This window comes from Rattus norvegicus, chromosome 16 (genome assembly GCF_036323735.1).
Source record: "Rattus norvegicus strain BN/NHsdMcwi chromosome 16, GRCr8, whole genome shotgun sequence".
NCBI classification, from domain to species: domain Eukaryota; kingdom Metazoa; phylum Chordata; class Mammalia; order Rodentia; family Muridae; genus Rattus; species Rattus norvegicus.
In genome coordinates this window covers 18,854,877-19,101,009 of record NC_086034.1, presented here as the reverse complement: position 1 = coordinate 19,101,009, position 246,133 = coordinate 18,854,877, and the positions used below count along the sequence as shown (strand labels likewise).

The following is a 246,133-nucleotide window of genomic DNA, read 5'->3' as shown; positions in this document are numbered from 1 at the left end:
TTTGGAGACTCTACATCCCAGGCTGCTCTTGGACTCTGCTAATCCTCCTGCCTCTGCCTCCTATGTGCTGGGGTGACAGTGGGAGTGTGGTCAGTCTGTGATTCAGGTGGGACCAGGGTGTGGCTACAGGGAGACCAAGGAGGAGTGTGTGTGTGTGTGTGTGTGTGTGTGTGTGTGTGTGTGTGTGAGAGAGAGAGAGAGAGAGAGAGAGAGAGAGAGAGAGAGAGACCTCCTAGGTCTTGGAGCCAGCACTGAGGGTATTGAGTTGTTGATAGAAAAAGACAAACACGGGGAGGGGATGCTGACTGAGGAGGCATAATCTAGCCCCTTGGGCTTAGTCACAGTCCTGTCTGAGCAGGAACTGCAGGCCTGCGCTTGGCTGACCCTGCTCTGGATGGCCTGTGAGCCTCCTGGGTGAGAATGGCTGCTGGTGAGTGGACCTGGATGGTGTCCATTGTAGCCAGGCCAACAGAGGCTAAGCCAAGCTGACCTCTGACCTTAATGGCGAAGGGAAGAGGCCCATGTTTTCCTCCTCCTGGATCTGTGTGCTGTGGCTGGATGCCAGGACCAAGTCCAAAATCCAGATGTGGCACTGGCTGAAACCCTGCAGCCATGTGGTATGATGGGCCAGGGTCTAGCCTTGGGTGAGCTGTTCCTCTGTGTGTGTGTGTGTGTGTGTGTGTGTGTGTGTGTGTGTGTGTGTGCTCATGCCTAAAGGCTTAGAACCAAGCTTTGGGCACAATACCTCTGGGCTGTAAAGGGACAAACTACATATTTATCTGACTGGGTGTTTACCTATGATCTCATGATGCAGTGTAGGCTAGCCTGGAGTGTGTCATCCTTCTGCCTCTGTCCTCTAAGTGCTGGGATTACAGGCATGAGCCACCATATCTGGCTAACGTGGTACATGCTCCAGTAAGAACTGTACCCACTGAGCCACAAGCATTCTAGTCACTGACTTACAAGTCTCTACCAACTGAGCCCAAGCCTAGCACAACACAGTACATTTTTAAGTTGGATGTTATTATCATCGTGCGTTATAATTTGTAACATAAAAAAGACAGAGCAACTCCCAGTCAAACTTGCCTCACTTTGACTGCACAGCCCTGGACGAACGCCTCAGCCTCTCTGGCTTCTGTTTGCTTGCGGCTGTCCTGGGGCATTGTGCCTAGCGCAGTCTTGATATACTCTGTGATTTGACGAGTCTTCCCATTTCAGTCTTTGGGAGTTCAGGGTAAGGAGGGTGAGCATCACTTGGACACCGTTAGGATGACAGGAAAACCAGCCCTGGCACCTCTGCTGACCACCAGACGTTTGGAAAGAACAGGCTGAGACTGCTCCAAGCAGGCTGCTCCCTGACACTCACGATTGCCTGGGACCCAATAAAGGGACCAGAGGGGAGCGACCGAGGCCGGACCTGAGGCCGCGCCCAGTGGCAGCCATCCTGGGGCTGGGGTGGTCACCTTCGCATAAGGCTGCTGTAGACAGAGGGCCAGTCACATGCGGGTGAAGGCAGCTGGGGCAGCTTGGTATCTGCCAAGATCACTAGCTCAAATGACTGAGTCCCCAAAAGCCATATCACAGGGACCCACTAAAGTGTGAGGAGGTAACACATGTGCCTAATGCTTCCCGACTCTCACCACACCCCTGCTCTCAACCCAACATTTATCCCTGCTCCTTCCACCCACTCACCCACCCACTCACCCACTCACTCACCCACTCACCCACCCATCCACTCACCCATCCACTCACCCACTCACCCACTCACCCACCCATCCACTCACCCATCCACTCACCCACCCACTCATCCACCCACTCACCCACGCACCCACTCACTCACCCACCCATCCACTCACCCACCCATCCACTTACCCACTCACCCACCCATCCACTTACCCACTCACCCACCCATCCACTCACCCACCCACTCATCCACCCACTCACCCACGCACCCACTCACTCACTCGCCCACCCATCCACTCACCCATCCACTCACCCATCCACTCACCCACTCACCCACCCATCCACTCACCCATCCACTCACCCACCCACTCACCCACCCACTCACTCACCCACTCACCCACCCATCCACTCACCCATCCACTCACCCCCCACTCACTCATCCACCCATCCACTCACTCACCCACTCACTCATCCACCCATCCACTCACCCACCCATCCACTCACCCACCCATCCACTCACCCATCCACTCACCCACTTACCCACCCACTCACCCACCAATCCACTCACTCACTCACCCACCTGCTCACCCACCCACCTATCCACTCACCCACCCACTCACCCACCCACCCACTCATTACCCACTCACCCACCCATCCACTCACCCACTCACCCACCCATTCATCTGTCCACCCATTGCCCCTTCCAGTCTCCCTGTCCTCTCTTCCTCACATCATTGCGATGCTGGAGGTACAGCAAATTACTCTGCTAACAGCACCATCCAGGTGACTGACAGAAGGAAGAGCTGAGCTGGGCTTCTGTTGGGGAGCAGTGGAGGCCACCAGATGATAGACACAGCAAGAATAAACCATTTGGAGGTGACCATGCTCCACAGTCACAGCCAGATGATGCCAGGGTGCATGCTGGGAATGCCTGTCTCCCATCACCACCCTTCTCCTCCCCTCCTCAGTCTGTGAACTGGTAAAGACTTACCTGCCTCAGATGCGTGGGCCAGGCCAGCCACAGGACCTTTGCATTTGGGTGCCCTGGCTTGGGACTCTCAGAAACATAGACACCTGCTCACCTGTGAGGGTTTGAGCTTTCTTGGCCCTCCAGTGTCCCTGGGCTACAAGACCTTCATCTCCACAGCTCAGTGCCTCTCACGTGCATGCCCCAGCCCTCCACACAGCAGCCTCTGACATGTGACATTTGTTTCACACCTTGCTGCCGAGCCACTTCTCTTCCTCAGGCCTGGGCCACTGCCAGGTGAATAAACACACAGCCTCTGCTCCATTCCTCACTCGGTGAACAAGGGCCCCACTGTGCAGGCACTGAGGCATGCTGTGAGATGGGGGGGTGCTGAGGCCCTGGGGCTCCCCTCTTTTGACTCCACACCCACTATTCCCAGCCAACTGCAAAAACCTGGGGCAGATTTTCTCCTGTGACCCATGTCTTTAGCATGAAGCAGGGAAGTGTCCCTCTCTGAGTCTCTAGTGGCCATGGGCACTGGGCAAGGAGTGAGGCCATCTTTGAGACAGGGCCTCACAGAGCAGGCTGGCCTCAAACTCCTGACCTTCCTTCTTTCATGCCAAGCACTGGGGTGACAGGTGTGTTCTGTGCCCAGATTCTGCTGCTTTTGAGCAAAGTTTCCCTATGTAGCCCAGGTGACCTGGAAGGAGTCATTCTGCCTCTACCTCTTCAGTGCTAGGACAGCAAACACACTTTACCATACCTGGCTTATGTGGTGCAGGGGATGGAGTCCAGGGCTTCCTATATGCTAAGAAAGCACCCTACCTACTGAGCCACAAGCACTGTAACAACTGAGTCACAAGCACCCCACCTGAGTCACAAGCACTGTAACAACTGAGCCACAAGCACTGTAACAACTGAGCCACAAGCACCCTACCTACTAAGCCACAAGCACTCCAACAACTAAGCTACATTTCCAGCTACTAGAATTGTATTTTAATTTCAGTTTTAGGTTTTTAGATAGTAGCTCCTATGGCCCAGGCTGGACTTGAAACTCTTTACATATGCGAGAGTGGCCTTGAACCCCTGATCTTCCTTGTACTTCCTGGGGGCTGGAGTAATAGTCACGAGCTGCCATGGCCAGAGTACTCATTTGGTTTTCTCAGGCACAGTCTCCCTGCGTAGCCTAGGTTGGCCTGGAACTATAGTCTCCTGCTGCTTCAGCCTCCCTTGCTCCTGCCACCATCCTGGGCCGTATGATTTCTTCTCTCTGCAAAGTTTGTGTGAGTTTGAAACAAGAGAACCACCTGAATAAATATGTGTGATTTTTGCATTGACCCTAAAAAGTGTGGCTCTTTTTTTTATTTGAGGGTGTGTGTGCACATATATGTGTATGAAACTGTGTGTATGTGCCTGTGTGTACTTGTGTATATATGCAAGTGTGTGTCTATATATGTGTATGAGCATATGCACTTGTATATGTGCCTCTATGAATGTGTATATGTATGTGTAAGCATGTGCCTGTGTGTATACATTCATGTGAGTGTGTATATATGTATGTGGGAGCATGTGGGCCTGTGTGTATACATGCATGTATGAGTGCATATGTGTGGGCATGTTTCCCTGTGTTTGTGCCTGTGTATATATGTTCATGTGTGTGTGAGCATCTGTGTACCCGTGTATACATACATGTGTGTTATTGTGTTTATATGTGTGTGCCTATGTGTATATGTGCCTTTGTGTGTGTGTGTGTGTGTGTGTGTGTTTGGAGCAGGGGTGGGGAACAGAGAGAAGAAAGTCTTGTAGGGGTTGCAGAGACTGCTCAGAGAGTAGAGTGCTTGCCATACTAGTACAAGGTGTAAACTCAAGCCTTGGAAGCCATGTGAAAAGGCTCAGAATTCCTGGGACTCATGCACCAGCCAGTGAGAGACAGGATCTCAAAGATCAAAGTTAGGGGCTGGGCCTGGTGGCAGTCATCTTTAATTCCATCAGAAGCCTGGTTTATGAAGTAGAAACTTAAGGATTCTTTGAAAAGTCAGGTGTGTTGGATGGGTTTTTTCTGGGGAAAACACATGAAGGAACGTCTCACTAAAGCAGACACAAGAGAAAGGATGTTCTGCTAAAGTAAGCATGTGAAAGGACACGTGATGAAAGATTCTTTGCTAATGACATACATGTATTGGTCTGCCTTGCATTTGTCAGGACCATAGAGAGAAAAACGCACAATCCCTTAGGACAAGTAGTTATAAAAGAGCCCATCGTACCTTAAACAAGATACTTATTAAATAAAAAGGGAGACTGAAACCCCCCAGGCAGACAAAATAATGCATTGATAACTCTCAATTCTCTTAATGTTAGGGGGAAAGGAACAACAGCAGCTGAGAGACATAGGGTTACTGAAAAGACTGAGGAGCTGATCCAGCCAATATGCTATAAGGGTGTGTCAACATTAGAATGGAAACCCCAAGTAGGTTTAACACAGAGACTGGGGAGCACAGAGACTGGGGAGCACAAGGACTGGGGAACACAGAGACTGGGGAGCACAGGGACTGGGGAACACAGAGATGGGGGTCACAGAGACTGGGGAGCACAGAGACTGGGGACCACAGAGACTGGGGAACACAGAGACTGGGGAGCCCAGAGACTGGGAAGCACAGAGACTGGGGGCCACAAAGACTCGGGAGCACAGAGACTGGAGAACACAGAGATGGGGGAGCACAGAGACTGGGGAACACAGAGATTGGGGCCACACAGACTGGGGAGAAGAGATTGGGGAGCACAGGGACTGGGGAACACAGAAACTTGGGAGTACAGAGACTGGGGGTCATAGAGACTGGGGAGCACAGAGTCTGGAGAGCACAGAGACTGGGGAACACAGAGACAGACTGGGGAGCACAGAGACTGGGCAATGAATGCTACAGCTAGCTTCTTTCAGACTAAGCTTTTTTCCCTTTGGGCCCAAATCAGGAGTTCTTCACCCCAATTCATCAGGAAACAAATGCATATATATATAAGAATACCATCATTCCAATTCCCTAAATTGGGGTAGGTAGCTTTGGACTCTGATGTGTTATGGTTGTTATCATCTGGGGTTTAAGGTGTTTGGCTTAATTATTGTTTATTGATAAAAATTTATATTTTCTGTTTAAATATAAGGGTTTTCTTTAAATATTGTATTCTATATTGATAGAAATGTAAGTTTTTTGTTTAATTATTCTATATAATAGATATTTAAGGTTTTTTTGTTTAACTATTGTATAGTAATAAAAGTTTGGGGCTGGGGATTTAGCTCAGTGGTAGAGCGCTTACCTAGGAAGCTCAAGGCCCTTGGTTCGGTCCCCAGCTCCAAAAAAAGAACCAAAAAAAAAAAAAAAAGTTTAAGGTTTTTTCTTCTTCTTTTTTTTTTTTCTTTTTTTTTTTTTTTTCGGAGCTGGGGACCGAACCCAGGGCCTTGCGCTTACTAGGCAAGCGCTCTACCACTGTGCTAAATCCCCAACCCCCTTTTCTTCTTTTTTTTTAAAGATTTATTTATTTATTTATTATATGTGAGTACACTGTAGCTGTCTTCAGACACACCAGAAAAGGACATCAGAGCTCATTACAGATGGTTGTGAGCCACCATGTGGTTGTGGGATTTGAACTCAGGACCTCTGGAAGAGTAGTCAGTGCTCTTAACCACTGAGCCATCTCTCCAGCCCCAAGTTTTTTCTTTAATTATCATATATTGATAGGTATTTAGGATTTTCTGTTCATTGTATAATTTAAGGTTGTTTTGTTAGACAATGTTTGACTATATTGTACATAAGCCATTTACTGAAAATGTGATGGTTCTTACAATTATTTCTATTCTGTATAGATTGTTAACGTTGGAGAAAAGGACAATTCTTTTTTTTTTTTTTTTTTTTGGTTCTTTTTTTTCCGGAGCTGGGGACCGAACCCAGGGCCTTGCGCTTCCTAGGTAAGCGCTCTACCATTGAGCTAAATCCCCAGCCCCAGGACAATTCTTTTTTTTTTTTTTTCCTTTTCTTTTTTCGGAGCTGGGGACTGAATCCAGGGCCTTGCGCTTGCTAGGCAAGTGCTCTACCACTGAGCTAAATCCCCAACCCCGAAAAGGACAATTCTTAAACAGAAAGGGAGCTATGAAAGTGAAAATGTAAGGGTTCCTTGGAGAGTCAGTTGTTTTGGATGTGGTGCTGCTGAGGGAAACATGTGAAAAAATGTTTCATTAAAGTGGACACAGGTGTGAAAGGCTAAGGCAAACTCATGAAGGAACCTTTCACTGAAGCAGACACAGGATGGAGTATGTTCTCTGAAGCAAGCCCATGAAAGGACGTGATGAGGGATTCTTTGCTAACAACACACATGTATTGGTCCGCCTTACACTGCGTAGGTGAGCTGCATTTGTCAGAACACCACAGAGAGAAATTCACCAAAATACTTCCGGTGGTGTGCTGCAGTTTCTCGCCGCTTCCTTGGACTCAGGCTGATGGGCAGCGTGATGTCCGCTGAGATAGATGCACATGCTGAGGCGAGGCACGGCACATGGAGGACATGTGCTGTTTGGAGGGTATAGAAAGGACTACACAGAGTGACAGAGACAGAGCTTGGCAAGCTGTGCAACGCTTGTGGGTCTCGAGTCTTTGCTGATCTTCACTTCGCTGAGAGAGACAGCCGAGAACTTCTCTTCCTGTTCCTCTGGGTCCCTCCTGCTGACTTGTGCTGAGGCTGAGGCCTGGCTGTCTCTGCTAGGTCATGTCACCACTGCTGATTCATGTTTGCTAACCCAACTCTACCAAAATGGACTGCTGGTCTATCCATGAAGTGTTTTTTTGTTTTTGTTTTTGTTTTTGTTTTTTTGAAGTTTTATGTATTTATAAGTACACTGTAGCTGTCTTCAGACACACCAGAAGAGGGCATTGGATCCCATTGCAGATGGTTGTGAGCCACCATGTGGTTGCTGGGATTTGAACTCAGGACCTCTGGAAGAGCAGTCAGTGCCCTTAACCACTGAGCAATCTCTCCAGCCCCCACGAAGTGTTTTTGAATGGATAGAGCTGTCACTGCCTATGATTTCCAGACAACACAGACAGGAGTTGCTCCAAAAGAACCTTTCTAAACGGGGCCACTTCCCCCATATCCTTTCCTTTTCACTACCTCTGTCAGGTGGTGGGCTACAGAGGAAGTTAAAGCATTTAAGAACCATCATTAAAAACAGGTTTTGAAAAATAATTAAAGTTACACTCTACACAGTGAGTTCCAGGACAGCCAAGGTTACATAGAGAGAATCTGTCTCAAAAAATCAAAACCCAGGTCAGGACTGGTCTATGAACATAATAGAAAATGCCTTCTAGACATGTAGAGATATTAGTCAGATCCCACTAACCCCAAGTGATACCTGATAACCTGAACCCAGTGACACCACACACTGGAGAAAAGCAGACATGGTGGTCCTAGAACCCCATGATGCCCACTGCACAGCGGCGAATAAGCAGAGACCGAGAACAACGTTCCGCTCTCCACATCTGGAGAGAAACCACCTTGGTCTGCCCCGTGGCTGGAGAATCTCCTCCAGGATCCTGGCCCTCAAATCAGAGACTTCTGTTGGACGCTGGACCTGACAATCAGCTAAGACACATAGTCACACGGGTGAGCTGCTTGGGGAGCCAGGCTTAGGATTGTAGTTAGGAACTTAGACGTGAGCCTCAGCAGAGTAAAATACAACTCTCTGAATACTAGCTGTTTGTATCTCCTTGCTCTCCACTGGAAGACTGCTCAGAAGGTGAAGGCACTTGCTGATGACCTAACTTCTCCTCCCAGCACTTGTCCTCGGACCTTCACATACACAGTATGGCAATTGCTCAGTAACAATGTAACCGTTATAGTTACTGTTATCTTTCATCTGGGGAAAGTTCGGCATGAAAAGGTCTATGCTGAGGAAGGTGGCGCCTGCTGACAGCCTATGTAATCACAGGCCTTAGACACCCGCTCCCTGACCCCTGGATTTGGTCCTTATTTATGGAGAGTAAGTCTGGCCTGGGATGTGGGCATTACTAAGTGACCCTCCCCCTTGTTGGCTTGATGGATTCCCCAGACCAAGCCTGTGGCTGGGCAGGCCATGCCCGACATATTTCTCCTTTGGGCGGTGGCAGGCAGCCTGGGCGCCACACGTCTCCTGGCCCAGCAGGCGTCAATCAGAAAGGGCCCCTGGGCTCCACCAGCAGGCCCCGCCTGGCCAGGCTCCTGGAACCACTCAGCCTGGATGTCGGGAAGAAAGACTGGCCCAGACTCATGAGTTCCAGAATATCACAGCTATTGCCTGCCCAGGGCCAGAGCTAAGTCTGGATTCATGTGGAAAGGGATGTGTGCGGGTGTGTATGGGTGGGGTCATGTGTGGGTGTGGGGGGGCTGAGGATGTGTGTGTGTGTAGGGTGTTGTGTGAATATGGGGGCTGTGTGTGTGTGTTTGTGGGTGAGGGGGAGTTGTGTGTATGTGGGTCTAATATGGGATTGTTTGCATGTATAGGGGGTGTTGTGTATGTGTGTGTGTGTGGGTATCTAGCTCCCTCGATCTGGGTGTGGGTCATTAAGCTAGGACATCTCTCCTTAGAGGAAAATACGGATAGACCCCACCTCTGGCTGGGTGGAACCTGCAGTCTATCCTAGCACTTAGGAAACGGAAGCAGAAGGACCAGAAGTTCAAGATCATCCTTGGACACAGAGTAAGTTTGAGGCTAGCCTGGGCTACAGAAGACCCTCACAAGAATAGAAAACCAACCAAACTTACAAAACAATTGAAGCAAGACCCATTTAGAACAGTCGGTGTGTAAATTCCAAGTTACAGAGCCAGGCTGATTTGGGAGCCAGCTCACTAGTGATCCTCACAGGCTGAGAGTGCTCTGATATACAGATGAACATTCAATATTATGTCACAGGAAGACACAGGAAGACATGCTCGGACAGCACTGGAGGCTTGGAGAAGCAGATGTCTGCTGTGAAAGGACAGAGGAGAGGCACGGGCAGGCAGGCAGGCAAGAGGATACCTTCAGAGGGAAGCCAGGACACTTACAAGCTGCCTGGGAGAGGGTCCCTGCCCCTTGGGAGCCAGCAGACAGGGGTGAGGTCAGGCTGACTCCCCTCCCTTCTGTCCTCAGCACTGCCTCCACTCTTGTCCTTCCTTCAATCCTGACTCCCTTTCCCACAACTCCCTGAAGGGCTCAAGCCACGTGGCCCTGAGGCCCAGCCCCGTGCCTAACTTGTGGCAGACACCCGTTAGGCTGCTGTGTGCTCCTGCCTCAGCTGCAGGAGGCACTCCGGAGGCCACAGGTCTGCCCAGCAGTGGTGGTTTTCTGAAGGATTCCAGTGCTGGTCAGCAAGAAGAACTCTAGGTGTGCTGGGAGCCAAAGAAAACAGGAGGTAGCTCAGCCAGCAGGGCGGATGCCATGGGGACCTGGACTCTCTGAACACAGCCACCTTCCTCTGCAGGACTGTTTTCCCTCCTTTGCTCCCATCCCCACCCCACCCCCATGACTCCAACGACACCTTGGGCCTTAAGACATTGGCACTGCTTTCTGCTAGCCCCAAGATCTTGACAGCACACCTGAGGTCTATCCTGCAGCCCAGCCTCTTTCCTACTGAGGACAATTGAGCAGTTTCCACTATAGCCCTGCTGCCTCTGGGTCCTAGTGTAGCCATTTCCACACCCACCTCGGCTGCGTTTGACAGAGCCTGGTAACTGCTTCCTTCCAGTGTCTGTCCCCCAGCAGCTAGCTACCTAGCAGGGGATGTGACCCACAACAGGCACATTTGTTTGTGTAAAACATGGGTGTACCAGACATCTACACACACACCCTCCAACACGCACCCCGCCCCCCAACTGGAGCCACCTCACTGCTTTCCATGACTGATCTAAGGCCTTTATTCTCTTTGTTTCTTGTACTATCTGTCTCCTCCAGGCAGCCCTCCATGATTTCTTCTTGGAACAAGGGATCTTCCTGGGTTGCAGTGGCCCCAAGTGGGCCAGTCCCCCTCCCCCGAGCCCCAGCTTCTCTCTCTACAGACTGTAAGCTGTGAGTCCTGAAAGGCCAGGTGGAGAGGGTTAAAACTCCTGGAGGCTGAGGTGTTTTACAGCTCAGAGTGGGGCTGGCTCGGGAAAGGAAAATTTTCAGTTCTTTTTATGACAGGCTGTCTCCCCAGTGGCTGAGAAGCCAAGTTCAGCGCAGCCCAGTGAGAAGAGAACCCAGGGAAGCTGAGGTTCCCTCCTCCACCCATCCCCAGCACCGCTACTGTTTACTCAACTGTGCAAAAGGGGAAATTGAGGCACAGACATCATTTACTGAGGATTGTTTGTTTGGAGGTGGGGGTGGGGGTGCGGAGGAATTCAAGGCTTAACACCCTCATCCCTCACAACCTCCTGCTGACCCGGACTGAGCCACACCCATAGACCCCTTTTGCAGAAGGGGGTGTGGGGGCCAGAGTGGGAGACCTTTTGATTACTTGTGACTTTGTTTCCCCAATGTTATCTGAGGGGGCGGACGGAGATTGTATTGCATACAGCAGGCACTCAATGGTGAACCAGAGTGTTGGAGAACCCCACTTGACTCTCCAAGGCTCATGACTCTTTCTCTCCTCAGACCCCACCAGGTACTGATCAGCCGCGGGTCATCCCGCAGGGCCATGGGGCGCGGCCCTGAATGCAGAGCCTGGCCTGTTTACCTTGCGGCGGGCTCTGGGCAGGGCCGCGGGGGCTGTCCCGGACCCAGCGCGGGGATAAATAGGCCGCGGGCTTGAGGGCTCAGACAGCAGCTGCAGCTCCGTCGACATGAGCCCCACTGCCTGCGTTCTAGTGCTCGCCCTGGCTGCCTTGCGGGCTACCGGCCAGGGCCAGATCCCGCTGGGTAAAGCCGCTTAGTGAGGGGCATGGGTGGACAGAAGGCCCCTCAGTTCCCTCAAGGCTCATGATTCCTGCTCCTCGGAGCTTGGGGTCCGCTCTCCAGGAATGTCCGGGGTTCCTGAAAAATGAATCGGCGGGTGGAGCTTGGATGGCCCTAGAGGAGGCGGGAGGGGTGATGGAGTGGTTGGGTCGCCCATCACTGGCCCCTGTGGACGCAGGTGGAGACCTAGCCCCACAGATGCTTCGAGAACTCCAGGAGACTAATGCGGCGCTGCAAGACGTGAGAGAGCTCTTGCGACAGCAGGTAAGGAAACAGAGAGGCAGACAGCAGCGATGAGACAGAACAGGGACAGGGCACACAGAGGGGGCTGAGGACAGTAGAGAACAGAGAGGGAGACAGCGCCGGGTCAGAACAGGTGCAGGGGAACATCGCGGTGACGAGAAGGGAACAGAAGGGACAGAAAAGGACAGAGGAAAACAGCGCAAGAGCTGAGCTGACAGGGCGCGAGACAGAGCGGATGGAAACGGCTAGGGACAGGATGCCGGACTGGATGAACCTGGTCAGAGACAGGGAGACAGGGGCTCCGGAACGCGCTTGTACAAAGGCAGATTTAAAGGAGGTGGTTATGGGCACCGGGCTTCCGAGGAAGGGGGTCGTGGAAAGAGGAGGGGGACCGAGGAGAGGGGCTTGGGAAAGGGTCCCGCTGACTTCTTGCCGGGCAGGTCAAGGAGATCACCTTCCTGAAGAATACGGTGATGGAATGTGACGCTTGCGGTGAGCACAGCCCGGACCCAGGGGCGGAGGAAGGGTGGGGGCACAGAGTGGAAAGGAGGAAAAGGGCTGGGAAAGGAGGCTGGCGGGGGCGAAAGTGGACGGCGACCCAGCGGACTGGACGCGGGGAGATGCGCGGAGATCAGCTACAAGGCTGGAGGCTCGCACAGCCGCAGGGCGCACGCGCGAACATACCCAGTCCCAGCGTGGGCTAATTCGAGCCCCTTGGGGGCGTGGTCCCGAACGGCCCCACCCTGGGCGGGAGAAGCTCATCTTGTGGGCGGGGCCGGACAGGCACCTCCTCCGGGCGGAGCCCAGGATGGCTCCTATCCTGGGCGTGCCCTAACTTCTGTGGCTCTGCAGGAATGCAGCCCGCACGCACCCCCGGTCTGAGCGTGCGGCCAGTGCCGCTCTGCGCACCCGGCTCCTGCTTCCCTGGCGTAGTCTGCACGGAGACAGCTACCGGCGCGCGCTGCGGCCCCTGCCCTCCGGGCTACACCGGCAACGGCTCGCACTGCACCGACGTTAATGAGGTGCGCGGGCTCCCCACACCCCCGCCGTCCTGTTCCTACCCGGGCCGACCCCACCACAAATTCCCTCCATCCAGACGACGTCCCCCTCATCCACTGAGGGTATTCTCCTGGAGCAGCCCCTCGCAGCCCGGGACTCCAACCCAGAAGACCTCACGTCTAGCAGGGGGGCCCCACCCAGCTCAACTCCATCACTATATCAGACGCACGCTCTGACCACGCCTTTTGCCCATATCGACGCCCACTCCAACGACCCTTTGGACGCCGGGGGTGGCTCTCTCCAGCCCTTCCCCTCACCACTGGGGCTTGCTCGCCCGGACCACGTGTCTGCTTTGGAGAGTCGCCCTCGACGGGGTGATCGCTGCCGTGCTTGCAGGTCCAGGCGGCCACTTCCTCCCTCGGCTGGGGATGCCCGCCCCCCAAGTTCATTTTCTCATCCCTAAGAGGTCACAACTCCATGCCCATGAAGGCAAAGTCGTCAGCGACCCTCGGGTTCTTTATCCCGTGTGGCACCGTACTTCAAGAGCTGGCTGATGGCTCTTAAGCGCCCTGAAATGCAGAGGCTTGCCAATCCCTTTGAGTTCGAGGCCAGCCTGGTATACATGGTGTGTTCCAGAGCAGGGAGAGCTATGCAGTGAGATCCTGCCTCCAACAAAACAAACCCCTTGCCACATCCAGGAAGCCCCAAGGTCCGGGTTCTCTCTGTCCAGCTTTGGGCTCCTAATCCTGTGTGCTCCTTTCTCACAGTGCAACGCTCACCCCTGTTTCCCGCGCGTGCGGTGCATCAATACCAGCCCTGGCTTTCACTGCGAAGCCTGTCCCCCTGGGTTCAGCGGGCCCACCCACGAGGGTGTGGGGCTGACCTTCGCCAAGACCAACAAACAAGTAAGGGAAGCAAGGGACCCTACATTTACGGCAGGAGGGAATGAAAGGCATTTTGTCCAGAAAACTCGTTCTAGTGAGAAAGTTCTTGGAGGGGGGGCGGGCGCAGGTTACAAAGAGGCGTGACCCGTGTGAAACGTGTTTTGTCTGCCTGTGGTCTCCGTCCCCCAGGTTTGCACAGATATTAATGAGTGTGAGACCGGGCAGCACAATTGCGTTCCCAACTCCGTGTGCGTCAACACCCGGGTAAGGAAGGGACCGTGAGGTTGACCCCATCAAGGCGTGAGTGGGTGGCCCGCTGACGGCTCGCGCCTGCGCACAGGGCTCCTTCCAGTGCGGTCCCTGCCAGCCCGGCTTCGTGGGCGACCAGAGGTCAGGCTGCCAGCGGCGTGGGCAACACTTCTGCCCCGACGGGTCACCCAGCCCGTGCCATGAGAAAGCAGACTGTATTTTGGAGCGCGACGGCTCAAGGTCCTGCGTGGTGAGTGCAGGAGCATAGGGCGTGGAAGAGGGTCCCGGGGCTCCGGCGTGCCTGGACATTTCCACCGACTCCCCTATGCAGTGTGCGGTCGGCTGGGCCGGCAACGGGCTCCTGTGCGGACGCGACACAGACCTGGACGGTTTCCCGGACGAGAAGCTTCGCTGCTCAGAGCGCCAGTGCCGCAAGGTGGCCGTGGCCGGGAGGGCGTGACCGGGAGGGTTTGGTGAGCCAGATAGACACGCGCCTCACCCCCGTGTTCCCGCTCCCCAGGACAACTGCGTGACGGTGCCCAATTCAGGGCAGGAGGATGTGGACCGGGACGGCATTGGAGATGCTTGTGACCCGGATGCGGACGGGGATGGAGTCCCTAATGAGCAAGTAAGGCTGTGTAGGGTCCGTGGGCGGGGCTTGGTGGCAGCGTGACCTCTAGGCTTTCGCTAGTTATCCAGCTTCCGGAGGAGGGACCAGACCTTCTTGGAGATGGGCTGGTCTGGGAAGTGGTCTTTAAATTTTATTACATTTACTTATGTGTATGTGCGCGCGCGAGTGTGTGCTCGCGAGTGGGACACTGTGTGTGGAGGTCTAAAAGGCTACTTGCAGGAGTCGGTTCTCTCTTTACATCGCGTAGGCTCCCGGGAAGACTTAACTATGGCTTTTCCTACTCCCCTGCCAGGCAACTGGGACATGATCTCTGTCCCATGCTGACCTTGCTTTCTACTCGTCCTGCCTTCTAGGACAATTGCCCGCTGGTTCGAAACCCAGACCAGCGCAACTCGGATAAAGACAAGTGGGGAGATGCCTGCGACAACTGCCGGTCCCAGAAGAATGATGACCAGAAAGATACAGACCGGGATGGCCAGGGCGATGCCTGCGACGACGACATAGATGGCGATCGTGAGCATGACTGAGGAGTGGAGGGTGGGACCCATCCCTCAGTGGAGGTACCTGCAAAACTTGAAACTGAGTGGTAACTTGGCCTAGAGAGCCCTGATGTGGCTAGAGTTAAGCAGAGGGAAACAGGAAGCCATTCTGGTAGAGAGGAGAGCTGAGGCATGAGTGGCGTGGTTGTCCAGTTTAACATCCCTGGTGAGCTTCAACAAGATGCGTAGCAGGGGATGGCCGGGACTCCTGATCTTCCTGTCTTCACCTGCTGAGTACTGGGATGACAAGTGTGTACAACCATGTCCTCCTTGGCCACCCTTTTTTATTTTACATTGTTGTTACTGTTTTGAGACAGGGTCTCTCTACATAGTCCCAACTAACCTGGAACTCACTGTACAGACCAAGCTGGCTTCAAACTCACAGAGATCTGACTGTCTCTGCCTCTTGAATGCTGGGATTAAAGGCGTGTGCCACTGTGCCTACTTTAATTTTTTTTAAAGATTTATTTATTATATATAAGTACACTGTCCCTGTCTTCAGACGCACCAGAAGAGGACATCAGATTCATTACAGATGGTTGTGAGCCACCATGTGGTTGCTGGGATTTGAACTCAGGACCTCTGGAAGAGCAGTCAGTGCTCTTAACCACGGAGCCATCTCTCCAGCCGCACTTTAATTTTTTTTAAAGATTTACTTTATATATATATATATGTATCTATATACATATATACATATGTTTGTATGTATACACACACACACACACACACACACACACACACACACATATATATATATATATATATATATATATATATATATGCTGTAGCTGTCTTCAGACACACCAGAAGAGGGCATCAGATCCCATTACAGATGGTTATGAGCCATCATGTGGTTGCTGGGATTTGAACTCTGGAAGAGCATCAGCGCTCTTAACCTCTGAGCCACCTCTCCAGCCCCCCCACTTTAATTTTTTAAATCTTGTTTTATTTGATTTATTTTTTTCTAAGACAGGGTCTCACTATGTAGCTCGGTCTGTCCTAGAACTCAGCACAGTGCTCTGCCTGTCTCTGCCTCCAGAGTGCCAACATGCCCAGCAACGTTTTTATGTTTTAATTTATCTATTCTGTGTACATGCGCCTGTGTGTGTATGAATGCCATGACACACATGGAGGTCAGAGGGCAGCCTGCATTGCAAGAGTGGGTTCTCTCTCACCACATAGGCTCCAGAGATCAAACTCAGCCCCCTTGGCCATCTGTTTATGCCCGTAGAGTTCTGTCCCAGCCCTGATCTGTGTGGGGATGGTACCATCCTAGCCTGGCCCTATTCTCAGGATCCTGCCTTAGTTCTCTGATTTGTCTCAGGAATCCGAAATGTAGCTGACAACTGTCCCCGGGTGCCCAACTTTGACCAGAGTGACAGCGATGGTGATGGTGTTGGGGATGCCTGTGACAATTGTCCCCAGAAAGACAACCCGGACCAGGTGGGCCACTTTCTATGTGAACTTTAGTTTGTGGGGCACAATGGATCCTGCCGAGGGCATCCTGAGGGTGGGAAGGATCTGATTTCCTAGCCCTGACTGTGATCCTTGACCCCATTCCAGAGGGACGTGGACCACGACTTTGTGGGTGATGCCTGTGACAGTGACCAAGACCAGTAAGAAGCCTTTGGGAAGGTAGCAGTGGAATGTCCCATGATAACCTCTTTTCTGAGTCTCACTGTCCCTTCTCCACACTCAAGGGACGGGGATGGACACCAAGACTCCCGGGACAACTGCCCCACAGTACCCAACAGTGCCCAGCAGGACTCAGACCATGATGGCAAGGGTGATGCCTGTGATGATGACGACGACAATGACGGAGTCCCTGACAGCCGGGACAATTGCCGCTTGGTGCCCAACCCGGGCCAAGAGGACAATGACCGTAAGGGTGTAAGGGTGGTGTGAGCGTGGTTATTACCTGGTAGGTGGCCTCTTGGTCAGTAGGAGGTGTGGGCGTGGCCAGCAGCTGGTGTGAGGAGGCAGAGGTGCCTGGTGTGGGCGTGGGCAGCAGCTAGCATAAGCTATTGGGAGGGGCCAGAGCTGAGCCCACAGTGTCCTACCTTCTTTCAGGGGATGGCGTGGGTGACGCTTGTCAGGGTGACTTCGATGCTGACAAGGTTATAGACAAGATCGATGTGTGCCCCGAGAACGCCGAGGTCACTCTCACCGACTTCAGGGCCTTCCAAACAGTTGTGCTGGACCCCGAGGGTGATGCGCAGATCGACCCCAACTGGGTGGTGCTCAATCAGGTGCGGCTAGGACTGGGATGGTGGTCTAGGGGAGTCCGGGCGCCGCCTCAGCAAGACCTTCATCACTCGGCGCTAGCCTGAGGCCTTTGTTCTTCCGACCTCACCAGGGAATGGAGATCGTTCAGACCATGAACAGTGACCCTGGCCTGGCTGTGGGTGAGGCGGGGCGGGACGAGGGCGGGGCTATGGGGCGTGACCACGGAGGGCTGGGCTACAGAGCAGACCGGTCAGCTCTGTGCAGACCGGAAGGGTTGGGGTGGGTCCTTTGGGGCGTGGTCGTGGGAGGCGTGACCCCTAAGAGGTAGGGATCGGAAGTGCTTGAGGATGTGGCCAATGTTATGTTGGGGTGTGGCCTTGTTTGGGGGAGCAGGTCTTGTTTGGAGGGGCAGGGCCTGACTCTGAGGTGTCTAGAGCGAGCATGCTTCTGGAGGACCCCTTCCTCTCTCCCCTGCTACAGGTTACACGGCATTCAACGGTGTAGATTTTGAGGGAACGTTCCATGTAAACACCGCCACCGATGATGACTACGCTGGCTTCATCTTCGGCTATCAAGACAGCTCAAGTTTCTATGTGGTCATGTGGAAACAGATGGAGCAGACGTACTGGCAGGCCAATCCTTTCCGGGCAGTGGCTGAACCAGGGATTCAGCTCAAGGTGCTGGCTGGGCTGGTGCCTTTCTGGTCCCTGTGCCTACACACACTATACTCTTCAGCCTTCACCCCCAAAGCCTTCATAGCCCTCCAACATTGTCCCACAACCCTCAAAATTGTCATCACTCCTCATCTCCCTCACTCCTGCCTGGCCCCCACCTGCACCCACCACCACTGCCATAGGCTTGAATCCTCCCACAGGCCCACAAATACTTTATCCAGAGGGTCGGGGAAGATGCCTCCTTGTCACAGTGCTAGGGGCACAAGCAAGGAAACTGGAGTTTGGGCCCCCAGAACCCACATAAATGCTGGGTCTGGATGGTGACCCACCTGTAATTCACAGCCTTGAAAGGCAGGGACAGGAATGATCCCCAGAGCAAGCTGGCTAGTGAGACTAGCCACACTGGGAAGCCCCAGGCCTCATGGAACAAGGTAGAAAATCTATTAAGGATGACTCCCAACAACTTCTGCCCTTCACTTACATGTGCATGCACCCACGTACATGCAAAAACATGCATACTCAGAAAAAATGAAGATAGGGCCTGTATAAAAAAAATACCCCTTGGGGTCACCACATGTACCTTTGTGCTCCCAAGCCTGTCATGAAGCCCTAAATTTCCCTGGACACCCGATGTCCTCCTGCACACACCTCACAGCAGGTCCCCAGTTCTGTTATCCCAGCAGGCTACCACATCCTATAAGAAGTCAGGCCCTGTAGATCCCCTAAAGTGTGCCTGTATTTCCAGCACACAAACACACACACACACACACACACACACACACACACACACACACCCACACACACACACACTCCTGGCACCCACAGTGGCCCAGCCAAGAGCCAGGCCTTCCCTAAACTCCATCCCCTAGAACTCCCACCTGTTCTACTAGACTGGGCTCTGATCCCTTTCCTCCCCTGGCCTGTGGCAGGCTGTCAAGTCCTCTACAGGTCCCGGGGAACAGCTCCGAAATGCGTTGTGGCACACGGGGGACACAGCATCCCAGGTGCGGCTGCTGTGGAAGGATCCTCGAAATGTGGGCTGGAAGGATAAGACATCCTACCGCTGGTTCCTGCAGCACCGGCCTCAAGTCGGCTACATCAGGTGGGGACTGCCCTGCTGCTGGGGGCCCATGTTTTGCTACTGCTTTAGGAGAAACGGGTTCCACTTACAGTACACCATGGATCTATCTATGGACAGATGCCAGGACCCTGGTACCTCCTATGTACAGGGCCCATGAAACACATTCTTACAGAGGGAAACTGAGGCAGGGGCCCCGACACTAGTCCTTATCTTTTTTTTTTTTCTTTTCTTTTTTCCGGAGCTGGGGACCGATCGTCCTTATCTCTTGAGTATGAACCAGAGATAAAGCAAGTGGCAAACACGGGAACCCCACCTCATTGCTTGTACCTCACAGGGTGCGGTTCTATGAGGGTCCTGAGCTAGTAGCTGACAGCAACGTGGTGCTGGACACAGCTATGCGTGGTGGCCGCCTGGGTGTCTTCTGCTTCTCCCAAGAGAATATCATCTGGGCTAACCTGCGCTACCGTTGCAATGGTGAGCTAGAGGCCAGAGGGCTGGATCTAAAAGGCTCCAGAAACCTCTCTCACCTGCTGCCTTTCAATCTGCAGATACAATCCCTGAGGACTATGAGCGTCACCGGCTGCGGAGGGCCTAGGGACCCTAAGAGGGGCCCCGCTGACCGATGGACTGCGGTAGCATCGGCCACAGGTGTCTGGGGGGGGGGGGTCTGGCATCTTTCTGAAGGGATGTCTGGCCTGGGGAGGAAAGGCAAATAAAGAATGTATGTGGGGGACTGGCTGACTTTGGCCACTGCAGAAGGAGCACTGTGTGGAGGGGCCTCCAGGAAGGCATAGGGTCTGTATACAGTGCCCTAGTCACTGATAGAGTCAGGGGCATGCAATTCACTACAGAAGGTGACACCTCTGGAATATTCTAAGGTATGATCAGATGGGTGCCTCCAAGTTTGAGGAATCCCAATCACTGAATGGCTCAGTGGGAGGTATTCAAGGGTCTCGGACCTGTGTGGGGCTCAGCCACAGGAGGATGAGGTAACTGGGAGGGAGACTGCAAAAAGAGGAAGAGGCCCAGACGAAAACATTGGGTTTTTATTACATTTCATTACAAAGGGCGCAAAAATACAAAGAAGCGTCTGCGCCAGAAGGTGGGGCGGGCGGCCGTGCGTGCCCTGAGCAACCTGACCCCCAACTGCGGTGCCCACGCGCACGGTCCACAGACATCCGCAGCAGCGGAGTGCGCATGCTGGGGGCAGAGCCAGCCTGGGCACGGGGAGGGGAATGTGGGACCAGCCATTTGCATATATCAAAGGGGCTTCCCAGCCCATGGCGACCTGTTTCCAACTAAGGGCTGAGATGGGGCCTGAGAAACAGAGCCTGGCCTCTGGATTTAAAGCCACAGCCCTGTTCTCATGTCCCTCTGTGATCAGAACTGCTGGGTTGGATTAGGCTAGGCCTGGGTCACCCTGAAATTCTAGAGCCCCAAGAGATGGGGCAAGACTTTGCCCCGTGTGATGGATCCCTGGCCCCAAGGAAAGGCTGAGTGCAGAAAGGGTAGCTGGTACCATCATGGGGCCCTGCTGCTGCCCCCACCCTGCCCAGGAGGTTGGGCCCCTGAGCCCAGCAGGGTTGAGAAAGAGGAAAACAGGTTCAGGGCACCCCATGGTCTTGGGAGTACCCCAGCACCCAGGCTCGAGAGGATACAAGTCCCTCCATCTTCTGCCCTGACAAGGAGATGTGGCTATGACCAATGGGTGGCAGGCAGCTGTGCCACACTGAGGGCCATGCCTAAGACAGGAATGATCAGGGTCTCCAAATCACTCACCAGATCCCTGAAGGAAGAGGACCCCTCCCCCCGCCCCCTGGAGCCAAGGTGAAAGGGGTTTAAAAAGGACCAGGTTACCACCACACTAGAGTCAGACCACGTGGGGTAGACTGCACCACAGTGTCCTCAGCTGGACAGCTCTTGAGGGATAACAGCCAGGCCCAGGGCACAACTATATAACCCCATGCCTGCGCACACAGCTAGCTCCATCAAGACCCTGATCCCAGCAGCCCTCTCAGCCTGTGCTGAATCTTCTCTGCAAAAACAGGAAACTCAGAAGGCAGTGGACCAACTCTAGGCCCACTGTGAGAAGAACAGCGGCCGACACTGGTGCGGGGTTGCCGCCTCCTCCACACGCCTTTTGCCTGCTCTTGTCCTGACTGGAGTGCCAGGACTGTTGACTCTTGACACCAGGCCCAGTGTGACAGCTGTCAGCCATCCTTGGGTGCTGTGCAGTAGCATATGGGTCCCGCTAGGGGGCTCCCCTGTATAAGAGTCTTCCAAAGAGCTAAAGGCTAGGCTAAGTACCAATGGACTTCACAGAACAGCATTGGATAGTGTTGCAGAAAGGGGACGTGACAGGGCCTTGGGTGGAGGGGACAAACCATTTCTTAGGACACAGAAAGGGGCTGGGTCCAGTTGCATTGCTGTTTTGTGGGGCTTTGGGTAGATAACTACTGCCCCAGAGGCCTTAAAAGGATAAGGTAAACTGAGGCAGCTGGGCATAGTGTTATCAAGATGCCCCAGTCTGATTTCTGATTCACGGAAGTGGGTTGGACACCCACATGGCCGAGAGGCGTGGCTGAAGCTGGTGACACATGGCTAAGGTTGAGGGGGAAAGGCCAGGCCTGGCTCATGCACCTGACCTCAAGGGCGGGTGTCAGTCTGTCCTGAGAGCACAGATGTGGGCAGAGCGTCTATGCACATGCTGAAGGGTGGCTGCTCCCAGCAGTTCAATGGCTCACAGTATATGCGTGTCACCAGCTGAGGCCCCCACGGCCTTGAGCTGTCATCTTGGGATGTCTTGGCAATACAGGGGTATTATCGGACAGGCGACCTACGTCTAGAAAACAGACACCTCCCAGGAGTCCCCGACGGCAACCAGGCCCCGGGGAGGGCAGGGTGAACCCTCTGGAACATGCGTGCACTCCAGTGCTAGCCCCTGGCTGGGTCGTGAGATGCCCACAGCTGCCTGGGGTGCTGAGGCAGGGGCATATCACCTCATCCCAGAACTTGGCAATGAACTGTCACATTAACAAAGCTCCATGCACTCTCGGCTGTAGGGCATTGAAAGCCGGGCCACCAGCATAGGAGGGCCATGGGGCCATGTCTGTCCTGTCCTGGCTCACTGAGAACTTGGAAGGCCAGTGACCTGGAAGCAGAGCCTTGCCTGGGAACTGTATCAGCCTCTCTGCCTTGTTAAGACCATTTGTTCAGACTTCTACAATTCAAAGAGAATCAGACCCCATTCATGTGTACTTTCTCTTTCGCTTTTTTAAGCAGGGTCTCATGTAGCTCAGGCTGGCCTTGATATTTTAATCCTCCTGCCTCCAGCTCTCCAGTGCTGGGGTAACAGGTGTGTGCCACCATGCATGTTTAATAATAATAATAATCATAATAATAATAACAATAACAACCCTAGGATTTCCTTCAAGCCCGCACCATGGTGATAGAAAGGCCTGAGACCTGGACAGGTGAACTGGACAAACCAATGCTGTATCCCCAAGTCCAGGGGGAAAGGGACGGTGATGAAAGGGCAGCAGCTTTCTCATGCAGGCAGCCACCTAGTTGCTTGGAGAAAGATACACACAGCTCTTGTGCTCCCCAACCCCCAGCATGGGCAGTGGGCAACACCATAGAGAAATGATCAAGCCAAGGCCTGGGCCTGTGGGGCAGAGGCAAACGACATGTCAAGCTATAACTTGGGGTGGTGGGGATCTGAGCTTCCAAGCCAAAAGTGGCCCAGAAGAGACAAGCCAAATCCACAGCCCCCAATTGTCATAGGGAATCTTAGTGCAGAGACACCAGCCGACGCCAGCCACCTGCTGAGGCCTGGCCGGCACCTTAGGGAAACTCAGAGGGAGAGGGTTCTCCGGAGGCCCCAGTGAAAGCCAAGGCCGTTCCTAGAAATCTGTCCTGTGGTTCTTACAGACACGCCCAGCCACCAGGACCTTGTATCCAGCCTAGTCTTTGCCCACCCGGCTCTTTGGAGTTGAGACTAAGTGCCGGTAAGCCCAGGTCTGGGTGAGCAGCCCAGGTCTGAGTGAGCAGCCCAGGTCTGGGTGAGCAGCCCAGGTCTGGGTGAGCAGCCCAGGTCTGGGTGAGCAGCCCAGGTCTGGGTGAGCAGCCCAGGTCTGAGTGAGCAGCCCAGGTGCCCCCAGCTTGCAAGTGCTTCAGGCTGCTGTTCCAGTTAGTTTTAAAGAGGTCAGGGAGAGACTGGGGGTAACACATGCTGCCAGGCAAGTCTGGGGGGGGGGGTCAGCTACCGAACGCCAACAGAAACTGAAGGAAAAGCAGAACCCACCAGGGCTGCTGCTTCCCGAGCCCCAGATCTTAAAGAGCAGTGGGGACTGGTCACGGGACAGGGAAGAGCGAGGAGAATGCGCAGGTGGCCTGTGACCCTCTATCTCTGCACCACCATGCTGACCGTTGCCCAGCAGGGGCAAGGGTGGCCAAGGAGGGCACCAGCTGCTTCAGTGGGCTCTGTCCATGCCGCATTTGGCCACCGGTCGATTGTTGCGCTCTAAGAGCGCTCAGGAATATAAAAGGCAGCCATCCAAACAGTGTTTATTCTGGTCCAGGTCTGCCCCTTCACTCTGCTGTCTTTGCCCTGGGCACAGTGGGCATGCATGACCTGACCAGGACTGGGGATGGCGGTGGGGGGAAGGAAGGCAGTGACAGCTGAGAACAGTCGAATGGATGGCGCACCTCAGCCTCTGGGGCGCTCTGTGCCCACACCCTAGCCCTCTTCGCACAGCACATCTGGGAGTGACACTTTGGGTATCTTGGAAGTGGACCACTGATGAGGGAGGGCTCTCACATCCCCAGTAAGGGACGAGGGAGTGAGCATGGGGAAAGTCCATGGGGCCAGGTGCTCACAGCCTCGGCCATCAGCCTGGCCCCAGGTGGATGGACGGACAGACAGAGAGCCAGCCTAGTACACAACGGCCTCACGCCAGGCATCATGGGAGGTGAATAACCGGGGTGGTGGCTGGCAGGGGGCGCCGGGCAGCATTGCAAGCTCAGAATCACAAGCTTGGCCGTTGGCAAAGGGGGGCGGCACTGCCATCCCCAGTTTGGGGCAGCGCCGTTGGAGACTGACCAGCAGCGGGTGGCAGGCTGACCAAAGCCACTCACAGGCGGTCCATTCGGAAGGTGTCCTCGGTAGCTGGGTCAGCGAGGACCATGTCAGGGTCATTCAACATATGAAGTCCGTCCAGGGTCAGGGGATCAATTTTCAGCTCGTCCAGTGGAAACTGGTGGTCCGAATCAAAGCTGACATCACTGACCCCTGCCAGTGTGCTGCTCAGTTCCTTAGAGAGGCTCGGGGGTGACTCCCCTGTCACTGTCGGGTGGGGACAAACAATAGGGCTCAGCCTTGGCTCCAGGGAAAAAGCCACCAGGCCATTACCTTCCATCAGTGTGAGAAGCAGGGGTGGAGGGGACAGCTCACCCCAGGGATTGTTCTGCAAGGCACCCCTAGGGTGTTCTCTGCACCATGGGGAGGTAGACACGGACACTGGGCAGGCAAAGCAGGGCCATGGATCTGCAGAGCATGAGTTGGTCCCAGCCCCGAGGACAGAGGCCAAACAGCTGCAAAGCCACATGGTAGGTAGCAGGTGACAGTGTGACCTGACCTGCAGGATACGCCCTTGCACTTGGGGTCTGAGGTGCACAGGTGGGTAATAGGCTGTCTCCATGGGGATCCAGCTCCTTTTACTGTCAGGGAGGTGCCTGGCAGGTCCCCAGGCCTAGAAATGAGACTATTCTGACGAGGCTGCTGGGACTATTAGCTTAGATGGGATTCTAAGCACAGAGGGTGTCCTATAAACCACAGGGGCCCTGAGGTCTCTACCCTGGGTGTGCCACAGTGCCCACAGGAGTGGGTGTGACAGTGTCCCCAATAGATCTAGACTATACAGAAAGCATTCCTTTTTCAGGCTTATAAGATAAAGGCAGATGGTTATGGGCACTTGGGGTGAGGCAGCCATTGGGGAAGCTGGGTTGTGTGCTAGATGGAGTCAGGTTTGGCCACACTGTTCTCTGTAGGGATGGAAGGGCCTGCCCCTTGGGTATGCGGGTTCTGGGTTCTGCCAGCACATGACAGAGAGACCACTGGGTTGAAGTATGACCAGTTTGGTCCTAAACAGAGGCCCCCGGTGTGTGGTGAGTCTCCCTGGCTGAAGATGAGGACAGGGTCATAAAAGAGGGCTGGATTGGGCTGGAGAGATGGCTCAGTGGGTTAAGAGCACTGACTGCTCTTCCAAAGGTCCTGAGTTCAATTCCCAGCAACCACATGGTGGCTCACAGCCATCTGTAATGAGATCTAATGCCCTCTTCTGGTGTGTCTGAAGACAGTTATAGTGTACTTATATATAATAAATAAATCTTAAAAAAAAAAAAAAAAGACTGGTGAGGAGGGAGAGGGAGCACAATTGTAGTGTGAGGCCAGGGAAGAGCAAAGACAGCTCGGCCACAGGGTGGGCAACAGTCCCATGTATGCTGAGACAGCTGAGGATAAACACCACAGTGTGAGAGCGTGGACTGGGGTGGAGACAGAGTCCAATATGAGGAGACTCTGAGGGGTACAGTGGGATGCAGGGTCCGTCTGGGCCTTCGGTCCCCCATTCTGTGGAGGAGGCTAGCCTCAGCCCCATCCCCTTGTCTGGCAGGGGCACTTGTGAAGATACTTTTCATGCCCCACCACCAACACCCCAGGCCTTACCGGTGAGGATGATGTTGGGGATTCCGCCATGGCCTGCGTAGCCGAGTTGCTGTGGGTCCTGAAGGCCTCCGTGGCTCCCGCTCAGACCCATCATGGCAGCCTGGGAGTAGTTGAGTGTGGAACCTGGGTTGTACAGGCTGCTGGAGCTGATGGCATTTTCCATCATGTTGAACTGCTCCAGCTATGAAGGGAAACCGAGAAAGACTGAGGACAATAGGCCGCTATGACTCCTCCCACCCCTGAGGCTACTCCTCACATCCACAGCCTCGCTGGCAAGATGGCGGATGGAAGATGGATGGCAAATGAAACTCCAGGCAACCACCAAATCCTCCCCAGCTTCTCCGTCCAGCAGTCCCCACCGTGCCACTGCATGGTGCTTGAGGCTGGCCCTTCCTCCCCTGTGACCTTGAGCTCCACTCTGCAGGAGTGTACAGAGGTCAAGGGGGTGTGATCAAGTCATCCTCGGGGACCTTTGCCCCCACAGCCCACAGCAGGATGCTGGTAGAGCAGTGACCTGGGCCCGCTCACCTGGCGGGACAGAGCATTGGCCTGCCTGGCTGTCATCTGCTGCTCATAGTACGCATCCCCAAACACGCTGCCCAGCGTGGACGTGTGCTGTGGACAGAAGAGAAGCCCGCTGTGGTTGCACCCTGAGGCCCAGGAAGCAGTGGGGCGGGTTGTCTGATGCCTTTGCTGGGGTTCCTGGTCTGTGCCTCCCACCGCCTGGCTGACTGGGATAAAAGTCCCTGGGGACTCCCAAAGGGTGGAGATCACAGACATTTATCTTGGAGTGCTCAGGGGAGTGCCCTGGCCCGAGGGTGATGGTTTTTCCCCATACCTACTCCCAGGGGCCTCTAATGCTCCCCAAAGCACTGCCCCATAGATGCCCCTCCCTGGAGCCTGAATACAGGAAACATCACTTCCTAGGGAGCAGGGACTGTGGGGAGGTGCTGGCGAATCCTGACGCTGAGGACTGGTGACAGGCTGTGTGTGCAGTCCCTGTTTGGGATGTAGTATGTTCTTGGGAACACATGGAGACAGGGCAGAGGACACATTCTCTAGACAGTACAGTGCAAAGGACACAGCAGGGGACAAGTCACTGCCTGGGGCCGCCTGCCTGTGAGACCCCAGGCTCTGTGGTGTTGAAATTCTATTACCCTTGCTTATCAGCCGAGGGGAGCTAGGTGCTTTAGGGTCTAGGGAAGCTGGAAAGGAGCCCCTGTAGGCCACATCAAGGCTGTGCCTGGAGCTGGCTGGGACAAGGACAAAGGGAAGTAGACAGTTGTAAGTGTAGCTAAGTCACACCCAAGGCACCCAGTGGTCCCAGCTAGACTTGTGGATCACAAGTCAGATCCCAGATGCCCCTGAGTGCTCCAGTGTCACTGGCTGGCAACAGTCTAGGTGAGTGGGAGTCCATGGCCTCCACCTCTCTATGAGAGTCACCTAGGCTGAGCTCACGATCTGGGCCCTGAAAGGTGGCTGACTTCACTCAATCAAACCCTGCCACCGTAAGACCCCACAGCCTCACCAGCAGCTAAAGGTCCCATCAAAGGGTGGGGACAGGGCTAATTTGGGGGTGTTTCTGAGATTCTGTCCCAGAGCCTTGTGAAGCTGCCCTTGAAGGAAGAAACTCAGGGTGAGGCCTTAACCTGCTGAGGTACAGGCCTGACTGGACAGCCACAATAGCTTGTGGAAAGGGTACATCGAACACGAGAGAGCTCATGGCCAAGGCCCAGTGGGCGTCTAAGGAAACCCAATGGGAAGTCAGATGTGGTTGTGTCCTGGCACCTCTGGGTTCTGGGAGAAGCTTTTGCCTCTGCAGCCTCCCATGGGGGTCAAATACTCAAATACCCCAGCAGCATGGTCCAGGCCAGCATGATATACCTATTTTCCATATCAGAGACACACAGAGACAGAATGAATGAAACAGGGTGAGCTGCCTGCCCTGGCTAGGACAACCTACTTCTGCTTAGGACAAAGAACGTAATGTGACTTTTCAGAAGTGTGTCAGGGACTGTGGACTCCTACTCTGTCCTACCTTCTCTGTGTCCCTGGAGCCCAAGAAGATCTCAGTATGAATGGACCGAGAGGTGCTGACACCAGGTGCTGAAGCAAGTGGATGGTCATCATGGGGGACCTTATCTTTGTCTTTGTTCCCGGAAGCAAGGCAGCCTGGTGCTCCTGCCTGGTGCTCCTGCCTGGTGCTCCTGCCTGTCAGGAACCTATTGCCCCTGTACTGGGTTGAGGATGGTTAAAGACCAATACAAGTCTCTCTGCCTGGTGACATTTAGGGTGGGGTGGCCCCAGGATGGTGAGGCCCTGACAAGTTCTGAGGTGACTGAGTCACACAGCTCAGCTCCTCAGCTCAGTATAGAGTGAACAGGGCAGGGAGCCAGACTGCAAGGAGAAATGAGGGACACTTGCTTAGGCTGAGCTGGACCAAAACAGAAATCAGAGGCCTGGCTTGGCAAGGGAGCAGGCTCTGGTGCAGGACTGCATCGGGTCGGCAGAAAATCTGGGGCTGGCTTGGTGGGCTGCCACAGAGCTGTCATCCTAACACTGGGGAGGCTGAGGCAGGAGGATTCAGAGTTTGAGGCCATGTGGGCTACACAGTGAATCAGGGGATTCCCTGGGGTGTATAAGGCCCTGTTGCAGGATATCTGATCATATTGTGAACCCTGAGATTGTGTTATTTACTGGAAAAAAACCTATCTTTAGTTGTGGTAAGGCTCAGCCTTGGCACACACCTGTAACCCAACAGCTTTCTGCTTAAATATTGTAAACAGGATTAAATGAAGTCAACCATGGTCAAGAGGCGGAGCAAGCAACCACTTGGCAGAAAGTGAACATAGGATTATTAAGATAAGGACTGGAGAGATGGGTCAGAGGTTAAGAGCACTGACTACTCATCCAGAGGTCCTGAGTTCAGATCCCAACAACCACATGGTGGCTCACAACCATCTGTAATGAGATCTGATCCCCTCTTCTGGTGTGTCTGAAGACAGCTAGCTACAGTGTGCTCATATATATAAAATAAGAAAATAATTCTTTAAAAAGAAAAGAAAAATCCAGAGTACATAGGAGTCAGGAGGATGGATAGAGCGGCACAGGAAGTAGAAGTGAGGCACATTCAGTCTGGAGGGAGGGTTTTTTTCTAGATGTCATAGGAGAGAGGCACTGCTTCTGGAACACTGGAAGAAGGTGAGCTGGGGGCTCCTCTGCCTCCCTGAACCAGCAGGCTTTCACCCCAGCATCTGGCTCCTGAGTCTTCATTGGTAAAATTGAACAATTGAAATTTTGTTAAAAAACACAACCTTGGGGCTGGCGATTTAGCTCAGTGGTAGAGCGCTTACCTAGGAAGCGCAAGGCCCTGGGTTCGGTCCCCAGCTCCGAAAAAAAAAAACCAAAAAAAAAAAAACCACAACCCTGTGTGAAAACAAAACTCCAACAAAACAAAGGCCACAGTCAGTCAAGGGAGGTTACAAACTGTCAGCTGTGACACTGACAACAGATCCAGGGACCAGGGGTGGAGGCAGGGCAGCCATAGGCTGGCTGACTACCTCAGCTATGCCCCAGAGAGGCTCCACCTTAATCTTCATAGGCCTTGGAGCTTCAGGTTCTGTGCCCTGGGGCTGTTCTGGTGTCCTGAGAACCTTTGAGCTTGCCTGGTGGGACACGGCCCTGGGCTGATGGAGGACAGAAGGTATGGGGTGGAGGACAGCACTGGGGAGCACTGGGCACATGGGGCACACAAAGGCATGGGGTGGAGGACAGTACTGGGGAGCACTGGGCACATGGGACATGAAGTGGCACAGGGCCAGTGGAGGGGGCCTTACCTGTGGGGAGCTTCCGGGGGAGAAGCCTTGGTTGGAGACCGGTGAGGTGGGGGACTGGGTGGCTGGTGACCCTGCACCCGTGCGGTACTGCAGAGCTGGTGCCTGTGATGACAGACAGTTATGCTTTACTGATCCCTGCATGGGCCCAACAGACCTGGGCCTGATGCCTGGGCCCTCAACAGTGGACTCCACACAGGTAGTCAGTGGCTTGTGAGAATCCAAGTGTCTCCCTTGAGCTCTGAGGTGGAGAATGTGACTGTGAACCTGGCGTCTCAGGGCAACTGCACACAGAGGGTTGCAGGGCCCACCTGGAGCCCACAGCAAGGACTCCTGCTGATGCTAGGCCTGCTCCTGTGCAGAGCTGAGGGCATCGGGCACAGTGCCCTCTGGATGCACCTGCACATCCCGACATAGCTGCACATCCAGACTGTGATCCACACGCTCCTAAAGCACAGCGTGTGAACACACACAACTGACACTCACCTGCACGACCCTACTCATAAACACCCGCACACATTAACACACATCCCACACACGAGCACACACACACTGAGGGCCCAGAGACTCCCTCTCAGGCTTACCGAGGTGACATCAATCCCCATTGGTGGCTGGCCTGGGCTCTCTGTAGGTGACTGGGGAAGAGTGGATGGTACAGTGACTGCGAGTGGTGGCAGCTGGGGCCCCCGAGTCAGGCTGGCACTGGGCAGCAGTGGGCCACCCTGGGGGAGCCCCACAGACACTTGTGGGGGTGGTGGCTGCTGTTGAGATACAGGCGGAGGTGGGGGCGGTGGCTGGGGCTGCGGGGGAGGCTGCTGTGAGCCGGCCTGGGTGAAGAAGGCGTAGGGCAGCTGCTGCTCCAACGACAGGGCATCCATGGCCACGGCCTACATAAGACAAGGATGAGGGGGAGACACTGACCATGGTGCCAGTGGGAGCATGGGTGACTCTGTGGTTCTGACCCCCACAGTCAGTTCTCCTTGGAGCAAGAGAGCCAAACGTGGTGAGGGCAGACCTTCCACAGGAAGTGAATGAATAGGCAGGGGCCCTGGGCAGTACTCGGGAAGCTGAGGTGGGAAGGTCACTGTAAGTATGGGGCCAGCCTGAGCTGCTGACTGTCTGCCTTGTCACTCTGATGCCTGATGATGGCCCTTGGGCCACTACAAGACCACTAGGTTAGCCAGGAGCCACCGGTGACACAGGAGATGGGAACTGAGGGAAGATGAATCCAAGGTCACCCTCATCTACTCAGTGCTACATGAGCCTTGTCTCAGAACCAGAAATACCAGGAAATATTCATCATAAAAACCCTGGTTTGTGCAGTTTCTGTTCAAACTTTTGTGGATAAATAGTACCAACAGAGCTGGAGAGATGGCTCAGGAGTGAGAGCACTGGCTGCTCTTACAGAGGACTTGGGTTCAGACCCCACACCCACATGGTGGTTCCAGGGGACCTGACACTTCTGGTCTCTAAGGGAACCTGCATGCACATGGTGCACATAATTCACTCAAGAACATATGTACACATTAAAAATACATACGTACATAAATAAAACTGGTAAAAACAAGACCAAGGTCCCACCCACCTCGCCCTCGCACCTGAGTGATGGGTGACAGTGGAGACAGGGTGGGTGGCACCTGCTGGGCCTGCTGCCGCCTGGCCTCTGTGCTCAGGGACAGGGGGCTGACGACTGCTGGCCGGCGCTGTGGAGAAGAGCTGGGGGTGTTCATACCTACAAAGGAAAAAGGGGCTGGGCCAGGCCGCAGCACAGCCACCCGTGGGAGAAGCTGTCCCTGGCCAGCATGGGATGGGGCTCTGAGGAGGGTCCTGCCAGTGACCATCCTGGTTTCCCCAGCCCAGCCCTGCCCAGCAGCCTACTTTCTTCTACCTGCCCAAGGAGGGCGTGTCACAGGGCCCCAGCCAATCAACACTGCTTCTAAAGTAACCAATCAGAGCCTATCTTGGGCTGGGGTGGGGGCATGTGCTGCCCATAGTTGGTAGAGGGGAGTTCTCAGTGCCAGGGTCCTAGTAGTCCTGCTATCCTGATGACAGGGGTAGTGGGTGTGGGTGTGTGCTGCTACCCAGATATCATGGTATTCCCTGGCTTTAGAAGATGATATGCCTCTCTACTGCAGCACACACACACACACACACACACACACACACACACACACACACACACAGAGGTATAAATATGTATGTATTATATATGCATATAATAAACACATGTTATATAGTGTTGAAGTGCTTTGCCTGAATATGTCTGTGCATACACCATGCGTGTGCCTAGTGACCATGGAGGCTTCCAGTCCCCTGGAACTGTAGTTATGTATGTTGTGAGAGACCCTGTGGCTGCTGGAAACTGGACCTGGGTCCTCTGGAACAGCAACAACTGTTCTTAATCTCTGAGCCAACTCTCTGATCTCCTTTTAGTTTAATGAATTCATTTTTTTGTTTGTTTTTTTGAGACAGAATTTCTTTGTGTAGCCCTGGCTTTCCTCAGACTCACTGCAGACCAAGCTGGCCTTGAACTCACAGAGATCTGCCTTCCTCTGCATCCCACATGCTGAGGTTAAGCAGATGCGCCACTGCTACTTTATATTTCTGTTTATTCTTTTGAGGTTTGTTTATGGGTAGCTCAGGCTTGTCTCCAGATGGCTATATATTGAGGATGACCTTGAACTCTTGAGCCTCCTGTCTCTGCCCCGAGTCCTAAGGTGACAAGTGTGAGCCAGTTTTTGCTGTCCTAGGGCTCAAACCCAAAGGCTTCGTACATGGTAGGCATCCAAGCTCATTTAATACAGGGCTAGCCTGGAACGCACTGAGGATCGCCACCCCTAGCCCAGGCTGGCTCTGGTGTCAGAGCAATCGCCCAACCCGTTTCTCAGACACATTTCAGGTCTTTGCCATCACAGCCCATCTCCCATTCTGTCTTGGCTGGGCAATTCTATCATATGGGAGGTCGGGTTTCTATAACACCAGGGCCCTCCCCAGTTGCTACCCAAACTTGTTCTTTCCTGTCAAGGCATTTCTTGATGACCCAGTGCCCTTCATCCACATCCTTCTTTGGCACCCTCAGGATGATGGAGTCCCTTCCCAGCACCCCTTCCAAGGCTGCCTGAACTGAAACCAGAATCCTCGACACCCTGCCCCAGCCCTGCCCCGGAGTAACAGGCCTGTACCCGCCAGGGCCACTGTGGGCCTGGCTGCCCCTTCCCTCACCCCGCCTTCCCCCAAGAATCTAATCCCTGAATGCTGAGGTGATGAGGGACCTGGGTGAGATCAAGGGCACTGGGCAGAATGGGGGCTGCTGCTTCATCCTGGGCACCAAGCCAAGCAGGCAGCAGGCCCTTTGATGACAGGGGAGCCCTGAGGGCCCTGCATTTGATGCCCCCCCCCAGGTTACTAGGACACTGTTTCCTCATCAGGAGCTATCAGATATTAACAGTGGAGGCCTCAGGGAAGTCAGCAGCATAGGGAGGACTTGGCACCATGGAGCCAAATGAGGCCTCCTGACTCACCAGGAGTTTTAGGGCCTGCCTGCCTGCCTGCCTGCCCTGGGCACCTTGTTGCTGAAGGTGGGTGAGTGGGGACACACCCAGCACTCCTGGGGGAGATGGCAGGGCAAGGGGCTCTTGTGCCTGAGGCAGGCACTTGTGGGACAGCCTACATTTTTCCTCGGATCCTGGTTGGCTCTGCCCCATCCAGTCCTGTGCTATGATGGCAGTGGCAGAGACCACTAGGGGTCCGCTATAGAGGCACAGTCAGTAGACTCCTAGGCAGGAGGAATCTGGGAGGCAGCGCTCAGAGTGCAGCTGAGTCCAGGACTTGGGCTATGGCCTTGCTTCTGAGTGACAGCTCCCTCCTATGTCTGTCAGGGCTGAGAAACACTTCCTGTTCAGATCTGGAGCAGATGCTGGGCCCAGAGAGTTGACTCAATGGTTAAGGGCACTGGCTGCTCTTGCAGAAAACCTGGGTGTAATTCCCAGCACCACACGGGCTCACAATACCTGTCCCTCCAGCCCCAGGGGACCCTACAGTTTCTTCTGAGCTCCAAGGGCATAGCCACACAAACGGTACATGGACATGCATACAGGTAAACACTCACACACAACATAAGTCTGCTAAGGAGAGGTGGAAAGTTGGCACTTGGCTAAGAAGGCGGCTCACAGCTTAGTTGGTAAACTGCTTACCTAGAGTGCACAAAGTTTTGTGTTAGCCCCCAATGCTACATTCACCAGTCAGAGTGATGCATGCCTGTCACTCTGCCCTTGGGAAACTGGGGCAGGATTACGAGTTTGAGGTCTTGCCTGACTACACTGCAAGTTCTAGTCCAGCCTGGGCTACATGAGACCCTGACTTCAACAAAACAGAAGTGAGGGGGGCTGGGGAGATGGCTCGGGTGTGGAGCCAGGACACCTGCTGCTCTTGCAGGAGACCCAGAACCGTCTAGCTTCAGCAGGCCCTAGGCATACCCGAGGCATGCATGCACAAAATGCCTGCACATACAGGATCACAGGTGGGGCAAACGGCTAGGTAGGACCTTCTGTAGAACAAAAAGAAGATGGTTTTTCCTATTTTTAAAAATCTTTCTGAGGGGGTTGGGGATTTAGCTCAGTGGTAGAGCGCTTGCCTAGCAAGCACAAGGCCCTAGGTTTGGTCCCCAGCTCCGAAAAAAAAAAGAAAAAAAAAATCTTTCTGAGATAGAGTCTCACTATATAACCAAGCTGGCCTAAAACTCAATATGATTCTCTTGCCTCAGACTCCTGAGTGCTGGGATGACAGGTGTGAGACATTACGCTTTGTTTGGTTTTTTTAAAAAACTGGCATGGTGGTGTAAACCTTTAATCCTAGCACTCAAGAGTCTGAGGCAGGTGGATCTCTGAGTTCCATGTCATGAGTTCCAACACAGCCAGGGCCCCCATCTCAACCCTTCTCCCCCAATAATTTTTAAAATTGTGTTTGTGTGTGGGGCATGTGTATGTGCATGCAGGTGGCCTGAGAGCCTGAAGTTTCCCCTGGGAGCTTCCAGGATCCCCTGGAGCTGGAGTTACAGGTAGCTGCGAGTCACCTGGTGGGCCTGCTGGACTGAACTCCAGTCCTCTGGAAGAATTGTAGGGGTTTTTAACTGCTGAGCCATCACTCTGGTCTGGTTTTGATTGTTTAAAAATTCTTTTTAAATAAATTTCTCTATGGGGTGGGCTGGTACAGGCACATGGGGACATGTGTAGCGGCCCAAGGACATGCTGAAGTTTTTTTTCTCCCTGCGCTGTGTTTGTCTAGGACTTGAACATAGGTCCTAAGGCTTGGTGTATATGCCTTTATCCACTGAGCCATTTCAATAGCGCCAAGGCTTGCTTACTTGATTTATAGACAATGTCTCAATGGGTAGCCCTGGCTGTTCTTGAACTCACAGAGATCCGCCTGCCTGTCTTCGGAGATATTTTGTCATATTTTGCCCCTGGCTTGATTTTTTTTTTCTTTTTTTCAGAGCTGGGGACCGAACTCCTGGCTTGATTTTTAAACATGACTTCAAAGGGACTAACAAGCAAGAGTGTGCGTGCACACAGGCACCACAGGCTGACAGGAACACTTATGCACATACACTCATGCACACACACACACAGACCAACAGATAGACATACATGCGTGCATACAGACAGACAGACAGACAGACAATCTGTGGGCCAAAGAATTCACACCTCTAGCCGGTATGTTTAGCCTGGTCTGATGCCCACTTTAGTCCTTGCCTAAGCACCATCACACCCAGAGAGGCCAGATGGGCAGGCAGGCCTCATGGGTGTCCTGCTGGCTGGCTTCTCTGCCCAGCCTGGATCACCTTTGGAGCAGAGCCAACTGGAGGGGAACTCTGGGCAGGGGAGGGTGGAGCAGGCTGGCCAGGTGGCAGTGGCTTGGCTCTGGCACACAGCCCTGGTGATGGAGCCCTGAAGGCCCCTGGAGCGCAGCCAGCAGTGGACACCGGGTCACCTTCTTGTGTACTGGTCCTCAGACAATGTGGGGCAGGGGCTTGGTCTCCCAGCTCCTCTCCTGTACCAGCGTCTGGCACTAGGGTGAGGAGGTGGAGACTGTGTGTGTGTACCAGGGCCTGGCTTCATGTAAAAGGTGCCCAGAAAATAAAGTTCATGTGAAGGGGACTGGCTGGCTCTTAAACAACCACACATGGCACATATTACCGGTCAGGCTTGGCCAGCAGCAACGCCACAGAAGTCATTTTCCTAGGCTTGCTTACACTGGAACTGCAGTAGGGGTGTGGAACCCCGAATCCTTGTTTCCCTGGACCTCACAGTTGGGGTCTGCCAGGCACAAGGGCCTGCATACCCTCACTCCAGGGTCCTGCTCTCTTGGCCTTTGACCCCATCTGTTCACCTGGAAGCCCAGGAAAGGAGCTGAGGAGGTAGTGTGTGTGGCTTAGGGGAAAGGTACCGGCTGGGACCTGTGGGTTGGCCCATTTCTGTCTTTAGCATCGACTGAGCAGACACACGGCCCCAGGTTTTAGCCCCAGCAACAAGTGAACTTCATGTTTCATCTCAGGAAAGAAAATACCCCAGGCACACTGGCACCTCCCTCTCCCATCCCCTGGGGGCTGGCATCAGTGACAAGCCTGGATGGCCCTGGTTTCATCTCCCCACATCAATCCTACCTCAGGGGCCATAGAGCTCCTTACCAGCCCCTAATCCCAGGCCTGGAGAGCAACTCCACACAGAGCCCACCATGTGATCTGTCTCCTCCACCATCTGTCCTCATCCCCACCATCTGTCCTCATCCACGTCGCAACCTACAGCCCCAGCAGCTTGGGGCTTGCTGTGTCATGGCAGGAACAAGGGATGCTGAAGAGGAGTGGAAGGTGCTGGTTGGGCAGTGTGAGAGAGTGGGACACAGAGCCGTGACCAGGCAGCTTGTGCAAAGGCCCTGGGGTGAGCAGTGCGGCTGAGAGGTCAGGCTGGGGGGCGGGGTGGAAGACTAAGCTTTCATGGATGCTGCAGAAACAGAAGTTGACCTTGCACAGGTTCAGGCTCATGGTGGGGCTGACAGGGACACCGTCAATGAGCAGGGGGTGAAAGCAAAGAGGTCAAGAGTCACAGTAAACAGGAGAAGCAGTGTTGGATCAGACTGGGAGCCAGTGGGATAGGCAAGGAAGTGGGCATTGCCAGGAAAAGGCCAAGGGGAGAAATGAACTTTTGAAAGGGGGAGGTTGGGGGTTGGGAATTTAGCTCAGTGGTAGAGCGCTTGCCTAGCAAGCACAAGACCCTGGGTTTGGTCCCCAGCTCCGAAAAAAAAAAAAAAAAAGAAAAGAAAAAAGAAAGGGGGAGGTTGGCCTGGAGAGATGGCCCAATGGTTGGAGCATTGGCTGCTCTCCTAGAGGATTAGGTTGAGTTCCCAGCATGCACATGGCTGCTTACAACTGTGCATAACTCCAAATCCAAGGATCCAGCACCTTCTGGTCTTAGCAAGTACTGTGCACAAGTAGTGCACAGTCAGGCATGCGGGCAAAGTACCCATACACATAAAACTGAACTTGGGAGGGCCAAACCGGATGGTCACAGGCAAACCAGGTCAAAGCCACTAGTGCTCCCTCCTGACTCCCACCCATTCCCTGAAGCCTGGAGCTTCCCGGCACAGCCCTAGTGCCACAGCCTGATTTCTGGGGGGTAGGTGTGCCACCGCTAGCTACAGACCCACGAGCTCCTCACCGCAGTGCATGCTGCCAGCAGGGACAGCATGGGGGCCTTACCCTGGCCTGTGCCGCCAACGCCTAGATGAGCCAGGCTGCCGGTGCTGCCGGAGCTGGTGAGAGCAGGGAATGGAGGCTCCTCGGGGTCCAGTGGGGTCGGCAGTGGGGAGGGGAAGTGGATGGTGCTGAGGTCAGGAAGGGAGCCTCCTGTGTTGTGGGTAGCAGGGATCAGGGCTGCTGTGTTCTCCTGGTCTGCAGATGGAAAGATGCTGGGAGAGGCCGGGGGAGGGAGGAGGAGACAGGACATAAGGTCTGGGGACAGTGACTAGCAGGCCAGCCCTGCCAACCCAGGACAACTGCAGTAGGACAGGAGAGACTGGGGAGATCAGTGGATACCAAAGAAAACCCTTTACTGAGCCCCAAGCACAACAGGACCCCAGGCTGGAACAGGGGTCATGATGGCCAGGACTTGCTGGGTGACCTCTGGGGGCATGCTCAGGTTCGCCCCTGACAATGGGTGCAGGCTTGGAGAGAGAAGAGCCATGGGGAGCAAAGGGGTGACTTACTTGATTCCAGGGACTTCGCAGGACTTGGGCCTGGAACCCGCCTGAAAGAGAGCAGAGCAGATGGCAGGTGCCAGGTGGCAGGCATGGTGTCCTGTGTGCTGAGCCCAGGGCTCTTTCCCTTTTGTCTAGGACAACCAGAAGCCATGTAGTGCAGGGATGGCTTCAGGAGCCCCAGGCAGAGCCAGGAGCTATAAGGAGGGGCCTTCCCACACCTTCCCCAGATCCTGTAGCTAACCCTGTGTGTAGCCATATTGAGGGCTTTCTGCAGCCCCACACCTAGCTCTAGGCTAGTCCTTGGCTGCCTGGGGTCTCTGAGAGCCTGGTCCTTTAGGGGCCAGTGCTGCAGGCTAGAACACAGACCAGAGGGATGCAGGGCAGGCAGGCAGCACCCACGGGCTTCCCTGAGGGTGGCTTGTGACCAGCAGAGTTGGCAGGAAACACAGGAACAATGGGTTGGAACAGATCTCCAGAGTAAACACTTGTCAGACCATGGGCTGGGTAGAGGAAGATTTACAAAAGCTTTCTGGGACAGCTGTATGGCTTAGCCAGTACAAGAGCTTGCCACTTAGGCCGATGGTCTGAGTTCGATTCCCAGGACCCACATGGCAGGAGGAAAAATACTGACTTCTACAGTTGTCCTCTCTTTCCACACACTTGCGGGATGAACGTGCGCACACACCACACTCATGTACAAAATACATTTTAAAAATGTAATTAAAGGAAAGGCAAGTGTTTCATGGGTTCAGAGACCCTAACAGCTTTCTTAAGAAAGGCCTCACCATCTCTAAATATATATTCATTCTTTCTTTATATTTTCATTTTGGCAAACTCTCAGGTAGTCCAGGCTGGTGCACATCCTTCCTCTCCTGCCTCAGCCCTAACGTGAGGCCGACAGTATAACTCCTGTCTTTCTTGAGCTGGAGGTCAGCGCAGGCCGCACTTACCCTGCTTCTGAAACTGGGCCAACAAGGAGTTCAAAGTTGTGGGGGATGGATAGAAATTGTTTTCTTTCTGATTTTGGTTTGAGACAAAGTTTCCCTGTGTAGCCCTGGCTGTCCTGAGACTAACTCTGTAGACCAGGCTGGCCTCGAATTTACAAGAGATCCACCTGCCTCTGTCTCCCAAGACAATCTGGCTGGGATTAAAACCGGGGTTGGGGGGTTGGGGATTTAGCTCAGTGGTAGAGCGCTTACCTAGGAAGCGCAAGGCCCTGGGTTCGGTCCCCAGCTCCGAAAAAAAGAACCAAAAAAAAAAAAAAAAAAAAAAAAAAAAAAAAGCCGGGGTGGGAGTTGTTGGCCACACCATTTCTTCACTGTTGGCAATGGAATCTGCATGCTTGGGAGCACGCTACCCCCACCCCGCCCCCAGCCACATCCCCGGCCACATCCCTAGCCTCCTTTTAACTTTGAAAGAAAAAGATTTTGTTTATTTAGTTTTTTTGAGACAGGTTTCTCTCTCTCTCTCTCTCTCTCTCTCTCTCTCTCTCTTCCTCGTGTGTGTGTGTGTGTGTGTGTGTGTGTGTGTGTGTGTGTGTGTGTGTGTGTGTATGTAGCCAGGATTGCCCTGGTGTTCACTCTGAAGACCAGGGTGGCCTTGAACTTGAAGATATTCCTGCCTCTGCCTCCAAAGTGCTCAGACTAAAGGTGTGCACTACTGCCTGGCCTTTTTCTTTTTTTTCCAAATATTGTTTAATGTGTATTTTGCCTACATGCATGACTGTGTATTATCTGTGTCCCTTGTGCTTATGAAGTCAGAAGAGGGTACCGGATTCCTTGGGACTTGAGGGGGAATTGGTGTGGAAGTCAAAAGACAACTCAGGGACTTGGTTCTCTCCTACCAAATGTCTCCTCAGGATGGAACTATGGTGGCCAGGCTTGGTGGCAACCACCTTCATCTGCTGAGCCCCTCACTCACCCTGATTTTGCTTTGTGTTCTGAGGCAAGGCCTTGTTCTATGGCTCTGAATCTCAAACCCCAAGACTGGGCTAGGACGTGGGGTGCTGGGGTCCCAACTGGGATGAGTGTGTGTTTTTGTCACTGCCCTAATTAGCCACAGATGTCAACACCTTGAGCTGTTTCTGGTCAGTCTGACAGGCCAGCAGTCGGCGTCAAAGCCTGGGTACAGCAAAGCTGAGCAAGGTTCCTATCTCAACGTGCCCCTGGCTATTTGCTTCCAGGCTGGGGTTGAAAAGAACATGAAGAAAAAAGGTTGGCCTACCAGCAGCCCTTACCTTCTTTGAGTCCCATGACTGCTTAGAAAGGGTCTTGTCTGTCTCGGATCCGGTCTCCTCCATTCCTGGGACTGTGAGCAGTAAGACTGGATGTAGGGGGAGAGAAGGGTCAGGACAACATGACTACACAGCTGAGTGACCGCAGGGCCCTAACAGAAAGCTTGGAGGCTCTACTGAAGCTGTGGAAGGGGCCTAATTAACAAGAAAACCCCGCACAAGGATCATCAGTGGTGCAAAGAGCTGAGACAGCAGATGGAGCCAAGGCTGATCAGGATCCCACCAGGCCCCCACCCAGGCCAGGGCCCTGGAGGCCTTGGCTGTACAGGTCAGCAGAGACTCTGAGACTGCCATCTGCCACCCTGGTAGCATCTGTGGTGACTGGGCACTGCTTGCACCCAGTGACTGGGCCAGGCTTGGGTCCCCACACTGAGGACTGGTTCTGACCCTATTGCTAAAGCTACCTGGGATTTAACTGATCTGCTCAGAGTATGTGTGCCTGAGAGTGAGCCGACAAGTCAGAAGGAGCCTCAGGCTAGACAGTAGGTGGGACTTTGAAAGGCCGAGTGAGAGGCCCAAGGGATGAGATGGATGGATATTGGTTGATGCCCTGGAACCAACCATACCAGAAGCCCACTTTTAGTCATGGCGAGTGTCTTTCTTCCTTCCTCTCTCCCTTCCTTTTCTCCTTTTTAAATTTTGTTTGTTTTGCAATGCTGCAGATGGACCCAGGGCCCCACACACGCTCAGCAAATGTTCTGTTGCTGCCAGGTTCTTTTCTTTCCTGGGCCAGGAGAAACAATGGCCGATGGGAAAGAGCTTCACCAGAGAATGTCAGGAGGCAGCCGGAAACCTGTTCCCTTGGTCCCTCTAAGGGCACGGGGAGAGGGGACATGGGTCCTCCCACATCAAGGCCGAGTGGATTCTGGGTACGAGAGCTTAGGTGCATCCCTGTGTAAGGAGGACTCACAGGACCTTCTGACCTCAGCCCTCCTGCACTGTACACAGGGTCTTCAATTTGTAGCCTTGGCTCCCGCCAACCCCCACACCCAGGGTGAGTCCTTTAACCAGGAAAAGCTCCCTGGGACCCAGTGGACTGCCACACACAGGCCTAAGATGCAAGACGGGTGACTTCTCTGGCTCTGGTGTGAAAGGTCTGCTGCACCCAGCTTCACAGAACCCAGAGTCCTCACTCTTCAAGATGATTGGTGCAGGAGCTGTGTCAGGGACTAGCTGCCATGTGGGAGCCCAGAACTGGGGGCGCAGCCTCAGCTATAGGGCTTTGTGCACAGCCCAGCCAGTGAGGAAGCTCACCCCAAACCTGGGACAGAGAGAGCCGCTTTCTCATACAGAGTTACCTGGCTGGGTCCTAGGAGGGATGAAGATGGCTCTGGGCAGTAGAGCTGTAAGCCTGCATCAAGTGGTACCCACTGCTAGGGTCTGTCCCTAGCTACTGTGTGAGGTGACAAACCCTCTGTGCTCTGCACAGATGTGCTGGCGTCCCAGTCAGTCACAGGCCCAGTGTACACCGGCGAGGGCGGGAAAGATGCTTCTAAACACGTGTCCTACTGAGTCTTCCTCTAAATGTCAGTCCCCCAGAGACTAATGACTGCCTGGGACATGCAGGCTGCTGGGTTGCCCAAGCCCGGCAGAAACACCGAACCCCTCATATACCTCTCTTCTGGTGCGCATCCTGGGGCCCGCCTGTGAAGGATTCTGCCTGGGTGGGTGTCATTGTGCTCTGGTGCAGGGCAGAGTCAGAGTTGGTCCTGCGAGACAGAGAGATGGTGACACTCACAGGAATAAGCCTCAGCCTGATCTACCCATATCAAACACTTTTAATCCTCACAAGGGTCCAGGAATGTGCCCATGGGTTGGGGCAGCCTATGGTGTTCCACCAGCTGTGTGGTCCCAGGCCAGTGATCAGACCTTTCTGTGTTCAATTTTATTATGGTAAAATGGATGTAAAAACCCTGTTTCTAGAGGCAGGGTCTCATGTAGCCCAGGCAGGCCTTAAACTCACTGCACAGTTGACCTTAAACCACTGATCCTCCTCAGTGCTGTGACCACATGCCCATGATGTGATATGAGTCAGCCTCGGGTGCTAGCTCTCCAGTCCACCTTCTGGGTCCTTGTTGTCACTGTTGTGTACTGCAGGCTGCCCGGCCTGACCTCCTTCAGGGACCCTCCTGCCTCCACATCCTGTCTGTAGTGGTCCTGGGCTTGCAGATGAGTGCTGCGATGTTCATGTGGGTTACAGATTTGAACCCTGGTCCTTGTGTTTTGGCACAATTTTAATAAAGAAGCTGTCCACCACCCAGCTCCCCATGCCCAGTTTTGTTGTTTTTGAAGAACTGTGGTATTTTAAAACGTTTATTTAGTTTTACTTAATATGTATGGGTATTCTGCCTTTGTGTATGCCTGTGTGCTACATGACATTCACGGAGGTGTGAAGGTGTCAGATCCCCTGGAACTGGAATCATAGATTGTTGTGAGCCACCGTGAGGTCCTCAGCACAGGTTTAGTGGAGCTGGGATGGAACCCACACTTTGTACCTGCTAGGTGAGCTCTCTAGCCACTGAGCTCCAAGGACTCCACCTGCAGCCCCTCCCAGCTCGGCCTGCTCTAACTGACAGTGAGAGCTGCGGATGATAACGCACATGTTGGTCCCCGAGACAGTGAAGACAGAGGCTGTGTGAGCCCAAGAGTCTGAGGCCTGCCTGGAGCCCAGGAGAAGCCATGTTTGAAACAGTCAGGCCAGCAAGAGGGTGGAGAGGTGAGAGAGCTCTCAGAAAAGTCTGATGACCTGAGAAGTGTTAGCCCCGGGACCAACATGGTGGGAGAGAATGACAAGCTGACCTCTGGCCTTTCATCTGCAGTGTACGTGTGTGCTGTCCCCCAAAAAGCCAGGTGTGGAGATCACAACTTTAACTCTAGCACGTGGGAGGCTGCAGGAGGCAGATCTCTGCGAGCTCAAATCCAGCCTGGTCTACAAAAGCAATCCAAACCAAACCAAACCAAACCAAACCAGCCCTGGATTGTGACCCAGGTGGCCAAGTGCTCCTCTGGTATCCACACGGCCTTGGGCTCCATCCTAGCACCACATAAACAAGGTGTGGTGACACAGGCCATCCCAGTGGCTAATGCTAGAAGGCATTAGATGTAAAATCTCGGGTTGGCCTGAGGACATGAGACCTGCACAGAGGAAGGAGTAGCAGCAGAGTATGTTCTTTAATATTGTCGTTATCCAGGGTCCGAACCCGGGTCACTCAATCCCCTGACACACATCCGCTAGAGCAGTGTGGGCACAGAACCTTCACATCCTCCCAGAGCACTGGATAGGACACCCACACTGTGTGCTGTACTGCACTGTTATTTTCAAGGTTTATTTTATTTGTGTGTATGTGTGTCCATGTAATGTGCACATAGTTCCCTTGTAGGCCAGAAGAGGACACCATATCCCTGGATCTGGAGCTACAGGCACTTGTGAGCCACCATGTGGTACTGCCACTGGATCCTGGGTCCTCTGGATGTGCTTAACTGCTGAGCTGCATCTGCAGCCCCTTGTTTCTAAGGCAGGGTCTCAATGTGCAGCCCCCACTGGCCTGAAGTCAGAGATCTGCCTGCCTCAGACTCCTGCGTGCTGGGATGACGGGGTGACCCATCATCTTGCAAATATTGACAAGCAGTGTTTCCTACAGTGCCCTTCCTGTGTTGCTGGACATGGAAGCAGGGTCCTCATGCATGGCCGGTGGGGTTTGCCACAGATGTGCATCTCAGTCAATAAAGACCATTTACATATGTGTCAGCAACGTAGCTTTCACAGAGGCGAGCGCCAGGCTTGGCAGTGAACACCTTTGTTCCTAGCTTCTCTGGAGGCTGAGGCAGAGGGACCAGTGAAGCCTGGGAATATGCAGCCCAAATAGGCCACAGAGTGAGAGAGAGAGAGAGAGAGCGAGAGAGAGAGAGAGAGAGAGAGAGAGAGAGAGAGAGAGAGAGAGAGAGGGAGAGAGAGAGAGGGAGAGAGAGAGGGAGAGAGAGGGGGAGAGAGAGAGAGAGAGAGAGAGAGAGAGAGAGAGAGAGAGAAGAGAGAGAGCGAGCGCTTGTCTCATTAGGGAAGCAAAATAAAGTGGAACAGGCAAGATACACCATTCACTAATCAATTCTGAAAAGAAGTAAGAAATATGGAAAACAGAGAGAAGGAGAAGACAGGAGGAGAAAGAAGGGAAGAGGAGAAAGAAGAGAAATAGGAGGAGAAAGAAGGAGGAAGAGGAGAAAGAGGAAGGAGAAGAGGAAGATGAAGGAGGAGAGGAGGAGGAAGAGGAGGAAGAGGATGGGGGAAAGGAGGAAAAATGAGGTTCTGTTCTGAAGGCTCTCAAGCCATGCTCTCCACAATTCAGAGCTGACTTCTGGGATCTTTTGCAAACCTCTTGCTTACTGCGGCACTTGCAGTGCCTATGCTCTGCAGGTGATAAAGTCTACACTGTTTCCTCCCAGAGGCTGGGCGCCCCCTCCACTGACCTCCTCCAGCTGGTGTCCGCAGGAGGCGAGAGGTACACGGTGCCATAGGGGCAGCTGTCGGCGTGAATGAGTTAAGGGAATCTCAGAGTGTGCTCTGACCCAGGAAGCCTGATGCAGAGCCTGTGGGGCTAAGCTGCTGGGAGTGGCCTCTGCTCCCAGTGCGTGGCTGGGTCTGCAGATAGCTGGCCAGGAGGGCAAGGGGCATTTTCTGCCTAAAAAAAGCAACTACGGGTGCTGCGGTTCCCCAGGGGCCAGACCCATTTACTTACAACTCAGCACCGTCCTCCCAAACCATTCCAAGAGGAGGCCTGGGCCTCAAGCTGGGTTCCAGATGCCTTAGGGAGGCCAAGTTCAACTGACCTCTTCCACTGAGGCAGCTCCCAGCACCAAAGCCTCAGAAGTAAGAAGCAGCGGGCAGGCAGACAGCTCCATTCTGCAGACTTGAGGGTGGGGGAAAGAGTAACCCAAAGCCACTCTAGTGATGGGGATCTGGCTGGGGCAGCCAAGTTAGAAGGGGGGCCCTGGCAGGTGTCCACCCTCCAAACAACAGAGGCCGCTTTTATGTGTGGAGTCACTGTCATGCCCATGCTGCCTCCGAGCCACGCCCCACTTCCTGCAGCCCTTGAAAGCTGCATTCCCAATGGCTCCTTGTGTTCCAGTCCTCTGTGGTTTGGGGTCACTCTCCTTAACTCTTCTCTCTACCCCAGTTCTGGCTCCAACATCCTGTGTTGAGGCCTTCCCCAGGTCTCCCTGATCTGGTGTCCACAGGCAGCAATGTGTGCCTACCCCCTGTCCCCTCCCAATCCCACACATCCTCTGCAAAAAGGATATCTGTCGCCCATGCTTGTCTACTGACAGGGGACGGCGGTGTGGGGAGCCAAGTCTGCCACGCTCACGATATACTCTGTCCACAAGCCCATGATGTCGTGTGGTCCGACTGGTGTCCAGGCCTGAGGACTGAAAGGGGGTCTGGGGAAGGGGATGGGTCAGGAACAAGGGTTCAGAAAGGATACAGCGGACTCACAGGTTACTGGCTGTAGCTTGAGGTTCCCCTAGCTCAGCCCTTGGAGATCTCTGCTCTGGGGACACACTTAAACTCTATTCCATAGGCACTTCTGGCAGCCCAGCTCCTGCTAAGCCAGCAGTGCTATCCCAGAAAGGGCAGGAGACACACAGTCCAGCCTGCGTGCTCGGGCCAGATAGGGCAGTATAAGCTTTGCCTGGTGCCAGGGGTGCAGATGACTGAGAAGCTCTCCCAGCTGGCCAGGTGCAGACAGGCCTCCACCCTCTCTCCCCAGGCCAGGCCGGCCTCCTGTCCCCACCTACGTCATCTCTGGAGGGGCCTGCCAAGAGAGGCCCCCAGGGCTTCGAGCCCAGAGCTGCTGTGGGGCCCACCTGGCCCAGCGCTTGTTCCCAAGATGATTGAGGCGGAGCCCAGAACTGCTCTGGACTGCGCTGTGGCCCCCTCTCCTGTCCCCTCTCCTGCTCCCACCCCTAGCATCTCAGCCAGGCACCACTAAGAGCCAAGTACAGGCGCCTTCTGGGGCTGTGGTGTAGCTGATGGGGCTTCTTACCAGCACCTGGACTGGCATAAGGTTCCAGGCGAGCCTTGGAGTCCCCAAGGCTGCCAGGAGCCTGTCACCATGCTAAGATGAACTCACTTGCCTGTGCCAGCCCTGGACATGACTTGTCCCCATGCCTGCCTGGCTATCTGGGCCCAGGGTCCTTCTGTCTCCCAGGCAGAAAGCGAAAGCCATTCTGATATTTAAAGAGGCTTCTCTTTTAGGATATTTAGTGGCCCGGCCACTTCTTTTTCTGTTTGCCTTCAAGGTTGTCTGAGTGGCCACTGCCAAATCTCTGTGACCCAGAAGACCCTGCTGAGTCTGTGCTTTTCTACTTTTTTTTGTTTGTTTGTTTTGTTGGCTATCTCGGAACTCATCCTGTAGAACAGGCTGGCCTCGAACTCAGACTTTTCTACATTTTTACCCATAGAAAGGCAATGAATCCCAAGATGTCCATGAACCTCACCATTAGGGCCTATGGAGGGTAGGAGCCAGTCATCTCTCTGAGACATCTAGAAGGGAAACTGAGGCAACTGCTACCCATCTCTCTCATCTGCCCACGTCTCCAGGCCCCTCCCAGCTCTCCAGCCCTGAGACACAGCCCTTGGGAACGTACATGCTTGGGGGCTTGGCCCACGCAGCTTGGGGCACATGCTTAGATTCTGCTGTAACATACACTGGGATATGTGCACATAGCATCTGTCCAGGAAGGACTCCAGGGGTCCTGGGGGACTTTGAGTGACATCCATACGTACTTCCCAAGATGGGGGCATTGAGGCCAGCTCGCCTCAGGTAGGTGGATGGAGGAGGCACGTCCCAAAGAGCCACAGAGACAACTGTGGGCTACACAGGCCTGACCTGTAGGTCAGGGTCTTACAGGCTGGTGCTGGGTGAGAACAGCCTCAGTCTGGGCTCAGTTACCAGAAACACTGAGCTGCGGCCAGAGCTACCCCCAAAACCCACTACACTAAAAATGCAAAACCCCAACACTCTGAACCATTAGGTGGGCATTTGCGCCTTGGGCAAATGGGTTCAGTAGGGTCCCTGGTGCCCTTGGACTGAGGAGCTCACTGTGATACCCACACAGGGTTAAATGAGGGGTAAGAGGGTACTCAGGTAGAAGAGGAGGAACTGGGAGACAGATGAACTGGAGATTCTCTGCCATAGAGAGCCAGTGACTTCAGCATGCCACCGGGACCTGGAACTTGACACGGTGACCAGGACCAGGCTAGCAGCCCCAAGTGCACCCAGGCTGCCTAACCCAGCAGCTCACACCACCGTGTAGTGCAGTCAGGGAGAAGCCGAGGACAACTCCGGAGCCTGTGAGCTCTTGGGGAAATGGTTGTTCTCAGACCCTTGGTAGCACTGTATGTGAAGCCCTTGTCTGCACACAGCCCCTCCTGCTTCTCCTAAAGACTGGGGTCTGGGGAGAAGACACCAGCCCTTATTATTTTGACAGCAGCCTGTGGCCTGAGGGAGCCATGCAGGGTGTGCGGCTCTGCCAAGAACTGTCTGCAGACAAGTGGGGTCAGGCGGCAGGGGCTTCCTTCTGAGAACTGCTGGGCTTGCAGATCAGTGAGGCGGCTGGAGCCAAGCCCCCAAGGCCCTGAGCTCTTCTCAGGGCCTCCCAGCCTGCTGGCAGGTGCAGCAGCTGCTGAGTGCTGTGAGTGGCTGGGGAAGGGGGGAGGTTGGGGGGTGCTGATGGTGTGTGCTGACTCCAGGAGTCTGCAGCTCAGGGAAACTGGCTAGGCTGCTCCCCTCTCCTGGGCCCCAGGAGACAAGAGGAGTGTTTAAGAGTGGGAAGCTGGCCTCTGTGAATTTCAGGGGACAATGGCACATGCTTAATTTAGGGGACATGGCCCATCTTCTGTGAGCCAACCAGCTGTCCCTGGAGTCTGTAGCTGGAGGAGGCCCCAGAGTGGGACACCACTGAAACAGGAAGACCTGGAGTATCACCTAGGAGGGGCGCAGAGCCAGGAGAATGGGGGCTCACCTGGAAGGAGAGGTCCATGCTGCTACTTCCAATCTGGTTCACGTTGGGCAGGGACCCGCCATAGTACTGACCACGGCTGGGGCCCAGTTGGAGATACTGCGACTTCTGCAGTTGAAGCTGGAAAAGCAAAGCCACCAACGGTCACCATGCAGAAGGGGACATGTTCTCAGTATACCCCATGGAGTAGTACCCAGAGGATTTAGCTGGTGGGATTCAGGGACCACAATGTCCTTTTGACTGAGGCTTACAAAAGGCAAAACCCAGTGCACCCTGAGGAGCTCCTAATCATGAACTTGTGGAGCCGGCTGCCTGGCTCACTCCCTTGAGACCTGGGGAGGCCTGGCAGGGACCATGGATGTGCTAGCCATTGGGGAGCCTCTTTCAATGGTGGGAAACTGGTCATAGATTTACTATGTGCCCCACTGCCACAGGGCCTGGGCAGCTGCCTGGTGCCCTAAGCACTTGGGGATCCAGACTAAGTCTAAGTCGGCCCCCCAGCTCCTTGGGACTCCGAGTTGACACCTCGGAATTGTAGGGACAATGGAAGACGTTTAATCTGGGGGAATGGCCCAGGACCCTCATTGACCAGGGTCCTCAGTGCCTACTCAGTGTGCTCTGTCCCACAGGATCTTGCTGTCTGGTGTTGTCTACTCCGGCAGGGCCTGGTGGTTGCTAGGGTCCAGCACTGTGTACACAACAGGGGCTGGTTCTCAGGTCTCACAAACGACTCCTGGCAGCCCAGCCTTCCCACCTCTCTTCCACACCAGCCCTGCTTCCTGGGGAGGCCTTGGACACTGGAGGGGGAAGCAGAGCCCAACTGGCTGCATGCCCGGCCAAGTACCTCGCCCAGGTAAACAGCTGTTTCCTGCGAGCTCCAGTGGAGGCCAGAGGAAGATGAACGGGCCTGGTTCCTAGGTACCTCTGCTGGGTCTGTACTGGGAGATCCCTGTGTTCTCAGTGGATACCAGCTGGTCCCACCCACAGGGTCCCCACTGAGTCTCCCAGCAGCTATGAAATATAGAAAGGGGCTGGGGAAGCAGCTCAGGCGAAAACTTACTAACAAACTTGAGGACATGAGTTCAATCCTTGAGTCCCAGAGAGAGCTGACTCCTGCAACTTGTCCTCAGACCTCAACATACATTTTATGTGGATTTCACCCAACAAGTAACTGTAATTAAAAATACAAACCAAGCCAGATGCTTGGGGTGCTTCTCGGGGTGAGGTCCACGCAGTGCCTTTTGCCCTCCTTGTTTAGGGCTGTGTGGGTCTCACACACAGGTGAGTCTGGGTTCTACCAGCCCCGTGCGGACAGGAATGACAGTGCACAGTATGTGTGCCCACAAATGCTTCTCCTGGATGTACAGAGCCACATGTTCTTAGAGACTGGAGATCAGGGCGGTGCATACCAGGGCCACTGGGCTCACTGCTATGTGTGGGGACAAAGGAAGCCTAGTGTTTGGGGGCAAACCTCAGAACTGGGTCTGACCAGTAAGACACTCAGGGCTCCCAGGCCCGACCGCACAAACCTTGATGTCCTGCACTGTCCCTGAGCCCACCCGCCTTGCTCAGCACCCTGGGCCCTGCAGCCGCTCTGCATTCAGGCTGGTGTGGCGGGAACTCCACCATCCCCAGGGCAGCCAAGCTCATCTTGGGTGGCACACAGAGCTGCACAGGAAACAGAGGTCTGGCTTGTACCCCTCGTCTCCAGGGCCTTCAGCATGTCTGCCCTGACAGCATACACCGGTGGCAGGTCACAATTCACACCTGTCATCCTAGCACTCGGGAAGGGCAGGAGGTCAAGGCCAGTGTCTTAGGTTACCATTGCTGCCATGAAGCACCATGACCAAAATCACATTGGAGAGGAAAGGGTTTATTCAGCTCACACTTCCACATCATTGTTCATCACTGAAGGAGACAGGAACTCACAGGGCAGGAACCCGAGGCAGGAGCTGATGCAGAGGGTGTGGAGGGTGCTGCTTACTGGCTTGTTCCTCATGGCTTGCTCAGCCTGCTTTCCTATAGAACCCAGGACCACCAGCCCAGGGATGGCCCCACCCACCATGGGCTGCCCCTCCCCCCTTGATCACTAACTAAGGAAATGCCCTGCAGGCTTGCCTACAGCCCAGTCTATGGAGGTATTTTTCTCAACTGCCTCCTCACTCATCCTACTCTCTAATGACTGCAGCTTGGGTCAAGTTGACATAAAACCAGGCAGGACAGCCAGTCTTGGCTACATGAGATCCTAACAGCTGTAGGAAGCAGGAAAATTTAAGGCGACTCAATAGAGGAGTGGAGGATTTCTGTTAGTTTAAGCTCCATGGGAAATCTGGTAGTCTGACTGTGAACTGGACAGCAGGTCAAGGCCAGGCCCTCTCCGCAGTGATGGGAAGCACCATAACCCTCCTTTACAGCAATGACACCAGGAAAAGCTCACCAACCCAACACCAGTGTGCCAAGTCACCTAAGAGCCTCAGAGAACCAGCACCGACGGGCTGGCTATGGTACAAGAAACTCAAAGCGCAGGTGTGTGAGAGACGGCGGATGGGGTAGCACCTCTCAAGGGTTGACCTTCCTGCTGCTCCTCTAATCCGCTGTGAGCACCCAACGCTTGTTATCAAGACTTGGTCTCCGCAACAAGGATGAAAGGTGGGCTATGCAAGCTGGTGGATCCACTGCTGACCAGGCTGGCTCTGAACCCAGAATGCACAGCTTTCACACACGGTGGCTGGGTGGACGGATGGATGGATGGATGTGTGGATGGATACATAAAGTTTTTTTTGAGGAGTGTCACTGTGTACCTGGGGCTTCAAGGCAACCTGACCTTAGCCTGACTTCTGAGGAAGCTAGACTCTGGACACTGAAGCCAACCATGATGGTGGCTACTTAGTTGGAAAGATTGAACCCCAACCAGAACCCAGATGCCCTGGTAGTATGGCTGTGCTGGCATATACTGGTGCCGGCAGGCTGACCATGCTCATTTGATGCCATGAGGTTGGGACAATTGAAAGGTCTGCCCCATGTCTCCTACAATGCAGTGCTCCCTGAGGACGCAGGACTTGTCCTCAGAGGACACTGACATGTTATCCGCTGATGAGACAGACTCACACGGGTGAGGGAGTATGTGCATGAATGAATGAGTTCATGAATGAATGAATGGCCACGAGTGAACAAGCACTCGGGTAAATAAATGTGAGGAGTGGGGAGTGAGTCTTGTGCTCACTTGCGGCTGCCCACCTAGGATAGTCCATCAGCCCTCCTGAAGCTACCCTGCATCTAAGCAGTGGTGCTTAACCCTTTGAGGACCAACAACCCTTTCATGGGGATCGCATGTCAGATCTTGTTTACATTATAACTCACAACAGCAGCAAAAGTACTGTGACGTAGCAATGAAACAATCTTACGGTTGGGGTCACCAAAACAGGAGGAACTGTATTAAAGATCTGCATCGTTATGAAGGTTGAGGACCACTGATCTAAAGTGCCTGATCTTCAGGCCACACTGGCCACCTTGACATGAGTGGATACCATGTAGGCACTAGCTCTTTGAGGGACCTTCCAGAAGCTTCAGCAACTCCTGGCTGCCCGGGGCAGAGCTCAGGGCCCACACCTGTCATGCACCTCCCCTCTCCACCCTCACAGCTGCTAACAGGAGGTCACACCACAGCCTTCTGGCTCAGGTCCTGTAGGTCAAGCCCAGGGCTCAAGTCAGGACCCCCAGGTCTACCTTCTCCGTGATTCAGAGAACCCACCTAAAAGGACAGTAAGCAGGCACTCACATGTTTGCTTCAGCCTGCTCCCTTCTACTTCACCCATTGCTGGCAATCCTCCTGTCTCAGCCTGAGTCCTGAGATTACAGGTGAGTGCCACCAGAGAAAACAGATGGGACCTCATCAGTGGCTTGCTTTCAACTCCACGGCCCTTGGCAACCCTTGCCATGAGCTGGTCTTGGAGAGCCAGTCTGTAGCACATGTCCCTAGACCTGGTCTACCAGTAGCTGTTGTATTCAGAACCAGGACAGGTGAGCAGAACCTGCAAGCCTGGCCTCACTTCCTGTCTGCTGGCTGCAGCCTTGGATCCTTCCAAACAGCTGCTGATCTTCAAAGCTGTGCCTAACCACTGGAGTCAGGGTGGGAAGTGTCCCTGACATACTCATACTGCTGTCCTGTGGTAAGACAACGGCTGGCCCCAAAAAGTTGATGGGTGGAGAAGCAGTCCACCTCACACTGTGGCCATGCTGGGCGTGTCTCCAGACAAGGCATCTGCAGGGGTGGCAGCTAGATGGAGCATCTCTGGGTGTTCCCTGAGCCCCTTCAGCTTAGGGCAAATTGAAGTGGAAACTTAAGGGTTCTTTGGAAAGTCCGTCTGGTGGTGTGTCGCAGTTTCTTGCCACTTCTGTGAACTCCGACTGATTGGCAGAGTGCTGTCAGCTGAGGCAAGACACATGCTGAGGTAAGGCTCTTGGAGGACACGTGATGTTTGGAGGACTCAATGGACAGTGACGGAGGCTGAGCTTGGCTTGCTTATAGAGCTCGCTGTGCAACGCTTGTGGGTCTCACATCTTCACTGATCTTCGCTTCCCTGAGAGAGGCATAGTTGCGAACTTCTCCTGACATTCCTCCTGGTCCCTCCTGCTGACTGGAGCTGAGGCTGAGGCCAGGCAGTTCCTGTTAGGTTGTGCCACCGCTGCTGCTGACCCAGTATTTCCATGAGATGTTTACAAGTGGATCGAGCTGCCACGGCTAACCTGTGATCTGAACTGCCAATTTCCAGATAACATAAACTGGAGTTGCTCCAAAAAAACCTTTCTAAACAGGTCCACTTCCCCACTATCCTTTCTTTTCCACTACCTTTAATGTGTAGTGGGCTAAAAAGAGGTTAAAACATTTAAAAACCATCATTAAAAATACGATTAAGGTCTGGAGAGATGGCTCAGCGGTTAAGAGCACCCGACTACTCTTCCAGAGGTCCTGAGTTCAATTCCCAGCAACCACATGGTGGCTCACAACCATCTGTAAAGAGATCCGATGCCCTCTTCTGGTGTATCTGAAGACAGCTACAGTGTACTTATATATAATAAATGAATAAAATCTTTAAAAAAATAAATAAAAATACGATTAAAAAGTTAAAGTTATAGCCTCATCAAATCGCCATGTGAGTCTCTCATGTTAATCTGTATCAGCTGACATCACTCTGCCAATCTCCCCAAATCCGAGGAAACAACAAAAAGCCACCAGAAAAGCACCAGAAGTTTTTTGGTGCTTTTCTTTCTATGAAGTCAGGACAAACATGGCAATTAAGGACTGGCAGGGCGTGCCAATACCATCCAGTGTCATCTGTGTCTGTTGGGTCCTTCTTGACATCTGGTGATCTTCCATGTGTTTGTTTTTGCAAAACATCTTTTACCTGTGTCTGTGTCAAATGTCTGCTCCAGCAAAACTCCATCCAACACAACTGACTTTCCAAAGAAACCCTAAGTTTCCACTTCGCACCTGACTCAGATTTGGGGAGATTGGCAGATTGATGTCAGCTGATACAGACTCATGTGGTGACTTGATGAGATAAGACCCATGGGAAGACACATGATGTCTGGGGAGTATAAATAGGACCCAATGGACAGTGATGGCGGCTTCCATAGCTGGCTTTACAATGCTTCATTCTTCTCACTTCTTCATCTTTACCGAGCTTCGCTTCATTCAGAGAGGCACAGCAGGAACTTCTGGCATCCCTGTGGTCCTGGTGGCTCCTGCTGACTTGTGCTGATTCAGCAGAGGCCTGGCTGTTCCTGCTGGGTCATGCCACCACTGCTGATTCGTGTTTGCTCTTCTGACTACTGAATTAGTCACCTGACATCCTGACAATTGGAGATTGAAATTGCCCCAAGGAACTATTTCTAAACAGGTCCACTTCCCCATGTCCTAATAGCCTTTCCTTTCTACTACCTCTGGAGGGTGGTGGGCTAGAAGGGAGGTTAAAGCATTTCAGAACCCTTAGTAAAAGTAGATTTTGAAAAATTGAAGCCTACACAGGTATTTCAAGTTCTGTGGAGAAATTTCCAGAAAAATTAGCAGAGACTCCAATAGCACCCCCATCAGAGAGCGACCTGAGCACTGGGGTTTTGTGTCCATAGAGCTCCTGACACCCAACCCAAACAGACACCAAGGGGTGCTGAATCAGCCCTGAGATTTGACTCTCACCTTAGCCCAGGACTCACCTTGAGGCTATATTATAAAACATATAATTTAGACAGCTGTAGTTGTGCATGCCTTTAATACCAGCACTTAAGAGGCAGAGGCAGGCTGATCTATGAGACAGAGGTCACCCTGGTCTACAGAGTGAGTTCCAAGACAGCCACAGAGACACAGAGAAACCCTGTCTCAAAAACAAAACAAAATAAAAACATGTATTTTATTTTTAATTACATGGGTGGGTGTGTGTATAGGCATGTGCACATGTCTAGAGATACCAGAAGGGGGCACTGGACAACCTGGAGCCTGAAGGCACCCAAGGTTCTCTGCAGAACAGTAACTTCCAACTCCTAAGTCCTGAGCCATCTCTCCAGCCCTTAATTAAAGACTATTTCTGCACGAGGTCACAGTCCCTGCCTCTGGAGCATGAGGGCACACTGCTAGGGAGACACAATCTACTCCTGATGGACACGGCAAGCCTAGCAGGGAGGTAGCTAAGCATGGAGGATTATTCTACAGACTGGGGCCCAGGTTCCCCAGGCTCCAAGGGGACACCCTCCCACTGCAGATGGAGCACCTCCCCAGGTGGGCCGCTCAGTGGGGGCATCCCTCTGGCTAATGTCCTCGGGGTGGGCTGGCCAGAGGATCATTAAAAAGCCACCTCTGGCCTTGTGCAGAGCTACTATGGTAAGTCCTGGGGATGGGACCTGGCAGGCCTCAATGTTCAGATGGAGTGGCCTTGGGCAGGCCAGGACTGCCTGGAGTCACCATGGCAACAGACTGGCCTTGTAAAGAGATTAAAGGGAACAGGCCAGCTGACACTGGGGCTCTGTCCTATGCAGACACTATAGTGGATCGGAGTAGGAGGGGAGACCAGGAAAGGGATAAGTGTTCCCTGCATGCCTCCGCTTTCCTCTGTGCTGGCCTGGCCCTCTGCTCTCCTCAACCTCACAGCCCTTCTAGCAGATAAGCCAGGAGCAGCTACCTCAGGACCTCTGCACAGAAACCAGCAAGGGATTGATCGCTGTGGCGGCCGCCTAGAATTCCATGGAATTCTCCCTTCCTCAGTTTACCATCTGACCCTCCTTAACTGAGGGCTGTCTCCTGCCACACTGTCAGGAGTGGTAGCCAGGAATAGAACCTGGAAGAGAACCAGGGCTTGGGTATGCAGGCAAGCAGCTAGAAAAGCACTTGCAGGGCTATCCAGAAGGGCAGGTCTCGGGGACTCAGGCGGGACACAGGTTCTGTGTCTAGACAGAGCAGCTGCCCCTATGCTGATGGATGGAATGGGGAACAAGGCTCACGGACTAACCATGGCCTTCCCAGTGCTAAGACAGCAGGCACCCAGGAGAGTCTGACAGCACACAGTCCTGGGGTCCACACCCTTGGGCCCTGCAGCCTCTGAGCACAGATGCAGAAGAAGGCCAAGGGCAGAGGACCCTGGAATAGGGCCACCTACTCAGTGTTCTGAGAGGGAGCGCCAACCTCCCTGGACTGAAAGCACCCTAGGAGGCAGCAAGCTCAGGGTAGGTTGGAGGAACTGCTGAAGTGCAGGAGGGCAGGTACAAAAGCCCTGGGGCAGAATGAGCAAGGGCAGGGACCTAAGACAGCACTGAAGCCACGCCCACATAGAAACTGAGACTCCTCCCCTACTACACTGGACACCTTGACTGCCTCCCCTGCCCATGCTGCCCCAGCCCTGTCACCACCCACATCCCTAAGCTCTCCCTGAGAGGCACCATCTGCTCCCTACAGCTAAGCCCTCAGATTCAGAACAGGCTGTTGCACATCTCCACCCCACACAGGGATCCCAGCTCAACCAGCCCTAGGTGGAGCAGAACCAGCCACTAGGCAACAAGGACTGGCTTGCTACAATCAATTCCCAACACTGCGAAGGGAGGGCTCCAGGGTGGCAAGGGAGATGGGGACAAGCACTGTACCCTTCCATCCAATCCACTCCCCACGTTTCTCAATGAGGCCTGTCACAAGGTGGGGAGATGCCCTGTGATCCCATGTTATCCAAGACCTGACCTCCCTGCTGTGGATGGGAGTCAAGACCCACACAAGCCACTGGGGGCTGAAGCCAGGGGTCTATCATGCTCACCAGGGCTTGGGGACAAGCAGCGACCTCACATGCACTCACCCCAGTGACCCTCAAACTCCTTCTCTGCTCCCTTGAGAGTCTAAAGGAAAGTGTCCTCAGCCAAAGTGCCAGGATGTGTTCTTACATGCCTTACACGCCCTGAGACACATCCGAGCACAGTCCAGTGACCTAGACCTCTAGAGGCTGAAGTGTGGCAGTGGTGAGAGACTGACAGGTGTAAGAATGCCACTCCTACAGGGACAGCCTGGTACAACTAGGGACAGTGTGCGAGGGCCTCTGGGATGGCCAACTGCGCTGAGGCCAGTCCCTCCTCATCCTAGCAGCCTTGACTCTGCTTCCCATCTCTCTAGATGTTCTAGACATTTCTCAGCCCCAGCTATGCAGGATGTGGCCTTTCAAGTCTGGCTTCTGTCATGTCCTGTCTGTCTGGGGTCCATCTGGCCCACTGCATGCCCCAGGATGGGCACACGATGGATGTTACTGTTTATTTATTACTCGGATGATTGACACAGGCATGTTTTCCCATCTTCCGATGGTTGGGAATAATCTGGGAACCTAAGTGTGCAAGTGTGCGCTGGAGCCCCTGCCTGCCAATCCTAGTGTACACCTGGGAGAGGGAGTGGGAGTTGTGCTGCACACCAGGGAGGGAGCTCCCAGGGAGGGGAGCATCGGTACTGCCTGGCAGTTCTGGGTCCCTGGCTGTGGCGTCTTCCCCAACAGCTGCATGTGTCAAACCCCCACAAGCTCGAAGCTTCCAGCCTCACCTCCTCCCCAACACTTGTTCCTTTTTGGGTCTCTTTGTTTTCGCAGTGCTTGGGTGAAGCCTAAGACTAGAAGCACACTAGACAAGTGTTCTGCCTTGACAGGATCTCAGATTCAAAGCAATCCTCCTGCCGCTGCGTCTTGAACAGTGGGGCTACAATTGTGCACCAATCACTATGCTCAACTTTTATTTTTATGATTTTATTCAAATTATACACACACAGAGAGAGAGAGAGAGAGAGAGAGAGAGAGAGAGAGAGAGAGAGAGAGACCTGTTTACAGGAGCACACAGGGCCAGAGGTGTCGGATCCCCTGAGCCCCCTGAAGAAGTGCTGGGAACCAAGCTCAGGTCTAGGCAGAGCAGCAGACACTCCTACTGCCTGATTTCTCATTTTTTTAAGACGGAGTCCTATAACCCAGGCCGGCTCTGAGCCCCTGCTGCAGCCTCCAGTGCTGGGGTGACAGGCATGCACTAGTACCCAGCTGGTCTTCACTTTTGATTCTGAAGGAGCCAAAGGTTCCAACTCTTACATTTGGGTTGTTGTTTTTTTTTTTTTTAATTAAAAAATTGTTTTATTTTTGAGACAGGGTCTTACTAGGTGGCTCTGGCTATCCTAGAACTCAATATGTAGACTGGGTTGGCTTCGAACTCAGAGATCTGCCTGCCTCTGAGCACCGTGCCTGACTCATTTGGGCTCACATCTCTCATCTGCTGTGATGTTGTTGAGGTCCTGCTGGGTCACCAGGATGACCTGGCCCACTGAGGACACTTTGCCCCCAGGAGGGAACACTGCCCAGGTTGACAGAATAAATGGAGGAGGACACAGGCAAGTAGATTCCAGGCTGAGTCACCACAGCCCCCGGTGGGCCTCCAGCCTCCCCCATCCCTGCAGCCCACTATAAACACAGACTGGAGTACACAGCACGGTGGAGCCTCGGAATGCCTTTAATCAGGCTCTGCAGCCGTTGCCAAATTTCCAGACCCGGGAAGGAACGGCCTGTGGCGGGCGGCGCCGGCTGTTCCTCCAGACAGTGGTGGAGGTTGGACACATGCACTTGGGCCCAGAGCTGTGACGGGTCCCTTGGGGTCTGTGCAGAACAGCTGTTTTTGTGGGGCCCTCCTTCCTCCACAGGGTACCCCAGCCCTCTGGCTGAGTGCCAATTCCTGAGTGGGGTCTTACAAAGGGAAGAGACAGTTCTGAATCCTCAGGTTCCAGTAAGGAGACTGAGGCACCAAGGGGCCGCAGGTCAGGAAGGAGCCTCTGTTAAGAGCCAGCCTGTCCCATGAGTCAATGGAGGGTGTCTTGTCACCATTCTGGTTAGAGCACTATGTGAAGACTAACAGTTGTACTGGGGCCAGGAGTTGGGGTGCACACCTTTAATCCCAGCACTGTGGAGGCAGAGGCAGGTGGGTCTCTGTGAGTTTGAGGCCAGCCTGGTATACAGACAGTGTTCCTGGACAGCTAGGGCTACACGGAGAAACTCTTGTCTCGAAAAACAAAAAAACCAAACCAAACCAAACAATAAAACCAGTTGTACTACAGACTGGAGATGAGCTCAGTAGGCAGAGTGCTTGCAGCTCAGTGGGCAGGGTACTTGTCAAGCACGCACAAAGCCCTGGGTTCTATTCCTAGCACCACATATAGCAAGTGTGGTGGCACAAGCCTGTATTTCAGGAGATGGAGGCAGATAGATCAGGGATTTAAGGTTGTCCTCGGTTTTACAGACTGCTTGAGGTCAGCCTGGGCTACATGAGACCCTGTCTGCCAAAACAATGATAACGTGGAAAGCCTAGAATACCCACATGACATGCCCCAAGTCCTCAGGGATGCAGCACCCACAGCCTGTTAAGACTAGAGATGCCAGGTCCTCTGTGTGAGCGCACAGCATAGTATGGTTCTGCAGAGGCTTCTTAGCCTGGGCTCTTTTGTGCTGAGGTGAGGGCCTGATCAGCTGTCACCTGCTTCTGGCTGGGCTGGGACCTGCGGGCTGGTAAGTATGGGACGATTTCTGGGTTTAGGCACTGTGCTTTAGTAATGGCCCTACCTACCATGCGAAGCAGCAAGAGGCTGTGGGGCAGGTGAGCACACAGGGTTTCTAGTTACATGTTTCTAGGGTGAACAGGCATAAGGACTGCCCTCCCCCGCACTAAACAAAATTGTGCCCTACCAACAAACACGCACCCACCCAAACCTCAAAGGTAACTGCATTAAAACCTGGGGTCTCCGCAGAGTCTGCTAAAGGTCTGAAACATGAGGCCTGGACTTAAGGAGAGGGATGTGGCCAGAAGCCAAGGGATGACAGGATGGTCAAAGTCACAAGCAAGGGCAGATAGAGGATTGGGCCTTGTGCTGCATGGCAAGCCACACATCCATGACCTCATGTCATTGTGACGTTAACTCAGCAGAGGCCCAGAGTGTAACAGAGAGTCACAGGACACAGGCCAAGGGGACCCCTGGGAGATGTGCAAGGAGGAAGGTTGGGCAAGCAAGAGCAGGGTAGAGTATAAGGTGCAGAGTGAGTGGAGTGGGTACCAGGGCCTGGCCAGCCTGGCTCCCAAGGGTGGCCAGCATACAGGGGCCAGGAGGGTGAGCTAGACCATGACCAGACCAGGGGCGCTGAGGGCCTGGAGGGCTGTGGACTCAGGGAGCTGATATAGGCTAGACTCTAAGGAACTGAGGCTCTCTGGCTATAGACTAGCTTTGTGCTGTGGATGATCGTGAACTTGTGCAGGCCTTAGTGCTAAGATGACATCATGCATGTGCAAGAGTGTGCTTGTATGTGGAGGCCAGATGTCAGCATCGAGTTTAATTCCTTAAGAGACACCACCTCGTTTTGGGAGAAAGCTTTCCTTGCAGGCCTGGAAGCAAGGTCTCATGTAGCCCATGCTGACCCTGAATTCCTAATTCTCCTGCATTCACTTCCTGAGTGCTGGGGTGACAGGTGTACATTACTATGCCTGACAGCAGTTTTTGTTTTTTGGTTTTGTTTTGCTTTTTTCCTTTTGGGGTACTGGCATGGGCCACAGGAGGATGTGGGCAGTGGGGTTGAGAGGAGCCTCTCTGAAGATGCAGAATTTTCTAGAAGGTCTCTGTGGAGGTTGCTGGGACACAGTAGGGCCCAGTCATGGCCAGGCTGAGCAAAAAGAGGCAGTTGACCATCAGCGGAGGATGGGACAATAGACTTGTTCGGGTCCAGGAAAAATTAGGGCCAAGTCTTCAGAGCCGAGCCTTCTTCCTGACGGGCTCCAACTCCAGAACCAGTGCCTAGGAGATCACAAGCAGAGCTGTTGCCGGCGTGAACAAGCCTTTCTGTGTGGATTCAGGTTGGCCCGATGGGCACAGGTCGGCTTGTGCTGTTCCTCTAGCACCGTCTGCCAAGTTAGTTGTGAAGTGCATGCGCCCACAGGAGCCACAGGGACACACGTCTTTCCATGTCCCCTCCTGGATCTTTATGTATCGTTTTTATATTTGCTTACCTGTTTAATGGGGGTGGCATGGAAAGTCAGAGGAAAACATGGAGGAGTCAGTGTTCTCCTTCCACCTGTGATCCCAGGACAGAGCTCGGGTTTGCAGGCTTGGTGGCAGGGGCCTTTACTGGCTCAGCCATCTTGCCTGCCCCCTACCCCACCCCCGTTCTAAAGACAGGGTCTCTCACTAGCCTAGAAGTCACTGACTAGAGTAAGTATTCTGGCCAGAAAGCTCCAAGGAACCTGTTGTCCCGCTTCCCACTGCTAGGATCACACGCGTACCATCTTACTTGCCTCTGACCTGGTACCATGCAGCCTCCTGAGTGCTGGGATGGAGGCATGCACCACCACATGCCCAACCTGCCCTTTTGCTCTGGGCCTCTGACAGTCCGTGACACACACTGTGAGCTTCCAGTCCCCAAATGGCCACCCAGCAGGAAACACCTCAGACTCCTTTCTCTCCTTCCCGAGTTCCAGCCAAGGCATGGAGCTGCCTACAGGACTCAGAGACAGGCTGTGCCACTCTCTAACATTCAGTGCTTTGGAGCTCTTGCACCCAGAATACTCTCTCTCTCTCTCTCTCTTTCTCTCTCTCTCTCTCTCTCTCTCTCTCTGTGTGTGTGTGTGTGTGTGTGTCAGAGAGAGAGACAGACAGACAGAGAGAGACAGAGACAGAAAGACAAAGAGAGATAGAGAGAAAAAGACAGAGACAGAGAGAGAAAGACAGACAGACAGACAGAGAGAGATAGAGATAGAGAGAGAGAGAGAGAGAGAGAGTGCAGAGAGAAGACAGAGCCTATGTGTAACGGGGATGGGCTACAGGCCTATGTGCAGGCAGTGATGTGAGGAGGGACACATCCCCTCCGACTACAGAGACCAGGGCTACTGTGGCCTTGGCAGCAGTGTGTGGGTTGCTGTGTTCTAGAATCGTGTTCAAAGCTAGTAGTGGTGGCGCATCTGTCATCCTAGCACTTGGTAGGTGAAGAAAGGAGGTTCAGGAATTTAAGGTCACATTCTTGCCTACAGAGTGAGTTCAAGGCCAGCCTGGGCTACATGAGACTCTGTCTCCAAAACAAACAAATAAAAGGGGGGAAAACTCTTCAAAATACAAGTAAGAGTTAAAACTGTGGGCACTGTCAGGTGTGGTGGCACATGCCTTTTATCCTAGCACTCAGAGGCAGAGGCAGGAGATCTCTGTGAGAGCCAGGCCAGCTTGGGCTGCACATTGAAACCCTGTGTAACAAAACAACCAAAGACCAACCCAAAACCCTGGCACCTTCACCTGCATAAGCAGAACACTACTGGGACAGATGGTCTTCAGATGCACATCATTAGGTATGGGGCTCTAAAAGGCAGAAGAGGTGGGGACAGCAGGCTGTGTCAGTGGAGGGAGGGGGACAGCAGGCTGTGTCAGTGGGGGAGGGGGACAGCAGTCTGTGTCAGTGGGGGAGGGGGACAGCAGGCTGTGTCAGAGGGGCACGGCAGCTCTATCAGAGGGGGGACAGAAGGCTGTGTGTGTAGTGGTGGTACAGCAGCCATGTCAGAGGTGGGGATGGAATGCTGGTCCAGGGTGCTGACAGTCAGCTAGGGCAGGAAAGTGTCTCCTGGCCTCTGGAGCAAGCAAAGTGGCTGACCTGTGGTCAGAGACTTGCCTCTTGAGCCAGAACACGTGGCTACTGGCCTTAGTCCCCAGGTTTGTCTCAGCACCCAAAGGCTGCAAGGCTCGGCTCTGGCACACAGTGTGTGTGTGTGTGTGTGTGTGTGTGTGTGTGTGTGTGTGTGTGTGTGCTCATGCATGCATACATACGTGAGTCCTTATATGTCAGAGGACCAAACTCTGCAGCAGTTAAACCCTGGTTGGAAAGACTAACACGATGCCCCAATTGGGGTGGGGCTCCCTGAAGCTGGACCACACCTGATCAGGCTGGCCTCAAACTCAGTGATCCACCCGCATCTGCCTACAAAGGCTAGGATGAAGACTATGCACCACTTGCCCAGGCCCAGGGCTCAGAGAGGTGCTCAGGTAAGGGCAGCTAGGTGCAGGTGGAGGAAGTGGTGACATCCCCAACCCTGGCAACACAAGGGACTTCTTTGGAAAGTGGTCCCACACTGTTATGCCACATCACTGGGATCACAGCTGAAACGGGCCTGCGGCTCCTCATGGCTTCCCCAGGGGCGGTGAAACCACAGGGAGATAAAACAAAGTAGAGATGGCCTCATTACCATGGCCCAAAATAGCCAGAATGCTCTGCATTTCAGGAGTGCTGGGCCGGGTTATGTAAGAACTCAGGGTTAGGGGTGGGGCTGTGACCCCAAGGGAACCCCGCACTCAGACTTCCACGGGCCCTGTGTGTTCCAGATCTCAAGACCTGGCCAGGGGGACCTTGCTGGCGTCTGCTGAGCACACCATGGCCGGCAACCCTATGATGCTGATGATGGAGGGCTGTGGGGCAGCATCCACACTGGGCAAAGAGGGCAGCTCAAGCCACGCAGGCCACACCAGAGACAAGAAGAGATGCCCAGCACCCCAACCCCACCCCAAGCCTTCCCACATCCCTGAGCTCTCCTTGGGCTCCCAAGACAATGTCAGTCTTTGGTCCCAGCCTGTGCTGCTCTGATACCCAGGTGTCTACACAGCCTTATTCTAGGCCCACCCTGGCAGGCCACCCCATCCTGTCACTGCTGTGTGACCCAGCTCCAATGCCCTCACTCTTTTTTTCTTTTTTGTAACACCAGTAGGTTTCTGTTCTATTTAAAATGAAGCCAGCTTGCTCAGAACTTCAACAGATACAATATAAAATGACCAGCATCCCATCCCCAAGGACAAGGAGAAGACACCAAAGCACATGGTCATGGTAGCTTGGCAATGGGTAAGAAAGGAAGCCCCATTTCCATCAGCAATGCGTGACTAGGAATAGACTGGGGTGAGGGACTATTGGTCAGCCCTGAAAAAGGATGAGGCTCTGACATACCATAACAAAGACAGACCTAGAAAACAATCCAGGGAATGTCAGAAGCCAGAGAATAGGACCACATTGTGTGTTATCCCAAGGATGCAAAATATCCACTCAAATCCTCAGAGCAAGGAAGTATATCAGGGGCTGCCATGGGCTGGAATGAAAGCGACTGCTAACAGAGAAAAGCTCTCCTTTTAGAGGTATGGAGTGTTCTAGAACTGGGTGTAAGTTAACAGTTGCACTGCAGGATAAGTGTACTTAATGCCACAGAAAATAGGTTTGAGAAGGGACATCAAAATTAGCAAGTATAAAAATGAGATTCAAAGCCAGTCCTGCCCTGGGGCTGATGGAAGCTAGATGTCTATCCACTATGTGAGAGGCTGCTCCTACTAGAGAGTCTGGGGCCCTCAGGTCAACCTTCAGCAGGTTCTCCTGCAGTGGGGTGACCAGAGGAGCCTAGACTTCCCTACACTAGCACCATTTAACTGGAAAGCGGTCATGGCCCTGTGTCCACATAGAAGAGGACCCCACTGGTGATGGGGACACAGTCACACAGTTTACAGGAAACTTCTGGGGCTTCCCTGCCCACTTCTAAAGGAGCCACGACTGAAGCATCCTTAGCCAGGGGGACAGACACAGATGAGGCCACTTGGGCATTTCTCTCCTTCTACCATGTGGGTCCTGGGGATCAAACTCCTGTCATTAGACTTGGCAGCAAAGGCCTTTACTCACTGAGATGTCTTGCACCTCGATTATTTTTTGGTTCGGGTTTTAGGTTTTTGAGACAGCTCTCTGTGTAGCCCTGGCCTACCTGAGACTCGGAGGTCTGCCTGCCTCTGCCTCCCTCCCGAGTGCTGAGATTGCAGGTGTGCTCCACCATCCCCAGCTAGACTAAATTGTTTTTAAGAATTAACTTATGGATCAGGATAGCTGGCTTCTGCCATACCAGGCTGGATGCTGGGTCTGGAATGGCTGGGACCTTATCAGCTAGCTCCCCACCAACACTTCGGGGACTGGAAGCAATGGGTCCCTTATACCCTGGGCTGAGGTGACCCAGCAGATGCAGGCTCAGGTCAGCCCCAGCCAGTGCCAAGACCCCGTGGGCTGCAACCCCACCCTGAGCTCTCTCTAGCTCTCCCTCGCAGGCTGCTGTGCTGGGTCAGGATGGCACACAGAGCAAAGGCTAGCATGGAGGCCAAGCTCAGGCTCGAGCAGGGGGCTCACCAGCAGCAGTGCCCAAGACGACAGCACCTGCAGAGGTTCTAGGACAGGCTCAGGTCAGACCCAGGCCTAACCATAGGCTTTTTCAGGAGTTGGGGACACCTGTCACTAAACTTGCCACCAATTCCTAGAACCCACAGAAAGGTAAGAGAGAACTGACTCTACAAACTTCCTCCACATGGGTACCACAGTGCAGTGGCCCCCACACAAACCACAGATACACATGGCTCTGCTAAATTAGAAGGACGAGTGGAAGGACCACGGGGCTCTGGAGAACTGTCTAGAGCTCTCATGGAGGGAGCAATGTGTATGCCCAGGGCCTCCTTGGCACCCTTCAGCAGCCTCTTTGATTCTTAGGAGGCCAGGCAGGAAGCGGAGGAACACACAGCACCCAGCCGGGAAGCCAAGCTCACAGCTCACAGAGCAAGCTGCAGCGACTAGACAGGCACAAGGTGGAAGAGAGCTCCCATCTGAGGAGCTAAGCGAGATACACAGGAAACAGCATGAGCAAAAGACCTAGGGTTGCAGGGTGAACGTGCTGCTGGAGGGACCAGGCCACACCACGAGCAAGGACCACAAGAGAGCCAGCCATGGAAGGTGACTTCATCCAGATGAGACCTAATGAGCCCCCGGTCAGGCCTCTGACAGGGAATGTAGACAAATGGGAGGTTACCAGGCACGAAGATATCTGTCCAGGGCAGCAAGGATATGGGGACCCACCTTCCCAGGGATGCAAGCCCCTCACATTCCAGTTTCTCAGTCTCTGTCACCCATACAGCAAACCCCTGTCCTCTAACAGCAATACCTCGTTCTCCACCCCAGACATTATCCTGATCTCAAGGCTACACCCGAGAGTCCTGAAGGCCCAGCGCTATTCTGGCTCTGCTCCCTGCCTGTCCCCTGCAACAGCAGATGGCACCTGCTATGAACTGGCCATCCCCATAAGATGGTGGCCTTGTACCAAAGTGTGTTAAGTATTGCAGACAACTCATTCCCAATTATCCCTTGACTTGTACACATGTGGATGCCCCCAGCAAGTAATTATTAAAAAATAAGCCTTAAAAAGTTAAATGCACGGGGCTGTGGGGTGTGGGTGTGGGTGTGGGTGTGGTGCAGACCTTTAATTCCAGCACTCAGGAGGCAGAGGGAGGTGGATCTCTGTGTTCGAGGCCAGCCTGGTATACAGAGCAAGTTCCAGGACAGCCAGAGCTTACCAGGGAAACCCTGTCTCGAAACCACAAACAAAACAAATCAAACCACCAACCAGTGTAGAACCAACAGGAGAGAACACTCCAGTGCCAAGACACTGGATGGGAAACCTTTGTGCAAAGGGCTCTGGGAAAATCGCATTCTCACACATACAGAAAGAAAGTAATGTGACAGACAGCGTTCAGAATCCACACTAAAGACCGAGGATAGAACCCAAGTGCAACTATCTTGGAAACTGCAGACCTCTGAGGCAGGCAGCCATTCTTGGATATGACACCAAACTCAAGCAATTAAAAACAAACAAACAAACAAACAAACAGAACCAAGAATTGGAGTTTGTCAAAAAGTATAAACATTCAAGCATCAAAGGGCGCCATGGATGGGGTGAGAGGAGGCCCAAAGGGGAGAGACCTGCTTGCAAGTGCCTCTGATCTGAGTGGGTTCCTGGGTAAGCACTGGGGAGCAAGGGGAAATGGGGCCCTAATAGGTTGTGCTGTTGCAGGTTGGTGATGGCAGTCAGGAGACTGAGGCAGGAGTATTGCCACAGGTTTCAGGCCAGTCTGCTCTATAGAGCTGAGTGAGATTGTCTCATGAGGCTGGGTGTGGTGGTGCACATCTATGACCTCAGCACTTAGGAGGCTGAGCATCGGAGTCTAAGGTCAGCCTCCAAACAAAACATACTGCCTTACAGAGGGGAAACCGAGGCCCAGGTGGGAACGATCACCTTAGAGCTATATTTAACGGGCTGCATGCCCAGGGTTGTGGTGGTGGCAGAACTGAGTTGGGTAGTCTCAGGCAGGCACCCTCCCAGGCAGCCCCAGGGCATCCATCTGTTTGCAAGGTTACTGCTTGGCCTAAAAGACCCGAGTTGCCAGGGGTTGTGCCCTCAACTAGTCACCACACCTGCCTGCCAGCACCCTGAGGACAGCCAGGGAGCAGGGTGCCCCTGAGCTGTGGACCTCCAACCATGAGTGACAGGACCTCTCACTAGAAAAGCCAGGAGCAAACTCTTTCAGGGTTCCCAGGTAGACTAGATACCCACTGCTCACCTGCTGGGTACCTGCTGAATACACTACACACCTGCTGAGTGCCTACTGAATACACCACACACCTGCTGAGTGACTGCTGAATACACCATATACCTGCTGGGTACCTGCTGAATACACTACACACCTGCTGAGTGACTGCTGAATACACCACACACCTGCTGGGTGCCTGCTGAATACACTACACACCTGCTGAGTGACTGCTGAATACACCACACACCTGCTGAGTGACTGCTGAATACACCACACACCTGCTGGGTGCCTGCTGAATACACTACACACCTGCTGAGTGCCTACTGAATACACCACACACCTGCTGAGTGACTGCTGAATACACCATATACCTGCTGGGTGCCTGCTGAATACACCACACACCTGCTGAGTGCCTGCTGAATACACCACACACCTGCTGAGTGCCTGCTGAATACACCACACACCTGCTGGGTGCCTGCTGAATACACCACACACCTGCTGGGTACCTGCTGAATACACTACAGACCTGCTGGGTGCCTGCTGAATACACCATACACCTGCTGGGTGCCTGCTGAGTTCACCACACACCTGCTGAGTGCCTGCTGAATACACCCCACCACACACCTGCTGAGTGCCTACTGAATACACCACACACCTGCTGAGTGACTGCTGAATACACCCCACCACACATTTGCTGAGTGCCTGCTGTATACACCACATACCTGCTGTGTGAGTGCTGAATACATCACACCACACACCTGCTGAGTACAGCCTGCACCTGTTAAAGTACGCCCCATGCTTTCTAAGTCAGCCTGTGCCTACTGAATATATTTTGTCTGGATATTATGTCCCCCAGCTGCCCACCAGCAACACAGAGAGTCACTGGTGCTGAGCTGCTCTTCTCTCCTCACAATAGTTGACAGAGGCCATGCAACCCTGCTTCACTCTCCAAAGAGAGTGCAGAGCTGAACAGGACAAGAGGCAGCCTTCCACCAACCAGGCCTGCACACACCCTACACCCTCTTCCCAGGAGCACTGGGCTGCTGCACCTCACTTGCTCTTAGCAAATATTAAAGTTGACTCTGAATCCCTGGCCCTCAAGGCATACAGGGGCTCCTTCATTTGTCCATCCAGGGACACACAGCGACACCTGGCTGGGACAGGCACCCACCTGAACAGGCCATGCTAGAGGGGCAGTACAAGAGGAGTGACAGGGTACTGTCCATAGCCACGGCTGCCCATAAGTTCCAGGACAGGTCTCCCACCCCACAAACACTATACCAGGGAGCCCCCCCCCCAAAAAATCTTTGCACCCTTTCCTACAGCTAAGGCAGACAAAGAAAGAGACATTCCCTGACAAATGACCTAGAGGCTCCACATCCAGTGTGTAAGGGAACAGATATGAGGATGTGCAGGTTATGAAAACCAGGGCAATGGACACACCTCAGTCAGTGGGTGCATGATGGTCAGTCCTCACAGTGTCTGACGTGTATGCATGTATGCCGGGGTCAGTCTTCACAGCCCCATGTTGGAAGGCCAAGAACACTAGGAAGAGACTTGGGCTAGAAGCTGAATTCCTACACTCCGAGCCACAGGACTTCTTACCTGAGCAACACAGACCGTGATGGGTTCCTCCTGGGGGCTGCTGTCACTATAGGAGCACCTCCAATGCCAGCCCCGGCCTCTCACACTGTCTTTGCGCAGGAGCCTTCCACAGCTCCTGTTACCACCTGCCTACTTCCCTGCCAGCCATGCTCATGGTGAGGCCTCCATCCTGATAGCCGTTTCCTTTGTGCATGGGCTCCTGCAGCCTGGCACACCCCACTGCAGCTGGGCAGGCTGGCATGTTCTCAGACTGCATGAGAGAAATCACTCTGGCTACTGGGTCAATCTGTCTTGCACAACTCACTCTGTGACATGTGCTCTCTGGGTCTCATGCTCCTGTCTCAGGGGTGCTACTGGTGATCCAACACTCACCGTGACAAGCTGCCATGCATGGTCTCATGCAACCATGATTTCTGCAAAGCCACCCCCTTCCTATGTGCATGTCCCCCCAGGCACTCAGAGCCAGACTCCTCAAGTTGTGACTGCACAACATCCCCAAGGGAGGCTCAACTTTGGGTGAGCTCTCTACTCCAAAGCCATTGGGAGCCACCATGCTGCCAAGCCTGGCCTGGAACCTACAATCCTCCTGCCTCAGCCTCCCAAGCAATGAGATGGGAATTGCAGCACTGACAGTTGCTTGGTTAGAGTTTCAATATAGAAGCAAGGCTGAGCTCTATGCTGGAGCCATCCTGTGGCTCATGCCCTGCAGCTCAGGGTATACCCAGGAAGCCCCACATCTTGGGGTCACACTGTGTCCATGGGCGTACGGCAGCCACGGGTTGACACTGTTTCCTCAATGGCTCTTGCCTTGCTTACTCTCTCCGGAAACTACAGCTCACTGGGCAGCAACAGCCCCACACAGGGATCAGAGGCCCACCAGGACCAAGCAGACTATGAGGAACCAAGGCAGGAGACACACACACACACAGACACACACACACACACACACACACACACACACACACACCACACACATACACACACGCAGAGAGAAAGAGAGAGAGAGAAAGAGGAGGGAGAGAGGGAGAGGAGGGAGGAGGGAGAGAGGGAGAGAGGGAGAGAGGGAGAGAGGGGGAAGAGATAGTTTATAGAGAATTCTTGCCTGGTGCCACTGTCCCAGGGCCAGTGTCCAGTTGGTCCCCAGCAGAAGGCTCATTCTTCTTCCACTAGGGTGAGCTAGGCAGAGGCCCACAAAGTTCTGAGAAGACTAGATGAGGTGCTGCTTAATTTGGGGTCACCAAAGCTCAATGAGGGGTGGTGATGTGGGGTGTGGGGTGCACGTGTGTACATTCGAGTGTGGGCAGAGCGGGACGTCAGGTGTCAGAGAGCAATATGCAGAAGCTGTCTCTTCTAGCACGTGCTGGCTACATGTATGTCAACTGACATAACCTAGAATCGTTTTGGAAAAGGGAATCCCAATTGAGAAAAAGCTCCTCCAGCTGGACCTGAGGACATTTTCTTGATTGACGATTGATGAAGGCCTGGCTCACTGTGGGTGGTGCCATCCCTGGGCTGGTGTCCTGGTTCTATAAGAGAGCAGGCTGAGCAAGCCAGTAAGCAGCACCCCTTCACAGCCTCTGTCAGCTCCTGCCTCCAGGGTCCTGCTCCAAGTTCCTGCCCCCCTCCTTCAGTGATGGAGCGGGTTGAGAGTTTTAAGCTGAAATAATCCCCAAGTTGCTTTTGGTTGTGTCTGATCACAACAGAAACCCTAAAGTTCACCACATGGTCCAAGACCAATCAGGTCGTCAGACCTGGCAGCACTTTCCCACTGGAACATTGCACCTCAGACGGTCTGCAGATCCTGGGGTCTAGGGCTGCAGAGAGGCTGCTGCGGTTACGAGCACTGCTGTTCTTACAGAGGACCACATGGGGTTCACAACTATCTATACCTCCAGTTTCAGGGGATCCAATGCCCTCTTCTGACCTTCTCGGGAACCAAGCAGACACAAGATGCACATACATACATGTAGACAAACACTGCACACATAACATAAGTGAAAAATAAGAAAGTAAATAATGTTTTAAGTGACCAAGAAGGCCAGGTGTGGTAGCACAAACATTTAATCCTACGGGAAGAAAGGAGGCAGGCAGATCTCTGAGTCCAAGGCTAGCCTGGCCTATAGACAAGTTCTATGCCAGCCAGGGATACATAGTAAGAACCTGTCTGCGTACTGCCTGCACTAGGACCTGAGTTTGCACCTTTAACATCCACATAAGAATGTGGGTGTCCTCGCACCTTCCCATAGCCTCAGAGCACGGAGGATGAGAGGGCTCGAACCTAACAACGCAGGTTCAGGACTAACAAGGGCCGTGGAATAAATAGAATAAGATGGAGGTGACAGCAGTCCCTGAAGTCCCCCTCTGCCCACGCTCACACGTACACACGTGCACCCCACACGACACCTGAAGTCCCCCTCTGCCCACGCTCACACGTACACACGTGCACCCCATACCCCACATGACACCTGAAGTCCCCCTCTGCCCACGCTCACACGTACACACGTGCACCCCACACCCCACATGACACTTGAAGTCCCCCTCTGCCCATGCTCACACGTACACACGTGCACCCCACACGACACCTGAAGTCCCCCTCTGCCCATGCTCACAGGTACACACGTGCACCCCACACGACACCTGAAGTACCCCTCTGCCCATGCTCATATGTACACACGTGCACCCCACACAACACCTGAAGTCCCCCTCTGCCCATGCTCACAGGTACACACGTGCACCCCACACGACACCTGAAGTCCCCCTCTGCCCACGCTCACACGTACACACGTGCACCCCACACAACACCTGAAGTACCCCTCTGCCCATGCTCACACGTACACACGTGCACCCCACACAACACCTGAAGTACCCCTCTGCCCATGCTCACACGTACACACGTGCACCCCACACAACACCTGAAGTCCCCCTCTGCCCATGCTCACACGTACACACGTGCACCCCACATGACACCTGAAGTCCCCCTCTGCCCACGCTCACACGTACACACGTGCACCCCACATGACACCTGAAGTCCCCCTCTGCCCACGCTCACACGTACACACGTGCACCCCACACGACACCTGAAGTCCCCCTCTGCCCACGCTCACACGTACACACGTGCACCCCACACCCCACATGACACCTGAAGTCCCCCTCTGCCCATGCTCACACGTACACACGTGCACCCCACACGACACCTGAAGTCCCCCTCTGCCCACGCTCACACGTACACACGTGCACCCCACACCCCACATGACACCTGAAGTCCCCCTCTGCCCATGCTCACACGTACACACGTGCACCCCACACCCCACATGACACCTGAAGTCCCCCTCTGCCCACGCTCACACGTACACACGTGCACCCCACACGACACCTGAAGTCCCCCTCTGCCCACGCTCACACGTACACACGTGCACCCCACACCCCACACGACACCTGAAGTCCCCCTCTGCCCATGCTCACACGTACACACGTGCACCCCACACCCCACATGACACCTGAAGTCCCCCTCTGCCCACGCTCACACGTACACACGTGCACCCCACACCCCACATGACACCTGAAGTCCCCCTCTGCCCATGCTCACACGTACATATGTGCACCCCACACCCCACATGACACCTGAAGTCCCCCTCTGCCCATGCTCACACGTACACACGTGCACCCCACACCCCACATGACACCTGAAGTCCCCCTCTGCCCATGCTCACACGTACACACGTGCACCCCACACAACACCTGAAGTACCCCTCTGCCCACGCTCACAGGTACACACGTGCACCCCACACAACACCTGAAGTCCCCCTCTGCCCACGCTCACACGTACACACGTGCACCCCACACCCCACATGACACCTGCTGTCCTGCTCTGCCCACGCTCACAGGTACACACGTGCACCCCACACAACACCTGAAGTACCCCTCTGCCCACGCTCACAGGTACACACGTGCACCCCACACGACACCTGAAGTCCCCCTCTGCCCATGCTCACACGTACACACGTGCACCCCACACGACACCTGAAGTCCCCCTCTGCCCATGCTCACACGTACACACGTGCACCCCACACAACACCTGAAGTACCCCTCTGCCCACGCTCACAGGTACACACGTGCACCCCACACAACACCTGAAGTACCCCTCTGCCCACGCTCACACGTACATATGTGCACCCCACACCCCACATGACACTTGAAGTCCCCCTCTGCCCATGCTCACACGTACATATGTGCACCCCACACCCCACATGACACTTGAAGTCCCCCTCTGCCCATGCTCACACGTACATATGTGCACCCCACACCCCACATGACACTTGAAGTCCCCCTCTGCCCATGCTCACACGTACATATGTGCACCCCACACCCCACATGACACTTGAAGTCCCCCTCTGCCCATGCTCACACGTACATATGTGCACCCCACACCCCACATGACACTTGAAGTCCCCCTCTGCCCATGCTCACACGTACATATGTGCACCCCACACCCCACATGACACTTGAAGTCCCCCTCTGCCCATGCTCATATGTACACACGTGCACCCCACATGACACTTGAAGTCCTGCTCTGCCCATGCTCACACGTACACACGTGCACCCCACACGACACCTGAAGTACCCCTCTGCCCACGCTCACAGGTACACACATGCACCCCACACGACACCTGAAGTCCCGCTCTGCCCACACTCACATGTACATACATGCACCCCACATGATACCTGAAGTCCCCCTCTGCCCACGCTCACAGGTACACACATGCACCCCACACGACACCTGAAGTCCCGCTCTGCCCACACTCACATGTACATACATGCACCCCACATGATACCTGAAGTCCCCCTCTGCCCATGCTCACACGTACATATGTGCACCCCACACCCCACATGACACTTGAAGTCCCCCTCTGCCCATGCTCATATGTACACACGTGCACCCCACATGACACTTGAAGTTCTGCTCTGCCCATGCTCACACGTACACACGTGCACCCCACACAACACCTGAAGTACCCCTCTGCCCACGCTCACAGGTACACACATGCACCCCACACGACACCTGAAGTACCCCTCTGCCCACGCTCACATGTACATACATGCACCCCACATGATACCTGAAGTCCTGCTCTGCCCACGCTCACAGGTACACACATGCACCCCACACGACACCTGAAGTCCCCCTCTGCCCACACTCACATGTATATACATGCACCCCATACCCCACCTGCTGTCCTGCTCTGCCCACGCTCACAGGTACACACATGCACCCCACACAACACCTGAAGTCCCCCTCTGCCCACACTCACATGTATATATATGCACCCCATACCCCACCTGCTGTCCTGCTCTGACCATACCCATATACATGGGCACACACACATGCATACACACGCGCACACACATCTGTGGAGACCCGGAGCATGGCTCACACCTGTCACCCTCCCATTCTGAGGCCAACCTGGCTATAGAGTGAGACAGCCTCAAAACCCCACAGAAATGTCACAGCTGTGAAATGACAGGGATGCTGTCACCCTGTGCCTGACAGACACCCAAGGTGGGCATTCTTCTGCCTAGTCTCTGTATGTGGAGTTTCTTAGCAGTTGCTGGCCTCTGTTCCTGTCCTTGCATCTGTTTTCACACAACTGGACCACCATGGTCCTGTGGCATCTCATCTTTATTGTACTGAGGATTTATTGGAGACAGGGTCTTCTACAGCTAAGGCTGGCCTTACCCTCCCCAACACTAGGAGACACATGCACTCGCCCATGCTGGTCACCTCCAGTTTCAGGAAGGTGCTGCGGCCTCACCAATCCCGTCTACAGAGTCCTTTCGCCTACAAAGCTCTCTCTGCCAGGTCCTGGGGCTGTGCACAGACAGATGGTTTTCACTTGTTACAGCTGCCCACAACCTAGGGGAGCTTACAGAGAGAGTGGGACAGTGATGAGGGTGGCAACCCTGTCTTCTTGAGAGCAGCTTGGGACGCTTCCTCTGCAGAGATCACACATGGCAGTGACAGCCCTGGTACCCAGCAGTACAAGATAAAGTGCCAAAGGGCCAGCTAGATGGCTCAGCAGGTATAAAGGTGACTGCCACCAAGCCCAAAGACCTGAGTTCAACCTCCAGGACACACATGGGAAAAGGCAAGAACCAATTCCAGCAAGCTGTCCTCCGATCTACACACACACACACACACACACACACACACACACACACACACACACACACACACACTCATGCACACACACATACACACAATCACACACACACAATCACATGTACACGCACACGCACAAACCACAAAGCTTCCAGCTCTTATTCTCAGCAAAGCCACCCATATCACTGGTAAAGCCAGAATACCACCCCTCAGTCCAGGCAGGGCTAGCCTGCACTACTGATTCTGTGAAAGTGGGCCTCAAATACTCCAGCCTCCCAAGCACCTGGGACAACACATAGGTGTCACCACACCTAGTGAATATGGATGTTCTGTGGCCCAGCTCCTGTGGCCCAAAATACTCAGTGTCAGCTACATCAGGAACCCAGTGCTCCAAGCCAATGGCCAACAAGTGACACATACATTACCTTCATCAGCAAGGGCACGCCCACCCTCCTTCCTTCTGTGTCTAGAAAGTTTGGTCGAGAAGACACTCCAGTCACCCCGTTGCTCAGGCTAGCCCTCTCATTTGCACCCCACACACGGCCCCAGCAGTCTCCAATGGCCGTGCTGTCATCCCATGTGGCAGAGACACCTGTGTTCAGGGTGCAATCCCCAAGGGGCCAAGAGGAGAGGATCCCATGGTCCAGCAGACAGACTGCTCTGGCTCTATCAGTCCCCCCGATGCCTCAGAGGGGCAGGCACAAGCTGGTGGACCCAAGATGTGTGATAACCGTCAAAGGGGCCATCAAGATGACTCAGCAGGCAAAGGGTGAAGGAGGGCTTGCTGCCATGCCTGATGGCCTGCCTATGACCTCTGGGACCCACCCACATGGCAGAAACTAACCAGCCCTACAGAGTTATAGCACAAGTATGACTCTCAAGATCAATTAAAATGTCATCATGTTAAAAAAATTAGGTAAAGTTGTCATGTTTTTCTTTTTTGGTGTGCACACATAAAGATGTACATGTGTGTGCATGTGTGTACACACGTGTGAGTATAGACAGTCCAATCTGAGGCATTGTTCTTTAGGAGCCTTCATCTTGTTTCTTTTTCAAGACAGGCTTTCTCTATGTAGCCCAGGCTATCCTGGAACTCCCTCTGTAGAAGAGGCTGGCCTCAAACTCACAGAGAGCCTCCTGCCTCTGCTGGGATCGGAGATATGCATCACCACCATGCCTGGCCAATTTTGATTTTTAAATTATGAGTAGTGTGTGCAGCTGCATGTGAGTTCAGGTGCCCAAGATCCCCTTGGAGCTGGAGTCACTGGCAGTTGTAAACTGTCTGCTGTGGATGATGGGAAATGAACATGAGCCCTCAGCCAATGCTGGTACCACAGAGCATCTCTCCAGTCTACCATTTCACTGAGTGGCTAGACAGGCTGGGGTGGGTGGAGCCTTGATATCCTCCTGGCTGAGTTCAGTGGCCTCAGTGCATGCTGGGGACCAAGTCCCTGGGCTTTTTGACAAGCACTTTACCTTACTACACACACCATGACCTCAGCAGCTCCCCCTACACACACACCCCACACACCTTTCTTTTTTCTTCTCTCTCTTCTTTTCTTTTCTTTCTTTCTTTTTGAGATTTGCCTTGCTTTATGGCCTAGGCTATCGTTAAAGACCTCACACTCACAGCAATCTCCCTGCCTCAGCCTTCAGACTGCTGAGAGACAGGCACGTGTGACTGTACCCACCTGTTACATATATTCTGAACTCAGGTTCCCAGGCTTGGTGGACAGCACTTTCACGAAGCGAGCTCTCACCAACTTGCCGCATTATTAATGAGGAATGGGACATGGATGGTTGGAGTGTGGGGACCAACTCCACAAAGACAGAGGGCTGTGATCCCAGAACAGCTGTACCCACAGGGAGGGGATGTGGCTCAGGCTGCTGAAGGACCAAGCTTCTCTAGGGCAACAAAACTGTTCTAGAAGACAGTGGTGTGGTCACATGATTCAAGGAATAAATTTAGAAGCCACGGGTCACAAACAGACCTTACTTCTCAACTACATTCCAACCAGGCTGGTACGTCCTTTCAGGACCTGTCCTCCGAGGACTCAGGAAGCGGAAGCAGGAGTGTCCAAAGTCATCCTCAGCTACTCAGTGAGATCAAGGCTAGCCTGTGCTACATGAGACCTTGCCTCAGTCATCTTTTCCACTCTCAATCCCATGAAGAAACCAGATGTCTGTCAAAACTTCAGCCATGAAGCTCTTTGCTCTGGTTACACTGCAAACATTTGACACCAACTGTATACTGACACCTACTATGTGCTAGAAACAAGAAGCAGACTCGGCTGCCTTCTAAGTGACACAAGGATGACACACTTTTTTGTTTGGTTTGGTTTGGTTTTGGAGATAGAGTTTCTCTGTGTACCTCTGCTGCCCTGGAACTCCCTCAGTAGACCAGGCTGGCCTTGAACTCACAGAGATCTGCCTGCCTCCGCCTTCCGAGTGCTAGGATTAAAGTTGTGCACCACGATCTCCACCCAGCAGATGACACACTGCCCTTTCTCAATGCCTTTTTCAATATGCTAAGGGAGAACACGTGTCCCCCCTCCTGAGGGCTCTGGGGACAGAGTCTGGTTGAAAGTGAGGAAGCCACCACATTCAAATGCTCATTTTGTCTATGATGCCACAATCTTGGAAAAACAAGCACCTGATTATAAAACCACCTGACCCAAAGGAGCCCCTGATGAATCAAAGCCTCACTTAAGTGCCCCTGACAGGTCACGTGGGACTCAGAACCCAGGCCTAAGGGTGTGCAGAACATGCCACACTGCAGCATCACCTCCTTGACCCTTGAGGAACATCTGACACCACACACTTGACATGAAAGGATCAGGTCCCACGTCCACTCCATTTGGCCAAGAACCCAGCAAGGCCAGACATGCTTGTCAAATGGCCCAGCCACCTGAGGCAGTTACACCCTCCATCTCAGTCTGGTGGCAGCTGTTCCCTGTCATGAATAGAGGCCCACAGCCTGGTCCCCAGCACAGAGGCTGCATGGGAACCAAGCAACCACCTCTATGCTGATTCCAAACATGGAAGACCACTCAGCTACCCAAGAGGGATAACATCTGCTCCACGCAGAAGTAGGAGCACCCAAGGAAGGAACAGGTGATGATGCTACAGTATCACCTCCTCCTCAGGTGGCAAAGGCGTGACAACTGTGCCTCAGATAACGATGAAGGGACACCTCTCCTTTAAGTAGAAATGAAGGGTGACAACCGTCCACTCAGGTAGCAATAATGGAGACCTGTCCACTAAGCATAAAGGGTGACAACTATACCCTCAGGTAGCAACAATGGGGCCGCTTATCCACATAGATAACACAACGGGAACAACTATCCCTGAAGGTAGCAATGGTGGGGCCACCTATCCCCACAGGTGGCAATGAAGGATGACACCTGCCCCACCAGGTAGCAATGATGGAGTCGTAGGTCCTATGAGGTAGCAATGATGGAGTCCCTGTACCATCAGGTAGCAATCAGGGGGGTGACACGTGTCCATTCTGATAGCTATGAAGAGGGCACATGTCCCCTCCGGCAACAATAATAGATGACACCTGTCCCCTCAGGTAGCTGCGATGGGACCACCTGTCCAGTCCAAAGAGCAATCTCGCGAGCAGCCGCTCTGCACCGGCTGGCGGCGTGGGGACACCTGCGGCGGCCGCAGCCCCGCCCCCGCGTCTCTTCCTCCTCCCCTCCCTCCTCCCCTCCCCTCCCCCGCGCTCTCACCCGCGCGGCTCGCGTCAGGCTCAGGTCCTTCATGACCTCCTCGAAGGCCGCCGTCTCCTCCGCCTGCTTCTGGTTGTGCAGTGCGATCTTCTCGCTAAATTTCCGCGGATTGTTCGAAGTCGCCATCTTCTCGCCGCCTCCTCCTCCTCCTACTCCTCCTCCACCTCCTCGCCCCCCCACTCGCGGGCGCCACAGCGCAGGCGCCGGCCGGGCCCACGGCCGGAGAGCAACGCGCAGGCGCATGCATGGCCCAGAGCGTAGCGCAGGCGCACCGGAGAGGCATGAGGCGCGGAGGTGGGGGGTGTAGGTGAATACGCCTGCGCTGCCTGGGCAGTGCGTTGGGAGCCCGGGAGGGGAGTGGCTACGCAGGCGCACGGTAGCGCGCGTGGCCCGCTGGACAGCGGTCGCCTAGTTGTGGGTCCTGTCCCATCAACCAGGGACTTGAGTGGCGAAGAACTGATACCTGCATTCACTGGAATCCAGCATTCACTGAGGACTTGTAGAGCGTCTGCTGTATACCAGGGCACAGGCGTGAGCAAACAGAAGTGGTTCCTGGGCTAATGGGGTACACAGCCGGGGAGGGGAGCAAGCCTCCTACCAGGAATGGAGGCAGGGGTCCTGGGGAGAGTTCCCAGGCAGAAGCCAGGGTTCGGTCCCCAGCAACACACACACACACACACACACACACACACACACACACACACACACACACACACACAATTATAATAAGGCTTCAGATGGTAGAAGTGTTGCGCCTTCTGCAAGGACAGTGCTGAGTGTGATGGTTGAACCAGCTGGAGCCAGGGGGATGGGAAGTTCAAACCATCCTGTGACACATGACACTGAGATTAGAGAAAAAAAAGAAAGAAAAGAGGGGGCTGGAGAGATGAGAGATGGCTCAGAGATTAAGGGTGACTTTGTGATTCCGTGGGGCAGCTCACTCTGGTTCTAAAGTATCTAATGCCTTCCTCCGGCCTCGGCAAGAAGTTAAATACATATGTAGCATGTGCACACACACAGATGCATAAGCAAATTTTTTTAAATTTACAATTAGAGCTAAGGACAGGCATGGTGGCACGTGCCTTTAAACCCAGCAGAGGCAGGCAGTTCTCTGTGAGTTCAAAGCCATCCTGGTCTACAAAGCAATTACCAGAACCATCAGGGCTACCCAGAGAAACCCTCTCTCAGGAAAACAAAACAAAACAAAACAAAACAAAAAAACAAATGAAAAAAATTAGAACTTTAGAGAAGGCTCCGTCATAATAGCATTGACTGTACCAAGTAGGAGGAGCTGAGTTCAAATCTCCAGCTGGGCATGGCCATGGGTGCCTGTGACCTCCGTGTTAGCGAACTGCAGATAGGAACTGGCCAATCATTCTACTGAAAGATGAGCTGCAAGTTCAGTGAGAGGCTCTGCCTCTAAGGAACTGATAGAAGGGATTAGAAAAATACACCAGACACCGTCCTCTGTACACATGTACACACACAGACACACATGCAGTGCTGAAGGTGACTGTATGAAACACAGACCCACAGAGAGGAAAACAGAGTCTCAAGGTGGTAAGATTTGAGGTCCTGTGTCCAGCTGTGCCTGAAGCTGGAGACCCGGGCCTTACAGCTCCATGAGGCCATTGTGTCCTTCCCAACTTACTTAGGTTAGTCTTTCCCCCCTGGCACTGCTTGAGACCACCATTTCTGTCCAGCAGAGGGGAGATGGGACACACTTCTGTGTGCCAGCTAGTTCTACTACTGTCCTGAGAGGTCAGAGGGCACAGACAAAGCCTACAGCTGCCAGGATTTAAAAGGGGGCCCTGGGGCTGGAGAGATGGCTCAGTGGTTAAGAGCACTGACTGCTCTTCCAGAGGTCCTGAGTTCAAATCCCAGCAACCACATGGTGGCTTACAACCATCTGTAATGAGATCTGATGCCTTCTGGTGTGTCTGAAGACAGCTACAATGCACAATACAATAAATAAATATTTTTTAAAAAGGGGGCCCTGGCTAGAACTGGGATCTGACTGATCCTGACTGTCTCCCCACATGGCTTCAAAAGGCTTCAGTGAAATGTATGCGTATTGATAAACACCGGCTGTCTCTGCCACTTACTCTGGTCTGAAGGGAGCCCATCCCAGACACAAGAGAATGGTGCAGACAAGGGCTGGGAGGGAGCAGAGGTTGGCAGTTAAGAGCTCAGGACTATGTCCTACTCATTCCATTCACCCCACAGCTATGCCAGTAACTGGGTCAGTCCCACCCCCGGGTGGTGGAACAACAGGTTGATCATGACTGGATCCATTGACCACTGCCCCCCAGGACTGATGTGGGAGATATGGGGTTCCCCTCCCTCATTTCCTCACACTTGTTATCCAAGCACTGGGGAAACTGAGGCAGAAGGATTGCATGTTCCCAGGAAGGGCTTGGAGAGACGGCTCAGCAGGTAGTGTGGTGGTCTGAATACAATTGGCCCCTGTAGGCTCACATATTTGCACACTTAGTTACCAGGGAGAGGCCATTTAAGGACTAGGAGACGTGGCCTTGTTAGAGTGAGCATGTCATTAAAGGTGGGCTTTGGGGTTTCAAACACTCAAGCCAGGCCCAGGGTCTCTCTGCCTGCTGCCTGTGCTCCATCTCTAGAACCAAGTCTGCCTGGACACTGCCATGCTCCCTGCCTTGATGATACTGGACTGAACCTCTGAAACGGTAAGCCAGCCCTAATCTAACACTTTGTTTTATAAGAGTTGCCTCGGTCATGGTGTCTCTTCACAGCAATAGAACGGTGACCAAGACAGTTGGTGCTTGTGTTCCAATCCCAGCTTCTGCACAGCAGCTCATAACCATCTGTAGCTGCAGCTCCAGGCCCAGAGGATCCAATGTCCTCTTCTGGCCTCCTTGCTCACTGTCCTCACACAGGCATACAGAAATAAATAGGTTTGGGCTGGAGAGATGGCTCAGAGGTTAAGAGCACTGACTGCTCTTCCAGAGGGCCTGAGTTCAGTTCCCAGCAACAACATGGTGGCTCACAACCATGTGTAATAGGATCCGATGCCCTCTTGTGGTGTGTCTGAAGACAGCGACAGTGTACTCATATACATACAATTAATAAAACTTTAAAAAATAGAAAGAAATAAGTTATAACTAACTAACTTAACTTTTTTTTAAAATAAAATATATAAGAAGTAGGAAACTGGCTCCGTGGGTAAGCATGCTTGCTGTACAAGCATTTGGACTGAGTTTGGATCTCTACATGCATGGAATAAACTAGCTGCGCTGTAACCCCAGCATTGGGGAGCAGAGGCAAGTGGATCCTGGGAGTTTGTGGGACCAGCCAGCCTGGCGAAATGATAAAGACTGTCTCATGAGAATTAGAGGTGATAGGGATTGTGGAATGGTCCAGCCATTCTGCCCTGGTCTCTGCATGCTCACAAACAGATGCAAACCACTTGCATGGACGGAACACACTCGAACATAACTCACACAGACTCAAATTCATTCACTCACACACTCATCAGCATTGCTGTGCTAAAGACAGCCCAGCAGGTTGACCTTGCTCTGGGAAACCAGGCTGGATGGATGCCGTCAATAAAGCCTGAATCACCCAGCCACATGGCCTCAAGACCTTGCATGAAGGGGAATTCTGTGTGCGACCCTGTCTGGAATCTTTTTAGGTCTCCTCCAGTGTTTCAGCTCATACCCATCTGCCAGCCAATGCAGTACGTCCTGCGAGTGTTGGCATGGAAAGAGCTTTGCTGAGTAACTCTCTGCCTAGGAAACTCTTATTCATCCGTCAAAACCTGCCGCAAAGACTCCCTTTGCAGAAGTCCCTTCCTGATCGATCTCCAAACACTTGCCTTTCTCTGGGTTGCTCCCTGGGAGGGGAGTACAGATGCCAGAGAACACCATTTGCAATGCAGTGCGCTGAAGTGCCCACCTCGACCAGCAAGGAAGACGCAACACCGTTGGATTCTTCTCAACAGCTTTTATTGCAGGAACACCTCATTCTTGATACGGGGGACCCCGAGGAACAAAGGCACTCGCCTTAAATACAAGACAGACTGGCTGTAAACTTGTCCTCTGGGGATTGGTAGAGTATAAAATACCTTATTAGCATGAATATCACTCCAGTCTGATAACTGCCGGAGAAATGCCAACACATGCGCATTCCAGGTGTTTATCACCAACGACCACCGGATGTTGGCGCCATCTTTAGCCGCTCCCTACAGTGCACACCTTAGAAACTGCTCGCCAAGCCTCTTGGACCTGGTTGCATGTGTGATGTGCATGAGTGTGTGTGTGTGTGTGTGTGTGTGTGTGTGTGTGTGTGTTTTTTTTTTTTGGTTCTTTTTTTCAGAGCTGGGGACCGAACCCAGGGCCTTGCGCTTCCTAGGTAAGCGCTCTACCACTGAGCTAAATCCCCAGCCCCGAGTGTGTGTTTATGTGTGGGGTATACATAGGTGTGTGAAGTGGAAACCTCTGGTTTCTCTGGAAAGTCAGTTATGTCAAATGATGTTTTGCTGGGGCACACAGGTGAAAGGATGTTTTCCTAAAGCAGACACAAGAAAGAATGCTTTTCCGAAGCAGACACAGGAGAAAGGATGTTTTGTAGCAACAAACAAATATAACCCAACAGATGGTGGATGACCTAGGTGATATTGGTACACCTCGCCATTCCTTACTGGTCGTTGTTTGTTGAGACTCAAAAGAAATGCACCAAAAAACTTATGGTGGTGTCCTCGAGGCTTCTTGCCGCTTCTCCAGACTCTGGCCAATTGGCAGAGTGAAATGGAAGTTTCTGGATATGTCAGCTGATACAGACTCACGTGGAGTTTTGCTAAGACAGATTCACATGGTGACTTGATGAGATAAGACCCATGGGAAGACACGTGATGTCTGGGGAGTATAAATAGGACCCAATGGACCGTGATGGCGGCTTCCATAGCTGGCTTTATAGTGCTTCATTCTTCTCACGTCTTCATCTTTACCGAGCTTCGCTTCATCCAGAGACGCACAGCAGGAACTTCTGGCATCCCTGTGGTCCTGGTGGCTCCTGCTGACTTGTGCTGATTCAGCAGAGGCCTGGCTGTTCCTGCTGGGTCATGCCACCACTGCTGATTCGTGTTTGCTCTTCTGACTACTGAATTAGTCACCTGACATCCTGACAATTGGAGATTGAAATTGCCCCAGAGAACTATTTCTAAACAGGTCCACTTCCCCATGTCCTAACAGCCTTTCCTTTCCACTACCTCTGGAGGGTGGTGGGCTAGAAGGGAGGTTAAAGCATTTCAGAACCCTTAGTAAAAGTAGATTTTTGAAAATTTTAAGGCTACAGGTGTGTGCAGCCCGAGTGCTGGGGCCTGGGAAGCCAAACAGTGCGCACTGGAAGTGCAAAGGCCCTGAGGCAGGCTGCAGCCTGCTGGAGTGAAGGGCAGGAGAAGGGAAAGGGGGAGGTGACACTGGAGAAGTTGGCATGGAACACATTCCAGGCAGAGCAAAGGAGTCAGATACAGCTAGGACCAGAGGACAGAAAACTGGATCTGAGCGCTGAGATGCTCAAACAGCAGAGTGGTCGCTGTGCCTGATGCATGCCTCTAATCCCAGGATGGAGACGGTGTGGACTGCAGGATCCCTGGGGCGCACTGGCAAGCTATACTAGCTGAATGTGAGAGACACTGAGAGATGGCTCAGCAGCTAAAGGCATTCGTTGTGCTGAGCGACAGCCTGAGTTCAGTCCCCAGGACTGCCACGATCCTCTGATGCCTACATGGATGGTTTGCACACACACACACACACACACACACACACACGCATGCACGCACGCACGCACGCACACACACACAAGTAAACTGGGAGAGTGAGAAAGGCACTCACAACCAATTTCTGACCCACACATGTGCACACACTCGAATGCACACACCCATTCACACCCACACATGAACACATACACATCACACATGCAACCAGGTCCAAGAGGCTTGGCGAGCGGTTTCTAAGGTGCGGTTCGCACTGCATCACAAATGGTGTTCTCTGGCATCTGTACTTCCCTCCCAGAGAGCGACCCAGGGAAAGGCAAGTGTGGAGACTCACATCTGTTTGGAGATCGATCAGGAAGGGACTTCTGCAAAGGGAGTCTTTGTGGCAGATTTTGAGGGGTGAATAGGAGCCCCTCAGGCAGATCCAAAAGAGAATCACAGAAGTCCCCTTTCGTGGGGTAATATTGAGATCTTATGAGAAGTTAAAGTCAAACTGAAACTCTCATGGTGGCAGGCGGCAGGCAGACTTTCTCTCCGCTCTTCTCTGTGCTTTGCTGGCACAGAGCTCCACCCAGCATGGAGATGAAGGAGATGCACTTAGCTCACTCTGAAAGCCATGGCTGCCCAGGGAAACTACCAGGACTGGACCAGACTTCCCTTAGCTGATCTTTGTTTTATAAGATGCCAGCTCTTCAGGGTGCCCATGTCTTGAAGAAATGAGTCCAGACCACTGAGTCCATCAGGCAAAGAGGTGAGTCCAAGTTGGAGCCGGAGCCAGACTTACAAGTCAGGAGAATAAGAGCTGCTGTCATGCAAGCAAGAGGCGGATGGCAATAGACACCCAAAACAGCAGAATTAGAGCGGTAGTGCACAGGAGTAGTTCCAGGTCCCCTCCCAGTGCTGCCAAAAGGCAGCCCCGAGAGTCCATCTGGATGAACCAGGCGAGGCCCCAGGCCCCATCATCCACCCTGGGCTTGAGCTGAGGAACAGCAAGATAGCTAACAAAAGTTTGCAGCCTAGCATCAATCCCCTGAGTTCAATCCCTGGGCCCCACGTGGTGGAAAGAGAGAACTGACTCTTGCAAGTTGTCCTCTGACCTCCACATGTGTGGCACATATGCACACACACACATACATGCACTCACAATATAAAGAGGAAGAAAAACCCTCAAAGAGGCTAGGGCTGGAGAGATGGCTCAGTGGTTAAGAGCCCTGGCTGCTCTTCCAGAGAACCTGGGTTCTATTTCCGGTACCCACATGGCAGCTAAGGAGTGTACAGCTATGCTTGGACCTGGCTTCTCCTGACTGCCCAGGATCTAGGATCCTGTTCCCCTTTGTGGGGTTTGCCCACATGAATACATGTCCCCAAGTCAATGTTCAGGGTCAAACCATTGACTTCCATTCCCCATCGGCTCCTGGCCTCGTCCAGGGGATTCTGGTTCTTTCTTTTCAGTGAGAAACATCCGTTCTTCATGTTGGCCTTGGCCTTGCAGCTCTCTGCAGGGTGTGTAATGGAGAGCAGCTGCAGTGACATAGGGCTGTGATGGTTTGTATATGCTCTGCCCAGGGAGGGGCACTATTGAGACATGTGGCCTTGTTGGAGTAGGTGTGTCACTGTGGGCGTGGCCTTAAGACCCTCATCCTAGCTGTCCGGAAGCCAGTCTTCTCCTAGTGGTCTTCAGATGAAGATGTAGAACTCTCAGCAACTCCTGCACCAGGCCTGCCTGGATGCTGCCACATTCTTGCCTGGATGATAATGAACTGAACCTCTGAACCTGTGAGCCTGCCCCAATTCAATGTTGTCTTTATAAGAGTTGCCATGGTCATGGTGCCTATTCACAGTGGTGAACCCTAAGACAGGGGCCCACTAGCTAGACTTTAGCAGTGGAATGTGACTCCACATAGCCTTGGTCTCCCGTGCAGGAGGAAGGGGTCCTGGCTTGCTCTGGTCTCTGAAGTGCACATGACAGGACCCAGTCCCACCAGTGAAAACCCTCATACCCATAAGCCAACTGCAGTCAGCATTCCAGGAAAGAACTTCATTAACAATCCCTGCAGGGCTGTTTCTTGGGTGCTTTTGTTTTGAGCCAGGATCTCACTTGGTAGCCATAACTAAGCCAGCATGCTCTCTCAGAGACCCACTTGTTTCTGAGGACTGAAGGGACTGGCTATGGCTGTTTCTTACGTAGCAGCAGCTCACAGATGTGCTGTCTCTTACTGCAGCAGCTGAAATGTGGGCAGAGGATACAGACTAGGTGTGGAGGTTTGAGTGAGAATGGCCACTATAGGCTCAGATGTTTGAGTACTTGGTCCCGGGTTGGTGGGACTGGGAAGGATAAAAGGTGTGGTCTTGGAGGAGTCATCACTGGTGGGTTTTGAACTTTCAAAAGTCTATACCATTCCATGTACCCTCTGCCTGGTGATTGCTGTCTCAACACGTAAGCTCCCAGTGCTTCAGGGCCATGCCTATGTGCTGCCACGTTCTGCCAGGATGTTCAATGCCATCCTGCCATTGATGTTCTCATCTCTGTAACTCTAAGCCAGTGAACTTTCTCCTGTGAGTTACCTTGGCCATGGTGTCTCTTCCTAGCAACAGACGAGGACCAAGAACACTGGGGCAGCAGTTGTGGGTTTTTCTTCTCAACAATAGTAGGAAGAGGCAAGGTGGCTCCTTGCATAAAAGGAGCTTGCTAGCAAGCATGGAGACCTGAGCTCAGTCCCTGGGACCTCCACAGAGCAAGAGAGCCAACTCCGGGGAGCCATCCTCTCCTGCGCATGCTCCCTGTAGCTTGGAGTGAGGATTCTGTCCTCAGCTCCCAGGATTATAGCATACCTTCAGCTCAGCGTCTGGCCACCTCATCCTCTTGCTTCTTCTTAACCCTAACCCACCTGCCCTATGTAACCCAGAGTAGCCTCGAACTTGCAGTCTTTCCTCCTCAGTCGAGGGTGCTGGGATGGCAAGTGTTTGCCACAATGTCTGGTAGTATGTCCAACTGTGTTACTTAACAATTAAATGTTGGGCCTCACACATACTAGTGGAGTACTCTGCATGGGGCCACCTGCTTGTCTATCACACACACAAGGGGAGGACTCTGCATGGGGCCACCTGCCCCTCTGTCACACATATTATGAGAGTACTCTGCATGGAGATACATACCCTCTGTCACATTCACGTAATACTGTGCACAAGCAGAGGCGGATGATGTCATACATCCTGCCAATCTTTTTGCAGTCACTAGCCCTCCACTCTCCACAGGTTACAGACACTTAGGGCTACACCATTTCCTGAATGGGTGTTGGGATATGAACTCATGGCACCCACAGCTATGTGCCAATTTCCATTTGGTGTGAATGTGCATAGTGTGTGTGCAAACCATGGGACACATATGGAGGTCAAAGGACAACGTGCAGATTCAGTTCTATCATGTGGGGCCAGGGGGTCAAACTCATGTTGCCACTTAGCCATCTAGGTTTCAGCCATCACAAAATCTGTCTTTATTTGGTTTCTAGTAGCAGGGTTTCTCCTGGCTGTTCTGGAACTCACTCTGTAAACAAGACTGACCTTAAACTTAGATATCCTCCTGCTTCTGCCTCCCCAAGTGCCTATGCCACCACCATCCAACTGTTGTCCACTATGGTGTAAGTAGCATGTCGGGTAACAAGGAGTCTGAGGTCCATGGGAGAAGGCCTCTGTGCCGGAAGGCTTTGGGAGGCAGGGATATCTTGTGACTCACTTACCTTGCCCCTTACAGCCACAAGACGGCTGTAGCAGCTCCTGGCATCTTAGCAGAGAAAGCAGCAAGGGAGGGGAGGGGGCAACAACGTCTCTCTCTTGTCCCAAGAAACTTCCGACCCTTCAGAGCTTGCTGGCCAGAGCTGGGAGCTATGCCCAGACTGAAAAACAACCCCAGCCAAAGGCACTGCCAAGAACGTTTCGGACCGAATCTTAAATCAACCCCTGGGGCTGGGCACATGGCTGCTGGCAGCATATCAGAGTTTTGGTGGTGAGGAAGGAGCTGTGGCTGCTGGGTCAGCCCCTGGGAACACTAGGAGGGGAGCTAAGCAGGGGCCCTGACTTGGGTGGGAGGGTGTCAAGTGATGGTGCCACAAATGCTGGATTTGGAGCGCTGACTGGCAGTCACCTCTCTTGTGTATGGACATCTTCTGGTCGGTCCCTCTGGGCCAGGTCCCAGGCTGCAGAGACAGGCAGCCAGGTGCTGCCAGCACCAGAGCACACAGAGAGGATCTCAGCCGTGAGAATGTTCGAGCTGGAACTGACTGCTGGGAAGCAGAGCCAGGGGCGGTCTTCCAAGCTGACCAGGTCCAGGCGGATTCCCACCTCACACGGCTCCCTGGAGGCCCCCATGGCCTGACTCACCGAGAGGCCCTGGAAGTCACACTTGGCCTGTCTCTCGGGCCTGCAAACCACCGTCCCCTGAGAGAACAGTTTCCCACAGCCAGAGCCCAGGTGTGGAGGGAGGTTCCCGAGGACCTTGGCCAGGCCTCTAAGAAGAAGCCGGAAACAGCCCAGTGTCCCTAGGCTCAAGGAGGTTCAGGGCTCTAAGACTATAAAATAAAAGGCAAAGAGAGGCCAGGGGCAGGGATGCTACCAACCTGCAAAAGGGCATCTGCCAGACACTGAGGCTGGCTTCCTTATGTGTAATGATAAAAACCAGGGGCTCAGACATACTAGGTTTCTCCTTTACCACGAAGACCTGCCCTCGGTCTCTCATGGGGGATTCTAGGCAGGTGCTCCACCCCCGAGCCACACTGCCTGCCCCTCAGCAGGGCATTCTAGGTACGAGCTGCACCCTGAGACAAGCCCTAGCCTGGTGGACTTGCCCTCAACCATATGCAAAAGTATGTGTGTGTTTGACACAGCGCACGGATGGAAGCACATGGGGTTGGCGTGTCCATCTTGGCTACGTGAGCTCATGAGTTGCTGTGTGTCCTTGAACTCAAGTATGCCCTGTCACTCAGGTGTGCATGTGCGTGTGTGTGTGTGTGTGTGTGCGCGCGCGCGTGTATGTTATGCGCATGTGCAGTACACAGGCGTTTTCTTTTCTCTGAAGGACACAGACGTTCACTGACTGAACGTGCAAGTCAGCTTCTGCTAATTAAAAACAGCTTTTTCGTGTTTAAAGTTTACAATACAAAAAATAATTTTCCTTTCTTCGGGGGGGTGGGGTGGGCGCCAAGGAAGGGGCAGGGGCCCCCAAGAACATTCCATAAACTGGCTCAGATGGGCTCTGCACAATCGCCCTAGTTAGATACAGCAACTCCCCCTTCCCCGCCCCCCCTGCAGGCTCCCCGGCCAGCTCATTGGGGACAAGATGTTGTGAGGTGCTATGTGATCTGGGGGACTTGTGGCTGGCAGACACTTCACCCTGCCCCTCTGCAGAAGGCAGCTAGAATGTCTCCGTGGGTTGCTTGGAGCCCTGGCAGCCTGGGCTATAGATCAGTTCGGATTTTAGTAGCCACCACCTGAGCCTTACTGAGGAGGTGGCTGGAATAGCAGGGAAGTGATCTTGGGATGAGGTGGAGGGGACAACATAAGTCTTCTTAGTGAACTGTTCTGAGTGTCAGTCACTTGTCCCCAACTGTGATCCTGTGCTGGGCTAGGGCAAGGATCCTGAAGGTCACCCCCTCCCCGACAGGGGAAGCCTCTGGGAGAATGGAGACAGGTCTGCTGACTGACCAACCATGGCCTCAGAAGCTTATCTGCAGTTGGGGGGTATGACTGAGCAGAGACTGTAGCTCCTGGGGGCTGTAGCCTCCTATGAAGAGGTCCCTCCACGGCCTCCTGTGTACTCCTCTTCTAGGCTGCCCAACAAGCCTGGCCCCTAAGCCCAGCCCAGACACGCAGCAGCCCTGCAGCTCCCTGTTCAGCAGGGAGGTTGGAGAAAAGGAGATAGAGAGGGGCCCCCTAAGCCCGAGGTCACACAGGCTGCAGGGACTGAACACCAGGTCTGCTCCATCCTTCCTCCATAACGCCTTTATTAAATCAAAGGACTTGTCAGCAGAGGCTGAGGCAAAGGACTAGGGTTAATTACTCATGTGCCGAGCGGCCGCACAATGGTGACATCCGCGTCTGTGAGCAGCAGGGGACAGTTTAGATCACCAGAGAACACTCTCATTTGGAAGACAGTGGGGCTGGCTTCCTTAAATAAGAAACAAAGAAAACATGAGGGTGAGAGTTCAGGGTTTAAACAGCAAAACAGCAGGCTGCCATCTTGGGAGGCTGCTGGGGTTCATGCTGTCATAGCACTTCCCACCACCCCACCCTGGGTGGGCCAGACCTGGGGACATGGCTTTCTGCAGCGAACATAGGAGATGGGCACCCGGCTGGCTCTCCTCCCAGGCCATCTGACAGGCTACCTCACCTGAGGTGGCTTTCGTGTTTCCTCTGCTTTTGGTTTCTGTGGATTTCCTCGATGTTTTGGGGCTTTGAGACAGTCTTATTTTGAGGCCCTGGCTGGCCAGGGACTCACAATGACCCTCCCTCATTAGCCTCCAGAGTACCGAACAGGCCACACTTGGCTTGGTGTTCTTCTACAAGTGGATGGCACAGGCAAAGAATGCTGGGTTATAGGGGCTGGGGATTTAGCTCAGTGGTAGAGCGCTTACCTAGGAAGCGCAAGGCCCTGGGTTCGGTCCCCAGCTCCGGAAAAAAAAAAAAAAAAAAAAAAAAAAAGAATGCTGGGTTAACTGGACAGGGAGCCTCTTTGGGATGCTCCGGAGTCCACAAGTCAAGGCAGACAGGGAGCTTGGCTGCATCTGTCACCTGTCAGGGTGCCTCTGGGAAACTCTCTGGCTCCTGGCTCCTGAATGCTGTCCAGGCACCCGAGAGCTGATTTACAACCTTGCTCATTTGATTGTGTGCGTGCATGAGTGTTCCATGGTGCCTGCATGGAGTTCAGAGGGTAAGTCTGAGCAGTCTCTCTCTGCCTGTGGATCCCATGGGGAAATCCAGGCTAGGATTTGGACAGAAGATTTCAGTCAGGAGACAGGGAGAGCTGTTTCTCCCAGGACTGGGTGCTTTACATCTACAAGCTTCTGTCTGTTGGGCTAGGGTTGTGGGAAATCAAGACCTAACAACACAGGACAGAGCAGGTCTTCCCTTAGGCAACGGCTGCCATGGTGCCCAAACCTTTGGGACCAGATCTCTCTGCTGACTTGGGGCTGGGAGGTGGGGAGCCCCTAGCCGGGGTCTACACCTGTGGGGAACACAGCCAGGCCGGGATCCCGCGCTACCTCCCATGACCTGAGCGGGGCAGCAGGACAGCAGCACAGGCAATGCCTGCAAAGGACTCGGGGAAGTGCAGGTCTCTCTCCCACTCATCCGTCTCAGTGTTGTACACCTGCACAATGCCTGTGACATTGTTCAGCCTCCAGTTGTAGCCACCCACAATGTAGATCTTCCTCTCCAGCAGGCAGCAGCCAGCTTCTGACTGACCAGCACGCATGGGGGTCACACTGGTCCACTGGTCAGCATCTGGCACGTAGTACTCCACAGCCAACACATCAAAGCAGCGGTCCACGTGGTCCATGCGGCCACCTAGGGCATAGATGCGGCCAGCAGCGCCCAACATAGCGTGCAGCACGCGGGGCTCACGCATGGGCGCCCTGGGTTCCCATCGGTCGGCTGCTGGATCATAGCACTGCAGTGCCTTCTTGTCCTCCGCTGAGACGCCATAGCCACCCGAGATGTAGAGGCGACCAGCAGCCGCAGCCCCCGCGTGGCCCCAGGTGCGGCGCTTGAGTGGGCAGGCAAAGTCCCAGCTGTCGCGGCGTGGGCAGTAGCGCTCGACAGACGCCAGGCTGCCCGCACGATTGCGGCCACCAGTGGCATACAGCAGCCCACCCAGTGCAGTGAGCTGGAACTGTACGCGGCTCTCACGCAGTGCCCGCAGCCGCAGCCAGCGATTGCGCTGTGGATCATAGCGGTAGCAGGCGTCCACGGCGCCCTCGCCACTGCGGTGCTGCAGGTGCTGGCCGCCAGCCACGTACACGAAGTTATCCAGCACAGCCACGCCCGCGTGGCTGCAGCCCAGTTCCATCTCCGTGAGCTCGCGGAAGTGGCGGGCCCCAGGCTCAGGCAACTGGAACACCTTGCTGCTGACAGCTCGGTCACTGTCGGTATACGGTGTGCCTCCGAAGGCCACCAGGGACGCCACATCGGAGCGCACAGCTGTGCGTGGAGACTGCATGTCATGCTGGCGGCAGGGCAGCACGTGGTAGCTGAAGGCCTCCAGCAGGTACTGGCGACACAGGGCATCGTCCAGCATGACGTCGAGTGTCTGCACACTGTCCACCAGCTCAGCAGGCTGCATGAGCGGGAAGCGCACATGGCGTAGCACGAGGCTGGCGCGGGCACGGCGGGCCGGATCGTGCTGCAGCCAGCGCACAGCAGCACGGAACAGGTCAATCTCTGCACAACTCTGTAGCCGGTTGCTCTGCAGAAAGAAGACAAGGCGCTCGAGTGGCAGGCGCAGAAAGTCCTCCTCTGCTGCTATCTGCAGAAAGTGGCGGAATGTGAAGGCATCTACTGACTCACGAAGTGATGTCAGGCTGAAGGTGGTAGCCATCTGGCCAATGTGCAGGCACGTCTCTACGCTCATGGCAGCTTTTAGGAAGTCCTCGCACAGCTCCACCACCGGCAGCATCTGCAGAAACACGGCAGCACCCAGCACATCCTGCACACAGTCTAGGTCCAGTGTTACCTCAGCACTGTAGGCGAAATCGATGATGTGACGCAGGCCACGTGCAGACACACCCTGCAGCTGGATGACGGCCTGGCTGGCCTCACGCATGCCGCCAGTGAACATGGCCCTGGAGATGGGAACACACCCGTGAGCAGGGCCCGCAGAGAGCCAAAGCTTGCTGTACCCTCAGCCCAGCCTCTGAGCAGCCACAGGGGAGCCAGCTATCGCTGCGGGCACATCTGTGTGGGCCCAGCCCTGAGGCTGACTGGTAGGTTTCCTGAGGAGGTTTAAGTTGTAGATGCACAGCTATCTGCCACCTTGAGCTCCAAGTCAGGGACAGCCTGTGTTTGCCCCCCATGCTCCCCAACACACCAGAACCCAGGATCTCTTCACTGACTGCCTGCAGGCATAACCACCTTCCCCAGCCTGGAATCTACGAAATGAGGGTCAAAGGATCTGCCTGTTTCCCCTAAGCTGTTGGGAAGGTCCCAAGGGGTCACTGCCCACAAGGGGCTGTGTCCATTACTGCTGTCTACAGGAAGTTTTAGAGATGGCACTCATGCCCAGGCATGGCCCAGCATCAGCTGAGTCCTCAGCCTGTGAAAGACTTTTGTTAAGGGCCCCTGGAGCCATGTGACAGCTAATATGGGGGTGTGGGGACGGGGGGGGGTGGTTGCAGACCCATGCATGAGGTCTCTGGAAAGGCTTGGGGTCAAGTCTCAACTTCCAGCAGGAAGGAGAGAACTGTGTCCATAGGGGTCCCTGGGTGACATTCTGTAACACTGTACAACAGCCCTCACAACTGTGAGCAGGCCTTCCTGCCAGAGAGGGAGGATACCCCACCCATCATCAAAGGTGATATCCACCCTACAGTGGTCTGCTTGATGCACCCTAGGCTCAGGTTATAGCAGGAGTGAGGCCATGGGTGTCACGGAGGTGCTGTTGCCCAATGCCATCGTCCTGTGGGACCGCGTCCTGGGCCTCCCTAGGACCATGAGGAACAGCTCATAGCCCCAGCCCCTGCCTGTCCCCCAGAGTCCCCACCAGCCCTGGGCACTTCAGTAAGAAAAGAGGCCAGACCAGACAACAGGATGGAGTTTTGCCTTTTAAGGCCTCATGGGCCACATTGCCAGAGCGGGGGTGCCTTTAAAAGGCATTGCTGGCTAGGCTGCCCACCCGCCCCCAAATCCAGAGTAAAAATAGCACCGATGCCCCAGTTGGCTGCAGCAGCTCCCCATAACAGCTTCGCTGGGCCCCAGGGAGTGTGCTGGGCCGAGAGGGCCATATGGCCTGATATATGTGCCTAGGTGACAGTGGACACGGAGAACGAAGGCCTAGCACAGGTCTCCAAGGACAACCATTCCAGCTCCCTCCCTCACTGGCAGGAGCATCCCCTGATGAGACAGCTCCACTGGGCCCTTAGTTCTGCCTCATTCCCAGGACAAGGAAAAGTAGATGGACCATGCATGCCTGGGGCAGGATACAGGACACAGAGGAGACAAGAGACCTCTCTGGGCTCCAAGAGCCACTTTCACAGACACCTCAGGGCCTGAGCACCAGAGCTCCCATGTCCCTCCAGGCTCTCGGCTGCTAGCTTTAGTGACTTGGAGGGGACACCATGGCAGCAAGGGGCTCACTACTACTTTATCCCTGCTGGGCGTACATGGCATCAATGCTGACACACAGCAGGTGTTGGATGAAGGCTTAGGAAGGGGAGGCTGAGGCTGGGTTGGTAGAGCCTGCCTGAGCATGTGTGAAGCCCCAGGTGTACTGCTGCACACTGTCTGCCTAGCACTGGGGAGGTAGAAGTAGAGCATCAGGAATTCATGGGCATCTTGGGCTATACATTGTGAGTATGAAGCTAGCCTGGGCTATGTGAGATCTATCTCAAGAGAGAAAAGTGAGGGGAGGGGCAAGAAAGCCTTCAAGATGGCTCAGTGGGTGGGGGCTCTTGCTGCCAAGTCTGACTACCTGAATTCAGTTCCCAGGATCCACGTGGTGGAGAGAACTCACTCCTACAGGATGTCCTCTGACCTCCATGTGCACCACGGTACACACATGCCTTCACCCCCCACTCACTATCACATGCACACACATGAAAATGAAGTAAATAAAGTGAAGAGAGATGAGGGATGCTCTCGGTGGTTAGAGTGCTTACTTAGTGTGCAACAGGACTGAGAAATAAAGACACACACAAAACCTTGGAGGTCAGGTGCTGGCACACGAGGATGAAGCTGGGGCATTTTGACTTGTGGTTAACCCAAGCTACGCAGCAAAACCTGGTTATTAAAACAAGGAGGTGGCTGCTACATATGTCCCCAGTGAACGTGGCAGAGGTGTCAACTCAAGTCCCCAGGGCTAGGCTTACCTAAAGTAGTCACTGCAGGCCGCCAAGACCACCTTGTGTGCATGGAAGGCTTCACTGTTGACAGTGAGGACCACATCGAGCAGCTGGCCCTGTGCACGGAGGGCAGCCAGGCCCTGCAGGAGGCCAGTGCTATGGCCAGCCGCAGAGAAGGTGCACTTGAGGGCCCCATTCCTGTCAGCCAAGCTGCAAGGACAACAGAGGAGAGACGTGGTTCAGAGACCTCCAGGTGGACACACACACCCATTCGCACGCAGTGACATGGGTGACACTTGGTACTGTGGTACTGAGTGCAGAAGCAGCTAAGACAGCGCCCCACACAGGGAGGATGCAGGGTAGCAGGCCAATGAGGGAAGGGGAAGAGACCATTAAACACACCAGGATCTTCTTATAGAGAAGCCCTAAAACCAGGCAGAGGCCCAGCCTATGCCACACAGGGAATACAGCCTGACTGTCCACTATGGTAAGGGCCCTACCTAGAATCCCCCGTGAAGGATTGCACACCTTGCATCCCAACACTCTGGAAATGGGCACAGGCGTTCAGGTTACCCTCACTACAGACTGAGTTTCACGAAAGCCGGTGAAGGCTGGGTGAGAACTTATTTCATAAAACGAACGGAGGATGGTGGTGCACGCCTTTAGCCTCAGCACTCGGAAGGCAGAGGCAGGTAGATTTCTGCGAGTTAGAGGCTAGCTTGGTGTACAAATAGGGTTCCAGAGCAGTCCACAGTGGGGCTGTCTAAAACAAGAAAAGGCAAATCAAACACACACACATACCCCTTCGTGGCCTGACTCCCATTACTCCCTCCAGCCCCACCAGCCCCTGTTGTTCCCTTCAGACACCTGTTACTGAAGCTCTGCACAGAACACCACTCACCTCTGTCTGTGTCCCTATAGCCATCTCCCTCCCTATAGCCATCTCCCTCTCTGAACCACCAGCCCTCTTGGACCTGCCCTTCCATTCTGGGGCCAAGAATGTGGAACATTGGGAAAAGAGGGGGGGTTGGGGATTTAGCTCAGTGGTAGAGCGCTTGCCTAGGAAGCACAAGGCCCTGGGTTCGGTGCCCAGCTCCGGAAAAAAAAAAAAAAAAAAAAAAGAGAGAAAAGAGGGGAGGGAAGGATTTGGTATGTCTACCCACCAGTTCCCAAACAAGGAGCTATCAGAGGCTCGAGCTGCTCTATCTGCATGGATCCCTGACTCCCACCATCACTGGCCTGCTGCCCAATTTGGATGGCCTTCTAGAGACCCTCAGGTGGGGAATCAGACATTGCAGGACTGGGCACTGGTTGATGAGATGGGTGCTCAGACTCAGGGTAAGGGTCAATGGTGTTTCGAGGTACAGGCTGCCCTGGATAGGAAGCCGTGAGTCCTTGGGGTGGCAGGAAAGCTGTCTTGGAGGCTGGCCAGCACTGCAGGTACCTGGCTGCTGGGGTCAGGGAGAGAAGGAGTACAGATAGACCAAAGGTACTAGCTTGTCCTAAGGTCTCTCCTGGGCCAGTGAGACTAGCACCTGCCTCTGTCCTCTGAGCATAGTGACATTCTTCCCAGAATGTCTGCTATGGCCATCCAAGGCCCAGGCTTCTCACACCCACAACAGACATGGGACTCAGAGGCTCTGGGAGGTATTGCTACATCAAGGCCAAGGGCTTAAGGCCACCTTTATGCTCCATGGGCAGAGCACCACAGCTTCCTGTGGCCCAGGCTGCCTAGACTCCTGGTGCTATTCCTCATGAAACTGCAAGGGACTGGGGACACTGACACCCTCGGTGGATATATGTAGGCTGTGCAACAGGGACAAAGATCACACAACATCCCGGCCTGGTGTTGCATCCCAGTTGCAGGTGGGGCATGCAGGCCTTATCGCTCAAGAGATAAGGAGCTGGCCAAGAACTGGGTAGAGTCTGGAGCTGGCAGACCCCTGCTGCTGCTCCACTGGGGGAGACAGTAAGGCTCATTGGTTAGGGCAGAAGCCATAGACTGACAGCCAGGCTCAGATGTCACTGTAGGGAGGTGACAGCCTGTGTGACCCTCTCACAAGACAAAGGTGTTTCTCCCTCCTGGGAAGCTAATTAAAATATGTTCCTGCATTCCCTGCCCCAGGGTTCTGAGACAGGAGGACTGCTGCAAATCCAAGGCCATCCTGAATTGAGCACCACCAGGTAAAGACAGAATAAAAAGGCAAGCACAGTGGCCCTGACGGTAAAGGCACCAAGTTTATCTCCTTAACCCACAAAACACTGAGAACTGATCCATGCAAGTTGTCCACACACGGTCACTCACCCCCCCAAATAAATGTAATAAATAATAAAATACCAGAGATTAACAGCTTGGGGGCCCCAGAACAAGTGTCCCCACAGCAAGAGACCTTGGCTACACATGTTGAGGGTGGGCACAAATACAATCTTCCACTGTGGTCCCCAGTCACCCACAGCTGCAGGCTAGCCTAAGCCAGGTTGAACCCCAACAGCTATGAGACACAGCTTTAAGAGATACCACTCAAGGGAGCTCACCAAACTGTGACTTAATGGGCCATAGGATGGCAATGACCTCTCAGGCAGGCCAGTGTCTTGGGCTCTCCTGGGAACCTGCACACATGGGGTTGATCAGGTCAGATCTCGAGGCTCTTGAAGGTTCTCCTCTTACCTGTAATGCTCACTCATTTATTCATCCAGTTACACATGTGACCCCCACCTTGTGATTTCATAGGCCTTAAGAGGAGCAGAGGGAAACAGGACGTTTGTGTATACCCCAGACAGGACACAGAGAGAAAGTGTGGTGATGGGGGGGTGATCAGCATTGCCAAGCACTTGCCCACAAGATACAGGAATGGTGTGGGAGAGCAGACATGTCCTCAGGGCCACAGTGCTACTGTTTATTCTGCTGGCAGAGAGCTAGCACCCATAGTGACAGGCTGGGCACGCAAGACGGCTCAGCAGGTAAAGGTGCTGTGGCTTCTCAGGGGAAGGAGAGCTGACACCTACAAGTTGCTTCCTGACCTCCACAGCTACTGTGGCATGTTCCCCATCTCCAGCACAGCAAGTACAACTGTGATGATTTCTTAAAAGACCTGCGGGTACATGATGGACTTGGCAGGAGCCTTCTGACATACCAGGTCAGCTTTTCTCAGCTGTCAAGGTAGCAAGGCCCTCTGAGATCACCATGCAGCTCTACAGGAACAAAGGCAAAGCCTTCCAGCCACTGAGGGACTTCTTAGTTCACAGAGACTTTGGGGCAGGAGAAGGGCTTTGCACCAGATATAAATAGCATCATGTAGCAAGTGTCCACTGAACATTGAGCTACTGTGATTCTCCAAATATAAAGAACATCATGAAAGTAATATAAAACCTGTGTCCTGATGAAAGGTGCTTGGTGTGAAGAGATCACTCAGTGCTTAACAGTACTCTACCCTTGCAGACCTAAGTTCAGTTCTTGGCACCATCTTAAGTGGCTCCTAACCACCTGCTATTGTGGTTCAAGAGGAGCTTATGCTTCCTTTCTGCCTCAGTGGGCACCCACACACACGTAGTCAGCCCTCATATAGGCACATAGACATAAACAAACAAACAAAAAAAACTTCTGCCAACAGTGGTGGTACACATCTTTTATCACAGCACTAGGAAGGTAGAGGCAGGTAGAGTTCTATGAGTTCAAAGCCAGCCTGATCTATAGTGAGTTCCAGGATGGCCAGGGGTACACAGAGAAACTGTGTATTGAAAACTAAAAATAGGCTGGGGAGATGGCTCAGCAGTTAAGAGCACTGACCGCTTCTTCCAGAGGTTCTGAGTTCAATTCCCAGCAACCACATGGTGGCTCACAACCATCTGTAATGGGATCCAGTGTCCTCTTCTGGTGTGTCTGAAGACAGCTACAGTGATGTACTCATATAAATAAAATAAATAAATCTTTAAAAAAACAATAAAATAATAAGAATAAGAATAAGAATAAACAAACAAAACAGCAAAGCAGGAGCTGAAGAAATGACCTAGTGGTTAAGAGCACTGGCCCTTCTTGCAAATGACCACGTTTCAGTTCCCACACCACGTGGCAGTTCACGTCATTTATAACTCTAGATCCAGGAGATCTGACGCCCTCTTCTGGACTCCACAGGCACTACACACATGTGGTGCACAGACATGCAGGCAGGCAAAACACACATACATTAATAAGAAATGTAGAATGAAGAATGACATAGAAGCTGGGAGCTGAGAGTTAACAAGAAAGGAAGAAGAGTCCCTAAGAAACAGCAGAAAGGAAGCTCACACCAGCAGGAGCTCACACGTTAGTGTGGACATGCTCAACCTTCCTACCTGCAAACAAGCATCACTTGGAATCTGTGAGGAACAGAGTCTGTGGCCTGCATCATGATGCCTTATGTGCAACCTGTGCCACCCTTCCCACTTTCTGTCATCTCCAGATGACACAACGCCTAGTGTGACACAATGCACCGTGTGGCTGTCCTGGTGAACTGAGTGAGGAGTAACAAGGAAGGTCACTGCTGCTCAGCTTTCCCAGTGCCCCAAGTGCCACATGGGCCACATGGAACAGAAACATCACCAGCAATCTTCCCCAGGGCTGGATCCTGCACTACACTGACCTGACAGTGAGATGTGGGTCAGCAGTGCAGTAGTGTGAGGTCACAGGGGTGAGCAACTGCTGACTGAACTGGTGCTGGCTCCTGGGAGGGCATCTGTGCTGGTACTCCAAACTCAGCCAGAAGCCCTTGGCCCTGTGGGGTGGGAGGGTGCTACTACCTTTGTCCTGTTAAACACACATGCTGTCAAATTGACTTCAAGATGCTCCCATTGTAAGCTCTGGGATTAGCACTGCTCAGCCGCGGCCACAAACACTAGACAGCAGCTAATTCAGATTTGGTCAAAGTACTCAGAATAAATGACTAAGTGCTCAGTCCTGCAAAGGACAACGGTACCCCACCCTCTAGGCTTAGGGGACACTGTGGGTGGAAGGGGACAGAAAGAATGTAAGCACTGGAGGATGGGAGGAGGACTGTGGCATGCTGTCCTCGGCCGGCATATGGCATAGGGCTGTACTCAGGAACTTCCCTGCACAAGGACAAGAGCAAGCCACCCAGCTCAGCCAGCATTCCAGCAGGCAGCATTAACTGGACTCTGTGGCACACATGCGCACACACGCACGCGCACACACACACACACACACACACACACACACACAAAGGAGAGGACACAAACACGAAGCAGTGGGTAGAGAAGCTGAAGGTGCATAGAATCATAGCACATATGAAATTACCGAAGAATAAAAGGCTTTTTTAAAAATGAAAACCTGTGTGTATGGTGTGGATCCATTTTTCTTCAAATACTGTCTGTCTGTTTTGCTTGCCTGAGAACCAGGCATTAGGGCAGGAAGGGCCATGGGGTCTCTGTCACAGGTGGCCATTGCTACATTCTCAGGCAGCAGGGAGGCACTCAAGAGCCCAGCTGGTGGGAGCCAGCCCAAATCCTCACTGGTGAGGACAGTGGAGCTAGACTAAGTGCCCTGTCTCCCGAGTCCTCTGCTGTTACATTTCTCTGGGGAAAAAAGTAAAGGACCCAGAGTTGATCCGGCACTTGCCGTGAGTAAAAACACTTGCCACCAATGACACAAAGCTGACAATCCCTAGGGTCCACATGGAAGGACAGAGACAACGTCCACAGGTTGTCCTATGACTTCTACAAGGCACTATACCGCATGTATGCACACTCACACACAGGGATAGGATAAAAAACCAATATAATTAGTTTACCCAGAGAAGTGACCAGAGTCTGGGATCCACCAAGGAAACAGGCAGCCTGGGCCTGAAAGGCAGAGGCAGCACACACGGCCAGGGGCACCTTTGGTCTTCTGATCTCTGCAGCTGGTGGCTTGGACTGAGCTTCTGTCCCTTAGGCATTAGCAAGTCCCTGACATGGTCACTCTGTCCCTTCTGGCTGAGAAGCCTCTGCCATGAACCTACCCACCTAGGCTGAGCCACTCTGGGGTACTCTGAGTCCCCATAGTTGAGACAGTGCAGCTCAGCCAGGTCATCGATGGACAAGACAGGGCTGTCCTGCCTGGGCTATGACTAAGGTCACCTCTGCCAACCCCAGGACCAGTACTGGGCGGAGGGAGGACCCATTACTCAGAACAGTTCTAGACAGTGGGCGGCCACATGGTGGGGCCCCCTGAGCCAGTCCGAATCTCCAGACAGCCACTCGAGTCATGGTGGCCGGCCTGTGAGTCATCGGTCAGTGCGTCAGCAACCCTGAACCGGACAGTCTCCAGAGGCCGCTCACCACCCACCCTGGCTGTACCCTCAGCCTGGGTTTGGAGTAGCCTCACATTCCATCTCAGGCCTGGCCCAGGTCCAGCCATTCTGCCATTCTCCCATCCATGATTCCCCCTATACTGCCCAAGGGACCCAGGCAGGGTCCAAGTCTGTGCTGGACACAGGCATATACCAGCCCATCAAAGTGTGTGAAGCCCTGGCTGGGTGCATGGCCCTCGTGGGCCCACCTGTTTGGAGACCCAGGTGTGGGGACTGCTACTTGAGTTCTCAGCCCTACAATCCTGTTCTAGAGACATCATGCCAGACCAGGCAGCTAGAGAAAGGGCCCACAAGCTCAGACACACCAGCTGTGGCAGGCCACCCTAGTGACCAGAGCCTCATGGAGCACTGGGAGCTAGGAGCTGGCAGGGGACATGGCCCTGGCCCCCACCCACCCGCTGGCCTTGTCCTCAAGGCCGGCTTTGGCTTTCCAAACCCCAGAACCATTCTTCTCAGAACGTCAAAAAAACAGGCAAGAACAAGAAGGAATTTCATGGAAACATTTCTTTGGGGTTTAGTAAAATCCGTTCCCACCCCCACGCAGAGTACAGGCTCGCTGCCTTGCACACCCTGTTCTGATGCCGGTCCCTGCTCCCCCAGCCCGGCCACTTCTACTTTCAAAGCCAATTTCACTTTTATTGTCCATGTGGTTCGCTGCAGCACAGCACAGCTAGCTGGCTCACACCCTGATTGCACTGCTGCCCCACCCTCGGTCCCCCAAACATGCAGTGGGGGACACAGCTTCAGGAAACAGTACAGTATCAGATTGGTTTCCTCAGATCAGCAACAGGGCCCTGGAACATCTCCAAGACCAGTCCCAGAGAGCCTGGATGGGTGGGGATCATACAAGGACCTGGGTGACAGGACAGTAGAGTGTCAACAGATGTGGATGTCAGAGACCTTGAATAAGGGGAGCTCAGGCTGGAGCATAGTGGCCCAGGGCCTCATCTCAGGCCCTCAGCCATGTTAGGACCACTTCCCTGACCATCCTCAGACCCTTCCCCAGGACTCTGCAGCTTCCCCATGAGCTAGCAAATGTCTTTCTTTTAAAATGGGGAAACTGAGGCACTGGGACCTCTCCTAGCTTTGAGTACCTCATCTTCTTATTGGTACAGCATTCTGTTCCCAGCAAAATCCCAGTGGCTCTGGCCCTAACTACTAAGGCAGAGGGTGTAGAGCTCTGGGGTCCAGCAACCCACCCCTTCCTGTTGCCATGGTTACCCAATGTTTCCCAGTCTGGGCACAGCACTCCAGCTACAGGATCAGCTCACTGTGCTCTGGCACTTCCCACCAGCCAGAGACATGCAAGCCAGCAGCCCCCACTCACTCACTCACGTCAGCAAACCCTCCCCTGGGATGCTCCCTGGCTCTTGGCCCACAGCCTGCTCTACAGTGGCAGCCCTCTCTTTTGGGGTTCATCTCTAATGTCAGGGGGAACAGCAAGGTACCTGCTATAGGCTTGCACCAGGCTAGCCTGTGGCAAAAGAAAGCCAGATTTGGGAGGGGCAAGCAGAAGCCCAGAGGCCACTGAAGGTTCCCAAACCACTGACAGCAAGGGAGAAGCCATGAGACACATATTGCTGGAGGTAGGCCACAGGTCTGAGGCAGAATGCTAGCCTAGGATAAGCCTGGCCTTGGGGCCCAACCTTAGCCACTTGAAAGACCAGACTGGACTCTCTGCCTCCAGACTCAGCAAGCATCTTCTCCACTGAGGCAATGTTTCTGGGCTGCACCTGAAGACAGCCTGAGGGGCAGTGGGAGGTGAGGTGGGAGTAAGAAAGAGGGTGCCTGTGTCATACTGGACTAGGAGACACTTCCTTAAAGGAACCAGCACCAGGTCCCCCAAGAACTCCTGGGAAGTGAGAGATGTTGTTCCCAAGCACAGGTGAAAGGTGAGCCCAGCAGAACTGCCCATTGTCTCCCTGGAAAATGGGGTGTGGTAGGGGTCAGTTGGAAAGCACTAGTTAGCAAGATGGGTTCCGAGAATGGAGTGCTAGCAGGCTAGGAGCAGGCTGCTTTACATGCCCATCTCTGGCAGGTCAGGAACCATCTGAGGACCGGACTGTCCCTGTGAGCACAAAGACTCACAGCCAATGACAAGCCCCACCCTTGCCCAAGTGCCGATACCTGTTAGGAACACCAAAGAGCAGGTCATGCGCTACAGAGGCTCAAAGAGGATATGGGGTATTAATGTGCCAACTTCCTCCGACCACTGCTTCTGTCATCTGGACTCACAGCTGGAGCACAACACTAGATGTCACCATAGGGATATACTCTGCAGGCTGTGAGCGGAATGCTCCTACCTGACGGGCTCACCAGTGACCCGGGAACATTGAGGAAACACTCTAAGACCCAGAGAGGCTCACACTTTCTAAAGACCACAGAGAAGGGACTAGAACTCCTTACCAATTCAAGCACTTGCTCCCCTCAGCCCCAGACAAAAGGTGCAGGATGTCACTGAAACGCAGCTGCAAGGTCGCTCCTCAAAGCCCAGCTGAGTTGGGGCATGGAGCTCAGGAGCCGGAGGAGGCAAAGCCCCCAGACTTTATCCCAGAGGACACCATGAGGCACCCCACTGCCTTAATGAGGAATGGAAGTTCCCTGCAGATGAAGGCCTGACAGCCACCCTGGGAGACTGCAGGGCCTGGCTGCTTTCCCTGCTCCTTGCTCCCTTCAGAACTTCATCCATCTGCTCCTAGCCTACCTCCCCATGGCTGAAACAGGAGCTCTGGGAGGCCAGCCAGAAGGGCTTCCTCCTGCCACATCCTGATGTCCACCCCCACAGGGAAGGAGCTTTGCCACATCAGTGACCTGGACAGTTGGTGGCAAGGTCCAGGTGTGAGTGTGAGGGGTGGCTGGAGAGATGGACGAGAGGACCGTAAATGTGTGCTTTGGCATTGGTGTCTCTGTTTCTAAGCATGGTCTCTACACCCTCACATTTGTACAAGTGTTCAGCTCCCTCTGCTCTGACTCTCACTACTCTGTACTCCCAGAGACCCCCAGTGAACTCCGCTATCCCACCTCCACATGCAGTCAGCCTGTTGTAGTCCCTTCCATAGCCCCATAAGGCCCAGTTCTTGGAGTGCATTCATTCATATTCTCTCTCTCTCTCTCTCTCTCTCTCTCTCTCTCTCTCTCTCTCTCTCTCTCTCTCTCTCTCTCTCTCTCTCTCTTCCCTGGGACTTTGTTTTCATGACACAGTTTCTCTGTGTAGTCCTTGCTGTCCTAGAACTTGCTCTGTAGATCAGGCTGACAGAGACCCCCCTGCCCCTGCCTCCTGAGTGCTGGAATTAGAGGTGCGTGCCACCACTGCCTTGCATTCCCTAAGACTTCTTAGCTCCAGATGGAAGGAAGCTCTTTCCCCTGTGGAGTTGCAAGACTGGAGGGGTATGCAAACCTAGGTCAGGGCGGCAGCTAGGAAAAGGGATGGATTCGCTGAGATTTCTCCATGCATGCCTATGTGTGCATATACATGTGCCATGGCGTGCATGTGTTCACCACCTGGACCCAGGCAGGTCATGACGGCAGGGCCGCTAACCACTGAACCTTCTCTCTGATCAGGCTGATGGCCTTGAGACAAACCTGGTCCAGAACTCCGACACCAGGTCCTGCTCCATCATTCTGCAGGGCACTCCTTTGAGACATGGTCTCACTGCACCTGGAGCTAGGCTGGTGGCCAGCCAGCAACAGTGCCCTCCTGTCTATGCCCTGCAGTGCTGAGTTGAAGGCAGCATACGGCACCAGGCCTGGGGCCTTCCTGGGTGACTAGACTCAAGTCTTCAGGCTTATACAGGCTCAGATGCCTCTCAGCCGTCTCTCCAGCTTCCTCAGCCCAGGAAGCCTTCTCACAGCAAAAACTTCCATCTTCCACAATTCCTGCCACTTTGCTTGAAGCCTCCCCACCCCACCCCACAGTAGGCAGCTGCCCGTGCGAGCCTGCTGAGCTTCCTAGGTAGCCAGGGTGAGGAGGCCAGGCTGGTGATGAGTGGTTAGCAGCTATGGCAGGATAGCCAGCTCCACTCTGGCCACTGAGAGGCCCCAGAAAGGTCAGCAAGCTGCCAGCACTACCCACACCCTCCCAGAGTGACAAAGGCTGATGGGAAAGGGGTGGTGGAATCTATGCAGCAATTCCTGTGAGCAAGGATGTGTGTGCGCGTGTGTGTGCGCGCGCACGTGTGTCCTGACACAATGGGAAACCATTGGCACCTGAAGAGATATAGGCAGAAGGTAGGGGTGCCCAGCAGCTTCCCCCAGGGCTGCACACACACAGCTGAGGGGGTGGAAGAGCTGCTTGGGAACCACAGTGGCTCTCTAGGCGCCTGTCACCTGGCAGCTACTCCACCCAGCCCAGCTCCGACTGTCCGGGTAGCGGAAGATTCCAGGAGATCCCATGTCTCCACTCTCACTCTCTGCTTTCAAGCTGGGCTTGAATTCTCCCGTCCCGTGGAGAGCAGGCTCCGGATATCCAGCCCAGACGCCCCGCCCGGTTCCTGGCTTTGACCCCTGTGGAATTTCATGGCTGTGGTGTCAAAAAACATCTTCAGCCTCTATCCTTGAGTGTCTGCCTAAGGCCCTTTAAAAGCTGGAAGGTCGTGCTCTGCAGGCTGAGAGCTTGATCCCTGAAGCAGGAGATGCTGAGATTCCTATTGCTCCTGGGCACAGTGGATGCTCGCTCACTCGCTCGCTCGCTCGCTCACAGTGGATGGAGCTGAGTGTCCACCGGGTGGGTCCCCGTGAGGAACAGCACAGGAGGAGGGGAGTGCTGCTGGGAAGGGCGGGCGGCGCAGGAAGGGCCAGACCGGGGTTAACAAGTGTTAAGAGAGCCAGTCCGAACAGCTGCACAGCGGCTACCAGAGCAGGGTGTGTGTGTGTGTGCATCGCCTGGGGACCCCATGGCCCCGACCTCCACTGCAGACAGCTGAACAGCTCGGCTGCCTTCTCTTCTAACTAAGGGAAGGTTGTGCGGGGCTGCTCTGTTTACTGATCCCCTAGACTCTGTCCCCAAATAAAGGATGGTGGTCTTTGACCCACTGGCATGGAGGGCGGTGCATCTGCCAGACAACCACTCAGCATCCACACTGCTGCCAAGGTCCTGCCCTCAGGTTCACAGGCCTTAAAGGACATAAGATGTGATGGAGCAGTTGGGGATACATAGGCCTGTCATCAGCTAAGGGCAAGACATGGGATGCTGTGGGGCCTGGCAGGTGTCAGGCGGCTGTGTAATCTTACAAAGGTCTTTCTGGTCCAAGTTGGAGACAGTATCAGGCCAATGGCTTAAGCAGGGTAGCTAGTTGAGTGAACCCTTGCTGACTGGCGCTCTGCCTCACCTCGTGTGGCTGCAAGCTTCTTTTGAATGGAATGACTGTTTTAGGGATGGAATACAAGTCTCCCTCCAGGTTCACTAAGCAAAGAGGGCCTCAGAGTCCTTTCTGGAAGCAACGAGATTGTGGCCCAGGTCCCATGCCACCTCTGTCCATGAGACATTTGCAGACAGCACAGCTTGGCTACTCCAGGCCAGAGAGTCTCGCCCTTCCACACACCCTCATAACACATCTCCATCTCCCAGCCCTCAGCCAGGCAGAAACCCAAGGGCCTATGCCCACCCCACCCTGCTCAGCGCATTGTACACAAATGCCACATGCCCTTGGTCCCAAGCCTGCTCTGTCCCAGGCCCAAGGGCCTTCAAATAGCAGGATGAGTGGTCACTGCTCTGACTGCCTCCCTCGCTCTCCTCTGCCCACACCTGGTCTACAAGCACATGAGAGGCCAGATACCTGTCCCAAGGATGGTATCAGCTGAGCCAGGAGTGCTAAGACTGGCGTGTCCACCTCCTCTGAGCCCCATTGCCCCTCAGCCATCTCAGCCCATGGTCACACCCATCCTCAGGTGTGAGGAGGCAGGGGATGACAGTGTTAGGAAGGGGGCAGGAAACTGCCAGGACTTCCACACCAAGGACACCGGCCCCACTAACAAAACCTTTCTCAGGCCAGGTATCAGGCACATGGTTCATGACTTTAATTCCAGGACAGAGGAGGCATAGGCATGTGGATCTCTGAGTTCAATGTTAGCCTCATCTACTTAGCAAGATCCTGGACAGCCTCTTTCAACAATACACCCAAAACCTTTCTTCTCAGCAGCCATGCCAATGACAATGAGCCTGTCCCCGGAGCTCAAAGCTACCAGGTTGCCACAGTCCAGCTGCAAGCCTGCTGCCTGCAGGTGTCCTGCATGGCTGCAGCACAGGCTCCCTTCCTGGCTCTGGGAGTCCCTGTGCTGACCACAGAGGCCAGCCAGAGCTCAGGCACTTACCTGTACCCCTCAGGGCACTATGACATGTGCTCCCAGAGCCAGAGTTCATATAACCGGGTGGTGTGGCACTTTCTTCTCCCACCCCCATGCCAAGGGCTGCAATGCTCCCAGGTGTTTGTCACTCTTAGTACCTCCTACTACAGTGTGGTGAGTGACATCCAAGCACACCCATGAAGAAGCAGGCAGGGTGTAGCATGTACAGACACAACCCCTAGCCCTCCCATGCCTGCATGACCCCAAGGGGCCAAGGGTGGTGGCTTTTCAAGTGGTGATGTCTTGCCTGCCCTCCCTTTGCAGGGGCCATGGAGATTCTAGAGTCTTCCCAGCATTGAGAAGAACCAAACTCCTTGGAAGCCCTGGCCTCAGCAAAGCAAATCAAGGGAATATTTAGATACTCCAGGTCACTAAGTCAGGCCATCCCATGATAAGCCATCTGGCTACCACTTCCCCTGTCCCTGTCCTCCAAATGAGGCCAGGGGTCAAGTGGAGGTGGCAAGTCTCTCGTGGCCACATGACACCCCTATCTATCTTCACTGTCCTGGTGGCTAAAACTTCAGCTCTCTCAAGGAGAAGCTGGCGCAGGCTCACTTAGCCTGGGAGAAGGCCTCTCAAAGCAAGTGCTCTTTGTCCCTAGGCCAGGCTCAGCCCTCCTCTCTGCCTGCCACTGCCAGCCTGGTGGCCACACTGTCTACTGAGCTTCATTCAGCTCAGACATTATGACAGGCTCCACTAGGCAACGGGGTTTGTTGCTCCCGAGAGACGAGGGAAGGGAAGCCAGGCTTTTTCTTCTCTCGTAACTAGGAGAGAAGTCAGAACAAACAAGTTACATAACGGAAGGGACAGTGTGGGCAGCATGGCCCTGAGTTGTATCAACATAACATGGTGGGGAACACAGATGTTACCCCCAGCATGGCCAGATGACACCAGTCTTCCTGGGTAGATGAGGGCATGGCCTGACAGGTTCCAGAGATGGTGACACAGTCAAGGACAGTGTCCCTGCTCCTGGGGGCTTCACTGTCTCCCTAGAAAGACCCGACCCCATCCACAAGGACCATCATCAAAGCACACCAGGGAGTGACTAAGATATCACTAGGTACCACATGAACGCTGCACAGAGCCCCACTACCACGCACTCGCTAATCACGCTACACACAGCCCTACTGGCCTACATCACCGAGGACAAGTTCCAACAGTCCTGAAGCCACAGCAGGGGGCAGGGTGTGGACATTCCCACTGAGACCAAAGTGTCTCAATGAAGCTTCCATGGCAGGCGGGGCTTCTGTGTATAAGACAGGGTCTGGCACAGCATCCCCATAGCTATCCTGCCCTGGCCTTCTGACAATGCTGTGGGTGAAGACTGGGCCAGCCCCACCAGGGGCAGAGCAGACACTGCCCTCCAGCTCCTATGGAATAGAAGCAAACAAACCTCTTTGCTTATAAATTTCTGTTCTCACTTTTAGCTCACTTAATTTTGGTTTCATTCTTGCTACTCAGTGCATGTCCTCTGCCACTCAGCAGCCCCTGGGAGGATATGTCCACTCCATTCCTTCCTCCCTTCCTATCTGTGTCTCACTCAGCAAGCCTGGAACTCACTGTATAGCACCAGCTGGCCTCGAACTTGAAGTAATCAATGTCCTTAAATGCTAAAATTACAGATGTTGGGACAGTACCCCTCTTAGCTGTGATCCTCTTGTTGTGACAACAAACAATGACAACCAGCCCCAAAACGAGCAAAGACATCTAGCAGGTTAAGACATTATAAATAAAATGGTGATTAGCCACACAGTGGAGTATTACTTGATCATGAAAAGGGATGAAACACTGATCTATGCCACAATATAGATACACTTTGAAACAGAAAGCAAGCTGAGAGGAGCCCAACTGAGGAAGGGACATTTTTACAATGGGTGAGGTATGCCAGGTGTGGTGGCACATATCTTTAATCCAAGCTACAGTGTGAGTTCCAGTACAGCCAGGACACAGAGAAACCCTGTGTCAAACAAAACAAACAAGCCAGATGGTGGTGGTGCATACCTTTAATCCCAGGACTCAGCAGACAGAGGCAGGTGGATCCCTGAGTTTGCAGCGGTAGCTAACAGGTTCTAAGGTAGCCTGGGCTACACAGCAAGAGCCTATCAAGAGAAATGGTGAAAGGATAGAGGAAGGGAAGAGGAAGGAGGAGTGAGGGGAGGGGAGGGGTGGGGGGAAGGGAGGGGGGGAAGGGGAAGGGAGGGGGCAGGGATTCCACCATCTCACACAATCTCATCAATATGTAAAGTCCAGACCAGGTGACTCCATAGGCAGGAGGCAGGGAGACAGAGGACAGGGCCTTATGGGGTATACAAACTCGAATGTGTTTCTGTGGATATGCTAACTGCCACAGAAGTATCCCCTGATTTCATGCTACACAGTTTTACTTTAAAAGATTAAAACCCAGCCAGGGTTGGTGGCACACACCTGTTACCCAAAAGCACGAGGGGGGGGGGGCGCTAAGGAATTCAAGGCCAGCCTCAGCTACATATCAAGTGTTGGAGCAGCCTAAGCTGCATGACACTCTGTCTTAAACTGAAACCAAACAAAGACCAAGCTGTGGAGAAGGCTCAGTCGGTCAGAAAAGTGGCCATCACACAGCAAAGGCTGCATAGCCAGTGCCCATACTTAAAAACAACAAAAGCAAGCAGCCAGACCCAGAGGTGCATGCCTGTAACTACAGCATCAGGGAGAGAAGACAGATGGATTCATTACTCAATGGCAAGCACAGGCTCAGGGACAAACAAACAAACAAGACAGACAAAAACCTCTCCATACAATTGCCAAAGGGAGGAGGGAGGTGGAAGAAAATTCGATGACCTCTGATCTGGCATGTACACGTATATATCTCACACACACACACACACACACACACACACACACACACACACACACACAAATAAATGCCAAGGAGATGGCTCAGTGGGTAGGGGCACTTGCTGCCAAGCCAGAAGAGCTGGGAAGAATTGCCATCAATAGTTTTAGCTGTGACCACATGCACAGGACAGAGCCACTGGGGCAATAGTTGTCTGGCTGCTATGAGCATAACCAACCACTCTCTGACTTGACATGTCTACAACTGGGATTTCAGTCAAAAGCCTGGGTCTGGAGAGGTCATAGATGTGGGTGGAGAAGCACTGCTGTGCCTCTGTGAAATGGACTTGATGTATCAGTCAAGTTGCCTGCTACAGAACCGTTTGTGTCTGCTGCCAACTCTGGCTAGAATTCTCTCCACAGTAGGCAGGAGTGACTGCAGACCCATAACTTGTCAAAGCACGGAGAGTAAGAGACTCTGAATGCTTAGCCCTAAATGGGACATCTATCTACCCTGACGAGGCTTGTGGACCATCATGGACAGGGTGTAAAGAATGTAAGAGTTGGGCTGGAGAGATGGCTCAAGGTTAAGAACCCTGTTTTTCCAGAGGACCCGGGTTGAATTCCCAGGACCTACATGGTGGCTTACAATTCCAATTCCAGAGGATCTGCCACCTTCCTCTGACCTCAAGGCCACTGTACACGTGTGGAGAATAGACATATATGCAGACAAAGCACCCATACACAGTAAATAAAAATAAAGTCTAAATTCGGCATGCTGGTGCTAGTGCAGCCATTAACCCCAGCATTGGGGAGGCAGAGGCAGGTGGAGGTGGAGCTCTGTGCATTCCAGGCCAGCTTGGTCTACAAAGAGAGGTCCAGGGCAACCAGCACTACACAGAGAAACCCAGTCTTGAAAAACAAACAAACAAACAAACAAACAAACACCCAAAAATAATTTTTAAAAGGCGGGGGGGGGGGGGAGCTGGAGAGCTCGCTGGAGAGAGTGCCAGCTGCTCTTACAGAGGACTCACATTCAATCCCCAGCTCCACACAGTGGTTCACCACTCCACTGCCAGTGACTCACAACTCCACCGCCAGGGACCAATGCCTTCTTCAAGCCTCCAAGGGCAGCAGGCACATAGAAGGTGCACAGACATATATGCAGGCAAAACACTCTCAAACATAAAACAAATAAATCTCAAAAAAATAATTAATGAACAATAAGTGAAAAGACTGAAGTTCTAGGGATGATGCACAGTTAGCCCAGGACTAATGCAGGCAAGGGGATCAGGAGTTAAAAGCCAGTCTGTGCTAAACAGTAAATGTCAGCTCACTGAGAACCACACGGTCAAACAACAACATGAAAACCCTGGAAGAAGGCAGACCAGCAGTTAAGATCAGGCACTGTTCTTCTAGGGGGCCCAAGTTTGGTTTCTGGCACCCATGACGGGCAGCTCACAGCAGCAGCTCCTGATGAGGCCCATTCTTCTGGTCTCCACAGGTACCCGCACACAGCATATACTCCAGACAGATACTCATGAATACCATGAATACATTTTTTTTTTTTTGGTTCTTTTTTTCGGAGCTGGGGACCGAACCCGGGGCCTTGCGCTTCCTAGGTAAGCGCTCTACCACTGAGCTAAATCCCCAGCCCCTCATGAATACATTTTTAAAATACATTTTTAAGCCAGGGGTGCTGGCATGCACACCTTTAGCACCAGTACTCCGGAAGCAGAGGCAGGCAGATCTCTATGAGTTTGAGGTCAACCATGTCTACAAAGTGAATTCTAGGACAGCCAGGGTTATCCAGAGAAACCATCTTGAAATATAAACAAATAAAAAAATAGATCTTTAAAAACTTTATCCTAGGGATCTGGCCAGCTGTTCCCTATTATCTGGCCCCTAAGCCCTGCCCACTTGTTCCCCAATGATTCCATGATCCATCCCTGCTACAGACCTTCAGTCCTGACCCCCAACTCTGTCACATCTCAGTGGGCTGCCAGTCTTCTGAGGCCCGAGCCCCCTGTTTCTGCAGTTGCTGATGGCCTGTATGGAGCCCCTGGTTGGCTCTGACCTCACGCTGAAGCCTCCTGCTGCTCACCAGCAGCTCTGCTAACAGGCAGGCTCAGTGCCTGCTCTAGGTGGTGCAGGGCTTCCCTAATCAGTATCCTCCCTTCAGTCCTAATGCTCAACTCAGGTCCACAGGCCACCAGATCTTTTCCTGCCCCTAGGTCCTATCTTAGGACCAACTTTATCCATGGTCATATGGCCCACTGCCCTTGGCTTTTGTTTATTCCCAAACCATCTAGAGCCTGAATTTCCTCCTTGGCCTCCCAAGGATGGTGGCTGTCTCAGGGCAAGGGTTCCTGGCTCTGGGTCAGTGTGAAAACGGAAGAAGGGGGAGTGATCCCTAAGACAGGTGCTCTTCCCCCGAGACTCCAGATCAATTCGCAAAAGTGTATTGCAATAGAAAGTTCTTGAGTTCAAGGTTGGCCTATGCTATACAATCAGACACTGTCTCAAAAATAGGGTGGGTAGGGGTGGGGGCAGGGTATATGACTCATTAGTACAGTCCTCACCTAGCATGCACCACAGGAGTGGTGACACATGGCTGTCATCTTGACCCTTTGGGTTGAGGAAAGATGATCAGCTACATGTCAACTGTGAGACCAGCCTGGGCTATATGATTCCTCATCTTGAAAAAACAAAATAAAATATTTTAAAATACCTGCCATCTTTATGCAAATTGCCAAGTTCAAGAAACCCACCTTAGGAATTGACTAGGAAAAAGTGGCCTCATTTAACTAAAAGGGTGAATGTGACCCCAATATCTGAGGGCAAGACCTCCAATCCAATCATTGAGAATGAGGGAAGGGGGATTTAAACCCTATGAAGGGTGGAAGGAAGGGAATCTTTTTTTTTTTAAAGATTTATTTATTTTATTTATATGAACACTGTAGTTCTCTTCAGACACTTGAGAAGAGAGCATCCCATTACAGATGGTTGTGAGCCACCATGTGGTTGCTGGGATTTGAACTCAGGACCTCTGGAAGAGCAGTCAGTGCTCTTAACCACTGAGCCATCTCTCCAGCCCAGGAAGGGAATCTTAAAGAAAGACCTTAATCTTCTGAGACTGCTTGTCTTCTCTTAAGTGCTCAAACTCCACAAATATATCCCCACCTCTCACAACCCCTGGTACTCTCTGGCCATCATGATGGATCTGCTGGGGCCCCAAGGTTGCCTCAGTGTCCCCTCTAGACATGCCCAAGTCCCTTGTCCACCTACCAGGCTCCTAGACAATTTTCTGACAATCAAAACCTGTTGAGGTCTCACAGTGGTGGCCTCAGTGTCTCCCCAGATGTGTCCAGGTCCCTCCAGGTGACTGGCCTCAGTGTTCCCCTCCAGACATGCCCAGGCCTCTTGCTCCCTGCCAGGCCCTACACGGTTCCCTGTCCATAGGGTCCTGTGGAGGTCCCCAGGTGGTCTCAGTGTTTCCTTCAGGAACGCCTCGGTTCCTTCCCGGGCCCCGGGGTTCTTGTGCAGCTTCCCACGTCACCTTCCCAGAACCCCTTCAGCTCCGGGCTCGCAGCTCTTAGGAAGCCCGGCCTTAGGCAGCCCTCAGGCCTGCGCCATAGCTCAGGACCTTAGCAGCTAGGGACTCGAACGTCCACGCCCCCGGCGGCCCCGGGTCAGCCTTGCCCGGGCCAAGAGGTGCATGCCAACAAAGACACAGGACTCACCTGCTCGGGCGCTCGGGGCTCTGGCCAGAGCCGCTGCTGCCGCCGGACTCCGCCATCTTCCGCCGCGCGCCCGAGCGATGGAGCGGCGCGCGGACCCGGAGACCGAGGCCTGGGCAGCGGGCGGAACCTGCTGAGAGCGAGGGAGGGACTTGGTGATGGGCGGAGCTTGGGGCAGGAGCGGGGCCTGAGGAGAGCAGGTCCAACAGCAACTAGAGGAGCCTAGGGAAAGCGTGGGAGCCGGGAACAGTCTGGGGGCGGGGCCTGAAGGGACCAAGGGAGGGACCAAAAAGCGGTAGGCGGGGATTGATGGGCGGAGCCTGTGAAAAGAGGTGGAGCTTAAGACCTGGGAGGGGTGCAATGAGAATTATAAGCAGGACCTAAGAGTGGACCTAAGGAAGATGGTACCTGAAGTGGGGTTGAAGGTTGAAAAAGTCATGGCCTGAGGATCTCTGAGGGGAGGAGTCTGAGAAAGGTGACTCAGGCAGGACGTGATCTAAAGAGGGACAGGTCCTGTAGAAAGGAGGGAAGAGGCCTGTGGAAGATTCTGTAGGAGAAAAGATGGGCTCCAAGGTATTGGCGTGGGGCGGGGCTTGGCTGTGGAAAGAGTTGCTGGAAGGCCTATGCGGGAAATGGAATCATGTTACTTCTCAACATAATCTGGAAGGGGAAGGTGGCCTGAGGAGCATTCTTGAGGGTAGATATATGCTGGAACAGAAGAGTGAAGGACTGGAGCCGTCCCTGAAGGAGGAAGGAAAGGAGCCCAGGATGATGAAGGGAAATGTCTGGTTTGAGAGGGACGTGGTCAGCGGAGGGGTGAGGCTTAGGTCCTTACAGGGCAAAGGGAAGGATGGGAGGGTCTTTTAATTAAGAGCAGAACTGACTCCTGAGAGCACGTGTCTGGTATGGAAAGAGGGCGGGATCCACGTGCGGGAGGGGCCTGGGCGGGGCCAGAGCTGGGAAAGGACTTAGATGGGGTGGGGCTAATCATAATGAGGGGGGTAGATCTGGAGTGGAGGGGAGGGTTGGGGAGGAGCCTTGATCTGAGAGGCGGAACCTAAGAGGTATAGGTCCAGCTATGAAGGGCAGGGCAAACGAGGTGTGGGCGAGACGGCGCACGGATGTGGGCGTGGTTTATCGTTGGCAGGGGCGTGACGGCTCAGATGGCACGTTCTGATAAGTGAAGGAACCAAAGCCCCTGAGTGCACAGACCCTCTTCACCAGCACCAGCACCGTGCCCTGAGCAATATCCCTTTCCCAGCCTGAACCCAACCCTCTGACTTCCAACCCTTTGCTCCAGCACTTTCAGCATATGGTAAGCTCAGAACCTAACTCAGGCCCCAACTCTCAAACCCCCATTCCTTCTGTATCTGCCCCTCATACTCTAGTTCTCATTCCCCAGATTCCTGCCCACAGAAATGCACACCAGCCTCCACACCTTCTGCCCCAGGCACTCTGTAGACTTCCAACCCTCAGCAACGCTCAAGGGCCTGTATCTGCAAGGCTTCCTTCTGTCTTCCTTTTGCTAAGACAGTGTCTCTTAGGCCGGCCTGCAACTGTGAACCCTCCTGTCACATCTGGCTGTCTTTCCTTTTTTATTATTTTCTGTCTTTCATTCTTTCTTCCTCTCTCCCTTCCATCATCCCTCCCTGTTTAGGGCTCAAAGAATAAATGACAGCAGTACTTGAGGGTCCTTCCACACCAGAGCCTCGGCTTATGGTAGGTTGAAGAGCTTTAAATTTCCTTTTTCAGATGGCTCAGCAAGGGCCAGCTAGTCAGCTAGAGAGTACAACTTCTTCGAGTAAAAGCAAAATTTAGCCACCAAACATGGCACTCCAAAGCTGCAACCCCAGTACTAAGAGGCTGAGGCAGGAGAATCAGAAATTCAAGGTTATCCTTACCTACATAGTAAACTCAAGGCCTGCCCAGGCTACCTGTGCCTCAAACAAACAAAACAAAGTATGATCAAACCCAATGAAACACAGTAGGTACTCAGACATTGTATAAAATACCCAGGAGATGATACTGTACAAATGCACAGACACCAGCCATGGCTCTGTAGGAGTCTCTGCAGTCCCCCATGCTCTGGGGACACACCCTTGTCCACCCAAGGTCGGCTTTTCGAACTCTGGTTCCAGCTGTGCTTGTGCAGGCTTAGCCCAACTGGCAGAGAGGCCCATAGCTGCCATGCCCTGCACACGTGCTGCCCCAATCCATGGTGTCCAGATGTGTGCACATTTCACACTTGTCCAGATTCAACCCACATGTCAGACATACAGCCACAGTCTAGAGACAAGCAAGAAAACATGCCTGGGGACCGTGCCTGTGTGCCACCCCAGTCTCAGGTCTGCAGGCTCCAGATGCCTTGGTGGCTTCAGGGTCAGATGGCAGAGTCCCAAGCAATGCAAAAGTTGCAGGTGGCTGGGAGCCACCACATGGGTGCTGGGAACTGAACCTGTGTCCTCTGCAAGGGCACCTACCAGTCTTCGTCGCTGAGCTCTGAGCCACTGAAATCTCTAGCCCTTCAGTTTCTCCCTCCAGCTTTGCTTTTTACAGGACGATCTAGGCTGCTTATGGTGATGCACACCTGCCTGCCCAGCACTCTAAAGGCTAGGGAAAAAGCATCTTCATGGCCAGGCTGGGCTGTGCAGCTTCTCTCTAAGAAAAGTAAAAGGAATATGACAGGCAGATGGCTTCACACGATGAAGATGCCTGTCACCAAGCCCAGTGACCTAAGTTTGCTCTTTGGAACCCACATGGCAGGAGGAGAGAACTGAGTCCCGCAAGTCATCCTCTGCCCTTGACACATGGACTAAAGCCTGTGCTGGTCCTTAGATGGATAGAGGGGGATGGGTGGGTCCATTGATAGGGAGGTGAGTATTTGATGGATGGATGGATGGATGGATGGATGAATAGATAATAGGCACACAGACAAGTGGATGGATGAATGGATGGATAGATTATAGGCACACAGACAAATGATGGATGGACAAATGGATGGATGGATGGATGGATGAATGGATGGTAGACACAGACAAATGATGGATGGATGGATGGATAGATAGTCACACAGACGAACAATGGATGGATGGTAGACACACAGACAAATGATGGATGGATGGATGGTAGACACACAGACAGATTAATGATGGATGGATGCAAAGAGAATCGAGGAAGTCCATTTCGATGTGGAGGACCCACCTTTGACATTATCTGAATCTGCTCTTTCCCGAGTGAAGCCACATTTTGAACTACCTATGGAGAGTGACTTTGGGCAGGACACCTCTGCATTCTTCTAAGTACTTTGTTGGTGGTTGATTTTATTTGTGTGCGTGTATGCAGGTTGGTCCATGCCATAGTGACCAGGTGGGAGTCAGCTCCCTTTTTCTACCATGCAAGCCCCAGGGATCAAAGTCACACTTGCAGGCTTGGTGGCATGTGCTTTTACCCATGGGGACATCTTTCCAGGCCTTTAGCTTGTGGTTTTCTAAAAACCAAAACCAATAAATAACACACACACACACACACACACACACACACACACACACACACACACAGCCACAAACTGAAAATATCTCAAAGATCCATCAACAACAGGTGGACTGATAAAAGAGTCACACAAAAGGCAAATTTCCAGAATGTACTGGAAGGGTCCGGAATGTTCCAGGTGGACATGAGGTAGAAGAGCACAGTTCAGTGCCAGGAGTAGCTCAAGGGACAGCAATACAGCAAGGAAAAAGGAGTTGCCGCCAACCTTCATCCACGGTAGACCCAGAGTGACACAGCCAGATGCCACTGGAATTGGAGGGCAGGCTGGAGCCTATTCGTGTGATACTGAGAAATAGCCCTTGCTGACCCATGAAGACAGACTGGGCAAGGAGCTGCCTGGGGGTAAGGTTGGACTGTAAAGACCTCCAGGAATGTTCTAGAAGTGTAAGGGTGACATAGAAAGCTCTGCTTATGAAACCTGACTGTGACTATGGGGCATGGAGTCAGTCCTGTTTCACAGAAGTCAATCCCTTGGCTGGGGTGACTGTAAGGAGCCTAACATGCCCAAAGCCATCTCAACACCGCAAGCAAGTAGTGCAGGATGCAAGCAGCTCTCTTCAGCATTATTTCTCGTGTGTTCATGCATGTGTTCACGAGGAATAGTCATGTGTGTGTATTTGTGTGTGGAGGACAGAGGATATTCTCGGGAGATGTCCACCTTGGGCTTTTCTATTTTTTAGACAGAGGATTCAGCTACTGACGAGAATGTAAATACACTCCCATCAGACTAAAATTCTGACCTTGAGTTCCAGAACATTTGAGAAGTATATTCTAATGGAAAATATAAATCCACAACATATACTGGTCAGGGACAAAGGCCATTCCAGGTGGGAGGAGATGCACAAGGGCAGGAGTCTGAAAGAGTTGAAGAGGGAAGCCAGTGCTTTATTCAGGTCAGTGAATGGTGCCATCCCTGCTTTAGTAAGAGTTGAATGTGTTCTAGAATGTTCCAGAACATTCAAACATTTTTTGGAACACTATAGAAAAGTCCAGAATGTTCCAATACATTCCAGGTGGACATGCTGCAGAAGGCCCTAATCGAGTGCCAAAAAGAGCTGGGGGCGGGGGTGGGGGGAGCAACAGGGGCCACCGTGGGAAGCGGGAAGCGAGGCAAGGCGGAGCAAAGAGCGTGTCGACAAAGATGTATTGAGAATGGCTTCCTCAGTGTGTGGGACACAGCTGCGACCGAGACGCCCAGCGTGTTGCATCTGGCAGAGGGACCATTTATTAAACTAATCATCACACAAGTGAACAAGCAACTGCTTAATTGTCAACATGATAAAAACTAGAGCTGAGACATTGTGACATAGGTTGTGGGCCAGAGTTGGAACGCTTGGGATCTTCTTTCAGGCCAAAGAGTTGGTCAGGAGGGCAAAGGGAACAGCCTTCAGGGCACAGGGAACAGCCCTTATGGTGATGAAGCCTTTAGTGTGGGAATCTGGCTTTCGCTCTGAGTTCCCTTCAGGAGGCCAGGAATCTCTGTCTTTCCCTCAAACGGTCCAGAGTGTGTGCGTTGTCTGCTGTACAACTGAGTCTGGATCCCTGTGTTCCTAGCCCTGGTGGCAGAGCTACTGTGGGCTGTTGTCACCAGGGAACTAGGATATGGGTTCCCATGACAACCCTCTGCTCCTGCAGATTGCCATGAAGCCAGCCAGACATCTATAACCACCTGATCTGTATGCCACACCAGATGATCACAAACAGAACCTTGGGGACAAGTGAGAAAACTGAGGCTTCAAGAACTCTATCAAGGTTGGGGATTTAGCTCAGTGGTAGAGCGCTTGCCTAGCAAGCGCAAGGCCCTGGGTTCGGTCCCCAGCTCCGGAAAAAAAAAAGAACTCTATCAAGATTGGCTGTCAGCTATGTGGTCAAAGAGGATTCTCTCTCCTGACATTCTGGTAGAAACCAGCAGCTAGTAATTGGCAGAGCAGCCTTGAGTTCCTCATGGGACAATTGAGTGTTTCCCAGGCTATCCCAGATGTCCATGAGGTGTTGCAAATCCTACAATCTGAGTGGATCATGCTGAGAAGGCAGGAAAGCCACAGACAGAGCCAAAATGGCTTCTTACGGCAACAACAGAGAGACTCAAGTAAGGTTCAAGTCGGATCAAAGGGGATGAACTCTGTTGTGAGAGACCTGTCTAGCACGTCTGTGAAGCCCAGGACTCTGTCCCTAGCGCTGTACAAACTATGCGTGGTGATCGAACCATATCTTCCATTCTAGCACTTGGGAGGTGGAGGCAGGAGGGTCGAGAGTTCCAGGCCAGCCTTGAAGAGAGGGGAGGGAGGGAGGGAGGGAGGGAGGGAGGGAGGCTGACTGAGATTTCTGTGATCCTGTGACCAGATTACAGCAAGCAAGGGTTGGTCTAATCTCCCAAACTAGATTGTGGGGGCCTTGATGGTACAGTTGTACTTGGGAGTGCTCTATGCTCTATGACAACAGAAACCAGGAGACATCCGTGTTGGTAATCAAACTAGTTCTTGACCAGATAGGACTTGGGGGGAAGCTAGAGAGAGCCTGAATGTAAGAGCAAGAGGATCTAGGGCTGTCATGGAAACCAAGGAGGCTCAGGGGGTGAGGGGACACTCATGGGGTTAGAATAAGGTAGAGGCCTGGGAAGAATGAAGGCTACTTAGAGGTCCCCAGATGTGAGGACTGTAACTGGGCTAACTGGTTAGTGTGTGTGTGTGTGTGTGTGGTGGTAGTGGGGTTGGTCATTGTCTCCCAGTGCCAGGGAGAGTGACAGGGTGTTCGGACTGCCCCAGCAGTGAGGGCCTCTGCAGCCGGTGCACAGAATTCATGCTACTGAGGAAACACTCCAGAAATCATTGCAAGAGGGACTAATGGCACACCTCAGTTACCTCACCAGCTTGGCCTACATAACCAAAATATAAAGTCAGCAAAATAAAGGTAGATGTGGCTCAATGGCTGAAAGACAGCTTAGAATCCCCCAGTGAGGGGCTGGGGGAGTGGCACAGGGGTGGAGCCCCTGCCTAGACTCCCCCAGTGAGGGGCTGGGGGAATGGCTCAGGGGTGGAGGCTCTGCCTAGAATCCCCCAATCAGGAGCTGGGGGTATGGCTCAGGGATGGAGCCCCTGCTTAGTCTCCCCCAGTGAGGGGCTGGGGGCGTGGCTCATGCCTAGGATCTCCTTCCTCCACCAGGGGCCCTAAGTCTGTCTGCAGTGGGTCAGAGCTCTGCCCCTAAGAGAAAGAAGGGACGTCAGATAAACACAAAATCATCATCAGACTTCTTCAAGGGATTACCCACTGATTTTGCAGGAGGGACATCAGGTCCAGGAAGGGGCACAAACTCACTCAGGCTACAGGTGGGACAGGCTGTGTCAGGGATGTTTGTGTCCCTCTTCTCTTTAAGAACTTCCCAGGGTTCTCCTGGATTGAAAGAACCCAACCCACTCAGCCCATCCTAGGGCAGTCGCAGACTGAAGCAGGCTCGGCCAACCTATCTTTATTCACTTTATTTAAAGGTTCATGTCTCCTTATCCCCTTCTTGGGATGGAGTTCCCACCATCTGCCTTGGGTTTCCAGAGATAAAGAGAAAGAACCTTAGCAGAGGGGAACCCCTAAGACCTCAGGCCCACAGTGAGGACACAGAGGAAGAAAAAGAAAGCAACATGGATGAAGTTCCATAGTTAGAACATGTGAACCAGCCCTGGGAAAGCAAGACGGGGCGGGGAGGCCAGATCCCCTTCTCCCTGCCACTTAGGTTCGTTTGTCTCAAGGGAACCGAGGGATGTGCTAGCAAGAGAGGGAGGTAAGACTCCACCCTGACCTTGGACTTTAGGGTACAGAGTAAGTGAATGTGGCGAGGCCCTTGTACTTGGAAAAAGGCGAGATTACAGCGTGGTCAAATCAAGCTTCAACTTGTAAGGCGGGGGGCTGTCCTCATAAGCAGGTGGCAGGGGTGGGTACAAGGGCCAGTTTGACTCCACCAGGAGGCCTTTGTGCTGTTCTGCAGTTAGAGGCTGTAGGGATTGAGGCAAAAGGGCCTTGTCTGGCTTCCCAGGGCGAGCGGGACTTCCCAGCATGCAGCCCTGGGCCTTCCACCCACCCTGAGCCCTAGCCACCATGACTGTTACTCACCTGGAACTTGAGGTGCTGGCCTGGTGTGGTGACCAGAGTGCAGCAACTCAGCCACAGGATGATCAGGACGGAGAGGAAGAGGCAACAGAACAGGACCCATCGAGGTAGCCCGGAACGCCTGTTCCAAGGATAGGCCTCACTTAGCTGTCTGAGCCTCACACCTCGGTGCCCAGCCCAGCCCACTGACACCTACCTGGACATGCAACTGAGGAAGTCACTCTCCTGTTGGTCCTCAGACTCCACCTTGGCTTTGCTGGTCTTCAGGTGGGGCTTCGCCCTCCTCACTTTCTCCAAGGGGCTCATAGGGTCTGAAAGGTAGGGGCATTTCAGTCCCAGTCTCAGCCAGAAAGCCAGCATGGTAAGGAGTGGGAAATGGACACCAAGACTTGGGCTGGAGGATGTGTAAGGCTGCAGCAGAGATGCAAGGGATCCTGGGATATGACCCATAGAATGTGGAGGCAAACCACTGAACCCTGGGAGACTGCAGATCCCGTGACACTCATCATGGATATGTTGCAATCTTACCCATGTGCACCTCTAGGGCCTTGGGGTGGGACCCCCTCCAGGTCACCTCCACCCGCTGCAGACGGCTCCCTTGGAATGCAAAGTTCTCAACCACAGGCTGGGTCTGAACAGGAAACAAAATGTCACAGACATACACTCTGAGCCCCAGTAGGCTCATCTCAGATGCAAGGGAGCTAGAGTTCCTAGTCCAAATGGCGTCCAGTTCTCCTAGGAGTCAATCAGGAGAACACCATCCCATGGGCTGTATCCATTAGCCTTTTTTTAAAAAAAAATTATCTACACTATCTTCAGACACACCAGAAGAGGGTATTAGATCCCATTACAGATGGTTGTGAGCCACTATGTGGTTGCTGGGACTTGAACTCAGGACCTATGGAAAAGCAGTCAGTGCTCTTAACCACTGAGCCATCTCTCCAGCCCTATCCATTAGCCTTAACCCTTCTAATAATCCCTAGGAACAGGAAGATGTCCAGGCCAAGAACACAGAATTACTGTGATTGACTAACATGGTCATGTGACCCAACCAGGGCCAATGAGAGTAAACCCCTTTCCAGGTAAAGCACTAAATGGAGGGCAGGTAATATGGCTCAGTGAAGTAAGGTAATGGCTGCCAAGCCTCATGAACTGAGTTCAGGCACAGCAGGGGTGGTGCTACATGGATGTCAAGAACAGAGTTCCTGAATGTAACACTGCCTCAAGTTCTCTTGTGAGGACCTCATATGCCACTCCAGTTCATTGTCATTCCTCCCCCCCACCCCACCCCCATCACCTGGAACACCACCACCTTCCGGTTGTCTGTCTGAAGGGAGTATGTCCAGGTGGAGGATATTAAATCTTGGGCAGAACTCATAAGGTCACTGCAGAGCATGGTGAACAGGTGCCGCAGGGAGAGGCTCCCACTAGGTGGGTCCAAAGCCAATTCCTGGGAGGAAGGGGAAGCCCAAGACAGAACTGTCAACGAATTCAAGCTGGGAGACTGGGTTGTAGTGACTTAGACAACTAGTTTGGGATAACCAGAGTTTTCAGTATCCAACACGGACCACCCTGCCCTGCCACAGACTAGCTGTGCTCACACAGCGCTTTCAGGGGAAGAAGCTTGGTTTTGAGATGGAGATTTGTAGGTTAGGGGTTCACCTTCTGCTCCAGCTGGGTCTCAGGTTCAGGGATCTGGCCCCAACACCCTTCACTGCAGGCCTGCTGCTCCTTTGCCTTCACGTAAGCCTCGGTGCAGGCTGTGGGCCACACGATGGAGTCACTGGGAGCCGATTCCCAGGATACCTCAGGGCAGCCCCAAGGCTCACCCAGCCCTAGAGGACTCACCTGCTTCACATTCTGTCTCTGTGGCATTGGGCCTAGAGCTCCTGGCCACGAAGCGGCAGATGGAGAAAAGCCGACAGCCCCGCTCACAAGCGTTGATCAGGACGGCCTTGTTATTCGGGGACTCAGAGGGGCCCTCTGGCTCAGGCTGGGAAGGGAGATAGAGACTCAAGCAAAGGGACTCGGGGAAGAAGGCTAGGGTCCCCCTAAGAATCCATGAGACTGAAGTGAGGTTTCAGAAGGCCCAGGATCATCATTTGGGGTGGGGGTGGGTATTGCCCTCGGAGAAACAGAAAGCAGCTTCTGAGCAGGCTGGATAGTGAAGGTCCTGGCTGGAGGAATGGACTGCACAAGTCTCAGGATGGCGGCAGCAGAGGGCTTTTCAGAGAGCAGAGAGCTTGTACTTGAGGGACAGAGTGGCGCAGAGCTGGCTCCGGGAAGGCAGTGAGCAATGTGGGAAGAGGAAAGAGCCTCCCCCATAGGGAGGCAGGGACAGGCACCCAATCGTCCTTGTACTGCGGGTGGGGTGAGCTCCAGGACCTCTCAAGCACAGGTCCCAGCCATCCTGTGGTATGTCCCCACTTACAGTGTTCACCCCAGGTGCCAATTCATCCCTTCCTGGGTACCAATTAATCACTTCCTGGAAGGAAGGGCAGTTCTGAGAGACCCCTCTCCTCCAAGCCACCCTCCTTGCAGGCCCCTCAGCTCCTCCCACTCCTGAAGATCCTCTACCACTGTGTCTCCCCACTACTTCTAGGGACACTGGCTCCCGCATCTCTCTAGAGACTCTCAAAATCCCGCATGCCTCTGCCAACCTAAGGGACCCCACATCAGCTCGTCCTGGCAAGTACCTCCTCTCCCCCATCCGAGGTTCCCCCATCCAGGCCCCTTCCGAGGATCCGTCTCCAGCAATACCATATCAGGGACTCGCATCCCCTCCCCCACCTGAGGGTCCTGCCTCAGGTCCCTCCCCTTTTCCAGTGACTGAATTCCTGAGAACCCATCTGTTACCTGCGCAGGGGGCAAGCCAGGGTGACGCTGCCGACACCGCTGCTGGCACCTCTGAGTGTCCCCGAGCTGCGGAGAGAAGGGGTCGCGCGCTGGGGTTGGGGTGGCCGGTGACGCCAACAACAACAACAGCGGCAACGCTACCGCAGCCATGGCTGAGCGTGCGCAGCGCGGGATCCGGGTGCGGGTGTCAGGCTGCGGGACCGGGTGTTGACGTCACTGAGCGAGGCAGCCTGGGAAGGGGGAGGGGGCTGCGGCGAGCGGGGCGGGCAGGTGAATCTCTACCTGGGTCAGGGACACCACATCGTCTTGATGCTTATGGCCCGGCACCCCTGCCCGTATTTGAATCAGCGGGCCGGGGATGCCTAAGAGGACCTGACTAGATAGGGTGACAGGCCTATCTCAGGCCACTCAGGGATGGAGGCCAAGAGCAACTGGGGCCAGGAACATCCAGGATCCTTAGTTAAGGAATTAAAAAAAGGGAGGAGGCAGAGCAAGGAAGAGGAATATGGACAGGGTGATGAAAGAGGAGAGAGAGAAGGAAACCAAGAGGATGAAGAGATTGACGGCCTGAAAGGATGGAGGGGGAGGTAGGAAGATAGTGGGGGTGGGGAGGTAAGAATGAGAAGAGGAAGAGAACGGAGAGTGGGGGAGGGGAAGAGGTAAAAATGGAAAGAAGGAAGACAGTGAGGGAGGAGGAGAAACAAGGGGTGTTTGAGTACCTGGAGGAGGAGGACAAAGACTTGGGAGTGAAGAGAGAGGAAGTGGAAGAAGGGAGGCCAGGAGAGAGTAGGACCATAGAGCTGGAACCAGAGTGGATTTGGAGCATCTTAGGGCTCGAAACCAGCCGGCCACCAGCCACAGTCAGCCTGCTTCTGGGACACTAGGATTCTAGGGGAGGTACTCTAGGGGCCGCTGCCTCCTCCAGGAGGTCCTTCAGGGCGCAACACTTAAGGTGGTCGCCCGCCATTTCGGTGCAGAAACAGACCTGAGGGAACCTAGTGTCTCCCAGGGACTCGGAGGCCCCCATCACTCTAAGAAGGCCACTGAGACGCTCGCTTTTCCCATCTGGTGGGAACACTTGAGGCAAACAAGGACACTGTGGCTTCCGTCCTGGGTTCATAGGTCTTCCCAGTTTCCTCCGTCCGGGCGCCAGGGCGGGGGCTCTGAGCCCCAGTGGCCTGCTTGGCACAGGTGCCTGCGCCCCGCGCGCCCTGTTGCTCCGCCCCAGCAGACGAGGAGGCCGCTCGCAGGGTCGTCGGGTCACTAGGAGCCGCAGGTTCCGGCCGGGAGGAGGGGCTGGTGCGCCCTGGTCCCCGCCGGCCGCTCGCTTTCATCTCAGCGGCCCGGGCCGGCCCCCACGTGGCTTAATCAGGCGCGGCTGTGCCTGGCGGACCTGAACATCTGGATCCCGGCGCGGCCCCTCCCCCGCCCCTCCCGGGCTGGGCCTCTTCCACCAGCGCACCCCGGGCACCGTCCCTGTGGGATGGGACCCCAACTATTTCCCCAAGTCGGACGCTTTGGCGTATGCTCATCAACCCAACACGCGGAAAGGCTGAGGCAGGAGGATCGCCGGGAGGTCACGGTCAATCTGGGCTAAGAGTTCTAAGTCAGCCTGGCCCATAGAGTGAGACCCTGGCTCAAGAAACCAAACACAAAGTCTGTTTCCCCAATTTACAGGTGGGAAACCTGGCATCCGGACGCCTGGGCAGAGCCGGAATTCAAGTTCACACTTGTCATTTGCAGAGTCCCGGGCACTTAACCCTTCCGCAATTACGGTCCTTCATTCAATTTCAAACAAACACTCCTTTCAACAAAGATTTTCTTGCCATGACTTCTCTGACAAAAAACATATAGGGTAGGGCTGTCCCCCTTCCAAATTAGGTCACAGGAACCCGGAATGGCACAGGGGATGGGCCTAGGTGACAGGGTACAGGAGAGCTAGCAGAGGCTGCCAAGCTGGGGAGGATGGGGGCTGAAGACATGGGCGGGCCTGACAGTCTCAATAGTGAAGGCTGAGACAGGAGGATGGCCGAAAAATTGAAGCCAGCTTGGGCCACGTGACATCGTGTGTGTGTGTGTGTTGAGGGGGGGTATCGTTCAGTGTAAAATAGGACGTCGTATGCGTATTTCAGATAGAGAAACTGAGGCATGAGGGATTGGGTTGGAGCGCCCCAGGGCTGAAAGTAAGAGTTTAATGGCTTCCAGCACCCCCTCCTTTTCCGCTCCTCGAGGCCGCTGGGGGTAAGCGGAAGAGGACTTGACCCCGGCCCCCCAGGTGAGCCCCGACGCCCCTCCTGGCGTTCCCCGGGGAGCTGGTCCAGGTGAGGGGCGGGCGGCCGGCGGGCGGCCGGGGTCGGATTTCAGGAAATCCGCCGACATTCCTTCGGGGCTTAAGAGGGAAAGTTGACTCGCCGCCGCCCCGCGTTCCCCCCACCACCACTTCCTACCCCCCGGGGCGGCGCGGCCGGGGGCGGGGGGTGCTGTCCGCGTGAATCAGCGGACTCCCGGCGTTCGGGAAGCAGCCACCCGGTCAGGGAAGGCCGCAGACAAGCGCCCTTTGTCCCTGGCCGCCCTCGTCACGACCCTGTTGACCCCCACCCCCAAGCGGAGTCCAGCCCGGCAAGGCTGGGTGGCGCCGCTGATTGCTGACGACACCGGGGGAGCGATGGGAGGAGGGATGCGGTGCTCCCCCACACGGCTGGCCATCCTGGAACTCAGCACCAGTCTTTTGAGGGTGCAGAGGAACAATGACCCCAGGCTTGGTGGCCCCAGAGCACACAAACCCAGGCTGGGAGCTCTCCACATCCCATATCTAGTACGTAAATTTGCAGTACGCTACAAAGTTAAGATTTGGTGTTCCCACTGTCTAGGCTTTCCGGGGGAGAAAGGCTGGGGCACCCACAGGCCCTAACCCAGACTCTCACTACCACATTGCCCAGAGCACGGCCAGGTACAAGCAGGAGGGGGAGGGGAGTTCCCAAAGGAATGGTCATAGGGAAGGGCAGGTCCCAGCTCTGCCCTTCTCGGTCTGGTAGGCTTTGATTTTTACTGGTCCTGCTGCTGCTCTATCAAAGCTTTGGTGGTTCTCCTCTGGGAATCTGAGGCTGAGGAAATTTCCCTGATTTAAACCTGCCTTGCTCCTCCACAGGAGACCCCTGGGTAAAGAGTTCAGGGCTAATAAAGAGCTCTTCCACCCACCCCTTTTAACATTCCCAGCCACCTTCAATGACTTAGGTCAATATTTGTCAGAAAGTACACCATGGCTACCTTCCTTTCCTAAGCAAAGAAAGGCCTGGACTGGAGAGGAAAGAGTTAATTCCATGGGAACACAGGGAAAGGGTGGGTGCACCTTAAGGTCAACTTCTTTGCCCCAAAGGGTAAAGGTCATCCAGAGGGCAGAGGTCAAACACCAGAGAGGGCTGTCTGCCAGCTTGGGTCAGACAGCTAAGTGGGGTGTGTGTACCCTTACTCTGAAACCCAGCTGCAGGACACTAGCTGGTGCTGTTTTCTGGCTACTTGGAGGGACAGGATTCTTTTATGGCTTTTTCTTTTTTGTACTTACTGAACTCTTCTGGCCTCACTGGGCCCAGCAGCATGTGTCTGGGGGCCCTCAGGTATTCAGGACTAGCAAAATTAAGTGGCTGGAGAGCAGGCACTTTGAAGGGCTATGCTGCATAGACGATGAAAGGGCGAAGGTGTGGCTGGGGGAGTAGTGGGAATTCACAAAAGGCTCGAGGGAAGTTTTCCCGAAGCCACAGGCAAAGAGCTAAGGCTCCTGAGAAACAACGAGCCCAAACAGCCAGCGAGCTGGAGAGGCGAGCATATGGTGTGGGCACAGGGTGGGCAAGGCAGAGTTGGGTCTCACTTCTTTCAAAGCCCCCTCTGCCTGTGGTGAAAACAAAGACAGGAGGAAGGCGGAAGGAACCCCAGAGGAGGGCCTTGCAACATCCCGGAGAGAGGACGAGGGGCCTGGACCAGGAGGGGGGGGTGTCAGAATCTCAGGATGGGGGTGTGTTTTGGAACCAGGGCCAACCGGATTGCTGATGGATTGTACGTGTGGGAAGAAGGGGGAAAGCGTTCAGTCACGCAGCTCCCAGGTCGTTGCCTGCAGCACCTGGGTGCATAGGGGAAGTTAGCCCTTTCCACCCGGGGCTGGGAGGAGGAGCACTCGGGGGGGGGGGGAAATAAAGATCTTTACTCCAAAAGCCTCCCAGGAGATTCCTACCTCCCTACCTTTAGTGAGACCTGAGCAAAGCGGGCGCTGTGGGGGAGGGGCGGCGATGATCCTGAAAATGTAGCCAAGACTCACCATCTCCACGGAACCACGGGCCACCTGGCCACATTTCTCAGAGGGGACCTGCAGACCAGTGCCACCTCGGCACCATACTGTGCTAGTCAGATTTTAAGTTTTGGGAGATTTTTTTTTCCCGTACTTGATTCCACGTAAACTTTTTAAGTTGGTCCCAAATTATTCTCTGTACAAAATTAGAAACCGAGGCACGAGAGGCCTGGTTTGCCCCCAGCCAAATCGCAGTGGCCGCCTTAGTTTTTATTTCCCTCCTTTGTCATTTGAAGCTACTTGGAGGACCTTTAAGGAAGGGACTGAGCCTCAAAGGGAACGACTGTATGGGAGAAGTCAAACCCTTTACTCTCAGGGAGCTCTGGCTGGGGGCCTTTATCCAACCCATGGGGTGGGACCACCCGGGAACTCGCATTTCAAGCGCTGCCTCGCCAGCAAAAGACCTTACAGGCCAGAGACCTCCCTTCGTGGGCATCCGGATAGGGTGGAGACGAAGACGCAACCAGGGAGATGAGATGCCAGGGCTGGGCTGGTCCGGGAGGGGTCCCCAAAACCCCAAACAGTGGCCAACAAAAATAACCCAGAGAAAGAACTCTGCGCTCTATTGGAGATAATTCTGCGTTGCTCGGGGCTGCCCGCGTTACCTGAAGTTGGCGGGCGGCGGCCGCCGCAGCGATTACTCACCGCGTGGCGCACCCCACCCGCGGGCCGCTGAGTGGATTTTTCCGTGGGGGGGTGTGAAGAAGTCTAGGGAGAATTCTCTTGCACCGATGCACTTCTGGAAACTAGGAATGCGGGGATCGGTCCTGTTCCCCAAAAGACACACCTCTCCCCATGTGCCCATTCATAGGGGCTCCCTGCGCGCTCTCCCGGACATCCCCATACCCAATACTGGCCGAGAAGACAGGCGAGAAGGGACCGTAGGCCGGAGAATCCCTGCCTTCTGGCTTTTTTTTTTTTTTTCTTCTTCTCCCTCTGCGCCGGACGAGGCTGTGCACCGAGGCGGAATGAAGGCTTAGGATAGGGAATCGATGGGACCTGTGCGCCCAGGGCAAGCGACTGGGGGCAACTTTCAAACTCCCTGGGGAAGGAAGAGAGGATGAACAGGGTTCAGGTACTACTCGATGTGTGCACAGCAAACCCAAGTGGGTATGGGGGGGGGGCGTAAGAGGGGCGGGGAAGGCGGGTAGGAAGGGTCCGGGTTGACTGGAGGGGATCCTGGAAAGGCACCAGGGCTGCGAGCTAGGGACCCATTCGGAGTTAAGGGTACAGGATCCCAGATGAGGGGGTGGGAAGCCTGGGACGGGCGGGACCGGAGAGGGAGGTTCCACGGGCAGGCGGGTGGAGAAGGAGTGGGGGGCTTCGCGCAGGAGGATGGGACTCCCAGGAGTGGTGACTGGGCGGAGGCTGGCCGGGCGGGGCGCGCGGTGCCCGCGGGCGGTGGGAAGGCCGGTGCGGGGCCCGCGATCACCCCCCCCAGGGGCCGGGCCGGGCCGGGGGCGGGGCGGGGCCGGGCGGGGCGAGCGGCGCATTAGCGCCTTGTCAATTTCGGCTGCTCAGACTTGCTCCGGCCTTCGCTGTCCGCGCCCAGTGACGTGCGTGCGGACCCAAACCCCAATCTGCACCCCGCAGAGTCGCCCCCGCCCCATACCGGCGTTGCAGTCACCGCCCGTTGCGCGCCACCCCCATGCCCGCCGGTGGCCCGGGCCCCGCCGCCCAATCCGCGCGGCGGCCGCCGCGGCGGCTCTCCTCGCTGTGGTCGCCTCTGTTGCTCTGTGTTCTCGGGGTGCCTCAGGGCGGATCGGGAGCCCGTGAGTACCGTGCGCCCTGTTCCCCACCTCCCCAGGGAAGCCGGGATCGGACACCCCGGGGGGTAGTCGCGGGGGATGGAAGAGGGGGCGCGAGCGCCACCTGGACGGCCCGGGAACAAAGAAAGGCGGCCCTCGGGGCGCCCTCACCTGTGGGGCTCACGGTACCACCACTCAGCAGCCCAAGAATACCCCGTTATACATCAGAGGCCTCTTATCTGGGTTCCCTTTGCGAAGCTATCCCACCAGGCTCGTTTTGAGGGCCATTGCAATGTCCTGGGACACCCCCCCCTTCAGGGTGCCGGGACGCTTTGGGGCGCACGTCTGCGTCTTGGATCTCAGAGCGGAAGGGAAGTCTCCCTGGCTGGGGGCGCACGCTTGGGTGCGTTGGGTTGGGTGCTGGCGCGGAGTGGGGTCCCCTCCCCCCATGAAGTGATGCTCCCCGGAGGGAGGGTGGGGCGTTATCGTGAGCCCTCCTGTTCTGTCCGCCTGGCATGCGGCCCGGGGTCCCCCGGGACTTGCTTCTCCGTGGGGCCGGCGCCGCCCCCTCCCCCCTATAGCGGACCCCATGCTTTGGTATCCTCGAAGTTCTCTTCACTGGTGGGGCTCACAACCGTTCTCATTCAGGCTGCGCTGGGTTGAGAGCCTCTAGCGACTGAAATTTCGGTGAGGAGCGTGAGCAAGCGTGTCCGGGCACCGCGAGCCCAGACTTCATTGTCTAAGGGGCACCCAGTGGGGATCAGCTGCCGAGAGAACCCCACTGTCCCAGGAGGAACTCCTGGCCTTGAGGCCCCATCACCCAACGCACACACTCCCGCCAGGATGCGGTCTCCACATCCAGACCCTCTCTGGGACACACCCAAAGTCACACAAAAGAGCCCCACTGGCTTATGTCCCGTCACCCTGCCCTCCGACGCGCGCTGCAGCCCAGATGCGTATTCGCACACCATCGCGGCGCTCACATTCCATCCGCTACACACTCACACACACACACATACACACACACGCACTCACACACACTCGCGCGCGCGCACACACACTCGTGGTCCCACATTCATTTCACAGGGGAAGCAACACCGGGGTACGCATATGGCCGAGTGCACAGGAGACCTTTCCCAACGAGTCTCAGGACCCCATCCGGAGACACAGGCCACACCGCAGGGGTAGGCAGCACGCTGCGCTGCTGTTCCGGGGCTAGTAGCCTGTGTAGTTTGTCCGCGGTGTCTATGGACACCCTCCTGCTCCAGTCAGGAGACAGGGACTCACACTCCTGCTTGCCCAAGGCGTCTGGGCAGGTGACGGGGTGACACCCGGGACCTTTCTGGGTAGTTGGTGTCGCTGCCAAGCTTGGGTAGTTTTTGAATGCCATCAATAGCGCTAAGCTTTGTTTCCGGGCGGGCTGCAGAGCAACAGGCGAAGGTGGCGGAGTGGGGGTGGCGCGTGTGTTTTTTTCCTTTAAGGGGGAGAGAAATTAAGTAAGAGGTTCTCACACCTCTGCAATCTGTTTGTACTTACGGTGTGTCTTAGCACCTGACCAGCCGGCTGGTGGGTCGTAAAAGTGTATGCAGGTACCAGCGGGACAGGAGATGGGGACCCCTGGGGGACGGCTGGGATGGAGGCTACCTTCCCCTTGGCCTTTCAGGCGATCTCACACTTTTCCCTTTTAAAACACATGGTGTTCTTTTTAATAACAGCCGCAAGTCCGCACTGGGAAAGGGGGGAAGAAGCTTGTATAGGCCCCAGCTTTGTGGGGGGAAGGAGGGGAAGAGGGAAGAAAAAAGGGGAGGGGTGTCTCCCTCTCCAGGCTTAGGGGGCTGCTGTCAGCTGCTGCTCTGTCTAGCTTGGCATGTGTGCGCCCCAGTCCCCAGTGGCCTTGGCCCATTGTTTGTTGAAGCCAAGAGGGAGACTGGTGTCCTCTGTCCCTGGGTGCCGAGCTCATGCTTCCTAGTCGCAGCTCACAGACCGTCTTCCCTGTTTTAGGAAGGGAATTAGGGAAAGGGGGCGCCAGGTGTACTAAGTTCTTTTGGGGGTCTCACCAGTTGCTCTAAGGAGAAAACTTCGGCTGTCCTGCCCAAGCTGGCTTGGCCTTGCCCCCTCCCCCCTCAAGCCAAGAAGGGCAGCTGCTGGGGGAATCCAGGCCAGGCTGGCGTGGTAAAAGGGCATTACCCCCCAGCCAGGACCCCCCAGAGAGTCTCCTTCCTGGCCAGACAAAGGCCGGGGAGGGACAGAGTGGGTGTGATCATCGCCCAGGAGTGCAGACGGTGGGGTCCCGGGTCGGGGCAGTGCCTCCCACCCTGCTGAGGGGGGCGCACAGGCAGGAAGCGGTGGGTGGGCCAGGGTAGAGACGCTGGCACGTCCCAGTTCATGCCGAAGGAATTCTGAATTAGCGGGCGGCTGGCTGCCTGGGACCTCCGGGGCGGCCCCCTGGCCCCCGCCGCCTCCGCTCTGGCCTGCTCCTCCTGCTCCTTCGCACGGACGCGGAGACCTCCGCTGAGCCCTGGGACAAGCCCCAAAAGCAACTTCGATTGCAGGCTCCAGCAAGACCCGCCTCCCCTCAAGGCCAAGTTTGCCCCGGAGTAATCATTCAGGGCCAGGACCATAACCATGTCGGTGCCACCTATTCCATCTGGGATGAGGGACCGTCCAGGGCTGCAGCTTGGCTTCTTAAAGGGAGCCTGGGAGTGGGTGCAGTCCTTATTCTCTGAGCCTCTTGGGAAATGGGTTTTGTTTTTTGTTTTCCAATACTCTTTGCCTTTTCACCCCAACCCAGGGCTCAGTTTTCCTCCCTAAAGGTTGAGAGCCCTGCTGTCCTCCCTGACCTACCCCAGGGCTTTTGCACATGGAGCCCCACCTCCCCGCTTGCCCAACTGTGGCTACTGACTCACTACATTTGGCTGTTGGTAACTGTTCCCAGGGCCTCAATCACAAGGCTATAGCCCCAGATCCTTTCTCTAACTCCTTTTCTTTCTCGCCTTTTCTGTTTCTGTGACTTTATTTTATTTACTTACTAATTTATTTATTTATTTATTCTTTGAGACAGGGTTTATAGGGTTAGCCCTGGCTGTCCTGGCACTCATTCTGTAGACCAGACTGGCCTCTTAACTCAATAACCCACCTGCCTCTGCCTCCCCAGTGCTGGCACTAAAGGTGTGGGCCACCACAGTTAGTAAGGATAAGTGTTTAGCTGTGTCATTATTTCTTTGGTGACCTCAGTTACTGGCATACTGTAGGCTGTGAATGAATGAATGAATGAATGAATGAAGCAAGCGGGAGTTGTCCCACCCTGAGTGAAAAAAAGGCTTCAGAGAACTGAATGGAGTTAGGTTCCCAGGGCAGCCTGGCTTGCTGGTCTTATGGGCGCTCCCTGTGAAACTTTCCCCACACCTCCCCACCACCCTGCCATCCTGTCTGACAAGGATGACCAGTGGCCAGATGGGGAAACAGACTGGGGAGGCTTGGGATATGTTCCCCTCCTAGACCTTGCTGAGATCCCAGCCTATGAGTAGGACAGCTGTGGGCTGACCTAAGGGTGTATAGGCAAGAAGTGGGGGATGGGGGTTCCCCCAGGTCTGGTCACCAGATCGAGGTCACTTCCTAAGTGGCCATCTCAGTGGCCCAAGGAAGTCAAATTGTGGAGAGTCAGAATTCCTGATTGGGGGTTGTAGAGAGCCTTGCATGTGGGCTTCTGTGACTTTCCCTTCTCTCGTGACTCAGAACACAGAAACCGTCCTTGCACAGTCTCAAGGTGTGTACTGGAGTGCAAGCAGGGCACAGGGAAAATGAAGGCTTAGTCCCTCAGTCTGCCCTTCATGGTTCACCCAGCAGGGCTCACCTCTCCTCTACACAGGGGCTCCCTGCACAGCACAGACTGACCTCAAATCTGTGATCCCCCTACCTCGGTCTCCTGGGTGCTGGGATGACAAACATTACCAGGGTAGGACTTTCCATTTGAGGTATGTCCACTCCACAGAAACACATGTGTGAGGTTAGAGTGATGGAGAGAGCTCACCACCAGGACAGAGAAGGAGAAGAAGGAAGTTGGTAAGCCAGGCTATGCTTGGTGGTTCACGTGGTCCCAGAACTCTGGAGGCTGAGGCAGGAGGATGCCAAGTGTCAAGGCAGTGTGGTCTAGGCTAGATAGTGAGACCCTGTCAAGAAAAGAAAAAAAGAGAAGAGAAAATGTTTGTAGGCTGGTGAGACAGCTCGGTGGGTAAGGGCAGTTGCCTCCAATCAAGATGATCTCAGCTCTGTCCCTGGGACCTCATGGTGGAAGGAGAAAGCAGACCCCAGCCAGCTGACTTCCACGTGTGTGTTACGGTATGCACACATACAGGGAGCCGTCATTAATAGAAAGTACTTAGGTTTGAGTAGGCATTTATGACTGATGTTTTTACATTTGGGTTTTGATGGGGCATGAAAATGTATTTGTTTGGTTTGGTTTGGTGTCAGTTCTGGCTTTTTAAGACAGGGCTTCTCTGTGTAGCCCTGAGTGTCCTGGAATTCTCTCTGTAGACCAGGCTGGCCTCGAACTCAGGGATTGACCTACCTCTGCCTCCCAAGTGCTGGGATTAAAGGCATGTACAGGCTTTCAGCAGAAATGGATTTTTTTTAAAGATTTATTTATTTATTTATTTATTTATTTATTTATTTATTTATTATATATAAGTACACTGTAGCTGTCTTCAGATACACCAGAAGAGGGCATCGGATCTCTTTACAGATGGTTGTGAGCCACCATGTGGTTGCTGGGAATTGAACTCATGACCTCTGGAAGAGCAGTCGGGTGCTCTTAACTGTTGAGCCATCTCTCCAGCCCAGAAATGGATATTTTTAACTCGAGCATTCAGGAGCCAGAGGCAGACTAATTCCAGGCCAGCCAGGGATACAGAGACCCTGTTCTCACTTTCCCACCAAAACCCCAAAATGTATTTTGTGCTTGTCTATGTATATGTGTTTTGCAGCATGTAAATTTCTGAGGACAACTTGTAGAAGTTAGTTCTCTCCCTTCACAGTGTAAGTCCTGGGTTCGAACTCAGGTTCTCAGGCTTAGCAGCAGTCTCCTTTATGTACTGAGCCATTTCACTGGCCCCTGCTTGACTGATGGATTAATTTTGAGAAAAGGTCTCCTGTAGCTTTACTCAAACTATGTACCTAAGGGTTATCTTGAATTTCGGATTCTCCTGCCCCACCCCCAAGTGCTGGAGTGGTAGGAGTGTAGCACCTCTCTGGGGAAGGTGCTACTGGCCTTGACCTTGATTTTGGTGCTTCAGCTTCAACAAGCTCTTGGGCCTCATTGTTTTTGTTCTTTACCTGTAAAATGGGTGAAAATTAGTACCTGCTCAAGACTTCATGACTCTTGGACAACCCAGCTGGGTGAGGGACTTGAAGTAGGCTCATCCCATGACTGACAAGTGTCTCTTTTTGACCCCAGACACAGCTGTGATCAGTCCCCAGGACCCCACTCTTCTCATCGGATCCTCCCTTCATGCTACGTGCTCTATACATGGAGACACACCGGGGGCCACTGCTGAGGGCCTCTACTGGACCCTCAACGGCCGCCGCCTGCCCTCAGAGCTGTCCCGTCTCCTCAACACCTCCACCCTGGCCTTGGCCCTGGCTAACCTTAATGGGTCCAGGCAGCAGTCAGGGGACAATCTGGTGTGTCACGCCCGAGATGGCAGCATTCTGGCTGGTTCCTGCCTCTATGTTGGTCGTAAGTGGGACCCCAGGACACCCAGGAACACATGGGGGGGCAGCAATGATAGATTTAGAGAGTAGAGCTTGGGTCCTCTGTCCTGGGGCAGGGCCATGGGCAGTCTGAGGTGGAAAAGGCGTTTGTGTGCAGGTGTAGTCATCCCCAGTACAGGCAGTGCAGCTCTGGGACAGCTGTGGCTGCACTGTCCCCTGTCTATCCAGCTGCTTTAAAAAGCATGTCATCTTTTTCTTGCAGTGCCCCCGGAGAAGCCCTTTAACATCAGCTGCTGGTCCCGGAACATGAAGGACCTGACATGCCGTTGGACACCGGGTGCACATGGGGAGACATTCCTACACACCAACTACTCCCTCAAGTACAAGCTGAGGTTGGTGCCCAGGCCAGCCTTGCTGTGTGACCTCAGGCGATAGCTGCCCTCTCTGATCACATATGTTCCTGTTGAACCCTGGGATTGCAGGAAACAGGTCTAAGGACTCAAAAGGGACTCTCCCGCCTACAGGTGGTATGGTCAGGACAACACATGTGAGGAATATCACACTGTGGGCCCTCACTCGTGCCATATCCCCAAAGACCTGGCCCTCTTCACGCCCTATGAGATCTGGGTGGAAGCCACCAATCGCCTGGGTTCAGCGAGATCTGACGTGCTCACACTGGATGTCCTGGACGTGGGTGAGCCCCCAGTGTCCACCTAGACCCAGTAGGGCCCCCCAAGTCTTTTTGGTTCTTCTAGAGGTCTTAGCCACAGTCATGGTGGTTGCAGGGCCGTGGCTGTTCTTAACTCGATGCACAGACTTTCCCTCACCAAGACAGACAAGACACCCTCCCGCCCCCAGACAAACACACACTGCAGAAAACACCTGGTCTGATCACCCTCCCTCTCAGCAGTCCAGGTGTTCAGGAGGGAGTCCTAGGGGATCCAAGAGGGGGCGCCCAGGTCGGAAGGCGCCCCAGGAAGCCAAGGCCTTGAGCTGGGGGGGATGGGGGGGGTGAGGGTTGGAGGCAGGAAGTGGATGATCCCTGAGCAGAATTGGGCCTAATCTAATTAGGGTGTTCCCAGCCCAGAGCAGCCTGGGCCATTTAACCCTTCAAGTGCCTCACTGAAGACTAGGGGGGAGAGAACAGCTTGTACTTTCTCCATGGTCCCCCAGAAGGGTTCCGGGGTGCCTCTGGCTCATTCCCACATCCCAGAGCATGTGTATCTTCCTGGTATCTAACCCTGTTATGCCCTGTGGCTGGCGCAGCTGCCCTGTGGAGGCTCTTGGTAATGTATGAAGCAACAGAGGTGGGCATGGGGTGGCAATACATAGGGATGGAGCCAAATAGCACTCCAGGGTGGGGTGACATATAATAAAGCTTGTTGTCCTGACATTCAGGAGGCCTCCACAAGATGATCACAACTGTTGGAACCACTCTGAGCCCTGTAGTGAGACCCTGGCTCAAAACACAGACAGTAGCTTTAACAGTCAGCTTGTGACTTAACGGACAGCTCAGGGTTTCATAGGTGATGGGTGATGCTCGCAGGGGCTGGGTAAGCCTCACAGGTGCTGGGTGATGCTCACAGGTGCAGAGGGAGCCTCACAGGTGCTGGGTGAGCCTCACAGATGCTGGGTGAGCCTCAGTGCTGGGTGTTGCTCACAGGTGCAGGGTGAGCCCCACTCCTGTTAAGTGAGACCTCTGCTGCTAATCTCCACCCCAGCTGGACAGGCTTGCTGCTCTATCCTCTTGAGGACAGGATTGTGTGTCTTCCATCAGAGAGAATAACAGTGATAGCAACTTCTGCTGGCTGTTTCTGAAATATTAAATGACAATGGTCTCTCAGGCCTGGGTGAATAGCCAACAGGTGTGTGTAGTGGGGGCGGGAGATCTGGAAAACGCAGATATGGTCCCAGGAGCCACTGTAACCTAGATTGCACCACTGGGAGTTCTGTCCCTAGACAATACTCACCACGCAGTGTCCTCAGGGCTGGGCTCACTGTTGCAAGCCTTTAATGCCAGCATTAGGGGAGGCAGAGGCAGAAGGATCTCTCTGAGTTCAAGGCCATCCTGATCCACATAACAGGCCAGCCAGGGCTGCACAGTAAAACATTGTCTCAGAAAAAAAAGCATCTCCAGTGATCTGGCTTGCTCCACCCCCAGTGACCACGGACCCTCCACCCGACGTGCACGTGAGCCGCGTTGGGGGCCTGGAGGACCAGCTGAGTGTGCGCTGGGTCTCACCACCAGCTCTCAAGGATTTCCTCTTCCAAGCCAAATACCAGATTCGCTACCGCGTGGAGGACAGCGTGGACTGGAAGGTGCCCGTCCCGCCCCGGACCCGCCCCTGACCCCGCCTCCCGCATCTGACTCCTCCCTCACCGTGCAGGTGGTGGATGACGTCAGCAACCAGACCTCCTGCCGTCTCGCGGGCTTGAAGCCCGGCACCGTTTACTTCGTCCAAGTTCGTTGTAACCCATTCGGGATCTATGGGTCGAAAAAGGCGGGAATCTGGAGCGAGTGGAGCCACCCCACCGCTGCCTCCACCCCTCGAAGTGGTGAGCACCTCTCCAGGGCTGGCTGGCCCGTGGAAACCCCAATCCAGTCTGTCCTTTCTTCCCTTATTTGAGACAGCGTCTTCAGGTAGCGCATGCTAGCCTTAAACTCACTTCCAGACAATGGCCAGCGGCCATCACCACACTTATGGCTCCAGATTCTATTTAGTCATTTGGCGAAGGATGGCGAGCAACAGTGTGACCTGTTCAAAGAGAACTGAAGATAAGCTGTTTTTAACCTCAGTGCCCTAGACTATCTGTAAGTTAATTTTATATGAAGTAGAACATTCATTACCCGTGGTCCCACGCTCACAATCAATAGACCAGGGCGCCTTGTGCTCAAGGGTCAAGACCATGGGGGTGTTGACTGTTGGGCCACCCCGCCAACCCATAATATAAGGTAACCTAGGCAACCTTAATATTTGCAATCCTCCTGCCTCAGCCTCCTGAATGCTTAGAAACTACGCATGAGCCCCGTTTCTCTCCTCTGGATCCCTTTCTCAAGGTGGGAGAGCCTACAGTTTGTCCTTTGTTCCACAGACTGTCCTGCCCATGGATCTGCATTCTCTTCTATGAAATATATTGCTTAAACTGGGCTTATTTTCCCCATCTCTGTCAGATTTAGGCAGTATGGCCCAAGGCTAGTGCCCCCGCACTTTATTATTTGCAGGCAGTAGAGGAGGCTCCCATCCCCCACCCTCTTCCACCGGTCCCCTAAGACAAGAGAATACCTTTACACTGAAACTCTGAACTCACACAGACGCATGTGCTCAGTTTGCTGCTGCTAAAATAATAGGGAAACTGAGGCCCGGAGAGATTCCTGGTGGAAGAGAGGGTCAAAACCAACTCCAGGAAGCTCTCCAGCCCCCATCCGGGCCTCTCCAGGTTCTGGGCTTGGCGGGAGTGAACGCAGCCGGGAGGGGCCAGAGCCTTGGAGCTTTGGCCCTTGCTCGTGCCCAGCACCTGCGATTCTTGCACGGGAGCCAGCAGGCGGCTGCGTCCGCCCGGGAGACTGGGGAGGCCGGGGGTAGGGTTGGAGGGGGGTAAGCAGGGGCTGTGGGGGCCTAGTCTTGTGCCAGGGCCTGTCAGCGAGTCCCCAGTTTTATTTATGGTGTGAGGCCGATGTCCTTATCCGCTGGCCTGCTGGGGGACGGCTGCGGCTGGGGATTGGACCCAAGGGCTGGCTTTGTCCTCCCAGCCCACCTCGAAGTCACACCCAAGCATTCTCTCAGGCTTATCTTGGGGACCCGCCCCTTGGGCTGTGCTTGCTGTCTGTCTCCCTCCATTTCTGTCACTCACTTTCCCAGAGCCTTTAAAAAAAACGCTTTTAATATAATTAAACTTTTTAAAATTGCCTGTTTTTGTGTGTGCCTTCGTGAGCGTGCGTGCCACAGCACACACATGAAGGTCAGAGAACCGTGAGTTGCCTCCTTCCACTATATGGGACTAGGGCTGGCGATAAGCAGTTACCCACTGAGCCTTCTCACCTGCCCTCCCCCGACCCCCCACTCCGTTTGGATAGTCACAGGGAATCAAAGGTAAATCACCGGCTTTAATTTGCAGCTAACCTGCCTCAGCCTACCAAGTGCTTGTGCCACCACGTTTGTGGGAGGGACTCTCCTCATAGTGACTGGGGGTATAGTCCCAGGATCTCTACTTTCTGTGTCTTTGTCTTGTTTGTCCCTTGCTTTATCTGTGTCCCTAGAGTCTCTGTCTGGCCCTGCTTAGTCTCCACTGATTTCCCTTCCGACCGAATACTCGGTTTTGCCTCCCACTGATTTGACTCCCCTCCTTTGCCCGTCTCCATCGCTGTGGCATTGCATTCCCTCCGGGTGACGCTGGGTCCACACCTGACAACTTTCCCAACTTTTCCCGGGCCGAAGCTGGTCTGGTTTGGGAGGCCGCCGTCCCCCGCGCGCCTCCTGCTGGCCGCGCCCGACACTGCCGCTCCACTCTCTTTAGAGCGCCCGGGCCCGGGCGGCGGGGTGTGCGAGCCGCGGGGCGGCGAGCCTAGCTCGGGCCCGGTGCGGCGCGAGCTCAAGCAGTTCCTCGGCTGGCTCAAGAAGCACGCGTACTGCTCGAACCTTAGCTTCCGCCTGTACGACCAGTGGCGTGCTTGGATGCAGAAGTCACACAAGACCCGAAACCAGGTAGGAAAGTGGGGAAGGTTTGCATGGGGGTGAAGGAGCTGAGGAGGAGAGGGACCCGGTGTGTATCCTCCACAACACTGCACTCTTCTTTCCAAGCACAGGACGAGGGGATCCTGCCCTCGGGCAGACGGGGTGCGGCGAGAGGTAAGGGAGTACGGGTGAGTGGGGACTGCGGCAGTCTAGATAAGGCCTCTCCCTCTCCCTTGGTGTTGCTCAACGGGAAGCTCTTAGCACTCGCTCATTTAGCTTGTATTTATTAGCTGCAACAGGGAAGCGTCAGGCTTCACTGCATCATCCAGCTGCTGAAAGGGAGTCATCTCAAGACTCCCAGGCTTAATGTGGCCTCTTTTCTGCCCTCAGGTCCTGCCGGCTAAACTCTGAGGATAGGCCATCCTCCTGCTGGATGCAGACCTGGAGGCTCACCTGAACTGGAGACCATCTGTACTGTCACTTTGGGGCAATGAAGAAACAAACCAGGGGCTGGGGCACAATGAGCTCCCACAACCACAGCTTTGGCCACATGATGGTCAACTTTGGATGTACCCCAATATGGGTAGGGTTGGAGTAATGACAAGGGTTATGCAGGACCCTCCAAGAGTCTCTTTGAATAAATAAGAAAAGAGTTGTTCAGGTCCCGTGGTGGCCAGTATGTTTGGAGCTTGTGTACTCTGGAGGGTTGGTACAGCCCCCTCACGTCTAAATTTTAGTCCTGTTTCCTAGAACACTACCTGTCCCGAACTCCTTGGGGGTGTGAAATCTTATACCTGCTCTCCCTGTTCCCCTGAGGAATCCCCTCCCCCAAGATGGCCGACCCATTCCAGGATACAGAGCCGATGAGAAAGCTGCAGAGGGAGAATTCTTTATTGCGTGAGGCGCGTTGGAGGGCAGCCCAGCAGGGCACGACCTCAGCCAGCTGGCGGTCAGGGCTGGGCCGGACGCCATGGGCCTCTTTTCCCGTCTTCCTCTGGTCCCTGGGGAGCCACCCTCACTCGGCAGATTCGGCATCAAACCTGAGTTCCTGCAGAACCTCACTGATGGCCTCCATGGTTTTAATTACCCTACAAGAGCGGATGGAAACTATAAATAAAACCCAGATGGGGTGAATTAGCTGAGCTGCACAGCTAGCGGGGAGGGGGGCAATGGCAGGCCCTCCAGCCTGCTGCCAAACCTCAAGCCCAGCCTGGGAGCATGCCCAGGAGGCTGGGTGGCTCGGTGGGTCACAGAAGGCTCATGGGAAAGGCCATGGTGGGGGGAAGGGGTACATGTCACCAGTAAGTCGGGATGCATGCCTGCCTACGCTTAGAGACCTGCAATAGAACTGTAGGGGTTCACACAGGGGAGCAAGTGGGATTGATCATGTTCAAACTCCTGAAAGCAATAGAAACTGTAGGCGACATGATATGCTGGCACATCCTAGGAAGCATGTATCTGGGACGTCAGAGTGCCTGCCCCTCTCCCACCAAGGTGCCAATGTAAGGTAGCTGGCAGGCCGCGGGGCCCACGGAGCTCACTTTATCTTCAGCTGGTGCAACTTTTCAGGGTCCTGTTCTGACACTCCTGGTGTCCCCATCACCTGCAGCAGCGCCACCTGGAGGTGGAAATGGGAGTGACAGTAGACAAAAGCCACACAGAGGGAAGGAGGGCCAGGAGTGGACCCTAAGGAGAGCAGAGCTTGAGTGGGAGGGTTTGCTTTTAGGGTTCTCCTGTGGAAGGCAGTACTGAATAGTTTGGAAATAGTTTCATAGTTTGTAAAACAGTTTGGAAATAGTTTCATTGTTTGGAAAAGCCAGAGAATGGTGACAGGTACGGTAGGCGTGGCCTCCACCCCAGTGGCGGAACAGGAAGTTATAATTACAGGATGGTGATACATCTGGGACTCTGCAGAGTTTGGGGTTCTTCACTAAGAATTCCAGACCAAAGATCGACCGATGTGTGCATGGTTTACAGTGGGCAAGCTTCTCCTCTGCTAACATTGGCTAGGTTAGGGTACGTGGAGCCTTGGGATCTGGGTCAAGGACCAAGGATAAGTGTCTGTGGGTATTTGTGGAAGTAGTTTGTGGGTTCCAACGGTGATAACCCAGAGTTAGAGAGGGACTTAAGCAGCCACAGTGGTGGATGCGTTGGGTCCCCAGGGTTCTTAGGGCAGCTTTACTGAGGGGCTGGTATAAATAAGCAAAATCTGGGAGGGAAATACAGGCAGACAGGAAAAACCAGGAGAGGGCCCAAATGCACCGAGGTGTGTGGCAAAAATAGTAGTAGGTCGGGGTGGCTGGGAATGGGTTGTGGCCCATGCCCCATTCTGAAGGAGAGGCGGTGATCTTACCGTGGCTAGGCGCGTCTGTTCTAGCTCTTGAAGGTTGCGCACGTGGCGGGCGAGCACCGGTTGCGCTCGAGGCCCTGCCAGCTCCGCTTCCACTGCCAGTACCTCGCACGAGGCAGCGGCGAAGGCCTGGGTCACCTCATGCACGACACTCCGGTAACTCGGGAAGTCATGGTGCAGATCACTGAGCAGGTACTGACGGTGAGCTCTGCGGTGGGCGGGGAGGATGCTGAACTAACACCCCTGACTCGCAGACCAAGCTCCCTGCTCTAGTCACCTGGAAGACCCACCCAACTCGAAGGAGCCAAACCTGAATCCCACAGACTGGGAGACCTGCTGTCAGGACAGAGGCCGAGCTTACCCATCTCTGCACTCGGAGAAGCTAAGGATCAGGCAGAGGGTCACGCCTCCCCCTAGGCCACGCCCACAGTCCTATTCTGCTCTACTCAGATACAATGGGCCACACCCCCAGCTCCACCCTTTCTCGGAGTAGACTCCGTCCTCCCGACAGGTTTCAGTGTCACGGACCCTTTTACCCACCCTCCTAGACCTCGCCTCTAAGTACGCTGTGCTCCGGGCTACCACACTCCCGCCATCTCCTGGACCAGATCTTGGTTATCTCCCCAACTCTTCCAAACAAGTCCACAACATAGGTCCATCCAGTCCCGCCTCCAGCCATTTCTCAGCAAGTACCCCTTTGGCAAGCTCTCCTAGGGCCCGTCCCCTCCTCCAGCCCAGCCGGCTCACTGGTCTAGACGGCGGAAGGCCTGTGCACGTTCATTCTGCAGCTGCTGGATCCTCTGCACCAGCGTAGCGATCGGGGCATCTCTCTACGGAGGTGTGGGGCCATGAAGCCAGAGCCCATCGCCCATCGCCCCGCACCCGTCGCACCAGCACCCGAGCTCACCCAGGCCCACGTGGGCTCCGCAGACCCGGGGCCATCCGCAGCAGCTAGCACCTCTGTGGCGGCGGTGAGCATGACTGCGCAGTCCAGCGTCGCTTGGGAACGGCCGCCGCTCCCCCTGCTGGCCGGGAGGTCCACGACCAACCCGCGCGCACCTGGCTGCCTTTGAACTCTAGCTCTATAGGAACTAAGCTCCAGGATTCCTTGTACATCCGTGGATCCTCACAGGCGGGTATCAAACAAGGTCACAATTGAAGCTACAAGTATTTCTGCACGGGCGATGCTAAGAATGTAGCTAGGGGATAGGATGTGTCAGTGGCTGAGTACTAGTTGGTGTTGCAGGGCTGGACCCAACACCACTATCGACATGGCCACTCACACCTGCCTTCAGTACAACCAATGCCCCTTTTGATGTCGCCTCATATAGTGCACACAGTCCATCCTTTCAGATTACACCTTTGAAATGGGATGCAGGGCAATAATAATGCATGCCCTTAATCCCAGCACTGGGGAAACAGGAAGATGTCTGGGAGCTTGAGGACAGCCAGGGCTTTAGAGAAAAACCAAAAATAAAAAAATAAAGCTGGGCCTAGGAAACCCAGTGGTTGAATGCTCTGAAAGATTCTCTCCCCGTTTGACATTAGGGATGGAATGATGGCTGCACATATACCGGGGATTTGCAAACTGCTGACAACCAGGTTCAAGCCCACAGAACCTCTGAAATGACAAGGAAGACTGAATACCTCAAGTCAATTGCAGTCAACACAGTTGGTCTAGCACTCCCCAGGATGGGCTAAAATGTGCCAGGCCCCCTAGAGTACGAAGCTATACTCATGCAAGTGTGCCTGATATTCGAAACCAAAGGTGGGTGAGATGGCTTCACAAGCCCATAGCTTTCTATGTTCCTGTGACCCCCAGTGTCATGTCTGACAGAACAGGGCTGATGGTGAGCCTGGATCATGTTGCTCAGGCAGCATCCTAACTGGCGTATGGAGGACTGAGTATGGAGTATTGAGTTGGGTAAACTGCCCTTTCAGAGATCCTAAACCATGGTCCCCACACATCAGAGCTGAGACTACATAATGACAATGTGGCCAGAGCCTGCTTCCTCATACTGGCTCCCTACAGCAGCACCATGGGCTCTATCTTTACACGGGTTCCAAGTTTTAACCGACTTGCAACCAAAGGCCTAAATTGGGTGTGGCAGAGGCCTGTCTGCCATCCCAGCCCGCAATATTCAAGTGCAGCCTGGGCTATATGGTGAGCTCCCTTCTCACTGGGAGCACCCCACTCCCCACATATCCCTGAACAGAACAGTCACTCTGGACACCAATTACTGCTCCAGTCGATGGAAGGGGACTTTATTTGGTCCCGGGGTCACAGGCCAGGTATGGCCCAGCTCTATTTGACCTTCTTCTTGGGGCGCAGGTTGTTGGTGTGGCCGCACTTCTTCTTGCGGCAGTTGACTGCACGGGGGTGCAGGCGTGCGTAGCACTTGCGGCAGATCATCTTGTCACAGTTGTACTTCTGGGCAAGCTGACGAAGGGACGGCTCGATGATGCCACCGCGAAGACGCAGCACCAGGTGCAAGGTGGACTCTGTCAAAGATGACAAAAGCTGAGTCCCGCCCGGGCAGCTCAGGGTAGATCTCACACAGGACAGGGTGTGGGCTGCCCAAAAAACCCCAAGGAGCACACCCCAAAGATTCTTCCACAGAGGCCAGACAGTAAAGAACTGAGACTGAGGCCAGAAGAAGGGGCGGTCACTACGGTGCTGGCATCGGGGAGCTTTATGGGTCCCGTGCAAGCACAAGTCAAACTGCAAGAGACATGCCCAGTGGCAGTCAGTCAGCCCTACACAGCACAGCAAGCATCCAGGTGCCATGACACACTGGCACCTCACTCCCCGGTGCTCCACTCAGGCTTACACACACCCACACAGAGAACAGGCAGCCAGACGTAATGGCACACGGGATTTGAGCACAGAATAGTCAGTGCTATGCAGAGATGCACACAATGTATGTGTGTGTGTGTTGTGTTTGAGTGTGGTGACATGAACACAGAACATCGGAATAAATGCTCAAATGGGTTTGAAGCTAACACGAGCTAAAAGGAGTTCTTCTAGACACTCTGGGCCTAAGCTGACACAATAACAAAAAGACAGAAGTAAAGGCGTGGCAAGTAAGGGCACACAGATGGGCCTGTCTAGTGACCTGGGCTCAAGCCCTGAAGCCCACACAAAGCTTGAGAGGAACCTATTTCAAAAAGCTGTCTTCTTCCCCTAGCTCACAACAACCACACATTCCCACTGTAAACACATAGAGAAGATGCCAGGTGACTGGAACAGCAGTCCACAGTCAGCCCCACCTACAAGCAATAGAGCCCTTACCTTTCTGGATGTTGTAGTCGGACAGGGTGCGGCCATCCTCCAGCTGTTTGCCAGCAAAGATCAGTCTCTGCTGGTCAGGGGGGATGCCTGTGCACCAGAAAACCAGGCTGGTTACAGCTCCTTCCAGTAGTAGCTGAGACCACTCCAGTCACCCAGAGGCAACCAAGCTCAAGCACTCCCACCCCCTAGGACAGAGCCCTCAACAGCACAGCCCACCTTCCTTGTCTTGGATCTTGGCCTTGACATTCTCGATGGTGTCACTGGGCTCGACCTCAAGAGTGATGGTCTTGCCCGTCAGGGTCTTCACGAAGATCTGCATGTTGGCGTCTGCTGCACAGTGGAAGGAGACACATGAGTCACAAGTTGAGAAGGCCGAGAACTATCTAGTCTTTTACTAACCACCCAAGACTGCTTATTTCTTAGCTACCTTTACTTCCAAACCACCCAGTCCTGCTGCACACTGAAGCTCAGCATTCCCACTCTGCCCTGTCTCAACTTTCTCAGTCACCACCACCCGCTGGGACCGTAAGTCCCACCCAACAGCATCCTACTCTAGCAATGGGCTTGGTCCTCTGCCCTCCAACTGAAGGATCGGACAGCAGTTTTCTCCTAAGTAGGGCAGGCTAGACTCACTGTGACCTATTTCTCAAGTGCTTAAGTGAGAGCAATGCACCGCCACCAATATTTTAGTGTTTTTTTTTTTTGTATAACCAAGGCAAACTTTCCAGCCTTGGGTGGCCACAAGCCCCCAAGCACAGTCTAGCCCTTAACTCGCCCCCCCCCCATCTGTAGCCACCACTAGAACCAAAGCCCAATATTATCTCAGGACAGCCCCAGCACTCGCTCTGTAGTTAAAGTCCGAGCTCTTGGTCTTTCCGCCCGCAGCTCCCCGGTCGGACCGCCGCGTGCCCGCTGCGCGCCCAGGTCCCGGCTGTCGAGTTCCACCGAGCATGCGCGACGCCGAAGCGGCACCCGCGACCCCTACAGTCCCCTCGCCGGTTCCCGCCGCATCCCGGCCCCGGCCCAGGCGCCACCAGCCCGTCAGCGACGGGGCCAACACCAACCCGCTCGGCCGCCTCGTTGAAGAGAAAGAGGACAGCGGAACCGGAAACCCCCTAGTCTCCTCTCAGGACGCCTGCGCACTGAGCACGCTGCGTGTCGACGTCACAATCCGCGCCGCACGTCGTCCGGTCCCGAGCTTCGCCGGGCGCCATGTTGGGCCCTGGCAGGAGAAGCCAAACTGTCTGGAGCCGCTTCCGGGCGGAGCTTTACCTTCAGCACGTGACAGCCGCTCCTGTGGGAGGGTCCTGTGTTGCCTTTCAGACATGGTTTTTGTTTGAGGTGTTGCTAGCCTTGTGCTGTCAGCACAGCAAGCATACTGCGGTGAGTACTAGGTTAGCCTGCACTACCTACCAGGTTGGCTGGGGTTCAGAGTAAGCCACTTTGTCCAAAGCCAGTGAGAAGACTCAGCGACTGAAGGCACTTTGTCATCATGGTGGAGGGAGAGTTGTTTGCCAACTTTAACCGGCGCGCAAACGCAAAAGAAATTAATCCTAGCAGTTGGGGAGCAGAAGCCTAGGATTTCTGGAAGTTCAAGGCCACTGCGGTCCACAGAGTTCCAGACCAACCATAGTGAGATCCTGTTTCAAACAAAAACAATACTATCACCAGAGGCTGAAGTGCTGAATTTCTTGTAAGCTTGGTCATGTGCCTCTTCCTTTTTATTCCCCAGTGCTTTCAGTGCACTAGGCAAAAAGCAGGTGTGGGGGTTGGGGTTTAGCTCAGTGGTAGAGCGCTTAAGGCCCTGGGTTCAGTCCTCAGCTCCAAAAAAAAAAAAAAAAAGGAAGTAACTGGGAAAATACCTTTCCTTTTTTTTATTGAAAATAGGCTTTTTCTTTCCCCATACAGTATAGACTGATAAGGATTTCCTTTCTTCAAGTCGTTCCAGATTCTCCCCAGGTCCCTACTTACTTAAATCCACACTTTTTTTTTTTTTTTTTTTTTGTTCTTTTTTTTCGGAGCTGGGGACCGAACCCAGGGCCTTGTGCTTCCTAGGCAAGCGCTCGACCACTGAGCTAAATCCCCAGCCCCAATCCACACCTTTTTTATTTTTTAGGAAACAGACAGGCTTATAAAATAAAACAAAAACAAAAGAGGACGAGAAACAGACATAGGCTTACACATTTGTAAAACACAAAAAAAGTTGGAAACCATAATATATACAATGATAAGGTCCAGAGAAACACCTTCAAAATTACTGTTGAATTTTGTGGCCTGCCCTTCAAGTGTGGTTTGTATACCCATTAAGATTTTGTTGGAGAAAATCATTTTTCATTTGTGAATGGCTGTCACCTGGAGATAGCTTCTGAGTTAGGGATGGGGTGTCTTCCCCTTAGCACTGCGGAACTTTTCTGGCTTAGGCCCCTGCAGGCCCAGTGCATGCTGCCATTTGGAGTTTATGCATGTTAGTCATGCTGGGTTTCCAGGCCCTGTGCCTTGATGCTCTGTATCCTCTCAGACTTTTAGTCTGCCTGCTCCAAGGTCTGTCTCTTCACTGTCTAGTTGTGGGTCTGTCTTGGTTCCCATCTGCCGAAGTTTACTTCTCTAATGCTGGCTGAGCAGAGGACTAATCTGGTTCCCCCACCAGTTGTCAGATAGAAAACACCTCCTGAGAAGATACTTAACGACTCAGAAGTACATGTATATTTATCGTGTGTTTTCCCCACTAGCACATGAGTGCTGTGCCCATGGAGACCAGAAGAGGGCTCTGATATCGAAATGCAGTTACTGACTGTGAGCCTCCATATGGATACTGAGACTTGATGGCAACCCTAAAAGTGTTTATTTTTTTTTATGTGTATGAATGTGTTGCCTATTCATGTGTCTGTGTGCTGTTAAAATGGCTGGTACCATGAAGTCCAACACAGGGCACCATTTATCCTGGGACTGGAGTTACAGTTGTAACCTTCCATGTGGGTGCTGCTGTTTCCTTTTTAGTACTATCCTACAGTGCTGCAGTTGATCCCTAGGACCTAGTGCTTGCTTGGTTTGGCTCTGAAACCAGGCTATATCCTGACAAACTATCATTTAAGAGTGTTTAAGGCCAAGAAGATGGTTAAGTGGGTAAAGCTCCTACTGTGCAAGCCTGAAGACCCAAGTTCAAGTCCCCAGAACTCAAGTAAAAGCTACATGGCACGGCATGGTCCCTGTTATCTACAATTTCAGCTTCAATGTCTAGATAGCCCAGGCCAGGCAGTGGCCTCAGCAGGAACCAGGCTTCTCAGGGAAAGTAGTAGTCTATAAAGGCAGGCTGCCCGCTGACCCAACTTGGATGCCTCAGGACTCCCATCTGCCACAGCCCTGTCTTGGTAGTTCACAGGGTCTGGAGTTAGCTAGCCTCCTCCAGCAGGGCCCCCAAGAGACATCCGGAACTTGCCCATGTTCTGGGGGGTGGGGCCCAAAGACAGAAGCAAGCCACTGCTAGTGTAGTGTTCCCTTTTAACAACAGTCTTTATTGATAACTTCCCAACATCTGTAAACATCAGGTATAAAAATATTCCATTCAGCTGTTTTCTAAGGTGACTGGCCAGCTCCTGGAGATAACCTGATGGACCTTGGAGAAACACAGCTCCTCACAGTCAAGGCTGCCTCTTCCTCCAGAATTCAACACAACAGGAAAAAAGTACTCCACAGAGGGAAAGGAGACATAGTTGAATCAGCAGCTGCCAGTGGGTAGGAACAAGCTCAGCCCTCCTGTGCCCACCCAGGGTGTGGGGGATGACAATCTGGCTTTGGTCTCTGGAGACCTTAGAAGCACTGTTCAAAGCTGGCCCAGGCTGATTTCAAGGTTACCTCTACCCAGCCCCACTGCCCCAGCTAGACATACATGCTGGCATAGGAAGTCCTGCTCTTACGGGGAGTGGCAGGAATTAGGAACCCTGCCTACAAAAGAAAGGAGCAGCAAAGCTGACTGACTGTGACCCTAGGAGAACCACTGCTGCCCTGGGCCTTTCTGGGAGGTTGGGAGAGAGGTTATTCTTCACGTGTTTCTTCCTCATCATCTGTTTGGCTGTGGCCATTGATGGCAGGAGAGCCAGGTCGAATGTGTGATAGGTCCTCAAAGCCAGGACTGAAGGATGGAGAGGCAGTGTCAGGGCTGGTGTCACAGGACCCTGTGCTCTGCTCTGAGGTGGCGATGGTTGTGGTGATACTGGGTGGAACAGGGTCTTCATCTTCGTCCTCTAGGAGTGAACCCTCTGGGATGTCTGTGGAAGGAACCCCCCATGTTGGTCAGGTCACCCCTCACCGTCCTAGAAGGGTGACCCCTAAAACTCTGTTTCATCCATGGGATATGACTCAGCCCATTTTACATAGGAGGAGATTGAGGCCTGGGCAGATGGAAGGAAACATCTCGGATCTAGGGTGAGCATGAACTCAGAGAGAACATGCCCATCTGTCATCCAATATAGGAGACAGAGGGAGGAGGAATACTAGGAGTCTGAGGCTAGCCAGGACTGCACATGAGCTGCTGTCTGAAGGTTTAACACTTGAAACAAAACCAACAAAAAACGCAGGGTGGCTGGCATAGGCAGAGGCTGGGTTTGGTTGTGAGTGAACCAGCCCTGCCCTGTATTAGCAATCTAGGTGGAGAAGGATCAGAAGTTCAAGGTCATCTTTAGCTACAAAAGAATTTGAGGCCAGCTAGGGTTACCTTAGACCATGTTTTGAAAACACAAAGCAAAGAGGGGTGGTGGTGCACACCTTTAATCCCAGCACTTAGGAAACAGAAGCAGACAGATCTCTAAATTCCAGGCCCAGCCTGCTCTACAGAGTGAGATCTAGGCCAGCCAGAGCCACACAGAGAAACCCTGTCTCAAAAACAAACAAACCAAAAACAAAACAAACAAAAATCCACAATGCAAACAGAAGAAACCCCAGGAACTCCACTTGTCACTGGAATGGACAAACCCACTCAGGAGATGAGATGAGCAGAACGAGCCTTTGGCAACGTCAGGGTTCAATGATTTTGCAGCTGTAGAACTCCATAGTTCTAGCCCTTCTGGCTCTGCCTCATTCATACCCCAGATAGCATCACTTCCCTCTTCTTAGGATTTCAATTTCCTCTTTGTGAAATGGAAGTCCCACCCCCACCTCACACATGCTTGGGAGTGGCAGCCTGGTTCACAGGGCTCCTGGGTATCACTATTCATTCCTGAAACCCACCTCCCATTGCAAAAGCCTCTCCACCCACCACCCCTGGGACCCAGGATAGGCAGCTGCCCAGGCAGATTTCAGATGCCAGCAGAAGGCACTGGCAGCAGCAGGGTGTGTGTGTGTGTGTGGGTACACTTACGGCTGAAGGCCTCTGGGTGCTGCCGGGCCAGCTTCCCCTTCAGTGTCCTATGGAGAAGGGGACAGGGATGAGCCACCAGGAGCCTCTGAGAACTGCCTGTGTCTATCTCTCACTGTTTTGGGCACTCATCTCATGCTGTCCCACGCCCGTGGATCCTCCTTTCTTCCTAGGCTTAGCCCCAGCAGCCTTTGGGAAAGAGTAGGCCTAGGGTGCAACCTGAGCTAACTGCTGCTGTCTACACTTGTTCCTTCTTTCCTGGTGATGCATTGGGTCTTCTTAGTCCATGTCCACTTTGGTTGGTCCAACAATGCCTCCATGAACCAGGCTGTCTGGTCAGCAAGCCCCAGAGCCCAGATACACCCAGCATGTAAAAAAATAATTTTGTCAAGTTAAGAGCCCTGACTACTCTTCCAGAGTTCCTGAGTTCAACTCCCAGCAACCACATGGTGGCTCACAACCATCTATAATGGGATCCGATGCCCTTTCCTCGTTCCTTGTGTGTCTGAAGACAGCTATGCTGTACTCACATACATAAAATAAATCTTTTAAATTTTCATCGTGGGGCTGGAGAGATGGCTAAGTGGTTAAGAGCACTGACTGCTCTTCCAGAGGTCCTGAGTTCAATTCCCAGCAACCACATGGTGGCCCACAACCATCTACGAAGGTATCTGATGCCCTACTCTGGCCTGAAGATGTATATGCAGTAAACACACATTAAACAAAAATTAAAATTTTTTTCATCTTGTCTTTTGTGTGTGTGTGTGGTTATGCACTTGTGCAGGTGCCCAAGGCTGACTCCAATTCTCTGGAGCAGGAATCAAAGGCAGCTGTGAGCTATCTGCCCTGGGTGGCGGGAACTAAACTAATGTCCTTTGCAAGAGCCATACACACTCTCAACCACTGAGGCTTCTCCACAGCCAGTGTGCCAAACTTATGTATGTGCTGAGCAGAGCCTCCTCCTCAGGCCCCTTTTTGACTTCAGGTTGGCCTTGAAGTCACCACAGAGCTGCCACTGACCTGGAAATCAAGTCCCTCCTATCTCAAGCTCTGGTACAGAATCACCACCCCCAGTTGGCTTTATTACCTTATGAACTGGCTTCTGGTTGCTCTGCCCTGAAGTCCTGCACTCCAGGCCTGACGGGCTAAAGAAGGGTCTTCAGAGAGTCAGCCCATACACTGACAGCAGCCAGTGTGGCAGTCACACAATGACTCAGCACTTGTGAGGCTCAGCACTTGACACACTGGACTCTTGTCTCCTTTCTGGGGATCTAGGACACATGCTGCTGTATTTACTCTTGGGGCTCAAAGAGCTACCTATTCCCCAAACTACATGTCGAGTCAGCCTGGCATTCGGGGCTAGAAAAACTAGCAGACAAGGGCAGCAGAGCACCTTGGTACCAGGGAGGCAGAGGCAGGTGGATCTTTGTGAGTTTCAGGACAGCAATTGAGACCTTGCCTCAAAAACAAAGCAAAACAGCACCAATAAAAACATTAAATAGACTGGTATAGAGCATCTCAAGACTTCTGGGTAGAGTTTACTTTGTTCCCTTAGGTCCCCAGGCCACACAGCCTTGGGCTAGAGGATAGGGCACACGTGTGATCTGGATCCCGTGGTCTTGGCTGTTCTGGTCTGGGCAGCTGGCTGCTGGTGTGTCTGCCACAGTGGTGGGTGAGGCTGTGGAGTACACCTGAAGGACCATGCTGAGTGCCAAAGACGTGGATATCATGGTCCAGGAGCGAGCACCACTGTGGGAAGACCCAAACCAAACCCTACCTATATCCAGGATGGACACGGGGCCCCGGTTCTCTGCTGGCCAGTCAGCCAGAAGTGGAGGGCCCGGCCTGTCTACCCGCCTCCTGACTCGTATAGGGTCCCAACTATGTAGCACAGGTTCCAAGTAAAAGGGAAAGTCACAACTGGGTGATTAAACACCCAAGCTTCAATCCCAGCATTCAGGAAGCAGAGGCAGATGGATCTCTGAGTTTAAGGCCAGCCTGGTCTACAGAGGGAGTTCCAGAACACAAAGGCTACACACAAAAAAAAGAAGGGGTGGGAAGAGATTCACTTCCATATCACTCCCTCAGAGGTCAGATCTGTCTTGTTAAACATCCATAATTCCCTAGACTGAAGAAGACAGAGGGCAGAGCTAGTGAAGAGAAGAGGAGGCCTCGGAGGGGAGGGAGAGGGGAGAGGGTGGAGCAAGGACTTAAGGGACTAAGGAGGCAGAGGTGAGCAAAGGGCCCTGGGGTAGGGTCTTGGAGGTACTAGGAAGAGCTTCAGAGTGAAGGCGCTGGACATCTAAAGAGTTGGTGACAGAAAGGGCCAAGAGTGGGGGATTGAGAACAGTGGTTTGGGGAAGATGTGCTGAGGAAGCATCTGGCTGTGAGACCACAGAAGAGCTCTGGGGGGAGGGGGCCACCTGATCCTGCGGAAGATGCTGTCCAGGTCCCGTTTCATGTCCACCAAGGTGCGGGTGTGGTGCATGAAGCGCTCGCTCATCTGCTGCAGCCGCACGCTGGACAGATTGTTGAAGTTCAGAAGCATCTCGTTGGTTTTCTCGAAGCGGTCCAGCCTAGGGGGAGAGGGCCAGGGCCTTTGCATCAGGCCTAGGAACTCCCTCAGCCTGAGCTAATCCCTGAGTCATAGCCTCTGCATTTAATTACAGAGTCAAGGCCTGAGGAATTCTGTCTGCTGTTCTGGTCGCCCAACTCCTACTCACAGTTGAAAGCCCTATTCAAAGGCACTCTTTGTTGCAGCCTACATATTTCATGGAGTTCTTTAGTGGGCATTAGTCCTCTGACAGGATGTTGCCCTGCCTGGGACCTACTCTTATGTTCTAAACTGACCTTGAACTGCCTCTAGAGAAGTACAGCAATTACAGGCGTGTGCACTATGTCCAGGCATGAAGCTGGCATTTTTGAGACAGTGTCTGTAGCCTTGACTGGCTTGGAGCTCAGGAAGGAGTTAAAGGTGTGCGCTGCCTGCCACACCAGGGCCATACTGATGTTCTATTATGTGCTCTGCCTCTGTGCCTCTGTGGAGCATGTGCATGGAGCATGTGCACACACAGCCTACGAAGGTCAGAAGGTGTGTCCCCTGGAACATGAGCTACAGTAGGGAGCTGCCATGTGGGTGCTGGGAACCCCCCTTAAGAGCAGCTAGTACTCGTAGCCACTTTACATCTCTCAGCACATGTTTTTTTCTTTTCAAGGTTTAGTTTTTTTTTTTTGGAGCTGGGGACCGAACCCAGGGCCTTGCGCTTCCTAGGTAAGCGCTCTACCACTGAGCTAAATCCCCAGCCCCCAAGGTTTAGTTTTTAAATGTTTCCCCAGACCAATATTCTGAAAATGTGTATGATATTGGGGGAGAAGGGGTGGAACATTGGGGTACACAATGAAGAGGATCTTGGGAACCCAACCTCTCCCCCCATTTCTTTCTTGGCTTCTTGGCTACAAACAGCTTCAAAAGATGGACAGAGGGTTGGGGATTTAGCTCAGTGGTAGAGCGCTTGCCTAGAAAGCGCAAGGCCCTGGGTTCGGTCCCCAGCTCCGAAAAAAAAAAAAAAGATGGACAGAAATCTAAGCCAGAAAGCCTTTCTCTGTTAGGTACCACCTCCTGCATTTTGTCACATCAATAGGAAGTTGATGTCCTTTCTCAGAATCACTCAATCCTCAAGCTGACTGCTCCTTGTTACACTGTGTAAACCCCAAGTCAGTCCCAAAGGCCAGGACAGTTCCCATTTGATTTTGTCACTGTTAGTCTGGGAGTTTTGTCACTGTTAGTCTGGGAGTTTACGTGGACATATCTGAACCTAACCTGAAGAACCAGGATAAGTCCTGGGCATGGTGGCAAAACCTAAAAACAAACAAACAAACAAACAAACCCCAACGCAACAACAAAACATAACTAAGTAAATAACCCAAGGTAAAGAACCCCACAAGACACTGCCTCTGGCTGCAGGCTGTGTCACAAACAGAGCTGGGAGCATCTACATGCTTGGCAACAGTCAATCTGAATTCAAGGTAGGCTGTCCCAGCGAGGGAGCAAAGCATCCTGAAGCAGGCTCCCTGCAGACCCAGATCGGGCACTCGGTACCAATGCCAAAAGCCAGCCCAGAAGTTCCTGAGACCCCTATCCCTTCAGCCCTCCCAGCCTTGGCCTGGGGACAGGAACTGCTTGGGCCTTTCCCACACAGCTGCAATCCGATCCTGTGCCAAGGCTGGGAACTAGGGGCTTGTTTTCTTTATTCTGTTACGTCTCTGGGCAGGGTTTGGGGAAAATGGTATGATCCTTCCCATGCCTCCCATGGCCTGCTCACATGTTCTTCTGGGCCAGAATTATGGCGTTGACGTCATCAGTGTTCACCATGCTGAGGAAGCGGCCACAGAAGACCCTTGAGGCTGAGTCTGGGGTGTCCATCTCTTTCTCCTTAACCCCTGAAGCCTGAAATGACCGGAACAGAATGTGAGCTCAGCACTAGATAGGTGAGGATATCAAGAGCCCGTCATATCCTCCAGCTGAAATCGTGGGCTGTTTGGGGGCCTGACAGAGACTTGTTCTTAGAGAACATAATCCTGGAAGGCTGTAAAGGCAGCACACTTGATTCCAGCATTTGGGAAGCTGACGCAGGAGGATGAACCAGGGCTAAAGGGTGAGCTCTTCACTCTGCCACCTTGCATAGCTCAGAGCTCTCCACAGACACAGCTGAAAATGCCGTCCCTCCTTTCACTGTCCACATGATTCTGCAAGGCTGCCAGCCACTTCTCCTGTGTGCCCTTCTAGCTTCAGGTCAGTATTTTCCATGGAACACGCCCAGGTGCTACAGTGCTCACATGATAGAGGACAACTATAGAGACTGCTTTTCCTTCCAGATACAGAGCCTAGGAGGTCAGACACCCTGGGCTAGCTACAGGTGGCCATAGACACCACACAGAACTCAGGTTCTCTTCCACTACAGCAAGTAGTCTGTGGCACCTCTGCAGGTCCGTTCTTCCACCAGCTTCCAAGGTCTGCCTGTACCTGCTCTCTACCTCACCGTCACTGAGCCCAGCTCTGTGTGTAAGTTCTAGAGACCGAATCTTGGTCCAGAAGCATGTTATTAGCTCAGTTAATGCGGCAAGCACACCCTCCTTTCAAGACAGGGTCGCACTGTGTAGCCCAAGCTGGCTGTAACTCTCTATGTAGCCCAAAGTGGTCTCCAACCTACAGTGTAGCTGAGGACAACCTGGACTTCCTGATTCTCCTGCCTTACCTCCTGAGTGCTGGCATGTGGTTTTTATACATACTTATGAGTGCATGTATGTACTGTGGTTGGTATGCATGTGGAAGTCAGATGGCAATGCTGGGAGTTGGTTCTGTTTCTATCATGTTGGTAGCCCAGGACAACTAGGGCTACACAGAGAAACCCTATCTTAGAACGAAACAAAATGAACAAAATACCCAAAAAACAAAACCACACATACTTAGTTTTTTGAGACAGGACCTAACTCTGTAACCCTGGATAGCCTGGAAGTTGTTATGTAGACCAGGTTGGCCCTTCTCCTTTGTCAAATTGCTGTGGCTGGAACACAGGACCTCGCACATGTTCCACACATGAGGGCCTGAAGGCCTTACCCAGCCCTGCTTCTGATTATCTTAAAGAATGGAGTTAATATAGACTTTTTCTCTGGGAATCACCTCATTTGCATTTCTTTCCTCCAAAGCACCAAGAATATCTGAGGCCCAAATCTGTCTAGTGTTGGACAGCCCTGCATCTTCTAGAAACTAGCAAGGGGCAGGGAGGTGATGGCATACTCCCTTGATCCCAGCACTCAGGATACAGGTAGGTAGATCTCTGTGCATTCAAGACCAGCCTGGTGGGGTTGGGGATTTAGCTCAGTGGTAGAGCACTTGCCTAGGAAGCGCAAGGCCCTGGGTTCGGTCCCCAGCTCTGAAAAAAAAAAAAAAGAACCAAAAAATAAATAAATAAATAAAAAAAGACCAGCCTGGTCTACAGAGTGAGTTCCAGGACAGCTAGGGCTACACAGAGAAACCCTGTCTCAAAAACAAAACAAAGAAGAAAGAAGAGAAACTAGCTATGGGCAGGGCAAAGCCCCTTCCACCCAATAACCACACCAAGTCCAGTCACCCAGTATCAAGCACGACCATGGACAAAAACAGGACTTTAGACCCTAGCACAAGGGGAGAAGAGCAATGCAGGAGAATTCAGACTTCATGGCGAACCAGAACTTCATGATCTTCCCAAGCAAATCCGGGCAACTCAGGGAGACTGGCCTGTGAGATGGTTCAGTGCCTAAAAGATGATTGCTACCTGAGGACTCCAGTTCAAGTCCTGGGACACACCTGGTAAGTTGTCCCCTGCACAAGGTGCATGCCCCCATTTCCCAAAATAAGAGTGTAAATTGTCTGAAGAAAGAAGAAAAAAGACGTGTGGTTAAAGGGCATAGTCAACAACTAAGTTAATAGCTAGCATCTCTCATGTAGAATTTTGATTCCAGAGATTTTGTTCTAGATCAGGTATTAGTCCTGGTCTGGGGCTGAACTGGTAGCATGCAGAAGCCCTGGGTCCCTCAGGACTTAAGGTCAGTTTTGGGTTGTACATACTGAGATCTAGGCCATCCTAAAGATGCATGAAACTCTATTTTAAAATAGAAGCCTGGTGTGACAGCCCATGTTTGCCAAGACTGTTGTAAATTCAAGGTTAATCTGGGCTACGACATAGTAATTTCGAGACGAGATTCAGACACATAAGACTGTCTCTAAATAAATAAATATAAGTCAGGTGTGGCGAATGCCTATATACACAGTGCTAGAGAAGACAGGGAGATCAGAGTTTGCTTTGTGAAGTCATCCTTTGCTTTGTGAGTTCCAGGCTAGCCTGGGTCAAATGAGACCTGACCCAAAACAAAATTCAATGAAAGCCAGGTGGAGTAACTCACGATTGTCATCCCAGTATAGAGACTGAAAAAGGTGCATTTCAAGGAGATGGAGGCCAGTCTGGGCTGCTACCTCAAAATTTTAATAACTTTCTTCTTGTACTTGGGTGGCTGAGGAAGGATTACCAGGAATTGGAGGTTAATTTGAATTATTACCTGAAAAAAACACTAACTCTCCCCCAAGAATGCCAGGCTGACTGGAATGGCTCTGCGTCTCAAGGTTACAAGTAGGAGCACACATCTGTCCCGCCCGAGTCCTCAAACCGACTTCAACTCCACGGCCAAACTCCGAAGGGGAATCAACAACAAGAACCAAACCGAATAAGGCGGGGTTCAAACATACATGGAGTTCCCGCCCCTTCGAGCGGGGAAAATGAGGCACGCGCGCACTCCAAGCCGCTCAAGGGTCCCGCTTGCGGACGGTCACACAACTAGGGTTCTCATCTAGATTGGCCCGCGCTGCCGCTGAGCATCCGGGAAAACTGAGACTGTGTCGGTACCAGAGGTAGGATGGGCCCTCCCTCCCCGCCCCGGCCTCCTGGCGCCTTGCGATCCCTCCCGAACCGGCCCTGGCGTCTCCGGCCTCGGCACCTGCACATCTGGCGGCCAGGATGGCGCTTCCGGGATGGCGCCAGCGCGCGTACGTCATCACGGAGCGTCCATGTGTTCCTTCTGTCCAAGCGCCTAGGAGCCTGCGCGTACTCCCAGCAAGGAAGATGTAGGACCAAAATGTAGAAGCACTTAACATGAACGTCAAAACGATGACCAATCACAGGGCGATATATGCGCATGCGCAATGTTCCAATCATGGCTCATAAGCAATCCGGAAGTGGCCAATTAAATATACTATTTACTAATCCAGGGTTACACAGTGAAACCCTGTCTCGAAAAATAAACACAGGGCTGGAGAGATGGCTCACTGATTAAGAACACTGACTGCTCTTCCAGAAGTCTTGAGTTCAATTCCGAGCAAGCACATGGTGGCTCACAACCATCTGTAACAGATTCTGGTTTATCTGGAGACAACTACAGTGTACTCGTATACATTAAATAAATAAAATATTAAAAAAAACTTGTCATTTAAAAAAAAGAAAAAGAAAAATAAACACAAAGTCATATTACCCAGGCTGGATTCCAACTAGCCATGTAGCTGAGGTTACCCTTAAACTCCTGGTCATCCTTCCTCTACTTCCTGAGATGACATGTATGACAATGTATGCCACCATGTGTGACTTTCAGGATTTTGAGTTATCGCTGTAGCCTAAGCTACCCTGGTACTCAGTATTGTTAGAAATAACCCCCACTATAATAAAGGGGTGGTGAAATAAAAGCAGGGATTTGTTTGGTTTGGTTTGGTTTTTCGAGATAGTTTCTGTTTGTAACAGAGCCCTGGCTGTCCGGGACTCGCTTATTTAGACCAGGCCAGACTCGAACTCAGATCTGACGGCCTTTGCCTCCTGAGTGCTTGGATTAAAGTCCTGTGCGACAGGGACCGGCCAGTTTTAGTTTTTGAAATAAGGTTTCTCTTCTTATCTCTTGTTGTACTGAGATGTTCTCTGTAGGTCCAGGTAAGAGAAACAGTTTTTAATATGCCTTCTGCAGAAAAGGATTTCAGCATAGAAAATAGGCAAAGGCTGGCATGGTGGTTTCTTCTTTCTTTCTTCTCTTTTCTGTGTGTAGCCCTGGCTGCTCTGGAACTCAAAGGTCTGTTTTCCTGTGCCTCCTGTGTGCTGGGATCAAAGGTGTGTACCACTATGCCCAGATAAGGTAGAAGGTTTTAAAGTCTTGATCATTAGAAACCTCTGGCTATTTTTCCCCATAACTGGACACTTGGAGAGTTACAATCTTTGAATACCTTATTATACTCCTCTTTAAATTCCCCATTCTAATCCAGGGGTTCAACGTCTCATCAAATCAGTCGCCTAGGCTTGTGCCTGGCTATCTCTTCTCTGATTGTGGCATGGGTCACATAGTAGAGTGCCTGTAACTTCACAACCATCCTGGACACTAAGAGCACCAGACAGCAGGTACAACTCAGGGAAAGAGGAGTCTAACACTTCATGCTATCTGTGATTCGCTGGTTGATTCTAAGCATACCTGATACTGAAAACATAGCAGAACAAATTACTTTTTACATTATGAATTGGAAATTCCTGTCTACCCTCCTGCCCCAGCTTCACTGGTGCTGGGAGTAAAGACCCACTGTGCCATACCTAGAGTCTTCTTCTGTTGGGGTACCACAATATGTCTCATGAGGTGGGGGAGGGGCAAGTCTGAGAATACTATAATCAAAGAATTGAGACTGGTGTGGTGGCACACACCTTTTTCCTAGCAAACTCCTGGTGCCTATGGAAGTCGAAAGAAGTCAAATTCTTGGGAACTGGAGTTATAGGCAGTTGTGAGCTGCCATGTGGGTGCTGGGAATTGAACCTAGGTCCTCTGTAAGAGCAGTCAGTGCTCTTAACTTCTGAGACATCTCTTCTTTCACACTCCTTTTTTCTCTTTTACTCTGTCTCTTCCCCTCCCCCCCAAGCAGTTTGCTTCTTCTGTTTGTTGTTTAGAAAGATTCCTGATTCAGGTTGCTCAGTGCTGTCTGTATGGTTGTGTAGAAGACCTCAAATGCCCACACTCCATACTTAGGTGTCTGAAAGACCTGTTCTGGACTGATGAAACCCAAAAGTGAAAGCTATTCATGTCTTCCCACCAGACAGAATATTTCCCTAGATTTATTAGCTCTTTGCTATCCAGCCAGGAGGGCTAGCACACTGCACATCTAGGATCCCAGCTGCTGGAGAAGCTTCAGTAGAACTATCATCACAAATATAAGTCCAACCTGGGCTACAGAGCGAGTTCAAAGCCAGGCTGGACTATGTATGTAGTGAGACTTTCCTATCTCAAAAAGAAAATAAAATGCCAGGTGATAGTGAATGCTTTTAATCTCAGTACTTGGGAGGCAGAAGCAGGTAGACCTCTGTGAGTTGTAGGACAGCTTGGTTCACAGAGTCTAGTTTCAGGGTAGCGAGAGCCTCAAAGGGAAGCCCTGTCTCGAAAAACAAAATTGAAAAAGAAAAAGAGGAAGAAAAAAAGGGGGAGAAAGAAAAAGAAAATAGTTAAGAGATAAAACTGTATGATAGCATGAATCCACACGTAAAGGAAGAGTTACATGGTGGGGCGGGGGCCAGTGGCACAAGCACCTTACAGACCTGAGCTCCCTCAGTCTACAGAACCAACATGTTAGGACAGAACTCATTCTTGCAAATTGTCTTTTGGCATTCCCTTGTGTATCTGGGAGCAAGTTCCATATAGATGTGTAAGTGTATGTATGTATGTATGTATTCCCACGTGTAAAAACAAACAAAAAAAGACACTGAGGTCTGCACTGCTCAACTGAGCAGCAGCTTAACATGTGCAAAGGCCCCAGAATCCATTCCAAGTACTAAGAACCAAAGAACAACAAAAAACAACCCACTGGGTTTCAGATATGGTCAGGTTCAAAGCCCTCAGAACTGGAACTAGCCCATGGTTTCTTTGATATCAAGTGAAAGAATTACACAATCATTCTTGAAAGGGGACAGCCCAGGGAGGGCATAAAACAGCTCTGGAGAGTGGATGAGCACTATCTGGTGAGAGGTGCCTGCCTTCTCTCTGGTATCTAGCACTTCTGGCGGAGCTTTCTGGGAAAGCAGGCACTTACTGAACACCTGTATGCTGCAGGTGACTATCGTGAAACTAGAACATAGTGGCTGGGGGCCGTAGAGTGTCCACTTGGACTTGTCACTGTCCCTCAGCTTTGACCTACTATTCTTTTAGACAGTGTGAATTCTGATCCTCTGACGCCCACTTATCAAATGCTGAGATGACAGGCAAGGGCCCTCCCTGGCTTCCTCACCACGTCCCTACCTTCGATGTAGTTTAGTAAGCAGTCACACAAGACCCCCCGAAACCTCACAACAAGCTAAACACCTTGTAGTCAGAAGTGTTGGCTCCCAGCAATCAGGAAGTTGAGGCAGGAAGATTGCTGCCCGCTTGTGCTACATGGTCAGACCCTGGCTAACTAAAAGACAATATAAAACGTGAGACAAAAGAGAATACTATGGGGTGCTGAGAGTGGGAGAATTCCTCTTCTCCATGGAAAAACACATCCAATACCAAATGGTCAGCCCTGAACACATGCATAGAAGTGGCATCACACAGACTAAACAACTTGTATCTAGGAATATATATGTATATGGATATATTTATGTGTGTGTGTATTATGTAACAACTGTTAATTAATAAAAATGATAAACTTAAAAAAAAGAGAGAATACTATAATAAAAGAATTGAGACCGGTGTGGTGGCACACACCTTTAATCCCAGTAGCAGGCAGAGGCAGTATGATGTCTGAGTTCAAGGCCAGCCTCATCTGGTATATGTGCTGATCCAGGACAGCCAGGACTACAGAGCTCCCCACGCCCCAGGAGAACAGAGGGGGTGGGGGGAAGAGGACATGAAATGAAGTGTTAAGTAAAATTATGAAAAATTACTGTTTTCTAAAGAGCCCCAAACTGGCCGCTCATGAGCTGCGGTGTTTCTTGTTTATTTCTAATTCGTATGTGAACAGGAGGAAGCCCGACACGGTGTAAACTAAAATCAGGACGTGCTGCTACCTTCGTCTCCTGAGGCTCAACCAAGTGCGTTCCCACCCCCTAATCACTACAGCCTCTCCACCCAGAGGCTAGAGCCCCTTTAAGAACGGGCAGCGGAGCTTACCAGGAAAAAGGCGGTGTCCAGGGCGCGAGACAGACGTGTGCAGAAGCCAATAAGCGTGGCAGCCGCGGCGTGACCAGCCAATGGGCACGCGGGGGCGGGGCTGCGCATCTGAAGCTGTTTCCCGAGGCGCGGCGGCCGCGACTGGGGGTGGGGAGGGGGGCACAGGACCCCAAGCGGGGTCCCCAAGCCGCAGGCACGTGAGACGGAGCGTAGCGAGGAGGCCGAGGCTCCCGGGGCCGAGGCCTCCCGAGTCTGCGGGGACCGGGGCCTCCCAGGGTGGTAGTGTCGACCGGGCGCGGGGCGGCGTTGGGGTGCGGGGCGCGCGGGGCATTGTGGGGGCTCGGGGTGGGAGGGTCTCCGGTCGGGGCCGGATCCCGGAAGGAGCCCCGCAGGTGAGGGTCGCAGGGCAGGGACGCGGAGCTCCGGGGCTTCCTGGAGCTTAAGGAGAGGGCCTGACAGGATGTACGGTTCTGCAGCTGGGTTGGGGATCCTCCGTAGAGAGGCCTGGGGCCAGCGAGATGGTGCAAGATTCAATATTGGTGTTCCCACTACTCTTTCGTTTTCATTTAATTTTGAGACTGGGTCTCATGTATTCTAACTCAGTCTTCCAAGTGGCTGTGTAGCTCAGGCTGGCCTTGAACTCCAGGCCTTCCTGTCTCAAGCTCCCAAGAGCTGGATGACAGGCGAGCACTGCCACACCAGGTTTTACAAGGGTGCTGATTCTAAAGCGGTGTGCTTGGTAGGAGAACGCTCTTCCAACGAATTACAACCTTAGCTTATGCTTTAAATTTCTGGAGACAGGGTGTCATGTAATTCATGAATTCCATGGCCTTGAATACCTGATCATCCTTCCTCCACCTCCCTATTGCTGGGATGAAAGACATTTGCTGATGCCTGGTTTCTGCAGTGCTGGGAATAGAACCATGGGTTTTGTGCTTGGTAGACAAGTGCCCTATTGCCTGAGCTATGTCCCCAGTGCCCTACTGTGATTAAAAGCTGGAAGCAGGCTTGATAATAGAGGCAGGTTGGAGCCATGGTCCCTGTTGTTGGAAGATTCAGTACCTTCAGGGTACGGAACAAGAGACATTAAGTATCTGGCACCAATTCTTTATTGCTGGAGCCTTTAGCAGATAAGGTAGCCAGAGGCAAGGACCTTTACAAAAATTCACTTTTCTCAAGAGATCCAGAAGTTATAAAAACAGCTGTCCCAGTTTGTGGAAAGGAATTAGTAAAAGTTTAAGAAAAAACAAGCAAACAAACAGCTGTCCCAAGGCCTCAGTGACTGTCCCCACTGCCTCAGTAACTCCAACACCCTTTTCTTGACATTCAGTTCAGTAACTTCTAAATCTTGGCCCTACTGCTAATTGGCTTGATTTCTGACCTTGACCAAGTGGCTTTGTCTTTCTGTGCCTGTTGGGTCTTTTTTGTGTAAGCTATGGTTTTCCTACGTTCTTGTTTATAAAGATTCCATGCTAATTACTTCTAATAACAGCTAAACCAGCTGTAGTTTGTGGCTCAGAGTGTGAGGTCTCTGCACCCTTCTTTCAACAAGCCAGGTTGGTAGGGTGCCCAGTATGTACATGATGAATGCAAGGGCTGGTGTTGCTGATATACTCCAGGGATGCCAGTTGTAGGGAACTGGAGCTTAGGAGAGTTAGAGGGCCTTCCTAGATGGGGTTATCACTGTCATGCTTAACTGTTCCCCTAGGGCCAGTTCCTGATCCCCCAGCAGCATGGCGTCTTGGGCCGAGCCCTCTGAGCCTGCTGCCCAGCTACTTTGTGGGGCCCCACTCCTGGAGGGCTTTGAGGTGCTTGATGGGGTTGATGATGCAGAGGAGGAAGATGACCTAAGTGGGTTGCCACCACTAGAGGATATGGGACAGCCTACGGTGGAGGAGGCTGAGCAGCCTGGAGCCCTAGCTCGGGAGTTCCTGGCAGCCACAGAGCCTGAGCCAGCCCCAGCCCCCGCCCCGGAAGAGTGGCTGGACATTCTGGGTAAGTGTGCTGGGTTGGTCAGAGGCACCTTGACCCAGGGATTTCTGGTCTCTTGAGCTTTGTTTCCCCTTCTGTGTGGGTTGGAAGTGACATTAGGATATCAGTGGCTGATTTTTATTTGTTTATTTTGAAATAACCTTACTGTGAAACCCAGGCTGGCCTTGAACTCACACTATAGTCCAAGCTGGGTCTGAACTTTGGATCTTCCTGACTCATTGTCTCAGGCTCGCTGGTCTCACAGGCCTGTGCTGTGTGGCTGGCTTCCGAGATGGCTTGATACCAGTGTGTTTGCTGGCTCATACCTTGCCTTGCTCACACAATCTGTAACAGGTTGCTTTCTACCCCCAGTGTTGGAAACAGCAGCTCAGAGAGGCTGAGTCACCTTCTTGGAGCCACACAGCCTTTGCACTGGGTGCCAGCAGCTCTAAGACAACTTCCACTACATCTTCCCTAAGCATTTGTGTAGATGTGTGACAGAGTCTTAAAAACTGGCACAGCCCAACAGAGCATCAGGTTCTGATCACCCTCCTCTTGTTCCACAACATTCATTTTCTCTCCTAAAATCCCTTCTCTAGATAGTGCCAGCAGGATTTTTGTGTTTCTTTTCTTTTCTTTTTTTTAATTTTAAATTTTTTTTTTTTTTTTGGAGGGGTGCTAGGGTGCTAGGGAATGGAAGGCAGAGGCTCTACCACTGGGGCTTACCCCTAACCTCTCACTAGGGAGTTCTAGTAAGGGTTTCTTAAAACCCTGACCAGCCGGAGCTGGAGAGGTGGCTTAATGGTTAAGAGCACCGATTGCTTTTCTAGAGGTTGTGTGTTCAATCCCCAGCACCTGCATTCACAGTTGTGTGTAACTCCAGTTTGCGTGAATATGGCACCCTCTTCTGGACTCTGTCAGCACTGCACCCATGCAGGCAGAATGCACATAGACATGAAATTAAAAAAAACAAAAAAACAAAAAACACATTTAATTTTTTTTTAAAAAAAGTCCAGAACAGCCATGTTGGCCAGGCATGTTGGGTATGAGGTAAAAGGCATATTCAGCTAGGCTGTTTGCCCTGTCTTAAAAAAAAAGGAGCCAACCAGGCCAGCTGTGTTCCATGGTGCCAGTCTCTAGCTCCAGCCTTGGCATGCCATCCCTAATTCTGTCCTGTTGGGATAGGGCACAAAGTCTTGGCTCCACCCCAGTGTTAAAGTAGCACTGGGTGTTCACTGCACCTGAAGGTGGCTCAGTAGAGCAGAGACTCCTGTCTGGCCACCAGATTACAGGCTCACACCTCGGCCCCTGCAGGGAACGGATTGCTGCGTAAGAAGACACTGGTCCCAGGCCCAACAGGCTCTAGCCGCCCACTCAAGGGCCAGGTGGTGACCGTACACCTGCAGATGTCCCTGGAGAATGGCACCCGTGTGCAAGAGGAGCCCGAACTGGCTTTCACGCTTGGAGACTGCGATGTTATCCAGGTGGGAGCTGGGTGGGCAGGTGGGCGGCCCATCGCGGGGCCTGTGCTCTTGTGACACCCCTGGCTGTCCTCCAGGCCCTGGACCTCAGCGTCCCGCTCATGCATGTGGGCGAGACAGCAATGGTCACCGCTGACTCCAAGTACTGCTACGGTCCCCAGGGCAGGTGAGCGCTGGCCTGTGCATCTAACTGTGTCCACCATCCTTCCCATTGCGTCAAAAGGGAAACTGAGGCCGAGGCTGGCCGAGTCACAGGCTCAGGGTAATATCTCAGAATGTGATGTGTAATTGACACAGGGACCCCAGGTCCTGAGTCCTGGCCTTCCTGCCTCAGATTCAGCCTTGCAAGGAGGGTGTGGTGGTGGCTGCAGCCTGGTTGCCAGGTCTGAGTGTCCCCTGTTGGCCACCTCCCCAGCAGGAGCCCATACATCCCCCCCCATGCAGCCCTGTGCCTGGAAGTCACCCTGAAGACAGCAGAGGATGGACCTGACCTGGAGATGCTGAGTGGGCAGGAGCGCGTGGCCCTGGCCAACCGCAAGCGGGAGTGTGGCAATGCCCACTACCAGCGTGCTGACTTTGTGCTGGCTGCCAACTCCTATGACCTGGCCATCAAGGCCATCACCTCCAACGCCAAAGGTGCCCAGCTAGTTACCCGGGGTGTGTGTGCATGCGGGGATCGGGACAGCTCAGGGAATGCAATTCTGTCCTCCATTGTGTGGGAGGGGTGCAGAACTCAGGTTGTTAGCCTTCGCAGCCAGGACGCTTACCCTTGAGCCATCTTGCCAGCCTGTAGGATGGCCAGACTTCTGCATCATCATTTGGGCCGTAGAATGCTCTAGAATATCCCAGAATATAGACATATTTCCTGCCATCCATAACCTTCAGGTCAGTGGCTCCTTCCAGGTGGTATATGTATAGTCAGAAGCTGAGGCAGGAGAATGGCCAATTGTAGTCTAGACTGGGTTACATAGCAAGACCCTTTTGTGTGTGTGCGTCTGTGTCTGTGTCTGTGTCTGTGTCTGTGTGTTCATTTGCAGTGGGGGTCAGAGGTGAACACCTGGTGTTTTCCTCAGCTGCTGCCCACATTTTTTGACATGTCATTGAACCCAGAGCTCAGTGAGAGTGAGTGGCCATGTCTGCCTCTACCCCAGTGCCGAGATTATTCACATGCACTTTGCACTTGGCTCATAAGTGAGCACTGGGATCTGAACTCACCCCTCTTGCTTGCTCACAAGCCCTTCGTGGCATGGGCCTGTCAGCTTAGCAGGAGGGTGGACATAGGAAGGTCAGGAGTTCAAGGTCGTTCATGACCACGTAGTGAATTGGAAGCCATCCATAGATGCTTGAGACCCTAACTATGGTGTAAGGACTTGGGTGGCCTCTTAGGGTCTGGTGGCGTAGACCCCAGGGGAGGGTGTGCCTATTTCCCAGTGACTACTCCCCTGCAGTGGACATGACTTGTGAGGAGGAGGAGGAGCTGCTACAGCTGAAGGTCAAGTGTCTGAACAACCTTGCGGCATCGCAGCTAAAGCTGGACCACTACCGAGCAGCACTGCGCTCCTGTAGCCAGGTGCTGGAGCACCAGCCAGACAACATCAAGGCACTGTTCCGCAAGGGCAAGGTGTGTTGCAGCCCTATGACAGCTCCAAGTCTTGGGAGCCCCACAGTCTGTGGTGAATGCTTCCTGTACAGGAACCTCTTTGGCTGCCATCTTCTCTAGAGGGAAAACTGGCTTTGTCCTGTCATGGCCTGGGGAGCCCTAAGCCATGTGTTTCTGCTCCCATGCTGTCTCTTCTGCCCAGGTTCATCAGCCATAAGCACTGTAGACAGGGTATGGCAAGGCTGGGCTACAGACACAGCCTCTCCCCTTCACTAGTTTCTAGGCTCGCCATTCAGCAGAGGCCGTCTGGCCCCGCGCAGCCCTTTTCACCTGGTGCAGCTGCCATGTTCTGTGGTGCTGCAGTCCCAGTCCCAGTCCCAGGCCCAGGCCAAGGAGAACAAGGCACGGGGACACCTGGGGTATGGGGGAAGTGCTTATAAAGCACTGTGTGCAGGCTTCTGCCAGAAAACCAGCCATGCTGTTCTAGGATCCTGCAGTGTTGAACCAGACCCTGTGGTCCAGCCACATAACTGAAGCTAAAGAGTGATTGTAGCCAGACACAGGTGTAGACCAATTGTCCCAATACCCAGGAGACTGAGACAGGAGGACTGCCACAAGATCTAGGCCCTCCTGAGCTATAGTGGAAAAATCCAGAAGGATGGTTGGCTGTTGAAACTGTCCCATCAGGAAAGCTGCCTTTAAATCCGATGGGATTTGTAGGACCCTGGGTCTGATTGAGGTGTCTGTCCCCAAGTCCCTTGTCCCAGTGCAGCAGTGATACCAGTTCCAAGCTGTGGCTTGAGATCAGGTATCATTGTAGGGTGGAGGGGTGTGAGCTCTGGGCAAATAGAGAGTGGGCGCCCCTCTCCCATAGGTGCTGGCTCAGCAGGGTGAATACAGTGAGGCCATCCCCATCCTGAGGGCGGCCCTGAAGCTGGAGCCTTCCAACAAGGTAAGCGGAGCTCTGCTGGTCTGGTCTGGCAAGTCCCTCTAGTCTGCCTCTAGTTATTGCAGTTCTGTCTTCTGACTTGCCTAGGGGTGACACAGCAGCTCCCACTTTGTCAGAGCTGATGGGGACAAGTAGAACCCCTGATTCTTAGGAGCCCCATCAGTTGACAAACCCTGGGACCAACCAGAAGGGAGCAGTAGTGATGACAGGCAAGTCATCTGCCTCCTGCACATGCTCACCCACTTCCACCACCTCCCACAGACGATCCATGCGGAGCTCTCAAAGCTGGTAAAGAAGCGTGCTGCACAGCGGAGCACAGAGACTGCCCTGTACCGAAAGATGCTAGGCAACCCCAGCCGGCTGCCTGCCAAGTGTCCGGGCAAGGGTGCCTGGGTAAGCCTGAGTGGGGTTGGGCGGGGCTGGAGGGGGATACTGGGAACATTAGCCCAGGCAGAAGATGGGACTCTCTGGACCTGCAGGTTGGAGGCTCAGGCAGAGGCAGAAAGAAAATCCACTGGAGGAGTGGGTATTTGGTTTAGGCTTGGGTGTGCATGGTACAAACACTTGCTAGGAGGCTGCTTGGCTCATAGTAGTTGCTTTGGCTATGCAGCCAGCTTTCACCCTTACCTTTATCCACAGTCCATCCCGTGGAAATGGCTGTTTGGGGCAACTGCCGTGGCCCTGGGGGGCGTGGCTCTCTCTGTGGTCATTGCTGCCAGGAACTGACTGTCCCCCTGCATACCTGGACCCCAACCTGTGCTCCCCAACTCCCCCAGGCTCCCTGTCCACTGCCCTCCCTGGCCGAGACACCTCCTATGGGTTGGGGGAGCAAGGATTGAGGGTCGCACACCCCAACAAGCAGGAAAGACTGAGACCCTGAAAGGGGGCATGGGGTACAGCCCAGAGGGAGGGGCCCTGTTCCTCCAGACCCAGTTGTCTCTCTCCCACAACCCTGTTGTCCTCTGGGGTCAGGCCTCAGCTGGGGCAGCCTCAGTTTTCCCTCAGTAGGCCTGGGGGCAGCACTACCATTCCTTCCTGCCCGCCTGCACCCTCTGTCCAGGCTTCCCCACAGTGATTTAAATAAAGCCTCACCCCACACCCTACTGCTTTCCAGGCCTCTTTCTGATGAAACCCCAAGTTACAGCTGAGCCAGGTCCCCCACAAAAGCTGCTTTAAGGAGTGGCTGGTGGGCTGTGCCCAGGCCGCATACAGCTGGACTTCAGAGGACTTCCACACATCCCCATCTCTGCTTTCATTTCCTGCCTGAGATTGGTCCATGTTGGGGCCCTGTGGGCTCTGGAGTCATTTTTATTTGGTGGGTGTTAGGATTTCAAAAGTCACTAACCTGGCATGCATGAGGCTGTGGGCTCTTCAGGAGGTGGAGGACGGCACAGTCGTGGTCACGGAAGAGATCAGGTATGGTTGTCAGGTTTGTTCAGAGATTATGGTCACCTGAGCAGGGTTCCTACGTCTGCAGAGTAAGAAGGCTGGTCTAAGGCTGTGCTGTAGTTCACTGCAACAGTGACTGCAGGCTCTGTCACATTACATCTGAGACCCTGGGGCTGATGGATGAGGGGCTAACCTATGAACTCTGTTCTGAGCTATGTCCTGCTTCTAGAAGTCAGGATCACTTTGACCACCTTGTCCCCAAACCTGTGGCCTCATACCACCCTGCATTGCCAGCAGAAGGGTCATGATTCATGCAGTACCTGGTTCTCTGGGGAGTTTGTTTTGAGGTAGAGTTTCTTATAACTAAGGCTGATCTTCAACTACTCATCCTTCTTCCTCCACCTCTCAAGTGTTGGATGGCAGGTGTTCCATCAATGTGATATCATATCTCACACTCCAGTGTTTTTATTTTTGTTGTTTAAAACAATGTTTAGAGGTTCTGAGATGGAACTAAAGACCTATTTCCCAAAAATCCTTGCAGAGTGCAGAGATGGACAGTTTTCCTGGATTACTACACAACAGCTGTTCTGCAGATCCTCTATCCCAGCTGTCCTTGCCTTTTCCCCATCCTCTGGCCAACTCCAGTATTCCCCTGGCCCAGCCTTGGGGGATAATGTCTGGATAGCAGTGTGCCTGTCTCCCAAAGCTCTTCTGATCTCAGCTAGGGTGTTGGGGAGCACTACTGTGTCCAGCCAGTCTAGGAAGGGGCAGAGTGGTATATGAGGTCTTTTAGTCACACCCTACACCTGCTCACCAGAAACTGCACTGGTCTTGTCCCTCCCACGCAGATACCCAGGCTCCAACTTCCTCTTTACAAAGTGCCCTTAAGTTGGCGTAGCACTTATTCACATCTTGCATCCTTTGTTTACCTCAGAGATAGGGTCTTGCTGTGTAGTCTAGGCTGATTTTGGGACTGCTGGATATTGGTGATCCTCCTGCCTCAGCCTCTGGGTAGCTGGTACTACCTGTCTGGCTTATTTTGACGTAATCTAAGATCTCATTACGTTTAACTAAATTGTACTTTGGGGGGGTGGGTTGTCTGTGCAATGGTACACTCACTTCTTCCCTGTGGGCCCTAGGAATTGAATTTAGGTCTTCCAACTTGGTAGCAAGCACCTTTACCTATAGAGCTGATTTGCCAGCCCAGAAAGTACTCTAGAGATGGATGAGCCATGTGCCCAGCCTCTTGCCGGGGGATCCTGGGCTATGACTTTCTGCCTTTGGAGGCTGGGTACAAGGTAAGTAAGAGGACTCTGGATCCAATGATGGAGCCTATCCTGCCATGCAAGAGTCAGAGCACTGAGACCAGAGGATTCTGAGTTAAAGGCCATCCTCAGCTATGTGGTAAATTGCAGGCAAACCTGGACTCATGAAACCATGCCTTAAAACAAGGGTCTGGAGAGGTGGCTCAGCAGCTATGAGCACCTGCTGCCCTTGCAGAAGACTTGGGTTCAGTTCCCATCATGGAGACTCACAAACATCTCTAAGTCCAGTTCTAGAAGATCTCATACCTTCCTATGGCTATGCACGGCACACAGACACATGTATGCAAGCACTCCTGCACATAAAAGTAGCTTAAAGGGGTTGGGGATTTAGCTCAGTGGTAGAGCTCTTGCCTAGGAAGCGCAAGGCCCTGGGTTCGGTCCCCAGCTCCGAAAAAAAGAACCCAAAAAAAAAAAAAAAAAAGTAGCTTAAAGTGGGTGGTGACTCACACCTATCAGCACTAAGGAGACCAGGACTGTGTGGATGAAACAAAGTGTTTCCTGACCCTTTGCTCTGTGGCTGAATTAAATTGACCGGGAAAATAACCAGCGATGTCTCTGGAGTCTGTGCCACTGGCAGCTCAATTGTTCTATGGCTTGACTAACTAGGACCCCCTCCTCCATAATAATATGTTAAAAACTTTATGCTAGGTGTGGTGGCACAAGAATTTAATCCCAGCAGTTCAGAGGCTAATGCAAGCAAGCTCTTTAGTTTGAGGCCCCTTGCTCTTCATAGCTAGTTCCAGGCCAGCCAGAAACCCTGTCTCAAAGGTTATATATATGATGTATGAGAAATACATCTTTTAAAAAGATCTATTAGGAGCCAATGGGCAGGCATTTAACACATCCCAGCAATTCAGTCTATTAAAAACTGTCCACAGGTAAGCAGTAAGCAGCAGCAATTGGTGCTGATCATCATGTGGGTAAGAAAAGCTGTTAATTATACACACCAAAATATTACATAGTCGTCAAAAAGGAATGAAGCTCTGATTCACCCATTGATGACCCTTGAAAACAATTACACCTCAAAGGCCTCACGTTGTGGGACTGCACTATGAAATGCCCACAAAGACAAGCAGATCAGAGAGTTGCTAGGTGACAGAGATGGAACAGGAAAAACTGCAAATGAGGACCAGGCTTTCCTTTGACAAGAAGGAATGTTCTGGAACAGTCAGTGGTGGCGGTTGTGCAACATTGAGTACGTGTGGGATGTCGCGTTAAGATTTGTTTATTGGAAAGCCAGCGCATGACGTGTGGGAGATTCATCCAGTTGTTGAACTTTCAGCAATAGTCACGTTCAGCACATCATCCTGTTTCCACAGCTCTTGCCCTGTTCTGGGAATCCCCCCATTAGCTGGACCTAGCAAACCCACACGCACTTGGTTTACATAACCACGCCCACCACACCAGCCTCTCAACATACGCCCACTCCCTCCTGGTACGAGCAGGCCCCGCTCACTTTATTTTCCGGAGGGCTCTATGCAGACTCCACCAAAGGAACGCTGAAGAAAAAGCGTAAATATCAAGCTTAAAGGCCCTAGTGGTGGTAACCTCGTTCAAGTGTTAAGGGTTCATGAATAACACGTAGAGGCGGGGCTAGGGGCTTGGAGAAGTGGAACCGTCAGTGCCTTGTGAATATGCATGAGGCGGGTGGGGCACAGGGAGCTTCCCTCAAGCGGTCGGGGGTCGTAGTCTGTTGAGTGGCAAATCCTTGAAAATTGGTTTGCGCTACGCGGCAGCGGCAACTCCTGAATAACTCAGCTATTCCAAGCGTCTGAGGCTGCTGGGGATGACCTCCGGAGCTTGAGGTCTGGCTACGTAGCGCGGTGGGTGAACTGAAGTAGGGCGGACCCTGCGACTGTTGGGGGCGTATCAGTAGTGCGTTTGGCGGGCAAGCTGTGGTCGGGGAAAATCTCTAAACACGCGATGGGGGCGTGGCCAAACCTACCTCATGAATAATGCAGCAAGTCGATGGGGCGGGCTTTAGGGGAGTTTGGGGGCGTGGCCAAACGATAGCGCTTGGGGGAGTAGCTCCTCAGTGACGCAAGGTTCCAAGGGCATATTTGGGGGGCGTGGCAAGGAGTTGGTGGAGGAGGCGGCTTCGCCACAACATATAGGCGTGGCTAAATGTGTAGTGGTTTTTCAAGGTAATTTTATTTCACTGGGAGTGGGCTCGCTGAAGGCCCGATGCGTGGCCATCTAGATCATGCTTGCAACTGCGAACAAACATGTTTGTCGTCGCGGGCTGGCAGTCTACAAACACGTTGGAGACCACGGCCAGTCTCTCATAAATAACAAATAACACACCCTCGCGACGGGTCGCGAGACTGACAGGGCTTTACTGGGTTTGGGATGAGGGTGGGTTTCCAGCGCTCCGGGCGGCGAGGCTACCTTCGCCTCATGAATAATACATTAGGAGTCATCAGGTAGGCGGAGCATGTTTGTAAGTTTGGGGGGGTGTGGCCAGCCGCGCACGCGCACAAGAGTTGTTTGCTAGGAAGGGAAGTTTCTTATCCCGGAGGCGTGGCCAGTCTGCTGAGGGAAGAGCAGTATTAAGACTTAGACTGGCCTCGCGAGACCCTTGGGGAGTAGCCAGTTGGGATGCGGTTAGTTTTTGCGGGTGTGTTCCGAGCGCGCGGGAAGGCGTGGCTAACCTCTCATGAATAATGCAGCAAAAATCTGGGTCTCTCGCCTCGAGGGCGGGCCTGTAAGTGCTTGGGGGCGTGACCATCTGTGAGGGTCGCAGGCAAAACGTTCTTCTCTTTCAAAGGAGGCACGCTCGCCCGGAGTGGGGCGTGGCTATGCTGGCCTCATGAATAATGCAGCACGTCGGCTGGCGGCGGGGCGGGGCGGGCCGGCGTGAGGGCGCAGTCGCTGAAGAGGGGGGCGGGGGAGTGATGGTTGCAAGATGGCGGCGCTGAAGGAGGCTCGGAGTTACGGGTTGTCGTGTGGGCGCGTGAGCGACGGCAGCAGGGTGTCGGTATTCCACGTGAAGCTCACCGACAGTGCTCTGAAGGCTTTCGAGAGCTACCGGGCCCACCAGGTGAGCTTTGCGGCGTCCTGGCGGGTAGGCTGCGCCGTGGGGAGACACTTGCTGGGACCTGTGGGGGAACAAGGCCGCGCGTCCATACCTGGCGATACCTTGACCAACCTCAGTGACATCCTTCAGGTTGACTCTACTCTTGCCTCTTTTTATAAAACAGATCCTGTCTATGTAGCCTAGGTTGTCCCTGAACTGACGGCCATCCTCCTGCCTTAGGTTCTTAAGTGCCAAATGACAGGTGTGTTTGGATCCATTCTTAGAAGGGGTAGTTTAGACAGAAACTTACTGCCTGGCTCCAGATCCTACCACCTCATGTAATCTTGTTTCCTTGGATAATCTTGGACAAGGCTGTTGTGTTTTTCTCACCGACTGAGGTGGTGGTGTTACCTATGGGGGCTTCCTCTGGCTGGGCACTCAGGAGGAGGCTTCTGTATCCACCACACTTGGTCCCTTCTTCATATTCCAGTCTTCATCTGGGAGAAATTCCAGGCTTTTTGGTACTGCCTCCTGGCTTGGGAGTGGGGTTAGGGATCTGGGCTGTGTCCCTCTCTCCTGGGCCTCACTCTGGGTCACACCTTGATGCTCCACCCAAGCCATGGCATCACTCTGCATCCATCCACTGGGACAGAGGTTGCAGGTCCCCAGGGGAAGTGGCTTGAGGGTTCATCTCGCTAAAGTGACTGGGGTGTTGGGTCTGTGTCTGGGATGTGTGTTTGCCTGCGCTGGCGCAGGGGGTGTTGACGCGGTCGAGTGAACAGAGAGTAACTAGGAAAGAATGTGGTTTTCTTCCTGCCCGGGACATGTGGTGCACCCTTGGCCAAGCCAGGAATTTATTCCCCACTCAGTGGTCTGGGGAGCCTACCTCTCCCCACATGTTTTCCCTTCACTTCTTTGAGCCACTTCCTGCCTGTGCCCGGGTCTTAGTTTTCTCCTTCCTAGAACAGGATTCAATCTCTTTAGAAAAAGTTGTTTTTTCCTTGTCGAAAAGGTTCCTCATCATGAGGCAGAAAGTGCCCCTGCAGGTGAGAAGGAAGAGGGGGTGAGGATTTGGGTGGCAGCCACTGAGTGACCGGCCCAGCCACTCTTCCTGGTTGGAATTCCAACCTGGAGTCTTTCCCCTTGGGCCATTCTGACTAGTCCTGGAAGATCAGGACTTTTCTCAGAATCAGCTGGGCCAGAGCATGAGTCACCACTGTCAGGTGGACTTGGTACCTGGTGGCAGTAGCTGGCCCTTGCCCTGCCACCCCAGCAGCCTTCTCCAGCACTGCTGTCATACTGTTATTTTTAATTTTGGGTGTGCATTACATCCCCTAACTAAGCCTGATCTTCTTCTTGTGAGGGCGCTTGTGGAATTGCAGGCCACCATGCTTGTCCCCAGAGGAAGCCAGCTATATCTAGCCGGGTGACAACCAGCCATGAGGGAGTCTGGGCATTGCGGCTGGCAGCCTTCAGTTTTGGGACAGTGCAAACCTGTGTTTATCTGGAAAGCTGACAGGGCACTTAGTGGCGAGGCGACTTTGGCGTGTAGTCTGTCGCCAGCATCAGAGCTTGGCTCTACCCTAGGCTGTTGTCAGACCCAGGACTCTTGACTCTAGATGCCAAGGTGGCAGACTGACACCACCAGCCCAGCTTCAGAGACACCTATAGTTTGTTTCTTGTTTTTAAGTGGAGTCTCACTGTGGAATCCTGGTTGGCCTGGAACTTGCCAGGTAGAGCTTACAGGTCTCTAGCTCTCGAAGATCTACCTGCCACCTTTGTTAGATTAAAGGTTGTATTACTGCACCCAACATGGCTTTAATCTTGCTCTCTGGGTGTGAAGGGGTCTGAGCTGAGACAGTGGTAGCTTTGGTGGCAGGAAAGGACAGATTTAGGAATGGGGAACAATGGGGAGGGACTTGGAGAAACTTGGGTGACCAGAGAGGCAGTGATCATCAGCTGATGCTCACAAGGCCAGCACCGCCTCTTGTTCCAGCAGCTAGGTCTTAAGTCTTGCTTACCACTGCTTGGTTTTTCTAGACAGGGTTTCTCTGTGTAGTCCTGGCTTCCTGGAACTCGCTTTGTAGACCAGGCTGGTCTGGAACTCTGCCTGCCTCTGCTGAATGCTGGGATTAAAGTTGTGCATCACCACTTTCTGGCCACTTTTATTTTTTTGAGATTTCTTTATCTCTTCTGTACCGCAGGCTGGCCTTGAACTCAGGACTCTCTGGCCTTAGCCTCCCTGTTGACTGTCGTGTCCCAGCACTACCCTATATTTCAGTTTGAATTGTCAGGAGCTTTTTCTTAGCTTCAGGTGTAACCAGAGCAGGGGCTGGAAGGGGACAGAAGGCCATGCCAGTTCAAGGCATAGCCACAGGCATGGCTAGAGCCCATCCCACCTCTAACATAAAAATAATACTAATAAATAAAAAACAGGAAAACTGCCTGCAGTCCCAGGGCTGAGTAGGATGAGGCAGGAGGGTTGGAAATTCAAGGCCAGTCTGGGCTCTATGAGACCTTTTCTCAAATAAACAACCTAAAAAAGGTCTCAAACCAAACCGGTGCTGATATGAATACTTCATCTGTGTGATTTGGGCTCTGTAGGTGTGGCTTCTAGGACACATGAAGAAATGTGGTCTCCCATCCTTCCAGGACAGTCAGTTGCCATTGAGAGGCATGCTCCCTGAGAGCCGTGAGGAGGGCTGGCCTCCACCTACCCCGCTGTAGTTCATCATTGCTGGGTGGGTGACTCTGGGGCCACAGGCATGGAGAGATCAGGGAAGACTGAAGGGTCTAGCAGGATCCTTGTGCCAGGCTTAAGAACCTTGAGCATCTTTGGGCTAGCAAGAGTCAACCTCCCCCAGTCCCTTTTTCAGTTTTCAGAGACTCCACCAAGAGTGGCTCTTGCTGCTTGCCTGCCTCCTGGGCTCGTCCTTCACCACCACCACCCCCAGAAAGAAACACTCCTTTCCTGTCAACACGGGGCTGGCCTTTGGGCCCACAGGCACCAGATGCACCTCTCACGTTACCTCATGTTTGGGAGGCAGGGATAGCTGTGGGAGATCCAGCAAGATGGCTGTCAGAGGGAGCAAAGTGAGGGCTGCTATGGCTAGAGAGGGCCTGGAGGAGGGCAGGATGCTCTGGCTCACTGTGCTACACCATGAGGGAAATATGGGTGTTGGGCAGGAGGCCCCAGTTAAGCCTGCACCTTTCTGATGTGGCTACCCTACCCCTGGGGATTCCAGCCTTTTGGAATTACCAGGACCCTGCTCTGGTCAGAATGGACTGGTGGCTCCCACTTTGTTCTGAGGCAGATGAGTCTTGAAGCAGCACATCATCCCAGCTTCCTCAGTACACAGGGGACTTAGAACACACTCAGTGACTGGGGCTAGCCCACCTCACTGGCATGTCTGCTGTGCCCTGCTTGTCCCTTCCATCCATCCCAGTCAGCCCCTTAGGGGAGCAGTGTCCATTTTCAGGTAAGGTCATGGGTGGTGGCTTTAGAAGCCAAGTTACTTCTCAGGACCTCCAAGCAGCGAGGTGGCTCAGGAGCCAGACATCAAGGCCTCAGAAGGGCTGTCTGTGGCTCTGCCAGGCAGAGTAGAGCATACTGGCGTGGGCATCAGGAGTGTGACAGCCTTGTGCCTTTGGCCTGCTGGGGAATGGGTTTCCTGTGTGTGTTGCAAGGATGGTTCTGAGGCTGAGTCTCTCCAAGGCCTTGAACAAAAAGCTGGAGTCTTGAGGGGGTGACGGGTGTGTGTACTGGGGACCAAGCTCCTCCTACTGTGACCCTTGACTGTGCTTCCGGCCGCCTGGCTGTGGCCACGGTGACTGTGTGTAAACAGCAGGCACTCAGAACCCACCCCTCTGTTGACTCATCTGCAGGCCAGAGTTCATCACCCTGCAAGCAGTTTTGACAGCACACAGGGATTGTGACATCCTGGCGTCCTTGAGGGAGGAACTACCCAGCACGGAAAACACGGCTACTTTTCCCTGCATACTTGGCTGGTTCTTAGGCCCAAGCCAAACCCACAGGAGACTCAAGGATGGGGCTAGCAGGGCACACACGGGAGTCTTGGTACTGGTTGACCTAGGTGATCTGACCCACACTGGTTGGTTTTTTGTCAACTCCAGTCCCATGGGTCATTCAAGAGTGCCCCCAAGTGACTTCCTACCAGTAGGCAGCTATGGCAGATGAATATTTTTTCTGTTTTTATCTTTCTCTTTTTCTTAGACAGGTGTTATGTAGCACAGGCTGACCCTTTCCCCTGCTTCCCAAGTGCTTGGGTGACAGGTGTTTGCCACCACACCCACTTGTTGTGTCACTTTCAATAAAAAGAAAAGCTGGTGTCCAAATAGGTTATTCTCAGGAGACTGTCCCACACTCAGTGTCACAGCCTTGTGCTCTTATGGTATCCTGCAGACAGGAACCTCTCTGGCCAAAGGGGAGATGTGGCTCCCCACTGAGTCACCAGGCCTAGTCACCAAGGATGGGGGTAGGGGCTGGCCTTGAAGTGATGAGTCCCTGGATGTTTGTTTGTGTGTTTGCAGCCCGTGGGAAGCCTTGTCTCCTTTACCCTATGCACAGCTAGCATGGAGGGGAGGCCCACAGAAGACAGTTATGACTGTCCCTGCAGCATGAGGGGCATCCTTTTCCCCTCCTCATTCCAGACACACATGCAGTATTGTCTCTTTCTTCCTAGTACTAAGGAAACAGGTTAGCATACCTTAAGCCTCAAAGCCTGTGTGCTTGGCCTCTACTGAATGCAGCCCAGCCCAAGCTCTCCTGGCTGCTCCATTTTTATTCTTTGTTTTGTTTTTTTAATTTTTGTTTTATGTGAGTGAATATTTCTACCTACATTCCACCTGCATTCTTAGTGCAAGATGATGATTTCAGGTCCTCTGAAACTAGGGTCACAGATGGTTGTATTAGGAACTGACCCTGAGTCTCTGCAAGAGCAGACATTACTCTGTGCTGCTGCTGAGAGCCACCTCCCAGCCCCTCTGTTGTTTTTTTGCAGCTCCAGGTTTGGAAACGACACACTAGAGCATGCCAGGCAGGCAGTAACTACTGAATGCCCCAGACTCGAAAGCTTTTTGTTTTGATCTTTGGGCCTCTCATATTATACCCAGCAGGTCTCCCTGCTCCTTGATGCATTCTAGGTGTGGTCCATGACCCTAGGGATGGCTGCTGTGGGGACCTTGAGTAGAGACAGGCTGATGTGTGCTCTGGGTGAAGGCGTCCTAGGGAAGGAAGGCCCGTGGAGGCAGAGACCTGTGGTCTTTTGAAGGTGAAGCTCTCTCAGTGCTAGGAGTCACTGGTGTGGCCCATGGGAGAGGTATGCTGAACAGCCAAGCTGGAGCGAGTGGGGACCAGAGGAGGCCACAGCAGAAGCTTCAGGCAGCTCTGTGTGTGTGTGTGTGTGTGTGTGTGTGTGCGCGCGCGCGCGCAGGTCAGAGGACAACTTGCTGGAGTTGGTTGTTTCCTTCCACCACTTGGGTCCTGGGAATTGAACTCAGGATGTCGGGCGCCATTCTCCACAGTGCAGTTTGAAGGTGGTTTCAATGGGTATAGTAGCCTGTTCCTCTGGCTCTCAAATGACTCAGCAGCAGATATCAGGGTTACCACATTATATTGTTGCTGAAGCCCAGGCTTGGGGTGAGGACTCCCTCACCTAGGCTGGTAGAAATGCAGAGGTGACTCGAAGTCCTCAGGGGCTCTCAGGTCACACCACCAGCTAACTGTGTGTGGCAGCAGGCTTTGTAGGAGCCAAGCAGCCCACCTAGGACTCTGAGAGGTGCAGATGCAGGTCCTTGGAAGCCTGGTGGCCCTCACTGGCCATCTCTTACACACAGAAGACCAAGCTCACTGTGGGGATGCCACTCCTGACATGTTCTTCCTCATTCTTCCTCAGTGACTGTCCTGCGTGCTTGGGTAGGTTATGACAAAGCCATGTATATCCCCTTCAAAAGGCCAAAAGACTGTCACTGATTCTGGCTCCTCAAAATCACTGTGCCACCCTGGAACCTTGGTGTCTCTGGCGGCAGTGGGATGTTGCCTTGGGTGTGTCTATCTTATTTTAATAAGGACATGGCCCCTGTTTTGTTAGCACTTTGCCCTCTGGAGGCAGAGGGTCAGTGCTGGGCGTCCTGTGGCCCTGCTGCGGATCTCTCGGGCAGCGTGATGGTGGACCTCTTTGGGAGCCTGTGTGGCTCCCTCCTGGCATTCTGTGGGTCATAGGAAAGAAGCCCTGTGTTGTTTCCACAAGGTTCACTGTCAACCTTCATGTGAGATGCATCAGTCTCTCTACAACTTGGCCATCTTGATGTTTTTTGTTTGTGTGTTTTGAGACAGGGTCCACATAGCCTGGCTGTCCTAGAATTAATTATATAGACAAGGCTGGCCTTGAACCCATAGAGAACCTCCTGCCTTTGCCTCCTTATTGCTAGACATACACTACCATGCACATCTTTGGCTAGCTGCAAAAGTACATGTGTTCCTCTCACCCAGTGCTGGAATGACAGATTTGCCCACTGTGATAATTGTCCCTGCAATTTTTCCATTAAATGTATCTTTAATATATTTTGGTTTTTTTGTTTGTTTGTCTGTTTTTGTTTTTTCTTTTTTTTTGTAATTTTTTAATATCAAAGATATTTATTTTATGTATATGAATACACTGTAACTGTTGAAGACATCATAACAAGCATTGGGTTCCATTACAGATGGTTGTGAGCCACCATGTGGTTGCTGGGAATTGAACTCAGGACCTCTGGAAGAGCAGCCAGTGCTCCGAACCACTGAACCATCTCTCCAGCCCTGTTTTTGTTTTTTTAAGAAAGAATTTCTCTGTGTAGCTGTCCTGGAACTCTTTCTGTAGACCAGGCTGACCTTGAACTCAGATTTTCCTGCTCTGCCTCCTGAGTGCTGGGATTATAGGCATGTGCCACCTTGTCTGGCTAGATTTATCTTCGTTTGTGTGTGTGAGTCTAGGTGTGTGTGCACGTGTGCGTGTGCGCACTCATGGGCCTTCATGTACGAGCCACATTCTCCTCCCATGTTTATGATATGCCAGGAGCAAACTCAGGTTATAGGACTTGGAGACAAACACCTTTACCACTGGATGCTGTCTTAGGCTATTGGTTCATGCCTGACAGGATGTCTTCAGGAGGCCAGCTGAGAGGAAGGCATGTGGCCACAGCAGCTGAGTGAGGTGGTGTGACCACTGCCATTGCTGGAAAGGCTTGCAAGCCTTATGTATCTTCAGGATACAAGATGAGAAGGCCTGGGAGAGCCTTAGTATCTATTAGCCATGCAGAGGGGGAGAGGGTCCTCAAAGCTCTCCAGCCTTACAGCGCACGGTCCTGTCTTCTTGTTAGCCACAGGCTTTGGCAGTGTTGGGCTCACTCCGTGTCCTGCTTGAATACAGATTCATCTCTGCTGGCTCCCTTAACTAGAGATTGGCGGTGGTCTCAGTCTAGGCGCTGGCCTTTTCTGGCACTGTGAAAGAGAGAAGTGGCCTGTGGGAAACTAAGATTTCTTCCTGGCTCTAATAACCCAAGACCAGCAAGCCAGGAGCTGCCTCTGTGAGTGTGGAACAGGTGGGGCAGCCTTGGCTCCAAGGCCTCCTTGCCTCCCTTGTGTCCAATGTGCTGTTCCTTTTCTGTACCTCTGCGCCCATGCTGATCATATGTGGGTAGAGGTGAGTGGGAGGGAAGGGAAGATTTCTGAGATCCCATTTGAGGACTGTTGGGAGAAGCCCTAGCCTCTAACAGGGGTATGTATGTATGCACACGTGTGTGTCATGACTGCCCTACCCTATAAGCACCAGGTCAGGCCCTTAGTGCAGAGGAAACTGATCTGTTAGGCTAAGGGATTCCTTGCCTGCCCTTCCAAGTGGAGGGCCAACCTTCAAGCCCAGGAAAGTCAGAATATGAGACCCTCCTGCCACAGTGCTGGGTCACAACTATGCCACCAATCCCTGGCTCCTTCCTTCTTGTTCTTAAACAGTGGTTTTTCAAGGAAATTATGCTTCCTGCTGTGGACCTTGTGGTCTCCACACATCCGGCATGACTTCACGTTCGGCAAGGCTCTTAGATGATGACACTCACATCCACAGTTAGTCCCTAGGAAAGAAGGTGGACAGGACCCTTGGGAGAAGCCCCTGGGTGTCTCTTGTCCTCAGCTTCTTGAAGGTTTGTCCCCAGGAACCTGATGGTCCAGGGCTATGTTCCTCTGTGGTTTTCCTGCTTTCTAAAGGGCCCTTTTTTTGCAACCTTTGCTGTCACAGCTGTGTGGGGAAGATCCTCTGTAGTGTCCTGTGCTGCCCTTGGCTCAGTAGATGGTGAGGACACTGTTGTGGTTGTTGCTCTAAATCAAGCTGTTAATCTGGGAGTATTGGCTCTGTCTCCCCTATGGAGCCTCGTCTCCCCCAGCTCTGGTCTCAGGTTGCACTGAGCTTGGAGAGAGTCCCGTGGTTCTGGTGTTGTCATCAGCTGCAGATGCTTGGGAAGGATGTCCAGCTACAGCACATGGTCCACATGGCCAACATCAGACTTTGAAAAGGTAGTTACTAGGGATGCTCTCACCCCTGGACACTCCATAGCTGTCATAGGAGAGTGACTAGCCTGTGCTGCTTGCAGAGGGACCTGAGGGACACCTGAGTACTAGTGAGCTAGATGTGACTTTTCCTGTAGAAAAGCAGGATGCATCCCTGCCCTGGACAGAGGACCCTGGTCCCTGATGAGCTGGAGCACAGTATGAATGGAGGGAGTCAGTTGCCTCTCTGGGTGCTGACTGCAGCCCCTCTTCTCTTCCCACTCCAGCTTTGTGAGGGTGGTCCCACCACAGGGTAGGTTTAGTGGTCTGTGGGGTGGCTGTCCTGCAGTGGAGCCTCTCAGAATGGACACTAGGGTAAGTATATGTCTGAGAGCTGAACTCTAGAAAGCTCCTGGTAGGTCTGCCCAAGGTTCCTGCTTTCCTGTGTGTCCTCATGTCCTTCAGGTAGCAACTACTCAGAGTGGAGACTTCCCTGGGAGCTGTCTGAGGGCAGGGGCAGGCCACAGCTAGAGGAGTGCCTGCCTTTCCTGTGGCCCTATTTTTGGAGTTGGCGTGCTGCACCTGCCTTATGTTCCAGGAAAATGTGCTTGGCTCAGAGGACATCTGAGATGGGGAGGGGATAGTGGGAACTTGTGCCAGCCTACCTCAGGTTCCAGCTTCCTTAGAGGAGGACAGAATCCCCTGGTCAAGGACCCTCAATCATCCCCACCCCACCCCCTGGGAAATGACAAGGCTTCCCTGTTGGTGGCTATCCACCAGTAGGAAGCCAGCTGTGCTAGGCAGGCCAAAAGTGGGGTAGGGGGGGTGACCCTCCTTGCTGTCCCCCTTCTGCTTTCTCCCTTTGTCATAGCACTTACCCCCTTCAGTGAAAATGTTCTGTTTTCCCCAGCCTGGAAGATCAGGAGTCCATCCCCATAGAGAAGGAGACTGCTCTGGTTGATAGGACTCTGAGCTTTAGATGTCATTTTTGATGGTTGACTGCCTTGGGACCTCGGGTGCACATACCCTCTCTCCCCTCCCATTCTCACCTCTTGAGAGTGCATTGAGAGTACAGAGAGTACATGGAGAGCCTGACTGCTACTTACCCTTATGGTATTTGTGACCCAGGTGGCTAGGCTGAGAGTTAGGGTCAGGCTCCAGCCCCTCAGTCCCCATGCTGGGGTCACTACTATGGACCTTGGGTAACCTAGAACACTAAGGGTGGGTTGGTGGAGACATAGCTTAGTCACTAAGGGGCCTTTGTAAGGCTGCAGCAGGAATTGTATGTTTGTAGCTGTCTGAGCCTTGACTCTGATCTGCCCTGTGGCTACCTCTCTCCTTGTGCATGACAGGTGACCAGTGACAGCCAGGCACCTTTGCTTTGAAGCCCAGGTCCGTGATCTCCTTAGGAGGCAAATGGGCACCATGTCAGACTCAAGGAGACAGAGGCAAAAGAGTGCACCATCTAGACCAGAGGAGGCGTGGGCAGGCTTAGTAGTCCCACCCTGAGAACTGCTAGTCCTTAGTCACTTGTGATAAAGCAGGAGGCCCAAATAATATGTGTGCTGGCAAGGGTGATGAGGATGTCATAGTGCCCATCTGGACTGCCCACAGACCTGCCCCATTGTCCTCAGGATTAAGAACTGAAGACAGAGGAAGCCCCATGATAGGAGGCAGGGGTGTGTGGCTCATGGGCCAGATCAGGACTGACGTATGCCTGGTCCTTGTAGGCATACCTATCATTTGATAGGAAGAAAATGCTAGAAGGTAGATATGTCATCACACTCATGGCCTGGAAGAGCCTTCTTCTTCTGGTTTTGTTACTTTTTTTTTTTTTCTTTTTTTTCGGAGCTGGGGACCGAACCCAGGGCCTTGCACTTGCTAGGCAAGCGCTCTACCACTGAGCTAAATCCCAAACCCCTGGTTTTGTTACTTTAAAAAAATAAATAAATAAAATATGCCAGATAGGTGGCTTACACTTTTAATCCTGGCAGAGGCAGAGGCAGAGGCAGAAGCCCAGGCCCAGGCCCAGGCCCTCTGTGGTCTAGCCTGCCTGGTGTACACAGTGAGTTCCAGGCCAGGCAGGGATGCATAGTGGACTCCTATCCCTGAAAAAGATGTATATGGGGGAGGGTTTGTGCCTCAGCATCTCTGTGGAGCAAAGGCCTACACATACTTGGTTCTCCCCTTCTCCTTTATGCGGGGTCTGGGGGTGTTGCAAGCCCTTTACACAGCGAGCTGTCTCTTGGACCTCTTTTGTTAGCTTTTTGAGACAAGGTCTCACTTTTCAGTCCAGGCTGCAATTTGTGTGATCCTTCAGCCTCCATCTCCCCATGCTGGGATCCCATGTGGGCCACCATGAACAGCAGCCAGTGGATGGGCTTCCTTTCATCTAGAGTATGTTTTCCCTTTGAGGGAAGAAGACCTTTCTGAGTGGGCAGCAGATTGCTGTTGCCACCATGGATCTCACCATCTAGTCTGTTCCACCTCCCTCTGAGTGCACCCCAGGGCTTTCTCTCTTGCACCTCCCCATTCCTCCTGTGCCAAATGCCAAGTGGAATCCCTCCCAGCTCCACTTTGTTTCCAGGTCACTCAGTCACTCACACACATGCTGGCTGCGTCTGCTGCTTCCCATTGGATGTCTGCCCATCATTGCTCATGCTCCCAGCTCAGGTGACCCCCAGCTGCCTCTACCTTGCTTCGTGTCATCTTGCTGGTTGGGGGCGTAGATACTATTCTGGAGAGGTGATTCTGCCTGCCCATGATGGATATATGTGTGTTACTCAGTACATACTGGCATACATATGTTCATGTGCACATGCATTTGTTGTGTTTCATGTGTCCCTGGGGCTGTTGCAAAGGTCCAGAGCCCAGAAAAGCTGAGTATCATCTCACTGAGGACACAGCTTAGAAATGACTGGCCCATGTTGAATCAGAGCAGTCTAAGCTTAGCTGCATTCAAGAGCCCACGTGTCATTTCCACTTGGCAGGACTGAGTGAGGCGGGCCCGTGTACTGTGTGTTCCTTGGGTCTCCTGCTCAGGGGTGACAGCCCTTCCCTGCTGGGCAAAGGCAGCATTCGTCCCAGGGACACCTGGGCAGGGGCCTCTTGTTTGTCCTGTGCATTGAATTTCCAGCTCTGGACTTGGCCACTGCGTACCCAGGTGAGGTACTGCCTCATCAAACCTGGCTGAAACCCGTCCTGGTCCTAGTGGCTCTGCTTCCCCCACAGAGGTCCTCATAGCACTTGGTGGTGTCCCGTGTGAAGCACAGCTGCCCCAACCCCGCATCTGCACAGCCAACCCACACCCTGGGAGACAGCATGCAATGGCTCTGCTTGGTCGCCCAGGCTAACTCTTAGATGTAGGGAGGGATGGTGACACATGGGCTCCTGTGGAGAGAGATCTCGGGGCTTCATTTATGTACAACTCGTCTGATAAAGGCCAGGCTTGCTTTGGACTCTAGCTGAGGACAGCCTGGAGCTCCTAATCTTGCTGTCTCAGCCCAAAGTACTGGATGATGAGTGTGCAATCTCTCTGGTTTGTGTGGTGCTGGAAGCCAGGCCCACTCATGTGCTTGGCAAGCACTCTGCCCACCAAGCTGCACTCTCAGCCTCCTAACACTTTATAGCAACTTTAATTTTACAGCAGCTGAGTATACTGTTAGACACATCTTACTCTCTCGCCTGCATAGTACCCATGACAGGCAAAGCACCTGCCATCTTGACTCTTTGAAGGAGCACTAACTAGCAAGCATGGTGGTGGCCTTTGCTGCAGGTAGCACTGGAGCTGGTGGCAGGTCACATGGTGGCAGTACACAGGAACCAGAGAGCCTTTAATAGAAAAGCAGGGCTGACTTGTACCCCTCAATGATCCACTTCCTTCATTGGCTCTATTTCCTAAGCACCCCATGAACAAAACCAAACTAGCACCCCTGGCTAGGGAAGAGTGTGCTTACATGGAGCCTGTAGGAATGGTTCACACTCAGTGTGATTCAGGCTTGGCTCATACAGTTGTGATGGTTTCAACGTTGTTTACAAGTCCAGAGCCTCTGGTGAGTTCCTGTGAAGTCAGAAACCATTTTCAGGCATGGCAGCCATGCTGTTGTTATGGAAGGTCAAGAATTCGAGGTCAGCCTCAGCTATGTAGTGAGTCTGGCCTACATAACACCTTGTCTCAAAAAATCAAGAAAAAAAACCTTCAAGTCGCATATTCCCAGCATACAGTGGTACAGAACAAAACTTCCAAAAGGAGGAGCCGGGAGCTGGAGAGAGATGGCTCAGCGGTTAGAAGCACTGACTGCTCTTCCTGCAGTCCTGAGTTCAATTCCCAGCAACCAGATGGTGGCTCACAACCAACTGTAATGGAATCCAATGCCCTCTTCTGGTGTGTCTGAAGACAATGACAGTGTACTCACATATATAAAATAAATAAATCTTTAAAGAGGAAAAAAGAAAGAAAGGAGAAAAAAAAAGGAGGAGCCAGTATGGCCATGAAAGACTGAACCAAGCAAGGCCGAAACCCAGTGAGGCACAGGAAGCTGGAATCATGTCTCTGGGTGGGTGTCTGGGGCTCACAGCAGCAGCATTTGAACTCGTGGCAGCTCCATGGCCCATGGAAAGTGGAACCTCTCTTGTGCTGCTCTGCTCTGTGCCCACAGCCTTCCTTGCTGGGCTCATTCAGTGGCTGTGATAAAACATCGGCCAAGAATGACTTGGGGAGGAAAAGGTTTATTTTAGCTTATAGTCAGCTTGTAGTCCGTTATCAAGGGAAACCAGGGCAGGACCTTAAGACAGGAGCCTAAGCAGAGGCCATGGCGGAATGCTGTTTATTTACTGGCTTGCTCTACCTGCTCTCCTGCACACCTGCTGGCACTGCCCACAGGAATTATTAATCAAGAAAGTGCCTTCCCCCGAGACTTGCCTGCAGGTCATTTTGATGGAGGTGATTCCTCATATGATATTCCCTCCCCCTTTCCAGACTACTCTAGATTTAGCTTAGGTTGACCAAAACCCTAATCATAGCATCCCGTGTTCCTGGCCATCCTGGCATCCCCTTTGTCTCCATTATAACTGATGCTTCACCTTCCTGGCTCTGTGCCTTCAGGGCCTCCATGTAACATGCTGCTTGGATCCATGTTACGTGACTCTCACACTTTAATTCCGGAACCTTGGTCTAAGTTTTTATGCCCCCGCAGCTGCTGTATCCTGCCTGCCTGTGAGGGTTGCACAGACCCAGTGTGGGTTCTTCTGCCATCTCAAAGTGTTGTCACATCCCTGAGCTATGGCTACTGTAGCCTCTGCCTGCTCAGCTGAACCTGAATTTGCTCTTTACCTTCCCACACTGCGCTTTGGCCACATCTTCCTGCTGTGTTCTCTGCTTGTAGTCTGACGAAGCGCAGTGGGTAGGGACCATCCTAAAGCCTGGTGCTCTGCTCTCTTGAAATTTATTTCCTCTGCTAGTTTATTCTGTTTAGCTTGTTTTCTGAGACAGGGTCTTACTGTACAGCTCTGGTTGACATGTAACTCGCTATGTGGACTAGGCACATAAACACAGAAATCTACTTGCCTCTGCCTTGAGTACTGGGATTAAAAGCTGCACTGCCATGCTTGGCTTATTCTGTTAGTTTTAGGTACACCCTCCCTGAAGGCTTGGCACAGGCAGAATGTAGCCAGATTCATTGCTGGAGCCCACCATGAACGTGCTATGCAGAGCCTTGCGAAGGGCAGGATCTGCTCACTTGCTGCTGGCAGTCTGCCGCCGCCCCCCCCCCCATGCTCCTGCAGTCCACCCCCCATGCTCTCTTCTCCTCTGAGGATTCATAGCTCAGAGGAGCATGGTACCCCCAGAACTGGGGCCATACATAGATGGTCATAAGCACTGGAAATGGAACCCGCAAGAGTAACCAGTGCCCCTAACTACTGGACCACCTCTTCAGCCTCTTGGCTTGTTTGTTTTTAAGATATATTTATTTGTTATGTATACAGTGTTCTGTCTGCAGGCCAGAAGAGAACACCAGATATCATCATAGATGGTTGTGAGCCACCATGTGGTTGCTGGGAGTTGAACTCAGGACCTGTAGGAGAGCAGCCAGTGTTCTTAACCTCTGAGCCATCTCTCCAGCCCTTGTTTGGTATTTTTGAGACAGGGTCTTGCTTGCAGCCCAGGGTAGCCTTTCTCCTTCAAGGTACCGGAGATGCTGGGTCTGTGCTATTCGGGTCTATCTGTCCTGTTGCATAATACAGTTCGTTCATCTGCTCCATCACCCCAAACGCATGTATCCACTTGATTTGAAAAGCTACAGACATCTTTGTTCTTCCACTTTTTGACACGCCTGTAATCCCAGCAGTCACCAGGTTTGGAGCTCACCTGGTCTTCATGGAGAGTTCTAGGCCAATCAGCATTGCATAGTGAGCCACTGTTTCAGAACAGAGCAGAGAAGGACCCCTTCTGGAGTGGCTAGCTTTGTCCCTTAGAAGCAGGTGATCCCATTCTCCAGGCGCACATTCCTGTATGTACTGTTTTGACCACAGGAGAGCTGGGTTTCCAGATGCACATCTGTGTCCATGTTTTCAACCATGTTCTTGGAAACCAGGCCTGTGCAGTGAGTGCCTCACTCACTGAGCCACCTTCCTGCTTGGCCTGTGCTTTTATTACATTCTGCTTGAGGCAGTGTCGGGGATAACAACGGGCCAGGCTGGCCTTTGATATACAGAGGCTTTGCCTTAAGTTTCCCATACCCTGCCTCTGCCTCCTGACTGTGGGGATTAGGTGTGTGCCATCACCTTCCTTATGTGACCTCCACTCCCCTGAGGCAGTGCAGAGGAGGGAGCTTTTGGGACCTCAAGGTAGCATCTGCAATTTGTCTTCAGGAGATTTCACCTATGGCAATGGCTGTGTCACATTTGCAGTGGTGCTGAGAGCTCCGTTGCATCCTAGCTGGCACTTGGCAATGTCGGTAGCTTTGGCCATTGTCTCACAGTTCTTCCGTGACTTCTCACCATCATGGAACTTGGTGTCACAGACTTTGTGTGAGAGTCCACCTCCTGCCTCCTGGTACCTGGGCTGCCCATATGACCAAAGGCAAGGAGTGTTCAGCAGAGCTGCTTCCTGCCCTTGAACTTAAGCCACAGGAAGGAGGAAGTGTGTCTGGCCGCTTTAGGCTTCGTCTCTGTAGATCGTACTGCTCTGGGCCCTCTGGAGGGCGCTTCTGCCCTGCTGATCTGCCTGAGCCTCAGCTCCCTTGAGTTTGGAGCACATGGAGCATTGATGAGGACTGCCTCTCCACAAGACACACTTGTGGGTCCTGTGACATCTAAGCATCTGCCTATGGGATCGGTTCCAGTTTTTGGGGACCATTCTGGAACTTGTGTTCCCACAAGGCCCTTTCCTCCCTGGCTGGCACTGTGTATGTTGGAATGGCCCAGAAGCATCCGGTTATAGGCAATTGATAAGCCAGTATTGAACTCAGGAGCTTGTGGCCACACCCCTCTGTAGAGACCCCCAAGTGTCTCTGCGTGGTGTACTACAATCCATCCTTTTCCCAGGGTTGGGAAAGCAAATAGATGTGTCTGTGTGCATGTTCACCTACATGTGGAGTGTGGGTGAGTGGGAGGCCATGGGTGTTCTGATGCAGCTTTGTGTTTAGAGTCTTTAAAGCACTCCAGAGATAGGGAGGGCTATTCTTGGAGAACCAGCCAGCAGGTCACAGGACGCAACTGTGCCTGGTGGCTATGGGTCAGAGGATACCAGAGCTATATATGTGGTCAGTGTCATTGTCACCCTAAAGATCAGCCCATTTTTGTCTGAGATGATAAATTGATCCAAAGAGAAACTTGAGGAGTCCAGCCTGCAGTCCTTCCTGCCATCCCCATAGCTGCCCCCACAGGTAGATTTGCAAGTGCTGACAACACAGGGACATAGTCCACAGCTCCACCTCATATGCTGGTATAGCAGATAACCTACCTCACTTTTTGGCCAGGTCGGGCCTCCTTGCCCTGGCTGGCTTTGGGTCAGAATACAGCCTGCCTTAGGAGGACTGGAACGTACAGTGTGCTCTGAGTGTCTCTGCTCACTCTCTGAGCTTCATTCTGAGCACGCATTCTGATCAGACCCTGACAGCATGACTATCAGTGTGTGTCTCCTACACTCAGGCTCCTTCAAGAACCCTAAGCTCAATGACTGGGCAGGGGCCCAGGCTGCTTTTGACCTCCTGACCCTGCTGTCACAGCCAACAGAGTGGCTGGAGTGGGAGGGGGTGGGTTCATAAATGTGGACATTGTAATTGGTTCTCTGTGCTGGGCGTTGGTCATCTTCCTGAAGCAATGCCAGTTGGCCGATGATTGATATCAGCTTCTGCACAGCCTGACTGGAGATCAGGGTGTGTCACCCCAAGAAAGGACACGAGGGGACATGCAGCCCAGGACGGTTCCTCTGATACACTCTCTACTGATGTTACTGCGTATGCAGGCTCTGCTGGCCACGGTATTGGGACAGTGGACAAAAGTTCCTTGCAAGGGAAAGTGGCAGCAGAATGAGTCTGAGCTCAGCAGGTGTGGCAACCCCCCCCCCCCCCCCACACACACACACACACAGGGTGACTAGAGCAACCTGAGTGCCTGGGGCTGTAGAAGAGAAATGCCAATGTCCCTAGCTGTGAGACAAGGTGGGCAAGCACTTACACACTTCCTCCTCAGGAGGGCAGTGCTGCGCCTCCTGTTGCTAGGGTGACCCGTGTGCAATGGTCATGACTTTCTTTGACTTCACAACTCAAGGAGTACTGTGCCTGAGGCCCTGAAGACCTGTCCATTGGGGGGAACACCAGTGCCTGTCTTTATCTGTAGTTGGTCTCTTTGCACTTGTATTTGAGGAGGGGCAGGAGCAGGAGCAGGCTTGAAGCAAAGTGGAGCCTTGGGCTGGCCCAGGGCCCCCAGCTCTCTGGAGGTCAGTCTGGGATGTGCTCAAGGAGGTGCCCTAGGGAGGTCAAGGGTTGTGGCTGAGTACACAGGCCTGCTGGAAGGCAATGGGGTTTAGCAGAATTCTGAAGTTGCATGCAGATCATAAGTGGGCTGAGTTGCAACATCTGGGTAAGATCAAATGGTGTGCTGGCCCAGCTGGGGTGGTCTGGGACAATAGAACTTGCTGTCCTATGAGGCTGGTTCCTCACACCCTTGTCCAAGTCCCTATCTTCTCTATGCTTGTCCTGTGTCTGAGATTGGGGGTGTCTTTGAAGTTAAGAGGGGGTAGCCTAGCAACTGTCCTGATAGAGTGGCAGGGCCCCATGGTGAAATAGGCCTATGTCTGCTCTATGTGCTTAACAATGTCTGGAACCACACCTAGATAATGTTGTGGCTATGACTTTAGTGGGGTGGTGGGTAGGACATGTGGCTGTTGAGAAAGCTGCTCTCAAGGAGCTGTGTGGATGGTTATTTGGGAGTTTAATATAAAACTGTTTTTTAAAAGTGTGTGGTGGTGTACACAAGTGGATCTTTGTGAGTTCAAGGCTACCTTGATCTACATAGTGAATTTCAGAACAGCCAGAACTATATAGTGAGACCTTATCTCAAAAAAAGACAAACCAACAACAAAATACTAGTAAAACAATAGCCTTCTAAAACTAGTTTTTGTTTGTTATGTTCTAAAGAATAGCTGGGGGTGATATCATCCTGTCATCTCAGGGAAACCAGCTTGAGCGACCCAAGACCCTTTTTTAAAAGTGAAACAAGAAAGTCAGAACATTCATAGCAGGGGCCACCCATATGGGAAAAGTGTGCTCAGAGTCAAAGGATATGCCCCAGGCTGACATGGGCAGAAGGTACAGCACTAAAAACTTGATTATCATCATCCTTATCGTCCAAAACCAAATGCCCTTTCCTGACAGTAAAGGTGTTTTTGTGTGATGTATGTAAACATGACTGGAGGGGTTGGGCACACTGTCCTGGCAGGTGGGAGCTGATACAGAAGGACCAAAGGTCCAGGCTAGTCATGGTTAGATAGCAAAACTTGTGACTTTAAAAAACAAAAATAATAAAATGTAGGGTGTGTTGGTCAACTTGTCTTCTTGGCATTCTAAACAGAGAGGCACGAGGATTGCCAAGCACTGAAGGCTGGCCAGGTGCAGTTCTGGGTCAGCAAGACCTTCCAGAGCTAAGAAGACAGCAGTGGCCAGCTGTGGAGCCCTGGACTCTGTCCAGTATCACCTAACAGGGCATGGGGCAGGGGTCCTGGCTCATTCCCAGCTATACAGTAAGTTGGAGGCCAGCCAGGAATGTGTGAGACCTGCTCACATGAAAGGGAGAGTGTAGTGCTCCTGTAAGAGATGGACAAGGAGGAGTCCCATGTGACTACCTGAGGCAGAGATTAGAGTAACAGTCAACAAGGGAAGGACGCTGGGTGTGGTTGCTTCAGCCTGCTACAGCCCAGTGACGCGGATCCAGGACAGAACAGGTTTTGGTGTTTGGAGCTTCCAGGTCAGAGGCATTTGTTATACAGCCACAGATCCCACACACTGCGTGTGACCCATGGACACAACTTCTCAGGAACAGAAAATAAATTGGAGGGGGCTTGACAGCAGGGCTGGGCTGGGGGTATGCAGTATATGCCACAGTGCCCTGCCCCACCCCACCCCCCCCATGTCAGGGCTGCAGGAGGGCGGTGGTTTCTGCTGGGTTGTGTCCTCAGTTCCAGCTTCTAAGAAAAGAGTCGTCTTTGAGGTCTCACTGTAGGAGCTTTCTGGGTCCCTCCTTGAGTTAGACATGCCTACTGTAGTTCCACCAAGTGCAGCAGGCTCAGCAGTGTGCCATCCATCTGCCCCATCTGACCTGCTCAGGTGGTCAGGGGAACCTCTGAGAGCCACAGTTATGGGCCTGCTTCCCAAGCCCCAGTTGCTCATGGAGGCGCCTTTCCCAGCAGGGTCTACAGCCTTGGCGACCACACTCATCATTCCAGGAAGCTGGGGGAGGATTCCTGAAGGACATTTCCCAACCGGCTGGGCTTTACTGGAAAGGGGCAGCAGCCAGGAGGTCGTTGGCCAAGGCGCAGCCCAGGCAGTCCCTCTCCTGCTTACAAGTCTTTGAGAAAGCAGCCTGTGGCCTGGTACCCCAAGGAGTGCTAGAAAAAGGAGTCTACGCCCTCCCTTCCCTGGTCTCCTGTTCTGGGTCAGGGACAGGCAGTGGATGGAGGAGAGACACACTGCTTAGCAGGATTGACTCCTGGCTCCAGGAAACGGCAGTGTACTCTACCATCCTCATCCAGCCTTGTCTGGCTCTAGATATGACCCATCCATTTTATATGGACTCTCAGCTCTGTTTCTTTGCAGCCTTAGGACCAGCATCTTAGACTCAGCCCTGTTCTTCCAGACTTGGGACCATTCCACAGCATACTGCCCAGCTGGAACAACATATTGAATTGTGGTCTATATGTATTTCAAGGACATGGCAACCTTTTTTTTTTTTCTTTTTAATATTTGTTTATTCTGGGGTGGTAGTGGGTGGAAGGCAGAGGCAGGTGAATCTCTAAGTTAGAGGCCAGCCTCATCTACAGAGTTAAGTTGCAGGATAGCTGAAGGAGGATTAACAGTGCCCAGGCTTCTTGGTGGCTGTGACAGCAAAGTCCGTGTGGACCACAGGAGAGACCCTTATTCAAGAAGAAGAAAAAGGGGAGGGAGACGAAGAAGGACAAACAAGGGGCTCAACTGGTAGAGGGATCACCCAGCATGTGTGAGGCCCTGAATTCCATCCCCAGCACCCCATAAACTTGGTATGCTGGTACATGTCTGCGATCCCAGCATTTGGGAGGTGGAAGCTAGAGATCAGATTAGCCTTGCCTATGTAGTGAGTTAGAGGCCAGCCTAGGCTACATTAAACTGCCTCAAAACAAATAAGGGGGGTCTGGAGAGCTAGCTTCAGTAGCTAAGAGCATCAGCTGTTCAATCCCAGCATCCACATGGTGGCTTACAGCTGTCTGTAACTCCAGCTCCATGGCATCTGACACCCTTGTCTGGCCTGCGCCCATACTAGACAAGCACATGGTGCAGACATGACAGGAAGGTAAAAGCACCCATACACATTGTTCCAAGGGGCTGGGGAATGGCTGAGACTGAGAGCACTGCTCCAGATGGGGCCTTAAGTTCTGGCACCCACATAGGGCACCTCCCAGTATGCGGAGCTCCAGGCTCTAAATCCTTCTGGCTTCCACAGGCACCTAAATACACAACCTACATCCACATTCAAAAATAAACAAATTGGTTTTCCTCTTCTCTGTTTTTCTCCTTTTTTTTTTCTTTCTGGTTGGTTGTTTTTTTTTTTTTTTAGTTTTCATAGACAGGGTTTCTCTAGCGCTGGCTATCCTTGAACTCACTCTGTCTGTAGACCAGGCCTGCCTCTGCCTCCTGAATGCTGGGACCAAAGGACCACCACTGGCCTACATGAATAAATCTTTTTTTTAAAAAAGTTGCCATGTGCTTGAAAGGCATATAGATCCTGTCTGAGTCAGGGTTTCTATTCCTGCACAAACATCGTGACCAAGAAGCAAGGTGGGGAGGAAAGGGTTTATTCAGCTTACACTTCCATATTGCTGTTCATCACCAAAGGAAGTCAGGACTGGAGCTCAAGTAGGTCAGGAAGCAGGAGCTGATGCAGATGAAGGGATGTTACTTGCTGCCTTGTTTCCCTTGGCTTGCTCAGCTTGCTCTCTTATAGAACCCAAGACCACCAGTCCAGGGACGGCACCACCCACAATTCTTTATCACTAGTTGAGAAGATGCCTTACAGCTGGGTCTCATGAAGGCGTTTCCACAACTGAGGCTCCTTTTTCTGTGATAATTACAGCTTGTGTCAAGGTGACACACAAAACCAGCCAGTACAGACCCCAATTCAATTTGGTGGTCATGGAGACATGTGGCTTCAGCTGGGCAGCATGTTGTAGAAAGGTCCCCGTCTGTCATCCAATAAAGTATCCAAGGTGGTCAAGACACTAGCTTCCCTCTGGACTGCCTAGGTACTGGCGTGAGCCTTCCCTACCCAGGCTCTGCAATGCTCACAAAGGTATCAGTTGGCCTCAGCCATACTTCTGTAAACTGTTGCCTGCCTTAGGGCTTGCACAAACTTCCTGTTGTCTCACCAGCTGCCCTCCTGAGATGGCCCTGTGTCCTGATGGGGGTGGGGTGGAGTGGGTGTCTTGGGACTAGACTGCATTGCCCTGTCCCAGGAATGGGTCAGTGCTGATAGCATACAGGCTCAGTGACCAAGACACTCATGTCACTACCCCACAGGATCTGAAGCCAGCTGACTCTCAGCCAAGTTTGGGCTGTGCTGCCTGGGTCAGCCAGGTGCCCTGGCAGAGCTGTCTGCTGTAAAAGTAACTTTTATTTGCTAGATTGTAATTGTGGTCTAGGAGGCAGTAAACCTCCCTCTGCTAACCTAGACCTAGCCCTTGATGCTTCAATATAATCTTATCTAGGCCTAGAATGTTTTCAGCCTCTAAGACATACTGCTAAATGAGAACAACCTTTCTAGTTCTTTCTGATCTCTGGCTAGCTGCTTTAACTCAGCTGTTCTGGCTAAACTCCCCTCCTAATTGATTCAAACTTTCTTCTCTCAGCTTCTGACTGGATTGTTCTGCTTGGCCTCAAACTGTCTCTAGCAATTTGTTCTAATCTTCTAGCTCCTTGATCTCTGGCTCATTCTGTCGTCTCCTGTCTAGCTTGATCTTTCTTCAACCTGTCTCTGTAAAACTCTCCTGGTAAAACAGTCTGAACTCCATGAACTGAACTGCCACAAACTCAGCTCCATACACTGTGCCTTAACTTAGCCCACAGAACCACCTGAACAGAACTGGCTACGACTCAGATCTGCATGCCCGTCTCCTGGGATGAAAGGCGTCTGTATTCCAGCCAGATTACACAGACCAAGAAGGTAGACTTTGGGTGTGATCTCATGCCAGACCAGCTGTGTTCTGAATTAAAATTCCTCTGCAGTCAACCAGGTGCAGGGCCCTGCTGGGATTCTGGCTCACAGCTGTGTCCTTGGCTTCAGCAAGCTTCAGAAGTGACACCTGTCCCCAAAGAGTATGGCTGTCACTGTTGCCTGCCCATAGCACATAGTCAGGCTAGTTACTCTGATGGGATCAGGGAGGATGTCACCTCCAACCCAGCCTAGGCATGGTGCTATGGCCTCCTTACCCATAATTTGCCCTCCAGCACCCACCAGGGCCTTCGGGCTACCAGGGACTTCCCACATGCGCCAGGAGTCCGTCTAGAAATTGAGGAGTTCATAGGAAGTGACATCGGCTGTCACCTGGCCCACAGGACTTTCTGTCTTGCTGTGGAGGTGGTACCACACTGTGGGACCCTGAGGACAGCAGCCAGATGGAGAAGGAACCCTAGACTAGGGCAGGGCAAGCATCCTGCCAGAATGCCCGGCTGTCTTACACTTCCACGTCACTGCTAACCCAAGCAGGGCAGGAACCTGGAAGTCAGAGCTGACGCAGAGGCCATGGAGGGGTGCTGCTTACTGACTTGTTCAGCCTGGCTTGCCTACAGCCCAGTCTTATAGAGGCATTCCTTCTCAGATGACTCCAGATTGTCTCAAATTGACACAAAACTAGCTAGCACCAAGCTGGAGAGATGACTCAGGTTAAGAACACTGACTGCTCTTCCAGATGTCCTGAGTTCAATTCCCAGCAACCACACGGTGGCTTATGATCATCTACAGTGAGATATGGTGCCCTATTGTAGTAGGTGGAACACTATATACATAATAAATCTTAAAAAAAAAAAAGCAGCCAGCATAATTGACCCCTTGTCAGTTTGACATTTTCAAAATCACATCACTGTTAAGCCATAACCTTTCCTTTCTTTTTCTTTCCCAAGATCACATTTTGGGAAAAACCAACCCGAAGAACTCTCACTATCTGGTATCTTTGCTCAAGATTTTCTGGGCTCCTCTAAGGGGCTTGGATCACTTCTCTTACTCTGCCATGTGGCCCCATACACAGAGACTATCTCCAAGGGACAGCTTCACTCCATACTGTCCTTGGTGGCATCTCTAAAATACAGGGCCTTCTACTGCAAATGGGCCACACTTTCACCAATAGGCTGTCCAGGACTCCAGGCCTGGTACAAAGTGCCAAGCCTCAACTGCTCTCCATGCTCCCTTCATGCCTTCAAAACCAGTACCACCACCTGGGCGTCTCTTCACGTAGTTTAGCTGCCAGTGCAAGCGTACTATATTGGCCACTTTTGGAACACAGCTTCTATGTTCTCATCCTGGGGAAACGTCCCAGATTTCAACTCAGTGAAACTAGTCTCTTCTTAATCACAGCTGATTATTCAGCCCTGTGACCAGCATCGATTGGCCCAGCAAAGTGATGGTTTTACTTACTAGTTTTGGTCTCTTGTTAATCACAGCCAATTCTTCAGCTCCAGCTGATCAGACACCACGGCTTGTTCACACAGAAGGCTTGGTAGAACCTTCCTTCCTTCCGAAACTTTATAAGCCAGGAGTCCCAGCGTCTGCATTGCTCTCAATTCTTATGTTCGATGGTATCTCACTGGATAGCCTTGCCTCTCATGTGTGACCAGTTTTCTTTCAGTCACTGGCCTTACAGAACTCTGCAAAGGCCTACTTAGTGAGGGGAGCTAAAAGAAGCCACCCCCCAAAGATACATTTCACTCTCTGGCTGTCGACCTAGATGCAGGACTTTGAGGGTTCCCCTGCCCTGGCCCCTGCTACCTTGATAGGACATACTGAGAACCAGGGCTGGGTATGCTGCTCTGTCTGCATGGTTTCCAGGGGAGGCATGGTGGACCCCAACATGGGTGGCTTTTTGTTCATCTACCTGCTCACTTATTTTGCTTGAGTGGCCTGTGCTTGGTACCATACGCTTGGCTGGGTGGCAGTGTGCAGGTGAACAACAGAGATGCCTGTCCCCTGTTTGTGTGTAGAGGAAGCTGCCGTGATCGCCTGTAAAGGCCTCTCATAGCAGACATATTGCTAGGAGTCCTGTGACCCTTCAGGGTGCTGCTGAGCCATGTGTTAACCACAGCACCTTGCCTTCGGTGGCAAGGCTGTGTTCTTGTTCTGGTTTGGTTTGAGACAAAGGCCCAGGCTGACCTTAAATTTTCGAGTCACTAAGAATGACTTGAATTCTGACCTCCCACTGTTTCCAAATGCTGGGTTTACAGGTGTGCATCACCATGCCTGACTCCGGGTCCCTTCTTTCCCAAGCCTTCTGGAGCAGTCGTTGACACCACATAGCCTGCCTGAGCTGCCATTACACAAGCTGTGGTCCAGTGCAGAGCCCCCAAGCCCTGCCATTCCCAGACTTGACCTCCTGCCCAACTAATGCACTGGTCAGATTGGAGTAGGGCTGATGCTGGAGCTGCCTAGACCCTCAGCAGCCCGAGGGTCCTGATTGTAGCTTTCTAGACCTAGCTGAGAGGGTTGGGCTTTATTCCAGAACGTTCTTATTTGTGCCAGGTGTGTGTGTGTGTGTGTGTGTGTGTGTGTGTGTGTGTGTGTGTGTGTGTGTGTGTAAAATGGACCTCCGATTGCAGCTGCTTCAGGGTCAGAGGGTCCTGTGGTGGGCGTGGAGTGGGTGATTTAGAACACAAGACACCTTTGCAGAAACCTAACCCCTCTGGCCTCTCAAGGCCTTTGAGTGTGTGCTGTGTGAAGAGATTGGATGTGAGGGACCTGCTGTCCTCGTGGCCTGTCTGCACTGAGAGGTGACAGCCAGGGCCAGCCAGGCTATTGGGTCCCTCCACCAGACCACCTGCTGGGCTAGTGGCTGGCACCATCAGACTAGCTCATCCTGGTCACCTGTTTCCCCCTAGACTGACTCACTCAATGGGCCTCCAGCTGTCAGACACATGGGCCAAGGCAGTGGTGAACAGCTGTGGTCCTCTGTTGTGGAACACTGAGCAGTGCCCCTCCTGGTCTGTTTTTGTTTATCTGTTTTCACTTTGCAAAGTCACTGTGACCTTTTGACAGGTGTGGGTCATGATGGCATCCTGCCCAGAGGCTGTTGGCTTTTGAGACAAGGTCTTGCTCTACAACCCAGGTTGACCTGGGCCTCATCATCCTCCTGCCTCAGCCTCCTGGATGCTGGTGTACCACCATTCACAGCTTGTTCTGTCTTTTCCAAGCCTGTCCATACCTGTTCACAGCCCTCTGGGGAGCTGTAGTCTAATGACGATAACATGGATAGGCTGGCCACTCAGGCAGCTGCTAGGCAGGGCCTCTTGTCAGGTGAATGGCTTGTTGTTGACATGAAGGGCCCAGCCTGTGTGGCCAGGAGCCCAAGTCTGTGATGGCAGCCAGGTCATATGGGGACAACTACTTGGGGTCAGCCATCCCAGTTCCCCGAGGAAGGCTGAGTTCCTAGGTGTCTCTGACCCTGTCCTCTGAGGCAGCTACAGAGGACTTGCTCCATAGATCAAGGGCCTGCTCAGCCATAATGCCACTCTCAGAGCTGCCCCTGGGCTGTCACCCCAGATTCCATGTATATCCTGGAGGATGTATTTTTCCCCCTTGTTCCTGGCACTCAGCAGTCCTGCTGCATGCTGGATCCTGTGCTCTGCTTATGCACTGTCCTCTGCAGAGCTTGGCCCTGGGGGTGGACATGGGCTAGGCCTTGCACCTGCTATTTCTTCCTGAGCACCTTCTAGGCCTCAGGCCCAGTTGGCTAGCAGGGCTACCTGACTTGTCTGTCTCCTTTGCTGTGAATGGCTCTTGTGTTTCTCAAAGGCTTCCTTTAACATGTCTTTGCCATTTATGGTAAGATATGGCTCCAGTGGCAGATCAAGCATGTATAATAATTCTGAAGAAAGTAGGGGGATAATGAAAGGCATTTTCCATCTGTTCAGGAATCTGTACAGAGGGTGTTGCTCTGTAGTCCCTTCGTCCAGAGACCTCTGCATAGGTAGGCAGTGCACACTGCCACAGAGGAAACTCCCATAGTAGTGCCTGAGGGATTTTATGGTTTGAATTTTCAGTCAGTGTCTCACACAGCCAAGGCTGGCCTTAAACTTCTTATAATGCCAAAGATGGCTCCAGGCTTTGCCTCTTCCTCCTAAGCATGGAGAGTCACTCATGTTGCCTGTGTAAATTCTCCTGGTGTCCCTAGTATGGCATCCCCAGGTGTAGGATGGGGCTGGGGTAGGATGGGGCTGGGGTAGGCTCAGTGAAAAGTGTGCACCTGGTGTGCCCAGCATCACACAAGACTGAACACCCTGTTCAACATGTGCACACTTGGTTCTCACCTGGGGGCGGGGCTGCCACCTCTCCCACCTGCTCGTGCTTGTGGCTGTGGATGTCTCACCTTGGGCTGCACACAGCTACTCTGTCAATTTGTCTTATCAGCACCTGCCGTTCCAAAACTCTCTTGTCCTGTCTGTCAGAAGGGCATTCCAGCCCTTTGTTCCTAAGGGCTTGACCAGAATCTGGGCTTCTGATGTGACCACTGGGTAGAAGGTTGGGTCCTGGTATGACCGCACCCCCTCTGCAGGGAACCTCACAGTGGTCCTCATGCATGTTGCCTCTTATATGTGGTCTCTGTGTGAAGTGATGTAACAAGGTGGATGCACGTGTTTTGTGTCATGGCTAAAGAGCTGACCCAGTTGTGAGGAGCTGACCCTGTGGAACGTATCTGCTGGAACGTGACTAAGGGACTCTGAAGACAAGGAGGCCTGTGCCTTCACCCTGGGGGCCAAATGTGTGCCATTTTGTAGGGCCACAGGCTGCCTCACCACCCGTCCCCTGGCTGACTGTTCCTGCCATGCCAGCTGGTGGTAGTGGTTCTGGATCTGGCCCCATGTGCAGCATGCCCTCCTCTGCACCTCTGTGTGCCTCGGAAGCTGACCTGCCTTGGTAGGGAGGCATTGTCATTGAGCTGTATAGTCTCATGTCTGAGGGGAAATGGAGGGCACAGGAGCCTTCCAACAGCAGCACCCCTGAGGAGGTGGTCTGGCCCCAGGATTTGCTGGAGCAGACTGGAGGACTGTGAGCAGGCTGCTCTGGGCTGAAGCCTTCATGCAGGTCTCCTTTAGAGGCTGCTACATAGACACAGTGACCAAGCCCCTAACCAAACCAAAGGGCTAGCCTAGACAGGTGTTTCACACCAACCACAGCAGGAGTGTGATGCGAGCCTCAGCTGGGTTCATGGGCTACATCTGGTAGAGTGTTCTTTTCTGGGAACCAGCCTTGTGTGACCTGCTTCCTCTTCTCCCTGGGAGTCACACAGCCTATGACAACATCCAGGGCTCTTGACCTGTGTCTGCTTCTGTGACTTTGGTTCAGGCAGATGGAGGAACTCCTACTGACCCTTTAAAACCCTGTGGGTATAGATTGTCTATCTGTCCACTGAAGCTCTCCCTTTATGTTCTCTTTTAGGACTCTGTGTCTCTGAGACCATCCATCCGATTTGAAGGAAGCCAAGGAGTGAGTACTCCCTGCCCTGACACACATGAGCTGTGGAAGAGGGAGGCCCAGGTGGCTGCCTGCCTGCCTCAGTTGCCCAAGCCAGCCTCCTATGCCCAGTAAAGGTCATGTGTGAGAGGAGGGTGGTCATCTCGCAGTAATCCTTGGGGTGCCCTCTCAAAGGAGGATGCCATTCCAGACGGGGGTGGAGGGGTGGGATTGCTCTGTGTGAACCACACCCACCGGTCCTCACCACCTTGTGGTTCTCAGGAGGGAGACCAAGAACATACATACCAAGAACAGCTCTGCCGCTTAGCTACAGCCTCAGGCCTTTATTTTAGTTGCTAATCTGTTGCTGTGAGGAGACACCATGACCACGGCAGCTCTCTTATAATGCATTTTACTGGGGCTGACTTGCAGTTTCAAAGGACTGGTGTGTGGTCTCAGTAGTGCGGAGCATGGTAGCAGGAAGGCAGACACACTGCTGGAGCAGTAGCTGAGAGTTCTCCATCCAGATCTGCAGGCAGAGAGAGAGGCTTCTGAAACCTCAAAGCCCCCCTTCAGTGACACACTTCCTCCACAAGGCCACACTTCCTAACCCTTTCAAATGATGCCACTCCCTAGAGACTAAGCATTCAAATATATGAGCCTGTGCAGTCAGTCATTCTGGTTCAAACTACCTTTTCCGTTTTCAAATTTTTCTTCATGTCTGTCTGTGCGCTAAGTGCCTGGTGCACACTGAGATAGAAGAGGGCTTTGCATGCCCTAGAACTGAGTTACAGGTGGTTGAGAGCCACCACGTAGGAACTGGAATTCGAATCCAGGTCCTCTGTAAGAGCAAAGGTGCTGTTAACACTGAGCCATATCTCCAGCCCCTACCTTTTACCTTATATTTTGATCTCTTTTATCCAGAATTGCTCTTGTACTGAAAATCATCCTCCTCAGCCTCCCGAGTCACTGAGTCGCTTGTCTGTGCCCCGTCCTTGAACTATCTTTTTTTTTTTTTTTTTTTTCGGAGCTGGGGACTGAACCCAGGGCCTTGCACTTGCTAGGCAAGTGCTCTACCACTGAACTAAATCCCCAACCCCTGTAACTATCTTTTTATTTGAAGTTGCTGCCTCATCACTGACCTGGTCAGTGCCCTCTAGCCCATGAGGCGAGATGGCTGTGGTGCATTCCCTGTATTCCCTGTGTCTCGAAGGGCTCTGGAGCTATGTGCATGTTTAAATGGGAAAAGGTCATCCTGGCTACTGGCCCCTCCTGGGCATTGGCTGTGGGACTTCAGTTCCCAGGGCAGGCTAGGTGGGGCACTAGTGTTCCCATCTCCCTCCTGAGGGTGCCTAGACCATACAGGTAAGTTCTTAATCTGGCTGTGAGTGGTAGCCAGGCACGTGGCATGCCTCAGCTGCCTACATAGCCTACAGTTGCTGGACCATGAAGCCCTAAGGAACACAGCCATGACAGATAGCTTCACCCCTATATTAGGGTTCTTTAGAGAACCAGAACCGATAGTGTACGCATAGAGAAAGGGATTTATTAGAGTGGCTCTCAGGCTATGGTTCAGCTGCTCCACCAATGGCTGTCTGCCAGCGGAAGATCCAGTAATCCAGCAGTTGTTCAGTCCATGAGGCCAGATGTCTCAGCTGCTCCTTAGCATGCACCACAGTCCTAAAGACTCTGGTGCCAGCTCTGATGCCAGCAAATGAGCAGACTGGCTGGGTAGAGCCCAGCAAGAACAAACAGGCCGAGTGTCCTCCTCTCACGTCCTTTACCTGGCCAGCTGCACACCCAGATCAAAGGTGGATTTTCCACATCAGAGATGCAGACTAAAAAGGGATCTTCCCACTTCAAATGATTCAATCAAGGAGGACCTTCTTATAGGTGTGCCCAGCCACTTGGGTTTTAGTTCATTCCAGATGTAGTCAAGTTGATGAGCAAGAATAGACATCACAATCCCGTATGTGAACAGCAGGTTTATTCTACAAGAGTCATACCATCTTTGTCTTTTACCACCTCTGTGCTTTGGTCCGAGGCCACAGCTCATTTGTGTGTAATGGGGGACTGAACCCATAGCAGCAAGTCCCAGACATTAGCCCTAATCACACTACTACCCCACTCATCATCCTGGGCTGGCTTCAGACTCATGATTCTTCTGCCTCAGCCTCCTTTAGAACATGCCACCTGTTAATGGTCTTGATGTCATACACCACTGGGCTAGATGTCTGGTCTCTTCATGCCTCTGCAGTCAATGTAGCTAGAGCCTATGATGCTCAGCACAGTCCTAGTGCATGCCACCTGATGATGCCACCCAGGACCCTAGTATCAGTAGATTGCCAGGAGAGGAGCAGTACGTTGGCATGGGTTTCATGTCCCAGACCCCTGTAGCATTTGCCTTTGTGCCCTGCTCCTTCATGGACCTTGAGCTGGACCATCCCTGGTCTCTGGCTGTACAGTACATTGAAGCCTCTAAGCAACCGTGACTACTGCCTGACTGCCTCAGTCAGGGCTCAATGCTGTGAGCAGACACCATGACCAAGGCAAGTCTTATAAAGGACATTTCATTGGGACTGGCTTACAGGTTCAGAGGTTCAGTCCATTGTCATCAAGGCGGGAGAATGCCAGACAGGCATGGTGCAGGAGGAGCTGAATTCTACATTTTCATCTGAAAGAAGCTAGGAACAGATTGAGCATCCTTAGGCATCTAGGAGGAGGTCTCCAAGCCCACCCCCACAGTGACACATTTCCTCCAACAAGGCCACCACTTCTAATAGTGCCACTCCCTTGGATGAGCATATACAAACTATTGCTCTGGCTGGCCCTATGATAAACAATACGTGGTGTCTGTGACAGTGTGGCATGGTTCAACCTGAGCACACCAGCCATGTTTGCAGCAGGTGAGGCAGGATGGTCAAAGACTGAGATGCAGTCCGTGTGTCTAGAGTCAGGGACTGCAGAGTGGCTTGGCTTGCCACTGGGCATGCCTACAGTACTGCCTCCTAGGGCAGCGCCTCTCACTTTCCTAACTGCATCCCTTAATACAGTTCCTCATGCTGTGGTGACCCTACATAACTCTTATAAACTGTAATGCAAATACCTATGTTTTCTGATGGTCACAAGTGACCCCTTGTGAAAGAGTTGTTCGACCTCCAAAGGGGTTAGGAGCCACAAGTTGACCAAACAAAGACAGCATAAGGAAGGATGTGGAAAACTCCAAAATATTCAGAACCAGTGTTAGCTCAGTGAAGAGGCTGGGCAGGCTGCCCAAAGGGACAGTGTAGGGAGAGGAAGGAAGCCAAATTCCCCCATGTGCTCTCTGAGACCTGCTGAGATCAAGATTAGGCCAATGCAGACAGAGGGCATCCCTGCAGTGCTCTTAGGCTCCTGAGTGTGTCTTGAAGACCAAGGGCCACAGAACCACAAAAGAAAGCACTTCTTGTTTGCTTTTGTTTGTTAGTTGGTTTTCTTAAGACAGAGTTTCTCTGTGTCTTGGAACTCTGCAGACCAGGCTGGCCTCCAACACAGAGATCCTCCTACCTCTACCTGCTGGGATAAAAGGCATGAGCCACCATGCCCTGCCAGGCATTATGTCGATTTCTTTGAGACAGAGCTCATGTGGTGGCTAGTCTTGTTAGCCCTGTTTTGTTTTTTAAGATTTATTTTCAGGGCAAGAGAGATTGGTCTAGCAGCTTAGAACACCAGCTGTTCTTGTAGAGGACTCAACTCTGGTTTCCAGCACTTATGTAGTGAGTAGCCGAGATTCATTCATAATTCCATTTCAGGCTCTCCAGTGCCATCTTCTGAACTCAAGACACCAAGAACACCTGTGATATACAAACAGACATGCAGACAAAGCACTGGTGCAGATAAAATAAATCATTTAAAATTTTCTTTTTAAAAATACTTATTTTTGTGTTTGGTCTCTGGAACTAAGTTACAGATGGTTTTAAGTCACCCTGTGGTTGGTGGAAATAGAACCTAGGTCCTCTGCAAGAGCAACCAGGTACTTCTCTTGACCATGAGCCATCTCTCCGACCCTAGAGTTTGTGTGGTTTATTCTTGAGACACGGTTTTTCTGTGCAGCGCTGGCTGTCCTGGAACTCAGTACACCAGGCTGGCCTTGAACTCACAGAGATCCTCTGGCCTTTGCCTCTGTAGTGCTAGGATTAAAGGTGTGTACACTACCCCCTAGTTTATTTTTTATTTTTACTTGTGAGTGTATGTGTTGAGAAAGGTGGTTGTTCATGAGTGCAGAGTCCAGAAAAAGGTGTTGGGCCCTCTGGAGCTGGAGTACAGGCGCGTGGGAGCTGCCATATGGGTGCTCAGAACTGGATGCTCTGTAAGAGCATGGAGCACGCTCACCTGCTGAGCCGTGTGCCCAGCCTTACGTCATCTTGGGGGCTTCTTTCTCCATCTTGTTTTAAACTGAGAAATATTGCTTAGAACACTTCTCTCTCTCTCTCTCTTTTTTTTTTTTTCCGGAGCTGGGGACCGAACCCAGAGCCTTGCGCTTGCTAGGCAAGCGCTCTACCACTGAGCCAAATCCCCAACCCCGTTAGAACACTTCTCAACTGTTACCTGCCCCACCTTAGTTCTCATGGAAGACCCCTTCCCCTCCTACAGATCATCCTGAGCCAGGATTACAGTGAAAGCTAAAAAGGCTGTGTGAGGCCAGTGCTCCCGATAGCCATGCCCCAGAGCAGCGGGATGGCCTCCAGGCTTGGGTCTTCCGGCCACCTATCCCCCTCAGACAATCTAGAGCCAAGCTGTCACTGGAGCTAGCAGTATAGTCCACGAGACAGCTGAGACTACCTACAAGTGGCAACTGCATTGCCTGCTGTCACAGACATGAGCAGGCCCTGAGCTACACCATCAGGTTATGCTGCCACTACCCACTGGGCAACTGAAGCATTCACCATGGCAAATCCTGCTCCCTTTGAACCCTGGCCCCGAGTAGCTCTCCCACCTGTCACCTCTACCATGGCTGAGATAACATGACTTCAGCACCCTGTATGTGCTTGTCCTTAGGGGTACAAAGCTCCCTTTCTAAGCCTCAGTCAGAGCCCCAACACTGAGTGGCACACAGTGCCCTGTCTGAGCCGGTGTGAGATCATTTGCAGACCCCAGGGTGCCCACCCAAATCAGGGCATTAGCAAGGAGCCCAACCATCACTGGCTGTGACAACAACCACATGTATCTCAGGGCTTGTGCCAAAGGAGTGCCAGCTCCAGCCCAAGCCTGAAATGCATGCCAATCCATGTCTTGGGTGACATGGAAGCTTCACATGCTGGGCACACTCAGAAACTTCTTGTAGTTCCTGTGCCCACTGCTGGGTGGCTGCTTCCTGATGCCATTCAGCCAAGTACCAAAGCCATACCTGGAAGGACAGCTGGGACCTTAGCAGATGGAATGAATCTGGGTGGCATTGCCTTCATGGCTCCTAGCAGGCTACAGTGTGTGTATGCTTGTGCGCATATGTCTGTGTTGTGTGTGCATGTGTGAGGCTATGTGCTTGTGATCGGTGTGTGTATGTGTGTGTACACCTTACACCTTGAGTGAGGTTTGAGAGGCAGGCTGGGGTCCAACTTAATAGATGCTAGGTGCAGACCAACCTGTCCCTCTCCAGAGCTGATAAAAGCCTTGGGGGCTGGAGTTGGGTTCAGTGGGTAGAGCACTTGTCTAGCAGCATTCTGAGGCTCTGAGCTCCATCCCCAGTGCCAAGCAAACCAGGTATGGGATGACATCCATCATCTCAGCTCTGAAGAAGTGAACAGAAGGACAGACAGAAGTTCAAGGTTAGCCTAGGCCACATTGTTGAACTTGAGGTCAGACTAGGCTAGAGACCTTTTCTCAAAAAACATATTTAAGCTGGGAGGTGATAGTGGAGCACGCCTTTGATCCTAGCACTCAGGAGGCAAAGGCTGGTGGATCTCTATTAGCTCGAGGCCAGCCTGGTCTACAGTGAGTTCTAGGATAGCCAAGACTATACAGAGAACCCCTGTCTCACAACTGCACACACGCACACACGCAGGTATGCACGCACCACATGCATTTGCATTAAGGTAACACAAGCAATAGGGGCCTTTCAAATTTGGTATGGAGCTGTGCATTTGGAGGGTGGGTTCACTGTGTCTGCAGTCAGGCTGGAAGAGTGCAAGCTGTCCTGCTAGCTGCTCTTGCAGTTGGACAAGCTTTACCTTCATGGATGTCGCAGGTCAGTGCAGCTGCACTGGCCAGGTGGGAAGCCTGAGTGACAGACAGCCAAGATAAAGGTGTCTCCAGAGCCCAGAGGCTGGGCTGAGCTCTTGCCTTGATCAAGTGACCATCCTCTTTTATGCCAGAAGATGCCAAAGAGGAAGGTGCCCATGTGTCTCTGCTATGCAGGTTGCATGTTGTAAGTGGTGTATGCCATCTGTGAGGGGTGAGTGTGGTTCCTGCTGTAGCTTCCCCATGCCAAGGGTCACAGTGATACCCCTTCTCCCTACAGCACATCTCCATACCCCAGCCCGACTGCCCCGAGGAGGTGCGGGCCTTCTCCTTCTACCTCTCCAATATTGGCCGTGACAGCCCTCAGGGCAGCTTTGATTGCATCCAACAATATGTATCCAGGTAAGGCTACCTGGCCTCAGGCCCCCAGGGAGCCCCAAACCACCTCTCTGCTGCCTCTCCTGCAGTATCCTAGGTTGGCATGGCATGGCTCCAGTGGCACCTGATGGTGACACTTCCTCTTGTTTTGCAGCCATGGGGATGTACACCTGGACTGCCTGGGCAGCATCCAGGACAAGGTTACAGTATGCGCCACTGATGACTCCTACCAGAAGGCACGACAGAGCATGGCACAGGCAGAAGAGGAGACTCGGAGCCGAAGCGCCATCGTCATTAAAGCTGGAGGCAGATACATGGGTGAGCGGCAAGCAGCATGCACCCTGGCAGGGTGTGTCTGTCCAGCCTCGGAGGTGGGAGCTGTGGCTGCGGGCGACATGTGAGCCCCAATCGAGACAAGGCCCTGGCTCAGCCACCCTCTCCCAGCTTTTGGCTTTGCTGCCCTTCATCAAAGAGGAACAGGAACACGAGGTTGGGGGTGGGGGTGTTCAGGGCACTGCAGGTGTTCTCTATAGGCCACTGTGGCCACAACTGCAGGCTGTGAACTGAGTAAACTCTGGTAACGGGGACAATCCATCAATCAAGTGTTCCCAGGGGGAGGAAAGGGGCCTGTCTTTAAAATTGTTTTGATTTTGTGTGTGTGTGTGTGTGTGTGTGTGTGTGTGTGTGTGTGTGTGTGTGTATACTTTTTTTTTTTTTTTTGAGACAGGGTTTCTCTGTGTAGCCCGGCCTGTCCTGGAACTCACAGAGATCTGCCTGCCTCTTCGTAGAATATGTTTTCAAGGCTGACCACTATGCGTTGAATGATTGCCCCATGGAGGACTCTTTCTCAGGAGTTCATCAATTCTCAGCTTCCTGTAATTCTTTGTGTAGGGTTAAGGCCTTCTGGTCTTTCCCTGTCTACTTTAGCATGTCTAGTGAGTTTGAAGCCAGCCTGGTCCACTGAGACTCACTCTGGGGGGTGGGAAGTAGGGGCTGGAGAGATGGCTCAGCAGACGACCTACGTTTGGTTTGAGATACCCAAGTGACCACTCACAACTGTAACTAGTTGCAGGAGATCCAGTGCCCTCTCTTGGCCTCCTTACACACATGTGCAGAGACATAGCAAACATGCAAAGTGCTCATACATATAAAATAAAGAGTGGGAATTTCACACTGCTCCTGCCCTGCACCACATGCTTATGTGGGCATTCAGTAGTTAGACATGGCTAGACCTTACCACAGGCACTGCCATGGCACTGGTATTAGGGCCTTGTGCTGTCCCTGGTGACAGAGGCTTTCTCAAAGCCAAATGGGGTACGCACACATGTGAATGAATCTGTGGTTAGCAACCTCATTTTGTCACACCTTGTTGGGTACCATGGTGACTTCTAAGACTATCAAATATAATAAATAGGCACACCTGCTGTCTCAGCACTCAGGGGGCCAAGGCAGGATGATGGTGAATCAAGATAGCCTAGGCTATATAAAGAGACCTGTCTTAAACCACCCAAACCTTCATAGCCTTGGACGTACTCACCCCTACCCAGAGTGTCTCATTGGCCCCAGTCCACCCCTCTGACCTGAGGCCAGGCACATCATTCTGAAGCAGATGTGAAGGGAAGTATTGGTACTGGAGGGAATCCTCCTGGACCAAGGCCTCCAGGTTCCCACCTTGCTCTGTCCTGAATAGCTGTTCAAAATGGCCTCCTGATGATTACAGCTGCCACAAAGCACTGGGTGAGACCGTAAGACACCCAGGTCTCTCTGCAGCACAGTCGAGGCACTGTGACTCATGCTACCTCAAACGTTGCAGAAGCAAGCCGAGGTAGAATCCTGCCTGAGGGCACCTATGCTTCAGGCCAGGCTCGGATTTTGCATGCAAGGGTCTACATGTGGTGGTTGGTGTTCCATGTTCCTCAGGCCCTGCCTGTGACTGTGTCAGCCCCTAATACCTTCTGCCTGTGGGCTGTGGCAAGATGCCCACACATTCACAGTTTCTCATCTCTCCCCACCTCTCTCCTACTGCCTACTGCTTGTGTACTGTAGACCACTGATGCTGTTCCTATGGCATGGGATGTGGTTGCTTCTGTGTCCTGATCCAGGCTCTCATTTCAGGGAAAAAGGTTCAGTTTCGGAAGCCAGCGCCAGGGGCAGCTGATGCAGTGCCCTCCCGGAAACGTGCCACCCCCATTAACCTGGCAAGTGCCATCAGAAAGAGCAGTGGGGGTGGAGCCAGCAGTGTGGTACAGAGGCCCTTCCGAGATCGGGTGCTGCACCTCCTGGCCCTGAGGCCCTACAGGAAGGCTGAGCTGCTGCTGCGGTTGCAGAAGGATGGGCTGACACAGGCAGACAAGGACACCCTGGACAGCCTGCTGCAGCAGGTGGGTACAGACCAGCCTGACCTCATGTGTTGCAAAATGCTTCTCCAGGCTTCCCAGCTTCATGGCAGCCTCAGGCTTATCCTCTTGAGGTCTTCAATGCCTCACCCCCCTAGTGGGGTGATACCCGCAGACCTACATGGTACACAAACTTGGCCAGTGGCCATTACCTGGAGACTTGCTAAGAGCCTGTGTCTGTGGCTCGTTGTTAGCCCTGCACTGCACATCTGGGCCATGTCTTCTTGCTCTCTCTCTACCCTGAAGACATCTTGGGGCTCTGAAAAGTGAGCACTCATGCTGAGACGTCATGCCCTGGCTGAAGGGTGGTGAGCTTGCTCAGTGCAAAAGAAACTTGCGGTCTGGTGACCTGAGTTCAGTCAGCAAAAAGTGTTGCTGGAGAGATGGAGCACTGGCTGCTCTTATAGACAGACATGCATGGTGGTAGCCCACATCTTTAATCCCAGCCCTTGGGAGGCAGAGGCAGCCCGATCTCTTGAGTTCAAGGTCAGCCTGGTCTACAGAGTAAGTTCCAGAACAGCCAGGGCTACACAGAGAAACCCTGTCTCAAAAATAAACAAAATGGGGGCTGGAGAGATGGCTCAGCGGTTAAGAGCACCCGACTGTTCCTCCAGAGGTCATGAGTTCAATTCCCAGCAACCACATGGTGGCTCACAACCATCTGTAAAGAGATCAGATGCTCTCTTCTGGTATGTCTGAAGACAGCTACAGTGTACTTATATATAATAAATGAATAAATCTTTAAGAAAAAAATAAATAAAATGCCAGTACCGGCTAGGTTTTGGGGATAGCATAGAGGTAGATTGGGGTGGCCCCTGTGCTCTGGTGTCAACATAATATCAAGTATCAGAGAAACTCTGGAATCAGGAGAGACCATGGTTAGGCTCTGCCTCAGGCCATGAAGTACATGAGTGCAGTGGTCTATGGAGCCAGAGGCATCTGAGGCTCTCTGTGCAGCTCCCAGGACCTCTGATCAGCCATGCTAGGGCTGACCTTGACCAGTCCTATTAACCTGGCATTCTTGAGTGTGTGATTCATCTTTGGGGGCAGCAGGACCCCACAGATTATGAAAATGGGCCTATCTTGAGCATGGGTCACCAGGTCTGGTCAGGTCTTTGCAATCTCCACAGTTCATCTGAGTCCCTGAGCATTTGCAGGGAGGAGCCATAGCTTTCATGACTATGCCTTCAATGTAGGAGGGCGGCCCAGGGCGTTAGAGGCACCAGGGGAGCGGAAACCTGCCCTAGGGTGAGATGCCTTAGGTAGTGTTGGTCAGTGGAACCACACACCATCGTGGAAGTCTCCAGATGGGAGTAAGTGTTGCTGCTTGGAGTAGCCATGAGTGAAGGGCAGTAACCATTAAAGTCCCAGTGCTGTCGGGAAGTAGACTATTAGTAGGTAAAAGGTTCTGCCAGGTTGGCATGCTGGCATCATGCTGACATACCTGTGGTCCCAGCATCCTCAGACAAGAAATTCTGAGTCCAAGGCCAGCCTGGGCTATAAGGCAAGGCTATGTCTTCAAAGCCCATTAAATATAATTCATTCCTCTCAGTTCTTACAGGTTGTGACTTCGGCACAGTTGAATGGCCGATGTGTGCATGTGCTGTACTCTGGCACCTAGCAAGGCCAGCACAGACATTGCCTTGGTCCCTTCAAGGCCTCTCATCAGATTCTTTGAGCCTGAGAGACAGCCTGAGATGAAGTAGCTCTGTGGCGGGGAGAGAGGACTGGCTGGCGGGTGGCCAGTGTTGAAAGGGTGGGGACTGGGGGGGACTGTGAGCATATGGATGACATGCTGTACCTCATCAGGACTTTCTGGGCCTTCAGCAACTCAACTGAAGGGAATGTGAGGTGGTGTGGCATGAGTCCACCGCCACCACTACCCTGCGGAGTCCCATGCTCCCCAAGCACTCATCCCTCACCCCCAGCCCTGCTGCCTCCCCGCAGTGACAGTCAGTAAGAACTGGGTGTGTTGCAGGTGGCCAGTGTGAACCCCAAGGACGGCACGTGCACACTGCAGGACTGCATGTACAAAAACGTGCAGAAGGACTGGCCCGGCTACTCTGAGGGTGACCAGCAGCTGCTGAAGCGTGTGCTCATGCGGTAAGTCACGTACTGGGGGCAGCACGCTGACCTACGCGCTCTAGCCTCAGCCTGCCAGATGGCTCACGATTATGGCTGTCCCCAACCAACTATGCAGCCTCCTCTGGGCCAGGGTGTCCCCTCCATGTCCCACTTCGTGGCTTCCTATGAGCCTCTGGAGCCCACAGTGTGTGAGGTAGACTCCAAAGGAGCAGCACTCTCTTCCCCTGGTGCTGGTGCTGGTGCTGGTTCTTGAGTGATTTCTCTCTGAGAGATTGCTATGGATTCTCCAAGTTTGGGGATACCACTGCACTCTGGGCTCATCTCCAACCTGTGCCTCGGCTGGTGCCTGGGGGTCCAAGTGCTCGGAGGGGGCACTTCTTAGCAGAAGCCTAGGCTTGCCACCCCGCACACTTCCTGGCAATAAAGACAGCTTACTTGCTCGTCTTTTTCTGTTTTCTTTTTTCCTGACGGGGTTTCTCTGTGTAGCCCTGGTTGTCCTAGAACTCATTTTGTAAACCAGGCTGGCTTCTAACTCAGAGATCGGCCTGTCTCTGCCTTCTGAGTGCTGGGATCAAGGGTGTGTGTTTCCATGCCTGGCTTCCTTGTGAGTCGGTGTCTTACAGAGCGGTACAGGCCTTATCCTGCCCATCTTTTTTCTCCACCCTCCCGTAGTGCTAGGCTGACAAGCGCGTGCCCTGTGTTCAGGGCCACCTACACCCAAGTGCTGAAGGTGTCCACATAAGGCCTGTCACTGCCCCACAAGCAAGGGTGTACAGGGCCAGCATGCCTGGGCCAGTTGCCACCACCGAGGCTATGCCCCTGTTTTGTGTGGTGAGCCGTTGTGTGCTCTGTGCCAGATCACAGTGGGAGTGAGGGTGACATGGGAGCGTGGCAGGACCACACACAAGGTCACAGGATGGCCTTTGTGCTGGTGGGATCCTGATGTGCTGCAGGCAAGGTATGTGTTCGTATCTGGCCTGTAGTCTCCATCTCATTGTCAAGCCCAGACCCTAACTGCATGCACCTCAGCATGCCAAACAGGGGGTCCTCCCTGAGCCCCAACATGGGCTCTGCTCGGCAGCTGCCCTGTGCACAGCCCAGCTTTGGTCCTGAGAACCTGGCCCTCTCTGTGCAGACATAGTCCCCGAGGCACAGTGGCAATGCCACCATAGTGCCTCTACCACTCCTCTGCAGGAAGCTGTGTCAGCCACAGAGTGCCACCACAGACTCCAGCCCGCCCAGGGAGCACAGGGGTTCCGCCTCACCTTCTCAGGTACCTGCCTAGGGGTGGTTGAGTGTGGGATCCTCACTGGTGCCGCACAGCCCTTTTTAGCTAATGTCCACTGCCTGAGCCACACTCCCTTGGGGGACTTGCTGTCTTTGGGGGCGGGAGTATCTCTCTGGGTATCCGTGTGCCTCAGGCACCTCCACTGTCCATTCGAGGCAGTCTTCTCTGTCTGGGTGCTTGTGTGTGGCCCGCTCTGTGTGTGGGCACCCCCGTGTGGCCACAGCAGGTCCTGCAGGTGGCTACTAGTTCCCACATACTTCTCTGCTCAGCTTAGTCCCCTTGGCTTTTCAGAAACGGTCACAGCAGACAGACTTCATTGATCCCCTGGCCAGCAAGAAGCCCCGGATCTCACATTTCACACAGCGAGCACAACCCATCCTCAATGGAAGACTGGGTGCCCCCAATGGCCATGAGACTCTGCTGCCCGCTCCAGTACCCACCCCATCAGACACCCTCAGCTCTAGCCATCTGCCCCCACGGCTGGAGCCGCCACGGACCCACGACCCCCTGGCTGATGTCAGTAATGACCTGGGCCACAGTACCCAGGACTATAAGCACCAGGAGGCCACCCCAGCTCCAGCCTCCCGCCTCGGTCTTCCCCTGCTGACGGACTTTCCTCAGGCTGAACAACCTGCTAGCTCCTCACATGTCCATAGCCGACCCAAGAAGAAGTCCAAGAAGCACAAAGACAAGGAGCGGCCCCCTGAAGAAAGGCCCCCCGCCCCACAGCCTGACTCATCCACTGCCCCTGCACTGCCCACAGATGCCCCAGGTCAGTGCCACTTGGTTTTCTCCTCTGGTATGTGGGGTATGAGACCACCACTGGGATCAGGACTTGGGGCCATCGTGGCAGGCCACCAGCCTACCCAGTGCTTGGGGCTAGGAGCTGAAGGACCCAGACAGAGGAAACATGGAAAGCAACGCTTCCTGAGCGTACTGAGATGCCCTGAGCCAGAGAGGCCGAGAGAGTCGAGAGAAAAACTGCATGCAGGGATATATCCAGGCCAAGGCACACTAAGTCCGGGGAGCAAAGGTTGCTGGGACTGGCAGACACTCTGAGAAGGGAGTCAGTCCAAGGAATCTCTGTGTATCAGAAGCCTTGAGAGCGGCTCCTCTGTCCATAGTTTAGTGAGAGCATGGGTCCAGTGTCCCAGCCCTGTGCTCCTGACACCTGTCTCAGTCAGGGTTTACTGCTGTGAAGAGACACTATGACCAAGGCAACTCCTTTTTTTTTTTTTTATGAGTATTTATTTATTTTTGTTAGTTTTGCAATTTTCCATCTCTCCCACAAAAATGACTTAGAAAGTATGACAGAATATATGTAAAATGGGAATACCCCAGAAACTCTAAAATTTTATCCAGATTTATACTGTACTACTTTAAGATTTGACTAGATATATTGATTGTTAGCCATTACAATCTGAAATTAAAATAAAGCATAAAATATAACATTTTCAATTACATATCATAGGGAAGAACACTATTTGTAAATATTTGATTATGCGACTAAGTTTTATGACTAAACAACCAAGGCAACTCTTATAAGGACGCCATTTAATTGGTGCTGGCTTACAGGTTCAGAGGTTTAGTCCATTATCATCAAGGCAGGAGCATGGCAGCACCCAGGCAGGCCTGGTGCAGGAGGAGCTGAGAGCTCTACATCTTCATCTGAAGGCTGCTAGCAGAACACTGCCTTCCAGGCAGCTAGGATGAGGGTCTTAAGCCCACACTCAGAGTGACACACCACTCCAACAAGGCCACACCTCCTAATAGTGCCACTCAGCGGGGCAAGCATGTACAAACCATCACATTCCACTCCCTGGCCCCCATAGGCTTGATCAAATACAGGAGTCCATGGAGGCCATACCTAAACATAGCATAATGCAAAATACATTTAGTCCAACTTCCAAAGTCCAAACTGTAGCAGTCTCAACAATGTTAAAAGCCCCAAGTTGAAGGTCTCTTCTGAGATTCCACCCTATCACTTAACTCTAATCCTCGAATCAAGACAGGAAACTAGGTGGGCAAACTCCAAACTCTGAATCTCCATGGCTGATGGAAAAGTGGTCTTCAAATCTTCAATTCCTTTTCATCTTTTCTCTTGGGCCGGTTCCACTCCCTGTTAGCAGGTTTCCTCAGTAGATAGCCCATGGCTCTGGCATCTTAAAAATCTTGGGGTCTCCAAGGCAGCTTCAATGTTACAGCTTCTTGTTTCAATGTCTGGGATCCACACAGGATCCTCCAAAGTGCTGGCTTCACTTCTCCAGCTCTGCCCTCTGTGACAGTTTAACTTCAGGCTGACCCACTCCACTGCCTCAGCTGTTCCTGATGGTCATCCCATGGACTGGCCTCTCCAATGTACTGGGGTCTTTCTGCTGCAGCCAGGCTTCACCAATAGCTTCTCACAGGCTCTCTTCATGGTGCCAAGCCTCAACTCCTTTGCAATGACCCCTTCAGTCCTGGGCTGTCAGCTGCAACTGAGGCTGCACCTTCACCAGTGGCCTTCCATGGCCTCTCACAGTGCCCAGCCTCAGCTGCTCTTCATGACCCCTTCATGCCTTAAAACCAGTACCACATGGGTGACTCTTACAAGTCCAGCTGCAGCATGAGGTACAACCTTGGCTATCTCTGGAACACAACTTCTTTGTGCTCTCAGAAAAGACTTCCCAGATTATTTCACCCCAGTGATGCTGGTCTCCTCTTAATCACTGCTAACTTCTTAGCTCCAGCTGACCAGCATCAATTGTCCCAGGAGTCCCTTCTATTCTCGTCTCTAAAGCCAGAGCCAAATGGCTGAAGCTGCTGAGTTCTGCTGTTTTTAGGAGCTGAAACATGGCCCGTGTATTCTATTACATTATCACCAGCTTCCTCTTTTCTAACTCCTTCCCTGCCTAAGCTTGGCTGTCCTGGATCTTGCTCTGTAGATTGACCTTGAGCTCAGAGATCTGCATTCCTGTCTCCTGGGATTTTACCACCATGCCTGGATCTAAACTTAGTTGGACAGGATCTTGCCCCAAAGTCCCATTCCCTTAATCTGTTATCTCTTAGAACACAGGATTCAGTTCCATTCTTCTTCCTACTGCCCCTTTAATATTTAAACCATATATTTTATTTTTCCTTTCTAAGCTTGCTACACTTGTTCAAAATGCTATTCATGTGACTTAACCAGAGAATAAAGTCTCCACTGGGCATTTCTGAGACTTCCTTTGCAATTAACATAATCTCTTTACCTGAGGCTCAGGTACTCTTCAGAACAAGGGCAAAAAGCAGCCACATTCTTCACCAAAATACCACAAGAGTCTCTCCGCCATACTGAATTTTTTTTTCTCTCTGAAACCTCTTGAACCAGGTCTGCACAGTTCAAATCTCAGTAACAGTGTCACCCATATCCTTGCCAGGATGGCCCGCTATGCCCCATTTAAAGCATTCCACTGCTTTCCAGAGTCCCAGAACCCATCTTTTGTTCCAAACAAAAGCATGGTCAGGCCTGTCACAGCCACAGTACACTTCTGTGACAGATTACAGACACACCTGTGACAGATCCCAGACACAGATGGGTTCCAGGTGTCAGACTGGTAAATGGCCACCTGGCCCACATATGCTTAGGCCGGATGTTTCAGCCACAGGACATTCTTCCCTCCTTCCATCCAGGCCCAGCCCCTGGGATGATTCTGCTCATGGTCAGCAACTCCTCAGCAGAGCCCTGAGCCTCCCCCTCCCCCCCTGTCTCTGTACCTGAAGAACCATTCTTAGCTGGGTCAGCTCCATAGTGCAGGTTTCCCAACCCTTTTCAATCATTTGCATTGCTGGTGACAGGCCCGAGGCTCACACTCAGTGAGCACCTGCCACTGAGCCAGCAGCTTATAGACCAGCACGCTGAGTTGGTGCCCTGAAGCAGGAGTGGGTTAGGCTGAGAGGATCTGATTGGAACAGGGTGTGTGGGGACCTCAAAGCTACTGAATGAGGAAAGCAGCAAGTACCCCGTCTCCCTGGTAACCCGGGCTCAAGAGAACCAAATAAATGGGTTAAATGACGGGGAAGTTGCTCTACCTGGCAGGCAGCCCCAGCCCAAACCCTTCTTTTTAAAAGACATATTTATTTATTTTATGTATATGTATGAGTACACTGTAAATTCAGACACACCAGAAGAGGGCATCAGATCCCATTACGGATGGTTGTGAGCCACCATGTGGTTGCTGGGGATTGAACTCAGGACCTCTGGAAGAGCAGTCAGTGCTCTTAACCGCTGAGCCATCTCTCTAGCCCCCAGCCCAGACCCTTCTTATGCTCCAGCTGCTCCTAGTGCTACATTTGGTCAGGGAGGTTATGTAGATGAACCCTCCTGCAGTGTGTGCCGTGCAAAGGACAGGTTTGACTGGAGCCTCGGGTAAAAACCAGTGCCAGCAAGGTTTACAGTTCATCTGTTGTCAGAGGTCCCACCATTTTGCCCTTTTGTCTGGGTAGCTGGGGTTTGTGTCCAGCCTAGTGCCACTGTCCCACACAGTCAAACACTGTGAGTTCTGTGGGCCTGCCTAAAGGGCACTTGGATACAGCATAACTGGGCTATGTGGCTATGAGCTGGACAGTATATCCCCACTGTAACCAGCTGGTCTTGGTACATGGTCTACTGCTGGTGCCAACTTGTGACCGCCCAGCATAGCTCGCACCCTCAAACACTAGCCCTAGAATAACAATACATTGCTCTGCAGGTCTGAATGGAGACTGTGCCAGTGTCCCCACATCCACATCAGAGACTCCGGACTACTTGCTGTGAGTGTCTTACCTAGGCTGTGCCCCATTCCAGGCCCATCTAGGCCCTGCCTGAGCCAGGTACTGCCACCCACTATGGCCCCTGAGCCCCTGCAACCCTTCTTGTTCCTCAGGAAATACCCAGCCATCTCGTCATCAGAGCAGCGTCAGAGCTACAAGAATGACTTCAATGCTGAATACAGCGAGTACCGCAGTCTGCATGCTCGGATCGAGCAGATCACTCGCAGGTTCACACAGCTCGATGCACAGCTCAGACAGCTGAGCCAGGGCTCTGAGGAATACGAGGTATTGTAGGCCACTAGAGCTGGTAGTGACTCATGGACAGGGTTTGCCAATGAGCCCTGCAGTGGGGCCTAGGTCAGGGTCAGGATGTGTGGACAGGGTTGGGTGCTAACTTCAGGAGGATGTAGCACACAGGCTTCGAGGATGACCATTTCCCTTCCCCTAGCGTGGCTGCTTCAGTGTGTCTTCCCCCATGGTGTCCCCTGCTCTCCTGGAGCAATAGACAGGCCAGAATAATGGCAGGAAGGTTACCTGCGGCTATACTCTGTCTATCTAGCTGGTCACTTCCAGAGAGGGCTGGCACTTGGGGCTTCTCTAAGTGGGACATCACTAATTCTTGGCATTTCCCCCAGACAACCCGCGGACAGATTCTTCAGGAATATAGGAAAATCAAAAAGGTGCGTGAGGCAGAGTGGGTGGTGCTGAGAGGGAAGCTACTGACTTGGTGGATGTGTCTCACCTGCCCTTCCTTCTGTCGCAGACCAACACCAACTACAGCCGAGAGAAGCGGCGCTGTGAGTACCTGCACCGCAAGCTGGCGCACATTAAGAGGCTCATCGCAGAGTATGACCAGCGGCAGCTCCAGGCCTGGCCCTAGCAGACAGGCGGTCGCGAAGGCTCTGCCTGCCTTTTCTAGTTTTCTATGAACTCGGCCCTTTAGCTGCCGCAGAGACCGTCTATTTTTGTACCTTTTCTACTCCGTTCCGTGCCTCCTCCAAGGCCCACGCCTCAAAGTGTTAGAGCCCCAGGGAGAGTGAGCAGCGAGTGCCAGGCCCGGCTGCCTTCAGATCCCCGGCTGACAAGGTTGCTGCAGTTTCCTGGCTGTGCCCAAAGCCCTTACAGCGGCCTCCGCAGCATGTGCTCCTCAGTCCCCACACTGCCCTTCGTGTCACACTGTGGTTGTGTGGTCCCGTGCTGCTGGCCTTGTCTGTCCTTCCATTTGTTTGTCCTGGGATCACCTCCCGGCTGGGTTCCCACTTGGGGGGGGTGCTGAGGGTGGCACCTTGCTTGCCTTCTCCAGGGCGCAGGCCTGTGGCCCCCAATTGCTGCTTTCTTACTGTGCCTCGTCTCATACCCCCAATCCAAATCCAAGGGGCCATTGGTGTGCATGTATCTGTGGTGTGCGTATGCATGTGGCGTGAGTGGATTCTGAGCACATTCAGAGGGAAGCCATTTTGGGAAATGGTAGGGTCCATTGGGTCACTTGCTGCTACTCATAGCTGCAGGGCAGAGAGAGAATGTCAAACACAGAGGTCTATTTTTCTAAACCATGAGGGTGTCTCTGGGTGGCTTCCAAAGAGCCTGGCTGCCTGGAGGCCCCTGCCTGGCCCAGCCCCACCCCAGCCAGCCTAGCTCTAGTGCCCAGACCCTAGAGGAACCAAGCCTTTGTGTTTCAATAGAGGTTGGTTTCTAAATGGGGGCACGGCCAAGTTCTGCATGGTGCACTTCCCACACAACTACACTGCATAGGCTTAGGGTGGACCCCAGGTTGCCCATCTCCTGCCCTGAGAACTCCATCCAGGGCTGTTGGTTGAACTGGTCTGTTTGGGTTGTTTTGTTGTCTGTCTGATTTGGGAACAGCAGGGCCACACTCTAGGCCGCAGGTGGTGGCTGGCAGGTTGAGCATGGTCTAACTTATTGGCATTCTCCTGGCTTTTGAACTGTGCTGTGGAGAAAGTCTGCTTTGAGCCATGGAGTTGGTGTTTACAAAGTCTTCACTTTTGCCAAATACATTACAATTGACAGAAGAGGCGGTGCCTCCAGATCCTTTCTTAGAGTCTGTCTTCTGTACACCAAGCAGGTGAACCGCCAACTTTCAAAGTCTATAATAAATTTGATGGAATTGAACCTCGCTGTGGCTTGAGTATGTCACTGTAGGCTGTGGGGTGGCCCCAACTGAGAGCTTGACCCAGAGCCCCGTGTGGTCCCACCAGGCAGACTGAAGTAGTAAGGAGCTACTGCAGAGGGGCAAAGGCAGAGCAGGCACCCTGCAGCACCAAAGCTTCTGGGTGTGGAGCCAGGTGAGGTGGTGCCCTCTACTAGGAAGGATGGGACAGAAAGAAAGATTTCTTGAGCCTGACACCGTTTCTAAAAACAGTAGACCCGGGCTGGAGAAATGGCTCAGTGGTTAAACACTGACTGCTCTTCCAGAAGTCCTGAGTTCAAATCCCAGCAACCACACGGTGGCTCACAACCATCTGTAATGGGATCTGAAGTCCTCTTCTGATGTGTCTGAAGACTGCTACAGTGTACAAATCTTTAAAAGAAATAGACCCCAGCAAGAGGTACCTGTCTCTTAGAGCTGTCCAGCTAGCATGTAAGACCATAGAGGCCGAGAATGAGCACCATTGGCCCCTGATCCAAGCAGACAGCACCGGCTGGGCATGCATCCAAGGCAGCATGTTAGTTTTCAAAGGGAAAAGCCAAAGGCAGCCTGTGAGGGAGGGCCGGGCACAGTCAGCCTTGTCGCGGGAAGCCTTGGCCGGACTTCTGATAGGAGTTCTGAGGCAGTTGAGGGGGTGGAAGGAGAGTCAGGCACCCTGCAGGCCACTGTGTACCCATCTAGGAACAGCTTGACCATGCTCCTCATCGCCTTCCTGGAGCCCAGGGCTGACCCCTTGTCCCTCCTCCCAACCAGAGCAGTCTGCTACATCTACCCCACCCCCAACTCCACCCTGCTCAAGGATGTTTGGCAAGAAGGGACCTTCTGGGGACTGAATCCTCTGTCTCTGACTTTGCTGGCTCCCAGCTCTGAGCCCCTTGCAAAATGAATGTCCCAGTGCAGTCTTTCTGCCTCAACCTCCCAAATGCTGAGATGACTGACATTGACCACCAGGCAGTTTCATTACCTAAAAGAGACTGATTAAATCATCTGCCATTTCTATTAAAGTACACAACAAGAGGACAGAAAAGAGCCTGCAATCTAAAGCACATTCTATTTCCCCATGATGCTCCTCTGCTCACAGGTCAGCCTCAGTTGCCTCTGAGCTGCTCCCTGGAGCTTTACTTTGGGAGATGCAATGGGTTCTGCCTGTAGTTTTCCCTTGACAGACTCCTCCTCATACATCAAAACCCTCCCCAACAGTTCCCTCCTCTGGGAACCCTGCCTGGGTCTCTTCGTCCGATGAGTTCAGTTGGGCTGGTTCGGGTTAGCTAAAAGCAACGGCAAAAAAAAAAAAAAAAAGTGTGGCCCCTCTTACTTTCGTGCAGACATTTCGGGCAATCCACCTTTTGGCCCAGCTCCAGCGGTGGAAAGTTTTCGCTAGGAGGAAGCCACTTGTTTTGGAAAGTTCTGGGGGCACCTCCCCCCGCCTGCCCGCCGGGTGCCTAAGTTCCTTATCACTTTGCCTGCCCAGGGGGAGGCCGCTCTGACCTGGCCATCCAGTCTCCTCCTCCAGGCAGGGCCATGCAGGCCAGTAGGATTAGGAGCAGGCAGGACAACCAATATTGCAGCTCTGGGACCCCCCCCACCTCCCCGCCCAGACATGCCCCACCTCCCTGGCGGTGGCTGTCGCCCATTGGCTGCATCCTGCTACAAGGGTGCGCAGCGAGGAAATGCGCATGGCGCTCGCGCCAGAGACTGCACCCTGCTACCTGGGTTTACAGCACCTAGAACCCCGGTCTTAAGCCACGCCCAACAGGGGCGTGGCCGGGCGTGGCCTCAGCGCTTTTCTTCGCTGCCCCGGGCCTAGGGCCCACGCTGTCGGCTGCCGCAGTCTGACCCAACTCTTAGTCGGTAAGTGCGAGCCTGTCCTGGGCCGTAGGCTTGGCTCCCGGGCAGCGATCCCGCGCTCACTGACTCTGGCCCGCAGCTCGCCGCGATGGAGCCTGCCGCCGAGATCCTGGTGGACAGCCCGGACGTGATCTTCGGCCCCGAAGCCATCGAGGCGCGCTACGAGTACCGGACAACGCGCGTCAGCCGCGAGGGCGGCGTGCTGCGGGTGCGCGCAGGGCGCGGGCGGCGGCAGACACTGGGAGCCCGACGTCCCGCGACTCACTCCCTACTCATCCTTAGGTGCGGCCCACGGCTACGCGTTTCACCTTCCGCACAGCCCGGCAGGTGCCCCGGCTTGGGGTCATGTTAGTCGGCTGGGGCGGGAACAACGGCTCCACGCTCACTGCGGCTGTTCTGGCCAACCGGCTACGCCTGACCTGGCCCACGCGCACTGGTCGCAAGGTAGGGGGCGTGGCTGCCAGGAGGACACGGAGGGACGAGCAGATCTGGGCGGGGGGCGCTTGGAGTGGGGCGCGTGACCTGAGGGGCTAGCGAGTCTCAGTGAGTGGGACACCTCCGCCCATCAACACCCTCCTCTGCTTACCGCACCCCCTTCACACACAGGAGGCAAACTATTATGGCTCGTTGACCCAGGCGGGCACCGTGAACTTGGGTCTGGATGGGGACGGCCGGGAGGTGTTTGTGCCCTTCAGTGCGCTGCTACCCATGGTGGCACCCAACGACCTGGTGTTTGACGGTGGGCAAAGCCTCGGGATGGGATGGGGGTAAGTATGGGTGGGCCCAGGGTCCAGGATGGGTCTGGTGTTAAGGGTCCCCGCAACCCAGGCTGGGATATCTCGTCGCTGAACCTGGCGGAGGCGATGCGGCGCGCGCAGGTCCTGGACTGCGGTCTGCAGGAGCAGCTGTGGCCCCACATGGAGAGCCTGCGTCCACGGCCCTCAGTCTACATTCCTGAGTTCATCGCTGCCAACCAGACAGCACGTGCGGACAACCTCATCCCTGGCACACGCGCCCAACAGGTGGGGACCTCAACCCGCTCCTAGCCCTTACTGTCACCTGTTAACCGGCCACATGGTCTCTCCCTTTGGCAAAACCTACACTTCCTGCCCAAGCCTCTGACAGCTTAGACAACCTCCACCTACTCTTCCTCCTTCCTTTCCCAGTTGGAGCAGATCCGAAAGGATATTAGAGACTTCCGATCCAGTGCGGGATTGGACAAGGTCATCGTGCTGTGGACCGCCAATACAGAGCGCTTCTGTGAAGTGGTCCCGGGTCGCAATGACACAGCTGAAAACTTGCTGCGTACTATCCAGGTATGCACACACCCAAGATTCCCGGGGATCAATGCCAGTCCGGAGAAATCCTTGGCCAACTCTTTCTCTGCCCTCAGCTTGGCCTGGAGGTTTCACCATCCACACTTTTTGCTGTGGCCAGCATCCTGGAGGGCTGCGCCTTCCTCAACGGGTCCCCACAGAACACACTGGTACCCGGAGCCCTGGAGCTGGCTTCGCAGCGCCATGTGTTCGTAGGTGGCGATGACTTCAAGTCAGGGCAGACTAAGGTCAAATCTGTTCTGGTCGACTTCCTCATTGGCTCTGGCCTCAAGGTACATTTCGGGCTTCATGCGATGCCGGGAGGAAGGAGGCCAGGGTGAGGGTACCGCAGAGTGCCCACCATTTCTCTAACTACACAGACCATGTCCATCGTGAGCTATAACCACTTGGGCAACAACGATGGGCAGAACCTGTCTGCACCACTGCAGTTCCGCTCCAAGGAAGTGACAAAGAGCAGTGTGGTGGATGACATGGTTCAGAGCAACCGTGTGCTCTACGCGCCTGGAGAGGAGCCAGATCACTGTGTGCGTGGGGTTGCAGGCGGGCACCCAGGGCAGGGGCTTGGTGCCGTGTGGGGCTGTGTGACTTTTTAAATCTCCACAGGTGGTGATCAAATATGTACCCTATGTTGGCGACAGCAAGCGTGCCCTGGATGAGTACACCTCAGAGCTGATGCTGGGTGGGACAAACACTTTGGTGCTCCATAACACCTGCGAGGTGTGGTGGGTTGGGCCGGACGTGGTGGGTGGGTGGGTGGGTGGGTGGGATAGGCGTTGGTCCTTCAGGCCCTCATCACATCGTGCACCATCCCCCATTCAGGACTCGCTGCTGGCCGCACCCATCATGCTGGACCTAGTGCTGCTCACAGAGCTGTGTCAGCGTGTGAGCTTCTGCACAGACTCGGACCCAGAGCCTCAGGGCTTCCACCCAGTGCTGTCGGTGCTCAGCTTCCTCTTTAAGGCACCACTTGTGCCCCCTGGCAGCCCTGTGGTGAATGCCCTCTTCCGCCAGCGCAGCTGTATTGAGAATATTTTCAGGTGCGCCTGGTGGTGGGTGGGACTCAGGGATGGCAAAGACAGTCTTGAGTTGACCCTGATGAGCCTACACTGTCCCCTTCAGGGCTTGCGTGGGGCTCCCACCCCAGAACCACATGCTGTTAGAGCACAAGATGGAGCGCCCTTTCCCAGGCATCAAGCCAGAAGAGGTGAAGGCCACCAGCCCACTGCCTTGCAAGAAAGAGTCCACACCGGCCACCAATGGCTGCACCGGTGATGCCAATGGGCACACACAGGCACCAACACCAGAGCTGTCCACCGCTTAAACCAAGTGCCCAGACCCTCCTACCCCAATGCCTCCAACCACTGTACTTCAGACCTTGCCAAAGACAATAAAGGGTCCCCCACCAAGCAAGCCTCCCTTGTGTGCTTTTTCCAGGAGTGTCACTATTTAGTCTTGGCTGACCAGGAATTTGCCATGTAGATGAGGCTAGGCTGGCCTCAAACTTCACGCCTTGCATTCCATGGAACGGTGGGCTCCCAGCTCCATCCTCACCCATCCCAACTAAGCAGAGACTTAGGCCATAGTCACAGGTCAAGTAAAGGACACCAGTAGTACCAAAGACAAAACTGAATGGCATTTATTGGCAGAACCCCTGCCCTTACCCCCCAGCCCTGTGATAGCTCACAGGTTTGAAGGCCTGCACTTCTCTGAGGTCCTTTGAGTTTGTGTGTGTGTATATATGTGTGTTTAGAAAAGTCCTTCGTGGGGGTCCTGCCGGCCGGCCGGGCTAGCCAGGAGTCCGGATGGCAGGGGTGCTGCCGCGACCCGAGACCTCACCAGCAGGACCCGGGGCTATCACACGCTCATAGTCATGCCGGGGGAGTACTGCGGAGAGAGGGTGGCGCGCGGAGCGCGGCTCAGCTCCGGCCGAGGCTGGGGCCCGCCCTCCCGGGGACAAGGGGAACCCGGGGAGGATGGGAAGGAGGGGAAGGTGCCGCGGCCGCCCCCCCACCTGGCCCGCCGCGGTCACGGTCTTGCTCTGGCCCCGCGGCCGCCCCGCCGGGGTCTGCCCGCCAGGCCCCTCCGGCCCGCCGCGGCCGCGGGTGGGGAGTCGACGCAGGCGCTTACGCTTTCGCTCGGGAACGGGTGCAGGAAGGTCCCGGCAGCCGCCATCTCGCCGTCGTCGCGCGGGGTCCCCGGGGCGTTGTTCAGGCCGCCCACGGCGCCGGGGGAGTTCTGGGGGCGGCGCTGGTCAGCGCGTAGGTCCCCACCCCGACCCAGGCCATCTGCCCCCGCCCACCTAGTGTGCACGACCTCACCTTCGGCAGCCCGTCCATATCGCCCGAGCCTGCAGGGAGAGACACTTGGCTCAGGGGCTGGATACCCCAGAGACTTTCGTTCCTGTAACCTGGGGGCGATGGAAGGTGTAGGGGCTACACCCAGGGGCCACCCGCGAGTTTGGGGACAGGGGTCCCTCAGAGTCGCCCCTCCTCGTAGCACTAGCTGGTGTAGGCGCCAGCAACCCGGTAACCTAATAGGCCCTTGTCCCGGCGCCTGGGGGTCACGGTGCCGACCGATGAAACCGGTAGGTGGCGCCCAGCCACTCACCCAGGGATCCGTTCACGTGGTGCGGCTCCATCGTGCTCATTGAGGCCATTGGGCCCTCCGGGCTGGGGCCGAGCGGGAACTGCGGGCACAGGGCAGCGTGGGGCTCGGGCCGGCCGCCCCCCGCGAGGTCCCCATCGGGTGAGGCGCACCGGCCCCCACTCACGTTAGCCCTGCCAGCGCCCGGCCCGATGGGATTCATGATGGTGTACATGTTCTCGCTGGAGTTGGTGGAGTCTGGGGGGAACAGCAGGAGCTGCGTGGGTGGGTGTGTGGAATGGAGACTCGGACTCACCCCAACCGGCAGGCTCCTTACCTCCAGGGCTGGGCATGATGGGTGTTCCGGGGGCGCCACCTCCTCCTGTCGGTCCCTGCATGGAGACAGGAAAACTGTGAGACTGGGTTTCTTCAGGCCAGTAGCCTGCAGGTCCCACCACACAGCAGCAGACTCACCGAGTAGCTGCCAGGAGATGAGGAAGAGTACGGGATCTGGGAACAGGCAGGGACAGCTGTGAGCAGTCAGTGGCAGGCACCTGGCCCCAGCCATCCTTCCCCAACTCACCCTGCCTGCCACTCACCGAGTTACCGCTGGGACTGGCCCACGGGCCACGCACTCCCGGACCCCTGAAAGAGATGGCGGCCCTGCAGCAGACCAAGCACCGTGGGGCCTGGTAACCCCTTCATTTCCCAGAGCTCAGTGACTCTTTTGGCCTCAGTTATTCCTCCAAATACTTAGTGGAATAAACGAGGCTTTCCCTGAACACATAAACCAGCAGAGGGGACTGGCTGGGTGACCACAAGTCTTCAGGAACCCTAGCAGCTTACATGTTCATGGATGGCAGGATCTGGCTGGTGGCAAGGGAATTGGGTGGGGGACGCATGCCAGTTCCAAAGCCCTGTTGAGGCAAAGGGTTAGTCAGAGAGAACCCAGGTATGGCCTTTCTGTCCCCCCAATAGGCTGGGCCACCCCTTACCTGGGGCCCAACACTGGCCATTCCCCTCGGAGGGGTCACCCTCTGCATCGGACCTCCCAGGCTGGGGTGCCCTGGGAAGAGACACAAAGAAGAGGGCTCAAGCCTGGGCATTCCCTGGTCTGACAGCATACCCAATGGGGAGTATGGGAGGAGTGGAGTTCTGTGCAACAGTAGCTGGCGTGTATCTGTTACTCACCCTGTGCACGTGGGGAGGGGTCCATGGCACCAGGGATGAGGTGCTGGGAGCCAGGGAGGCCCACAGGAGGCTGTGGGGCAGGCACAGTACTGAGTTGGGAGACATCCCCATCGAGCAACTGCTCCCCCCACCCCCGGCCCTCTCTCACCTGGCCCGGCATCCTCAGGATTGGGCGGGCACCCCCTGGGAACCTTGGTGATATGAAGGGCTGGAAGAGGTGGATGGGAATAAATAACCTTCATCTCATCCTTGCCCTAAGGAAACCCTGTTCTTACTATCCCTGTGGGGAGAGTGGGGGGCTAGGGCCTCCAACCTTGCTAGTCCCCTGCTGCAGATCCAGACTGCAAACCACAGCCAGCTGGCACAGCTACGACAGAAGGGAGCAGGTCAAGGTGTCAGTTTACATGAACCCTGCTACCTAGCTGTGGGATCCACCACTGGGGGCTACACATCTTGTCCAGGAGGGTGGGTGGGAAAAGCTATGAAGCTTGACCTGGGAGGGGTACAGGGGCACAGCCTGTGCAGGGGATGGTATGAAGGGTCACTAATACTCAGGAGCACAGACCCATGCCTGTCCTTGGCTGGGACAAGGTACACACATGCTCACACCCAGTGTGGTGACGACAGCCCTTCCACTGAATTCGAGCCTGCAGCATACCCCGACCTCAGCTGTGGGGACAAGGGAAGCCGCAGGCACCCATACCTGAAAGAAGCCTGGTGCCACAGGACCTGCTGCCATTGCATCGTTAGGGGCCAAGGTACCCATCACAGGGCTGGGAGCTGCTGCTGCTGCACTCTGCAAAAACAGGACACCAAGGGTGGGACAAGAGCCACAGCAGGGGGACTGCTGCCATGTGGTCAGGCTGGGATGTCAATCTGGACCAGAGAAAGGGGGGGCTGAAGGAGGGACAGCAATAGCCACACCCCAGACTTCTGTGGCTCCACCTTATCTTCAAGTGGCCTATGTTCTGGTGGCAGGATGACCACCCTCTGTTGACCCACACTCCAAATATATGCAGTCAATCCTTGCCCTAAGGGCCCCTTCCCTCCATCACCTGCAGTGTAGATCCTCACCTGCCCCTACAGTAGGAATGAGCAGTACTCTGGATAGGGTCTCCAGCCCTCAACCGCCTTAGAAGGTCAAGGGTCAGGCTTGACAGGCACTGTGTGTGTGTGTGTGTGTGTGTGTGTGTGTGTGTGTGTGTGTGTGTGTGTGTGGCAAGAGGGGTGGTGCTTACAGGCCACTTCCGCTGCCTGCTCCTATTCTACCACAGTGCAGGAAGTGGGTGCAGAGGGCTAACCTCAAGAAGGGGACAGGGTCCTTTCTGCAGACCCCCTCCTCTCACTGTCTTCCCAGGTGGAAGACATATGTCCCCGGCACTGTGCTGGCTAGCACAGGAATACTGGGGGGCTCCTGGCTTGATCTCTGAAACAGAGACATCTCCATAGCTCAGAGCCAGGTCCCTGGTGACCTCTTTCTCCCATTCTCTGAGGTTGGTGCAAGCCAGACTCCAGTTAAGACTCTGGTCTAGCTCCAGGAATAAATGACAGTGAAGACGCACTGGCAAGGACCTCCCCAAAAATCACTGTAATCTCCGATGATTTAGGGGATGTCAGAGCCAAAGCCTCCGACGCCTGCCTGTCCGGTCCCCAATCCCTAATGCAAGGCTCCTCCGGTGCAAAATAGCCTGGCACTGCGGGAGGGCAGCATGAGCAGTAACTCTCCCCGCCCCCGCCCCGTCAATCATCCCACGGAGGCACTGGCGCCCGCCCGCGTTACCATGACGACAGGCAAGGCCCGCTAGCGTTTCCAGGAGACGCCAAGGTCGGGGCGAGCTGTGGGGCGCCTAAGACCAGCTAGCTCTGGCCCCGCCCTCCCGACGCCCATGCTACCATGGCAACCGGCGCCTAGGGACTGCGGGGTCCAGGCAAAGACTAGTGGCTGCCTGGAGCCCACTGTGCCAAAGGGAAACTGAGGCCCGAAATTGGCCAGGCATTAAACCTACATGCCACACACCAGAGGTAGAGGAAAGAGCTTCCTGAGTTCTAGGCCAACTTGCTTTACATAGGAGTTCCAGGCTAACCAGGACTAGTTAGGGAGAGAGACTCTGTCTCAAATAAACAACAAAAAAAAAATCCAGGGGGTTAGAGAGATGGCTCTGTGGCTAAGAGCCTTGGCTGCTCTTCCAAAGGACCGGATTTGGTTCCCAGCACCCACGCACCCACGTGGCAGCTCACAGGCCCCAGGCATGCACATGGCACACAGACATACAAAGCAAAGCATTCATACACACAAAATAAAAATGATTTTAAACAATAGTCAAGAGGGGCGTGGTGGCACACAAGTTTAATCCGAGTTTCAGAGGCAGAAGAAGGTGGATCTCTGTAAATTCAAGACCAGCCTGGCCTACAGAGTAAGTCCTGGGGCAGAAATGGCCACACAGACCCAGTCTCAAAACATAGAAACAAGACATGTAAATAAATAAAATACCTAATTTTAAAAAAAACAAAACATAGAAACAAAAACAAAAGAAGTGGTCTAGACTCCAGAGCCCTAGAGACTCACATAGTCCTGGAAGACTTTGGCCTCACTGGAGTGTTCACAGGCCTCCCTGCGGTCTGGCGCTGCGCAGTACAGGTCCCAGAAGACGCTGTGGGCATCGGAGGGAACACAATGATTCCACATGCCCCCACAGGTCCCTCCTGCCCTCCCTCTGCTCCCACGCAGGCACATACCACCACCAGGAGTGCAGGAAGCCAGGAGGCTCGCCCAAGGTGATGTTCTTTTCCCAGCGGATCTATGGGAAAGAGGCAGAGTGAGGAGCGGGCACGCAGGAGGGATCCACCCACAAGCTGGACAGCACAGGACAGTGTGGGGAGGCCTAGGGGAGGGGACAGATGCTGACTCACCTCAGACAGGAAGGTCTGTGCTGACTTCTGTGCCCCCACATGCAGTAGATACTCATATACATACAGCGCAAGCCTACAGGCAGGGTGGTAAATAGGTCAGACTGTTCAGCACATGAGCACCAGGAGCCTGGCCCGACATGAGGCTGTGGTCAGGTTCCCCAGGCAATCCTCCATCTAATTCACAAAGCTTCATCCACTGCCCCATACTAGATCCTCAGCTCCGCCAATCACAAAAAACAGCATCTTCAATTCATTGATCCATCAGTGGCAACCAGCTCCTATGCATCCATCAACACTCCACTTTACGTCCTCCCAAGGGCCTCATCTTCTTCCTTGGTATCCAGTGGTAGCCCTGACTCCCTTCCTGTAGACTACTCACAGATAAGGAACTATCAGATCTGGTATGGCCAGGGAAGGGACACCGTTTCTGCCCCTGCACAGAGCCAGCAGGGCATGGGTCTTCTCTAGTGCTGGCTTGCTGTAGGCATAAGGCTTGTTTGTATCACAACGCATATATTTTACTTGAGGTTCCTTCTGTGGGGAATGTTCTCCCTGCCAAGGTTAATGACTCCATGGTAATCAAAAACAGCAGGACTCCAGGAAGCTAGAATGTGTCTGGTGTTCCTCAAGAAAATGGTAACACTGTGACCTTCAGGACAACCTTTAAGGCTGTGGGGAAAATTTCTGAAAACATGAGTTCAAGAATCTATAAATCAATGTAAGAACTGTTCATTACTCAACTATGCAAAATAAAAGATGCAATATGCACTGTATGAGGGGCTTCATGGACCTGAGAGAACAGAGGCAGCTACACTAATAATGAGCCAGCCCTGTCAGAACGATATTAAGGATAAAGAGATTTAGGGAGTGTGATCTCAGTCAGGGCAAGATCCCACCCAGGTAAGCTTATTGTTTGTATTTGCAGTTGGACTATTAATCTGGAGTGAACTACAATCCAGAAGTGGAGGGCACACTTGTGATCCAGATCTTGATGCTGGAAGACAGACTTTTGATCTGGATCTTGAGGAATAGTGGCCATGGAAAACTTACGTCCAGGAAGGGTGGTACACACCTTTAATCCCAGGAGACAAAGGCAAGTATTTTGAGCTCAAGGCCAGCCTGGAACAGATCAAATTTTAGGTGAAGAAAAACTTAGGTCCAGGTGAGGTGGTGCACACCTTTAATCCTAGTATTCAGGACCCAAGAGCCATGCAGACCTCTGAGCTCAAGGTCAATCTACAGAGTAAATTTCAGGACAGCCAAGCTTAGGGCTTGGAAAACAGAAAGCTGGTGATAATATAATAAAACAACAGAGCCATGCTCCAGATCCAACAAGCACCAGAACTCAGCAGGTCTGGCCATGTGGCTCTGGCTTTAGAGTCAAGGGCTAAGGTCATATAATGCTGATTCGTGGGATAATCGAAAGGGAACCTGGGGTAAATAACTGAATTGATAGGCAATTCCTAAGGAAAAGGCTTATGCAGAATAAAACATTGGGCCTTGGTCCGGGAGCAGCTGAGTAGAACAGAACTGTCATTTTGTATCAATCTAGGACTCCAGGGCCCTCTGAAGAGAGGCTGGTCCCTGGCAAGTAATCTGCCTCTAGGGAGTGGGGAGACAGCAGGCAGGGTCTACTATGCCACATACCCACTATGGGGCCACTGCCCTAACATCAATGTCTCACCAGAACCTACAGCTTTCTGGGAACCCCTTGCTCCATGGGTTAACATGGTGTGCTAAGCCATCCTACCCAGCCAGCCTCCTTCCACAACAGCTACCCATCCCCAGGATCACATAGTCACTGGACACTGGTCTCTCTCTAGCTCACATGTACGTCCTCTGGGTCCCCCACTGTCCCACCAGTCCCCACAGGGATAGGAGGATAAAGGAATATGTTAGAAGCTGGAGAAGCAGACCTGGAGGGCTCCAGGGCCTCCCCCAGCTGTCCTTGCCCCACCCTCCCTGCCTCTGACTCAGGCCCAGCTCTCCTGCTGGCTTCTCCTCCCCTCCCTCACATCCCAGCATGCCTCCTGTCTGCTCCAGGTCCTTGTCTTTCTGTCCCAGGACAGAGGTGGGAATGAATGCAGGTACCTTGTACCCCCTTGAAATTATTCCTATATCCCTTCATCCATCCATCCATTGGTCTGTCGTCCTTGTGCAGTGGCATATGGGCCATCCTCCCAGGGAACATGTTCTCACTGAGACACACCAAGGACAGAGCAAACCAAGGGCTGAGATTGCACACAGAATCGGGGTGGACTGGTCCAAAATGAGGGCTACGCTTGCACGTGAGCTGTGACAGCTACTGGGCAGGCATCACACTACCACCCTGTCACCCCACAGTGGCCATCCCTCATCCCCAGATCCTGACTTGCACCAAGCTGTTAGCAAGTGCCAAGCCATCAGTGCAGGATGGCGGCGTGGCCCGGGAGGCACTGTGGTCAGAGGCCAGAGGCCCAGGGCCTCCAGCCTTCCCCAGCCCCTCCTCCTGGCCTCTCAGCCACCTGCTCCCTGGCAGCTCCCCCACATCCAAAAGAAACTGAGGGATTGGGCATCGCAGAGCCAGCAGGCTTCCAACAGCACTCCAACACGGGCTGGGGCTATGGGGAGTCCCCTGTGGACCCAGTCACAGGGAGGTCTAGAGGGAAACTAGAGGGAGACACCAAGGCCAGGTCTCAAGCATACTGTCCCCTCTCCCCTCATATCTCAGATCTGCAACACCTGGCATAGCCGCTTACTCCAGGCCCTGTAATCTCAGAACTCCCACTCCTCCCTTGGCTACCTCCTGCCTCCTGCCCCAGGGCCTTTGCCTGGCCTCCCCTGACTCCAGTGTCGCCAAGACCCTACTCATCCTATTGTCTTCTGATTGCACTGGGGTTGTGGGGGAAGGAAGCTCAGACAAAGATCTGAGACCCCACCCATTCATTCCCCGTCCTGGGTCAGCCCAGAGACCCAGGTTCCCCGTAGCAGAAAGCAAGTGGACAGAGGGACCATGAGAAGCCAGGGCACGCTCAGTGCCCTTCCTGCTACAAGGGCTGAGTAGCTTGGAGTACAGGCTAGGGCTGTGCAGCACACACAGCTTGTTAGCTGGCTCCTGCGGCTCATGACATCACCGCCACAGCCACCATAATTATGGGGAAATTATTGTAAAGGCCACCCCAGCAAGTACCCCTCAGACAGGCTGCTGGCAGCCAACAGTCACCCTCCAGTCACCCTCTAACCTGTCACCAGGTCCTACCCCAGTCTTCTAGTGACCCTGTCTCCCACAGTCCTTCCTCCCCAGGTGTGGGGTACCAGGAGAAGGAAGCTCGTGTGCCATTCTGAAAGCTGTTCAGAGAAGCCACCTCGAGGCTAGCAGAAGCACATGCCCATGGCCGACACTCACACACCCCGACTTACACAATGTCCACTCAAGCCCTAGTCCTACCCTCACCACCCAAATGCAGGGGCTCCACTGCCAAGTAGGCACCCAGCAGGTCAGACATCGCCTGCTCCTGCTGCTGGTGGCCCAGGCCTAGACACACAGGGCAGAGGACAGGGGACAAGGGGGCCAGGAAAGTGGAGGCCACAAGCAGGTGAGGCCTGGATATATCGCTCTTACCCTACTTCTCAGAAGACAAAAGCAAGGCCAGGCCAGTCAGAAACTGAGACACTGGAGCGGAAAGCTCTGACTCCAGAAAGGCATGAGAAAGATGGGGCAGCCCCACTTGAGCAATGTGACCCAGGCCTCATCTACCAAGATTGGTTTGCTCAGACCTCCAGCCCACCGCAGCTCCCGGACTCTGGCCTCAGCTATTCCTGGCCTGGTTGGCCTCCTTCCAGTTCTGTGAGCTGTGCCGTCCAGGTACATGGTTTCTTAGACAAAGGCTTACTAAGTATTGGACTTGGATGGGAGATCCTCCTGCCTCAGCTCTCCAGTATACCTTTTTCAAAAGCATAAGAAGCCTCCCTGTGGTCCACACTCGGTCTCAGGACTTCTGCCAATCCATGGCCTAGATGTGCTCCCTGCCTGCTCCTACCACAGGGCCTTTGCACATACTGAGCCCACCCCACCCCACCTCTTCACTCTCCCCTTTGCTCCCTCACAGCCTACCTTGAGGCTCCTGCCTGTTTCACTGGTGCTTGACTAGATCCCTACTTCCTGAATGAGAGCTTCCTCTCACACAGGCCTCAAGTCATCATACCCACACCCAATCCCCAACATAGCACAGGACCGCTGACTATGTAAACCATTCCCCAGGCTGGGGACTCACCAGGTGTCAGGGAACCAGCAGCCCCTGCTTCCCACATGGGCAGCAGCCCGATGCCAGGATAGGTCACTTTATCTACTGAGCACAAATGAGTCCTAACTGCAGGCCCTCAGGGCCAGCCTCACATGGCAGCCCAGTGACCAGACTTCTCTGTGCCAGGTGGTTTGTCCCATACCCAAGGCTGCACTGCTCAGCCTCTATGTAAGCTGCCTCCCAGGCCTTCCTGCAATCCTGTGCCTCTCATACGCACAGCTCAAAGGTGAGTGCTGGAGTCCCAGCACACTTCAAATGCCCCCCTTCACCTACTTCTCCACATGGGCACCCAGGAAAGGATGGCCAGCCCAGGTATGTGCTCTCTGGAAGCTAGGGCACAGCCTGCCCACCTGAGCTACTCATCCAGTACCTTCAATGTAGGGCAGTGAGAGCCAGAACCACTCAGGCTCACCTGGGAGTTCTAGTGGTGGCCCGGGACGGCCATGGTCAGGCACCAGCCCATTAGTCCACGCCTCTCCTCTGGGATTTGTTCCTCTGGGATTTGTACCGGCACCTTTGCTCACAAGCGACAATAGAGTCCAGCTTGTGTCACACACATCCACGCAAACCTCACGACCTTCAGAACCCCAACTCACAACATGGCATTAGGGTCTGACCCAACCTCCTCAAATTCATAGCCACAATGAACCCACGTGTCCTGTTTAAAATCTCCAGGCTGTATATGTGGAGCTCTGCGGCCCTAAGACTGCAGCGCTCCACGAGCCCCAAGGTCTCACAGCCTACCCCAAAAGCTCACACCTGTCAGGTTTGCATGACCCCAGAACTCCTGAGGCCTTGCAACCCTCAGATGCTGTGCCTGCCCTGAGCATCCTGTGACGGCTCAAGTCCTAACTACTTCTGCTCTCAGATACACCACTGACTCCTTAGAGTGAGCTCCTGATCCCGCACCCGACCAACTGCCACGTGACTCCAACAACTCCTTGGCTCTAGTTTGACCCCTTAATTTCCTGTCCCCTCAGGTATCCTGAGACCTCAAGTCCCCTTGGATCTCTCGAACCTCATGCCCATGCCCTCAATCTCACATGAACCCAAAGCCCCTGGAACTCGAGTACCCTAATATATTCTGTCCTTTGTGTATTCCATGACCCCAAAGGACCCTCAGGTCTCGCACGCCCACAGTCACACACCCTTCTGGTCTCGCGTGACCCCATGAGCCCCTTGATCTCGTGTGTCCCCCCGAAATCCCGCACCATTTTGATCCCCAGTAACTCCACGAGCCCTCCGGATCTCCTGTGTCCCCCTGAAATCCCGCACCCTTCTGGTCTCGCGTGACCCCACGGCCCCTGGTCCCGCGTGGCCCCCGCACGGCGCACTCACTTCTCGCGCGCCTGGCCGTCCGAGGGCGCGCAGCCCTTGCTCGCCTTGCCGTACATGCTCCGCACCTGTCAGGCGCGCGTGGCCATCGCTGCCCGCGCCCCGATCCCCGCGGCCATGTCCGCGCGGGAGCTACGGCCGCGGGTGGGTTCTCGCCGCGCTGCCCTCCGCGGGCTGTTCCGGGAAGCGCGCCTCCGCCACAGCGCGCCACCGCCGCTCTTAAAGCGGCAACGGCGGGCGCGCGGGTGGGCCCCGTGCTGGGAGCGCGCACGCGCAGAGCCCGTGGGGGCGGCACTGCCCACCAATAGGCTGCCACCGATAAGCACAGGCTACAGTATCTCCCGCAGAGACACTCAAGCCGGGGAGGCGCTCCTGCAGTTGCTATTCCTGCAATTGGGAAGCTGAGGCCGGAGGATGACCGCGAGTTCCATACCTACCTCGACTGCAGAGCGAGACTCCCAGCTGTACAGATATGGGGGGCGAGGGGGCGCTGTGTGTATCTCCGTTTCGACTCAGGATCTGCACTAATCTCCTGGGTTCACAGAACATGCGCCCATGACATTCTGTTCCCTGGACACGCGAGCCAATATATAGCGTTTCCGGCTGTGAGGGGCCCAAGTCTTTTTGTCTTGAGAGGGTTTCATGTAGGCCAGGCTAGTCTCGAACACATTAAACATAGGATGACCTTGAAATTCTAATCTTTCTATATCGGCCTCCCCGGTGTTTGCATGACAGACTTGTGCCACTTAGCCTGGTTTATGTGCTGTGCGTCCAACGCAGTTTTTTGTGCGTGCCAGTGCTGGGAAGACTTAACCCCAGACCAAGCACGTTTTGTTTTTCTGAAGTAGTGCCTAAGAGGCACACGGCAGGCAGAGGCAGGAGGATCTCTGTGAGTTCTAGGCAGCCTGGTCTACAGAGCAAGTTCCAGTACAGTAAAAGATACAGTGAGACCCTGTCTCAAAAGTCGGGACGAAACAAAACAGTCCAGGCTGACCCCTCCAGCTCTCTACTTCACTAAGGCTCTCCTTGAACAGGTGGTCCTCCTGCCCCCAACTCTGGGTGCACGCTGGGCTGAGAGCAAGCTTTTACCCCCATGCACACACGGGCCCCGTGAAAGCACTAGTGGTCGTGGCGCATGGGCGTCGGGAGGCAGCCAGGCTATTACTCCCTTTCGCTGCACGTGTCCCTGGTTGGGCACGACAGTTTAAAGACAAGCTGGAGATTGCGCCCAGGTGGGTCCTCAGCCCGGGGTGGCATGGTCATGGTCTCGGGTTTCCTGTGGGAGTGTGAGCGTGACAGCCTGCAGGTCACAGCGGCCCTAAGTCCCGCGTGGTGTCCCGGGTGCAGGCAGATCCCCTAGCCCGGGCCTCCCCGCCCCCACCCTAGCCGGCGGGCGGGAAGCCGAGCCGCCGAGGTTCCAGGCGCTCAGGAAAGGCAGCCGGGGCGCGCCCCGCCTCCTCCCCCAGGGCCCGGCTGGGCGGACGCCGGCCTTTCCCATTTCCTGCTTGGCCGGCTGCCCCCTCCCCCAGCTTCCTCTCCCCACCGCGGGGCTGGCGACTGCAGGGTGCCTGGAAGGCCGTCGGGGCCCCTGGGCCACCGAGCACAGCACCTTTTTGCAGGCCCTGCTCTCTGCGGTGCGGGTGCAGCCGGGAGGCACAGCACGCAGCACCGAGGTTCCTTCCATCCTCAATTGTGTCCCACCCAGGATGTACGGTTTCCCCTCTCTCAGCCATACAGTTTTGATTCAATGTCTTCACCCACCCCTTGGAAATATTTATTGAGCGCCTGCTGTCTACCGGGGTCTGGGGACCCAGTGGAGACACTTCGCCACGACTCCTGGAGAAAAGAATCCGCTAGGGAAAGCAGGAGACAGGAGCCGGATAGAGGGAGGGAGGATCGGCGACGGCGAAGGCGGCAGGAGTCCCGCAGGAGGGTGGAGGCGGACGGAGGGAGGAGGAAAGAACGAGGCGGGGGCGCCCGCAGCCCTTGAAGGCTGCTTAGGGTAGGCTCTGCGGGCGGGAGCAACTGCACCGTCGTCATGGCAACCGAGGCGCTCCCAAACACCGCTAGGAAAGTCGGGGGAGTTGAGCTTCACAGGACACACACACCCAGTTTGGGTATAGACAGCGGCCCGCCCACATCGGGGAGAGAAAGAGGGCTGGCACTGAAGGACTGGAAGGAGTGAGAGAGCCTTTAGACCAGTCATAGCCAGTGCAAGGGCCCTGGGGCACAAATGCGGTTAAGGTGCTGGCGACAGCAGCGCGCGGGTGGGAAAGATTTATTTCAGGAATCACTATGAGTGTCTGGTGTTGGGCTCAGAAAACTGTTCCCTTGGGTGTGTGAGATGGCTCAGCAGGTGAAGGCGCTTGGCACCAAGCTTGATGACCTAAGTTCAACCCGCGGGAGATACTGGAAACTGTTGACTACTCTTGTGACTTCCACACGCACAATGGTACGTGTGTTCCCACGCATAAACACAAACAGTAAGTATATCGCAAATAAAGTGGTCGGGTCACAGACTTGGACTAACGGGGATGGATGGAAGGCATTTGAGGGGGCCCTCACCTGCTCCCCTTTCTCTCGGGTGCAGTAGGGACCAGATTGCCAGTTTCCCTAAGCGGCTTGCCAGGCTCTGCAAACTGGATCCCTTCTTCCCAAAGCACGCAGAGACCTCCATTCCAGGCGAACAGAAAAAAACCCAGAAGGCTTAAACTTCTTCCCTAGAAGATCCTGCCCCTGTCCACCAGTGGAGCCGGTTCTGTTGCGCCCCCGTGTGGCCAGTACCGGGACTGCAGGGCTGCCTCCCCTCACTCCTCCCCTTCGCCCTCCAACCCTTCCCTTCCCCTTATTTCCTCCATATCTTCTCCCTCCTCAATTTCCTCCTCTTCCTCACCCTTCTCCTCTACTCTGTCCTCCATGCCTTTGATGCCCTCTCTAGATTTTCCCAAACGCCCCGTTTGTCACTATTATTGACACAGGTGCTCCTGACCCCCGCGCCCCGGGCACCCGCGGGTAAGCGCGAACCGCTGGAGACCCTGCAATACGCTCCTCCCTCCCGTTCCGTCCGGAGCCACGGCCCCGCCCCAGCTGTGCTTTGGAGCCGGCACAGCTGGAGCACGGCTGTACTCGGAGACTGTTTCCTCTCCGCAGCTGTAATTATGGGTAATTTTCTAAGTGCAACACAAAAATTAAAACCCAAACAACACCGGGAAGGGAGCAGCTGGTGCACGCGGCAAGCCCGGGGGCGTGGACCTGCGGTGGATGGGGGAAGGAGTCCTGAGGGCGACCTGTGCCTCAGGCTCTCGGGGTGCAGAGTTCCCAAAATAGAGTTACTGGGGACAGAAGCCCGAGTTTGGACGCTGATTGTTCTGTGCCGCGGTACCAACGCAGCCGCTGCCCTCTCGAAGCCACGCGGGAGGAAGGAAAGGAAGGAGAGACGTTCGCCCTCACTAGACTGCTCCCGCCGCTTGAGAACTTCTAAGCCGCATCAATCCTGAGACAGGATACACTACTGGTATGTGCAGGTCCCCCGCAAGACCGAGAGCGGTCGTCCAGCAGTACCGCGTTCCATCCGACCTCGGATCCTCAACTCAGCGCCAAGCACAGGGCTGAATTCATCTTTTGCTGAGTCCTTCCACCCGGCGTTGGTACATCTGCAGTGAATAGAGCAGTGTCAGAGTGACAAAGCAACAAGCCTGAGGATGCACAACAGGGACCAAACACCGGTGCCTCATTTGGGGGGAGCTAGTAAAGCACGCTCCTCTCACAGACTCTCACGTCATGAAGAGAACTCAATAAGTATTTGCTGAGCAGATAAACCTGCACCCCATTCTCTCCTGACCCCTCGTGGGGCCTGGGTTTCCTGCCCCTTAAAACAGCTATGAACTGTAGTTCCAGCTGTGGCCACGTGATGGCAGTAGCGAACGATTCGGGGTCCTGGTGACACTGGGCCAGGCACATGCTCCCATGTGACCCTTCAAAAGGACATTACATATTTATGTGATGGATTATATCACGACAGAGGGACTCGCCATCTATTGCCTCAGCCTCCGAGGTCCGGGATCACTGGCCTGTGACACCAACCTGACTTAATTAGCTGTTTTGTTCGGGGGAGGAGGGGTAGGAGCACTGGCTGCTCTTCCAGAGGACTCTGGTTCAATTCCCAGCACCCATATGGCAGCTCACAACTGTTATTAGTCCCAAACATTGGAGGAGAAAAACTGCGACCCAATTAATTGTGGCCACAATAATTAAAGCAGGCATAGGGGTTGGGGATTTAGCTCAGTGGTAGAGCGCAAGGCCCTGGGTTCGGTCCCCAGCTCCGAAAAAAAGAAAAAAAAAAAAATTAAAGCACGCATTTTTATTCATGTACATAGGCTGCCTCCCCATAAGGCAGGGTTCGAGAAGACAGAATTGAATCTGAGGAAGACAAGGTTTTGGTTTTTTCTTTTCCCCTTTTTTTTTGTCGGAGCTGGGGACCGAACCCAGGGCCTTGCACTTGCTAGGCAAGCGCTCTACCACTGAGCTAAATCCCCAACCCAAGACAAGGTTTTTATAGCCCAGGAGTAGGGAGTTTCCAAATGGGGGAGTTGGCGGATAAAATAAGTGGGGTGCATGGGTGAACATAGGGGTAAGGAGTTAGTCCTACAGGCTCCTGAACAAAAACACGTGCTAGTGACAAGATAGTCACACATGTCCGGAACCTGAGACAAATGGAGGACTGCAAGGTGCTTGTAACTTTTTAAAGCAAAAACATGGTTACCATTCCTGGAGCAGGCAGTGCAGAGTGGATTGTAGTTAAGGTTACAAGTTACTGTTGTACCCAGATTGTAAACACCCCAGAGACCACCAGGAGTCACAACCCGATGGCATGAGGGTCTTTATTCAAGTTGGAACTGGGCCACCAACCTTCCTGATGGAACAGGAAGGAGAGTTCACCCCAGGTCTAAGTGAAGGGGGTTTGTAAAGAAAAACACCGCAAACGGGAGCCCCCAACCTCGGCATTACATGAGAGGGTAAAGGAGTGTTGGTCTTTCAGCTATGGCTTTACAGCATCTGGTTAAACCACAAGGAGGGAGACTACATCAAAAAGGAGCACCTGACCTGGGAAAGACTTAGGTTTCCTGAGCCCACTCTGGTTATCAGCCAGCAGCAGCTGCTCTGTCTATTTGCCACTGCCAGGGACATTTCGCAATTTTTTTCCTCAGACCTCAAGGGAGGGGGCCATGCCTCTCTAAGGGCTAGTTAACTTAGAATGGGATTTTAAGAACAAAATGGAGTTTATTCTGCTCTCTCTGTCTCTTCATTCCCCCCACTACTAGTTGCCTTGGAGGCCAATCTTGGGTTCCTTGAGGTTCAGACTGCTAATTTGTTGATAGTGAGATCTCATTACTATTAGCTGAATAGCCCCCAGTCTCTGTCTTATATATTGTAAAAGCTTGTTTATGATACACGGTCTAAAGGTAAGGAGAAGTAAAAGAGTAACTAATGGTCCCACGAGGGTAGAAATAAAAGTTGTTAACCAGGGGGAGGAATCAAACAGTGAGTGGCACCAACTTTTATAATTTCCTCGTATTCTCTGGCATCTATCTATACATTCCCTAACTTTAGCTAGCGATTCAGCCAGAGAATGTCCGCTGTGCTCCAGGTGGGAAGCAGACCTTTCTAGGCACTGGATGTCTTTATCTATAGGGAGGAGATCCCGGGAGCCAAGCCCGCTTACACACCCTCTGTCTGAGGAGTGTTTCAGGAATGTCAAGCCCACTTACACCCTCTGGGACACCTCGCCAGTTGTCTGTTCTTATCACTTTTACAGCTTCTGCCTCCAGCCATCTGTTCTTATCAGTCTACACCTGCAACTTACGGTTTAGGGCTATAGGGAGGGTGGTGACCGGTAGTGAATTGGTCCTGGGTCCTAGGTGACCTTCCCACCTGCTTGTCTTTGTAAGCCGATGTTTTCTTTCTTTCTTTCTTTCTTTCTTTTTTTTTTTTTTTTTTTTTTGGTTCTTTTTTTCGGAGCTGGGGACCGAACCCAGGGCCTTGCGCTTCCTAGGCAAGCGCTCTACCACTGAGCTAAATCCCCAACCCTAAGCCGCTGTTTTCTAATTAAAGTTTGAGAGCTCGATCAGAGCACAGACTTGCTCTACTTCTTTGGCCTCCTGTCTGCTCCCAGGTCTCCGCTGAACCCCTGGAGGTCGGGCAATTGTTTTGTTTGTTTTATTTTTGTAATGTTAGGGCAGCTATCCCAATGCCAATCAGGGCTAGCCCTCCCCCTAGAATTAATGTTAAAGTCAAAGAGATAGGTTCTGTCCTTTGTCTCATAAGGTCTCCCTCAATTTGTCTTCCTAAGGCTAATGATAAGGAACTAAGGCTCTTAATACCATTTTCCCTGAATAATAGATTATGTGGGGGCACTAATTGAACCAAAATACAGAACCCATCTGGGGTCCAAGAATTAAGAATCACTCCATCCTCGCAAGGGGTCAGTCCTGTCGAACAGGCCCACCATGTCTGTTCCAGGGAAATAATCTGTTTGGAATGAACTATGGGAACGGTTCGATTGCGGATGTGTTGATGTGACAAGGGGACTTTTCCCCAGACAGGTATCCTGTTTCAATACAGTCTGGAGGGTTAAAACTGGACCTTCCTGTGACCAACCATCTATACATAACTATTTAACTATTAACTCGGTGTCTTCATAAAAGGGGAAATGTAAGACACTGTACATATAGCAGGGACAGTAGACGCAGGACTGAGACCAAGTCATCCTTTGTTGTTGTAAAATTATTAAAAATAATGGCTGTCTTTTACTCCCACTAGGTCCGGCACCACAGTGCCCCAAGATGTCTGGTGGATATCTTCATCTCAGTCAGCAAAGCCTCTCACCTGCTCTGCTCCATCCCATATCACACTGCCAATGGCCTCTCTCTGAGCCTGGCAACAATCTCTCTACTCATCCAGTTCCCAAGGCAGGCTGCACCACCATGCCAGAAAAATACATCTCAATTCCGTGGCGGCTCAGTGTCTCTGCTGCCACACACTCTCCCAAACTCAAACCTACACAAAAAGAACACACAACACAATAACCTCTGATCCAATTGATAAGATATAATTGCCCACCTAAACATACAAAGTCCAGTACACATCCATCCCTTAAGAACATTCATAACGGGGTTGGGGATTTAGCTCAGTGGTAGAGCGCTTGCCTAGGAAGCGCAAGGCCCTCAGTTCGGTCCCCAGCTTCGAAAAAAAGAACCAAAAAAAAAAAGAACATTCATAACAACCTTTAAAGGTACAAAGTGGAATCTTAACATCGGCCTCCACGTTCTCTTGGCAGCTTCTTCCTCCAGT

The 246,133-nt window shown here is 53.3% G+C and overlaps 12 protein-coding genes and 1 long non-coding RNA gene across 83 annotated transcripts; 6 read left to right on the top strand and 7 right to left on the bottom strand.

The window, feature by feature from the left end:
• Positions 1 to 11,461: 11,461 nt before the first annotated feature.
• Positions 11,462 to 19,838, top strand: Comp (cartilage oligomeric matrix protein). Of its 2 annotated transcripts, NM_012834.2 has the most exons (19): positions 11,462 to 11,543; positions 11,758 to 11,843; positions 12,263 to 12,314; positions 12,675 to 12,844; positions 13,589 to 13,726; positions 13,895 to 13,969; positions 14,046 to 14,204; positions 14,286 to 14,390; positions 14,475 to 14,582; positions 14,939 to 15,098; positions 16,449 to 16,567; positions 16,688 to 16,740; positions 16,825 to 17,006; positions 17,195 to 17,373; positions 17,481 to 17,529; positions 17,831 to 18,027; positions 18,954 to 19,126; positions 19,440 to 19,579; positions 19,654 to 19,838. In NM_012834.2, the coding sequence occupies exons 1-19, from the start codon at positions 11,468 to 11,470 to the stop codon at positions 19,698 to 19,700; spliced, it is 2,268 nt and encodes a 755-aa protein (NP_036966.2). In that variant the 5' UTR covers positions 11,462 to 11,467; the 3' UTR covers positions 19,701 to 19,838. The 2 variants fall into 2 exon arrangements, with proteins under 2 accessions (NP_036966.2, XP_006252884.1); XM_006252822.5 differs by lacking the exons at positions 11,462 to 11,543; positions 11,758 to 11,843; positions 12,263 to 12,314 and having other exon boundaries at positions 12,802 to 13,446.
• A 291-nt stretch (positions 19,839 to 20,129) lies between these two features.
• Crtc1 (CREB regulated transcription coactivator 1) lies at positions 20,130 to 78,839 on the bottom strand. Of its 8 annotated transcripts, NM_001047115.2 has the most exon segments (14): positions 20,130 to 24,449; positions 25,830 to 26,010; positions 26,358 to 26,444; positions 29,666 to 29,767; positions 30,247 to 30,549; positions 31,261 to 31,394; positions 37,416 to 37,624; positions 37,922 to 37,962; positions 40,152 to 40,237; positions 41,823 to 41,917; positions 44,670 to 44,731; positions 45,501 to 45,638; positions 48,225 to 48,341; positions 78,643 to 78,800. In NM_001047115.2, coding segments are annotated over 14 exon segments (1,893 nt in total). In that variant the 5' UTR covers positions 78,769 to 78,800; the 3' UTR covers positions 20,130 to 24,237.
• Positions 57,630 to 66,505, top strand: LOC102549994 (uncharacterized). Of its 3 annotated transcripts, XR_010058648.1 has the most exons (5): positions 57,632 to 62,078; positions 62,710 to 62,766; positions 63,103 to 63,368; positions 63,480 to 63,613; positions 65,279 to 66,505. It is a non-coding gene; the product is annotated as an uncharacterized LOC102549994 (long non-coding RNA). The 3 variants fall into 3 exon arrangements; XR_010058647.1 differs by having other exon boundaries at positions 57,635 to 62,078; positions 63,103 to 63,613; XR_010058646.1 differs by lacking the exon at positions 65,279 to 66,505 and having other exon boundaries at positions 57,630 to 62,078; positions 63,103 to 63,527.
• A 10,873-nt stretch (positions 78,840 to 89,712) lies between the features above and the next one.
• Positions 89,713 to 114,915, bottom strand: Klhl26 (kelch-like family member 26). Of its 2 annotated transcripts, XM_039094333.2 has the most exons (4): positions 114,674 to 114,915; positions 113,513 to 113,628; positions 95,461 to 95,643; positions 90,368 to 93,219 (listed from the first exon to the last, which is right to left on the bottom strand). In XM_039094333.2, exon 4 carries the CDS (start codon positions 93,213 to 93,215, stop codon positions 91,638 to 91,640), a length of 1,578 nt encoding a protein of 525 aa, XP_038950261.1. In that variant the 5' UTR covers positions 93,216 to 93,219; positions 95,461 to 95,643; positions 113,513 to 113,628; positions 114,674 to 114,915; the 3' UTR covers positions 90,368 to 91,637. The 2 variants fall into 2 exon arrangements, with proteins under 2 accessions (NP_001099545.1, XP_038950261.1); NM_001106075.1 differs by lacking the exon at positions 113,513 to 113,628 and having other exon boundaries at positions 89,713 to 93,219; positions 114,674 to 114,803.
• A 6,740-nt stretch (positions 114,916 to 121,655) lies between these two features.
• Tmem59l (transmembrane protein 59-like) lies at positions 121,656 to 125,793 on the bottom strand. Of its 2 annotated transcripts, XM_006252897.5 has the most exons (9): positions 125,174 to 125,793; positions 124,749 to 124,802; positions 124,166 to 124,310; positions 123,980 to 124,077; positions 123,615 to 123,767; positions 122,846 to 122,948; positions 122,514 to 122,628; positions 122,321 to 122,438; positions 121,681 to 122,202 (listed from the first exon to the last, which is right to left on the bottom strand). In XM_006252897.5, exons 1-9 carry the CDS (start codon positions 125,321 to 125,323, stop codon positions 122,074 to 122,076), a joined length of 1,065 nt encoding a protein of 354 aa, XP_006252959.1. In that variant the 5' UTR covers positions 125,324 to 125,793; the 3' UTR covers positions 121,681 to 122,073. The 2 variants fall into 2 exon arrangements, with proteins under 2 accessions (NP_001257984.1, XP_006252959.1); NM_001271055.1 differs by lacking the exon at positions 124,749 to 124,802 and having other exon boundaries at positions 121,656 to 122,202; positions 125,174 to 125,379.
• Positions 125,794 to 130,983: 5,190 nt separating this feature from the next.
• Positions 130,984 to 142,315, top strand: Crlf1 (cytokine receptor-like factor 1). 6 transcript variants are annotated; one of them, XM_039094330.2, is made up of 9 exons: positions 130,984 to 131,284; positions 136,713 to 136,994; positions 137,232 to 137,361; positions 137,494 to 137,663; positions 139,131 to 139,288; positions 139,357 to 139,525; positions 141,485 to 141,672; positions 141,769 to 141,830; positions 142,033 to 142,304. In XM_039094330.2, the coding sequence occupies exons 1-9, from the start codon at positions 131,161 to 131,163 to the stop codon at positions 142,097 to 142,099; spliced, it is 1,350 nt and encodes a 449-aa protein (XP_038950258.1). In that variant the 5' UTR covers positions 130,984 to 131,160; the 3' UTR covers positions 142,100 to 142,304. The 6 variants fall into 6 exon arrangements, with proteins under 6 accessions (XP_038950258.1, XP_038950260.1, XP_038950259.1 ...); XM_039094331.2 differs by having other exon boundaries at positions 130,985 to 131,284; positions 141,774 to 141,830; XM_006252872.5 differs by having other exon boundaries at positions 130,986 to 131,284; positions 141,769 to 141,816.
• Positions 142,316 to 142,515: 200 nt separating this feature from the next.
• Positions 142,516 to 144,987, bottom strand: Rex1bd (required for excision 1-B domain containing). Of its 2 annotated transcripts, NM_001399434.1 has the most exons (5): positions 144,900 to 144,987; positions 144,740 to 144,822; positions 143,996 to 144,200; positions 143,184 to 143,260; positions 142,516 to 142,730 (listed from the first exon to the last, which is right to left on the bottom strand). In NM_001399434.1, exons 1-5 carry the CDS (start codon positions 144,969 to 144,971, stop codon positions 142,658 to 142,660), a joined length of 510 nt encoding a protein of 169 aa, NP_001386363.1. In that variant the 5' UTR covers positions 144,972 to 144,987; the 3' UTR covers positions 142,516 to 142,657. The 2 variants fall into 2 exon arrangements, with proteins under 2 accessions (NP_001386363.1, NP_001386364.1); NM_001399435.1 differs by lacking the exon at positions 144,740 to 144,822.
• Positions 144,988 to 146,229: 1,242 nt separating this feature from the next.
• Positions 146,230 to 148,427, bottom strand: Uba52 (ubiquitin A-52 residue ribosomal protein fusion product 1). 6 transcript variants are annotated; one of them, XM_063275684.1, is made up of 4 exons: positions 148,125 to 148,427; positions 147,501 to 147,611; positions 147,285 to 147,371; positions 146,230 to 146,494 (listed from the first exon to the last, which is right to left on the bottom strand). In XM_063275684.1, the coding sequence occupies exons 1-4, from the start codon at positions 148,234 to 148,236 to the stop codon at positions 146,298 to 146,300; spliced, it is 507 nt and encodes a 168-aa protein (XP_063131754.1). In that variant the 5' UTR covers positions 148,237 to 148,427; the 3' UTR covers positions 146,230 to 146,297. The 6 variants fall into 6 exon arrangements, with proteins under 6 accessions (XP_063131754.1, XP_008769368.1, XP_038950733.1 ...); XM_008771146.4 differs by having other exon boundaries at positions 148,349 to 148,422; XM_039094805.2 differs by having other exon boundaries at positions 147,501 to 147,614; positions 148,125 to 148,416.
• A 2,343-nt stretch (positions 148,428 to 150,770) lies between these two features.
• On the bottom strand, positions 150,771 to 171,694 carry Kxd1 (KxDL motif containing 1). Of its 11 annotated transcripts, XM_063275639.1 has the most exons (6): positions 159,730 to 159,906; positions 158,981 to 159,043; positions 156,957 to 157,081; positions 155,058 to 155,210; positions 152,638 to 152,684; positions 150,771 to 151,549 (listed from the first exon to the last, which is right to left on the bottom strand). In XM_063275639.1, exons 2-6 carry the CDS (start codon positions 159,008 to 159,010, stop codon positions 151,317 to 151,319), a joined length of 588 nt encoding a protein of 195 aa, XP_063131709.1. In that variant the 5' UTR covers positions 159,011 to 159,043; positions 159,730 to 159,906; the 3' UTR covers positions 150,771 to 151,316. The 11 variants fall into 11 exon arrangements, with proteins under 11 accessions (XP_063131709.1, XP_038950693.1, XP_006252984.1 ...); XM_039094765.1 differs by lacking the exons at positions 158,981 to 159,043; positions 159,730 to 159,906 and adding an exon at positions 171,672 to 171,694; XM_006252922.5 differs by lacking the exons at positions 158,981 to 159,043; positions 159,730 to 159,906 and adding an exon at positions 164,326 to 164,458.
• On the top strand, positions 164,389 to 171,429 carry Fkbp8 (FKBP prolyl isomerase 8). Of its 30 annotated transcripts, none has more exons than XM_039094327.1 (9): positions 164,389 to 164,518; positions 166,034 to 166,320; positions 167,611 to 167,780; positions 167,855 to 167,943; positions 168,196 to 168,413; positions 169,226 to 169,398; positions 170,252 to 170,329; positions 170,588 to 170,719; positions 170,966 to 171,429. In XM_039094327.1, exons 2-9 carry the CDS (start codon positions 166,059 to 166,061, stop codon positions 171,050 to 171,052), a joined length of 1,209 nt encoding a protein of 402 aa, XP_038950255.1. In that variant the 5' UTR covers positions 164,389 to 164,518; positions 166,034 to 166,058; the 3' UTR covers positions 171,053 to 171,429. The 30 variants fall into 30 exon arrangements, with proteins under 30 accessions (XP_038950255.1, XP_063131243.1, XP_063131233.1 ...); XM_039094321.2 differs by having other exon boundaries at positions 164,429 to 164,518; positions 168,193 to 168,434; XM_039094328.2 differs by having other exon boundaries at positions 164,430 to 164,601.
• A 3,866-nt stretch (positions 171,695 to 175,560) lies between the features above and the next one.
• Positions 175,561 to 223,259, top strand: Ell (elongation factor for RNA polymerase II). Of its 2 annotated transcripts, NM_001107304.3 has the most exons (12): positions 175,934 to 176,080; positions 203,982 to 204,029; positions 210,493 to 210,614; positions 210,745 to 210,908; positions 212,706 to 212,971; positions 214,965 to 215,089; positions 216,266 to 216,344; positions 216,651 to 217,131; positions 221,069 to 221,129; positions 221,243 to 221,414; positions 221,765 to 221,809; positions 221,893 to 223,259. In NM_001107304.3, the coding sequence occupies exons 1-12, from the start codon at positions 175,946 to 175,948 to the stop codon at positions 222,007 to 222,009; spliced, it is 1,815 nt and encodes a 604-aa protein (NP_001100774.1). In that variant the 5' UTR covers positions 175,934 to 175,945; the 3' UTR covers positions 222,010 to 223,259. The 2 variants fall into 2 exon arrangements, with proteins under 2 accessions (XP_063131445.1, NP_001100774.1); XM_063275375.1 differs by lacking the exons at positions 216,266 to 216,344; positions 221,069 to 221,129; positions 221,243 to 221,414; positions 221,765 to 221,809; positions 221,893 to 223,259 and having other exon boundaries at positions 175,561 to 176,080; positions 216,651 to 217,109.
• A 1,634-nt stretch (positions 223,260 to 224,893) lies between these two features.
• Positions 224,894 to 227,891, top strand: Isyna1 (inositol-3-phosphate synthase 1). Of its 2 annotated transcripts, NM_001013880.2 has the most exons (11): positions 225,055 to 225,147; positions 225,224 to 225,352; positions 225,427 to 225,588; positions 225,751 to 225,883; positions 225,973 to 226,166; positions 226,311 to 226,460; positions 226,538 to 226,753; positions 226,841 to 227,005; positions 227,085 to 227,198; positions 227,301 to 227,518; positions 227,601 to 227,891. In NM_001013880.2, exons 2-11 carry the CDS (start codon positions 225,233 to 225,235, stop codon positions 227,800 to 227,802), a joined length of 1,674 nt encoding a protein of 557 aa, NP_001013902.2. In that variant the 5' UTR covers positions 225,055 to 225,147; positions 225,224 to 225,232; the 3' UTR covers positions 227,803 to 227,891. The 2 variants fall into 2 exon arrangements, with proteins under 2 accessions (XP_063131231.1, NP_001013902.2); XM_063275161.1 differs by having other exon boundaries at positions 224,894 to 225,147; positions 227,301 to 227,887.
• Positions 227,892 to 228,092: 201 nt separating this feature from the next.
• Ssbp4 (single stranded DNA binding protein 4) lies at positions 228,093 to 239,003 on the bottom strand. Of its 7 annotated transcripts, none has more exons than NM_001014236.2 (17): positions 238,787 to 238,992; positions 233,166 to 233,238; positions 232,992 to 233,053; positions 232,822 to 232,906; positions 230,959 to 231,051; positions 230,404 to 230,463; positions 230,256 to 230,325; positions 230,060 to 230,130; positions 229,911 to 229,981; positions 229,664 to 229,709; positions 229,539 to 229,574; positions 229,402 to 229,456; positions 229,252 to 229,322; positions 229,089 to 229,167; positions 228,800 to 228,828; positions 228,609 to 228,716; positions 228,093 to 228,365 (listed from the first exon to the last, which is right to left on the bottom strand). In NM_001014236.2, the coding sequence occupies exons 1-17, from the start codon at positions 238,840 to 238,842 to the stop codon at positions 228,336 to 228,338; spliced, it is 1,095 nt and encodes a 364-aa protein (NP_001014258.2). In that variant the 5' UTR covers positions 238,843 to 238,992; the 3' UTR covers positions 228,093 to 228,335. The 7 variants fall into 7 exon arrangements, 6 of the variants coding, with proteins under 6 accessions (NP_001014258.2, XP_063131659.1, XP_038950642.1 ...); XM_063275589.1 differs by lacking the exon at positions 238,787 to 238,992 and adding an exon at positions 238,660 to 238,710; XM_039094714.2 differs by having other exon boundaries at positions 229,089 to 229,322; positions 238,787 to 239,001.
• Between the last annotated feature and the right edge of the window lie 7,130 nt (positions 239,004 to 246,133).

Excerpts from the sequence above, each read along its gene's own strand:
- Comp (NM_012834.2), top strand. The coding sequence starts at position 11,468 with ATGAGCCCCACTGCCTGCGTTCTAGTGCTCGCCCTGGCTGCCTTGCGG. Across the intron at positions 12,845-13,588 it reads ACTGCACCGACGTTAATGAG|TGCAACGCTCACCCCTGTTT; the intron begins GTGCGCGGGCTC and ends CCTTTCTCACAG. Across the intron at positions 18,028-18,953 it reads AACCAGGGATTCAGCTCAAG|GCTGTCAAGTCCTCTACAGG; the intron begins GTGCTGGCTGGG and ends GGCCTGTGGCAG.
- Crtc1 (XM_006252936.5), bottom strand. The coding sequence starts at position 78,768 with ATGGCGACTTCGAACAATCCGCGGAAATTTAGCGAGAAGATCGCACTG. Across the intron at positions 48,342-78,642 it reads GCCTGACGCGAGCCGCGCGG|CTTCAACTGCAGAAGTCGCA; the intron begins GTGAGAGCGCGG and ends TTGCTTTTCCAG. Across the intron at positions 44,732-45,500 it reads TAGACAAGCATGGGCGACAG|GCCGACAGCTGCCCCTATGG; the intron begins ATATCCTTTTTG and ends TAACTCATTCAC.
- Klhl26 (NM_001106075.1), bottom strand. The coding sequence starts at position 114,729 with ATGGCGGAGTCCGGCGGCAGCAGCGGCTCTGGCCAGAGCCCCGAGCGC. Across the intron at positions 95,644-114,673 it reads AGCCCCGAGCGCCCGAGCAG|CTTGGCTGACAGGAATGGGG; the intron begins GTGAGTCCTGTG and ends TTGTCCTTGCAG. Across the intron at positions 93,220-95,460 it reads GCCTGCAGTGACTACTTTAG|GGCCATGTTCACTGGCGGCA; the intron begins GTAAGCCTAGCC and ends TCCCATCTCCAG.
- Tmem59l (XM_006252897.5), bottom strand. The coding sequence starts at position 125,323 with ATGGCTGCGGTAGCGTTGCCGCTGTTGTTGTTGTTGGCGTCACCGGCC. Across the intron at positions 124,311-124,748 it reads TGGCACCTGGGGTGAACACT|CCTGAGCCAGAGGGCCCCTC; the intron begins GTAAGTGGGGAC and ends CTCCCTTCCCAG. Across the intron at positions 122,629-122,845 it reads GGCCCTAGAGGTGCACATGG|ACCCTATGAGCCCCTTGGAG; the intron begins GTAAGATTGCAA and ends CCTACCTTTCAG.
- Crlf1 (XM_039094330.2), top strand. The coding sequence starts at position 131,161 with ATGCCCGCCGGTGGCCCGGGCCCCGCCGCCCAATCCGCGCGGCGGCCG. Across the intron at positions 136,995-137,231 it reads TTCCTGCCTCTATGTTGGTC|TGCCCCCGGAGAAGCCCTTT; the intron begins GTAAGTGGGACC and ends TTTTTCTTGCAG. Across the intron at positions 141,831-142,032 it reads CGAGAGGTAAGGGAGTACGG|GTCCTGCCGGCTAAACTCTG; the intron begins GTGAGTGGGGAC and ends TTCTGCCCTCAG.
- Rex1bd (NM_001399434.1), bottom strand. The coding sequence starts at position 144,971 with ATGCTCACCGCCGCCACAGAGGTGCTAGCTGCTGCGGATGGCCCCGGG. Across the intron at positions 144,201-144,739 it reads GCCTTCCGCCGTCTAGACCA|AGCTCACCGTCAGTACCTGC; the intron begins GTGAGCCGGCTG and ends CGCCCACCGCAG. Across the intron at positions 143,261-143,995 it reads AACAGACGCGCCTAGCCACG|GTGGCGCTGCTGCAGGTGAT; the intron begins GTAAGATCACCG and ends TTCCACCTCCAG.
- Uba52 (XM_039094805.2), bottom strand. The coding sequence starts at position 148,236 with ATGCTCGGTGGAACTCGACAGCCGGGACCTGGGCGCGCAGCGGGCACG. Across the intron at positions 147,372-147,500 it reads CAAGATCCAAGACAAGGAAG|GCATCCCCCCTGACCAGCAG; the intron begins GTGGGCTGTGCT and ends TCTGGTGCACAG. Across the intron at positions 146,495-147,284 it reads CGACTACAACATCCAGAAAG|AGTCCACCTTGCACCTGGTG; the intron begins GTAAGGGCTCTA and ends CATCTTTGACAG.
- Kxd1 (XM_006252922.5), bottom strand. The coding sequence starts at position 164,433 with ATGCGCAGCCCCGCCCCCGCGTGCCCATTGGCTGGTCACGCCGCGGCT. Across the intron at positions 155,211-156,956 it reads ATTCTGGCCCAGAAGAACAT|GCTGGACCGCTTCGAGAAAA; the intron begins GTGAGCAGGCCA and ends CTCTCCCCCTAG. Across the intron at positions 152,685-155,057 it reads AGCATCTTCCGCAGGATCAG|GACACTGAAGGGGAAGCTGG; the intron begins GTGGCCCCCTCC and ends CCTTCTCCATAG.
- Fkbp8 (XM_063275163.1), top strand. The coding sequence starts at position 166,059 with ATGGCGTCTTGGGCCGAGCCCTCTGAGCCTGCTGCCCAGCTACTTTGT. Across the intron at positions 167,944-168,192 it reads TGCTACGGTCCCCAGGGCAG|CAGGAGCCCATACATCCCCC; the intron begins GTGAGCGCTGGC and ends CCACCTCCCCAG. Across the intron at positions 169,399-170,251 it reads CACTGTTCCGCAAGGGCAAG|GTGCTGGCTCAGCAGGGTGA; the intron begins GTGTGTTGCAGC and ends CCTCTCCCATAG.
- Ell (NM_001107304.3), top strand. The coding sequence starts at position 175,946 with ATGGCGGCGCTGAAGGAGGCTCGGAGTTACGGGTTGTCGTGTGGGCGC. Across the intron at positions 221,130-221,242 it reads GAGACTCCGGACTACTTGCT|GAAATACCCAGCCATCTCGT; the intron begins GTGAGTGTCTTA and ends CTTGTTCCTCAG. Across the intron at positions 221,810-221,892 it reads AATATAGGAAAATCAAAAAG|ACCAACACCAACTACAGCCG; the intron begins GTGCGTGAGGCA and ends CTTCTGTCGCAG.
- Isyna1 (XM_063275161.1), top strand. The coding sequence starts at position 225,233 with ATGGAGCCTGCCGCCGAGATCCTGGTGGACAGCCCGGACGTGATCTTC. Across the intron at positions 226,754-226,840 it reads TCATTGGCTCTGGCCTCAAG|ACCATGTCCATCGTGAGCTA; the intron begins GTACATTTCGGG and ends CTAACTACACAG. Across the intron at positions 227,006-227,084 it reads GAGAGGAGCCAGATCACTGT|GTGGTGATCAAATATGTACC; the intron begins GTGCGTGGGGTT and ends AAATCTCCACAG.
- Ssbp4 (XM_039094713.2), bottom strand. The coding sequence starts at position 238,842 with ATGTACGGCAAGGCGAGCAAGGGCTGCGCGCCCTCGGACGGCCAGGCG. Across the intron at positions 229,982-230,059 it reads TGGCCAGTGTTGGGCCCCAG|GGCTTTGGAACTGGCATGCG; the intron begins GTAAGGGGTGGC and ends TTGCCTCAACAG. Across the intron at positions 229,457-229,538 it reads CATCTCCTGGCAGCTACTCG|GGACCGACAGGAGGAGGTGG; the intron begins GTGAGTCTGCTG and ends GTCTCCATGCAG.